Raw genomic sequence first — 274,866 nt, forward strand, 5'->3', positions numbered from 1 at the left:
TGTTCTTCATGTACAGCCAGAAAGAGCTTGTGATAAAACCTAACTCAGGCACTTCCCTGGGGGTTCAGTGGCTAAGACTCCATGCTTCCAATGCAAGGGGCCTGGGTTTGATCCCTGGTCAGGGAACTAGATCCCACAAGCTGCAATTGAGTTCACATGCTGCAATTAAGACCCAGCACAGCCAAATAAATAATTTTTAAAAAAGAAAGTCATTGCTAGTATTAAATTTTTTTAAAAACCTGTAAATTGACTCAAGTCCTTCCTCCAAATCCTCCCATGGTGCCCATTTCACTCGAAGTCAAAGCCAAGTCTTTACAATAGCCCTCAAGGCAGACACAGTGTGTTCCCTTTCCAACTCCTCTCTGCCTTGACCCCTCCCGCTCTCCCCTCTGCAACTCTTCTCTGGCTTCCCTGGGAGCCTCCTTCTTCCTCCAACAGGCCAGGTGCACTCCAGCCTCAGGACCTTTGCACCCTCTCTTCCTCCAGAGACCCACATGGCTCGCTGCCTCACCTCCTTCCTCTTCTGCTCAGAGGTCACCTCCTTGGCGAGGTCTTCCTTGTCACTCACTTTATTTAAAATTGTAGAGACTTCCCTGGTAGTCTCAGGGTTAGGACTCTACACTTTCACTGATGAGGGCCCCGGTTCATTCCCTGGTCAGAGAACTAAGATCCCACAAGCTGCTTGGCTCATTCAAAAGAAAAAACAAAACTTCAGCCTCCCTCCAATCCCCTGCACCCCAATCCCTCATCCCTCCTTGGTGTTATTTTTCTCTGTGGCACTTACCAACAGACTATATGTTACTTCTTTTGCTTTTTATCCTCTTCCTCCCTGGAACATGAGCTCCCGAGGTCAGGAATGGCTGGCTATTTTGTTCACTGCCCCATCTCCAGTGCCTAAGACAACGTCCAACATGTAGTAAACCCTCAAAAATTTCTTCGTTGGATGGACAGAGGATTTGCCTTTAGGTCTGATGCTCATAACCACAATACACTGTGTTCAATCCCCCACATTAACTATTCTATGTACCCCACAGTGCTCCCGGTGTGGCCAAGAGTCCAAGACCAAAACAGGTAAAATCACTTGGCAAGGGTCCGTGCAAAGAGATCACACCCCTCCACCTCTCCTGCCCCTGCTGGCATTCAGGCAAAAACCCCCTCCTCTCTAGGGTCTAAACAGACCCCAGGCCGGCCCCTTCCCCTCCATTGCCCTTTTCATTCCCATGTCACTCCCCTGTTTAAAATCCTCCAAAAACTCCAGGATTCCACCTTGTAACCTCCCCACCAGGGTTTTTCATACAGTGAGCAGACCGTGGAGTCAACCAGCCTTTTTCAGTAGTCTAGAGAGGACCAGAGTCAGGGCACATAGTATAGACATAGTATGGATGAAGGTACAGGAGAAGTATGATTTCAAGAAACTTTTGTCTCAGTGTGTTATGCATTGGAATCATGATGGCAATGTGTTTCTTACTGTGGCTCAAAATATTTTGCCAAACCCTGCACTACACAGACTGCCTCTCGTAAATCCCATGCACAGACTGGATGGATGATGTTAATATCGGCTTAGATTTCTCTCTTGGCTGGGACCCATGCCAAGTGATTTTACCTGCTTTCGTCTTCGACTCTGAGCCACACTGGGAGCACTGTTAAGACTCCAGTTGACCGACGGTGAGACTGAGGCTCATACTGGAGAACACTCAAGTCTGAGGTCCCCAGGCTGGGAAGAAGGAGAGCAGGGCTCAGTCCTAGCCAACCTCCCTCTTGAGCCTGCCCACTTGCCCTCTTGCCCTGCCCCTCCCAGTCTCTTCCCCACTGACCTGAAGAACAACTCATCTCCAGAGCCCGTCAAATTCTTCAACACTCCATCCAGCCATACTATTTGAACCCCCATTTTACAGGTTGGAAAACTGAGGCTAGAAAGCATTTCCAAGAATCCACTCTTTTCGAGTCAGGAGAGATAAATGGCTAAGGAAGCATCTTTGACTGCCTGGCTTCAAATTACCTGCTTCAAAACTTTGTAGCTGTGTGATGCCAGGCAAGCTCACTGAGCCTCGATTTCCTTTTCTGCAAAATAGGACTGATGATAATACCTACCCATGAAACCATGCTTAAGACTTAAATACGCTGGGATTTGTGCAAAGTTCTTAGATCAGTGGCCACACACCTTGACTGGGAATCTTCCCAACTGCCCTGTGTAAGTGGACTGATATCTTCCCCCCAACGTTGTCACAGAGAAGAGGAGGATCCTGCCTGAGTTAGCACAGCTAGGAAGTGGGAGAGTCAGAATGTGGATGCAAATTTGCCTGGGCTTTTAACCACTAAGTCAGAATAGTCCAAAAAAAAAAAAAAAGAATAGTCCTTCAGAATGTGAGCATCAGCAGCAAGAACATTTTCCAGATTAAGGAACAGGAGACTCAGAGAGGGTAAGGACATGCCCAAGCCACAGAGCAGGTAAATGGCAGAGCCAGGTTTCAAAGCCAGGCTTGTGTGTGTCCAGCCCAGGTTGACCTTTGTCCCATGAGCCCTTCCATAAAGCTCTGATGGGGCAGGACAAAGCTAGTTGAGATCTGCCCTCACCTGCAGCTCCGTCCAGGGGTCTTATAGCCCTCCTTCTACAGCCTAGGGTGAGTGCTTCCCTAAAGGGTCTAAGGTGAGGTCACTGGGGTGGCACGGATGACGGCAGAGGGTGCAACAACCCCCTCCACCGGCCTCTGATTGGGGCCCTGCAATCCCCCAGGATTTGGTGCTTGGAAAGCTGACGTTAGGTTGCTATGGCGATGGGTTTGGGGTGGTTGCCATAGCAGCAGAACTAGCCTGGGTTTAAAAATATCTAGGAGGAGGTTTGTGTTTGTGTGTGAGTGTGAGTGCGTGACCGACCGTGCTGTTGTGTGTGTCCAAACGGGAGGGCTTGTGGGGGGTGTGGTGTGGAGCTGCAACTGCAGGCATGACTTGAGGGTGGGGGCTGAGCAGAACACAGAGCTGTGTGTGTTACGAGTGTCGCTGAGTAGCCTGGGAGGTCCCGTGCATTTTGTGCTTTAGTCTACATGGGCTATGTATCTAAACGTGCGTGATTCCCCAATTAGTGTGGAAGACATAATTGAGTCTGTTTGTCAGTCTGTATATCACATGTCACTAGCATGTATGCCTTATGTAACATAGGCTGTGTACGTCTTGTGGTTTTGATCATATCCTTGTAACTTCTCAGTGTGTGTGTGGCCAAGTGTGGAGTTGTTTTGGCTCTGGGGTTGTTTTGGCTCTGAACAGGGGCACCTGGGACACACTCAGATATGTATCTTTTGTGCATGAGAGCCTGTGGTGTGGCTTTGGGTCCACATGAGTGAATGCACGTTATGTATGATGGGCATCTGTATGTCAGTGTGTGTGTGTGTCTATCTTCTGTGAGTCTTCATATATCAGAGTGTGCCTGTGTCAAACTGTTCAGTGTGCACCTGCGTGTCTGCAGGGGGGCCCTGTGTGACTCTGTGTTGGAGGGAACTTCACATCTGACTCCATGGATGCTGGGGTATATATACCTGTGTGATGTGAGTATATGTGGCCTGACGGGTCAAAGGTGTGGATCTCTGCCTGACCCCAGTATCTCCCTGCATCCCCCTGCCTCTTCCCTGTCTCCATGGCAACCAGCTCCTCAGCTCCCTCCAAGAAGATGGAAGGGGAGGATCCAGACTGCAGTGGACCACGACCCCCTCCCATCCCCCTTGGCTCTGGGGACAATGCAGGGGGAGGGGACAGATGGGCGGCCACCCCATCCACCCCAGGCCATCTGCTACCCTCCCCATCCCATCCTGGGGAACTGAGAGCGTGGCAAAGAAGGGACAGGAGTGGGACAGAGCAGAAGGAGGGGGGCCCCCCAGCTGCCACAGTTACCCCCATTCAAGCCCTCTCTGAGCCAAATCTTGCCTCTGGCTGACCTAGGAAGGAGAAAGAATCCTTGAAGACCAGAAATCCAGGGAGAAGAAAATTCATGTATCAGACAAAATCAAATATTAGCAATGATTCACTCTCAGGAAGGGGCCCCTACTTACAGTGACTTTGGGCTCTGAAATTAAGCTTGTCCTGTGCTTTAATCCCAGTTTTCCCTCTATCTACCTGTGTGTCCTTGGACAAGACACCCTCCACGTTCCTGGGCCTCCATCTTGTTATCTGAAAATCAGGTTTTCTTAATGCCATGTATAGTAATACTTACTCTTTCACTGGACCAAAACTGTTTCATTCCCTGTTGTATCCCAGTGTTTGGGACAGTGCCTGACATTTGGAAGGTTTGTTAAATGCTATCGATTGGACTGATTGTCAGTTGGGTGCTAGGATCAGCGCTCTGTGTTTTAAGTCAGGTGCCCATTGACTCAATTCCCTGAGCCCTTGAAGTAACTTTGTTGATTCTTCAAGTGAGAGATGAAAGATTTGAGGAACAATTTCACAGTTGTCAGGGGTGGGAGACATTTGAAGCAAGCTTTCTTATCGCCACCAAGTGATATCCGGTGACTGAGGCTCAGTTTCCTCATCAGTAAAATGGAGACAACAGGAATACCTCACAGAGTTGGTTGCTGTAAGGTCAAATGTTTGTGACGTGCTTACTGAGAACCAGACCTGGCACATGGTAAGTGCTCAATAAACGCTCATTACGGCGAGGGGTGGGGAACGTGTGGAGGAGCTCAGGGTCCTTATTGTAGCCTGGTCCCTCCTGTGCCTGCGGGGAGGGGCGTGGTCAACACAAGGGGCGTGGTGCAGGCTTCCAGGGCAGACCAATGGGGCGCCGAAGGGCGTGGCCCTGACCTGCATGGGCGTGACCTTGCGCGGGTGGGAGGGGCCAGGCCGCTGTGGGAGTCTCCGGGAAGAAGATGCTCGGGCCAGCAACCACCGCCAGCCCAGCCGCCGCTGCCGCCCGCGCTCGCCACCCCCCGGGTCCCCACTAGCGGCCGCCTCCGCCTCCTACCTCCGGCCCCGTTCCTCCGGCCCCCCGCCCCGGGCAGGGTCTGGGGGGCTCGGCCCTCTGCCCGGGGAGCAAAGAAAGGGGTCCCTGTCCCCTCCAGTGGCGTGGCCAGTCCCCGGCCTCTGTGATCTTGCGACAGACCCCACCCCTCAGTTCTCTCAGGGCCCTCTCCGAGACCCCCTTTTCCCTCCCGTCCCGCTCACATCCGCTCTCCGGGCTCTGTCAGCCCCCCAGAACCAGCTCCCTCCCTTCTCCCCTCTCCGGGGTTCCCCCTCCCCCATCCCGCCGCCGCCGCCCCCTCCCCCTCCCACATCCCCTCCCCTCCCCCTCCCCCGTCCCCCCGCCCCCCCCCACCATGAGGATGATGGCCGCCGGCGCGGTGCACGGCCTCTTCACGGCCTCCGCGGCCCCGCAGCCGCCGCCGCCCCCGCCGCCGCCGCCGCCGCAGCCCCAGCCTCCCCAGCAGCCGCCGCCGTCGCCGCCGCAGCCGCCGCAGCAGCAGCAGCCGCCGCCCCAGGCCCCCCCCATGGAGCCCGAGGCCCCGGATTCCCGCAAGAGGCCCCTCGAAACGCCCCCCGAGGTGGTCTGCACCAAGCGCAGCAACACGGGAGGTGAGAAAGGGCTGCGGTTCGGCGTGGGGGAGCGGGCAGGGGGCCTCGCCTTTCTCCACCGTCCTCCCCCGCAAATGGCAGGTGCAAGGGCTCAGGGGAGGGGAAGGGCGCCCCTCCCTAGACTGGGGAAAGGAGAGGGGAGTTGGGGAGGGAACCGGCCCCCTTCCCCCTCTCGCCGCGGGCCCCGGGCCCGGAGCTTTGTCTGCGATGAGAGGGGCTGAGGGGGAGGGGGTGGTAAGTGTCCTTGGGGGCGCGCGAAGGATGGGGGGCGTGGGTCCCTCCGAGCGGGTGTCTCTGTGTCCTTGAGGGGTGTGTGATGTGACCGTTTCGGGGCAGGGGTGTCCCCGACCTGGCGTGTCCTGGCGGGGGGAGGGGAAGGAGCTGAGGAGGCCTGTGGACCTGGAGCCTCCCCGGGGATGTCCTGAGCCAGGGTTGCGCCCGAGGGAGGCATGTGTGGGCCACGGGCGGGATTGTGCTGGGGACAAGCTGGGTGCGTGTGTTGGGTGACATGGGGGAAAAGGTGGGTGTGGAAAGCTCAGTGAGAGAATGTGTGGTCGGGACAGGTGCGTGTGTGTGTTCATGTGTATGTGTGTGAGCCCTGGGCCTGGATGTGTGACATTATGGATCATGGATATGACAGGAAGAAGGGTGTGTGTGTGTGTGTAAGAGATGAAAGGGGCTGGGCTTCATGTTTGAGACCCTCGGAGGGCTATGTGTGACAAGTATGTGCATGTCACCCCAGAGGGGACTGTGGAAGAGTGAGTGAGAGGGTCTGTGTGACATGCAAGGGGGTGTGTGTGGGCTACCGAATGGGCCAGCTCTGGGTATGAACCACGAGAGGCCGTGTGGATGAGAAGGCGGCAGTTCAGTGTGTGTGACACAGGCGTGTCCTGGGTGGGGTGGGACCAGGAGAAGCTGGTGAGGGTGTATGACAAGAAAAGAGTGTGGGTGTGACTCCAGAGAGGCTGTGGCTGGGTGTGACACATGGAGGTGTGCAACGGTGACATCAGAGGGGGTGTGTGCAACAAGGGAAGGTGGGTGTATGACGGGGGAGAGGCTGGGTGAAATTCACGAGGGTGTGTAACAAGGAGAGGGAAGGATGGGGGCCCATGTGACAGGGAGCAGGAACGTGTGCATGTGACACCCAAGGGGTGTGAAAAGGGAAGGTCTGTGTGTGACACCCGAGTGTGTGTATATGTGTAACAAGGGGTTGTGTGTGAAATGGTTGGCGTGGATGATTCTCTGTGCGTATGACAAGGGAGTGTGTGTGTGTGTGATGGCTGAATGTTTGACAACACAGAAGGGGTGTGTGTAGAAGACAAGAGGGACCCTCACTGTGTGTGTGAGAAGAGGTATGTGGACCAGAGAATAAAAGCCAAGCTGGGAACTCTAGGTGTATATCTGCCCACGGGGTAGGGCTTGTCAGGGTACTCAGAGAGCCCAGCCCATTAGCTCCCTGGAAGGAGGGAGACCCCAGAGCAGACATGCCCCTCCCAGCGGTCACCTTGGCCAAAATCTTAACGCTTCCTCTGGCCTCTTCCTCCGGATGGGAAAGGGGTGGCCTGGGGCAGAGCGCAGCTCTTCTAGTGGGTGCGGTGGGGACCTCCCACCTCCTCTCCTCAGATGACGGGGAGCTGAATCTCTTCCTCCCATCCCAGCCCCCTGCCACCCCTGTCCAGGTGAGATAGGAATCGGGGAACCCCTGGCTGCCTTTGAGGGTGTCCAGCAGAAATTGGAGGAAAGGGAAGTTGGGGGAGGGGTGGGAGGGAGTTTCCTGTCCTTCTTCCTGCTCCCCCACCCCCAGCACACGCATGAATGTGTCCCGGCCACTTCCTTGCCTCCTTCCTGCCTCACTGCCATTCCCAGTCCTGGAGAGGGTCGGGGACCCAGGCGGTCAGCCCTGAGCCCAGTCTGGTGGTCCAGCCCCACCCCTGCTGGGGGGAGGGAAGAGATCTCATCCCTGTCTTCTCTTAAAGGGGCTGAAATGTTCACAATCTGAGCAGTCAGAGCAAAACAGCACCATTTAACAGTGATGCTGCCAAGGACGGTGAAGTCCTAGCGTTTGGCACCTACTACGACTCAGGCTCGGAAACGTGGGGAAATCTCCCAATACAATCCTCAGGGGAGATGATTTGAGCTGCTTTTTCAGATGAGGAAAACTGAGGCTCAGTGAAATGAAGCCACTTGTCTGAAGTCACACTGCTCATAAGTGGGGGAACCGGGATCTCTCCAACCCTGGGTTGCCTGGTTCCCATGTGCTCAACCAGCCCGTGTGTCCTGCCTCCTCCAACAGGGGGGAAACTAGGGTGGACCCGTAGGGACCCTGTCCTCCCGACTCGTCCACCTCCGTCTGTTGGCCCAGGGGAAACTGAGGCCAGGAGACACGAAAGGACAGTCCTCCATTTACAGAAATGCTCAGGGGCAGGGCTGGGCAAGCGTCCAGGACTTTCCATCTCAAAATTGAGGGCTCCTTCCAATAATACTTTCATGTCTGTGGGATGCTGGGTCAACCTCACTCCTTTTCTGAGCTTCAGTGTCACCATCTGCCAAATGGGGAAATAAAGATAATCAGAATGATGATAGTAGCTAACAATTTTATTGCTTAATACCTTACATGCAGTATTTCATTTAATTCTCCCAACACTCTATGATGTGATAATAATAATAATAAATTGTAACAATGACATTTATGGTGCCACAGTACATCAGAAGTATTATGGAAAACACTTGGCACTCACCAATCGTTTAATAATCCTTGCAATCCTATTATGTTACCCATCTTATAGGTGACACATTGAGGCACAGAGAGGTTAATTAACTTGCCCAAGGTTAGTCAGCGAATAAGAGGCAGAGCCAGGATTTGAACTCAGGAGACTGGCTCCATCGCTTGAGTAGACACTATAGTGAACCCCATTTTCAGTCGAGGAAACTGAGGCTCAGGGGATAAGGCACTTGCGCAGTAAGTCATTCCAGCCCCAGCAGACTGAACTCCTGCCCACGGGGCTAGCTTAGGGGCTGGTAGAGCAGACGATGGTTGTTAAAAGCGGCTTCTGGCCACTGTGACTGGCAGGCAGACGTCGTTGGGAGGGAGACGAGGCACTAAGGACAGGCAGGCTTGAACAAAGAGGCTGAGTGGAGACTCCGGTTGGGAATTCATCAGAAAAACGTAGTCCCAGTTTGATGGCACAGTAACAAAGAGCGTCCCCCTTGAGTACAGACGATAACTCTTTTTTCTTTTTTTGGCCATACCATGAGGCATGTAGGATCTTAGTTCCCTAACCAGGGATCGAACTCAGGCCCCGGCAGTGAAAGCACAGAATCCTAACCACCGAACCGCCAGAGAAGTCCCACAGATTCTTAAGATGCCACTAGGCTGCCCCCTATACACCTGATTGTATTCCCATCTCTGTCACCCCCACATATACAGAAACATCAACTCCCCCATACACATGCACACAGACCTCACAGCCCAACCATAGCTGACACCAGCCAGGCCTTGCTCCTGAGGTCCTCGATCTTTAACACAGTTATCACCGAGGTTACTAGCTCTGGAGTGAGAGCCTCCGGGGTTCATTTTGTCACTGTCACGTGCCTGGTGTGTGACCCTTGGGCGCATTCTTTCACTGCTCCGAGCCTCAGTCTCCTCATCTGGAAAATGGGAACCGTAATATCCACCTCTGCCACTCCAGGCTGTTGTGTGGGTTCGGTGAGATTGTGTATGTGGGTTCAGTGCCGTTGTGTGAGTTCAGCGAGATGCCTGATACACAGTATCAGGTCTGGCAGATAGTAAGCTCTCAATAAACAATAGCCGTCGTTATTATTATTATTGCTATGGAGAATGTCACGTTCCTGATTCACGATCCACTGGTGATTTGCCCAGAGGAAATCACGCCCCGTCCATCTCTCTGTTGGAGAGAGCGTCACAGCTCAAAGACAGCATCACACCTCTTGGCATCTCATCCCTTCAGAAGCATGTCTCGGTTGTATTATATCTCTCGCAAGGACGGGCAGCACCATCATTCACAGAAAGACATCACCCACCAATGTCCCGCCCCTCCTCAGTGGTACCAGCCACACCCCCGGTCTCTTTTCCACCACCAGCATCCTCACACATTCCCAATGACAATATCAGCATCCCACCCCAGCCTCCTCAGACCTCCACAGAACACCCCTGCCCCCACACAAGAGCAGGTACCATGAGTACAACACCCCTACTTAGGTTCCGCCCAAACATACAGTCACCAAAAACCCCACCTCTGCCACATTCACTTCTGTCCTACCTTTGTCATGAACAGCCCCCTCTCCTGCATCCAAACCATCTTTCACCGTCAGTGCTGAGTAAAAAGTGCCACTCTTGGGAATTCCCTGGCGGTCTAGTGGTTAGGACTCTATTCTTTCACTGCCAAGGGCATGGGTTCAATCCCTGGTCAGGGAACTAAGATCCTACAAGCCATACAACACAGCCAAAAAAAAAAAAAAAAAAGAGGGCTACTCTACCCGTTCATAGCACCCCAAATCTCTTGGGTAAGTCAACATTATTTATGGAGGTAGAGTAGTATTGGTTCCTTGTTGGAAGCCTTTATAAGCTTTCCTGAGGAGCAGGGACATGGGAGTGGAGGAGACCAGAAACCCAGAATGACTATAAGAAGGAAAGACAGCCCGACCCCAAGGTGGAAATATTGAAATTGTAGCAGAGGGGAACCAGGAGAGCTGAAATTGGCATCTTTAGTTGCCATCCTCTATAGAGGGAGCAACTAGCTGGACCCCCAGGGAAAAGCTAAGGGAGTGGGGGAAGGGTGGGGCAGGTGGAAAGTGCTGGCGTTTTGCTTCAGTAGAAAGAACTTTTTCACAGGCAGAACCTTGGTTGTTCAAACAGGGTGGGATATGTGAGGTCCGGGGGCTTCCGGGTTTGGCTGACGTCACACGTCTGCTCTTTGCTTGGAGGCAGGCTGGCAGATAGAAGCCTGGCTCCTTCCTGGAGGAGGTGAGCTTCCCACAATGGGGAATGGAGAAGACTCTGCAGAGCACTGGAGCAAACGATGGGCTGCCATGGGGACTCCAGGATCTTAGAATTCTGAGCTTCTACAGGGGGGAGGTCTCGACTGATTACTCTCTGTAGGACCCTGACCTCTGAGGAGGGGCCTCCAAACTTCCACTAATCTGATATAGGGACCACCAGGCACCCACAAAGTGGTTTAAGCGGGGATTCCATGGCCAGACTTTTTCGGGGGAATCATTTTGGGTTTAGATGAATGTACTTTAGGAGGAAAAAAAATATAACCAGTCCTTCAAACTCTATTAGCAATGATTTTTTTCAACATCCTCTTTAAATAGATTCATTTACATTTTAAGAGGGAATGGACTGTCTGTCTTGTTTTCGGCTATGTCCCCAGGATCTAAAACAAGGCCTGGCACGTAGTGGGTGCTCAGGAAGGATTTGTTGGAGAGAGGGAGGGAGAAAGGAAGGAAGGGAGAGAAAAAGCAAGGAAATAATAGTACGGAGGGATGCAGCAATTCAGGAAGAGTTAGATGCTGGAGGGCAAGTGGAAGCAGAGCCTGGTTTCTTATCAATGAGAAACCATTTGGAGGTTCCTCCTCCAAAAAGCAGGGAGAAGCCTGGGGAGAGGTGATGAAGGAAGTGGCGTCCCCCCATCCTCCTATTTCCTAACAAAACCCCAAACCTTTGAGGCTCATTTCCCCATTGATAGAGCACTTAGTGTGCGCCAGACACTGTGATAGGAGCTTTGCCTGTGTTCATGAAATAGGTAATAGTAAAAATGATGATTGTGATGATGATGTCTTGATACCTGACGTTTCTAAAGTGGTCTACGTGCCTGAGACCATCCTAAGTACTTGAATGAATGACAGTTAACCCCAGAAGATGGTGCTATCCTGTCCCCATTTTAGAGATGAAAAAACAGAGGCCCAAAGAGGTGAGGTGACTCACCCAAGGCCACACCACCCATCCGTGACAGAAGTCCACTCAGTCGAGGGCTGTTTCTGTCATTTCATTCAGAGATTCTCAGACAAAACTTGAGGAAGTGTGAGCGAGGGACGTGAGGGTGTCCCCAGTTTTCTTCGGAACCGTCTTCAAGAGGGAAGCTGAGGAAGTGGCCCTGGCTGGAGAAAAGATCGGGAATGAAATCAAAGAAGGAAAGAGGATGGAGTTCTTGTGAGAAAACCCTCCCCATCCTTCTAAACCTGCCAAAGATGGAGAACCGGCCCCCGTCTCTGTGTCCGGTTGAGGGGAAGGGCAGGCAAGGGGCTACCTCTGTGAGCTCAGGGAAGGAAGTCATTTGTTGGGGGGGCTGCTTAGGAAGACAGATGGAGAGGAACCCTGGGGGGCTAATTACCTAATAGGCTTAATGATCTGATTAGGCATGTTTAAGAGGATTGCCTTGGACTAAAGGAAACCCCTTAATTCTGGACCTCCTCCCCTTGCCTGAAAAGCCACATCTAGCCCCTTGCCCCCATACCTCCATGTTCACATGGCAGGGAACCCAGAATTTTCTTTCTCTTTCTTTTTTTTTTGGTCATGCCGTGCAACAATGTAGGATCTTATTTCCCAGACCAAGGATCAAACCCGTGCCCCCTTCAGTGAAAAATACAGAGTCCTAACCAGTGGACCACCAGGGAATTGCTGGGGAACCCAGAACTTTCAATCTTAAGGGACCAAGTGGAGATGAGCAGGGCTCCCAGCCCCCAGGACCCTGCCCCATCCTTCTAACAGAGCAGTTTCTCTTTTATCTGCTCTGGATGTTGGAGTTTCATTGGAGACGTTGAAACTACATTTCCTTTGCTTAAAAGAAAAAACCACTGGGGGATGATGGTCCAAGACCTTAAGCTTTGGAAACCAAACGGCCTGGCGTGTCCCTTCTTCTTCCCAGGATTTGTGTGTGGTCAGCTGCTCAGTCGCATCTGACTCTTTGCGGCCCCATGGACTGTAGCGCACCAGGCTCCTCTACCCATGAAATTTTCCAGGCAAGAATACTGTAGTGGGGTGCCATTTCCTCTTTCAGGGGATCTTCCTGACCCAGAAATTGAACCTGTGTCTCCTGCATTGGCAGTGGATTATTTACCAGTCGTGCCAACAGGGAAGCCCTTCCCAGGGTTTATTATATGCCTGCTATGGGCTGGGCGCTACGTGAGTCCTTGAACATGAGGAAGAGCTTCAGTGACATGGCCCACACTGGACTTTGTGGTACATCCTTCTGAAGGCAGGAAACAGAGATCCATCTCCTCCCTAGGGTTTCAGGAAAAGTTCCAAGAAGATGGGACATTTGAGGGGAGACCTGAAGCACAAGAGGAATTCACTGGGGGAGGCGCATTCTTTGCGACCCTGCGGACTGTAGCCCATCAACCTCCTCTGTCCCTGGGATTCTTCAGACAAGAATACTGTAGCGGGTTGCCATTTCCTCCTCCAGGGAATCTTCCCAACCCAGGGATCGAATCCAGGTCTCCTGGGTCTCCTGCACTGGCAGGTGGATTCTTTACCACTGAGCCACCTGGGGGAGTGGAGTTCTAGACAAAGAGAATGTGCAAAGGCCCTGAGGTGGGAGGGAGGAGGGAAGTTTGAGGAACAGAAAGGAAGGTGGGTCTAATGTGCCGGGAGAAAGATAAGGATGTGAAGGTGGAAGAGAGGGCGGGGCCAAATCACAGAGAGATTCAGACTCAGACTCAGAAGGTTCCTGAATTTTTCCCCTGGGAGGACACGGGTGGTGGTGGGGGCAACAGTTTGATTAGAAGATCGCAGAGGTTAGGCAGTTACCTTGAGCCTGCGTTAATAAGGTGCTTTACACATAACCAAGAGAATTGGTTGATAACAAAGAATGACCAAAGCCTCATTAAGGACTCTTGGTGCTGCCTCCTGCCTCAAGGTCTTGGAGGCTGTCCTGGTGCATACTGGTCTTCAGCTGCCAGCAGGGAAGAGTTGTTAGGCATGGGTGGATCAAGAATGAATCAGAATTGTATTTGAATCTCAACCCAGCAACTGTCTTGGTGCCCTTGGGTTGGTACCTTAACTTCTCTGTGCCCCTCTGCGCCTCAGTTTCCCCTTACGTAAAAATGGAGGGGACTTCCCTGTTGGTCCAGAGGTTAAGAATTTGCCTTCTAATGGAGGGGGTGTGGGTTCAACCCCTGGTCAGGGAGCTAAACCACGGAGAAAACAAAACATAAAGTGGACACAATATTGTAACAAATTTGATAAAGACCTTAAAAAATGGCCCACATCAAAACATAAAAATAAAAAATAAGTAAAACATAGTAATAAAAAAAATAATGGAGAAGGAAATGGCAACACACTCCAGTATTCTTGCCTGGGAAATGCCATGGACAGAGGAGCCTGGTGGGCTTCAGTCCCTGGGGTCACAAAGAGTCCAACCTGGCTTAGTGACTAAGCAACAACATTATATATATATAAACTGTGTTGCAATGAGGAAGCTTCCTGGGTAGCACAGCTGGTAAAGAATCCACCTGCAATGCAGGAGACCCCAGTCCGATTCCTGGGTCGGGAAGATCCCCTGGAGAAGGGAAAGGCTACCCACTCCAATATTCTTGGGCTTCCCTGGTGGCTCAGATGGTAAAGAATCCGCCTGCACTGTGGGAGACCTGGGTTTGATCCCTGGGTTGGAAAGATCCCCTGGAGGAGGGCATGGCAACCCGCTCCAGTATTCTTGCCTGGAGAATCTGCATGGACCAAGGAGCCTGGCGGGCTCTGTTGGTTGCAAAGAGTCAGACACAACTCAGCAACTAAGCACATATTGCAATGGAAGAATAAAAAAATAATAAAAATGGAGCTCATTTTCCCTTCCTCACTGGGAGGTGGTGAGGAATGGGTGAGATCAAGCCGGCAAAGCACTCAACACAGCACCAGGTCAGTAGTGAGTATCAGAGCGTCTCCAGAGTCCAGCCTTCTGCTCCCCTCCCACGTCATTGCTTCCACTAGTCAGACCACTGTCACCTCCTGCCTGGACTATTGCAGTTGCTTCTTCACTGAGCTCTTCCACCCATGCTTGTCACAGTCTGCTCCCCTCACGGGCCTCAGAGGGATCTTTTTAAAACCTAAGACATCACACATGGGGCATCCCTGGTGGCTCAGCGGTAAAGAATCCATCTGCAATGCAGGAGACTTGCAGGAGACACGGGTTTGATCCCTGGGTTGGGAAGATTGCCTGGAGAAGAAAATGGCAACCCACTCCAGTAGTCTTGCCTGGAAAAGCCCATGGACAGACAAACCTCATGGGCTACAGCGCACGGAGTCATAAAAGAGTCGAACACAGCGGAGTGACTGAACTCTGCTCAGAGCCTTCCCGAAGCTCCCGTCTCACCTGGAAGAAAAACCACCTTGGTCCACAAGCTTGAACACCCCACCACCATCCCCACCTCTCTTAGCCCTCATTTCCTCCCACTGTCCTGTCTCACTCAGCCCCAGCCCCACTAGACATCTCACCCTCACAACCCAGGCACACCCTCACCCCAGGGCCTTTGCACTTGCCCTTCCTCCACATGGCTATGTGGTTCTGTTCTGTTCCCTCCTCCACAGCTGGGAGACAGTGTATTTTAATGGTTCAGAGCAGGGACTCTGGAGCCAGGTGGGATTCAAATCTCAGCTCTACCACTTCCCAGGTGGCACTACCCAGGTGGTACCTGATGGGTACCCAGATGTTGCTAGTGGTAATGAATCCACCTGCCGGTGCAGGAGATGCAAGAGATGTGGGTTCGATCCCTGGGTTGGGAAGATCCCCTGGAGAAGGAAATGGCAACCCACTCCAGTATTCTTGCCTAGAGAATCCCATGGACAGAGGAGCCTGGCAGGCTACAGTCCACGGGGTTGCAAAGAGTTGGACATGACTGAAGCAGCTGAGCACATACGTGACACCATCTACTAGCTATGTGAATGGGAGAAATTCCTTTACCTTTGTTTCCTCATCTGTGGAATGTTTTTTTTTTTTTTTAAGTACCTCCCTCTTAGCATCAGTGTGAAAACGATCTCATATTTGTAAATTACTTGAAACAGAGTCTAGCATGTATTAGGTACTATGGAAGTGTCTGTTCTACAAAGAATGCTGTATTCTTGGGAAGGGCTTTCCTGGTCACCAGATCTGACAGTCCAGCACCTACACTCCCCATCCTCTTTCCTGCCTCTTTTTGTTTTCTTGGTACTTACTACCATCCGACAACATGAAATGCACTGTCTTGTCTCCCCTGCTCTAGAAAAGTGTAACTGTATGCTTTTGGCTGAATCACTGAAACTCTTTTGACCTTATTTGCAAAATCAGGGACTTTTGTCTGTTTTCTTCATGGCTGTTTCTCTAGCATGGTGCCAAGCACATAGCAGGTGCTCAGGAATTCTTGGTGGAATGAATGAATGAGAGAATGAAAATCATTACGTGTATTATTTCCCTATTGCTACTCTCTTGAGTCCTTGCTCCTGTATGTTACTGTGATCCCAGCGGGTTTCCTAGCCCAGCCCATGCCAATGCCTCCCAAGAGGTACTATCCAAAGGTGAAGACCCCTCTCTCCTGACTCCCCTCCCTGCTGTGTGCCCCTGCAGAGGAAGGTGAATACTTCCTGAAGGTGCTGATCCCCAGCTACGCTGCGGGCTCTATCATCGGCAAGGGTGGGCAGACCATCGTGCAGCTGCAGAAGGAGACGGGAGCCACCATCAAGCTCTCCAAGTCCAAAGACTTCTATCCGGGTGAGCCCCAACCCCGGGGGCACGCTTGCTCTGCCCTCCCATCCCTCCCATCTGGGCCCTCCAAGAGGGGGGAAGGCTCCCCTAGGGGCAGTGAGAGTGGTAGGGGGCCTCCCCTCCTCCTCCTAAGGGGACTGAGCAGCCCTGGGCCCCAGGGGCCAGGCCCGAGCAGATGGGGGTGGGGGCAGGGCAAGACAATAGACTGCTGCATATTCATGAGCTCATTTGCATGATGTGGTGGCAGATGTACCCATTCCCACACACCTGCCCCGTTGGGTCTGCTGGAGGAGCTGGGGGGGTTGGCCAAGGAGGCAGGTGTTGGGGTGTCCCTCAAGGCTTGGGGGGCCAGCCATCCGTGTTACACAGACCCTCAGTCTTTCCCTTTGGATTTCTCTGTCACCCCATCTCACCCGATCTGAGTCACACTGGTTCTCCATCTGTGTCGTTCTTTCCATGTCTCATTCTGTTTCTATCATCTTTCTTTCTTGTCCATTGGCTGAGCCACACAGCACATGGGATCTTAGTTTCCCAGCCACGGATGGAAGCCGCGCCTCCTGCATTGGAAGCGCAGAGTTCTTAACCACTGGGCCGCCAGGGCAGTCCCTTTCTCATTCTGTTTCTGACTTTCTCTTCTCTTGTTCCCTGAGTCTCCACTCCCACTGGCTTCTCTCTGTCTCCCCCTGCCCTGTTTCTCCTCTGTCTCTCTGGTTCCATTTGGAGGTCCCCCATCTCTGTTCTCTTAGCCGCCCAGCTGGTCTGTCCGTCTCTGCTTTTCCCTTTCTGTCCCCTCATCTTCCCTTTCCTTTGTGTCTTCCCATCTCTCTCACCATGTTTTCCTTTTCCTCCACCTCTTAGTCTCACTTTTTTTCTCCACCTATCTCTTTCCAGTCACCCACTCAACCAGTACTTAGTAGCACCCCTCAATGGGTAGTCATTCTCTGCGGGGGGTTGCTCCTCATTTCTTTCCATCCCTGCTTACCCATCTCTCCCCTTACAGTCCTCTTTTTCTCCTGTCTCAGCTTCCTCGTGTCTTTTTTCCTGTCTCCACAATCAGCCCTTTTTTCTGCCTCTTCTCCAGCTCTATCTCCCTTCCTCCAATCATAAATTGTCCAGGCCCCTCCCCTCTCGCTAATCCCCCTCAATATCTCTCACCCGCTTCGAATCTCCCTCCCAAGACTGAAGCCTGAGCTTCAACATCTAGGAATCCAGGGAAGGTCCCCTGAATTGCATCTTTGGTCCAGCGCTGGTTCTAGTTCATCCTTAATCCCCTTGGATTTTTTAGGTCAAACACCAGAGCTGAAGCCCAGGGTCAGGACAATTTCATATTCTCTCTCCCTGTCTCTCTCTCTCTCTCTCTCTCCTCTCTCCACCCCGCCCTCTGCCTCCCATCTCACTAAGCAGCTTTGGCAAGAGGTTTAGAGAACAGTCCAGGGAACCTGGCACAACCCCCTTTTCTCTTCCACCCTGGCCCAGTTTTCCCCTCACCCCGCTAGCCCACAAGGTACAGATGGGACCTCTGCTTAGGACATCCACCCAAGGACACTTGGTTCCTTGCCCCTGGATCTCATTCTATGACATAACACACGTCATCCCCTCCCAACACAGTGACACACCCCACCGGCTAGGCAGCGGAGAACCCCAAAGGATGAGCCAGTCACTGACTCTCTCCTGGGCCAAACACTGTTCAAGCAAGCAATGTGAGCTAAGCGTCTCTCCCAAGCCCCTGGATGTGCAGCCACTCCTGCTCCCCACCCCGCAACCCCATTCGGAACTTCCAGATCATACAGCATGTGCTGGTTCCTGGCTCAGAGATGCAGGACACAGCTCTCTACATCCCAGTCCTATCCCTGGGACCTCCCAGGACCCAGAGGAACATAAGAGATGGAGATGCTACTGCTCTCGCATGTGTTTCTCTGCTTCTGGCTGATACCCTCCATTCATTCATATTCTCTGAGCATCTTCTCCAGGCCAGCCCCATACCAGACAGATGGGGACACAGCAGTGACTGAGACACCCCAGCTTAGCCCTCATGGATCTCACATCCCAGTAGGGAAGATAAACTGAATACCAGTCATGACTTAGGGTGGTCAGGGCTGGGACTGGGGAAGCCCAGAGAATGAAGAGAGCCCAGACAGAGCACCTGACCCAGACTGAGATGATTTATCAGGAAGGGCTTCCTGGAGGAGGAAGCCAGAATAATAAGAGTGGGCTAGGTAGAGAGCAGTAAAGTGTGATGAGAGGAGATGAAAGAGCATGTTCAAAGGCTGCGGGGTGGGGGTTAGTTGTTCATTGTGGCTGGTGAGAGGACAGGTGAGAAATGACCATGGAGAAAGTGTAAGGGTCTAGTTAGCTCACACACACACACGCACGCACGCACGCACACATATGTCTGCACTATGTATCTAGTCCATGAAACAAAAATCTGTGTGGCCCTTAACCCAAAGTGAGGGGCAGAACACACGAAGGGTGCCCCCTCCTTGGTACAGAAACCCCCAAGCTCCAGATTCAATCCTTCTGAGTCATACCTGGAGAGACTTAGACCCTGAAGGAAGCAGGTACCTGCCCCAAGCCATGCAGTCTTCTGTGTAGCTTACCCAGACCTTCTCCTGATTCTAAAACTCCTTCGGATTTTAAACAGCCGCCTGAAGCCCTGGACCCTAACCTCAGAAGAAAAACAGATATAGACACTTTTTAAAAAAATGTTTTGATTTATAACATCTTTGCGGCCAAGTTTAACATCTTATGTATTCTTTTTTATCATCAAAAATACAAAAGCAAAATTGCAATCATTGTATGCCTCCCCCCAACACATACACACACACACACACACACTCCACCCACACCAAGTTTAGCACAGGGTGGCTAAATGTTTAAAAGCCCAGACTCTGAAGCCAGACACATGGGTTCAAAACCCTGATTTTTTGCTACTGGCTGAATGAATTTGGACAAAACCCAGGTGCCTTAGTAATAAATCAAGAATAATAATATCGCCTGCCTCATATATTAAAATGAACAAATATATATATATATATATATATATATATATATATACACACATAAAAAGTGCTTAGAATGATGCCCGGAAATTGGTGTTATGTAAGCACCAGCTGTTATTATTAGATATTCTTTCAGGGTTTAACTGAGTCCCCCAAAGCCCCTGTGGATCCTGGTTAAGAACTACAAGCGGGTGTGAGATCACAGACTCCCTGAGCTGGAAGGAAGCCTCTCAGAGATGGAGAGCAGGGCCACTTCAGCCAGGCTCTCCCTGGGGCCACCCCACCCCCCAAGTTCCCACCCTGACCCACACCCTTTCCTATTTACACCCAGACGGAGGCAGCCTATGCGCTGACTCACGCTTGGCTCAGACCAAGCCATTGTTCTGGGGTGGAGGGGAGTAAGAGTGAGGAATAGCAGCCCAGAGGACATGGGGGATGTCAGCTACACCAGTGATCCAAGACGGGGACACCCAGACACATGGCGAGACTGGCATGCCAGGCTGAGCGACGGCAAGTGAGGGATCAGGGTGTAAGACTAGCATGCTGCACTGGTATACCCACAGGACACGGGACACTCACCCACAAGTGTCCTGGACACGCAGGCACATGGAGCCTGGTGCACTCAGGACCCTTTATAGACCCAGGGAGCTAACTGGTCCTGCAAACAGAGTCCTACCCAGGGAGACACACACACACACCATACCACACCTAGCATGCCTGTATCATCTGCACTCACAGCTTCACCCCAGCCAGTCCTGGTGGAGTCTTCTTTGTCTGACTGTAATTCAGACCCCAGACACACACACAAATACATCAATTCTCCAAATACCAATTCTTACATACTGACACCTGGGTCTGCCTGTCGGTTTCTTTCTCTTCCTCATATTCACCCTCATCATTCACAGGGTCTTGCCTGTTACCTGTACATGCGCCTTTGCATGTATATATGCAGTCTGCACACCATTTGTCCAGGTAGTCTTTTGAACACCCAGAGGTATCCGGATATCTCTTTCCCTTATGCAAACACACACACACAGACACACAGGCGCACTGTCATACAATCTCCAAGTGCTATGCATTCATCGTACAGCCTCAATGCCACTTCCTGGGATTCTTTGTTTCTTACTCCCAAACCTCCGTGCACACCCAGCTCAGTCTTACAAATAGTGTACATAACCTTGAACATCACAGTGACATCCAAAGTCTTTCTCCCCCACACAAACGTCTTTACTGAAATCACTATGTCATGCAGTCTGTTTGTATCCTGGTCTCTCCTGCTCTTTCTTTTACATACACACACAGATAGATATTTGAGCCAGTCCTTCCCAAGAAAATACATGCACGCACACACACACACACCACTCACCCAAACAGCCTCACAGATGTTGTTTGCACTGGTCAGTGTCACCCAGAGTCTCTCTCTCATACATATATATCCCAACGTCACCTAGAATTAGCACCTCTGCTCTCTGCTACCCACCCCGATACACACACACACACACACACACACACACACACACACACACACCAAGGATGCCCAGGTCAGAACTGCCACAAATATCTGGAGAATCGCCAGCAGAGGCACCCCGCCATCCTTTCTGCATCCCCATCTCCACTCTTCCATGAGTTGTCTTTGACCCACTCTGCTCTTCCCTCTCCCCACCCTTGCCCTCCCCCACCCCTCAGCCCTCCATCTGGTGGGTCCAGGCAGGCACTCAGGCCTCTCTGCTGTCTCCCCCATCCCCCAGCCCTTCCCCATCCTCTCCAAAAGCCCAGAGGCCGTCGCTGCAGGCTTTCAGGGGTTGCCAAGGCAACGGGGCCTCGTCCCTCATCCCCCTGGGGGTGGGCTGAGGACCCGGCCAGCCACACCGATAAGGGGGTTCCAGTTACTGTGGCAACCGTTGCAGGCCTGAGCTCTCGGCTTCTAGAAGGTGGAGGGGGGGGCAGTGAGTGAATGGTTGCCAAAGCAACCGAGAGCCAGCAAGGACTGGGAAGAGGCAGCTGAGCCCTGTCTCCCTTGCCCAGGGCTGTTGTGGGCATAGCAAAGCACTTAAGCATCATTCTTCCATCCCCTGGGTTTGTTTTAAGGGAGGGAGAGGAAGTGAAGATAATAAAACAGGAATTCCACTCACTCTCCTTCTGATGAGTGTGACCCCTCTCTTCCTTGCTCAACAGGAACCACAGAGAGAGTATGCCTGGTACAGGGCACAGCAGAGGCCTTGAATGCTGTGCACAGCTTTATTGCCGAGAAGGTCCGAGAAATCCCACAAGCGATGACCAAGCCTGAGGTGGTCAATATCCTTCAACCCCAAACCACAATGAATCCTGACAGAGCCAAGCAGGTTAGCAGGGATAGAGGCTGGGTTTTTGTAAAGCTGGTGGGATTTGAGAGAAAGCACTTCTTCCATGTCACCGGTTTGTGAGGAGGGTTCAATGGCATGGTGGTGGTGTTTTGGCTATGAAGTCCTGTCTGATTCTTTGCGACCCCATGGACTGTAGCCCATCAGCCTCCTCTGTCAAAGGGATTTCCCAGACAAGAATATCGGAGTGAGTGCCATTTCTTCTCCAGGGGATCTTCCCGATCCAGGGATTGAACCTGCATTTCCTGTGTTGGGAGGCATGTTCTTCACCACTGAGCCACCTGGGAAGACTACTTCAATGGCAGAATAAGCTATAAAACATTTATCAATCAAATACGTGGTATTGGTTCGTAAAGAGAGTCCGCCTAAGGACGCCAGACCGCTTATTAGAGTGATTTGATTCAGAGGGAGAATGAAGGTCTGGGAGAATCTGACCAGAGACCCCCTTATTTATCCCTTCCTCCTAGGATTTACCAGATCCCCTTCTCTCTTCCACCTCATCCCATTGTCTGTCAAAACCACCTGCTTCCCACTTCCTGTTCTCACCGGAAGTAACCACCCCATCCATAGGCAACACAGCACTGTTACCCACTCTGTTCATTAGTTACTGGATGGGAGTTTAGCCACCATTTTGGGAAAATCATGTTTCCTTAGGCAGAGAGGAGGCGGGTCTTTCTGCTACATAGCCCTCTTGAGGAGGGATGGAAGGAGGAACGCGGAGCTTTTCGATTGCCTGCATTATCAGGAAGCCGTGGCGGAGGGATGTGCAAGAGCGGATCAGTCGCTTCCTGGGCTTCTCGGGTTACGAAGACCCCTGTGCACACCAGGCAGGTGGGCTTCCTGCAAAGCCCCTGGCAACATGGCCCTGACCCGGCGAGCAGAAGCAGGGCACGAAGTTGGCTGCGGCAAACTCCCCGTTTGCTCTCCCTCTCTCCACTCCCGTATACGTGTGCACAAGATGCAAACGGGCGAGATCCCTGAGCAGGCAGACAGCCCACTTGTGAGGGTTCCTGAACGGACGTCAGCTTGGAAGCAAAGATAGGAGAGAGGGCCTCGGTAAAAGGAAACTGGGATTCTTGGGAAATCCTGTTGCCCTGAGATGAGACAGACCACGGGTCTGAGTTTCTACGATTTCGTGGGGAAACGGTGGGTAGCAAACCCTGGTAGAATACTGCGAAACGGAACGATCCCCCCAAAACCTGCGAGCTTGAGGCTCGGAGCGCGGCTGCTGTCCTTGGTGCTGAAGCAACTCCGCCCCTCGCGCCCAGCCGGCCCTCTCCTAAATCCCTTCCCACCAGCAGGCCACAGCTTCCCTACAGTTTGCAAGGAAGCGAAGGTACTGCCTCTCCCCTCCGCCTTGGTCGTGGCCGCTAGGGACTCAGGGTTCATCAAAAGTTTGTACATGTTGCAGGGAGAATGGGGTCAGCACCATTAGCACCTGAGCGTCTTACTCCACTCCCTAAGCCACAGGAACTCTGAAATAGTGGAGTCGAACGGTTATAGAACCAGGATTTTTTTTCCTCTGCCTTGTTACTCGGGGGCTTCAAAGAATGAAAGAGATAATGGCTGAAGGTTCAGACACGAGTCAGATGTTGAGTTGAATTCTATTCTGATACTTCCTACCTGCGGGACCTTGAGCAAGTGACTTGATTTCTCCATGTGAAATGAGATTTATAATGGTACCTATTTAAGGGTAGTGGCTAGTGTTTATTAATGTTTGAAAAGCAATTATCCAAAAATGTTTGCTATTGTTGTTACTATGGGATTTTTGAGTCAGGAGGCAAGTCTGTCCCCTTTTTGCCTTGGACTTGCCCTGTGTCTTCTTCCTTATGTATGCTCAGTTTCCGTTTCTTCACAGTGGGGAAGCTGGGTCAGATTGGGGATTATAAATGGAAATGTCTCCAGAATTCAGAAAGGGAACATAAAGGAGTGAGGTATCATAGAGGTATCATGCTATCCCTAAAGCGGGTAGTTGCTGCTCACCTCCACTTGATTCTTAACCCTTTGGGAATGAGGACGGAGCATTGTTGGGTTGACCTAAAAGTTTGTTTGGGTTTTCCCATAATATCTTCTACATTTTTCAAATGAAGTCAAACATATTTGAAATCATTTGATTTTTCAAGGTTGACTCAGTTTTTAAAACACTATGTGGCTGGGCTGGCTGTGGCCTGAGCACCACCAGTTTGCCCCCTCTGGGTTGGATGGGTGGTTCTCAGCCCTGGCTGGTATCTGAATCATCTGGGTTAAAACACAGATTCCTGAGTCCCAGCCTGGGACCACTGAGTCCAGATTTCTGGGGAGAAGTCCTGGGAATCTGAACATGAACTCTGGCCTGAGATCACATCCTGGCTTTACTAGTCACCATCTGTGTGACCTTAAGCAATGTACTTAACTTCTCTGTGCCTCCCTTTCCCAATCTATGTGTGTTAGTCACTCAGCTGTATCTGACTCTTTGCAACCCCATGAACCATAACCCACCAGGCTCCTCTGTTCATGGGATTTCCCAAGCAAGAATCCTGGAGTGGGTTGTCATACCTTCTCCAGAAGATCTTCCCGACCCAGGGTTTGAACCTGGGTTTCCTGCATTGTGGGCAGATTCTTTATGATCTGAGCCACCCAATCTATAACATGTGCTAATAATAGTACCTACTTTATACAGTTGTTAGTGGCTGCTGCTGTTTATTGTTACTGTTGTTTTTAAATCTCCAGACTTGCAAACGTCTGAGGCAGATGGTCTCTGAGGTCCTTCTGGCTCTAAGACACTTATAATTCTACGGCTCTGTGATTCCAAAATTCGAGGAATATATTATTCTAACATTCTACTGTTCTAACATCCAGGATTCTATAGAACTGCATCTACAGATCTAAGATGCTGTGGTCTTGCAATCTGGGCCTGTCGTGAAGGCAGCTACTGTTTTCTGAGGGCTTCCCCTGTGCCAACCACCATGGAGTCACCTTAGTCATTGAATATCCCCAAGACCTGAATAGAGCCGCTGTGGTAATGTCAATGTCAGCAGTGAGGAAACAGAGGCACAGAGAGATGAAGGCTTTTGCTTTCACCATTCCTCACTGAACACAATTTCTTGGATGGAAAGTTTTAATCCTTCTCCTGTTGCTCTGAAATGCTGTATCACATACTAAATCCCTCTTTACTCTTAGGCCTGGTTTTGTACATTCTAATGTTCTATCCCCTTGACTTGTCAGATTTCTCTTTTTCCAGTGATTTCTATAAAATAACAGCTGTATTGAGATATAATCCACATACTGTAAAGTTCACCATTTTGAAGTGTTTAATTCAGTGGTTTCAGTATATTCACAAAGTTGTGCGTTGATCACCACTGTCTTAATTCCAAAACATTTTCACCACCCCCAAAAAAGCCCCATACCCATTAATAGTCTTTTTCTATTCCCCAGTGCCTCTGCCCCAGCCCCTTTCACCAGTGATCTACTTTTAGTGCCTATGGATTTGCCTGTCCTGAATAGTTTATGTAAATTGAAGGATACATAATGATATATAATGTGGCATTCTGAGTCAGGCTTCTTTCCCTTAACATAAAGTCTTTAAGATTCATCCATACTGTGCATGCATGCATGCTAAGTCGCTTCAGTCGTGTCCTACTCTTTGTGACCCCATGGACTATAGCCCGCCAGGCTCTTCTGTTCATGGGGATTCTTCAGGCAAGAATACTAGAGTGGGTTGCCATTCCCTTCTCCAGGGAATCTTCCTGATCCAGGGATCAAACCCACAACTCCTACATCTCCTGCACTGACGGCAGGTTCTTTACCACTAGGGCCACCTGAGAAGCCCAAATCTACACTGCGGTGTGTATCAAAAACTTCATTCCTTTTTATGGCCAAATAATACTTCATTGTATGGATATACCACATTTTGTTTATTACTCATTGGTTGATAGAAATGTGGGATGTTTCTACTTTATAGCTATTATGAATTATGCTGCTAATTAACAAATGTGTGGGTAAATATGTAGGGTGGAATTTCTGGGTCATATGATAAAACCTACGTTTAACTTTTTGAAGAACTGCAAGACTGTTTTCCTAAGTGGCTGTACCACAGATGTGGGACTTAAATACAGGTCTGCACCTGGGGACAACAATCACTGCATGTGTACCACTATCATTCACCCACCCTTGGCTAAGTATGTGCCAGGCATTCGTCTAGGCACTGAGAACCCAGCAGTAAGCAATAAAGATAAAGATTTCTACTATTACGGACCTTAAATTTTCCCCTGGGAAATCAGAAAAGAAGCAAATAAATAAAATGTATAGGATGTCAGAGAGTGAAAAGTACTATGAAGACAAGATGGAGAAAAAGGAAAGGAAGTATGGGTACCTTTTTTCTCTTAACTTTTTATTTGGAAAATGTTTAAAGAACAGTACAATGAACTCCTGTACACTGCACTTAGACTCACCAATTATTAACATTTGCTTTATTTCTACACACAGACATACACATTGACTTTGGGGTTCTTTTTGTTGTTGATCAGCTTGATTTTTTTTTTTTTTTTTGACTGAACTGAGAGGCAAGCAGGATCTTAGTTCCCCAACCAGGGATCGAATCTGCGCCCCCTATATTGGAAGCATGCAGTCTTAAACACTAGACCACCAGGGAAGTCCCTGTTGTTGATCTATTTGAAAATAAGTTGTAGATTTTACTACTCTTCACCCTAAATACTTCAGTGTATAGCTCCCCAAAACAAGGATAGTCTCCTATATTATTATATTACTTTTATCACACTTATAAAAATTAACACTGAATTCATAATATTACTTAATAAAAAGTCCATATTCAGATTGTCCAAAATGTCTTTTACATGTATAGAGTATTTTTATTAAAGATTCAATGTTCATGTGCTGCATTTGGCTGTTATACCTTCTTAATCTCTTTTAATCTAGCATAATCTAGGATATATTTTTGAAGGCAGAGCCAACAAAATTGCTGATTGGATGTTGAGTGTAAAGGAAAGAGAAGACTCCAAAAGGTTGGGACCAAGTAGTTGTAGGATGCATTTTTCCTGTGCCGAAATGAAGACTGTGGCAGAAACACATTTGAGGAGGAAGATGAGTTTCATTTTGGACTTTTGAGGGGTCCACTCAACATCATATGAGAGATGTGAAATTAGCAGTTATAGAATCTGAAGATACCCATGATGGAGATGTAAAATAAATACACATGAGCTTTGATAATCTGGGTGGGCGGGTAAGGGGTTTCTGAGGGGGTGCATCTGTGCAATGAGTGAAGAGAGTAGGAAGCCCTTTTTTCCGGGGAAAAACGCTCCAGGTACGGGAACAGCTGGTGCAAAGGCCCTGTGTCTGGGTGCAGCTTGGCGAGTTGGAGGGACTGTGGGGAGTCTGGTGTGTCTGCAGTGAACTAAGCAAGAGGAAGAAAAGACTGAAATCAGAGAGATCAACAGGGAACAGAGCATGTAGAAGTTCTCAGCCCTGTTTGATTGTTTAAAGGACCCAACGTCCGCTTTCTCCTGCATATATTAGGTTGGCCAAAAAGTTCATTTGGGTTTTTCCAATGCATTTTATGGAAAACCTGGAACGAACTTATTAGCCAACCCAACATCTTCCCATGCCCACGTTACTCTCTGAAATTATATATACAATGAGCCTATTTATATAAAGAGAAAGCATATCTACATCTCTAAAATTTTTAACAATTGTATTGAGATATAATCCACAAAGATACGTTGGACCTATTTAAAGTGTGCAGTTCAACGGCTTTATTGTATTCAGAGCCGGGCATCCCTCACCGCAATCAATTTTAGAAGTTTCATTTCCTCAAAAGGAAATCTTGATCCCCTTAAACACTACCCCTCAATCCTCCCAGCTCTCCCCACCCCAGCCCTAAGCCACCACTAATCTCCTTTGTCTCTATAGATTTGCCTGTTCTGAACATTCATATAAGTGGAATTATACCATATGTGGTCTTCTGTGCCTGGTTTTGTTCACACAGCATAATGTTTTCTAGGCTCATCCATGTTGTAGCAAGCATCAGTCCTTCAACTGGTTTAAATTGACTAATCTTCCACTGTACGGATGTACATTTCCTATATCCCTAAATATTTTTTCATAAAGGAGAAATGAAAGGAAGGTGATTTGTTATAAAATAAGGTGAGTTTTAATATGGTGGCTCAGACAGTAAAGAATCCACCTGCCATGCAGGAGACCTGGGTTTGATCCCTGGGTGAAGGGAATGGCAACTCCACTATTCTTGCCTGGAGAATTCCATAGACAGAGAAGCCTGGTGGGCTACAGCCATGGGGTTGCACAGAATCAGATATGACTGAGTGGCTAACACTTAACAAGATGAATTTTAATATGTAAATGCTCAGGCAGGGCCACAGTAGAAAAAATAATGAAATAGCCGTTCACACCTAACATGGCCTGAGTGACACAGCAAGAAACATGGTGATCCAGAGCGTAGTAATAGAGACTTAAATGATACAGATGGTGTTATTACCAGTGTCATGGTTTTCTTTTTTTTAATTGAAGTGTAGTTGATTTACATTGTTATGTTAATTTCTGCTGTATGGCAGAATGATTCAGTTATTTGTATATATACATTCTTTTTCATATTCTTTCCCATTATGGTTTATCACAGAGTATTGCATATAGTTCCCTGTGCTATTCAGTAGGAACTTGTTGTTTATCCATTCTATATATAATAGTTTGCATGATGTCATAGTTTTCTAAAATGATGAACGACTCTTGGTAAAGTTTAGAACAAAACAAAATACAGCCTTATTTTGACTTACTGTAGTTACATTCCTGAAAATTTCAATAGATCTTAAAACTTAAAAAAGAAAAAAATACTTGGTACTTAACATGTAGCATGAAGTTCAGTTCTGGGTTGGGAGATTTATAAACAGACTTTTCACCAACATGAATGTCCAGGGGGACATTCAAAAGTCATATAGAACTTGTGACAGTTCTTCATTGCCAGGAACTGACTCTCACGTTTCTGTGTGCAAATCTTTGGCCCTGCCCACTGAGTGCCCGCATCTGCCCTCAGTTGTTTCTCGGCAACCAAAACCACTTCCACAGTTTCCCAGACACCACTGGGCTCAGGTTTAGGGGTTAAAAAGGAGAGGCAGAGATGAGAGCTTCCAAGGATTGAGCCCACAGGTCTGGGGGGATGTGACAAGCACTGGAAAGGAGGGACTTCTGTGTAGAAATGCTCTTGGAGATGTGAAAGGAGACGTTTGGTTTTGAAATATCCCCACTGGAGTTAAGATTGATCTGATTTGTAGCTGCAAAGGATGGGCTGCTCTACAGCTGAGAAGGGGGACCATCATATAACATGACCCGTTTACTCCGTCTTCTCTGATGTAAGCTCTGTTACCATCATTTCACAGATAAGATTGTATATTTCATGTATAAGATTGCTAGGGCTGCCATAACAAGGTTCCACGAACTGGGTGGCTTAAACAACAGAATTCATTCTCTCACGATTCTGGAGGCTAGAAATCTGAGCTCTAGGTGTTGGCAGTGTTGGTTTCTTCTGAGGCCTCTGTCTTTGACTTGTAAATGGCTTTTTTCCCTCTCTCTCTCTCTCTTTTTTTTTTTTTTTTTTTGCCATATTCATGGCTTGCGGGATCTCAGTTCCCCAACCAGGGATTGAACCCAGGCCATGACAACGAAAGCCCAGAGGGCCATGGCAGTGAAAGCCAGGAGTTCTAACCATTAGGCCGCCTCTGTCTTCACATGGTCCTCCCCATTTGTGTGTCTATGTCCTAGTCTCTTCTTATAAGGACACCAACCATATTGGATTAGGGTCCATCCTAATGAACACACTTAATCTTCAAGGCCTGTTTAAAGACCCTATCTCCAAATACATTCATATTCTGAGGTACTAGGGGTTAGGACCTCAAGAGGTGAATTAGGATGGGTGGGAGCAACAATTCAATCCATAACAACAGAAAGGGTAATCCAGGTGACCATGTCATGGGGTGGAAAGCACAATGGAGCAGTAATCCATGAAGCTGAATTTCAGTTCCTTCTGGGTAACCTTGGGGCAAGTCCCCTCACCTCTTAGGCCTTGGGTGGCTCATCTGTAAAGTGAAACTAATGATGCCTTTTCTGAGGCTGGGAGTCAGAGGAGTACTTAATGATATCGAAGGACATGGGCACCAATGCAAGCTTGGGGCGGGGTCCTGGCGGGCTCCCTCTGGGTCAGCCATTAAACTTTTAGGCGCTGGATGTAAGGAGGACCCAGGGGTCCCAAGGACAGGGTGGCTGAGAGGCTACCGAGGGGAGCTGGAGTACTAGCTCCTTTTTTCTTTTAACTAATAAATATGGAAATATTTCAGTATTTCTGCACTATTATTTTTATTTATTTATTTTCTTTTAGCTGTGCTGCAGAGTGTGCAGGATCTTAGCTCCTCCATCACTGATCGAACCTGTACCCCCTGCAGTGGAAGTGCAGAGACCTAACCACGGGACCACCAAGAAAGTCAATAGTTCTAACCAAGGACTTCCCTGGTGGTCTAGTGGTTAAGAATCCATGCTTCCACTGGAGGGGACACGAGTCCGATTCCTGATGGAGGAGCTAAGATCCTGTATGCTGCGTGGCCAAAAAAAAATTTAGATTAAAAAAATTTTTTTTTTCCTAACCGGTAGGACCATACTGGTGCATATCCAGGGGGCTTGCTGGGTCTGATTTTGGACACTTGAGAGCCAGGGGTGGGGAATGCCTTGAGATGGCGAGTCTTAGACGAATATTGCTGTTCAGTCTCTGATGACCCCGCCCCTAAAGACCCTCCCTCTGGCTCCCCACGCAGGCCAAGCTGATCGTCCCCAACAGCACGGCGGGCCTGATCATCGGCAAGGGGGGCGCGACCGTGAAGGCCGTGATGGAACAGTCGGGGGCTTGGGTGCAGCTGTCCCAGAAGCCGGAGGGCATCAACCTGCAGGAGCGCGTGGTGACGGTCAGCGGCGAACCCGAGCAGGTGCACAAGGCCGTGAGCGCCATCGTGCAGAAGGTACAGGAAGATCCCCAGAGCAGCAGCTGCCTGAATATCAGCTACGCCAACGTGGCTGGGCCAGTGGCCAACTCCAACCCCACCGGCTCGCCGTACGCCAGCCCCGCCGACGTGCTGCCCGCCGCCGCCGCTGCCTCGGCCGCCGCCGCCTCGGGCCTGCTGGGCCCGGCGGGGTTGGCGGGCGTGGGGGCCTTTCCGGCCGCCCTGCCTGCCTTCTCGGGCACCGACCTGCTGGCCATCAGCACGGCACTCAACACGCTGGCCAGTTACGGCTACAACACCAACTCCCTCGGCCTGGGCCTCAACTCGGCCGCAGCCTCCGGGGTCCTGGCCGCCGTGGCCGCCGGTGCCAACCCTGCTGCCGCCGCGGCCGCCAACCTCCTGGCGTCCTACGCCGGCGAAGCAGGGGCTGGGCCAGCCGGAGGGGCTGCTCCGCCTCCACCCCCGCCGCCGGGAGCCCTGGGGTCCTTCGCCTTGGCCGCGGCCGCCAACGGCTACCTCGGGGCCGGGGCGGGCGGCGGGGCCGGCGGAGGGGGCGGCCCGCTGGTGGCCGCTGCGGCCGCAGCGGGGGCGGCTGGGGGTTTCCTGACGGCGGAGAAGTTGGCTGCCGAGAGTGCCAAGGAGCTGGTGGAGATTGCGGTGCCTGAGAACCTGGTGGGAGCCATCTTGGGCAAGGGGGGCAAGACGTTGGTGGAGTACCAGGAGCTGACAGGCGCCCGCATCCAGATCTCCAAGAAGGGCGAGTTCCTGCCAGGCACGCGGAACCGGCGGGTCACCATCACGGGCAGCCCCGCGGCCACGCAAGCCGCTCAATACCTCATCAGCCAGCGGGTCACCTACGAGCAGGGAGTGAGGGCCTCAAACCCCCAGAAAGTGGGATGAGGCCTGTGGTGTGTGCTCCCACCTGGCTCCCTGTCCCTCCTCCTCCCCCTCCTCCTCCTCCTCCTCCCCCTCCCCCAACTCCTGACCTCAGCTCGGTATAGTCCTGCTCTTCTTGGGATGGGGCTGGGGTAGGCCTGACTGCACTCCCCCCCACCCCTTTTCTGGTAGTCATAGGCAGGATTGAGTGATGGCTGGGGACGGGGCCAAGAAGCTCCCTCCCCAGCCCTGAACTGACCCCTTCTTCCCTTCCTCCCTATGCTTGACTGGGCCTGACCCTCCTCTCCCAGGGCCCAGGTCTGTGTGATATCTGTATATATTGCATTTTGTTGATTTTAATAGAAAACAAAGCGTTATTTTCTCTTTTCTTTCCCTCCTTTTTTTCCCCCTCCTTTGATAAGGATTTCCCCTCCCCCCTTTATAAGCTTTTTGTTTCCATATGGGAGGAGGGGAGGAGCCTCTGGGTCACCTCGAATGACGGGCCTCTCCTGCTTTCAGCTCCGGATCTGAGGGACATGACGGAAGCAGAGGTAGCAGAGTGTGAGTTGAAATGGGGTATTTGGAGCAAGGACCCCGAGTTCCCAGATTTTCTCAGCTACTCTCCCCCCCTGCTGGAGCTGCCCCTCCTAGGTGGGCCTTTTCAACTCTTTTGTTGTCAGGTTGTATGGGGGAGGGGGTGCGGGGAGGGGTGCGGTGCTGCTGGGAATAAGGCCGGCTCTGGGACTGGGCCAGTCCGGTGGGCAAGACTGGCAAGAGGCTGGAACAACTTCCTGTGGCATCTCCTATGGCTTTTCCTAGAGTAATGGGTATGAAGGTCTTTGTTGCGATGTCACTGACTCAAGTACTTTCCTGGGGTGCTTCTGGCACTTTGTATGATGTCCCAGGAAGTAGTTCCCCAGAGGTCACTTCCTGTGATGATAGGAGAGACAGGTACTTCCTGTGATGTCTCAATGAGCCTTCCTTGAAGGTTACTTCCGAGATGTCGCAAGGGCATGCACTTCCTGTGGCGTCTCTAGGTTACTTCCTATGACGTCACTGGGATGAAGCATGCACTTCCTGTATCAGGCCATGGCCAATCACTGATCCTCCACTACCCACACCCCTCTGTGGTGGGTCTTGGCCTGGGGGTCTTCCTAGAAGAATAAGGCGTGGGACTTGGATCTAATTTGGAGGACTATAAGGAAAAAGACCCACTATTTTCGGGGTCACCTCCATCCAAACACACCAAGTCAGAACTCACCTGGCAGGGAGGGGTGGGAGATGGAGCTGGTGAAAACTGTTCAAGACCCTCTTTCCCACCCCCGCCTTTTGTGTGCATGCTTGTGTCTGCGTGGCTTTGTTTCATTAAGTCTGGTGAGCCAAATGTATGGTGGCTCTGTCCGGCCACGGTGGCCCAGGAGAATGCAGTGAGCCATGGTAGAGTCCCTTGAGCTGGAATGCTTTGTGTGGTCTAATGCGTTAGATTGATTTGTGGTTTCTGGCAAACTGGAGTACTTTGGTGGTCTCTGATGGATCGGCATGTTTTGGTGTTCTCACCATAGGCTCTGAGGATCTAGAATGTTCTGATGAAGTCTGCCAAGCCAGGCAGCCCTGAGAGTTGGTTTGAGAGTGGCTCCCTGGGCACTGCGGCTGTGGTCAGCTCTAAGGCCTTGTTGGCAGGCTGAGATCTCAGGGCCTGACAACCCTATGGACTTAGGAGAGCTGAGACCCACCTCTACCCCATCCATCTCCCCCTCCCTCATGGAGACCACCTCCACTTCCTCCAGCCCAAAGCAGGGACCCTAGTGCCCTGGTTCCATCATCAGCATCTCTGGGGGAGGGGCACCCCCTGCCCACCCTCTCCCCCAATTGTCCCCCTCATAGGTCTTCCAGACCCTTCTCTTCTCCATGGCTTTGGGGGAATCCGGCCTCCTCGTCTCTCTCCCAGAAAAGGAGAGGAGAAAAGCCAGAGACAATTCTTACCCCTAAAGCCTGGGAGACCCCTGCCCCTTGCTAGAGAGCCACCCCCAAATCAAAATGTGAAAATCCCTAGAAAGCAATAGCCTTCAAGGTACCTTGCACTGAATTTCCCACCACAGCCCTGATGGGAGGCTGTAGCTTGGGCACTAGGGTGACTTTTTCCATGCCCTCTTCATCTCCAGGGTAGGGGGCAGGTCCCATTTCCCCATCCTTCACCTCCCATCGCTGCTGCCGTCACCCTTAATCTCCAGACTAAACCCGGATGGAGATTTGAGTGCCAAAACAATTCTTGATGTAACCTTGTACATATCTTCTGCAGTTGGGGGCTCTTGGGGTAGGAGGTGGAGGTGGTCCTATGGGCCACTGCTCCCCTCCACCTCTCAAAAGACCTTAGAGTATTTCACAGCATCTCCATCCACATGTGGAGACTGCAGTATCAAGCTGGAATTTCCCCCCTACAACTCCCCAGGCCCCCATAAGCAGGGGGAAGGAGCCAGGAAGAGGTGAAGTAAGGTCTGGGAGTGGGGAGGTGGGATTTAAAAGCACTCACTTGCATATCATTTGCATCCTCAGCTGCCCTTCTAGCTTGTCAGATGCTTTCTGTAGACCTATTTCTGGGTCCCAATCAGTGGGATCCAGTACTCCTCTCACACAGACACATCTCTGGAGGCTGGGCCTCCTGAAAAGTGTTCCCTTGGGGTATCTGTGTGACAGCCCCCTCCCTATTCACATTTTTCGGGGACCCCCTACCCCACCAGCCAGGGCTATCTGAAAGGTAGTTTGCTAGCTCAGTCAGCTAGTTCACTCACTATGTTGGTGAGTGGAGAGCCACACACCTTTCCCCATTTTACCACTCCACTGTCTTCCCCATCCCTGGAAAGTCCCTTCTGCAATCTGACCTCAATCTTTTGTGCTGCAGTTTGTCCAGAGGGGACGCAGATGTGGGGTCAGCGATGGGGAATCATTGAAAAACCCATCACCTCTTCCCCCCCCCCACCACTTCCCTGTTAGCCAGTCAGATCTGAGAGACTCTGAGTGGCCTCCCTGCACCCTGCTCTTCAGCACCCAACAGGTGCTTAATAAGTGTTTGCTGCATTGAATTGTTTCTTTTCTTTCCTATTTGCCCTCCAGCCCCCAACACCCACCCCAACCCAGCACTTTCCTCCCTCTCTGGTTCCCTAAGACTTTTACTTTCTCTCCTCGTGGTTCCCATCGTTACCTGTCCTGTCTCTATCTTTGTCTATGTCTGTCTTTTTCCTCAACTCTCAACCCTCTCCTTTCCTCTGTTTCCCATTGATTAAAAAAAAAGTGCCAAACTTCCTTGGAACTGAGCCGCTCTGGGGGGAGGGAACCTCAGATAGAGGGGAGGAAATGGGACCCTCTCTCTTTGAGGAGGCCCCTAAGAGGTGTTGAAAAAAAGTCTGTGGACACTTAGCTTAACTGGGTCTCCCTTCCTCACCCCTCCCACCCCCAAGTTTTCTTAGAATCTTTGTAAGAAAAAACAAAAGAGAGAAAAAAAAAAAACCTCCCCTTCATTTAACTCCTAATCTTTTGGATCCCCCAATTTCCACCAGCTGGGGAGAACCCCACTCACCTCCTTCAGGCAGATCCGTAGAAATTGGGGAGGGGGAGGCAAACAACCCCTCCTCTGCTGGCCTGAGGGATGGTGCCAACTGGATTCGAGAGAAGGACCTCAAAGCACTTATGACAAGAAGGGGTTCAATGTGCCAAATTCACCTCCTTCATCCCCCGTCCCAGGGGGCTCTGAGCCAACCTGCCCCAGCTACCTTCTTCCACCCTGTCCCAGCCATCTCTGCATGGGCAAGGAGGCTTCACTGCAATAATTATTAAGGGATCAGAAGGCAAAGATCGTGCCATCTTTATCTGCCCTAATGCCTTGTAGGTGGGAATTATGGGTAGCCCAAATGGAGTTTGGTAAGAGTCGACTTAACAGACAGTGGGGGACCTATACTCGGAAGAATACGGTACCACTTTTCTCAGAGTGGTATTTCTTCTCCCCCTTCCTAACCCCAAATCACTCAACATCCCCTTGTTTTGTTTCTCCTGCCTGCTCCTCCATCCCTCACCCTCCTGATTTTGTTTCTGATTGATGGCCTGCTGTTTGGAAAATGAGAGGATTCCCCCGCGCTGAGTATTGCTCTTTCAGTACCAGGAATAGAGGCAGTGATGGACGGAGCGGTGGAAAAAGGTGTTAACTAAGAGTGGCGATGAGGTTGGCATTCGGGGCGTCCAGGCTGCTGATTTGGGTGCACACCGATCAGCACAGTCAGGCAGGCTTTCGCTGCTGGCCACGCACCTGCCCGCCCTGCCGTCAGGAACCCCAAAAGCTGGTTGTCTCGAAAGCCTGAACTGGATGTCACGGTGGGGAGAAGCGGAGCTCGAAGCTCGAGTTGGGGCGCTGCGGGGCCGAGGAGACTGGTCTGGGCTCTGGTGGAGTCGAGACAGCCAGCTCTTCTATCGCTATTCCGCTCCACCGCAGTCAGCCGCCTGGACGCCGTGGGGGGGGGGGGGGGGGGCGGTGTTCTCTCCGCGATGCCGCCGCAGGTGTGTGTGGTGTCAGTGCCCGCTGCCCCTTGCGTGGGGGATTGCTGGGTGGCAGGGAGGGAGTTGGGGACAGTCTCGGTGGGGGTGGTGAAGGCTGCTGGTTTTTAACCCCTTCTCAGCCAGTCCAGGACACTTTTCTCCCAGAGATAACTGCGGGGGGAACCTCCTTATCCCCCTCCCCTCCCCTTTCTCCTCCCCCCACCCAAAACCACCAACCTCTCATCTTCTAAGTGACTCCATCACCACCGGCCACCGGGACCTGCGGCTTCATTGCTCCAGCCCGCCCCACTCGACCGTCAGACTCGCTCATCGAACTCTTTTTGATTAACCCTTTGTGTTCATCCCACGGAAAACTGTGTGTCCGGCGGGGGGAGGGGGGAGGCGAGGGGCAATGGCTACCTTTCCTCCATCTCCTCCCACCGCCCTTGCCACCCCACCCGCACCCCATCCCATGCCCCACCCCCGTCCCTCACCCCTAGGGTCCTCCCCAGCCTGGGGATAGAGACCCTTTATAAATACTATGCTGTTTGGCTTCGTCCCTTTCAAAGGCAGGGTCGGGGCGCGGCTGCCTCCGAATGGAGAGCTTACTCTGGCCCCACCGCTTTCTGTGCCCCCCTCCACTCCCCACCCCTTCATTGTAAATAGTCACTTTTGTACTGGTTTGAGCCAGGGGACGTGGGGAGTCATTTTTTTTCTTTGTGTTGGCATCTCAGGCCATTGGAGGCATGGCCCACATCCCAGTTTGATTTGGGAGAATCCCAAGACGTGTCCCCTCACCTGCCCCCAGTGCTTAGGATTTCAATATATCAGTATTAACTCTTAAAGGGATGGGGTGTACAGATCCCCTGGCAGGGAGGTGGGAGAGGTGTGGAAAGGATGACTCAGTTTCCCCCATCTATGAAGTGGGCTCATCCTCCAAGTTCAGTAAGGAGCCTGCATGAAATACTGGTGGAGTCAGAGGAGTTAGAATCTCTTTCCCCTTTCTCTGGGACAGATAGGGGAGGAGAAGACTGGGGATGGGGATAGGACTATCCTTGGAGAGCTGACTGTTAAATCCTTGTTAGGACCTCAAGCTAGCTTCTCCCAGGCTTGTTCTCTGTCTTGGAAAGTGGGGGGAACTGGAGGACCTCTAAGGCCCCTGGGATAACCCCAATCCTTACATTCAAAGCTTGAAGCCCAGGGTTGGTCCCCTGCCTGCTGCCCAATTCCCACATTCCACTTCTTGGGCCCAGACCATCTGCCATGTGGCCACGCCTCCAGTGCCTCCATTCAACCCCCTCTAACTGATTCCTTCCATCCTCTGCGACCAGAGACGCCGCCCACCCCACTCCCCACCCCCCACCTTCAGAAGCTCCTGGCTGGAGCCCACTGCCCTCCCTCTCCCCTCCCCCCATTGCCATGCCTGGGCCATGCCCACCCCCCACCTCCCCACCCACCCCCCCAGTGTCCGTCGTGTGACCTAGTGCACCATGTATTAGCTTCCATGGCCCCCACCCCTGGCCCCCACCACACCCCCTTCCCCCACCCCTGCTCCCTCGGCGACTTCACCTTTTTTTGCCGCGATAAACGCCATCTCAGCATCTGTGTCTAATGTTGTCTTTTTTGCTTGACATCACACACTCCTTCTTAACCCATCCCCTTCCCTCTCCCTCCTCTCCCCACCTCCACCCTCATCCTGAATTCTTTCCCCCTTTCCCCCAGGGCTCTGGGCATCTAGGGGAGGCGGGTGGGGGGACCCCTGAGGATGGGCCCCAGAGAGGGGAGGGGAGGGATGGATTGTTCTTTCTGGACTGAGTGAGCCCCCAGAGCAAGTGTGTCTGAGAGGAGCCAGTGATCCAGGTTTAGCTCTCTGGATCTCAGTGTCCAATCAGGATTAACACCACCACCACCACCAACACACACACTCTCACACACACACACACACAAACACAGCATAGCAAAGGCACAACCCCAAGTAGAGTCAGGAGAGCCCAGGGTTAAGGTTTTGGAGTTAGGTGAGTTTATATCCCCGTGCTGCTATGTCACCTTGGGACTTTGAGGTGCTGAACCTCCATTTAACATTTCTTAAAAATATTATTGCTAGTAGTTTATGCTAGGATTCACTAAATAAAAAAAAAAAATTACTGGGCATCTACTGTGAGAAAGGCACTGTTCTAGGTGCTGAAGATAAAGCGATTAGCAGAAGAGACTCAAATAGCTCTGCCTTCCTGGAGCAGACATACTACTGGGATCTGGAATTCTTCCTTAGCCCAGAGCCTGGCACATGGGACTGAAAACAATTCAGGAGTTGCAAACCATAGGCCTGCACGCAGGTCTGGTGCACACATCACCTCCTTCAGCCTGAAGAGGATTTCTTGTGAATTTGGTGCCAGCATTTAAACCTTGGGAGACTTCTTCTGCAGATGAGCCCCTCTTGAGAAATCAGATGTGGCCTGAGTGTTGATTGTCACCTGGTCATGATGGGCAGTGAGGCAGTCACCCCCACATCTGGGGCAGGTAGTCTCAGCCCCCTTACTGTTCATTTGTGTCCCACGCCTGGCCCCTGGATGCATTTTTGTTTATAACCCATGTTGTAAATGTTTAATGCTAACATCCTTACATCTTGGAGGTGTCAGAGATGCTTCTTGGCAGGTGATGATGTGCTGGGCAAGAGGAAAGATGAAGTTTGAGGCGGAGAGACAAGGAGATGGGCTTAGGGGCTTCCCAGGTGGCTCAGTGATAAAGAGTTCACCTGCCAATGCAGGAGATGCTAGAGACCTGGGTTGGACCCGAGTCAGGAAGATCCCCTGAAGTAGTAAGTGGCAACCCACTCCAGAATTCTTGCCTGAAGAATCCCATGGACAGAGGAGCCTTGCAGGCTACAGTCCATGGGGCCAGAGAGTCGGACATGACTGAGCACACACACACGCCGTAATTGTGGTGTGACCAACCAGGGCACCTCACTTCCTCTCTCTGGGTCTCCAGCTCCACATCTGGAAAATACCTGATCAAGCCGTACTTACCTTTTAGGACTCCAAAAGTAAATCACTTCATAGTACCCGATACATGGTACTTAGCACATCATATTCACTGGAGCATCCTTTCCAGTTGAAAAATAACAATAAAAATGATTCTAGAGGAGGACAGAAACCAAGAGACAGGATGAGAGGAAAACTGAGAGTGAGGCTAGGACAAAGTAAGAAACATCCATGGGGATGAGGAGCAAGGCAGACATGAAGAGGCATCCTCAACTGCTTGGGGTGTGTTTTTCATTCATTCACTCACCCATTCATTCATTCATTCAACAGACATTTATGGAGCACCTACTATGTTCTCAGTCCTGGGGACATGGCAATGACCATGATAAGTCATAGCTCTTGTATGTACAGGCTGAGCATCATATCTCCAACTCTTAGCACATAGTATAGATGCTCAAAAGTCTCCTGTCCCTTGTGTCACAGGCACTTCTGGTCCTGGCCTGTGACCCTCCAGGATTATCTGATATTCAGAAATATCACCAAGCCAGGCCCATTTTCAGGAAAAATAAAGGAATTTTCCACCAGGAACCCAGAAACTTGGAAGGGTTTGGGGGCTGGGGGGTTGGGGAAGTGGAGTTTGGTCTCAGTTCTGCTGTGTGACTTGCAAAAACTCTCACGGCCTCTCTGGTCCAGGAGATGGAAAAGAAAGGTGATGAAATCAGGATGAAGGTGAGTAAGGGGGCATTCCTAACTTCCCCAAAGGCTCTAGATCTCCTCTGGTAGGGGAGGGGGAGAATTGAGGGGAGGAACCTCTATGAGAAGAGAGATGAAGAAAGAAGATGGGGGAGTTGCCTGGAGGAGAGAGATGGCCCTAGAGACAGGGCCTGGGGTGGGAGGATGGAGGGAGGAGGGAGCTTGGGTGGGGATGTGGGGGAGAGGCATCAGGGGTGGCTCTGAGAGGCCATTGCAAGGTCATTAAGAGTGAACAGAGAGGCAGAGGTAGACTGGTATAGACAGAAACCAAGCACAAACCGGAAATGGAAACGAGGCAGAAAGAGAAATGGAGACAGGGTTGCCAGACTTAGCAAATAAAAATCTTGTATGTCCAGTGAGATTTAAATTTCAAATTTTTTTAAAAAATTAATTTTCTTAAGTGTAAGTATATCCCATGCCATATTGGGGCCATCCATCTACTACAATATTAGTTCTTAAAATATTAGTTCAAGGGACTCCCCTCGTGGTCCAGCGCACTTCCACTACAGGAGGCATAGGTTTGATCCTTGGTCAGGGAATTAAGATTCCACATTGCAGTGTCACCAAGTTAATTAAATCAGAAGGGTTTTAAAAATTATATTAGGTTAAGTGTCACTGGGCATCCTGTATTTTATCTGGCAATCCTAGAGGGAGGAGAAGAGAGAGAGATCTGAGTAACCACAATAAAACCAGAGGTAGTCAGAGGAGCCGGGTCATCCAAGTCCACCGTCTGGAATCCTAAATCCAGCATGCCTGGCCCGCTGCCTCTCTATGCCCCTGGGTCTCTCCATCTCTCTGTCTCACTATCCTTAACTCTCCGTCTCTAAGGCCCCCTCTTTTTCACAAAGCCTCCCTCTCTTCAAGCCTCCCTCCGATCCCTCCACTCCTCTTAGTTCTTCAGCTTTCCACTACCCTCAGGAATCTGCCTCAGACATCAAAAGTGGTTACGTCTCCATTGTCACCCTTTCCCAAGTCATCAGGGGATTGGTCTTTCAGGGTAAGACCAGTGACAAGTTACAGACGTGAGGACTACATCTAGGGTCTCTACTCCTTCCTTGGGCAGGCTTGTTGAAGTTGGGGCTTTGGGAAAAGAGACCTTCTGTCAAAAGAATGCTCCATCATTCTTCTGGAAAACTTGGGAGGGGAGGAGAGCCTTGGGGATTCTGACAAGTCAGAGACCTCCCTCTCCAGCATCCTCTCCATCCTCCTGCCTCCTACTGCCATAGCTTCCCGAGTTTAGTGGCTAACGGGTCCTCTCTACCCACACTCCCACTCCAGCATTCAGGGAAGGTCTCTGTGTCACTTTCTGCTCCCCTGTCCTTGTCTCTGCTTATGCTCCTCTCTGCCTCAGTTTACCTTCAGTATTTCTCTGGATATCTGTCTCACTCAGCACATCTTCCTCCTTTCTATCACTCTTTCTTTTTTCCTTTTAATTCCATCCCATCATATCCCTGAAAGTTCTCTTTCCTAGTCTCTGCTAGAAGATGAGGTCTCTGCGTGCCTCTCTGATCACTTTTCCTGTTTCTGCCTGTGTCTGGCTCTCTTTCTACCTTGTCTCTGTACCTGTTATTATTGCTCAGTGACAGAAAAAAAAAAAAATCCAGCAGAAAGGGGCTTATTAGGTGGCTCAGATGGTGAAGAATCTGCCTGCAATTCAGGAGACCTGGGTTCGATCCCTGGGTTGGAAAGATCCCCTGGAGGAGGGCATCGCAACCCACTCCAGTATTCTTGCCTGGAGAATCCCCATGGACAGAGGAGCCTGGCGGGCTACAATCCACGGGGTCGCAAAGAGTCGGACACGACTGAGTGACTAAGCACCCACACACACACGGGACCTAGGCAGGATTTGGCAGAAGAAACAGCTCCCAGGCAGGAACTGCTGCTTCTCTCCGCAATCAGGAAGCCGGCCACTGCCCCCACAACCACACCAGCTCGCCGAGACATACTCTGGCAGGGCCCGGGCCTCGTGGCTGCCTTTCACCCCACTTACCTTGGTTGGAAATTCAAGTTTCCCGCGAAGGCATCTGATTGGTGAAACCTAAACCTCCGTCTGGCACGCCCAACCACATGGCATTCTGGGAAATGTAGTTTTTAGCTTGCCAGCCTTTGCAATCCCGAGAAAGCGCGGTATGTACGTTATGTATGTTGGTTGCTCTGTCGTGTCCGACTCTTTGCGACCCCATGGACGGTGTGGCCCACCAGGCTCCTACGTCCATGGAATTCTTGAGGCAAGAATACTGGAGTGAAGAAAAAAGAAGAATACTGGTATGGGTAACCACTGCCTTCTCCAGGGGAACTTCCCAAGGGCAGGATCGAACCCAGGTCTCCTACATTGCAGGCAGATTCTTTACAGCAGAATGGAATAGCTAAAACTAAGTGGAAAAGATGTTGAGGGGGTCCACTGACTCCCCATTATTGCACCCACTCTCTCTGACCATCTCTGTTCCTATGTGCATGTGTTTCTAACATTCATTCAGTCTTTCTGTCTCTTATCTGGCCTTTGCTTTTGTGTTTGGGTGTTTATTGCTTCTTTTTCACCGGCTGGTTTTATTTCAGCACGTTCTCTGTTCTCTTTCTTCATTGCTGGTTTCCCCACCTCCCCTTCACCTCTTTCCCCCATTCCAGCTCGTTTAAGGGAGTTTCTTTCTTGACCCTGACCCCATTTAAGTTGAAGTGGAGGCTCAGAACTATAGGGAGGGAAGATATGGGTGCCCTCCCCTCCCCTCCCCAGTTCAACAGACAAGCCAGAAAGAGGACTCGAGTTATGTAATTTCTCAGCTGGTCTCCCTGCAGGTGGGAAAATCCAGCCCCCATAGATGGGCAACATGAATTGAAAGCGTTTGATGAATTCCCAGCCTGAGCTGGTCAATTCCCAGCTGGGTTGGCTGCAGGAATATGAGAACCCAGTCCAGTGTTCAGTGGATCAGATGTAACTAACAACCTGCTTCCGGGAAACTGTGGCTACCTCCACCTTCTACCTTTTCACTGTTCTTTTCTTATCCAGTGATCTTAGAACTGCAGGGAAATGGAGCTACATCCTTCTCAGGAGGCACACGGTCATTCCAGAAACATTTAATAAGTACCTACTATGTGCCAGACATTGGGCAACAGAAGACACAACAAATTTCCCTATCCTGAGGATCTTACACTTTACTGGGGGAAATTGAAGGATTGTAAGACAAGGATTGTATAAGAATTATACAGTACACTAGATGATAATACATGTCATACAGAAAAATGAGTTAGAGCAGGGAAATAGAAAGTGCTGGAAGGAAGGGACCTTGTGAGTTTCAATAAGGTGAATAGAAAAGCTCTATGGAAAATGCGACATGTGAGCAAAGACCTGAAGGAGAAGTGGGAGCAGGTCTGTGGCTATCTGGGTAAAGAGCATTTCAGGCAGCGGGAACAGCAAGTACAAAGGCCCTGGGGTAGGATGTGCTTAGAGAATGTGCGGAATAGCAGGGAGGCAAGAGTGGCTTGGACAGAGTGAGCAAGGGAGGGTGGAAGGACACAAGGTCAGAGAGGAGACAAACGGGACCATGTTTTTTAAGGTCCTGTGGGTCAATGCAAGACTTTGACTCCTAGTAAGAAGGAAGCCATGGGAGGGTTCTGACCAGAGGGATGTGAGCTGACTTAGGTTTTAACAGGATCACTCAGATCATCGTGTGGGAAACATTCTGCAGGGAGTGGGGAGTAAGAGTAAAATAAACAGGAGAAGCCCAGTGAGAACGTGACTGCTATAGTCCAAGCAGCTGGACCAAATGCTGGCTCTGGAGATGGAGAGGAATAGTTGGATAGCACACTTATACATGCTCAGTCATGTCCGACACTTTGCAAAACCATGGACTGTAACCCACCAGTCTCCTCTGTCCATGGAATTTTCCAGGCGAGAATACTGGAGTGGGTTGCCATTTCCTACTGCAGGGGTTCTTCCCAACCCAGGAATGGAATCCGCGTCTCCCCTATTGCAGGAGGATTCTTATATCACTGAGCCACTGTGGAAGCCCAATTGGATATTGACAGAATTTGAAAGTAGCATTGACAGCATTTACTGGTAGACTGGATGTGGAAAGTGAAAGAAAAAGAAGTCAGGGAGGACTCCAAGTCACATAAAGTGCTTAGGATTGGAGTTCCAATTAGGGTTAGGAATATTAATCAGTATCAGGCTGAAGCCTAAGATTAAGGATCAGTAGCAATCAATATCGGTGGAGTTCAGTTGGGGTTGAAAACAGGGTTAAGACTCAGGTAAAGACGACAACTAGCCCTGGTGTATGGGTCATGACCATGGTTAAGGTTAGGATTTAACTGTGTACGATAAGGGTAAAGATGAGGTTTAGAGGTAAGACTCTGGTTATAGCGAGAATCACAGTTAAGGCTAAGATTATGCTAAGATTAGGACTGAACTGGGCTTAAAGAGAAACCCAGAGACAGACAGAAGTGATCAGAAATCAGAGAGAATCGGGGGAGAACTCAGAGAGACTAAGGGATAGAGACTTAAGAGAGACAAGGGAACAGAGATGCAGGGAGGACAGAGACAAGGGGAAACAGAGAGATGGGAGAGAGAGACCAAGAGGGAAGCATAGAGACCCCAGGAGAGGGCACAGAGACCTAGAGAGAAGGGGACAGAGGCTGAGTAGGGGTGAGAAGTGAACCAGAGACAGGAGACTGAGGTCCAGAGAGAGATGTGAACAAAGATGGAGGGAGGAGATGGAGAGTTGGAGGGAGAGGGAGATGGAGGAGCCCACTGACACCCAGAAAGGTGGAGGATAGAGACCCAGAGAGAAAAAACCAAAAACAGAGAAATCCAGGGAGGAGTGGTTAGAGGTGGAGCCCAGAAGCTCCCTCCTCACCCTCACTTTTCCTCTTTTTTTTTTTATTGAGGTCTGACTGCCCCCACCCCCACCCCCACACACACGCTGAGTGGTTCTGAGCAATGTCTATATGTAATTCACTTGTCGAGTTTAATAGATGAATTGTCATTTTCTCTCTTTTTTCTTTTTATGTTCTGTATCTTAGAGGCAAGGGGAGGGAGCCTATCCAATTCTGACCACACCTCGTTAAAAACAAACAAACAAAACAATCATAATCTTTTCCTCTCTTGCTATGGATCCCAGGGATTGGGTAGAACTCTGAGAATGAATATAGCAGACACCTGTCCTTTTGTGAGGGTTATCTCCACATCCCCAGGTGCCTGTAGCTCTTCTCTGCCCACCAGACGGTCGATTCCTGAGATGTTTTTGAAAGATCACTTACGGACAAGGGTGTGGAGGTGGACAGAGGTCTGGGTGTCGCGTGACCTTCACTACTTCTGCCTACACCACTCCAAGACCTCGAGATTCATGTGGTTCTAGGAAAGGGTGTACCGCGCCAACCCCCAACAGCAACGCCTTTCCAAGGGCAAATAAAGTCTCCAGGACCCACATCCATCCAAAATAATGACCACTCAAGGCCTAGGTCAATGAGGGGCCTGCAGAGGCGCTGTGGATGTAAAACACAGAGGGCAGGAGATGGTGCTAGACTGGAAGAGGAGCCGGTTAGGCGTTCCTTGGGCGGATTTGGGCGGACCCAGACCTGGAATTGACAGGGAGGCGTGGCTTAACGAGTTTATGTCTGGGATTGGAGGAGCGATGAGGGGCGTGGACAAATGGTTGTGGGCGTGACCAAGGAGGGCAGGACTTCAGGACAGGGGAGGTAGCTGACTTCTTTAGCCCTGGGATTGGGGATTGAGGAGGGGGCGTGGTTCCGGGCATTGCCGGGTTCGTGCTGGAATGGGAGAGGTTGCGGAGGGTTAATCTTGTAACTAGTCCTGGGAGTGGAAGATCCGGAAAGTATCGAGGTGGCGGTTCCAACCTCTCAGGAATACACAGGATGACAAACATAATAACATCCAGTGATAGTGAAGTCGCTCAGTCGTGTCCGACTCTTTGCTACCCCGTGGACAGTAGCCTGCACCAGCCTCCTCCGTCCATGGGATTTTTCTAGGCAAGAGTACTGGAGTGGGTTGCCATTTCCTTCGCCAGGGAATCTTCCCGACCCAAGGATCGAACTCAGGTCTCCTGCATTGTAGACAGACGCTTTACCGTCTGAGCTACAAGGGAAGTAGACATCCAACTGACACAATGAAGCACCCAGAACCCACTGAAGAATGACCCACTGAACTGAATAGGCCACCCACATTGAGGAACCCCCCACCATAAGCTGAGCCCTATGCCTGACACCTGAGAAGCACCATCTCCTTGAATGATTCCAAATCCCTGTGAAGTAGAAGCTATGATTATCTCCATTTTACAGAAAAGGAGGCACAGAGAGGCTAAGTTAACTTCTCCAAAGCCGCCCAGCTAGTGAGACATGAGGTTGGAGGTGAAGCCACACAATCTCCTTTCGGAGTCAACGCTTTGATATACTAAGACTCGAATACTCCCGCGAACTCCTGGATCACGGATATTAACTTGGAGGGATTCCTGACTCAATGGCTAAAACCACAGACTGCAGGTTTGTCTCTGACTACCTGCGTGAGGGTGGGAAAGGCAGTTTTCCTCTCTGGTTTTCATTTTCCCGTCTGGATAACGAGGGTCACCAAGCACCTTCCCAGGACCTTCCTCCTTGGGTTGTTGTGAACACCGAGTTTGTGCTCCTAAAGCACATAGACCAAAGCACGGCACACACTAAATGCTCTGTGGGTGTGAGTTAGTATAACTAGCCGTGCGCCTCCGGTGACCTGTGTGAGGATCGCTGCAAAGACCCAACCAGTCTGCACCTGAGCGTTGTGTGAACCCCCTGAAATCACACACAAAATTGCATGTGTTTCCATACAGTTTTTATAAGATTCCCCAATAGTGAGAGAAGCACAGAGGCAGAGACAAAGACATGACCTTTTCTAAGCAAGGGTGAAAGGGACCTCAGATGATATCACTCTCTGCTTACAACTCCCAGCCCCACCTCAGTGGTTTGCATTTAAAGTCCTCACTACCCACGTGGTCTGTAGAATCCCACTAAACAGACCAGCCCACCAGCCTGATCTGGAGGGGAGCCCATCAGTCTCACTTGCTCCCCTGAGCCCCCCATTGCCTCCCCCAGCCCTCTCTATGCTCGTCAAATATATGAAATGTTGTCTAGTCTCAAGAACCTTTTATATTTGCTTTTCCCCCTTCTTTCCTATTCAAAAGCACAGGGATGTTGGGACTTCCCTGGAGGTCCAGTGGTTAAGAATCTGCCTGCCAATACAGGGGAAATGGGTTCGACCCCTGGTCCAGGAAGATTCCACACACCACGGGGAAACTAAGCCCCTATGCCACAACTGCTGAGCCTGCACTCTGGAGCCCATGAGACACAACTGAGCCCACGGATCGCAAGTGGAAAGTAGCTCCCATTCGCAGCAACTAGAGAAAGTCCACTCGCAACAAGGAAGACCCAGCACGGGGAAAAAAAAAAAAATTAATATATATATATATATATATAAAATACATTTATAAAGTTCAGAGGGAGGTTGACACTCCTAACATTCTACCTAAAACTGCCTCACCCCACCCCCCTTTAACAAAAAGTCTGTTTACAATCTTCATAATACTTAAAGCTATTCATTCATTCATTCACTTCAATGTCTTTACTGAATGTATGTGCCAGATGTTGTTCTAGGCACAGATTCAGCAGTAAACAAGGCACACACCCTGCCTTCACCAGGGGTCACCTTCAACATATCGCTTATTTGCTGGTCTGTTGTCTTCCTCCTCCCACTTCACGCCCAGCTAAAAGGTTTGCTTGGTGAGAATGAGAATTTCTGTCTCCCATCTGATGGTAGGCCCTTTTAAAAAATGTTAAAATGTATCCTAAACAGGATCTTCACATAGTCTCCAAGGGTTATCCCACCAATTATTATACTTGGGTAATGACAAAGGGGAGAGGGAGTGTACACAGAGGTGAGATCTAGGACATCACCAATGACAGACACCCCGATGTCCCATGTCCTCCGCATGTGACAGCCCTCCTAGCACAGAAGGACAGAATAGCACTATGTACTATGATTGCTCCAAATGCCTACATATAATTATGAGGAAGTTATCAGACAAACCCAAATTAAAGGACATTCTACCAACCACTTAGCTGTCTTTAAAAAAAAAAAATCATGAAAGAAAAAAGGGGGAATTGTCAATTAAAAGAGACTGAAGAGATATAACTAAATGAATTCTAAATTGGATCCTGGGTATAAAGGAAAAAATCAAACACTGCTATAAGACATTATTGGAGAGTTGGGATGATTAGGACATTTTAAACATGTATATTTTTTAAAATAATTTTTGTTATTTATTTCTTTCATTTTTGGCCACACAGTGTGGCATTTGAGATCTTAGTTCCCTGACCAGGGGTGGAAACCACACCCCCTGCAGTGGAAGTGTGGAGTCTTAACCATTGGACCACCAGGGAAGTCCCAATTGACAGCTCTGTGTCCCTACCCCTATATTTTTTTTCTATAGCACACAGCGTTACCTGAGCTATATTTCACTTGTCTATCTTATTCATTTTCTATATAACATTCCAGCTCCCTAAAGGCAAGGATTTTTTTATTTCTTGTTCATTGCTTTATCTTTGGCACCTAGAACAGGGCCAGACATGAATTAGGTAGTGAGTAAATATTCGTTGAATGAATGAGCAAATATTCCTCCATCTCTCAGTGCCTGCACAATCTTTTCTGCCCTGCCTAGAACTCTTCTACAAATCTTCAGCAAGGGAATAAAATTTAAAATGATGGCTAAAGCTCACTGTGTACCTGTTCTAATAACTTCACCTGGATTGTTGGCTGTCCTCCTCAAAACAGCCTCAGAGTAGAGAGCCTTCAATGCTCTTCCTTTTTGTGAAATGCAGGAAACAGAAGTCCAGAGGGGTAACATCGCTTGCTAAAAGCCACACATCTTGAAGCAGCTGTGCCAAGATTTAACTCAAGCCCTCTGGCCACAGGGGCCACACACCCAACCACTTTATTTGCCATTCCTGCCTCTCATTTCCAGCTCTTTCTCCTGGAACCTCTGTCCCTGTCAGTCCCTGTGAGGGTGAATGTGTGTCTTTTTCTGCACACCTGCTTCCAGTCCAGGCTAACTGGATAACATTGATAAGAGATGTCACTTCCCTGGGCCTCAGTTTCCTGCTCTGTAAAATGGGAATACTATACCACCACTTGACAGGGTTGTGTTGAGGGTTTCCTGAGATTGCACAGGCCATCACCCAATAAGTAGAGACCATGAGGATGATGATCGTGGCCTCCCTGGTCTCCGGGCATCTCACTCAGGTCTTCATCTCCCCTATCTTGGTCTCTGCACAGGTGTGTCCTGTCGTTTTGAGAGTCTTTGCTGCCCCTCTGTGTCTCCCCCTTTCTTTCTCAGGGTTTCTCTTCTCCTGACTTACCCCTGCTCCTGCCCACCCCTCTCTGGAACCTCCCTCCACCCACTCCAGGAGCTGTTTCTGGCAGACACAAGCCCGAGATGGAAACTCACAAGGAAACAGGGAAGCTGTGGAGTCTGGTGGGAGGAGAGTGGTGAGGCTGAGCTGTGGGGGTGGAGGTTACGATCAAGTAAACACCAGGCTGATGAATTTCTCATCAGTATCATCTTTGACTTTCCCTCAGTACACAGCAGCAATCACCGGAAGCGACTTGTCTGAGGAGCATGTCCTTCAGTTACTTATCCCATAAAACAAGGGTAGGGGTTGGAGAGGGGATGGGGGTGGGGTGCGGGTGGAGTGGGGGTGGGGGAAGGGTAGTCACAGCCCCAGTAACAGAGTCCTAGAAGAAAACATTCTGGGCAAAGATAAATTATAAAGAAAAAATGCTGGGAATTCCCTGGCTGTCCAGTGGTTAGAACTGTGCTTCCACAGCAGTGGGCACGAGTTCGATCTCTGGTTGAGGAATGAAGATCCTGCTTGCCCACCTGGGGTAGCCAAAAAAATAAAATAAAATACAAGCAACAGAATCTGAAGACTTTCCAAACAATAGGTGAGGTTGTTAGGGGAGTCACAAAACTGCTGCCCCGAGGTTATAATCAATAAGAATCCTTATTGATTCTCAGACTTCCTGCAGATGCCACAGCTCCAGCGACCAGACTGACTGGGCCCCTCGGTCTGGCCCTGCTGGACACAGGGAACTCACGCCTCTCGAGCTGGAGGTCTCGGCTGTAACTTTATGGAGAATGCTTAGTGCAGAAACCCCCTACACCCGTCCTGGTTCCTTCCTCCAGGAGCCTCCTCGTTCTTCCACAAGGCAGAGCCGGGTCTCTTCTGCTTTGGGGTATGTCCATCAATGATTGACAAGTTCTCTCTGTAAAAATTATGTCATTCCAATCGCCCCATCCCTCCTAGTTTCCTACCTCATTCTGTCCCTAGGCCTGGCAAGTCCTTCTTGGTTGATTTGCTTTTCGAGCCCTGGGTTTGAGTTCCAGCCTACCACTCACCAGCCTCGGACAAGCCCCTGAGCCTGTCTGAGCCTCTCATTGCTCATCTGTAAAATGCGGCCATTGCTAGACCCTACTTCACAGGATTTGGGGAGGAAGCAAGGAAACACCCAGGTAGAGTCCTGAGCATGGTCCGGGGCCTAAGGAGATGCTCAGTAAGTAAGTGCCCTTGAGATTATTAGCTTAGGGCCGTCTCTGGGGTCTAGTGGTTAAGACTGCACTTCAAACGCAGGGGGTGCAGGTTCAATCCCTGGTGAGGGAACGAAGATTCCACAAGCCCTGTGTGGCATGCTCCCCCCCAAAAAGAGAGAGGTTATTACTTTAATTGTGTCTTAATTATCATGGATAACATTGAATAGGACTTCCCACATGGCTCAGTGATAAAGAATCCGCCTACCAATGCAAGAGATACAGGTTTGATCTCTCTCTAGAAGCTCTCCTGGAGAAGGAAATGGCAACCCACTCCAGTATTCTTGCTCGGGAAACCTGGAGGACAGAGGAGCCTGGCAGGCTACAGCCGTGGGGTCACAGAAGATTGGACAGAACTTAAGCGAGTCAACAGCAGTAACAACACTGAATATGCATGCCCCACAGACAAACTGTGCTATTTACAAACACGGTCACAGTCTGTGCCCTGGGGCAGGTATTAATGTCATCTTCTCCTGACAAATAAAGAAAGTGAGGCTTGGAAATGTTAAATAATAAGCCCACAGCCACTCATTGTTACCACACTAGGGCTAAGCTCTTATTTTTTTAAATCTATAACTATATTAACAATGGTTTCTATAACACAACCTTAGCACATTAAGAGCAAAAATGCAGCAAGCAAAACACAGCAAGCAAACATCAACCCAATAACCATCTTTAGAATAATTTTTCTTATGTTTTCTAATAGGACTCCTTCACCCCTCAAAAAGGCTCTATGTCTATTAGGGCTTTTATATAATCAGGTTCTTTATATTATTTTATGATTAGGGTATTACAAGCAATCATGCATATTAGTACCAAGGGCGTAAATGCATTTGCCAAACAAACTAAAATACCAGCAAAGGAGTTTAAATTAAAACACTCCTTTCACCCTGGATAATCTCATAAAATACCACCACCCGGGAAACTTATTGATTAAAGTTCTAAATTGATTCTTATTTGGAAAGAGATTGGGGAAGGCCTTCTGCCTGTGTCACAGAAATTAGGGAGTAGTCTATTGAAGCAAGCATCAGAAAGACAGATATCATCTTTAAGGTGAGCGCTGGGGGCAGCTTTTCGGAATCCCTGAAAACCTGATCCACCTTGCCTGTCAGGTTTTCTCCTCATGACCTCATGCTGGCCCAGAGGGGGCAAGGTTGGCATGGGGTCACCGAGAGAAGGCTGACCCACCTGAAGATCAGGAGGGCTTCCTGGAGGAGGAGATATTACAGCTAAGCGGTAAATGACATTGTAAGCACTCAAGACACAGGAATCACTTTTTTTTTTTCTTTTAAGGTATCACTCTTGTGAATGATGTATTAATAGTGGACATTCATCCTGCTACCATCCCCTGTTCTGCTCTTTGGCTGCCTAGCTCTGTGCTGGGTGATGCTGGGGACATATCAGTGACTGGTATAGCCCGGGCCCTAAATTCCTGGGCCTCACAGATGACCAGTGAGCACAGACATCAAACAAGTCATTATCCAAATCATTGGTTCAAAAGGAAATTACAGAAAACTGGCAGAAGACCTTTGGTCTGACATTCACAAATTCCTCCCTTTGTTACCTCCCAACCTTCAGCCCATCCATAGAGACAATATATTCAGTCCATAAGCATATATTAACTCTTTCCTTTTCCAAAAAATATTATTTTATTTATTTTTGATTGTACTGGGTCTTTGCTGCTTCTCGCAGTTCTTCTCTAGTTGCAGTGAATGGGGGCTACTCTTCGTTGCAGTGCACGGGCTTCTCATTGCTGTTGAGAAGCATTGCGGTCTTTGCCCTCGGGGCTTTTCTTGTTGCAGAACGCACACTTTAGGCGCACGGATTTCAGTAGCTGAAGACATGGACTCAGTAGTCGTGGCTCACAGACTTAGTTGCTCTGGGGCATGTGGAATCTTCCCAGACCAGGGATTGAACCCATGTCCCCTGCATTGGGAGGCAGATTCTTGTCCACTGGACCACCGGGGGAGTCATAAGCTCTTGCTAAAGGTAAAATATAGTGTCTGCCAAAAGGGAGTCCTCAACAGACTTTGTTCAGACTTGGCTCTCTGACTAGACTGAGATGATACGAGCTAATGGGAACAATCCCACTGCCTTTATTCAATTGACAACAACCAGAGGAACATCTTAAAACGTATTTCTCCTATGTCCTTCCCCCTGCTATACCCTTCCTTCAGGGGTATATCCACCGTGCCTTCAGGGAAGTCCCACAGGTTCTTAACCAGGTGAGATTTGACATCCACTGTATCTAACATTCTAAGATGTCCCTTTGGTGTTCTGAAATTAAACTCATAGATAATAGAGCCCACCAACACAAATTTTATTTTTCAAAATTAATATCTAAATTAATACCAAAATTAATATTTTCAAAAATAGTCCTAACTATTAATAAAAAGGGGAAAATTTATAATCAAATAATTGTCTGCTTTAGTCTAGAGATGCTCAGGCATGGCCACTGTAAAAAGCATCTCTTCAGGAAGATATTAGCATCTCTGTGTAGATTCACCACGAATGAGACAAGAATAATCTGTGTGTTGTTTGGACAGTCACCACAGCTAGCACTACCTGGGGTGATGTGGCTTCTAGAAAGAGTGAACAACTCTAGATCAATTTCTTGGCAAATCAAGAACAGGCAGGCCATGATGGACACAGCCATTGCATTCCAGGAAAGGTCAGTGTACTTTAAAATATTGCAGAAGCACTTAGTGTTTACATGTAAAACATAGCTGAGCTCTAGACTCAGTTCATCATAAATGGGTTTTCCTACATACATGGGTGTCCAGTGGAATGTAATTGTTCTTTACAATTGTTCTTTACAAGTTGGACTCAGTCGTGTCCAACTCTTTGCAACCCCATGGACTGAAGCCCATCAGGCTCCTTTGTCCATGGGATTCCCTAGGCAAGAATACTGAAATGGGTTGCCAATTCCTTCTCCAGGGGATCTTCTTGACCCAGGATTGAACCCTAATCTCCTGCATTGGCAGGCGGGTTCTTTCCCCCTGAGCCTGTGGGACAGTGGAAAGTTAAATGGGATCTGGGACAGATCTTGGTTGAACAGATGGTTGAGACATTCAGCATTCCTGGTCCCTGGGCCTTACATCTAATCACACCTCCAGTCACTGTGACAAACCCCCAAACACCCCCATCAATTCCAAAACATCTGAGGGAGATCACAATCTGATAGCAACCAGTCCATGCACACTGGGCTGGCCCCATCTGGGACCCTCACTCCATTCTAGCCACCCCTGCCCCCTTGCTGTCCCCAAATTTCATGCCTCCAGAGCTTGTGTTCCTTTTCCTGGAAGATCGTTCCATGTAGTCTTAGCTTCTGGGTCCCCTCTCCCAGCCCAGCCTATGTATTAATAGTTGGTCTATTGTTTTCTCATTTGCTGGCTTTCCCCCATTGGACTGCTTGTTCATGACACAGGCACAAAGTAGCTGTGGTCACTGCTGAGTTTCTAGAGCCCAGTATAAGGGGCCTCAATGATTTATGTGTTGAGTGATCAAGGGGACCAACTGGGAACCACAGGTGGAGGAAAAATTCCTAGAGGTGACATGGGCAGGAGACACGAAGGTCAGGAGGGATGTGGAACAATATACCAGCCCAAGGGGGAAAGGCATTCTAAGGGAGGCTGTGCCACACCAAGGCTCTCTGCTGCTTCTCCATGTCATTCTCTGGGGGCAGACCTGGGTGCAAATCCCTACTCTGCAATTTTCCTGCTGTGTGAACTTGAGTACTCTCCTTAACCTCTCTGAGCGTCATATCCTTCTCTATAAAATAGAAATGATGGTATCCACCTCCTTGAGTGGTTACAAGGCTCAAAGAGATCATTTTTGTAAAACATTGAACACTCTAGTGTGCACTTAGTAGATATTTGGTGAGTACGTGGCTCCTAGTTCCAGATGTGATGAAAAATTAAGTTTTAATCCCGAATAGGTAGGAGGAGCATCTAGCTTTGGAGTCACATGGCCTTGAGTTAAAGCCCCAGCTCTGCCATATACCTGTTATGTGACTCTGGGCCACTGAGTTTTCCTCTCTGAGCTTTAGTGACTTGTCAATGAAATGGGATCATAAGTGTGTTACCCACCTGGCATTGCTGTGAAAATGAGATCAGATTGTGAATGTGACTGTGCAGCACAGTGTCTGGCTCCTGGGAAGGGGTTATGTTGTTATGATTAGGAATGGCTCTGGGGTGTATGGAGGGAGCAGGCCCCCAGCCCTGGAATAAAGGAGGATGGGGGCGGGAGCATTTGCAGACATGAAGTTTTGTTGAAAGGATAGAAAAACTGAGGCCCAGGGAGACGGGTCTTTCCAGAGGTCACAGAGCACCTTGCAGGCCCAGCAAGGACCAGCGACAACAGGAAAGACCCCCTTCCAGATCTCCATGGGGGATTAAAGTCAGAAAGGATCAAAGGTAAGGAGTGGGCCCTTTAAATCATAAGCTCCACCTTTGCTTAGAAGGGTCTTTGGGGATATAAAAGGGGGTGCAGTTCCTCTCCGCCCCTGAAAACCATCAGCTGCTCCTGTTTGCGGGCCCCCAGCCCACTTCTCTCCAGCCACCCCGCACCAACACTCCCCCGGGTGCCATGCAGCTGCCACCCTTTGACATGTGGAAGGACTACTTCAACCTGAGCCAGGTGGTGCTGGCACTGATCCAGAGTCGGGGGCAAGGGTCGGAGACCCAGGGGACTGGAGAGCCAAGACCTGGGCCCCACATGGAGCAGGATCAGGGGCAGGAAGGACGGGGGACCAGCGGGGGCCTGGCCGCCCTGTGCAACTTTTGCAAACACAATGGAGAGTCTCGCCACGTGTACTCCTCACACCAGCTGAAGACCCCGGAGGGCGTGGTGGTGTGCCCCATCCTGCGGCATTATGTGTGCCCCCTGTGCGGGGCCACCGGGGACCTGGCCCACACGCTCAAGTACTGCCCGCTCAATGGGGGGCAGCAGTCTCTCTACCGCCGCAGTGGGCGCAACTCAGCCGGCCGCAAGGTCAAGCGCTGAAGACCGTCAGGTACCCACCCGCTGCAGCCCCAACCCTCCCTGGTTCAGCCCTCCCAAGCCCCTGGACTCTCCCCATCCCTGGACTCATCCGGCCCTTTGGAATGTCTGACTCTCAGTACTAGATCCCTGCTGGATCCTGGAACAACGGAGGCAGTGGGCAGCCAGGCCAGCTCTGCCGCCCCTTAGAACTCAGCTCTCCGGGCTCTGTCTGGGAGTGTCTGTGGATTCTCCGGTGCAGCGGGACACCCTACTCCTTGGACCACACAGCCCCGTGGCTCCTCCTGGGCCACAGTCCATGGATCTTCAGTTCTTCTGGGACATTTGCCCTGCCTCTTTGACTTCTCAGCCCTCAGGGTTCCATTCCTTGGGGAATTCTTGGACCATTGGTCTTGCAGGACTCCGCTGTGCTCTCCCAGGGACACCCCTGAGAATCTGGAGAGAATGAACAGGCTGGCGTGGACCTTCCAGCCCAAGAACTTCAACATGGGATTCTGACTTAAACCAGCCTTCTCTGCCTCCTTCGGGCCACCGGCAGACCCACCGTTTCATCGTGGAAGGCACCGGATGGGTCCCGCCCTCATCATCCTATCCATCAAGAGCTGGGGGAAGGAGGGGTCACGTCAGAGGGGTACCACGTCTTCGCAAGCTTATCTGGGGCTGAAGAGTCTTGGGGTGCGCTAGTACCCTTGAACTACCCCCCTGGTTGTTCTTTCCTTTGTTCATTCCGTTTTCCTGTGCTCCTACCCCCACGGTGATGGCGAATCACCGATGGGTCTTTTCCGTCGCGAGAGGGCGTCTCTCCGCCACCTCCCACCCGCCCCCACAAATGCCCACAGTTTGTAAAATGGTCCTTTCTGTCCTCCCGTGTTTTTTTCAACCTCCAACAGTTTAGTAAACGAAGCTCCCACAGGAAAGGGGTTTTAATGCCCGGAGGGGGATGGCAACAGCCTAGATTTTATTTTAGGGGCAAAGAAAAGCCCCAGTCAGATTTTTACGTTGTTTGGTTTTTAACTCAGGGCTGGGCCCGAGTGTTGAGCTCTAGTGAATAAATAAAACGCGTTTCTGGTTGTCTTTGAAATCGCTATGTCTGTTTCCTCCGAGGCTGGGGGTGGGGGGAGGTGGGGAGACCCGGGGGGAGGGTGGGGAGACCCGAGTTTGTCCTAAAACGTGGGAAGCAGGAGGCGGAGCAGGAAGGAGACCCGGGTCCCTCCCACGAACGTGCCTCCCCATAACAATGTCCTACACAGGTCACTTGTGGACTGTTCCCTAAATCCCAGCCTCCACCTCGACCCTAGAATCCCTTTCTTCGTCTTTTTTTTCTGGGCTCTGTCCAGGGTCCCCTCCCACCCCTGCTAGAACCCAGATCATCCAGGACCTATTTTGTGGCAGTTCTCAAACTCGGCTCCCAGAGCCCATTGGGGAGGTGACCAAAAGGACTGGTCCCTGCTCTGGGGGACATGCACATAACCACAAAACGTTGCATATGATACCAGCGTTTCTTTTCTTCCCATCATTCCACACATATTTATTGAGCTCCTACTTTGTGCCAGGCGCTGTTCTGGACATTGCTGGTTACAGCAATGAGCAAAGCAGACAAGGCTCCTGCCCTCATGGAGGTGACATTCTAGTGGAGAAAGGGGTGAGGTGACAATCAAAAGTTCGTTCGGATTTTAAAGGTCTTCCGAAAACCGGAACGAACTTTTTGGCCAACATAATATCAGGTGGGTGATAAGCGCAGTGAAGGATAAGAGGCAGGGCAAAGGGGTAAAGAGTGAAGGAGGGGCTGTTTTGTGCGGGAGGTGGTCAGGGGAGGTCTTTCTGTGGAAGTGACACTTCAGCAGAGTCCAGATAAGTTGAGGAAACCAGAAGGGCATTCCATGCATTGGTGACAGTGCAAAGGCCCTAAGGTCGAACTGAATCTTTGCAGAAGAAGCAGGAGCCCAGCGGAGTAAGATCAGAGAGGCATAAGGGGTAGGCAAAGAGTTCAGAATCTTGCAGACCTTGGTGAGACTCTGACCTTCATTGGGGGTTTGCACTCTGAAATTCACCTTGGGCTCCACTCTCACATACTCTAGTTACAGAGAAAAAACCAGAGACCTCTCCTCACAGGTCCTTTTCCAAAAATGCAGATCTGCCCACAACAGAGATCCCCAAATCCCTCAAACAGCCAGAAGGGATGCCCTAACCCCAGAGCTGTGGTGTGCCCGCGCGGGAAGGTTGGGCCGTGGAGGAAGTGGGGCACTCTGACAAAGGGTGGGCAAGAGTTATGGAAAGCAACAAGGGGGTGATAGTACTCAGGGCGATGATGACAGGTGGAGGGGGCACACTTTAGACCAGAGAAGTGAGAGGAGGAAGATATTCAGGTCAGTCTGGGATGGGGATAGATACAAAGTGCCTGGGGACATCCAAGATGAAAGCGTCCAGGAGACCTGATCTGGGGCTCCGAGGAGAGGATGGAGACAGACAATTAGTGACCACTTTGGTTTGGGATTTTTTTTTAATGAATTTTCATTTATTCAGCAGATAATTAAGTGGCAGGGGAGCTCTGACAAGAGCTGAGGACACAAGGAGCCGGAGGAATAACGTCCCCTGACCTTGATCTCCCCCAGCCCCTCACTGTTGAAGAGCTCCATACGCCTCTGCCAATGGCTCCCTACCAGCAGCCTCTGCACAAGCTCCAGACCAGATTTAGACCCAACTCGCTGCTCAGCCCACACACTCATGGAGCCCCAGCATCCTGGGTGGCTGCCCTGGATGTGCAGTGTATTCATTTCCAAGGGCTGCCATAACAAAGGACCATAAACTGGGGGGACTTGAAACACAGTTCTGGAGGCTAGGAATCTGAAATCAAGCTGTTGGCAATGGTGCATTCTCTTCCAAGGCTCTAGGGCAGGACGCTTGCTTCTTCCAGCTTCTGGTAGCCCCAGGCTGTCCTTGTTTCTGACAGCTTCACTCCCATCTCTGCCTCCGTCTTCAAAAGGCTGTCTTCTTTCCTCCGTGTCTTTCTCCTCTTCTTAGAAGGACAGTGATGTTGGCTTAAGGATCCACCCTACTCCAGTATGACCTCACCTTAAGTAATTACATCTGCAGGGACCCCTTTTCCAAATAAGGTCACATTCTGAAGAAAGGGTTAGGACTTCAATATTACTGGGGGGGTGGCAATTGGGGACACAGCTCAACCCACGGATCACGTTATACTCACCAGGTCCTAACTGACCTCATCTCCCCAACTGTGACCTGAGCTGGAGACCTGGGTGTCACCTAGACACCTCCCTTTCTGTCCCCAACCTGACAGTCACCACACTCTGCATATCCTGCCTCTCAAATGTCTCCCAATTCATTTCCCACCGTCCCTGCCCTGGTCCAGGCTCTCCCACCCTCTCCTTGCCCTCCCCCCCAGACTTCTCCCTTGACTCTGGCCAATAATCTCGGCCCCTCCCACCCACCTTCCACACAATGGCGGGGTTCTTTCCAACACACACATCACACCCTGCCCATCCTCACTCATTCAAGCTCCTTAACGTTGTTCATAAGGTCCTTGCATGGGCTGCCTCTGATTCCTGGATCCTTCATGGGGCACATGGTGGGACCTCATCTAAACCCAGCCCTGGTGAAAGTCAGCTTGCCACCCCACTCTGCGCCTGCACTCCCTCAGAAAAAAATATGAACGGAGAACACACAATCATGGGGACTCAACACTTTTACATCCAAGAACCTCAAGTAATTGGTTCTATTTGTCTACATTTCCCTGGCCATTCACTATTTCACGCTTTCTCCTCTCTCTCCGCTAACTTCAGCACCTCCTTTTCACCCCTGACCTTCCTTCCTACGCTACTGAGCCAACAGAAGGAACCAGGAGGGAACACGTTTCTGACACTGCTGACACTACATCAACACCTGCCTGCCTCCATGCCCATATAGCCCCTCCCCATTTATTGTGGCCGAACAGCCCACACCCCTTAGACCAACCCCTACTTGTGTCCTGAGCCCCACCCACCATGCCCACTCAAGGACATGAGGCTGTGATTCTCTCCTGTCTCCTCCAGAGCATCAATCTCCCCTTCTCTGGATCACCCCATAGGCACACAAACATACTGTGACATCTCCCATCTTAAATAAACCTCTTGAGATCCTGAGCCTCCTTCCAGATACCACTCCATTTCCTCTCTAGAAAGGATCATCTACACTGGCTCTCTCTATACCCTCCTTGAACTCACCCAATTAAGCTCCTGCCCCCACCACACCACCAAAATTGCCCTTTCCAGGATTACTGATGAATTCTGTGTCACCAGCCCCAGCAATCGGTTCTCAGACTTCATTGAACTTGGCTTCTAGGCAGCATTTGCCCTCGTTAACCCTTCCCTCCTCACTTGGACTTCCTAGGTGGCTCAGTGGTAAAAAATCTGCCTGCCTGCCAGTGCAGGAGACACAGGTTCGATCCCTGGGTCAGGAAGATACCATGGAGACGGAAATGGCAACCCACTCCAGTATTCTTGCTGGGAAATTCCATGGACACAAGAGAGTGGTGGGCTACAGTCCCATCAGGTTGCAAAGAATTGGACAAGACTTAGTGACTGAACCATAAAACCCTCAATCTTCTTCTCCCTCGGCGTCCAGGAGAGCAGACCACCCTGAATCTCCTTTCACTTCCTGATTGCTCTTCCTTAGTCTTCTTGGCTGATCCCAGCCCTCTATACCTGAGTGCCCAGCCTTAATGCCACGGACTTCTTTTCTATCTACACTCGTTCCCTCACCAGCCTCTCCCAGTCTTAAATGTCATTATTCACTGACAACTCCTAAATTCCTATCTCAAGACTGAACCTCTCCCCTGAAGTCCAGACTCAAATATTCAACTGCCAACCTGGTATCTGTACTTGGATACTTGAACTCTTAATCCTCTTGTAGCCCATTGCCAGTCTTTGCTTCTGGTAGCTCCATCCTTCCATTACTCAGGCCAAAGACACTGCAGTCATCCTCAACTCCTCTTTCTCTCACTTCCTCTACCCATTTCCACTTCAGCTCACCTCAGCAGCTACTGCCTTGGTTGGAACCACTACCTCTTCATGGGGCCTCAGCTTCCACTCTTGCTCCCTAAAGTCAGTTTCTACTATTAACCCAGAGTCAGATCATGTCCTTCCTCTGCTGATAGCTCTCACCTCTTGTAAAGTCCAAAATCCTCACTGACCCACAAGGCCCTGAAAACCTGTCTCCCCACCCTACCCTGCCTGCTGGCACCCTCCTCTCCAGTCCACTAGCCTCCTGCTATAGTCTTACCTCTGACTGCATTTGACCCCTCACCTCCTTCGTGTGTTTACTCAAATGCCACCTTCTCAGAGAGGCCTCCCCCAACCACCTTATTTTAAAATTACAGACACACTCAAGCATACCACACTGCCCAATCCCTTTGCCCACTTCTATTTATTTCATAGTACTTACCACTTTTTCACTTATATATCTTATTTTGCTAATTGTCTCACTCTCCCCAGGAAAAAGTGAACTTCATGAAGGTATAAAATTTTGTCTTTTGTATTCACTGCACCTAGAATTGTGCACGCGTTCAATAAATATTTGTTTGAATGATCAATGAAGCACTGTTTGTTGAATGACCTTGAGGACTCCAGCAGGATGTAAGCTACAAATTTCTCGGCGTAGACTTAACTCCATCATCCTTCCAGCTAGAACCCGTGTTCTAGCTTCATTTCTGCCTCCATGCATTTGCTTAACGTCAAGTCTGTGCCGGGATCACCCCTTACCCTCCAAGAAGCTCTCACTCTCATCTCCCTCCCCGCGTCAGTCGTGCTCAGGCAGGGCTTGAAGGTAGATGAGTTACTATGGTTACTGCACCCGCTAGGGGCAGACTATCTCCTGGGTGCCCAGCCCCTACGTGTAATAGATGGTTTGCAGATTCTTAGCAGCCCCGCGCACGGACCGGTATATGGGGCTGCAAACCTAGTTTTCTGACACTCCCCACCCCACCCACGCAGTTGTCATGGAAACGAAGCGCTACCAGCACCGTCTCCCTCCCCTTTCTCTAAGACACACACAGACAAAGCTAGAGGGATGAGTGGGCTGGAAGATTGTCCGAAACGCTGAGAAGCTATGCAGTCCCATCGCTCTCCACTGTCCCTCCCTGATCCTCCAAGAATTGCTACGCCTGCGCAGGAGACAGAGTCTGGGTACCAAGACTAGCGGGCAGTGAGGCACGCATGCGTACGAGGGTTTTGCGCGTGCGCTCTGGTGGTATCTGGGAGCTAGGGGAACGAGTGCCGCGCTAACCTTGCGCCTGCGCAACTGCAGCCCGCTGACGGAGGCCGGTGGAGGGCAATTCTGCGCTTGCGCTAGGGCGGGGGGAGTGAAACCGAAGCGGTAAGGGCGTTGGGGGACCGACCGGCGCTAGGTGCGCCTGCGCCTTGGCTCGCGGGGCGGCTGGGGGCGGGGCCCAGAAGGGGAGGGAGAGAGCCGGCAGGGGGAGGGAAGAGGCCGCAGGAGCCCGAGCCTTGACCGACGGGCAGGCGGGGGCTGCGGCGGCGCCGGTGAGTGATCCGCGGCCCGACTCGGTCCCCACCCTCTGTGACCCTCACTCTTCCTGGAGTCTCCCCTAGCCCTCGTTGCCCCGCAAGCCAATCCCGCACCCCCATAACCCTCAGGGCTCCCCTTGATTCGTGGCAATCCCCAGAGCCCCCACAATCCCCGCAGACCCTAATCCCCAAGAGTTTATATTCCCGGCTCCTCCACTGTCCTACGAGCCCCCAACTCACCATTATTTCTGGACTGCCCTTCTAAGGACCACTTCTCTTACTGGTCTTGCAGACGTCCGATTGCCCCCGAACCCCCAGAGCGCTCCACTGATCCAGTTCTCCCCCTTCTTGCTGCATCTCCTTTTGAGGATCTTCTTATCCCCATCACCCTCGTGTTTCATCGACCTCCGAGACACCCCCATTCTACTTGCATTTCCCACTCTCCTATGCGCCCAGTTCTCCTCTAACTGCCGCAGACACCCCCTCTTCTTCGCTCTTATTTCCCTCCACTCCTCCAGACCCTCCCCCCATTTTCATCAACTCCCTGGCCTGGCACTTTGCGCCGCGCCTGGCACAAGACAAGCGCTCAGTCGGTGTCATCTATTCTTAGGCACTCTGAGGGCCCCCAGCGGCCCGTCTCCTCCTTGTGCCCTCCGCCCCCACCCCTGTCCCCGAGGACCCGGGAGCCGGTGTCGGGGCGGCCGGGGTGGGGCGGGTGGCGCGGGGCCGCTGAACCCCCTGCCAGCGACCTGCGCCCTGTGCCCGCAGCGCCGGCGCCCCCCATGCGCCAGGCGGCCGGACGGCGGCGTCGGGGGGCGCCATGGCCTCGGCGGCGGCGGGCGAAGCGGAAGAGACCACCCGGCTGCGCAAGCCGCGCTTCTCTTTCGAAGAGAACCAGATCCTTATCCGCGAGGTGCGTGCCCACTACCCGCAGCTCTACGGCGCTCAGAGCCGTCGGGTGAGCGTGGCGGAGCGGCGGCGAGTGTGGGACGGCATCGCCGCCAAGATCAACGGCATCACCAGCTGGAAGCGCACGGGCCAGGAGGTGCAAAAACGCTGGAACGACTTCAAGCGCCGTACCAAAGAGAAGCTGGCCCGCGTGCCGCACTCCACGCAGGGCGCCGGGCCTGCCGCCGAGGACGCTTTCTCCGCTGAGGAGGAGACCATTTTTGCCATCCTGGGACCGGGTGTGGCGGGGTCAGGAGCTAGTGCAGGGGCCGAGCAGCCCCCCGCGACTGCTTCTTCACAGCCGCCAGCCCCGAGTGCCTGCGCCCAACGCTATGTGCTGTCTGAGGATCGCAGGGAGGATCGACGCGCGGGTGAGTTCCTTCAGCATCACTTTAGCAAAAGCAACCAAATTCTACTTTGTGTCTGGCGCTGTTTTGAGCCCTTTCTGTGGCGCTTCAGAACCTCACTACAACCCTGTGAAGGGCATGCTGCTATAATCCCCATTTTACACCTGTAGAGACTGAGGCTCAGAAAAGTGTAGTGACTGTCAGAGACAAGAATGGAACCCAGACCTAGGAGATCTGGCTCCAGAAATCCATAGCTGGGTTCATCAGCTCGCCCACGATTTTCACCGTAATTGTAGTGTACGGAGTGACTCCGGAGGCAGACAGTTTGGGCTCCAGTTACTACTTTGCCACTCAGCTGTGTCATTTGGGATAAGTAACTGCTCATCAGTTTCTGCATCTGTGAAATGGGAATAAAAGATTGTCCCCACCTTACAGGGCTGCTGGGCAAATTAAATGGACTTATATGTGTAAGTTGCTTAGCACATTGCCTCCTTGTTAGTTCCTGATACAATTACCTACACTGTTAAGTAGGAACTGTTTCACCATTTTATAAATCAAAGACTCAGGGAGGTTTGGTAATTTCTCAAGATCATGCCCAGAGTAGAGAAACCCAGGAGAGTGGAGTACAAAACTTCCCATGCAACCTTGACTCTGGATGATTATTTCTTCTACAGCTATTCCCCAGGCAACTGCCCCCGAGTGTTGGGGACAGAGGTGTGACTGAGACATCCTTCTGGGACTCACAGTTCAGTGGGGGAGACAGATCCATGCATAGACCGTGATGACTCAGAGCAGGCAGGGCTGGGTGGTGGGAGTTCTGAGGAGAGCACCTGATCCAGCCTGGGCAGTCAAGGGGGGCTTCCTGGAGTAGGAGGCATCAGAGTTGAGATACAGAGTGATGATGAAGAAGAGCTGGAAAAGTGTTCCATAAGAAGGAAGAGCATGTACAGTGGCTTGGAGACAAGAGAGCTTGGCCACTTTAGGAAATTGAGAGATGTTGCCTTCTGAGAGGAGAGGAAGGAAGAAAGAACATAGTTTTGAGATGAGGCCAGAGAGGTCAGCAAAGGTCAAACCATGCAGGTCCTTTAGGCTGAGATAAGGAGTTCAGTTTTATCTTACGTACTCTGCGGAGCCACCAAAGGGTTTAGAGAAAGAGGGGCCATGTGATCCAACAAGGCTTCTCAGGATCATGTATTATAATTTCGAGAGGTGCACTCACTCACCCAAAATCACACAGCAAGTAAGCAGTAAGAACTTGAATACAGGTTGTGTCCAACTCATAGTCCGTGAACTTAACTTATGCACTGGACTAGACGGCCTGATATATATGCCATGTGTGTGTATATGTATGTATGTATGTATGTGTGTGTGTGTGTGTATATATATATACACATGTTGTATATGTATATTGTTGTTTTGGTTTGTTGCTAAGTCAAGTCCAACTCTTTTGCAACCCCGTGGACTGTAGCCTGCCAGGCTCCTCTGTCAATGGGATTTCCCAGGCAGGAACACTGGAGTGGGGTGCCATTTCCTTCTCCATGGAATCTTCCTGACCCAGGGATCGAACCCAGGGCTCCTGCATTGCAGGCAGATTCTTTACTGCTGAGCCACCTGGGAAGCCCACAACAAAGACAATTAATATTGACTGAGAGTTAATGAGCGTGCCAGAACTGGATCACACATGGTTTGTAAATAAAGGTCAGGACTTTGGATTTTATCTTGAGGGCATCTGGGAGGCATGACAGTGTCTTAAGCAGGAGAAAGACACAATCACTTGGGACCCTCGTCCTCAGTATGAAGCAAATGTCAGTGTTTCTGTGAAATGGCCCCATTGAACCAGCACAGAGTTGGCAAACTTATTACTTGAAAAGCTGTGCAACCCCTCCATTCATTCATTCATTCAACAGGCATCATGGTAGGTGCTGCAAATACTATGGAGAAAAAGACAATTTTCTTTTTCATATGAAACTGACATTCTAACTATGGTAGACAAACCACAAATAAGTAACCCTCAAAGCAGATTATACGAAGAGGTGATAAAAGAGGTAAAACAAAGCATGTTAAGAGTGTAGTGAGTAATGGGAGGGGGCGGCCGCTGTAGACAGGGGAGTCGGGGAGGGCTTCTCTGGAGGTGAAATTTGAGCAGAGACATGAATAGAGACTGGGCCAAGTGGATATCTGGAGGAAGGGTACTCCAGTTGGCAGGAACAGCAGGTGCAAAGGCCCTGAGGCAGGTATGTGCTTAAAGTATCCTTGACTAGAATCTCACACAGAGATTACCCACTGTGTAAAACTCTTAAAAGAGGAATTGCTCTGACTGAAGGACCGGAGCAGGGCCTGGGGCAGCCTGAGGAATCTTTGCTTACACTGGAAGGACAGATAGGGACCATTTATCTTGTGACCTAACATTTGAATGAAAGAACAGTAACAATAACAACATGGGGACCTTAACTCTGTGCCAGGCACTGGCCTACGCCATGTACCCATGGCGAGTCACTTAACATCTGTAACCACCCTCGGGCAGATGTTCTGTTACAGGATTACTTGGTCCTGTGTTCATAGGCATCCATTTACAGATGGGGAAACTGAGGCCCAAAGGTTGCAAATAACTCTGATTTTTAACTCTCCTAGTGGTCCTTCCATAACCTCTGTGAGCATGAAGGCTGGGCCCCTTTCTGTTCTTTTTGTGCTTGTGCTAAGTCACTTCAGTCGTGTCTGACTGTGTGACCCCATGGATTGTAGCCCACCAGGCTCCTCTATCCATGGGCTTCTCCAGCCAAGAATAGTAGAGTGGGTTGCCATGCCCTCCTCCAGGGGATCTTTCTAGACTAGAAAACTCTAGGAAGCTCTTCCTTTACTAGACTAGAAAAGTCATGTATTATTTCCAAGTGGCTGCAATTCCCATGTGCTTTATGAAGAAGACATGCCATGGATCCCATAGCCCCTGGCGCAAGGAATGGTTAAAAGCATAGGCTCTGAAACTTTCTTAGGTTCAAAGCCCTCTTTTTCCATTCACAAGCTCTGTGACACCTCTCTGGGCCTCAAGTCAGCTCATCTGTAAAATGGGCTAATAATGATAACACTTACCCCAGTGACTGGCTGGGAGGACTCGGTGAAATAACATAAGAGGAGAACTTAGCCACTTCACTCAGGGCTGGCCAGGAAGATGTCCAACCACCTTTAGCTCTGGTTATTGGCACTCTGCCAGCCTCTCCCACCTGTCCAGGCTGCCTGGCCTAAGAGGATGGAGGGGGTGGTGATCCTGGTGGAGGGAATGGTGTGTATACTGGCCTTGAGGCAAAGAAGAGGAATAGAAAAGGGCAAAAGCTGAGACCTTATAGCCCTAAAGAAAGTCTTGGACTGTCCCCCTTGGGTGCTGGGAGCTGTGGGAGGGTTGCTACCAGGACCTAGGGCCTGCTGCCCAATCAGTACTGACTCCTAGGAAGCCCTGATTCTTTTCTCATTAAACACAAAATTTTGTGCTGGACATTGTTCTAGGCGCTGGGTAAACAGCCGTGAACAAAACAAAGCCCTGCCTGATGGAGCTGACATAAGGAGGAGGAGAGAGACCACACACACAGAGCGATCCCATGCCAGGTGGAGATAAGTGCTATAAAACCAATTAGGGAGGGTTAGGAAAGAGAAAAGGACAGAGCTGCTTCAGACAGAGGGTCGCTGATGTCTTCCCAAGGAGACTGAGTTTGAGCAGAAGCCTAAGGAGGTGAGGGAGGGAGCCTGGCAGGTGACTGGGGAAAGATCTTTTCCAGGCTGACTGAGAAGCAAGTGCAAAGGCCCTGGGGCAGGAGTCAGCCTACAGTGTATGAGAATCTGGGACTTACCTGGTGGTCCAGTAGTTGGGACTCCACACTTCCAATGCAGGGAGCACGGGTTTGACCCCTGGTTAGGAAACTAAGATCCCACATGCCACCCAGTGTGGCCAGAATTTAAACCAACAAAAAGTGTATGAGGACCTACACGGAGGTCAATGTGGCTGGAACGAAATGAACAAGAGAGAGTAGAGTAGGAGTGAGACGTGAGGTTAGGGAGGCAATGGAGGCAGAACGTGGGAACCTGAGAACTTTGCTTTTACTGTGAGATAATAGCCACAGGAGGGTTTTGAGCAGATAAAAGATCTCACTTGTACCTTTATTGAGGGAGAATTCTCAGACCATACAACCCACTGATTTAATAAGTGTACAATTCAGGGGCTTTTAGTATATTCATAGACTTGCACAACCATCCCTACAGTCAATTTTAGAGATTTTCATCACTCCAAAAAGGAACCCTATACCTCTTAACCATCAACCCCGCCATGTCCCTCCATCTCTGCCCAGCCCTGGGCAACCACTAATCCACTTTCTGTCTCTATAAGATTGTCCATTTTGGACATTCCATGTAAATGAATGATAATGAGGTCCTTTGTGAGTAGCTACTTTGCTGTAGCATAACTGTCGTGTATTTTAGTTGGACCCCTGAGGGCTGCTGGTGGAGAACAGACTCTTCAGGGTTGGAGGTGAGGCTGGGAGCCCAGTGAATAGTCCCAGGTGGGGAGATGATGGTGGTTGGACCAGAGTGAGGGTCATGGAGCTGGACAGATGTTGGACAAATGGTTATTTGTACATGAGTGGTGTCTTGGGAAAGAGAGTGACTTTTTGACTTTGTCCCAAGTAGCTAGAAGATGGAGCTGCCATCATCTGAGATGGGGGTGGCTGAGGGAGGAGCAGGTATAGGGGAGAACCAGGAGCACAGATCAGGCAAGTGAGCTGGAGGCATTATTGGATGATGATATTGGAGGGGAGAGGCGAGTACACAGCCAGAGGGAGAGGTTCGGGCAATCTGGGAGCCTGTGCATGCAGACTCTTCATGTCCACAAGTGGGAATGACATCCCAGGTGAGAAGAGGCGGAGGAAGCCCCACAGGCTTGCAGTTGACCTGGCACAGGCCAGAGTTGAGATTGCCATCCTGCCATCTGGTTGGAGAGACCCCCTATTTCTCCAGAAGTCCCCTTCTCCTGCTCCAGCCACCTCTCCTGTCTCCCAGGCCCTCCTGCCCCCTCCCTTCTTCTCCCCAGAATCCACGACTGTGGCCAGAGATGGTTCTGTCTGGATAGTTCAGAGCCTTCTAGAATGTTGGTTCTTACTCTGAATGAGAACAGAGCTACCTGGCTCAACAGGAGACCTCCAAGACCCAGTTTCCATTAAGGCTGGCACCGGCCACCAGCTTATTGTTAAATATATTGTTTCTCCCCCCTGGGTCCTGGGGCTTCTGCTCCAAGGCATGATCCGACCCAGGTTTTCAAAGGCTGACTTTGGGGCCAGGCTGGGTGGGAGGTGGAAAGGGGAAATCATGACAGAGTTAGAGGTCCCGCCTGTCTCACCTACATCTCTCTCTCCACAGACACACCAGCCCACGGCAAGGGGGGCTCCAGCAGCCCAGAGCCTTGGGCCAGAGCCTCCTGCAATCCCCAGGAAGGGGGCTGCCAGCCACCCAAGGAGCGTGAGTCCTCGTCCCCTCCAGCCCTGCAGACGGTCCAGCTGCCCCGCCTGGCCTTGTCTCCACCGCCCCCAGCCCCTCCATCACTGCCGCCACCACCCCCACCCCCCCAGCCACCGCAACAAGCCCAAGCAGCACCCTCGCCCCCCAGCCCCCCACCCCCTCCGCTGCCTCCGCCCCCGGCCCCAGACCCCTCCCTGGACTTCCTGCGGGCTCAGCAGGAGACTGCCAATGCCATCCGGGAGCTGGCGGGCACCCTGCGCCAGGGACTGGCCAAACTGAGCGAGGCCCTCAGTGCCCTGCTGCCCCTTCTGCCAGGAACCCCCGCTGACCCACTGCCCGCACCCCCGCCCCCACCCCCGCCCCCCAGGCCCATCTTGCCCCCCTCCCCCAAGGTGGAGGTCACCCCAGAGCCGGTGTCCGTGGTGGCGGCCGTGGTGGATGGGGCCGTGGTGGCAGCCCGGGGGGTGATCATTGCCCCGAGGAGCGAGGAGGGGGCCCTCCGGCCACCCCCTGCCCCTCTCCCACCCCATGACTCCCCCCCCCACAAAAGGAGGAAAAGTTTCCCTACACGGAAGAGGCGGGGGCGATGGAAATCTCCCTGAAATCTGCCATGGGATTTGAGCTTGTCTACGCACCTTTTGCCTGCACCTCCTCCCCAACCTTAGCCCTGTGGAGGAGGGCAATGCACCTTCCCTTCCCAGCTGCACCCCGGCTCCCTGCTGCAGGGGCACAAGCACCCCACCCCCTGTACTAGTTAGTGCCTGATTCTGGGGCGGGGAGGCCTCCTGGATGGGCCCCCCAGCCCTTTCTCCAGTACAGCGCTGTCTGCCTGGCTGCTTCCCCCAACCCCGACTTCTAAGCCATGGATTTTATGTTATTTATTATATAACATAATAATATGGTGGGTTGCGGAGGGAAACCTGCACTACCCCCCACCCCCGCCCCCGCCCCCAACAACTCCTGGCCTTGACTTGAAGAGAACTTACCCACCTCCCCAACCCAAACTTTGGAGGGGGTGGGGGCTGCAAGACAAATCAGGATGAAGAGGAGACTGCAGTTTGTACCCTAGGGAGGGAAGGGGTGGAGTTCTCACTGGGGAGATGGAGGTCGAGCCTTCTGCCTCCCACTGCAGGTCTCTGACCTCCGGAGCTTAACCCCTCTGTCCTCCCCAGTGAGCAGATATCAATAAACTTATTTTTTAATACAATTACTTGGGGCTCTGCCTGAGACAGGCCTGGAATTTTACCACCTATACCAGCCCCATCTGTCTGTGGTCAGGTGACACTCCCTTGAATTTGGGAGGCTGGTAGTTTTCTAGACTTTTTTTTTCTTTTCTTAAAGCCATCAAGTCCTGTGTTCAAATCTTACCCTACTTTTTCATCCTCAGACACCCCCTGCTAAATGTGACCTCTAGGAGGACACCTTGGATTCCTTTTTCTGGGCTCGGATGGGTCTGCTGCTTAGATTTTCCCTCAGCATCCTGTCGTCCCTAAATGAACACATGCCTTTATTTAAAGCCTGCTCCCCCTATAGTTTAATGAAGTCGGGAAGCTGGTTCTCTTTTCTACTCCCAAACTGGCTGGAGACTCTTGTAGCTAAGTAGGTAATAGCCATCACCCTGGACTCAGACCTGGTTCAACCCCTGGTGCTGCCCTTTATTGTCCTCATCTGTAATATGGGCATAAAGATTTAGCTACAACTACATCCTATTCATCCTTCAGGTCACAGCTCAAATATCACCCCCTCAAGGAAAGGCTTTCCTGACACCTCCTTTCTCCCCCAGCAGTTATAAAAGAAAGGGAGTTAAATAATCATTTGAGTACATTTAAGTTAAATGTCTGCCTCCAGGTGAGCCTTGTCAGGGCACGGCCTGAGCCATCTTAGTGGCTGCAGCATCCTCAGCATTGCCCATCACAGAAGAGAGGTTGAGTCTCTGAAGTAATGGGAGCTTAAAAACAGCTTTTATTTATGGTGCTCCTTTTCTATGCCAGGCTCCACGCTCAGCATTAATACGAATATGCATTTTAACGTGAAGGTACCCAATGAAAAGCAGGAGTCCCCATTTTCTCCTGAGAAGGTTTAGAGGCTTGCCCTAAATTGGTCAGGGGCCAATGCAGTTCACCGGTCTGGCTGGAATTCTTGACTCCCACTCTCTTTAATATTTACTAAAGAATAACTAAAGGCAATTTTACTTGATACATAGATGGCCTTTTTAATGGCTCTATATGTACATAGTTTTATTTTGTAAAAATGAACCTAGTACTTAAAACCTGTAATTAGGCACATAATACCGCTTAGGATAAGGCAGAAGTAAATAGCCTTTTTTCATAGAAGTTACTTAAAGAAAAATGTTAATAACAGTGGTTAAAAAATAACAGTGGTAAACAAAATTGTGCAGCTGAGACTGAAGTTTGGATAACAGAAACAGCCCTGCTATGGCTGCAACGGGATGAAGGAGAGGGGAAGCAGGCGCTCCCTGATTAGTTTGAAAACTAACGAATGCAACCCTGGCAAGTCATTAAAATACTTTGAGCACAACAGAGACCCAGGCTTCCCTGGTGGCTCAGTGGTAAAGAAATCTACCTGCCAATCAAGGAGATGCAGGTTTTATGCCTGCCTGGGTCAGGAATGTTCCCTGGAGAAGGGAATGGCAACCCACTCCAGTCTTCGTGTCTACTTCGAGTAGCCCGGCGGCCTACAGTCCATGGGGTAGCCAAAGAGTCAAACAAGGCTTAGCAACTGAACAACAGACCCAGGCCTAGAGAAAAGAGGCTGATGTGGGTTAGAATCTGGAAACCTGTCTCTCCTACACACGCCCCTTCTACAAACACGCCCTGCAGCGTTCCATCGCCGGGAAGCACGAGGGTCCCAAAAGCCTGCTTTTGCCTATCAGGTAGTAAGCACTCAAGGTTGGAAAAAAAACGAGATCTGGTTCTCGCTCTCCCAGACACTATGCCCCACCTCCAACTCTTGCTATCTCTGGCCTCATTTTCTCCTTCCAAATTAGTGAGCCGTAGAGGTCGAGAGCTCCTCTCAACCCGGCGCTCAGAAACCCCAGAAATTGAGGTGGGGGGCTGGGTTGTGGCCAGACAGCGGGAATCGTGAAGGCCTCGACCAACCTCCCAGGCGGCGGAAGTGCGTCGGTTCGTCTGCCCCGCGGAGCATTTCGGGAACTGTAGTGAAGTTCGGCTGGGTGCGCAGAAACTGACAGTGTAACCCTTTGGAGACCAGAGCGCGCCGGCGGAACTGTAACAGGTGCGTTCGACCACTCCCTTTGGCAGATAAAGCAACTGACGCGGAGACCTTCAGTCCTCTCCTTTCACCGGTTTTCGCTGGCCCCAGTCAATAGTCTGATATCCAAGATTCTGGGCAAGACGAAGTGCCAGGTGGACAGTCCTACCCAACACTTGGATCGCCAGCTTCCTGTCCTCCCCGTACCCTGAAACCTTCCAGTTAAGGCCCCTCCGCCCCCGCCCCACGAGCTGCTGCCTTCAGTAACCGGTAGCCGGCCCACCTTTTGAAGGGCGGGGAACTGAATCTCAGAGAAGGCAAGACTTGCCTAAAGTTGCACAGCAAGTCGGAGTAGAAACCAGATGCCTGATCCACCTCCTGCAATTTCTGAATCCGCGGTGGCTCTGACCATCCGTATCATATCCCCGCCCCCAACCTTTGTGCTCTAGCTGCTTGGAGCAGCCAAACTCCCTGCCCCGCCGGGAGGAGTAGTCACGGCTGCGCAGCGGAGAGGCGGCGAGCCCCCACCCTCCTGCAGCTTGCGGTCCCCTTTAAGAACAGGCCCCGGCGGGACTACGTTTCCCAGAAGGCTTTGCCGGCGCGTTATGTAACTTTCCCTGCGAAGCGGCCTCTGGGGCAGAAAGAGGCGGCGGCGGCGGTGGCGGCGGCGGGAGAGGCGGGAGCCCGAGGCGGCGGCGCCCGCGGCCCATCGCGGGGCCCGAGCTGTGCGCCGCGGCCCGGAGCCTGGACCCGGCGGGGGCGCCGACGTGCCTCTGCCAGTCTTTTCGAGGAGGCGGGAGTGAGGAAAAAGGCTTAGGGCCCAGGGGGCGGGGAAGGGGGGCCGGGCCTGGATCCGCTTGGAGGCCGAGCGAAAGGCCTGGCCGTGGCTCGCGGGGACGCGAATCAAACGGCGGCGGCGCGGATCGAACGGCGGCGGCGGCGGGTGGAAGGCTAGAGCCCGAACGGGCGCGTGCGGGTGCTATGGCGTCCGTGCAGGCGTCCCGCCGCCAGTGGTGCTACCTGTGCGACCTGCCCAAGATGCCGTGGGCCATGGTGTGGGACTTCAGTGAAGCCGTGTGCCGCGGATGCGTGAACTTCGAGGGCGCGGATCGCATCGAGCTGCTCATTGATGCCGCCCGCCAGCTCAAGCGCAGCCACGTGCTCCCCGAGGGCCGTTCGCCGGGGCCCCCGGCCCTCAAGCACCCGGCCACTAAGGATCTGGCTGCCGCTGCCGCACAGGGCCCTCAGTTGCCGCCTCCACAGGCCCAGCCCCAGCCGTCGGGGACAGGCGGCGCTGTCTCCGGCCAGGACCGCTATGACAGGGCCACATCGTCGGGCCGCCTCCCCCTGCCCTCGCCCGCCCTGGAGTACACCCTGGGGTCCCGCCTGGCCAATGGGCTGGGCCGCGAAGAGGCTGTGGCGGAGGGGGCGCGAAGGGCCCTGCTTGGCTCCATGCCCGGCTTGATGCCCCCCGGGCTGCTAGCAGCTGCGGTGTCTGGTCTGGGAAGCCGAGGCCTGACGCTGGCACCCGGCTTGAGTCCTGCCCGTCCAGCTTTCGGCTCCGATTTCGAGAAGGAGAAGCAACAGAGGAATGCGGACTGTCTGGCAGAACTGAACGAGGCCATGAGGGGCCGGGCAGAGGAATGGCACGGACGCCCCAAAGCCGTGCGGGAACAACTGCTGGCGCTGTCCGCCTGTGCCCCTTTCAATGTCCGTTTCAAGAAGGATCACGGGCTGGTGGGACGTGTGTTCGCCTTCGATGCTACTGCCCGCCCGCCAGGCTACGAGTTCGAGCTGAAGCTTTTCACTGAATACCCCTGTGGTTCTGGCAACGTGTACGCAGGAGTCCTGGCCGTCGCTCGCCAGATGTTTCATGATGCTCTGCGCGAGCCGGGCAAGGCGCTGGCCTCATCAGGCTTCAAGTACCTCGAATATGAACGTCGTCATGGCTCTGGGGAATGGCGCCAGCTGGGGGAGCTGCTAACGGATGGGGTCCGCAGCTTCCGAGAGCCAGCCCCCGCCGAGGCCCTGCCCCAGCAGTATCCAGAACCGGCCCCTGCGGCCCTCTGCGGCCCTCCCCCACGAGCCCCATCCCGGAATCTGGCTCCCACTCCACGCCGTCGCAAGGCCTCCCCTGAGCCCGAGGGCGAGGCAGCTGGGAAGATGACCACAGAGGAGCAGCAGCAGCGGCACTGGGTGGCACCCGGCGGCCCATTCTCCGCTGATACCCCTGGTGTGCCCTCCCCCATCGCCGCCCTGAAGAACGTGGCCGAGGCCCTGGGCCACTCCCCCAAGGACCCTGCCGGGAGTGGGGGCCCTGTGCGCGCCGGGGGTGCCAGCCCCGCCGCCTCCTCCACGGCCCCGCCTCCAGCCCAGCATCGTCTAGTGGCCCGCAATGGTGAGGCAGAAGTGAGCCCCACAGCAGGGGCGGAAGCTGTTAGCGGGGGTGGTAGTGGCACCGGGGCGACCCCTGGGGCCCCCCTGTGCTGCACCCTCTGCCGAGAGCGTCTGGAAGACACCCACTTCGTCCAGTGCCCCTCAGTGCCCGGACATAAGTTTTGTTTTCCCTGCTCCCGCGAGTTCATCAAGGCTCAGGGCCCTGCTGGAGAGGTGTACTGCCCCAGCGGAGACAAGTGCCCGCTAGTGGGCTCCTCTGTCCCCTGGGCCTTCATGCAGGGAGAGATCGCCACCATCCTTGCTGGAGACATCAAGGTTAAGAAAGAACGGGACCCCTAGGCCACCACTGCCACCAGTCTACTGCCCATCCGCCCCCGCCCCCTTCCACCCCTTGCCACCCACCGCTGCTGCGGATAAATTATTCCCTCCCCCACCCAGGCCTGTGCCTCCCCCACCTGTGTACATACCCACTTCCTTATCCCAGATGGGTCCCCTGGGGTAGATGCATTGAGGGTGGGGGGAGAAAGCTTCTGTCCGAGGGGGTGTTTGGGGTCCCCTGACCCCTCTGGTTTCCCTCTCCCCTCCTTGGCTTGGCTTTGCTGCTGCTTGTAGTTGAGGGAGAGGTGGCCCCCTCCTCCTTGAGAAGGGGCCTCCTGAAATCTCGCTCTTTATAAATGAAGCAAAAGCATTTTATTGCCCCCCCCCTCCCCCCCATCTTACCCCCTTTTCGTCCTTCAATAAACCGAAAGATGGGTTTTTCCTTCTTGGTCCCTTAGTTGCGTGCGATGCTGCGCCCCCTTTGGGACTAAACTGATCCTGCAAGGGAGAGGACGTCGCCTTGTAGCCTCCAGGTGGCGCCCTTCACTCAGGTGGGCTCACCGGCTGTTTTTACAAAGGCTGGCCGAGCCTTCTAGCCATCAGCCCGTTTTCCAGATGCCAGAACTAAGGCTCACCCGGGGGGCGGGGCGGGGGAAGGGGATGGCTCTTGCAGGGTAGCCACAATCAAGCTCGGGAATTAGGTTTCCCGTCTGGCCCATCCCCTACATCATCCCCAGAAGGTAGAGGACACAGTGCCCCCGAGGGGGAGTGGAAAGAGGCTTCCCAGAAGGGAAGAGCTGTGAGTTCTTGCTGGGTAGGGAGAAAATTAGGCCGGATTGCTAGGGCGGACTGCGCGAGGACATTTACCTCCTGAAGTGCACTAAACAGGGTCCCTGGGAAGACGGTGACTGCTGCTCGCCTCTGCTGGTGCCCTGAACTGTGCGCCCATCTCGAGATCAGCCTCAAGGGCGGCCGCCCTGAGACACCGTAACTGGCCGGGTGGAAGGCACTCCCCCCGCGGTCGCCTCTGATGTGTGCGGCCTTGTCCCGCACCTGTCCCGGCCGGCTGATTATTAACCAGGACTTCCTGCTCGCTGGCGTCAGGGGGCGGGGCCTGGGCGGGCAGTGGCAAAGCAGGGGTTAAGGGGAGGGGGCGGCCCCAAGAACCCAGCCCCCACCCCAGCGGCCTTCCCCCCGCCCCTCGCGCGACCCTGACGTGGAGATTCCGGGAAGCGGGGAAAGCGGGGTGCAAAGGCCAGCAGATGGCCGGAGAGATGGGGAGTGACTGTGTCCGCCCCCCCCCCACCCCCCCGAGCCCTGTCAGACGGCTCTGAGGCCCTAGGTTGCCCCAGGTGTCAGGAACCCAGCTGTTATATCACCCAACTCTGGAAGGCCTTAAAGTCCCGACCCATGTTGGTTACCCAGGTGTCCCACCCAGAAGTCCCAGCTCCCAAATATTAGGGACGCTGGGGCCTGGTCCTCCGTAGCTGGAGCACCCTCAGTTCTTGATCTGAGGGGTCCCCTCCCTCCCCCCAGCCACCAGGTCTCAGGTGTTCTGTCACCCCTGGCACCGCCAGCCTGGGCTCTGGGCAGGGCTGGGAAAACCACCCCTGATTAAATACACCAAGGCGATAAGCGTGGGGCAAGGGAGATGCTGGATAGAGCGCCAAGCCTGAGCACCCCTCCTGGGCAATCTTGTGGCCTCCCCTGACCCAGCTCTGCAGACCCAAGTATTGAGTAGCTCTCCCTGCCCCCATCCTCAGAGTGAAGAGGACTCCAGACGCCAGGGCACTATGCCCCACTGGGGGCTAAAGACCTGTGGAGGACACCTGGTCCTTTAAGAACAGCTGGTGGGTGGGTGGGGGGCAGGGGAGTCACCCCCAGCCTGGCCGGTGTGTATTCTAGATAGAGGTTGGGTTAACTATTAACAGAGCAGACAGCCTGAACTGTGTGGGTGTGGGGGGCTGGATCAGCCCCTCTTCATTCAGGGCCAGGGTGGGGCCAGAGCCAAGAGGCTCTGGAGTGATTTGGGGATCAGTGAGTTGATGAAGAGGCTTCATGAAAGGAGAGACAGGGACACAGAGAGAGACTCAGGGAAAGATGGAGGCCACAGAGGTGATGAAGGAGCTGTAAAGAGACTGGCTCATTGAGAGAGGACAGAGACCCAGAGAAAAAAGGAGAGACCGATGAGAGCCCCTCGGAGATGGGGGAGATGCAGAAAGAGACAAACATACAGAAAAGAGAAATATCCCGATGTGTTAAGAGAGGCTGAGATACACTGAGGAAATGCCAACAATAGAGAAAGGAGAGAGGAGCGACTGAGAGTCAAAAAGAGGATGAAAAAGAGGAGAGAGGGAAGGGGGAGGCTGTGAAATCAGGAAAAGGTACAGGTTTGAACAGAAGAGTTAAGACATAAGAAGGGCAGGGCTGGATCTGTTAGTCACTTGGTCCCCATGGTAAGACCTGGCTCAACCCTCACCTTCCAGGTCTCAACTCTGCTGACATGTCCTCCAGGAAACCCTCCTTGACCCTCAGTCTGTGTTAGGTGCTATTTCTGGGTTCTTGCTCCCCTATCCCAGCCCTGAGCATTCTAAATATTAATAGAACTGCACTGCGAGCCCCATAAGGGCAGAATCAAGGCTGTCTCAGTCCCACTGAGTCCCCAGTCTTGCCCGGCACTGGCTGTTTAAAGGATGGATAGATTAGTGGATTTCTTTCCTTCAAGAAATGTTTATCTGGCTCCCACTGTGTGACCAGCCCTGCTGTAGGTGCTGGGGATACGGCAGGGAACAGAATGCCATCCCAGTCTCATGCAGCTGACATTCAGGTGGGAGATACAGACCCATAAAATGTGGATCTCAGCTCCCGACCAGGGATCGAACTCATGCCCCCTGTGGTGGAGGTACAGAGTCCAACCACTGGACCTCCAGGGAAGCCCCAGAGATTGGTATTTTAAAAAGGGAGGCAGGGCTTTCTGAGATGACACTAAAAACTAAAGGAAGTGAGGGAGCAAGCCAGGAACACTCTGGGAGAATAGCATGTGCAAAGGCCCTGAGGTGGGTGCCTGTGTGGTTCACTCCAGAAGCAGTCAGGCAGTGCAGCTCTGGCAACAGGGAGAGACATACAACTGAGGTCAGCGGGATCGCAGGGGCACACTGAGGGTCCTGTGGTCCATAGGGAGGACTTTGGATTTTAACGGGAACAAGTAGAGGGTTTCAAGCCCTGAGAAAAGAGATGAAGCAAATGAGACAGAAAAAGCAAGGAATCAGCTGAGATGGACAGCATCCTGTTCAGCTCTGTGTCCAGGGCTCAACAGAGGGCCTAGTATATACGCCCAGTGACAGTGTCTGCAGGAGTGAATAAGAGGCAGATTGACAGAGAAAAGAGTCAGAATGACATTAGCTGGGTGGACAAACTCCCAGGGAGAAGCCAGGTTAAGGACCCAGGACGCCCAGGGACAGCAGACAGACAGACAGACACAGACAGACAGACGGCAACCCAGCTGAGAAGTCCCATTCCTTCCAGAGGCCTCCCCACCCGGAAACCTTCCCAGGAGCTGGAAAAATCCCCCAGTCCCCCCTGCCCGCCTTGCCCTGTGGCGTGCCCACTCACACCTCAGGCAGAGGAAGCTGGCAGGCCCCACAGGAACCTTTCTGTGCGGGGGGAGTGAGGGCGGGCGGGCGGCAGGGACGAGGAGAGAGGAGTGGCGGGCGGGCGGGCGGCGGGCAGCGGCTACACAAAGGCCCCAGTGTCTGCCCTCCTGCCCCTGGGTACAGATATAAATAATATGTACATATACCTTTATATATATATATATATATATATCTCTACCAGTGGGCTGAGGTGGGAGGCTGGGGCCACACACTCCCCCTCTTAAGGACCCTGGCAGAGCAGAGGTCTGCTCCTGTTGGGGCTGGGGCCTCAGAGACAGTGACCAAGCCTGAGTGGTTCCGGGTGAGAGGGACTTAACAAGGTTCGAGAGAAACTTACAAGGTTCGAGAGAAACAGGAAGAGACTGGCAGATTGTGGCCCCGAGTTAGAAACCAGGTGGCAGAGAGAGTCGGTGGGCTCAAACGGAGACAGATCAGGAAGGGAGAGAAATCAGATTTCCCTGAGAAAAGGCAGAAAAAGTCCGAGGCAGATGGGACAGGAATGAAGACAAGGGTCATTCCAGCGAATGAACCTCAGAGAAACACAGGTGAGAGGAAGTAGGGGCAGAAAGAAGCGGAGAGGCCAGCAGATAGCCAGGGAGCAACAAAGAGAAGCAGGCAAGCAGGCAGGGCCAAGGCTGGGGGCTTGGGAAGGCCGGGGGGCCGTGGGTGGGGGAAGGGTCAGGGCACATCTCCAGTTTAGGGGCACCGCCTATGGGGCTCTGGGCCAGCCCAGTCCAGGGCAGGCTAAGGGGCAGGGAGCGGAGGTGAGGGAGGTGGCCCTTGCGTTCCGGATCTTGGTGTTTACCTGGGGCAGGCATTGCAAACAGGCGCCCAGCCTGGCCCACGGCAGGGCGAGGGTGGGATGGGCTGGGCCGCAGCTCTGGGCACCAGTGGGCCCGACACGCCCACCTGTGGCCTGGGTGGTGAGTAAAACACACGGCGACACCTGGGTAGATGGTGACACATAGGGGGACAGACACAGTGACACACACGGACAGATATAGGCAGACCCAGGGTGTCTGAGACATAAACAGACCCAGAGAAGCCAGGACAGAGACACGCTGTGATAGACACGGTGGCAGACACAGTGTTGCGCTCAGAGACACGGCAACAAAACGCAGAGGCTGAGAACAGTCAGACACGCTGCAGGCAACGGCAGCACTGTGACATGCATGCACACACCGTGACACGAACCCCAGCAACGAGACACTGACACGGGGACACACAGGCGCACACACGCACGCTCACACGCTGACCACACAGATCACGCAGGAACACGGAAGCCCGCGGACACCATGACAACAACACGCTGACGCCAAGGTACACACTGACGTCGACTCCCGGACTGCTGGCTGCTGGGGTGCCCCCTTGGCCCCCGGTTTCGGGGTGTGAGCGGGGCTGACCGCAGGGCAGGGCTTGGGACCCCAGGGCCCCGATGTGCTGCTCTTACCCTTGTAGAACAGCGCCCTGATTAAGGGCCCCAGCTCTGGGCCTGGGTTCAAGTTCTAGCTCCCCACTCACCACCTGTGTGACCTTGGACAAGTCACTTCTTCATGCCTCAGTTTCCCCAGTGATAAAATGGGTGGTGGGAAGGACTGGCTCCATTAATTGTTAGGTGCTTCCACGATGCCAAGACATGTGGCACACCTTAGTAACTGTTGTTATCATTATGTTTCTTTTCTGCTTCGCCATCATCGTCTCATGTCTTCTGAGGCAGGTGGCTCTCTGCTCACAGCAGGGACCCTGCCGTGCCCTCTGTTTCCCCACCCACGGGCTCCTCCCTTGGACCACGTCACCCAAAGCCACAAGCCATGCCCGGGTCCATCTGTCCCAGCTCAGGCTTCTCTGTGTCCTGGTGGCTGTCCCTCCATCCCTGACCCCAGCGTCCTTATGTCTGTCCATGTGTCCCATGTGTGACTGTGGTACTTTTCCATGCTGGCCACCCGCCGGCTGTCCCTGGGGTGGGGGTCACACCTGCCCACGCTGGCCGAGCCAGTGGCCACCAGACACCCTGACGGATGGCCCCACCCTCCCCCCCCAGGACCCTACAACAACACCCGCCCCTCCGGCCACCTGAGGTCCCCACTGGGGCGGCCTGAGGCCTGAGCCTGGGGACAGGAAGCCCCAGGCCTGGCCGCCCTGAAAGCCTCTTTCAGCCTGGGCCTCCTCCGGCCGCCACCGACTCCTCCTGCGGAATAATATTTGGGCTGTTGGCCGGGGGGCGGGGGCCAGATCCGGAGGCCGCCTGGGAGAAGCCAGAAACCGCAGGGCTTCCTGCCTCGGGCCGGCCGACTCCGGGAGAGACCCCCAGGCCCGAGGGAGGGGGGCGGGCACCCGGGGAGACTGAGGGCCTTTCTCTCGGCACCAGTTGTTTTTTCCAGGAACCAGGAGGAATTCCCCAGCCTGCCCAGGACAGCGAGGCTGGTGGGACGGCTGACGGGGAGCCAGCGCGGCAGGGGGCGGGGGGTGACACGCAGCCGGCGGGGCGGGCACGGTGACAGAAATAGAGGGCCTGGCCTGCGAGGTGGCAGGTAGAGGCGGAAACTCAGGGAGCTGGGAGAGGGAGGCCAAAGGAGGAGGAGAGAGGCCAGAGAACCAAGGGAGTGGGGGGAGGCAGACCCCAAGAGAGGAAGACTTAGAGCCCCAAGGGAAGGAGGGAGCATTCAGAGAGAGAGGGAGGGACTCAGAGGAATGGAGAGGATGAGAGAGAGCAAGGCAGAACATTCGAGAGACAGATGCACAGAGGATGTGCGAGCTGCCCACAAACCATAGGACAGAGATTAAGACACAGAGACAAGTAGGGACACAGATGACCCTAGGGGACAGACAGATGGACACACAGGAAGTGGGAGAAACATTGCTCTCCCTTCTGTCCTCCCTGTCTCTCTGTCACTTTCTCATACACACACGCACACACACAAAGAGACAGCTTTTGGTCTTTGAATGGACTGACTAAATGAATGAGTGGCTACAGAGCCAACGGCCATGAAAGGCAAATACAAACTAAGGAAAAGACACCTGCTCCAGCCAGCCTGGTGGCATGACCTTGGCCCCAGCCTTTCCCATTCTGGTCCTCAGTTTCCACCCTGTGAAATGAGGGCCATGAAGAACACACCTGTGTTTCCCAGAGAGCCATGTTCTCGGGAACATCCGAGCCATAGATACCAGACTCAGAGCCTAGGCAGAGACCTGGACAAATAGAAGCCCCTAGACCCCAAACCCAGAGGCCCCCAGAAGCCCCCAGCGCCCAAAGGAAGAGTCAGCTCCTTTTCCCCACACCTGCACGTGAAAGAGACAAAGACCACTAGGGCCAGCCAATACACGCTCACACACAGCCACAACAGTGACAGGGACGTGGCAAAGACAGACATAAGTCATAGAGTCATACTTTTTAGAGGACATACAGGCATGCTGACTCACAGAAATACACATGAAACACACAATGATCCACAACACCGATGTAGGCACTGGTAGACTCTTTGAGGCAGCAGGCAAGTAGACAAAGGAACATACCGGAAGGCATATCCAACAGTGTGAGACCCAGGATCCCAGGGATAGGCGTGTAAGAGCATCACACACAAGAAAAACAAGGCAGACGCACAGAAGTCTGATATCCTGAGACACCTACAGTAAGCACATAGAGGATGGACATAGATTAAGGATGGACACAATTAAGGGATACAAGCCATAGATAACACCCACAGCAGACCATAGGGACCTCAATGGCTGTAGTGATACCCTATGACCCACAGAGGCACAGGCGCGCACACACACACACAATCTCCTTCAGTTAGCACCTCGTTTGTCCCTCCTCCTCTCCAGCTTAACCAAAAATTGAGCTGTCCCAAAGCTCTCTGAACCTCAGTGCTAGAGGCATGTGTCAAGAGAGTGGGGGTGGGGAGATGGCCTTGGTCACTTCAGAGCCACCTCCGCCTGCTGCCCCGGCCCCACGGCTGCGGGGGCTGCTATCTGTGAGCAAACTGTCCTTGGGGTCAGGGACAGCAAAGAGCCAAAGGTCAGGTCGATGCCTCCCCCAGCCCTTCCCCCAGAGAAGCAACTGGCTCTTGGGGGCAGGAAGGAGAGGGGACAGGACACAGCAATTCAGTTGTTTCAGCCTCGAAGGGCCCACTGGCTAAGGAAAAGACACATTCAGTAAGAGGCAGAAATGGTGCCTTTAATGGTCAAACACAGCCAGTATACCCCTTCCCCGGCAAGAACCAGACTTTAGTAGAAATCCCCCACACCCTAACCAGTCCTTTCTGGTTTTTCCTGGACCAGAGGGAGAATGGGCTCCAGAAAAAAAAAAAAAAAAAAAAAAACAAGGAGTATCCTCATCTCTACCCTTCATTCAGCTCACACCAGAGATAGGGATGACACGGCCGACACTGGGGCTGTGGTGGCCATCATGTTGCACAGCGGTACACGGGTGATGGCAGACCGTCAATATGGCGGCCATCACAGCACCCAATGGGCCAAAGAAGACGTAACCGAAATGGTGCCACCATCACATCCAGAGGCTCAGCCAAGAGGCTGGGCATCACAGCACCCAAGGGGCCAACCAAGAAGTCATCCCAGAGGGTGGCCATCCGAAGACCCAACAGGTCAACCTCATCACATCGATCAGTATGGCAGTCTTCACAGTACTCAATGGGCCCACCGTGATGTCAGTGGCAGCTATCATAGTACTCAGCAGATCAACACGATGCCCACAGTGATGGCGGTCACCACGGTGAGCAGTAGACCAACCAAGATGTTGACAGACGGGACGCGCAAGGTGTCCCCGGGGAAGGTCAGGCCCCAAGAGCCAGATGGTATGAGCTACCACCCACCACGCTCCCACCCCACCCCTGCTAGGATGCGTTAAGCAGAGAGCGGGAATAGAGGCCCTGGTAGTAGACCCCAGGCTCCCCACCCTCTGCCCCGTAACCCCCAAATCCCACGTCCAGCTTGGGGGGTGCTGGCGACTGTTCCGACATCAGATTGTTGATGGAGAAAGGGTGATTGAAGTTGTAGGGCGCATCCAGCTTTAGCTCCCCTGGGAGCTCCAGGCCGGTGAAGTAGGGCGTGGAGGGAGCAGCGGGCGAGCCACAGTCCAGAGCCCCCACTTCGTCCCCACCCTGGGCCTCCGGCTCAGGGGGCGGGGGCTGCGGCTGCGGCTGCGGCGTGGAGGCCACACTGGCGGCAGGGGCGGTGGCCGCAGCGGCCGACCCCGCACTGTTCCTGGAGGCCGAGCTCCCGCCGCCCCCTTTCTTCACCTTCTCCTCCAGCTTGAAGCGCTTCTGGCGACGTAGGTAGCAGCCGTTCTCAAACATGTTACCTGAGCTGGGGTGCAGGGCCCAGTAGGAACCCTTGCCCGGCTTGTCGGGGGAGCGCGCCACCTTGACGAAGCAGTCGTTGAAAGACAGCGAGTGGCGGATGGAGTTCTGCCAGCGCTGCTGGTTCTCACGATAGTAGGGGAAGAGGTCCATGATCCACTGGTAGATCTCGCTCAGGGTCAGCATCTTGCCCGGCGCCTGCTGGATGGCCATGGTGATGAGCGAGATGTAGGAGTAGGGCGGCTTGGCGTGGGCCAGGGGCCGCCGGTACCCTTTCGGCATCTCCTTCCCATGGACCAGCCCCGGGCCTGGGCCCCCATACCCTGAGCTGCTGCCTCCACCAGTGCTGGCACCCAGGCCTGGGAAGGTGGGCCCCAGGGGCGCTGTGGGGGCTGGAGGCGCCAGGGGTCCAGTGGGCAGTGGGGAGGCAGGGAGCCCCCCTGGGGGGTAGGGAGAGCTCAGAGGGTTCAGGGTCATGTAGGAGTTGAGGGGGGCCATAGTGGGTACTGGGGTCACCGGAGAATAGACCTACAGGGAGAGAAGGAGAGATGGTAACTGGTGAGTCTCTACGCTGTTTGTAAGCAAAGGGTCGCTGGACCCATTTTGTGTCCGTTTGTCTGTCCGTCTTGCCCTTCCGTCTTTACCTTTCTCTGTAAATGGCTGTCTCTTCAAGTCTCTCTTTCTGCCCCCCTCTTCACGCACCCTTCTCCCTGACCCCATCTCCGACATCCCATGTACTGGCGTGCACATGCTTTAAGTAGTTATCAAAGTGTGGTCCAGGACACCCTGGGGAGTGTCTGAGACTCTTTTTGGGGATCAGTGAGGTCAAACCATTTTCGTATAATGCTAAGATATGACTAATCTTTTTCACTTGGTTACTCTCACCAGCGTACAGTGGAGTTTTCCAGAGTCCACATGACATGGAATATTGCAACAGACCAAACGTAGAAGTAGCTAGGAAAATCCAGCTGGCTTCTACTGAACCAGACACTAAAGAGATGGGCAAAAATGTCACTGTGCCACCCCTCTCCTTAAATGTTCTGAAACAGTTATTTTAATAAAAATACACTGCTTATACTAACACATTTTTGCTACTTTTAAATGAATGAATGCCTATTTTTAAAATGTCTCAATTTTCACTTTGATTGTGGTAACAGCCAATATAACCCTGATCAATAAAAACTATTTGGGGTCCTCAATAATTTTAAGAGTGTGATGAGGTCCTGAGACCAAAAAGAAAAAAAAAAATTGAGAACTGCTGATTTATCTAATAATGGAATCTATGTGTGTACTTTCTATACATCTTTTAGGCTATAAAATTATAGCTTTTTAAGTCAAAGCACCTGAAAATCAGAAATCACATATTTCCACCTAATATATGTCATCTGTTTATTAAATGTCATCAAATCTAAGCTTCAGTAGTATTTTAAGTGTCAATGAGAATGGAAAAAAAATTGTCAATTATAATCTGCAGACACCACTGACTGTAAAACTCATTCCATTTTCAGAAAGGTTCAAATGGGGGGGAAACGTGCATCTTAGCTCAATGAAATAAGGTAGACATTGCTATGTCTTTGTAAGTAACTATCTTGTCTCTCAAATATTCAACTGACCACCTACTGTGTGCCAGGCACTTCCCAGGAAAGTTCTGCTCTGATCCTTGTGACCACACTATGGGGGAGGCGCTATCATGACACCCATTTTTCAGCTGAGCAACCTGAGGCCCCAGAGAGGTTGTCCAGGAGTCACACAGCAAGGAAGGAGAGCTGGGATTCTGAATCCAGGCAGTCTGGCTCCATATGGGTGTTCTGGATCAAGCTATAAAAGCAGTGACCAAGACACAGAAAAGCCTGCCCTCAGGGAGCTGTCAGTCTAGCAGGAAGTGAACAAGATAAATAAGGAAAGTACAAAGCTTGGTGGATGGGGACTTCTCATTCTGTGAGCATTTATCCCTTTCATCCTGTCTTCCATTCATTCTCTGGCAATAGTCCATCTGTCTGTCCTGCTTCCTCCCCCGGGGGGTGGGGGTGCTGGGGGTGCTGCTCTAGCTCTGATGGGAACCTCCACTGAGTCAGTGTGTCCCATCTCAACCCGTCACTTAAGTGTCTGCACAGACCAAGGTCCAGAGAGAAAAAGGACCTGCCAGGATCACTCAGGGAGCCAGAGACAGGTGGTAACCAACCCCAGGTCTGCATTCCAGTAGAGAAACTCTCCCCTGTCTTTTTTTTTTTGCGTGTCTGTCCAAGTAGCTCTTTCTTCTTTTGTCTCTTTGACGCTCCCAGTTGGCATTCTATGTGTCTGTTCATCTCCTTCCCTGTCTCGGTTCCTCTACACTCCTTCCCTCACTCCCTCCTTCCTCTGTCTCTCCCCCTGCCCCCACACTCTCTCCCTTTATCTCTGTCTCTCTCTCCTCCATCTCTCTCTCTCCTCCATCTCTTTCTCTCCCTCATCTCTCCCTCTGCCTCCCCCCACCCCCGCACAAAAAGACATTCCCAGCCCCCATCTCTCTCTTCCTCTGCCCCTGCCCATCTCTCTCACACCTTTCTCCAATCTTTGGAACTCTCTGATTACCCCACTCCTCTCCCACCCACCCCTCTTTCTTCTCTTTCAGTACATCTTTGTATCTCTCTGTCCCTTCCCTGGGCACCACCGTCTCTCTAGAAGTCTCACATTGAAATTGGAGCCACAGCTATTCCCCTCCTCCAAGCACTGGTCTCCCGTGTGGTTGGCTGACTCTGGTCCCTCCCCAAAAGCAAGGGAAGAGGGTCCTTTGGAGAGAGGGGAGAAGGTGTCAGAACTCAGGGGGATCCACAGAGAGTTCCTGAATCCCTCGATGACCCCCGACGCTTCTCCAGCTCAGTCAAACTCTCTTGTATCGCAGGGGAAGACAGACTGGGACCCCAGAGCCCTTCTTTTCTGGCTCCCCACCCACACGGAAGTCCTCCTTGAGGTCTGACCTCAAGTCTCCAGCTGCCCTAATCCACCGTCGGCTTTCACACGCCCCGGGGCTGGGATGAACCCCCAGTGTCCGGGTCTGAACCGGATCTCCCCTGCGAGGGCGGGGCTGAGACTGGGGGGGAAGCCCTGAGGGGACCTGCACCCCCATCCCAGGAGGCTGGAATTTCTCCCCTTTCATTTCCTTATTGTCTCTGGAGGAGGGTGTGACACGGAGCACAGGGAGGCAGTGTGAAGCCAGAAGCTAGTTTCTAATCCTGGTCACAGCCTAGGACCTCAAGTGGCCCCTATACTCCGAGAGGCTTTAGGTTCTCCATCTAGAAAGTGGCGGGGGGCGGGGGGGGGCGGGAAGCAGTTGGACCAGCTGATTGGTGAGAACCAGGGGCCTGAGGGGATGCCTGAGGGTTATAACTTTCCAATTCCCTCTAGACAAAGAGCCAGCCTGGTGGAGGGGGGTGCCATCACCCCAGCAGAAGGGGGCAAGAAGCAGTGTGGGGTTCTCCCCAGTGCTCAGTTGCTGAGTGAGTGCAGAAGTTTCTCCTCTCATTGTTCTGACCCAGGTGGAGGAGGTGGTTTTGTTGATGGGAAGGTTGAGGAGATCCTCATACAGTACGTCCATTTCCAGCCCCCTACAGGTCATCTCTTCCAAAATATGCCCCCAAATGCTGACTATCTCTAGACCGTCCCTCAATTTCAGAGACAATTTCCATGCACCTTGTCCCCTAAGCTTCAGGCTGTGCCCCAAATAATGACTCCTTCAGCCTAGAGCCCTGCAATTTACTTCTTAAGATACACCTCCAAAACACTGATTTATAGTTGGTACCCTTAAAGCACACCCCCAGGCTCTGAACTATGCAAGGCGTTCAACTGAGATTCTCCTACCACCTGGGAGCCTCCACCACCAACCTGGTCTCTGCCTTCCCCACCCTAGAACCGACATCTCCTCCATCTCTCAATGCTCCCAATCCCTTCCCTGCCCCACCCCACGTGCACCTCACACCTCCACAGCCCCAGGACTGGCCCCTCCTGGGCACCTTGCCAAGCCTTGCAGGCCTGGGTATCCAGGAGTCCCACCCTACAGCTTCAAACCCCAGACCCAGAACTCAGGCACGCTGGGGCCCCTGTAAACCCCAGATCTTAGTGTCTTTGGCGAACTCAACCTTTGCAGTCCCACATCCCACCTCAAGCCCACAGTCCCCATCCAAGTTAGAAACCCAAGTATCCAGACCCCCATAACCTTCTGGCTAGGACCCTGTCCCACCTCCACTTCATAATGTTGGCTAGAGAGCAAGCAGGCTAAGACGGAGTACTTGAAGCAAGAGGAATGCAAGTTAGACCTGGGGAAGGACTTTCCGTCAGCTAGGGCAAGCGAATTATTAGTCTCTGCCCCCTATTCCAGGGAAGTCTTGTCCTGTCAGAGATGGGACTGGTAAGGACATTAGCAACTTGTGGAGATGGTGGACGGTAGGGTGGGTCGGGAGTGCCGAAATCTGAAACCCTCCAGACTCCAGCAAGGAGAATCCCTGCTGAGGGTCTCTAATAACTCTTAGACCCCCGAAGTTCAGCTGGGAGGGGTGAGGGTCAAGAGTAGGGACCTGCTAGGTGGACACTGACCCCTTCTGCTGCCAGTGCTGTTGCCCCTACCCCCTGCTCTCAGGATCCCGACTCTGACTGCATCTGGCCCCTTATCTATCTGAGTCCCAGCTCTTAAATCACCTGTTATTTCACACTCCCCAAACCAAGCTTCATTTCTGACCACCTTCATCTCTTATCCTTAGCACCTACCCCTATTTCTGACTTTAAAATAGAACTCAACCCCAATCCTTATCCCAGAACCCCAATTCTTACATCTACCCCAGACCCTCACCTTTCACGCTAAATTCTAACCCTGAGCTCTCGGCTCAGACTTCTCTTAATGGTGACCTCCCTCTCCCATCTCTTAGTCACTATATTTCCCCCTAATTTTGAACCCCGTTGCCTAATCCCTCAGCTCTTTCCGTATCCCGGAACTCTGATTCCTATCTTTGGTTTATTCATTTTAATTCCTTTTACTTTGGGTCCCTGACACTCAGCCCTCACGTATGAGCTATGACTTGACCCTTGGCTGAATATTCCAAACTCCCATTTAAGCCCTCACTCCGACAAGCCTGCCTAAACCGCGCTCCCGTGCATTGTCCCCCGTCTCTGACTCCTTACACCTGGTCTCCGAGTGTCCAGTTCCCCCGCTCCCAGGTTCTATTTGGGGCCACCGTTTGAGTCCACACCCAGTTCCTTACCCCCATTTAACCCCGCACCCTGATTCCTGCCCGCCCCCCCTCCCCCGCCAATTCCCGCTCCGCCATCCCCGAGGACACACCTCGCCCGCCTCCGGGTAGTAGCTCCACTCGGCCAGGTCGTGGGCCTCCATCTTCACCGAGCCCAGCATCCCCCGGGCCTGCGCCCCCACCCGCCCCCGCTCCGGCCCGGGGAGAACCGAGAGTTTCGGATCTCTCGGCCGGCACTGCCCGAGTTCCGACCCGCGCCCGTCCGTCCGACCGCCCAGGGTCCCAGTCGTCCAGGGCGCCGCGGGAGGCGGCCACGCTTTATAGCCGGGACACCCCCGCCCTCGCCCGCCCTGGGCTCCCCTCCCGCCTCCCCGAGGGCGGTGCGCCCGGATTGGGGCGCCCCCTGCGGGATTGCGAGGAGACAGACCTCAGGCGCCGGGATCCGCAGCCCGGGGACGGGAGACCTGGGGACGGCCGAAGAGTGAGGGAGCTGTAAGTGGGAAACAATTGCTCATTCTAAAAGCCTCGAGGGCAGAACTCTAGGTCCCTTCTACTTAGGGTTTTCATCATCTCAACTGGAGCAGGCGAACAGCCAGCAAGGCTTGTTGGAGTGGAAAGGGGGCTCAGAGCCGAGTGGTCTCCAGAGGTTCCGCTGTTACTTACTATAAGGACCGGTAGTAGCCCCTCGAAACCACATTTCCCTTTGGACGGACTGGAAGACTGAAGCTTCTCATAACTGAAAGTGCTCTAGATTGTGTAAATGGCCAGGAAAAAAAGTGGAGGGGATCGGGGCCTCTGCTCAGATACCGCTGAGACTGCAGACAACCTGCAAGACCTAGGAGCTTCGCCTACCCGACTCTGTTCAATCTAACATCAGCCGTCCAGGGAACCAGAGTCTCCGTGAACTCCATTTCCCAGAAGCCTCCAGCCCCCTTTCCGTCCCGCCCCCTGTCACAGGACTACACTTCCCAGGAGGCATGGCGCCCGAAAGCCGGAAATGAAGGGCTACCCAGGCTTCGCAGAGGGGGAGGGCGGAAAGCCGCTCGCGCGGTACGGGCCGAGGCGCAGGTACAGAGTGGACTCCATTTCCCAGCGACCCGCCGAGTGCAGTGATTGCGTAGTGTCACGGCGGCGAGCGGAAGATGGCGGCGTCGTCTGTGAAGAGGCGCTGCTGAGGGGGCGCGAGGGGGACGGAGGCCGGAGCCGCGGTGAGCGGGGGGCGAGCAGCGTGGGGGCCAGGGACGAAGGGAGGAAGGACTCTGAAAGGGTAGGGGCGCTGTCGGGGGCAGTGAGGACACTGAGAGGAGAAGGGAGCAGAGACGCTCGGGACCCCAGTTGCTTCCCAGCTTTTGGACCCTTCCGTGGCTCCCCAGTACCCTCAGGGCAAAGTTCCAACGTGGCCGCCAAGGCGCGTCCGCACCCCCGGCCTCAGCTCTGCCAATTTGCTGGTCCCTCTTTTCGCATAGCTGCACTGGCCTTTCGATTTCCTCAAACTCGCCATACGCTTTCCCGCCTCAGGCTTTTTGCACATGCCGTCCCCTCTGTCTGCAACATCCTTTTACTCATTCCGCCTGGTTGACTCCCATTCATCTTTCAGATCTTGGCACCAACGTCACTTCCTCTGTGAAGCCCTCCTTTCCCGCCCTCCGTCCCGAAATCCGCCTGTTGGACGATCTCATAGGTCGCTGTTCCTTTCCTTCATGTCACTGGGGGGTCTCGCTTGTTATTGAACCTTTATTTGTGTGGCTCCTTAGTCCTATCTGCCCAGGAGCCCCACGGTGGGTAGGGACTGGGGGTGTGTCGGTCTCCGCTGTGTTTCCAGCACTGCGGAATCACGCTGAAAACTCCCAGTTAAGGTTCGTTGAATGAATGAAAGATTCTCAGGGGCCACTCTGTGTATGTGAGGGAAATCGTCGTGCTCCAGGTGGGAGGGGGGCGGCAGGACTCCATAAGGAGCACAGCGAGACGGAAGGGGAAACGATGATTATTGGTGATAGCAAAAGACTACAAGACACTCCCAGATATTCTTTAGTAGGGAGACTGGCAGGAAAAAAACGGATAGCCGTCAGAAAATAAAATATCATGGAACTGTAAAAAGGAATGAGGGAAGGGGGTAAAAAAGGAACCAGAGATAAAGAATGGACTGCAGCATATATTAAGGGAAAAAGCAGAATGGAAAACAGTGCTTATCGTATGCTTCCTTTTGACAAAAGTAAAGGAAATACTTGAAAGTTGCTCAGTCGTGTCCCATTCTCTGCGACCCCATGAACTATACAGTCCATGGAATTCTGCAGGCCAGAATACTGGAGTGGGTAGCCTTTCCCTTCTCCAGGGGCTCTTCCCAACCCAGGGATCGAACCCAGGTCTCCTGAGTTGCAGGTGGACTCTACCAGCTGAGCCACAAGAGAAGCCCAAAGGAATTATGGATATACATTAAAAAAAAAAAAAAAAAAGTGGAAGAGGAAGGACACCAGGTAAAAAGTTTGAGTGACTCAGTGTATTCTCATCATGAAAAGAAAAGTTCATCATGAAAGCGTTCATTGTGTTCTTCTGGGAAACAGCAGTATACTGAATTGTTGGGTGGCCATGACCTTTAATTTGCATGAACTGGGGGGCAGGGGAAGCAGTTCTTTTTAGAGAGGCAGTTCAGCATGTTACTGAGAAGGCTAGGTTCTGCAGCCAGGCTGCTGGGTCTGCATCTTACAAGTTGTGAGCCTTTGATCAAGTGATTTTACTTCCTTGGACTTCAAATTTCCTCATCTGTAACATGGGAACTGGGGCTTCCCTGGGGGCTCGGTGGCAAAGAATCTACCTGCAGTGCAGGAAACTCAGGTTTAATCCCTGGGTTGGGAAGACCCCCAGGATGAAGAAATGGCAACCCACTCTAGTACTCTTGCCTGGGAAATCCCCTGGACAGAGGAGCCTGATGGGCTACAGGGTATTGTGAGGTTTAAATAAGTTACTATGTGAGAATTGTGCCCAGGGCATATTAAATGTTCAATAAATATTAGCTGTTATTTTTCAAGCATTCCTAGAGCCAAAGGGCGTACTAAGGGATACTGAGGGATGCTAAGCCCAGTGATTGTTGAAGCCCTTTGACATTTACTCAGCAGATTTTTTTTTTAGTCTTTTGGTCATACTGCGTGGCATGTAGGATCTTAGTTTCCCATCAGGGATCAGACCTGTGTCCCCTGCATTGGAAGTTCAGAGTCTTAACCACTACCACCAGAGAAGTCACACTCAGCAGATTTTTATTAAATACTTACTAGATGACTTCCCTGATGGCTCAGATGGTAAAGCGTCTGCCTACAGTGCTGGAGACCCGGGTTCAATCCCTGGGTCGGGAAGATCCCCTGGAGAAGGAAACGGCAACCCACTCCAATATTCTTGCCTGGAGAATCCCATGGACCGAGGAGCCTGGTGGGCTACAGTCCATGGGGTCACAAAGAGTCGGACAGGACTGAGTGACTTCTCTTCTTCCCTGGCGGCTCAGTCGGTAAAGCGTCTGCCTGCAATGCTGGAGTGAAGTGAGTGAAGTCGTTCAGTTGTGTCCGACTCTTTGTGACCCCATGGACTCTAGCCTACCAGGCTCCCCCGTCCATGGGATTCTCCAGGCAAGAATACTGGAGTGGGTTGCCGTTTCCTTCTCCAGGGGATCTTCCGGACCCAGGGATCGAACCCAAGGATCGACCTCTTGAGCCACCAGGGGAGCCCAACGCTCCCTGGAGCATTGGAGACCCGGGTTCAATCCCTGGGTCGGGAAGATCTGAAGAAGGAAATGGCAACCCACTCCAGTATTCTTGCCTGGAAAATCCCATGGATGGAGGAACCTGGCAGGCTACAGTCCATGGGGTTGCGAAGAGTCAGACACGACTGAGCGACTTCACTTCTTCTTCACTCGGTGCCAAGCACTGTTCCATGCTGGGGACAGAGAAAGTGAACACACACACCTCTTCCCTCATGAAGCTTATAAATATGTAGTGTGTTTATAATGATAAATGCCATGGAGAAAAACAAAGTGACACAGATGGTGAGGGAGAGTAAGTGGAACTTTGAAATAAATGGTCAGGGAAGACCTCACTGCTGGGATACTTGAGTTGAGACCTGAAGGAGACAAGGAGGAACGGAGGTATGGCAGTATCTGAAGGGAGGGGTAATCCAGGTAGAGGGAAGAGAAGCACAAAGGCTCAGAGGGAGGGATGTGTTGGTGTGGTGACAGGAGGCCGGAGTGACTGGAGCAGAAGGAGCCGAGAGGAGGAGCAGAGACTGAAGAGCCAGATCGTGTGAGGCCTCCCTGGCCTTGGGGATGACTTGGCTTTGACTCTGAGCGAGATGTGGGGGTGACGGGCAGCAGGGAGACTAGGAAGGAGGCTGTTGGGTAGTCATTCTTTCAGCAGATACCTGTTAAGTGTAAACTGCTGTGTACAGTATATTATGATTCTTTCAAAAGATGCATCTTTTGCACCTCCTCAAATTATTAACAGTTTATGCAACAGTCTTCAGATCTCTTTCCCTGCATGTGAAAATCCGCTATACTTATCTCATGTTTACTATGTGCGATAACTCATCTCATCCTCAGAATAGTTGTGGGAGATCAACACTGTTACTATCCCTGATTTACAGGAGAGACAGCTGAGACCCAGCTGTTTCTTGCCTCAGGTCATTCTGTGTATATACATACACAAACTTGACAAAAATCAGTTGAATTGTATACATTCCTCTGAGGCAGCAGACTGTCACTGTCATCTTTTCATGATGATCCTTCTTTGAGACCCATCCTTTTTTTTTTTCCTATTTCCTGCCTGTTCTACTTTTTGGTTTTTCCTTCCACTCTTTTTTTCTTTTTTTAACAAATACATGTATTTTTCCCTTCTTTTGTGAAAAGGGGACATACTGTAAACATTGCCTTCACTGTGCTTGTTTTTAGTTTAATATGTGCTGGAGCCCACTGTTTATCAGCACACAGAGAGATTTGCCTCATTCCTTTTTACAGTTGCATAGTATTTTATTTTGTGGATATATTGCAGTTTTTCAGTCCATCTCCCTATTTGAGAAGACTCGGTTTGACAGTCGTCTTTTGCTACTAGGAATAGTGCTGTAATTGATATCCTTCTTATTTCTTGATTTTGCCAGTGTGACTTTGTGAGAGATATCCAGAGATATACCCCACTTATTTTAAAACAATGTCATAATATTCCAGAAAATGGCAGAAGTATAATTTATTTGATTAGGCCTTCTCTGATGTATTGAGTACTTACCTACTGTGTGGAGGACCCAGAGTTGTGTTTCAGAAAGCTTGCTCTGGTGTCCGGTCCAGAGTACAGCCCAGCTGGAGAGACGAGGGGCACTGAGGCCAGACAGAGGTGGCTGCTCTGTGTGCATCTGTTCAGTCCTCCAGCAGTTGTTTGTGGTCAGCCTGCTCTCTGTAAAGTACTGGGGGTGAGGCTTGGTTCTCCACGGGGTACAGCCTCTTAGCCGGGAGACACCAGTCTCCCCCCAGATTACAACCCCACGAATACATGCAGTCAGATCCAGACTCTGGAAGGGGGAGGGGCTTGAAAGGACCCAACAGGCTGGGAAGGAGGGTTGAGCCCTTCACAGAGAATGGGGTAAAGGCCCAGAACTTGCTCCATCCTCCTCTCCAGGGAGTACCGGGCAGCAGCCATGGCAGGCAGCAGTGGGGACAGTGTCACACGCCGGAGCGTGGCATCACAGTTCTTCACTCAAGAGGAGGGGCCAGGCATCGATGGCATGACCACATCAGAAAGAGTGAGTATGGAGAGAGAGGTTTGGAGTGGGGAGGCTCAGGCCCTCTCTGGGGCGATCCACCCCTAGCTGGAAGATCTCAGGAGTGCCGTAGGAGCTGGGCTGGCAAGGTGAGCACCCTGACTTGCCTTTCACCTTCCTTCCAGGTGGTGGATCTCCTGAACCAGGCAGCACTGATCACCAATGACTCAAAGATCACAGTGCTCAAACAGGTGAGGGGGAGAGGGTGATGCTGGGCTCAGCAGGACAAGAGGAGCCGGGATGGGAACCTCGGAAGAAGAGGGCACTGGTACTAACGCTCGTGTCCACGTTTAAGCACTCAGGATACGGCACGCAGTGCTGTTTGGCCACACTATCGTTTGATTCTCACAAAAGCTCTCTGAGGCAGGGTGATTTCTTCTCTGTTTTGCAGAGAAAGAAGTAGAGTCTCAGAGCTTAAATTAGCCCAAGGTCACTCTGCTAGGACCTGGCAGAATTAGGACCCGAATGTTGGATTCAGACTCCAAGTGCCTTGCTCTTGATCCTCGGGTTTCTTCTCTGCCAGAGCCCTGTCCAGTGGGGAAGACATCTAGGTGACCCAGCAGTGAGGACCCAGAGTGGGCAGGTCTGAGATGGAGGCGCCCGGCGGGGTGTGGAACCCAGAGGGGGCTTCTGACCCCGCCTAGTGGCAGGCAGTCAGGGAGGGCTTCCTGGAAGAGGGCTGTCTGAGCTGAGACCTGGAGGAGGAGAGAACCAGGCCGAGGGAGAGTGGGAGGGTGTCTTTGGCAGAGGGCAGAGTAGCTTGTACAGAAGCAAAAGGGGTGGGGAGTCAGGGGGTGCTGAATGTGGTTCAGAACAGGAGGCAGATGGAGTTCAGGGGACCCCAGTTCTACTTGTTCTGCACATGGCCTTGGGTAGCCAACACCACCTCAGCAGCGAGTGGGGTTCTGACGGGGCCTCCCTCATGGGTGGTTGTCAGGACTGTTCACCAATAGTGCCTTGGCTCATAGGCGCTGAGCTTCTATGAGAGTGTCTTTGGGAAGGGCTTATTCCAAACAGCCTGGCAGGTATTACACAAGGGCCTCAGGAAATGGGCTCTCACTGTGATAAAATGCCTGCTGAATTGTGGCAGTTGAATGGGGAGTAGAAACAGAAGGAGGGTAGAGAGATTCGAGTCTCGCGACACCTCTCTCTTTTCTTTAGCCCCCATCTGTATCATATGCTCACTGGCCCACCAGGACCTGTGCCCTGTAGCATCTTCTTATTGAAGCCTCACAGTAGCCCTGTGAGCTGTTGTTTCTGGTTCCCGTCTTACAGAAGGGCAGACCGAGGCTCGGGAAGCCACTTGCCTAGGCCATGCTGAGAGTTGAACTGAATTAGAACTGAACTTGTCCGCTGCTGCCCGCATGCTGTTTTCTCCTACACACGCCTGTCTGTACTGACTGGTCCCTGGTTTTACACGTGTGTCCTCCTCCTCTTTCCCGATCTACTTCCAGGTCCAGGAACTGATCATCAACAAAGATCCCACACTACTGGACAACTTCCTGGATGTGAGTGGCCAACAGGAGATAAAGGGTATGGGTGTGGGGATAAGGGAGTGGATCCTGGTGCAACTCTGACCCACCTTCTTCCTGACCCCGGCAGGAGATCATCGCTTTCCAGGCAGACAAGTCCATTGAAGTGCGCAAATTTGTCATCGGCTTCATCGAGGAGGCTTGGTACGGGGCATTGCAGGACACCCGTGGGAGCACCCCTACTGGAGTCGGCCTCTTGGGCTCCTGGCCTGGCCCTGCCCTGAGTCTTGCCCCCTGCTTCCCACACCCATCCTCCCTCCCTGCTTCCCCAGCAAATACTTAATAAGGTCCAAACCTTGGACTCATCCACTCTTCCTCTACTTCTTCCACACTTCACATCTACATCATCAGTAAGGACTGTCGACTCTGCCTTCAAACTGTAAACAACATCTGACCATTTTTCAGCCACTCCCCTTGCTGTACCAAATACTTTTTTATTCAGTCCTCATACATGGGATTATCTGTTTGGCCCATTTAACTGAAGAGAAAACTGAATCAGAGAGGTGAAGTGAGTTTCTTAAGGTCACACAGCCAGTATGTGGCAGTGCTGGGATTTTAACCCATGTCCATAACACCATTGCCCAGATTCTCAGTCTCCCATCTTTTACTGGGAGAGTTTTTTTTTTCCAATTGAGGTATACTTGATTTATAATAATATATTATTTCCAGATATACAACATAGTGATTCAAATATTTTATAGATTATATTCCACTCGACTATTATAAAATATTGACTGTATTCCCTGAGCTGTACAATATATCCTTGAGGTTTATCTGTTTTGTATGTAGTAGCTTATACCTCTTAAACCCCTTACCCCATCTTGCCCCTCCCCCATTCCCTCTCCTCACTGATAAGCATTAGTTTTGTCTTTTTTTAACATGTTAGCAAATATAGCACTTTTGATTTTTAAAATTTTAACTATTTTTCCAAACAAGCCAAAAGAGAAGAGTGATATTTTTTTGAGGTATAGTTGATTTATAATATACTAATTTCAGTTAAGTAACATAGTGACTCAGAATATTAATAGATTATTACTGGGACAATCTGTGGTATGTTTTCTGAGTTTGCCAAAACACTTTTTGTTCCAGATATGTATCACGTGACTGCTATGTGCCAGGCATTTGTGTCAGGCTGTAGAAATAGAACAGTGGATAAAAAAAGATATTGTTCCTGCCTTCATGTAGGTGATAGTTGAGTTTCATAGTTTTTGACTGATTAGCTTAATATTTGAGATTGTAACATGATGTGAAAATTCACATTCTGAGCTCTAGGTGTAGCCTTATTCATTCACTGAACAACTATTTATTGAAGGCCTCTTCATTCTTTGCTTCAATAAAAACTGAGACTCCGCTAGTATTCAGATGGGAAAGAATCCCCTACTTTCAGAGCCCTCCATCTTATGTAAACAAATTAGTAAACAAAACTCATGATTACGTAAGACAGTGCTTTAAAATATTAATGACTGATATCTATTGAATGCTTTCTATACTGTTCTAAGAGCTTTACATATATTGTTGTAGTTTTCACAGCAAGCCTTGAGGGAGGAACTATCCAAAATGAGACAAAGGTGCTTGTTCAGATTCACACCCGTGGTCTGGCACTGCTGCCTCTTAGGTGAACTGTGGGGCCCTAATAGTACGAAAGAGCAGGCGTCGCAGGACCAACCTAGACGGTGTTCAAGCGCCCCTATGTCCGAAGGTACCAGATGCTGGCAAACACAACAGGTGCCCACCTACATTCCAGTCTTCTGACACATTGGCCCTGATTTCCCTTTCCTTGTGAGCCGCAGGCTCCCGTCACCTGCGCAAAGGCCACCTTGACCTTGCCTTTCTTCTTCCATCCCCAGCAAGCGAGACATTGAGCTGCTGCTGAAACTGATCGCGAACCTCAACATGCTCTTGAGAGATGAAAATGTGAATGTGGTGAAGAAGGCCATCCTCACTATGACCCAGCTCTACAAGGTGGCCCTGCAGGTAGGAGCTCCCTGCCCACCTGGGGCTGTCCCAGCCTGACAGGTCTCATTCATCTGTTAGAATTCAAAACCAGCGTCAGATCACATCTTTCAAGGTCAAGATGTGCTGTCAGTCTTCAGGAACAGACAACGAGGGGCTCTAAATTCTAATAGCCCAGGAGTTGCCATTAACCCATCTTTCCCTGCATCCATCCATCCATTTATGCATTCCGCAAGTGTTCCCGGAGAACCAGCTCTTGTGACCAAATGGGCCAGCTGGGTCCACACTGTGGTGTGTTGTACATTAGCATTATTGAAAGGAAGAAATCCATTTACTCTCTGCCACCACCTTGTGAGGTCAGCATTGTTGTTCCTTTGGCTTCTTTAAGATCTGAGCCTTCAACACTCAGGCTTGTCAGTACCTCTGAACCTTATGAGGGCAGAACCAGGCCTCACTTGGTCACCAGTGGGTCCTGTCCCCCGCATCACCTAGCCCAGGGCCAGGGACGGAGTTGTAACTCAGTGGACGTTTCCCCAGTGAATGTATTTATCATCGTTTGTGGATCTCTGAGTTGTGGTGGAGTCGGTGATTGGTGTCCTGTCTGTCCACCCCTCCCTGACCCACACACAGTGGATGGTGAAGTCACGGGTGATCAGCGAGCTCCAGGAGGCCTGCTGGGATATGGTGTCGGCCATGGCTGGGGACATCATCCTGCTGCTGGACTCTGACAACGATGGCATCCGTACCCACGCCATCAAGTTCGTGGAGGGCCTCATTGTCACCCTTTCGCCTCGCATGGCTGACTCGGAGGTGCCCCGACGCCAGGAGCACGACATCAGCCTGGACCGCATCCCTCGTGACCACCCCTACATCCAGTACAGTGAGTGCCCTGTCAGCTGGTGCCGTTGGTCTGTCACTGCACCGGCTCCCTTCTCCTCCTTCCCCTTTTCCCCCTTTCTTAGTTTTTCATTTCTGGAATCAGTTTAATACAGTGCTTAAGAGCCCTGATGCCATGTTCAGATCTCAGCGTTACCTCTTACTCATGTGAGCTTGGGCAAATTACTTCTTTCTGAACTTTATCTTCCTTTTGTAAAATGAAAGTGGTAGTAGTACCCTTCCAGGCTTGTAGTGCTGTTCCATGAGAATGTGAGCACTCAGTAGTAAATACCAGCTAGTTATACAGTTTTTCTGATTGCAAATTATAAAAATAGTACATGCACGTTTTAGTGCCAAGCAATAAATATAGAGGAGTAGAAAAGGAAATTACCTCCTTCCCCAGTCCTGCTTTTCAGAGATGAATATTGCTAAGAGCATTGTTTCCTTTCGGACCTTTTCTATGCAAAGATACGCATTTATATGTGTATATTCATAGTTTCTGTGTTTGTTGGGTTTGTTGTTTACAGAAAACAGGGCCATGCTTAATACTTCCAGCTGAGAGGCATGAAAATGTAGTGACTTGTGTTTGAATCTCTGCTTTGCCATTGAGCAACTGACCTATGCTCTCTGAGCCTGTTTCTTCATTGGTAAATCCGGAGTCGTTACTATGGCATCTACTTTAGGGTGTTAGAATGAGCTTTTGGTGAGTTTATATGGCTGGCATAGTAAGCATTCCACAGATATTGGCTGTTCTTCTATATTGTTTGACCACCTTTTGAACTCAACAAAAATTAAGTTATATCTTTTCCAAACAGTATCATGTTCAGATGTTCAGAATGTTCCATTAGAATGGCTACATTACATTCTATATTTTATTCACTGTTTTGTATAATGTCACATCCAATAGGTTTTTGCAAAGAAATGTCGGGAAAGATATTTGCCACAGTTGTTAAGAGTTAACTTTTGGTGACTGGATCGAGGAACATGGTAGTTCAAAGAATTTTGAGTCCTTTATCTTGTGTTGTCACATGTATACATATTCAAAGTTTTACATCAATGTAGTTCAGATTCCTTATAGTTGGATATTTTAAGTTATTTCTACTTTGTCAGTATTGCAAGCCCACGCTTTGAGTGTCATCCCTAGACTTTTATTAATAGTATTATAGTCAGACTCATCATGCACTGAATCTCCTGAGTTTTTTCAGCCAGTCACAGCCATCTATGTACGAGGATCTTTCTCCTTTTGGTCCCAAAGACTGGTCTCTCTGGAGGCCAGGGAGAAAGCCACCTACTAACTGGTTCTCTTCTCTCCCTCATTAGATGTGCTGTGGGAAGAAGGCAAGGCAGCCTTGGAGCAGCTGCTCAAGTTCATGGTGCACCCCGCTATCTCCTCCATCAACCTGACCACAGCTCTGGGCTCCCTGGCCAATATTGCCCGCCAGAGGCCCATGTTCATGTCTGAGGTGATTCAGGCCTACGAAACCCTCCATGGTAGGTTGGTCCCCTCCCTCACTTCCCCTGTCCACAGACCAGTCTCCTCTTTTCTGAGAAAATGTGGGCTAAATAGCAGGCCCCTAAAGCATTCATCATCATCAGTCTAGTAGGTTACGGACATAAGGAAGGATTCTCTAGATTAGATACATATCTTTCAGTGATTGCACATGACAGAAATGTGCTTCAGAGCTGGTTTTAACATTGAGGTATGTGTGAGTGAAGTGACCTGGTGTCTAAGTACTTTAAAATACTCCAACTCTTCCCCGCTCTCCCCTAAAAAAGCAGGGAGGATAGATAGATGTGCCAAGATCAGTGAAATGCTGATGGCTCCATGGTGATTCATTACCCTGCTTTCTCTACTTCTGTGCATGTGTGAAACTGAAAAGTGTGGGGCTGAGGTGTGAGTGTGTGAAGATCATGAGTCCCTCCCCTTCTCCTGACTCTTACGTGTCTCTTTCCTAGGGTAGCAAAGATGGCCCCCAATTGTTCCAGGCTTCCATTCCATCTACTTGGCAACCCCATGGGAAAGAGAATGTCTCCTTCCCAGCCATTCCAGCAGAGGTCCAAGGGCTCATTGTTTCTGATTGGCCAAGAAGACATTATGAGCCTGTCTCCCAACCAATCACAATGGCCAGGGGATTGCAGTGTTCTTACTGCCCCTGAGACTCTTGCCCACTTGGACTGAGAAGGGAGCCAGGGTGGTTCCCTCAAAGGAAAATGGGAGTGTTCTTGGCTGAGGAAGTGGGGAAGGATTCTGGGCAGGCGCAATTGCAGGCATGCTCTTTTGCTGTGGAACAGGGGAGACTCACCTCTCAAGGTGATTGTTAGACGTTTGAAGGTCATTCTGGTGTCAGGGACCAACAGTGAACTGTTGTGGCAGCTCAGTTGAAACATTCTGCAGGTGATTATCACTTTCCCTAGGACAAGTGTGTTGGAATTTCCAGACCAAAGGTAGAGGGAGATGAGGCTTAATGTTTAATAAAAGGGAGGCTGAGTTTTCTGTTTTAAGGTTGACTAATACTGAGGGAGACCTCTCAAGGGAATATCGCCTTGTACAGGGGGAAGGCCATACAGTAGATCTGAGAGTGAAGGAGCTCTGCTAGGAGATGCCTGCCACCACTGCTCAAGCTGGGGCTTAGGAAGTCAGGTGGGCAGGGCCCCAGGAGCTCTGTCTACAGCATAAAGCTCTTGCTACTTTTCTCGCAGCCAACCTGCCCCCAACGCTGGCCAAATCTCAGGTGAGCAGCGTGCGTAAGAACCTCAAGTTGCACCTGTTGAATGTGCTGAAGCACCCAGCGTCTTTGGAGTTCCAGGCTCAGATCACCACCCTGCTGGTGGACCTGGGCACGCCTCAGGCGGAGATCGCTCGCAACATGCCCAGCGGCAAGGATGCCCGCAAGCGGCCCCGAGACGACTCGGATTCCGCGCTGAAGAAGATGAAACTGGGTGAGCTGAGGAGCCTGGTCAGGCCTGGGAGGAGGTGGTGGCAGGGACTGACCATGTCCAAAATGTCTAATTATTTACAGGAGACCGTAAGCTTAATTTACATAATAAATTATATTGTGTAAATATGATGACATATAATAAGTGGTGTCAAAGTAAAATTATTAAAGAATATAATATACTCAAAAGTAATTATGAATTACTTAAGTTATACAGAAAGGAGTAAAATGAAAATAGTCTCCCTTTCATCCCTCTCCCCAAAAGTAACAAAGCCACAAGTATTAACACTTAGGTTTTCTTTCAGAAATGCCTTTGACATGTAGAGTTCTCCTTCCTGTGAAGTAATTTTGGGGACGGGGGTTGGGGGGGCTACGCTGCAATACACAGATCCCATGATGCTCCCACCCCCCCAAAAAAAGAAAGGATGGAATTTTGTTTTTATTTTTTTCATTTTGAAAAATAACTTACTGGGTATGAAGAGTGAGGTGGGGATCTGTTTTTTTCCACCTATCAACCTAATTTTTTTTTTTTTTCTTTATTTTGGCCGCTTCTTGTGGCATGTGGAAATTTTAGCTCCCTCACCAGGGATTGAACCCACAGTCCCTGCAGTGGAAGCAGGAAGTCCTAACCACTGGTTCTCCAGAGAATTCTGTAAATTTCTGATAGCAGTTTTCCAAAAAAATCACACCAGAGCATGCCACCCCAGCAGTGTGTGAGTGCCAGATACCCCACTGGGTAAACCCTGGGTATAAATGGTATCCTTGGTTTAAATTTGCTTTCTTGCCTGTTTTGGAGTTAGGCTGTGCATTGTTTTACATTTATTAGCTGTTTGCATTTATGTGAAGTACCCATTCTATTGGGCTGTTCAGCCTTTTGTAATTGAATTGGAGGGGCCCTTGCTTAATGCAGGGTATTAGCTCTTTGTTACATGTGTTGCAGACTTGACGAGATTGTGTAACATGTCATATTTTTGCCTAAATCTACTTAAATCATCATTTTGTTGAACATTCCAGCTTTTCCACTTTTATAACTATAGCTTCAGGGAACATCTTTGCACACAAAGCTTTTTCTCTAAGGTTCATACTAAATTAGTTTTTTCCCTTGAGCTAGAACCTCTGTACTTGTATTCACCCAGCCTGTTCTTGATAGAAGTTGTATGCTATATCTCTGTACCGTCAGTGTTTCTGTGAATTCTCTGTACATTTACCTTAGCTATATCTGTAAGGTTTTTTTTTTTTTCATTTGTTTTTATTAGTTGGAGGCTAATTACTTTACAATATTGTAGTGGCTTTTGCCATACATTGACATGAATCAGCCATGGATTTACATGTGTTTCCCCATCCCAATCCCCCTCCCTATATCTGTAAGTTTTTAGGGTAGATCCTAAAAGTGGAACTGCTGTGTTGAAGAGGTATACACGTTTAAAATTTTGACCTGCTATCAAACTGCCCTTCCCAAAGGCCATACCAGTTTACACTTCCACAGTTCACACCCCCACTAACAACTGCCACTACTTTTTTTTTTGGTCCATCATATAGGCAAATTTGTTGTCTTATTAGGATGTTTTACATTTTCTTGATTCCCAGTGAGGCTGAGCACTATTTCCAAGATAGGTATTTTTAAACAATAAAGCTCTGTGAGCTCATTAGTTAACCTTCGTCTTCATGGAGCTTCGTGTGATCGGCCAGGCTAGTGTTTCCATTTCTCAGATGAGGAGAACTGAGGCCTAGAGAGAGGCGGGTAGCTCCCCAGGGTCACATGGCCGCACTGCTCCTGTCTGCTGAAGCTGCTGGGGGGCAGGGACCATCAGGGGTTCCTGGGAGAAGAGAAGGGCCCGGTGCTCCCTCCAGAGAGCCAGCATCTTGTCATCTCCTCCATCCCAGAGCCCAACCTGGGGGAAGACGATGAGGACAAGGACTTGGAGCCAGGCCCCTCGGGAACCTCGAAGGCCTCAGCCCAGATCTCAGGCCAGTCAGACACAGACATCACGGCCGAATTCCTCCAGCCTCTGCTGACACCTGACAACGTGGCCAATCTGGTAAGGACGCATAGGGCCTTTTCCCACAAGGCAGGGAGGAAGGGTCTCCAGTCTTTCCCTGCCTTCCTGCTCCACACTGCCTACCTTTTGCACATATCAGACCTGAAATACTTCTGTTTTCAGGGTTGGGAGGGTGTGGTCCACTGGGCCTTCCTCACCTTGGATGGACCTCTTCTTAGATGATCTTTATTCCTTCAAGAGGTCACTTGTCACACCGCCCACCCCCCCATCATAGTCCCCCTTTGGGTTTTTTAAGTCTCAATCTAGACCCACCCACTCTCTCTCCTTTCCTTTGCAGAGAGGGCCTATTAGGTCTGTTAACTGGAGCATCAGCCCCATGACTTGTTCCTTATGTGGTGTGGGATTGGCATTGGTGGGGTGGGATGACCAGTGTTATTTTTAGATTTTCAAAGATGTCCTGCTCCAAAGTAACAGAACCACTGGTTTGAGTTGATGAGGCAGTTGGAGTGGGGGAGGGGCGAGGAGGTGGGACGGTGTGGTCCTCACATCAGTTTTCTGGCTGTAGCAGCACCGAGACCTTTTTGTTGGACGCGCGTGGCGAGTATCTCTTCCCATGCTCGACAGCAGTCACCATCAACTTTCCCTTCTCTCTCCCTAGAGGCTCCAAGGAGGTTAGTTGCTGGGCAGTTGGGGCAGCCAGGAGTTTACTCCCCAGCTCACATCTCTTTGTTGAGCTCCAGGCCTGGGTGTCCGGCCACTTGCATCTTTCTCTCCTTGAGTGTTTTATAGGTACCTCAGACTTAACATGTCAGAACTAAACTTGTGAAATTTCTCCTCCCACTCCAATACAGGCCCATGGCCCCGCCTGTGTTCTTGTCACACATGCCTCTTGTCCCCACATCAGAAACTTGGAAGTTCAACTCTTTGCTTCCTCCTCACCCCCAGTCCTTCCCCTCTTCCCCATCCCATTGACTGACCCCTGCCCTGTCCAGGCCCTGCCCTCTTCCCACAGAGGACCGCTTCTTCCTGGCTCTGCCTGCTGTCCCTGCAGCAGCCAGAGGCATCTTTGTGAGTACAAGTCCTGAGTCTCCCCCGCTTAAATCCCTGCCAGGGCTCTCTGCTTCCTTCCAGATAAAACTTAATTCAACTTGCCTTAGGCCATCTGATTTGGCTTCCATCAACTTGTTGTCCCTTATCTATCCCTGTCACACTCCAGGAAATTGTCTTTTTCAAATTATTGGCATGTAGTTGTTCATAGGATTCTTTTACTCTTGTAATACCTACTGTCTCTGTAGTAATATGCCATTTTTTTGTCCCTAGTACTGTGTCCTTCTTCTTTATTTTGTATATTCTTGCCATAGATTTGCTTGTTTTAAGCCACTTCAAAGAACTGACTCTTAAGTTTTTTGATCATCTTTCGTAACCTTTTCTGTTTTATTTCTGCTGTCTTTTTTTCTTTTTTCTTTGTTTCTGTTGTCTTTCTTTCTTTCATGTTACTTTCTTTCAGTGTTTTTCCCCAAAGTTAAATGCTTGGCTTATTAGTGTTCAGTCTCTGATAGCTCAGTTGGTAAAGAATCCACCTGCAATGCAGGAGACTCCGGTTCAGTTCCTGGGTCGGGAAGATCCCCTGGAGAAGGGATAGGCTACCCACTCCAATATTCTGGCCTGGAGCAAAAGAGTCAGACGCAACTGAGTGACTTTCACTTTCATTTTTCTTCCAATGTAAGCATTTGAGGGTCCTATTTTCCATTTAAGTACCATTGTAGCTGCATCTTACATGTTTTATTTCATTATCTTTCTCTTGTAGTTAGCATGCATTCAAACTTCCAAGCCTGTAGGGGGCTGAAGTTATCTTTTGTTACTGATTCCTGACAGACGTGGTATGTTGTTCTAGTAGGGTACTCATTTTTTGTTTGTTTGTTTTAAATCAATTTCTAGCTCATATTATACTCTGTCACTGAACCTCCTTCCACTCTCCGGGCAGAGTACCAGCCTCTTAGGCTTCTCCCATGCTGTTCCCATACCTGGAATTTACCCACCCACCTGCCCGCACCACTGCAAGGCCTCACTCTGTCAGTCTGCTTCCAGCCCACCTCTCAGTTCTCAGCCTACATGCCCCTGCCCGGAGGAGCCAAAGCTGTCCTTGACCCTCCTGGTGTGACCCCTGGCACTGTTTCTGTTTGTCGTATGCCACCCACATTGCATCAGTACTCGTTTTCTCTCTCACTTGCACAAGAATCTGTGATCCATGAGAGGAAGCCCAGGTCTGTCCTCATCACCGCCATTTTGCTAGCATTGGCTTGGGTGTGGAACCAGCATTTGTTGGGTCAATAAGTAAGGAAGGTTCCTGGCATTGCGCAGGTCCTCATCAGCATGGTGTACCTGCCCGACACCATGCCTGCCTCCTTCCAAGCGATCTACACCCCAGTGGAGTCAGCAGGCACCGAAGCCCAGATCAAGCACCTGGCTCGGCTCATGGCCACGCAGATGACGGCTGCAGGACTGGGGCCAGGTGAGTGCCGCAGGGAGCTGACCAGGGTTGGGGTTGGCACTGGCCACTGGGCTCTCCTTACTGGAAGAGCACCTCTTTGTCGAAGTGCAAATGGAAAACCATATGAGAGCTTAGGTGTCAATAGTCACAGGTCCCATAGATGTAGTGAGTACCTAATATTTTCAGGCCCTGGGCTTTGAAGTCCTGCAGACTTGGGTTTGAGGTCTGAGAGGACCCAGACTACCTCAGCCACTTAATAACTGTGTCTTTGGTCAAGTTACTTAACCTCTCTGAGCCTCCGGTGGTTTCCCATTCTCACTGTGCTACTGAGGTTTAAATTAGGTACAGTGACGCTCACAGCTCAGAAGTGTACAACTTAGTGGATTTTCACAAAGTGAACATGCCAGTGTAAGCACTACCGAGGTGGAGAAGGACAGTCACCAGCACTCTGGAAAGTTCCTTCTTGCTCCTTTCCAGTAGACTCAATGCCTCCCCTGTCCCCGCTTCTGTCTCCATATGTGAGTTTTAGTTTTGAACTTCTATCAATGGGCTTATAGCCTCTGGCTTACTTTAAACTCGGCATAAGTTTTTGAAGCTCATCCATGTTGCTGTGTAAACCAAGCGTCTATTTTTTATTGCTCATTAGTCCTCCTTTATGTGAGTAGGGCCCCATTTGTTTATCCACACTCCTCTGCTGACTGACCTGTGGGCTTTTTATACAGTTTCTGGCTGTTAGGAATAAAGCTGCTGTGCCCTCACTTGTGTTAAGTTTATACGAAGGAGTGGAATTGTTAGGTTGTGATTTTGGGCATGTTCAGTGCTGTTTGAAACTGCTCATCAGCTTTCTAAAGTGGCGATACCTGGTATTACTCTGACCAAAAGATAATGACGTTTCTTGTTTGAACCTCAGTCGTTTTATTGCAAAGTGGGGATGAAAAATGTTCCAGCTCCAGAAAAGCATTTTGCAGATTTTTTTTTTTTTTTCCTAACTTTTTGCTTTTTTGGCCATGCCATAGAACTTGCAGGATCCTTGTTCCCCAACCAGGGATCCAACCCACACTTTACAGATTTAAAGGAATTTTGGGTGCGCAAGGCTTAAGAGTGGAGCCTGGCCCACAGGAGGTCCTTGGGTGGGAGCAGGTGGTTCCGACGCACCACAAGCCAGTCTGCTGCCTTCCCCTCAGGCGTGGAGCAGACCAAACAGAGCAAGGAGGAGCCCAAGGAGGAGAAGGCGGTGAAGCCGGAGAGCGTCCTGATCAAGCGGCGCCTGCCAGCCCAGGGTCAGGCCATCTCGGTGGTGGGCTCCCTGAGCTCCATGTCCTCCCTGGAGGAGGAGGCACCCCAGGCCAAGAGGAGGCCGGAGCCCATTATCCCCGTCACGCAGCCCCGGTGAGTCCCCTGACAGGTGCAGGAAACTGGGGCCTGGTTGTGGCGTGTGTGTGACAGACGAAGGCAGATAAACAGAGATCGGTCTGGGCCAGGTTCTCAGATTCCAGAGTCAATGCCGTAACCACTAGACCTTATCTACTGTTTTCTTGTATATAAAACTACTGTCTTATATCTAAAGTGGGGCTGATCGTATCTCTCTTTGAGGATGAGAGAGAATTAAATGAGTTCACAGTGCTGGTTAGATGATTAGATCAGATGGCTCTTGGGTGCACAGTGATCATGAGGTAAAAAGCACTTAGCTTGGTTTCTAGCACGTAGGAAGTGCTCCTGGTTGCTCCCATCATTGTCCCCATCATCACCTGCCTTACAGACCATAGAATCCAGCCTCCCCCTGCCCTGTCCCCAACCCAGGCTCGCCAGCAGCGCCCTGCCTGACTTGCTGCCCCCCAAGCTCTCCGTTCGCCTTGCTCCCTCCTCCCGTCACACCAGCCTCTTGGTCGGCCAAGCACATCCCCACTTGGAGGCCTTTGCACTCCCTGTTCCCTCTGCCTAGAGAGCTCACCCCCAGACACTTGCGGGTCTGATTCCCTCACTTCATTCAGATCTCATGTCGTCATCCGTTGCCTGCTCCTTATAGCGGCCTCCCCTCAGATACTGTGTACCAAACCAGAAGAGCATCCTCTGCCTTCCCATTGCCCTGCAGTGCCTCACGGTCACAGGGGAACTGGAGGGACAGCATGCAGTTGTCTCTGTCTGTATAGACTGGGGTGGGGCCTGGCTTCCAGAAAGGATGTTCGGAGTCACCATGTCCCTGTCCCTACTCTTGCACATAGGCTGGCGGGCGCTGGCGGGCGCAAGAAAATTTTCCGTCTAAGTGACGTGCTGAAGCCCCTGACGGACGCGCAGGTTGAGGCCATGAAGCTGGGCGCTGTGAAGCGGATCCTGCGGGCTGAGAAGGCCGTGGCCTGCAGCGGGGCCGCCCAGGTGTGTCCCCGTCCTCCCAGCCCCTCCTCCCAGTCCCTCTGTCCAAGAGCCTGCCGCACGGCCCAGCGGAGAGACGGGCCTCAGGGTTAACTCTCCCTGGCTTCAGACCCCAGCACTGCCGCTTCCTGGCCGCTTCTCCCAGCCTCACTCTCACCTCCCATAAAGCAGATATGATAGCATAGCAGCAGCTTCTCACAGGCAACGTGGAAAAAGATGTGTGTGGACACGCGTGCTCTGTCCCCCAGCACAGGGTGGCTACAAGGAAGAGCCCCCTGCATGCGGGCTGTCGGGGTGCTTGCTCTTGCTGTGGTTCACAGCATTCTTGTTCTTTCGCCACAGACACACTTACACACCCACACTTGCTTTAAATCCTGATTCTGCCACTTGCTGGGATTGTAACCTCAGTCAAGTGGCTTTTTCCCCAATTTTTGAAGTTTAGTTAAACAAATAGTATATGCTTTCTGTTCAAATTATTTCCAGGCCATAGGGGGACCATATGTCTTCTTTGGCCCCCATCTGGGAGCCATTCCCCTGACAGAAGTGACCAATAAACAAATTCAGGGAATTCTTCAGGATCATTTTCTGTGTACTCAAGATAATACTCCTAAAAATTTACCTATATATATTTTAGATGCACGTTAGATAGAGTGTAGCTATTTGTAATTTTATATATCTATGATTTAGATATTACTCCTAGAAATTTTGGCTATTGCTCCTAGTTTTATTCTGTGTTGATTATTTTTTTCTCCCTTTTCAGTTTTTTTCCTTTCATATAAATGAGACCTCTTGAAAATAAGGTTCTTCAGCTTTCCTTCCTCGCTTAACACTGGGTCTGTGCTGGCTCCCTGAGGCTGGGCGGGAGCAGACGGCAGGGCATGGTTGGGGGTGCCGGGCACTGCCTGCCCCCCCACACCGACACAGATCCTCACTCCTATGTCAGGTGCGCATAAAGATCCTGGCCAGCCTGGTGACGCAGTTTGACTCGGGCCTGAAGGCCGAGGTCCTGTCCTTCATCCTGGAGGACGTCCGGGCCCGCCTGGACCTGGCCTTCGCCTGGCTCTACCAGGAGTACAACGCCTACCTCGCAGCTGGCGTCAAGGGCGCCCTGGACAAATATGAGGACTGCCTCATCCGCCTGCTCTCCGGCCTACAGGAGAAGCCGGACCAGAAGGATGGGTGAGGGGGCAGCCCTGCACCCCGCTGTCCTCAGGGGTCCCCTGTCCCGTGTCTTGCCTTTTCTTTCTGGGCTCCAAGCAGCTCTTCATCAGCACCTGAGTCAGCCCTCCACGCGCCCGTCCCAAGCCGCCACCTCTCCCTGCCCTCAGACCAGGTCTCTGCACTGTCGCTGTGTCCCCCGGCTCTGCTGCTTGCTCTCTGACAGCTGTGTCACTCACCTCGGCCTCCGTTTTCTCCCATGATGTGTGGTGACAGTGCTGGCTTCAGAAGCCTGTTCTGGGTGTCAGCTTCTCGCCATCCCCGTCTCTTGCCTCAGGTGGTTCTGTAGCTTCCTCCTTGTTCTTGACCTCCAGCGTATCCATTCTCCAGCGCACAGGTGACATTTGATAATGTCAAGACTCTATGTCCCCACTAAAAACCTTCCACTGTCCTCAAGAGAAAATGCGACTTCCTTACTAGGCCTCTGTGAGATCTTGTATAATCTAGTCGCCACCAACCTCTCGAGCCTCTTTTTTGGCCTCTATGCTTTTCCCTGCCCCGACTTTAGCTGCACCAGCTTTCAGTCCTGTGTGCTCACACATGCCAGGCTTGGCACTTTTTTGTTCTCTACCTGGGGTCTTCTCTGCCTATTCCTTGCATGGCCAGCTCTTTCTTATCTACCAGCATGACTAAAGCATCTCAAAGCAGCCTTTGGTGGTCACCATGTCTGAAATACAACACCCTTTCCCACTCCCCCCTTCATTCCCTCCCACTGCTGTTTTAAACAAGCTAGGAATCCCCATTGGACAAAACTGAGTTTCACAGAGGCAGTCTCTGCCCGTGTCACCTCCCCCTGCCCCCCCAGGCAGCATCTGAACCCTACTCTGTTGCTTCCAGAGCTCTGTAACTCTGTCCGCAGGGGGTTGAGCGAGCGGTGAGCGGTCCTGCCACCTCTAAGCTGCAGTCAGCAGGAGGGGGAAGCCCGGGGCCTCTCCTCTGCAGCTGTACCCTGTCCCTCCCCCTCTGGCAGGATCTTCACCAAGGTTGTGCTGGAGGCGCCGCTGATCACCGAGAGCGCCCTGGAGGTGATCCGCAAGTACTGTGAGGACGAGGTGAGGATGGGCGTGGGCGGGGCCATGTTCGCTGCAGCCTGGGGTGGGCTGGGGGTTTCTGTGAGGGACCTGATCTGACTAGGCAAGAGAGACACCCCCGAGGCACACCGCGGTGCCCTGAGCTCCAGCTCCCCTCCTTCCTGCTGCAGAGTCGCACCTACCTGGGCATGTCCACTCTCCGAGACCTCATCTTCAAGCGCCCATCCCGCCAGTTCCAGTACCTGCATGTCCTGCTAGACCTCAGCTCCCACGAGAAGGACAAGGTGACCCCCTACCCCTGCTCTGTGCTGGGCTACACTCAGCCCTTCCTCTGTCCCGAGTCACCAGCCCCGTCTTTTCCACATGCCCCTGAAGGTTTCTGGGCCTGCTGCCCTTCTTGCGACAACTTGGTGGTGGCGGCTTTTCCATCAGCTTTCTTGATGGCATAAGGCTGCTTGGCATGTACACATAGACACACCCCCCTCCCCAGGAATGGCAGTCCATTTCGCTCTTACTCTGCCCATGTTGGTGCACCCCCTCTTAAGGCCTGGTGCTGTGCTGGGACCTGGGGGGGGGCACTGACCAGGAGGGGAGCCATGGTGACCACACAGCCTGTTCAGTGCCTGGAGTGGAGTCGGGTGTGCGGCCAGGGAAGGGAAGCGGTCTAAGGAAGACTTCTGGAGGAGGGGTCGTGTGAGCCAAGAGCTGCACTGAGGGGACGGGTGTGCCCTGCACGGAGGGTCAGCGTGTGATTGAGAGGCCCTCGGTCCATCCCTGCTCCCGCCTGCCACCAGCTCCTTCCTGACATCTCAGGGCCGTTCACTCAGCAAACCCTTCCTGCTGGCTCGGCCCTGTGGTGCCGCTAGGGATGAAGCAGTGCCCGAGACCGGGCCCTGTTCACGTGGCTCCCAGCAGGGGATGTCTGAGGGAAACAGGATCTGGCCAGTGACAGGCATGCCAGCAGTGGGAAGCTTTTGTGGCAAGTCTCAGAGCTGGGGAGGATGCGGTCACTTTAAAAAAGTGGCTTAGATAGTAAAGTGTCTGCCTGCAATGAGGGAGACCTGAGTTCGATCCCTGGGTCGGCACAGTCCCTTGGAGGAGGAAATGGAAACCCTCTCCAGTACTCTTGCCTGGAAGATCCCATGGATGGAGAAGCCTGGTAGGCTACAGCCCACAGGGTCGCAAAGAGTCGGACACAACTGAGCGACTTCACTTTTTTGAGGAACTGAGGAAAGCTCCTTCCAGTTGGAGTATAGCAAGCAAGACGAGAATGAACGATAAGAGATGGGACGGGGCAGGTAGACGGTGGGGTGGTACAGGGCCTTGAGTTGGGCCAGGAAGCCTCTCTCCCAAGCAGGTGACCAGCCTTGGGCACGGTAGCTCAGCCCCGCCGGCCCTTTCTCAGACCTCAGCTTGTTTTCACACCGATGCACCAAGTTCAGGGCAGCCGTCCTCCCCTCCGTCCCCACTCCTCAGGTGCGCTCCCAGGCCTTGCTGTTCATCAAGCGCATGTACGAGAAGGAGCAGCTGCGAGAGTACGTGGAGAAGTTTGCCCTCAACTACCTGCAGCTCTTGGTCCACCCCAACCCGCCGTCGGTGCTCTTCGGGGCCGACAAGGACACAGGTTTGGCTCAGGTTCTCCAGAGGTGTCGTGAACTGGGGGAGACAGCCAGACAGTAAGAACCGGAACGAGCAGGCCTTGGTGGCGAAAGCAGGAGCCTGCGGGAACCCTGAAGGGGCTCCAGGCCCAGCCTGAGGGGTCAGGCAGAGCGTCCTGAAAGCGGGGGCAGCTGGGCTGGAAGCCGAGGCCAGGAGAGCAAGCCAGTGATGGGACTCCAGGAAGGGCCAGGCAGGTTCTTTGCAGACCATTCCCTTAGCAGAGCCCTGGGTCCTCTGGCACTGCAGACTGGGAGACCCAGGCCCCCAGGGAAGGGTCCACTAACCTGGAAGGTTCCGGCCATGGCAGAAAGCAGGGGGCTTCTGGGAGCATAAGAGCTCCAGTGCAGCCTGGGTGCTGGGCCAGCTTCCCAGGAGATTTGCTGGCTCTGTGACCCTGAGGTGGTGCAGAAGAGGAGCTGGGGGCTTCCCTGGTGGTCTAGTAGTTAAGACTCCATGCTCCCAGTGCAGGAGGCACAGGTTCGATCCCTGGTTGGGGAACTAAGATCCTGCCACACAGCGAGGTTAAAAAGAAAAAAAGTGTTGGGCGCAAGGTTCTAGGCAACAGCAGCACGTGCACAGGCTCCAGAGTGGGGGCCCCAAGGGACTGTCGGAGGAGGCTGTGACCCCAGCACACAGCCCCAGAGGCAGGGCAGCCCTGAACAGGAGCTGGCAGGGAGAGCAAGGCGAGGCGTCCCCTGAGGGCCCCGGATGGTGGTGAGAGTGCTGAGTAGAAGAGGGGCAGGGTCAGACGTGCTCTTGGGAAGATCTGTCTGAGTCGGTGGTCAGAGGAGACCAGATAGGAATGTAGGGCAGAGACTTCTAGAAGGGGAGCAGGTCTGGTTGCACCCCATTTCCCAAGACTGGCTTCCTGCCCTGGGACAGTTTGTTTCCAGGCCCAGCTCCCACTCCCTTCCTGCCTGCAGCCCCCCAAGAAGAGCCAGGCGCTGGGCAGGGGTGGGGGGAGTGGGGCTGGCCTGATCTCCCCCCCCCCACTCCCCTACCCCCCCTTAGAGGTGGCCGCACCCTGGACCGAGGAGACGGTGAAGCAGTGCCTGTACCTCTACCTGGCTCTCCTACCTCAGAACCACAAGCTGATCCACGAGCTGGCGGCCGTGTACACGGAGGCCATCGCTGACATCAAGAGGACAGTGCTGAGGGTCATCGAACAGCCGGTGAGGCCCCTGGCCCGCCAAGCTCCGCCCACCAGTGGGCGGGGCTGACCCCAACTCCAGCCCTGCCCCAGAATGTTGTCCCCCTGCTGAGTGCTGAGACTCAGGGTCATCACCCCACCGCCTCCACCCACCCCTGAGGAGACAGCAGGGTAGCCCTGTAGTTAAGAGCTTCCAGTCGGACAGACCTCGGTTCACATTCCATCTGTCCCTTTCTCACTGCGTGACCTTGCACCCTTCAGTTAAAACCGAGCAGGTAATTCAGACCAGCAAGCTTGTTGGAGCGATTCTGTGACCTCATGTGCATGAATACCTGTCTCCCTGTTGTCATGTATGAGCCGTCCGTCCCTCCCCTGCCTTGCTGACAGGAATCTTTACTTGTGGCCCGAGTCCCTCCTGCTCCTCTCTGGAGCCACAGGGTCACCCACAAAAGAAGCAACTCAGTTACAGGCTGGCCTGTGAAATTCAGAATGTCTTTTCTTCCCTTCTGTCACCAGATTTGAAACTGCTCTATCTCTGTCCCTGACATTTTATTACTGAGAATTTCTACCAGAAACCAAAGGAGAAAACGAGGCAGGTTAATTCCCACGTACCTGCCTCCCAGAGTCCACGGGGTCCTTACCTGTAACGTGGGAGTAATAGTCTGGTTGTGAGGAGGAAGCAGACTCTTCTCCCCATTGTCATGGTGAGCCCACCGGACCGTGAGCTCCTTGAGGGCAGCGACTGTCGGCTCCGCTTGCGTTTGGGCAGAGGAAAGCATGGGCCCTTGACGCCTGGCCCTCCTCCGCTCCGTGTGTTTGGTGCCAGTGGGGGGTTAGGGGGAGGCAGCAGACACAGCAACAGGTCGAGCCCTGATCCGAGCCAGCAGCAAAGCTGGCACCCAGAGAGTCACAGGGGGATGTGGGCAGGGGTCACTTGTGCCTGCAGAACCCAGAAATGTCTTCACCAAGGAATTGAAGAACAGCTTGGGCATCAAAGGTCAGGCTGAGTTCCAGAGACCAGGCCTGGCCTGCCTGGTGGGAGGGCAGCATGACAAGATTGCAGGAAAGAGCTGCAGGAGCCTGTGTGTGTGTGAGGTCAGGTGGACGAGACCTGGATGCTTCTGCCAACCTTGCCCACCTTCCCCAGATACTCCCCACTTCTCTGAAGCCTGACGCCCATTCTTTTCTCCCTCTGCTTCATTGAGATACAACCAATGTACAACCTTAGCTTAGCTTAAGGTCTACAACAGTGATTTGATACATGTGTATATTGTGAAGTGATTATTACCATAAGTTTAATTAACATCCATCACCTCAAAGAATTATTGATTTTCTTCTAACAATGAGAATATTTAAGATCCGCGCTCTCTTGCCAGTTCCTCCTCCAGAGTCGCAGCGTCTTCCCAGCTGCCTGGTTTCTGACACCTCCCCAAGCTGGGCCTGGGCCTCCCCAAGCTCTGCCCCTGGGCCCCCGTCCCCCTCATGCCGCCCCGCGTCTCTGTCGTCTCTCTCCCTGTAGATCCGGGGAATGGGCATGAACTCGCCAGAGCTGCTCCTGCTGGTGGAGAACTGTCCCAAGGGGGCGGAGACGCTGGTCACACGTTGTCTGCACAGCCTCACGGACAAAGGTAGCTCCCAGGACCTCATCCTTCTTCCTTCTCCTCTGTCCAGGCCCTCCCCATTTCCCTTCCCAGGACCTGGGGATCAGAGCTGCTGGGTCCCCATACGGTTGGCCCTCTTGTGAATCTCTCCCCATCCTTGGGCCTCAATTTCTCTGTGCAGAAGAGTAGACTGCTAAAACGCATTTGAGAAACCAAGGGACCAGGGATTTCTGCTCTGAAATGGAGCAGCCCCTCCCCGCCCCTGGCACACACCCACCACCATTCGTTTCTCCCCCTTGGTGTCCACTCACTCCACCGCCCCCAGCCCCCGAGCCTCTTGCTTATTCCTCGCTTGCAGTGCCCCCGTCCCCAGAGCTGGTGAAGCGGGTCAGGGATCTCTACCACAAGCGACTGCCAGACGTCCGCTTCCTCATCCCAGTGCTCAATGGGCTGGAGAAGGTACGGAGCTGCATGCCTGGATGCCCCCACCCACGGGGACACGCCTGGCGGGGTGGGGAGGAGGGAGGCACCTGGGCGCCCTCAGATGCTGTGAGCACAGGCTGGGTCTTGTCTGGGTCAGTCTCTACTCAGCAAGCCCTGCCCCTCTCTGAGCCTCAGTTTCTTCCTCGTGTCGAGTGAGTATCCCAGCGATCCACCACTGCCTGTCCTCCTCCCCTCCCGCTCCACCCCGTACACACAATCGTCCTGAGGACAAAGTGGAGCCACAAGAGCAGGGCAGGGGACACCTCCCCTTGAGCGTGTGCTTCCCCTGCCCAGGTCTTGTTCCTCCTAGGCTGTGGGATCTCAGGTGAAACTCCATCTCCTCTTATAGGAGTCATCAACCCGGCCCAGGGGCTCACCTGGGGGGTGATGAGGCTGGGGCTGGGTCAGTCCCAGTGAGCTGGGAAAGCTAAACCTTGAGGGGCCAAAGAGAGGGAGAGGAGGAAAGCACTGGGGGGCTAGGTGAGGTCAGAGCTTGCCCCTCACCGCCCCAGGGCGAGCAGTGGGGAGGCTTCTCTGGAGCAGGCAGGGGGCGTATCTGACCTGCCCTCCCCTGCCTTGCCCTTGTAGAAGGAAGTGATCCAGGCCCTGCCAAAGCTCATCAAGCTCAACCCCATAGTGGTGAAAGAGGTCTTCAACCGCCTGCTGGGCACCCAGCACGGTAGGTGATGTGTTCGCCTCCCCACCAGAGGCCAGCTCAACCCTGGCCCTTGTATCCCTCCCCAGCGGCTCCCCCAGGAGACCCCACCTCAAGTGGCAGGAGGAAGGGGTCTGGGAGGTGAGATGTGGAATACTGGGGGAGGGATGCTACCACATTTTGGTGTGGGGGTATTCATCTTGCTCTCTGAGGCTGCCATTCAGACTTGGCGACATCTCAACATCTGTCCCAGAGCTTCTGGGCCACCCTCCCGTGATACTTGGGTGATGGTTTCATCCACATTGGGGACAAAACTGTGGGACTGAAGGCTGACTCTCTATAAGCATCTTCCCTTCCAGGACCTCAAACACGGGCTCCATCCTTGCCCTTCCTCAGCTCTTGCCTGAACCCCTTCGGCTGTGGGTAAGGGGCATTTTGTTCAAGTTTGGACACGTTCCAAAAGAAAGAAAACTTTCAACTTAGACAGACTACCAGATAGCGTAGGGTAGATTCCTCAGCCTTCACCCCAGGGGCTGGAGCTAGGGAGGGTGGAAGCTGTCCTGCATGTGACTTGGTGACTTAAAACACACACGCGAGTGTCTGGGACCCTCGACACCCCACGAGAAGAGGGCCGTCTCCCCAGCCTCGTCCCCGGTGGCATTCAGCCCGAGCACTGTTTGCAAGTCTGTTGCCTGGCCCCCTCTTGTCCTGTCCAGCAGACGCCCTTGCGCCTCTCTGCTGTGCTGGGGACCTGGGATGAGCTCATCCTCGCCCTGCCCTTGTGGGTTCACAGTCTGGGCCAGGACGGGGGAGAGCGGCCGAGCCACACGAGAGATGGTGGGGGCCCAGTGCGGGGGCGGGGGGCACAGTGAAGGCCTGACAGGCCTCTGGTTGGAATGGTTACCGCTGCTGCCTCCTTCAGGTGCCTCCCGATGTTTTCCGCTGCTCCAGCCCTCCGTACCCCTAATCCCAGAGGCCGCCTTGTCTTCCTCTGCCGCTCCCCCAGTCTAGGGGGGCGTGGACCTGTCTCTCAGGCCTCCATACTGTCTCCTCCTCCTCCCCCCACTCCCCCTGCTGCAGGTGAAGGGAACTCAGCCCTGTCCCCCCTGAACCCTGGAGAGCTGCTCATCGCCTTACACAACATCGACTCGGCAAAGTGTGACATGAAGTCCATCATCAAAGGTGAGGTGCATCCCCCCCACCCCGACCCCCCTCTTCAGTGGCCTGGCCATTGCGGACCCGGGGAAGAACCTTGGGCTGGAGTTGGCCCCCACTGGAATCAGCCAAGACGGAGACTGTGCCCCCCTAGCCCCGTCTCAGAACTCCGGACACCCAGCCTCACTCCTTTCAATCCCTCCTCCTCTCCTTCCTTCCTCCCCCACCCCATCTAAGGAAGTGATGCACCCCCTGTGCACCAGCACAGAGCGGTCCTCAGGAAGAGTGGGGGACCCTCCCTCCCCAGCCCATGGGCCTGAGGAGTGAAGAACACAGAGCCCTTGGCCAAGCTGGTCAGAGGCAGGGCAGGCAGCGCACAGATGGTGTTGTTGGACCGGGAGGGCTGAGCCAGGAGAGCATCCCTCCTGGCTGGGCAGTAGGTGACAACCTGGCCGGCTCACCACAGTTAGCAGTTTCCTAATGGCAGCTGTTACTGTTCGCCAGCACTTAGTCTGAGCCTCGCTTTCCTAAGCGCCTCACAGGCCCGCCCACCCAGCCACACCACTGTGTTCCTGGTAAGTCTGCTGACTTCCGTCTTGTAGTCGAAGTGGAGGTTCCAGAGAGGTTAAGTAACTTGCTCAGGGCCACCCAGAAACTAAGTGGTGTGGTGGACAAAACAGAATTGAAAGTTGGGGGGACCCGAGTTGGAAACCGGGTTCTGCCTGCAGATGGCCTCCTGGGTCCCAGGGCGGCGCTCCCTCTCTCCGCGCTCCCTTCCCTTCCTCGGCGCTCCCTTCCCTCCCTCCGCGCTCCCCTCCATGTCCTCCATGGCTTCTGTTTCCCAGAGGCAGGAGCCCTCACTGTCCCCTGCTCTTCTCAGAAGACAGCTGTCCTTTGCTTCTTCCTCTGTCCTTTAAAAGCAGGGAGGGGGGTTTTCTTTCCTTGCCACCTAGTTTCTTGTCCTGCCTTAAGTAGCTTCAGTGATGTATTTCATAGTCTTCCTCAGCAGATTCTCTCAGAAATCTTTAGGTCAAGAGAGGAGCTTCTGAAAATATTAAACACATGCTACAGCTGAGCGGGAACTCAGGCCTCTAGTGGAAGCGGTGAAGTGTGCCAAAGCTGAGGCTCCGGAGTGGTCATCTTACATGCCCTGGCCCCTTAGGTGGCTTCTGGAAGTTACAAGCCCATTCCCGAGGACAGCACCCACACATGACCTTGTGTACCGTTTGAGGGGACTCAGACTGTGCTAGCATGGCCTGGCTCTGAAACTGCAGAGTGGACCCTGGCTAGATCTGGTGGTTTGGGGGCAGGGGTGTGGTCAAGACAGGAGGTCAGGCTGTAACGGTGCAGGCCCGCTTGCCACTGACACCCGTTCATGGACGGAGGTTTAGTCCTTGATCTTACACATGGGAACCGGGCCCGGGGGGAAAGGGGCTTTACCACAGGTCACACGCGCAGCCAGCAACCAGGCCCTGGAGATGTCGGCAACGCCCCACGTGGTTTCTTCCTACAAACCCAGGCCCACACGGAGCCTCTGTGTTGCTGAGCTCTCGGCAGCCCTTCAGCTGGTCTCCCTCCTGGCTCTTCATCCCAGAGCACGCTTCTCTGCTCGGGCCCCGTGCTTTTCTCCACTGCACCAGTGACCCTGCTTGACTTAGCTCCAGGTCCCGTTTTGTGCCCCGTTGGACTCCCCAGTGGCTGACAGTATAAGCAGTCACCGCTGGCATTCACTTCCCCTTAAACCACCCTCTCTCTCTGGTGAGCTTTCCTACAGCTGGACCTGTCCCACAGGCTGGCCCAGCGATTAAGACTCACTGCGCACCTCTGCTCAGCCCTGTGCCGGGCCCTGCTGAGGATGGGGACAGTCCTGGCCCTGCCCTCCCAGGGCTTACAGGCCACCCCTCCAGTAACAGTCCAGAGTGAACAGGACTGGGGCAGGGGGCCCATAGGGACCCCTGACTCTCCCTTGGGTGGGATGTTAGGGAGGGCTTTGTGGAGGAGGGGACACCTGAGCTGAGGCCACGGGATGAACAGGGGTGAGGAAGCAGGAGAGATGATCCATGCTAGCATGGCCTGGTTCTGGAACTGCAGAGCGGACCCAGCTGGATCTGGTCGAGGACGGTGGTGGAGGATGCAGTCGGGCTGTAATGGTGTAGCCCCTGCCCACAGCTGGTCTCTCATAGACCCCAGTTCAAGTTCAGACTTGCTCTCTTGAGGGCCTGTGGCAGGTATAGGGTCAGGTTGAGCTTTTGAAAGACCTCACAGGCTGCTGTATGGAGGGTGGGTGGGAGGCCCAAGAGGGGGCTGGGGTGGAGCTACAGGGGAGGAGAGGGAAGAAGGCTGATTTTGAAGGCTTTCTGGCAGAGCAGGCAGAAGCCAATAGCTACGCAGACAGGAGGAGGAGGAGGAACAGCCTCTGTTTCTGGTGGGTCCTCTTGCTGTTCACCTTCTGCGCTCCCTTCAGCCTAGGTGCCCTTCCTACCCTGCCTCCAGCCTCCTCCCTGCCTGTCTACCTGCCATGCCTCCAGCATCCCTCTCTTCCTTACAGGAGCTCCCCTCCCCCATTCTTTATCGGCACCCACCTCTGCTCTCCATTAGCCTCTCAAGGATTGGGGGGCCTCTCTTCTAGCTCAATAAAGACTTCCTGGTTGACAGACTCACCTGGCAAGTGGTGTTTGGGGCAGAAGGGGTTCAGAAGCAGCTCCCAGAGTCTCCCCAGTAGCAGTGGATCTGAGCACCACTGATCTCACTGATTTGGGGTCCCGCAGGGCGCTCCTGAGGGGCCTGCCCTCGCAGGGTGCTTGTGCTGCAACAGCCCCCCTTGGGCCCTTCCTGGCACTCATCATACGCCCAGATTTCCTCCTCTCGCCCTTCCCTCGTGACTGTGTGGACTGTGACCTCCACATCCCCCCAGGCCTGGTAGCGCCCAAGCACCAGCATGAGCCTCGTGCACTGGGTTGAGAGCAGGCAGTCTCTTGACCAGCCTGCTGGTGGAGACCATGGCTCCTTTCCCATGAGGGATTGCTTATGGAAGTCACAGCTGCTTCCTTCCAGTAGGAGTGGAAGTGCCATGCCATCCCAGTCAAGCCACAGTGGGTCCCTGGGGATAGGCAACATATCTTTCTCCCCTCACCCTTTCTGGGCATTGTTCTCCAAGAGAGAGGACCAACGTCTTCCCATGGCCCAGTGGAGCTTCCAGGAGATGGACGTGTCCTCTCCCTTAGACCAAGCTCCCAGGCTTTCCAAGGGTCAAATCACAGTATCCGCTTCTGCTGGGTGGGTGGGGAATCTGTCTTGCCTGGAGCTTCAGGGAGTTGGGGCTGGGTCTCCCCTCACACGGGCAGATCACAGGGCTGAGGCTCTTTAAGGGGGTGGTGGGCTCCCACTTCCCAGGGGCTGCTGGGCAAAGGGGACAGGCCCCCTCTCCGCCTCCTCGCAGCCACCAACCTGTGCTTTGCGGAGCGGAACGTGTACACATCGGAGGTGCTGGCCGTGGTGATGCAGCAGCTGATGGAGCAGAGTCCACTGCCCATGTTGCTCATGAGGACCGTCATCCAGTCCTTGACTATGTACCCCCGCCTGGGGGGCTTCGTCATGAACATCCTGTCCCGGCTCATCATGAAGCAGGTAACCCGCCCCGGCCAACCTGGTCTTCCAGGCAGGGGGCTGCCGCAGGATGCGCTGCCAATAGACTTGAGGCAGAACCCCAGTCTTTTCCAGCCGGTTTGGCCCCGTCCCAAGGGAGCCCTCGTGCAGAGAACAAGCTTTACCATGACTGGCAGGCTGCTGGGACAATGCAGCCCTCTAGAGGTCACTGCGGCAGACAGCTGTAGGGTGGCAAGGTGACGGGTGAGGCTGTTGGGTGGTAGGAGCAGACTGAGAGGTGCATGTCCCAGGGGGTGTGGCTGCCCCTTCAGAGTCAAGGTGGCAGTCATTTAGTTGTGTGCAGCTCTGCAGCTGCACAGACTGCAGCCCACCAGCCCCCTCCATCCATGGGATTCCCCAGGCAAGAACACTGGAGCGGGTAGCCATTCCCTTCTCCAAGGGATCTTCCTGACGCAGGGATCTGCCACACTGCAGGCGGGTTCTTTACCATCTGAGTCACCAGGGCTGCCCCTTGCCCCCCATCATTTGGCACTTAGTCGGACAAGAGGCATCTTGAGCTGAAAGATGGCCTCATTTTTCAAGAGAAGCTAGAAATGTTTTATGAAACAAATTTTAAAAAGCCTCTATCCACAAGCCTTCAGACTGGATTCAGACCACAGATTGCCACTTTGCAACATCTGAGTTAGAGGTTAAGTGCAGATGCAGGCAGGTCTGGGGGTCAGATGTCGCTTCTGCCCTTGGTACCTGTGTGACCCGGGACGAGTCCCGCACTTCCCCTGGCTTCCTAGGTTTAGCAGGGCTAACGTCACCCTCTAGAGGCGGCGGTGAGAATGCATCGAGGCGTGGCCTTCCCTGAGGTCTTTGTCCCAACTTCTGGGGCAGCTGGCTGCCTGCAGGCCCCCTCACAACTGCTCCCTCCCTTCCTGGTCCAGGTGTGGAAGTATCCCAAGGTGTGGGAGGGCTTCATCAAGTGCTGTCAGCGCACCAAGCCCCAGAGCTTCCAGGTCATCCTGCAGCTCCCACCCCAGCAGCTGGGGGCCGTCTTTGACAAGTGCCCAGAGCTCCGGGAGCCCCTGCTGGCCCACGTTCGCTCCTTCACCCCCCACCAGGTACCCCTGGGTGTGGGGTGGGTGGCCCCATGGGTCCAGCCCTGGGGGACCGGGGTGGGGCCGAGGGCAGCCCGGCAGTGTCACGAAGGTCCTGGGGTCTGGAGAGTCAAGGACACCAAGGGTCTGAGTGGGACTTGGGGAGGGGGTGTCTCCGGGTCAGAGCTCTCCATAGCGCCCCCATCTGCTTTTCCCCCAGCAAGCACACATCCCCAACTCCATCATGGCCATCCTGGAGGCCAGCGGCAAGCAGGAGCCAGAGACTAAGGAAGCACCTACCGGGCCCCTGGAAGAGGTGAGGGTCTCCCGCGCCCCTCCTCCTACCCACACCAGCCATTTCTGCGGGGAGGGGCTGGGGCTGGGGGTGGGGAGACGGCAGCCCCTTACTCCCAGTGCTCTCTCTGCTGTCTGCCTCAGGGTAGTTTCCATCTTTTCCCCACCATCCCCTTGAGAGCAGCCTGGGTCTTGGGTCCCAGCTGTCCTGAGGTTTTGTGTGTTGCTCCGCACCCCCAGGATGACTTAGAGCCTCTGGCCCTGGCACCACCTCCGGCCCCCCGACCCCCTCAAGATCTCATTGGCCTGCGGCTGGCCCAGGAGAAGGCCTTAAAGCGGCAACTGGAGGAGGAACAGAAGCTGAAGCCTGGGGGACTGGGAGCCCCCTCCTCGTCCTCGTCCTCGTCCTCGTCCTCGGCGCGGCCAGGCCCCGTCCAGCCGGAGGAAGCCATTGACTTCCGGGAGGAGGGGCCTGAGTGCGAGACCCCGGCCATCTTCATCAGCATGGACGACGACTCGGGGCTGACTGAGGCCGCACTGCTGGACTCTAGTCTTGAGGGACCCCTACCTAAGGTAGGGATGACTGCCCCAGAGCAACAGGATGAGAAAAGTCAGGGCCCGCCCGGGGTTAAGTGTGTGTGCCCAGTGTCCAAGGCAGGGAGGGGGTGGGAAGGGTAGGGCCTGAAGAAGTAGTGGAGGTGCAACCACGCTGTCTTTGACCTGCCCCCCTTCTGTCACCAGGAAACTGCAGCAGGTGGATTGCTTTCAAAGGAGGAGCGGAGCCCCCAGCCCCTCACAGCGGCTGGAGAGGACACAGTGCAGACTCCCAGCCCTGCCGCTGAGGAAGCAGGCGAACCGGAGACCAAGGGGAACAGCTGACGGAGCTTGTTGGGGGACAGGGGAGTGGGACTGGGAGCTCAGGGAGGCCGGGAGGGGCTTGGCCGGTGGTGCTTTGCCTTTAAAAATTAAACGAAAAAAAGATCGCCGGTCTGGGGTATGGGTGTCGTCTCTGGTACCTGCTTCCGTGTCAGCTGTGGGATTGTGCAGAAGCTGGTGGGCGCAGGAGGCCCCCCAACCCGCCCGAAGGCTGCAAGCCCCTCTGGCACGGGGCTGCGCCTGCGCGGAAAGCAGCTTCTTGGCCGTGCATCCCCACGCGCCCTGTCCTGGTAACGGCCCACCCCCTCCGTCCCTAGCAACCGGCGCCGTTAGCCCAGCGGCTGCTGAGTGCACACAACTCGGGCGACTGGTCTGGCCTGCCTATCTGCAAGCCTTCTTCCTGGAAGTCTGCGATCCCTTTGAACTATGGGGGACCCTCCACCTGACCCCGAGCCCCCTTCTCAGCCGACCTCCAGCCGTAGGAGCTCTCAGGTCTCCGAGCGGCGGCGCACCAGGCCCTCAGTCGCGCCCCTGGTCCACGAGGAGCTGCAACAGATACCGCTTGACCCCCAGATCCTGCGCGGCAGTCGGGAGGCGCTGTCGAACCAGAGCAATCTCCATGGCTGGCCACAGAGCACCAGCCTGACCCCAAACGAGAACCTGGTTTTCCAAGCTGAGGACTCTTACGTGAACCCTGGCTTTCCCGCAGCGGTGCAGCGCCAAGCTTACCTGAGCGAGGGCAGGCTCCAGGCCAGCCAAAACGCCAGCCTAATGCTGCAGCAGCTACAGCAGGGTGAAGGCAACCTATTTCAGGAACTGGAGTCTGCCTACCAGGAGCCCCCGGCAGACCTGGGCCAGTTCACCATGTACCAGAGAGAAGACCTGCCGTTTAGCCAGGGCACAGAGCATGGGCCCTACATGACGGATGACCCCACTCTCCAATTCTCGCCCTCTGAGCTGGGCTTCATGTCCTTCAATATGGAGTTGCCTGAGCCAGAACCTCGCGAGCTGGCCGTGCAGAATGCCAAGGCCTACCTGCTGCAGACCAGCATCAATAGCGACCTCAGCCTGTGAGAGAGGGCCCCGGGAGTGGGGAGAGGGAGGGACCAGGCAGGGAGACACCTCAGCCAAGGCCCCACCTCCTCATCTAGACGAGATTGCTCTTCACTGAGAACCAGTGACCACTCTGGGGGCATCGAACTCAGACTGGGAGTCAGGGAATAAATAACCACATTAGTTAGCATTTACTTACCAGACTGTGCCAGCACTTCACAGGTTAACAGCTGGTTCTCGTGGCTGAGCTTAGCACATCTGTTCCAATTTTGAAAGAAAAGTGAAAGTCACTCAGTCCAGTCAGAGACTTTGCGACCCCCATGGATTGTAGCCTGCCAGGCTCCTCTGTCTATGGAATTCTCTAGGCAAGAATATTGGAGTAGCAAGCCGTTCCCTTCTCCAGGGGATCTTCCCAGTCCAGGGATTGAACCCAAGTCTCCCGCATTTCAGGCGGGTTCTTTACCATCTGAGCCACAGGGAGGGAAACTCAGACACAGAGAAATTAGGTCCCATGTCCAAAATAACACAGCTTAGGTATGGTAGATCCAGGATTTCAGCACAAGTGATTGGGCTCCTGAGGCCCTGTTATCCACTAACACTTCCTGCCTGAGAAAGGGACTTACCAAGGCCATGTATATGCAGTCATAGCCCCCCGTCACATCCTCATGAAGCTGACACTCCAGTGGGAGAATGGACAATAAATGTAAGATGATAACCGCTAAGGTGAGCAATAGGGCAGAGTAAGCGGGATGGGAGGGGATGTTAAATAGCACGAGGTCAGGGAAGGAAGTTACATTTGATCAGGAACCTGAAAGAGGTGAGAGAGAGCACCATGTGGGTAAATTGTCCAGACATAGGACACAGTGAGCTTAAAGGCTTGGGAGCTTGCTAAGTTTGAGGAACAGCAAGGAGGCTGGTATAACTGGAACCAAGGGAGGAAGCAGGAGAATGAGAAAAGAGTTGGGAGAAGTAGCAGGTCTTGCTCAAGCACAAAGCTGACTCCCATTCCGCCCATGCTCAGAGCCCGCCATGTCTCACCAGTGCCTTCAGAAGAAGGTTCATGTTTCTCATAACAGCCTTCAAGGTCCTATGTAATTCAACCCCTTCTCCCTCTCCAAATGTCACCTCTAGTCAGCTCCTACCTCAGATCCTAGAATCTAGTCAAAATTACCTCAAAATAAATAAATAGCCCACAGCTCTTCCCCAATAGCACCCAGCCCTTGGAAGTTTCAAGGTCCCTTAATGGGTCTTTTCTCTTTCTTTTTTGTTTTCTTTGGTCATGCCACATGGCTTGCAGAATATCAGTTCCCTGACTGGGGATTGAGCCTGGGCCATAGCAACGAAAGCCTGAATTCTAACCAGTAGGCTACCAGTGAGCACCCTCAAGTCCCCTGTTGAAAAGCGCTCTCTCCTTCTTACCCTTCCCACGTCAGTGATGGCTCTCAACCACACCCAGCACTGCTGCCAAATGGCTTAGACATGATTTGAAATTAGTCCAAGTGAAAGTAAAGGTGGAGTCGCTCAGTCATGTCTGACTCTTTGTGACTCTACGGACTGTAGCCCCCCAGGCTCCTCTGTCCATGGGATTTTCCAGGCAAGAATACTGGAGTGGGTTGCCATTTCCTTCTCCAGGGGATCTTCCCAACCCAGGGATTGAACTCGGGTCTCCCACATTGCAGACAGACTCTTTACCGTCTGAGCCACCAGGTGGCTCAGAAATTAGGCCAACTTGGTTTTCAATCCTGACTGTGCTACCATGACCTCACATTTTCTAAGCTTCAGTTTCTTCATCCGGGGAGTGAGGATCATAATTTTTTCTCAAGTGTATGTGGTGAGAATTCAACATTGCTCTCAAGTGCCCAGCGTAGTACCTGACCCAGGTGAATGGAAGTCATGCTGATATTGTTAACACTCCAGTCTCCTTTCCTACCTCAACCCCTCATCCTCACTCTGCTCCAGCCACAATGACCTCTATTTCTCCAACATGCCAGACACACCCTCAGCTCAAGGTCTTTACACTCCATTCTCAATCATGTCATCTGCAAACCATGGTAGTTTTGCTTCTTCCTTTCTAAAATTTTACATTTTCTTTTTCTTTTTTTTGACAGTGGAATACAGTTTATTATGCCAATGGGTTCAAGGGGAATCAGTTCCCAACAAGGACCCTGATGTTTCTGAGAGGCCCAGTTTTATACCCCCTACTACATGACTGACTACGTGTTAGCAACCTCTTTGTTGTATATGATTGAGTTGTAACAACAAGTAGGTGCTAGGAGAACAAACAATTAAGGTTAAAGGTGGGGACAATAATTATACATTAAGGGGGGATGTTTCCATGGTTAATCTAAGAGGGGCAGCCTGACCTCAACTATAATCTCTGTCATCTGTGGGGAGGGAAGTCTCCAGGAGACCTGGTTTTCACTAGCAATGGTTTCCTCACTCTTGGTCAGGGCTCAGGCCCAGTTCACATCCAGTCTTTAAGATGGATGACAGGCTTCAAGATAGAGTCTCTCTTGCTTTCCTCACACTGGCCCCAACAGTTCTTAACAATGCTTATAATACTCTTGAAAGTGTCATGAAACATTAAACATCTAACCATCATCTTAAGCTATCTTTTTTCCTGGCAAATCTGTGACAGAGATAACATCAGCTCTTTTAGTAAACCAAGATGGAATGAAAGTTGCATGTCTGCATTATTTTTAACATTGATAACTCTAAAGAATGCCTGTTTTAATCAGGCCAACCGACTTGTTTGTTTTCTCCCAAATTATCCTAGATCACATGAACTTGAATAACATTTGGCTTAGTTTCTATATTCCTCAGACTATATTAATTTATGCAAATACTTTACTCTCCTTTAGTCAATTAAACAGAGCTCTTTATATGGGCTTTCCAGGTGGATCAGTGGTAAAGAATCCACCTGCCAATTGTTATGCCCAATGTCTGAATCCCCGAGTGGGAAGAGAGAAGGCTTCCAAGACAATGCAACTCGCAAAAAAAAGGGAAGTTTATTGCTGACTCGAGTCAGGGCTCCCGCTGCGCGTTCAACGCAGTGGTACGGGGTCAGAGAGCACTGAGCTCAAGCTGTTACGCAATTTATAAGGTGTGCATAAGCAGTTGGTAGCTGGCTTAAGCGGATTGGTTACATGTTTGCAAAGTAATCTTATTGGCCCAAACCTTCGCGGGCTTTTTTCGAACTTGGGTGTTCGCGGGCTTTTCAGCTTTCCCCTGATAGGTTCCCTTTTTCTTGCTAGGCGCATGTTGATTGGCTGGCTCCAGGTTACCTGATGGGGGCGGGGAATCCCACCATTTCACGGGAAACGGAAACCCAGGTCCGGGCCGCCTGCCAGCCCCAGCAGCCCCACATTCCCCCCTGTCTTTGTTTCTATGGAAGGCCCAATCATGGGTCTTTTATATCATCTGTGGGGACAGTTGAATATTGAGATCTGAGTAACATTAGGTAGACGGACAGGCAGTGTGTTTTTCCTAACAACTTCCCCTTGAGAGACTTCATACTCAAGATGCTTTTTGGGAATTGGGGCAGAGGTCTCTTTCTTCTGTAACTTCTTCCTGCTGTGCCTGGGTGTAGGCCTGCCTAGCAGAGCAGAAGTCTCTCTATACCTGACCTAAGTTGGGGTGTTTTATATCTGAAACCAGCTTTTACTCTTGTAATAACAGCAACTTAGTTTGAAACTGTTGGTGCCTCTCAGGGATAAGATAGGGGCCAAACAGGAGACCTAACAGGATGGTCATCACTGGTCCCCAGAAACAGGAGGCAACATTTGAGGTGATTGGCTGGTGGTCAAGCAACAGAGCTGTGTTCTAGGAATCTTGTGTTTAGTCTGAAGTTACCATCTTCCACCTGGGTGGGGGCTCTAGTTCTGTAGAAGAACTCAAAAGACATTGTTATGCATATTTCTTTGAGTAGGAACCAAGACCCGTCTCAAGGCTGTACCACCATTTGATTGTTCCCCCTCTGTTTTTGTATTTCTTCCCTTCTCTGATTAGCAATTGTTTGAATCCACCCCTTGGAACTCAGGAATACTTCCAATTCAGTGTCTCTTCTCCAAGATGAGGCAGTCCTATGCCCCATTTTGACAGAAAGTTATCACAGTCATAGTCACCCTGTTCTCTAAATTAAAACTGAGCAGGACTCTGTGGGGTGGCGACTCTGGAGTACAGATCTGCTGTACTGTAAAATACAGGCTTATTCAGCCTCTTTGACCTTCCCTGAGTCCCAAGTCCTAGATCTGAGCCTTGTATGATTAAAATCTCAATCCCCTGGTCTGCCATTTTGTTGTAACATACGCAGTTATTAGTAGCTGGAGGAGGGATAACTGGAATTTTAGTAGACAAAATAAATCTCTTTCCTTTTAGAAGAATAGGCCTGAAACCCAGTCTGGAACTGGCACTTCGGGGAGACTTTTAGCCAGGTGGCCAGTTACCTAGTTTTATAAAAAGTAAGGTATAAGTTACTATCTTTTAGCAGACATTGTTTTTTTTTTGGTTTCGTCTATAGCTGGAAGGCTAAACTAGTTTACAATACAGTAGTTCTAATTGAATTACACATTGAAATGATTTAGCCAGGATTACTGATCCCATCCTAGTACCATTTCCTCACTCTGTCAACATTTCTGGTCTTCCAAGCAGTGCACCATAGATGCATGTTCTCAGTATAAATCAAGAATGGGTTAATCTTTAACTAGAATTAACTATTCAATGCTGTTTGCTTTGCAGACATCCGAAACAGCCTTCCAGAGTCATTCTAATTGACTGTTTGCATATGTACCCCCTAATCCTCTGTAAGACTTCCTTACTTCCTGATAGGGCCAGTTTCATATGATCAAAGTCTAGCAGTTTCCAGTGCAAGCCACCATTCTACGACATTTAGGATCTACTACACCGAAAACTCAGTGCTAATGTCTTTTCATGAAAACTGATTTCAGAGTCGACTACAGTCCATTTGACAAAGTATATGCAAGCAGATGGCCCATATATGCATGTTTTCAGTTAAGAGAGAATGGTCTCTCAAGACACATTGAAGGCTTGCACCAGGCACGAACCATTCTGATCTTACCCGACTTCAGGGTGGTCAGCATTTGCCATGATTAATTCGCAGCATCTTTCATAGATCCCAAACTTGCATGCTTTAGGACATGCATCACTCAATGTCCATTCTCAGGTTTGGCAAAAATTTTGTTGACAGGCCATTCAATGTGCTGTTACTGGACTGGGCCATAAAACAGTATCCAAAATTCTCTGGACCACCTGTCTTACTAGCCTCTTGGTCCAGGAAAACATTCCCTCTTGTTGCTTTTTCTCATACTAGAGTTACACTGCCATCATCATCAATCTTATAGGGAACTATATATTATTTTATCAGAGGCCTCAGTCACACATTTGGCACTGTAAGAAATAGCAATTTTGTAAACAGGTGAAATACAAAGAACATAGCCAGCAGTACTAGTAAAGTCACAAGTAAGACTTAAGAGCTTCCATTAGATGTAGCCCAGTATATCCCAGGTCGTCTGACTTAGTCTACTCTGTACGAATCTTTATCTTTCAGGGAAATTATACATTGGCACCACCATCTATAAGGCACGTAGCCCAGTTTTCTAGTGTTACTAGACTGATTATCCTTAGCATGATATAATTGTTTTCAACACAGAGGAGACTTTAAACCTAAATTACCATAGCCTGGTGTTATCTATATAAATATATCTCATAATTGTGGGAAATTTCTTTTTCTTTTGCTAAAACTTTTCTTGTTGCTCCAATTGAGCTTGAGGAATAGAAAAAGGCTCAAATTTATAGCCAGAGTCAGAGTAGGCATTATTAATTGGCCCAGTGAGGGGATCCCATCTGATAGTATCACAGTGACCTGAATATGACTATATATATATATTTTAAGTAAATTTCCTCAGGGCCAACCAGTTAGAGTCTTGTAGTAGAGAAATTTACCAAGGTAACCCAGAACTAGATACAGGTAATTGGCCACAAACCCAACAATTGGATTGATTTTTAAAACTAACATAGAATCAGGCCTATGAAAGAAAAGCATTTGATTTATATGCAAAGGTCTAAGAAGTCAAGAAAACATTATAAATGATCATACGAATCAGGTCTAGCATCTTGGACAAGCTGTCTGCCTCTGATGTCGCTGTCTTCTCATCCTGGTGTAGTGTAGTTTCTCCTGATTGAGCATCATTTTAAGGTGAGATCAGGTCAGCTGTCTTCTCTGTAGACCAATCTAGTAGGGGCCTTTGGAAGTGGGAATTAATCTAAGAGTTAATTTCCCTTCAGTTTCATTGTGCATGAGCTAATTAAGAGTACCTGATACAAAGTCCTTCCATCCAGTTTGGAGACCGTCTCTTAAATTATGTCTTTTTCCAGTCCTGGTTGCAGGTCATGAGGCATCTGATCTTCATCCAAAGATAGATTACTGAGATAAGCGAATGGCGTCCACTGTTCACCAGACTCGGGATCAGGAGAGGAACTCCCCTTCCTGCAGAGCCGGCAGCCTTCCAGCGCACTCGCTGGCCTCGGTCTTGCGATGACTGGAACGTCCAATCCGTTCCCCATTTATGGAAAGCTTTCTCCTGTGCCAGATACCTTCCTGCTTCCCAGCAGGGCCTCGGATTTACACTGGATTTTCCTGTTCTGCCTGAGCACCGGTGCTATATCTATCCTTCCCCTCTGTCCTGAAAGTGTTCTCTTTCCCCGGTCAAGGGATCCCGGACGAGCCCCCAAATGTTATGCCCAATGTCTGAATCCCCGAGCGGGAAGAGAGAAGGCTTCCAAGACAATGCAACTCGCAAAAAAAGGGAAGTTTATTGCTGACTCGAGTCAGGGCTCCCGCCGCGCGTCTACATTTTCTATTTCATGTCATATTTCATTGGCTAGGCTCTCCAGTGCATTTTATAGAAGTGGTAAAAGAAGGCTTCTTTCCAATCTCATAGGGGAATTATTCAGTCTTTCACCATTACATTTGGTGTGTGCTGCAGCTTACACATGTCTCCTCTTTATGAGATTATAAAATGTTACATTCTATTCCTAGTATCCTAGGTTTTTAAATATCATGAGTGGATAGTGAATGTTAGTTTCTCTGCACCTATTGAGGTGATCTCACATAATCTCTTTTAACATGTTAATGTGGTGAATTAATTTTTTTTCCTTATTTTTCTAATATCAGTCCAGTCTAGCATTCTTGTTAGCCCAATTTAATCATGGTGTGTCACCTTTTAGGGGCCTCCATGGCTCAATAGTAAAGAATCTGCCTGCCAATATAGGAGATGCAGGTTGCATCCCTGTGTTGGGAAGATCCGCTTGGAGAAGGAAATGGCAATCCCCAGTATTCTTTTTTTTTTTTTTTTTTTTTTTAATTGAAAGATAATTGCTTTACAGACTTTTGTTGTTTTCTGTCAAACCTCAACATGAATCAGCCATAGGTGTACATATATCCCCTCCCTTTTGAACCTCCCTCCTGTATCCTGTCTCCCGCCCCATCCCACCCCTCTAGTTTGATACAGAGCACCTGTTTGAGTTTTCTGAGCCATACAGCAAATTCCTGTTGGCTATCTATTTTACAAGTGGTAATGTAAGTTTCCATGTTACTTTTTCCATACATCTCATCAGCTTCTCCTCTCCTCCCCTCCCCCATGTCCATAAGCCTATTCTCCTATTCTCTGTGTCTGTTTCTTCATTGCTGTCCTATAAATAAATTCTTCAGTACCATTTTTCTAGATTCTGTATATATGCATTAGAATATGATATTTATCATTCTCTTTCTGACTCACTTCACTCTATATAATAGATTCTAGGTTCATCCACCTCATCAGAACTGACTCAAATGCATTCCTTCTTAATGGCTGAGTAATATTCCATTATGTATATGTAACACAATTTCTTTATCCATTCATCTGTTGATAGAAATCTAGGTTGTTTCCATGTTCTAGCTATTGTAAATAGTGCAACAATGAACAATGGGATACATGTGTCTTTTTCAATTTTAGTTTCCTAAGGGTATATGCCTAGGAGTGGGATTGCTGGGTCATATGGGGTTTTATTTCTAGTTTTTTAAGGAATCTCCATACCGTCTTAGTGGCTGTATCAATTTACATTCACATCAATAGTGCAAGAGTGTTCCCTTTTTTTCCACATCTGCTCCAGCATTTATTGTTTGTAGACTTTTTGATGATGGCCATTCTGACCAGTATGATGTGATATCTCATTGTAGTTTTGATTTGCATTTCTCTAATAATGAGCAATGTTAAGCATATTTTCATGTGTTTGTTAGCCATCTGTATGTCTTCTTTGGAGAAATGTCTGTTTAAGTCTTATCCCCTCTCTTTGATTGGGTTGTTTGTTTTTCTGGCATTGAATTGTATGAACTGCTTGTATATTTTGGAAATTAATCCTTTGTTAGTTGTTTCTTTTGCTATTATTCTCTCCCATTCTGAGTGTTGCCTTTTCACCTTGCTTATAGTTTCCTTTGCTGTGCAAAAATTTTTAAGTTTAATCAGGTCCCATTTGTTTACTTTTGTTTTTATTTCCATTACTCTAGGAGGTGGGTCCTAGAGGGTCTTGCTTTGATTTATGTCATCGAGTGTTCTGCCTATGTTTTCCTCTAAGAGTTTTATAGTTTCTGGTCTTAAATTTAGGTCTTTAATCCATTTTGAGTTTATCTTTGTGTATGGTGTTAAGAAGTGTTCTCATTTCATTCTTCTACATGTAGCTGTCCAGTTTTCCCAGCACCATTTATTGAAGAGGCTGTCTTTGCCCCATTATATAGTCTTGCCTCCTTTGTCAAAAATAAGGTACCTGTTATGGGTTTATTTCTGGGCTTTCTGTCTTGCTTGATTGGTCTATGTTTCTGTCTTTGTGCCAGTACCATACTGTCTTGATGACTGTAGCTTTGTAGTATAATCTGAAGTCAGGAAGGTTGATTCCTCCAGCTCCGTTCTTCTTTCTCAGGACTGCTTTGGCTATTCAGGGTCTTTTGTGTTTCCATATGAATTGTGAAATTTTTTGTCCTAGTTCTATGAAATATGCCTTTGGTAATTTGATAGGTATTGCATTGACTCTATAGATTGCATTTGGTAGTACAGTCATTTTCCCAATATTGATTCTTCCTACCCAGGAACGTGGAATATTTATCCCTCTGTTTTATGTCATCTTTGATTTCTTTCATTCAGTTCAGTTTAGTTCAGTTGCTCAGTCATGTCCGACTCTTTGCGACCCCATGGGCTGCAGCATACCAGGCCTCCCTGTCCATCACCAACTCCCAGAGTTTACTCAAACTCATGTCCATTGCATCAGTGATGCCATCCAACCACCTCATCCTCTGTTGTCCCCTTCTCCTCCCACCTTCAATCCTTCCCAGCATCAGGGTCTTTTCCAGTGAGTCAGTTCTTTGCATCAGGTGGCCAAAGTATTGGAGTTTCAGCTTCAACATCAGTCCTTCCAATGAATATTCAGGACTGATTTCCTTTAGGATGAACTGGTTAGATCTCCTTGAAATCCAAGGGATTCTCAAGAGTCTTCTCCAACACCACAGCTCAAAAGCATCAATTCTTCAGTGCTCAGCTTTCTTTATAGTCCAACTCTCACATCCATACATGACTACTGGAAAAACCATAGCCTTGACTAGACCGACTTTTGTTGGCAAAAAAATGTCTCTGCTTTTTAATATGCTGTCTAGGTTGGCCATAACTTTTCTTCCAAGGAGGAAGTGTCTTCTAATTTCATGGCTGCAGTCACCATCTGCAGTGAGTTTGGAGCCCAGAAAAATAAAGTCTGTCACTGTTTCCACTGTTTCTCCATCTATTTGCCATGAAGTGATGGGACCAGATGCCATGATCTTAGTTTTCTGAATGTTGAGCTTTAAGCCAATTTTTTCACCCTCCTCTTTCACTTTCTTTTTTAAAATTTTTTTTATTTTTCTCTTTCACTTTCATCAAGAGGCTTTTTAGTTCTTCTTTGCTTTTTGCCATAAAGGTGGTGTCATCTGCATATCTGAGGTTATTGATATTTCTCCCGGCAATCTTGATTCCAGCTTGTGTTTCATCCAGCCCAGCATTACTAATGATGTACTCTTCATGTAAGTTAAATAAGCAGGGTGACAATATACAGCCTTGATGTACTCCTTTCCCTATTTGGAACCAGTCTGTTGTTCCATGTCCAGTTCTAACTGTTGCTTCCTGACCTGCATACAGATTTCTCAAGGGGCAGGTCAGGTGGTCTGGTATTCCCATCTCTTGAAGAATTTTCCACAGTTTGTGATGATCCACACAATCAAAGGCTTTGGCATAATCAATAAAGTAAAAATAGATGTTTTTCTGGAACTCTCTTGTTTCTTCAATGATCCAACAGATGTTGGCAATTTTATCTCTGGTTCCTCTGCCTTTTCTAAAACCAGCTTGAACATCTGAAAGTTCACGGTTCACATATTGTTGAAGCCTGGCTTGGAGAATTTTGAGCATTACTTTACTAGCGTGTGAGAAGAGTGCAATTGTGCGGTAGTTTGAGCAGTCTTTGGCATTGCCTTTCTTTATTGAAGTGAAGTGAAGTCGCTCAGTCGTATCCGACTCTTTGGGACCCCATGGACTGTAGCCCACCAGGCTCCTCTGTCCATGGGATTTTCCAGGCAAGAATACTGGAGTGGGTTGCCATTTCCTTCTCCAGGGGATCTTCCCAAACCAGGGATCAAACCCAGGTCTCCCGCATTGCAGGCAGACGCTTTAACCTCTGAGCCACCAGGGAAGCCCAAAGTGTCTTATAATTTTCTGTGTACAGTTCTTTTGTCTCCTTAGGCAAATTTATTCCTAGATATGTAATTCTTTTTGTTGCAATGGTGAATGTGATTGATTCCTTAATTTCTCTTTCTGATTTTTCATTGTTAGTATATAGGAATGCAAGTGATTTCTGTGTATTGATTTAGTATCCTGCAACTTTGCTAAATTCACTGATTAGCGCTAGTAATTTTCTTTTCTTTTCTTTTAATTTCTTTAGGCTAGGCCAGGTCTTAGTATGTGGGATCTAGTTCCCTGACCAGGAATCGAACCAGGGGCCCCTTGCATTGAGAGCATGGAGTCTTACCCACTGAACTACCAGGGAAGTCCCTGATTAGCTCTAGTAATTTTCTGATACTATCTTTAGGGTTTTCTATGTACAGTATCATGTCATCTGCAAACAGGGAGAGCTTTACTTCTTTTCCAATGTGGATTATTTTTATTTACTTTTCTTCTCTGATTGCTGTAGCTAGGACTTCTGGAACTATTTGAATAATCCCACAGTATTCTTGCCTGGAAAAGTCCATGGACAGAGGCGCCTGCTGCCCTACAGTCTTTTTTTTTTTTTTTTTAGTTCTACCACTTTATTGCTACCAACCCATCTCCCTTCACCCTCGTGCACACATGCTCAGTCATGTAACCCCATGGACTGCAGCCTGCCAGGCTCCTCTGTCCATGGACTTTTCCAGGCAAGAATACTGGAGTGGGTTGCCATTTCCTTCTCCAGCCCTACAGTCTTTCCGTAGCGTTGCAAAGATTTGGGCAGGACTGAGCAACTAAACAGCAACAACAACATCCTTTTAAGAATGCTAGGTACCACTTGCTAATAATTTGCTTAGGATTTCAGCATATATAGTTCTAAATGAGATTAGCATGGACTTTCCCTTTCTCCTACTTTCCCTGAGTTCTGGTATCAAGATTATGTTAGACTCATGAAATGTCTCAGGACCTATGCGTATGCTATTCCGTCCAACTGAAACACTCCTCCTTCTAATATTTGCACAGTACACCCCCTCACTGAATAAGATCATTCAGATCTCAGCTTAAAAGTCACCTCGGTGAGGCTCTCCCTGGCCTCCCTATTTAAAACTCCTCCTATCTCAAACCATCTCCTATCCCTGGGATTTCCAATCCCCATTTCCTCCTTTGTTTATCTCCCTATAACTACACACTTTCTTATAGTTTGTATATTTTGCCCATTTGGTTACTATCTGTCTCTATCACCAGACTGTCAGGTCCATCAGGGCAGGGACCTTTTCTCTTATCTACGGTGTCCCCAGCACCAGGGACAGGGCCAGATACACAACAGCAAGCTCAGCAAACTGAGTGATCAATGTCCCCCACCTCCTACTCCCCTCTCCCTGAAGCAGGTATGAGCACCTGGTGAACCTGCTGACCAAGATCCTGAACCAGAGGCCGGAGGACCCCTTGTTCCTCCTGGAGTCGCTGAATCGCACCACTCAGTGGGAATGGTTCCACCCCAAGTTGGACACGCTTCGGGACGACCCGGAGATGCAGCCCACCTACGAGATGGCCGAGAGGCAGAGGGCGCTGTTCAGCCGGAGCGGCGGCGGCGAGGGCGAGCAGGAGATGGAGGAGGAGGTGGTGAGTGAGCCAGTGGGAAGGGGCGAGCGGCAGAAAGAGCGGTAGTGGTGGGACCGGTCACAGAGGGCCTTGAACGCCAGGCTAAGGGGTTTGGGCTTTCTCCTGAGGCCACTGGGGCATCACCAGAGGGTTTGAAGCAGAGGAAACGTTGTAGAAACCTGACTCCAGCACCACATGGAGGCAGAGGCTGGTTTCTTCTGCTATCCTTTCCTCCTTTCTGCAAAATAACTGCTTCGTGTATATTTTCTATGAAACCCGCTACCTTCTGGAGTTTTTCAACACTGAATGTGCGTTCTATCCCCTGGACTCACTTTCCTCTTTTGCAAATTGAGACCTGCTAACAAGTCTTCCACCCACGACTCATGAACATTCTACTATCCTTAGAATATTTAATTCCATGATTTTCTTTCCAGCATTGTGTTCAGTCGCTCAGTCATGTCTGACTCTTTGTGACCCTATGAACTGTAGCCCGCCGGGCCCCTCTGTCCGTGGTATTTTCCCAGCAAGAGTACTGGAGTGGGTTGCCATTTCCTTCTCTAGGGGATCTTCCCAACCCTTGGATTGAACCTGCATCTCCTGCGTTGGATGGTATCTCCTGCATTGGATACAGCATTGGATGATGGCTTAAATTTGGCTGAAATGTTCTTTCACTTGTTTAAGAAACATTTTGGGGGAACTTCCCTTGTGGTCCAGTGGTTAAGACCCCACTCTTCCAATGCAGGGGGCACCAGTTCCTTCCCTGGTCAGAGAACTAAGATCCCACAAGCCCTGTGGTACAGCCAAAAAGAAAGAAAGATAAAGAAACATTTGTTGACAACTCTCTGTTTACGATAATTCTGACATCTCCTAGGTTTAGGAGTGTAGGCTCATTTCATCCCTGAAGCAACCTTAAGGCAAGTGCCATTTATTATTCCTATTCATGGAGGAAGGACTTAGAGGGCTCAAAACTAGAAAAGACAGGACGAAGAAGGCAGAGCTGTGTCCTCCAAAGCCTGGGCTATCATCTCGGTCATCTCTGCAGATGCTGTTGGTCTGTGCTCACGTCTCATGCTTCTGAAATTCTAGGATTCTGGCCACAATGGAGTGAGATGCTGAGAGACCTGGGAACGACACTCTGGCCAAGGAATAAGCCCTTGGGTGAGCAGAGCGCAGGTGGGAATCTGCTTAGACAGATTAGACAGATAAGAATTCAGACTTATGGAGAAGGAAATGGCAACCCACTCCAGTATTCTTGCCTGGAAAAGTCCATGGACAGAGGAGCCTGGCTGGCTGAAGTCCATGAGATTACATGACTGAGCATGTGTGCACGAGGGTGGAGGGAGATGGGTTGGTAGCAATAAAGTGGTAGAACTAAAAAAAAAAAAAAAAGAATGCAGACCTTAGAAGTCTTAGACACGAACAGTTTTACCTGAAAATACGGTTTTAAATTTTAGATCAGCAGTCTCCTCCAGGTCGCACCCACATCTACCGCCAGTCCCTGATGGCCCCGCCTTCTTAGAACGCTGTGCCTTTGGAGGCTCCACCCCGGCCCCGCCCCCTGAAATATAATTCTGAGGGAGGCTCCGCCCTCTTCAAAGCCAAGTCACTAGAGGCCCCACCCCTTAGAACTTGGAGGCGGGGTTTTTTTGGTCGCTGTTTTTTTGATGTTTGCTTTTGGAGCTGGAGTTTTTAATATGAGGTTTGTAAAAGGGCAAAATTATTGCGGGTATCTGTGGCCTGTGCATGGTTCTAGGAAGAAAATCGAAGTTGTTATTCAGCATTTTGTATTTATTTTTCTGTGTGAGGGGCTCTCATTCCTCTCATTTTCTATTTCTTTCAAATGGAAAGAATTTCTGTTTCTTTTATGATTCCCCAACAGCATTTATGGGAAAACTGTCCTTTCCGCTGCTTTGAAAATGCCACCCCTGCCATTCATTTACACCTGTATGGACTCCAGTCTGTTTCTGGAGTCCCTGCTTTGTGCCTTGCTCTGTAGATGGTTTTCTGTTCTGGGACTCTCCTGCCTGTTGTGTACAATCGCTGCATAGCAGATTTGGCTGCACAGTTGGCATAAGGCTCCCCGTCACTGCACCTCTGTTTTGGAAAGTTCCTCACTAGTCTTACGTTTATAGTTTTAAAGAAACTTTAGTATCATTCTTGTACTTGTTTGTCAACAGAGATCACTTTAAGACAGGAAATAGATGTCACAGAAATGAAGACAAGTGGCTTAGGCAAGATAGTTTTTCTCACACCTAACAGTCAGGTGCAAGCAGTATAGAGTTGGCAAGGTGGCTCCTCAGCAAAGGGATACTGAGGGCTATCTTCTCCCCTCTCTCTCCCTCATCCCTCGCCCTTACTCCATCCAAACCAAGAAAGCAGTTGTCAGGCTAAAGCCTGGGTATAAACCCTATCTCTGACCCTTATCTCAGTAAGGGTCACTTTGGGCTGCAGGGACTTGGCCCAAGCAGTCCAGCAAAACACTTCATTACTTCACTGTGCTGAGAGTGGGTACAGTTGGGGCAGCATTTCTGTGAGATATTGGAGAGTCCCAGCGCTTCCCTCCCTTCTGTTCTGCTATCATCATGTTGACGCTTGGTACCTTGTTTATCACTTTATGTTCGAACAATGACTACTACAGCCTCAGACATCATATTTCCACACCAGTGCCCCGAAAGGGGAGTGGGGAGCTCTTCTCAGTATGTTCCCCCCCCCACCTTTTTTTTTTGGTTGAGCTATGCGGCTTGTGGGATATTCGTTCCCTGGCCAGGGACTGAACCCAGGCCATAACAGTGAAAGGGCTGAGTCCTAACCACTGGACCACCAAGAAGTTCCCTCCCACCCACTGACTCCCTTTTTCTTTAAATCCAGGGAGCAAGGGAATTCCCCAGCAGTCTAGTGGTTAGGACTTGGCCCTTTCACTGCTGAGGGTGCTGGTTCAGTCTCTGGTTGGGAAACTAATATCCCACAAGCTGGGCAGCATGGTCCAGTCAATCAGTCAATCTGGAGCCCCTCAGAAAATCTCTGCTTGCATCTTATTGGCCAGACTGGGTCACATGACCATCCCTGGCTGCAAAGGAGGCTGGGAAAGTGACTGTGGAGCTTCTCCACTTCTCCAGCCTGGAGAAAGCAAGCAATGGAGAAGGGGGCTGAGGATGGTGCTGATTCAGTGGACTGAACCCAGCGAACCCAAGGGCAGGAATGTAGCTGGACCCCAGGCCAAGCTGGCATTCAGAGATTCCCCTGTGCTCCTAATTTTTTAAATTCCATCCAATTGCCAGTAGGAAATCTTTTCCCCCAGATCATAGATACCATCTTCCTGGAAACTGGGAGAAAGAAAGAGGAAGCTTCCACAGTTAATAGAGGAGTTAAAGAGTAGAGGCTAAGAATATGGCCTCTGGAGCCAGACCAACCTGGGTTCAAACCCAGCCAACCCAGAGAAGTAATTTCTAAGCAGGCGGACAACAGCTGTACTTTCTCTCCACCCAGTTACAAATTACAGAGGGAGAGAAGGAGAGCCTGAGCTGCCATTTGGTCCTCACTTGCTCTAGTCAACAGTGACCAGAGGGCAGGGTGACATAATTTGATCATGGTTGGTGAGGCCACTCCATTGCCAAGTGGATAGAAGACATTCCCAGAAAGAGGGTGATGGCCACAGGCTCACGGGCCAGGCACACACTCCAAAGAGAGTTTCTTTTGCTCATTCACTTAGCTTCCCTGCCGGCAGCACAGTCAGTCTGGGGATTCACTTTTGACTGTCCCACTGAGTTGCTGGTGTAAATGTCAATTAGGCAAAGAAGCTTTTGCCCTATCTTTCAGATTGCGGGAAACTGCCAGAATCACTTTCAAAATCATGGTGTTCCTCCTATAGAGTATTAGGGTGTGCCATGTCGAGCTGAGATAACAAACAGTGCAACAAGCCCAGCGGCTTAACATCACACAGTTTATTTCTCGCTCACACTACCTACCCATCCAGGTTGGACTAGGAGGTTCGGCTCATCAGCTACTTGAGATGAATGGTGATGGAGATGCCACCGTGACTCAGGCCCCCACAGTTGCAGAGCAGGAAAATCAAGGCATAGCAAACCCCACACAGGTTCTTACAGCTCCTGCCTGGATGTGACCCGTGTCCCTTTCACTCCCATTTCAAGTGGTCAGAGCAAGTGACATGACCAATCCTGAATGCGCAGGGGTGGGGGTGGGAATACATAATCCCCCCGTGGAGAGGGACTTCTAATATTTGTGAATAAGGAACCAGTCTAGCATTAATAGAAAGAAGATGCAGTACTTGTTCCTTTTATTAATAACACCGGGTTCACAAATGGAGCTTTGAAGAAAATGTGAATGCATTATACACCTTTAAGAAAAAAACACAGTATGTTTGTCCCCAAATCTTTTACATCAACTATACAATTTAAGGGCTTCCCAGGTGGCTCAGTGATAAAGAATCTGCCTGCCAATGCAGGAAATGCAGGTTGGATCCCTGGCTTGGAAAGATCACCTGGAGGAGGAAATGTCAACCCCACTCCAGTATTCTTGCCTGGAGAATCCCATGGACAGAGGAGCCTGGTGGACTATAGTCCATGGGGGTTGCAAAAGAGTCAGACACAACCGAGCAACTGAGTACTCACACAGGTACTATTTAAGCATCATTGTCCCTTGGCACACACAACCATACATCAGTGGCCAGAAATGGTTGCGTGAGCAACTGGGTTACCGAATAGTTTAAGTCTCTGGACTCTAGGAGAATCAGCATGGGGAGCAAGGCTTCAACCTGGTTCCCTCTGCCTTCCGCTCCCTACCCCACCCCCCTGCAGGCTGAGACCGCGGTGCCTAACATCATGGAGAAGGCCTTCTACTTCGAGCAGGCCGGTGTGGGCCTGAGCTCCGATGAGAGTTTCCGCATCTTCATGGCCCTGAAGCAGCTGGTGGAGCAGCAGCCCATCCACACCTGCCGCTTCTGGGGCAAGATCCTGGGGCTCAGTCGCAGCTACCTGGTGGCCGAGGTGGAATTCCGGGAGGGCGAAGAGGAGGCGGAGGAGGAAGAGCTGGAGGAGATGACAGAGGGCGGAGAGGCGATGGAGGCGCACGACGAGGAGGAGGGTGACGAGGACGAAGACAAGGTCATGGACGTCATCCCCAAGCCCACGTGGAAGCCGCCGCCCGTCATCCCCAAGGAAGAGAGCCGAATCGGCACCAACAGGTACCTGTATTTCGTTTGCAATGAGCCGGGCCGGCCGTGGATGCGGCTGCCCCACGTCACGCCGATCCAGATCGTGCAGGCCCGCAAGATCAGGAAGTTCTTCACGGGTTACCTGGACGCGCCGGTCATCAGCTACCCGCCCTTCCCGGGCAACGAGGCCAACTACCTGCGGGCCCAGATCGCTCGCATCTCGGCCGCCACACACATCAGTCCCCTTGGCTTCTACCAGTTTGGCGAGGAGGAGGGCGACGAAGAGGAGGAGGGCGGAGCCGGGCGCGACTCCTATGAGGAGAACCCCGATTTTGAGGGCATCCCAGTCCTCGAGCTAGTGGATTCCATGGCCAACTGGGTGCACCACACGCAGCACATCCTGCCGCAGGTGAGGGTGGGACTCCAGCGCCCAGGCCCGGGGTCGGCAGTGGGGGGTGTAGAACCAGGTGTGACTCTGGAACTAGCTTTACCAAGCACCTGCTGGCAGCGAGGCATCTGTGGTCGGTAGTAGTCCTCCATGCATTCATTCATTCATTCATTCAACAGATATCGGTTGACAGTCCCCAGTCAGAAACCTTTGGGACCAGACGCCTCTTGGAATCCCGAATTTTTCAGATTTGAAAATGGTGACATTGGAATTCCCTGGTGGTCCAGTAGTTAGGAGGGGCTTTCCCCGGTCACTCAGTGGTAAAGAATCTGCCTGCAATGCAGGAGAGCTGGGTTGGGAAGTTCCTCTGGAGGAGGAGATGGCAACCCATTCCAGTATTCTTGCTGACTCCAGGCTTCTAGGGGTGGGGGTTTGATCTTTTGTCAGGGAACTAAGATCTGACAAGACGAGTGGCATGGCAAAAAAAAGCAAAAGTACTTATAAAAATGAGAGTACTTTAAAAATACACAAAAACAAAAAGATGACACAGTGCACATACCATATATTACATAACACGTCAAGGAGGTGCTGGGGCTGCAGCCCATCTTTAAAGGTGTCACTATTTCTGCAGCAACATTGAACAGCCAGGTCAGGTCAGTCAATCAGTCAGTCAGTCAATCAGTCAGGTCAGGATTGCAGCCAAATGACTCATGAAAAAACTTGGTTTTCAAAGCTTTTCAGATTTTGAAAGTGTGGATAAGAGGTGGTGGACCTGCATTTACTGAATGCCTAGATTGTTTGAATTTTACATACATTTACTTATCCATTCAAGGAAGCACCTGTTGTGTGCTAGAAACTTTTTTATTCATTCATTTATTTGATAAACATTGATTATGGACTCCAAATAACCGCTTTTGAGATTGCTATAATGGCCATTCCCATTCAGTTGCTGAAACTGAGGTCTGCTATATGCTCTGCATTTAGATTCACTCATTCATTCAACAAACGTTTACTGAGTCTTCAGTACTTCCTTCAACCCAACAATAATCCAATGAGAGAGGCACCCATGACACCCCCATTTCACAGATGAGCAAACAGAGCATCATATGGGCTGTTGAATGTCAACTCCACAAGGGCAGAGATGTGGGGTCTCTTTTTCTCGAGGACGTAACTCCAGCACCTGGAGCGCTGCGTGTATATAGTAGGTGCTCCTTAAATATGCAATAAGTGAATGGATGGAAGGCTGCCTAAACGGAGCCCACAGAGGCTGAGAGAGGCGGGGTTCCCTCTCGGCCCATTCTCCCCCACCCTCCTGTCTGTGCAGCTCACCCTGACCTTTACCCACACCTGGGTCCCTGGGGATAGGACCTGTCCCCAGCGTCCTGCCTGGCCCTTCACCACCTCCCAGGGAACAGAGCCCGGCCTGCTCCCTGGGGCTACCAACTGACCTCCTCCTCCCCACCGGCAGGGCCGCTGCACTTGGGTGAACCCTTTGCAGAAGACAGAAGAGGAGGAGGAGTTGGGGGAGGAGGAAGAGAAGGCAGATGAAGGCATAGAGGAAGTGGAGCAGGAGGTCGGGCCCCCGCTGCTGACCCCGCTCTCAGAAGACGCAGGTAAGAGCCCCACACACAGGCCAGTGGAGGCTGGGAGAAAGGGAGGGAAAGCGGCTCACTGAGCCTCTGTCACACTCTCATCTCTAAAATGGGCAACCCAAGGGGTTATAGGAGCATGTCCATCTTGTGGGCCGTGTCTGGCACATGGCAACAGCCCAGATGATGATGCATGGTAGGCTTGGGAAAAGGGAGTGAGAGCTAGGGCGGCCTCCCCAGAGGAGGCAGGACCTGAGCTGGATGTCGGAGGACTTGCGGTTGGGACCTCAGGTACCTGAAGGGAGGAAGGAGGAGAGGCTGAGAGTGGGTGAGCAGACAGAGTGAGGATGTGAACGCAGATTTCCATGAGTCTGGAGCCTGTACCCCGTCCTCTGAGCCCTGGTTCAAACTGATGGCCAATCTAGAAGGGGAATCACAGTGGCTCCCGGGTCAGGGGCCCTCGGGGCTCACTGCCGCCCTGCCCAGGAGGTGAGATAAGTGTCTCCATGGCCTGGGTGTGATCACTGAGGCTCAGAGAGGTGGAGTGGCTTCCTCAGGTGGTCAGAGCCAGGGTTCAAACACGGAAGCCAGGGCTGTCAGTTCCCGCCGTTCCCTTCATGCCCGTCGTCGTCCTCCCTCTTTGCTCCCTGCCGTCCTTCTCTCGCCTTCCCTTCTGGGGGGCTGTGCATTGCAGGGGCGGGCTGCAGCCCCGTCTCTGACCTCCCTGGTGCTCTCTACTCCCCTACAGAAATCATGCACATGGCACCGTGGACCGCCCGCCTGTCCTGCACCGTCAGCCCGCAGTATTCCGTGGCGGTCGTGCGCTCCAATCTCTGGCCAGGGGCCTATGCCTACGCCAGTGGCAAGTAGGTCTTCTAGTTTTCCCCAGCAGAGGGCGCTCCTACAACTTCATGAGAGAGTGGCGTGGTGGGGCAACCCACCAGGGTGGGCACAGATCGGATCGGCTCCCTTCAGGAAGCCCCTATGGGCTGATGTCTTCACTCCGAATCCAGGAGTCCCACTAGGGTTAAAATCCCAGACCAAGAAATCCCAGACCAAGAGGGTGTGAGCCTCTGGGATGAAAGAATGGAGGCTCAGAAAGGGGAAGGAATTGACTCACGGTCACACAGCACCTGCAGGATTCAGACCTGGATATCTGACCCCCCTGTCCCAGGGTTCCGTGCTCTATGAGACGTGGAGCCAGACAGGACTCAGACGTCCCCTTTGGGATGGCCCTTAGAGGGACAGAGTCTCATCTCTGGAGAAGCTAACTCCTTCCCTAAGTCTCCTGGACAGTTCTTCCAATCTGAAGGGTCTTCTCTCGATGGGCAGAAATCTTCCCCATCAGGATCCCTTCACCGGTCGTTTCCAAAAGGTCTGCAAGCCAAAGTCATTTCCATATCCTCCCACCTCAGCTACACACTCCAGACAGTCTCGCCGCCTCTCACCAGGTACATCGCAGCTTTTCCGCTCACGGGGCATGCACTTACCAGCGCTGTCCACCAGATGGCACGACGATTTTTCATAGCTTTTCCTTTTCCATCTCAATGATGAACCTGCACGGGGTTCGCTACTGGGATTCACAAGGAAAGGTGGGATTTCATGTAATCTTCATAATTTATCCACATTCTTGGCAATTTCTTTTTCGCTTCCAGAAGCGTGGAAGGGAAATGCTTGCTTTTACCAATGCCCTTCTGGCCACACTCTGATTTGCCAACATTCCTCTGAAAGCAAAAGATCCAAACTTGGAGCTCCTCTCACCCACCCATCCTCCACTCCAACCACCCCATCATTTACCCTCCCATCCACCACCCATTCAGGCATCCATCTATCCCCACTTTGTTGTTTATAAAAGACTCTGGAATGTCACTGTTTGCCAGCTGTATGCTGGGCCCCAAGCACTTTGTTGAAAAAGCAGATCTGAATCTGGGAGCAGGCAGAGGAGGCATAGGTGCCAACTGCACATGGAACCTCACCCCCGTCCCCACCCCAGTCAAATATCCAGTTCCAAACTGAGAGAAGCACCACTGGGGAGAGTGGAGGGACAGATGATAGCTCACAACTGTCATGTCTAGGGATCAAGGAAGGATTCCTGGGAGAAGCAGCCTTGATCTGAAATCTTTGAGGGAAAGAGAAGTAACCAGGGGACATTCCCCTTCTTCTTTTATTATTTTTTTAACAATTTAAATCAGATTTATTTATTTATTTTGGCCGAGAGACTTGCAGGATCTTAGTTCCCTGACCAGGGACTGAACCCCGGTCCTGGCAGTGAAAACACTGTGTCCTAACCACTTGACCTCCAGGGAGCTCCCTAGGAGGATACTCTAGACCAGAGCTTCCTAAACTGCGAGTGGATAGGACTTGCCTGGGGCTCTGGCTAAAGCGCAGTTTCTGGTCCCCTAGGTCTGGGTTGGAGCCCAGGACTCTGCCTTCCTAGCAAGTGCAGCCTCCTGGGTGAGGCGCTGGTTCCTGGACCCCAGGGACCAGGGCTGGCAGAGGTCAGGGGTTTCCAAGGAAGCAGTGATTTTGAAGCCTCCGACAAAGAGATCTGGAGGAAAAGGATTCTCGAGGGAACAGCAAGGCTGTGAAAATAAGGTCAAATCCACACTGCTCACCAGGGCAAACTGTCTGGCTCTCTCCCTGTCTCTCAGGCTCTTCCCTTTTCTCCCACTTATTCCTCTTTGCCTCACCCATTAAAAGTCTGGGGAGAGGTGAGTTGGTGGGGCTGGGACCCAACCAATTACATCCTTGTGTATTATTAGTCTCCTCCCTCTAGAATGTAGGCAATACGGCAGCAATTCTAATTCTTTTTTTAATATTGATTTGTTTTTAATTGACGGATAATTGCTTTACAATATTGCTTTGGTTTCTGCCAGCAATTCTAATTCTTGTCTAATTTGTTCACTGCTAGGCTCCCACGGCTAGATCAGTGCTGGCCAATATATATAAAATATGAGCCACATATTTATGTAGAAAATTTAAATTTTCTAGTAGCCACATTCAAGAAGTAAAAAGACAGGCAAAATTCATTTAATAATGTATTCAACTCCAAATATCCTAAATATTCTTATTACAACATGAAATCAATAATGTAAAAATTGTTAATGAGCAACTTTGTATTTTTTCATACTAAGTCTTCAAAAGCTGGAGTGAAGTTTACACTTGCAGATCTCAATTCGGGTGCTGAACTTTTTTTTCCACACCTCGCGGCCAGTTTAGTTCCCCAACCAGAGATCAAACCCACACTCCACTGCATTGGAAATGCAGAGTCTTAACCACTGGACTTCCAGGGAAGTCCCTTAGGTACTAAATTTTCATCAGAAATACTTGACCTGTATTCAGATTTCACAACATTTACAATTGAAAAAGTAGATTCATGTGCCCAGGTTGTCCCAGACATACTTGGATGTCTTCCAATAAATGAAGTATTGGTTTTATAGTTTAGATTAATTAAAATTAAATAAAATCCACACCATCCAACAACAGTAAAACACACATTCTTTTCAAGTGCATATGGAACATTCCCCAGGATAGACCAAATGATAAATTTAGAAAGATTAATAATATAAAATATCTTCTCTTACCACACTGGAATAAAATTAGAAATCAGTTAAAGAAGGAAATTTGAGGGAGTTTCCTGGTGGCACAGTGATTAAGAATCTGAGCTTCCAGTGGAGGGGGTGCAGGTTCAATCCCTACGGGAAGCTAAGATCCCACAGGCCTTGAAGACAAAAAAACCAAAACATAAAATAGCAAAATTGTAATAAATTAAATCAAGACTTGAAAAAAATTAATCCACAACAGCAACAAAAAATCTCTTAAAAAAAGGAAATTTGGGAAGTTCATAAGTATGTAGGAACTAAACAGCATAGTCCTGAACAATCAACAGGTCAAAGAAACCACAAGTGAAATCTGAAAATTAAATAAAATTCGAAATTCAGTTCCTTTGTCTCACCAGCCCCATTTCAAGCGCTCACCAGCTATGTGTGCTGTTAGACATTGCAGCTCTGGACACAATCTGGCAGTTAGGAAGATGCCCAGTAAATAGTGAAAGAACAAATGAACAGGGAAACCTGGTGGGCCCATTTCACTCTACCGCCCACAACTCTGCAGGCATGCTGTGCCTACACTGGGTCCACCTTTAACAAAAGTCCAGGCTGGGGTCTTTGAGGGAGGACTTGCCAGCATCTCTCTGCTCCTCCAGGAAATTTGAGAACATCTACATTGGCTGGGGCCACAAGTACAGTCCTGAGAACTTCAACCCATCCCTGCCAGCCCCCATTCAGCACGAGTACCCCAGCGGCCCCGACACAATAGAGATGAGCGACCCCACAGTGGAGGAGGAGCAGGCCCTGAAGGCTGCTCAGGAGCAGGCCCTGGCGGCTGCGGAAGAAGAGGAAGAAGACGAAGAGGAAGATGAGGATGAGGACCAGGATGACTGAGGCCCCCTAGCCCCCTTCCTCAAGCAGGTAGCTAGCAGGTTTTCCCTTATACAGAGTTATGGCTTGATTTTTTTTCACTGTAGGTTTGCTTTCTGCCCCTGGAGAACAGGGGTAGAAGAGGAAGGCAGCTGCTCTAAATAAAATTTCCCCTAGGCATTTGGGTGAGTCACTCAATCATTTGTTCACCATGTCTGTTGACAGGACCTCAGAGTCAGGACTGTAGCACTTTTCTGTGAACCCAGACATTGCCTGGCATAGTCTCTCCCATGTGTTCATTTATTCATTCATCTGGCCATCAAACAACTCTTGAAGTGCCACCCCTGGTTAGCCCAGCCCTGTGCTGGGGACACAGCAATGACCAAGTGACCCCAGATTTACTCTCCCAGGGCTGGATACTCTATGGGAGAGACAGATGCCTTCCTCAGGGAATGACAACCCAGATGGGGGAGCCCAGAGGACTAACAGAGCTTCTGAGTTCTGGCTCATAAATGGTCAAGAACAGAGTGGTAAGGCTCCAAGCAGAGGGAACAGGGTGTGCTAAGATCCAAGAGCAAGAGAGAGTGTGATGTGCTGGGGTAGATGCTCAAACCTCATTTTTGAGACATGGTGTGAGGAGTCAGTGGTGACAGATAAGGCTGGAAAGAGAAGTTGGCAGGAACAGATTACCAGGGTTGAACTCTGTCCTGAGAGCCCTAGGGAGGCCATGGATGGAATTTGAACAGGGGTGGGCCAGCCCTGATCGTATTTGGGCTTCAGAAAGACCTCTCTAGATCCCAAGTGGAGAGTAGATAGAGGGGTGAGACATGGCTCTGGGAGAGCAGAAACAGGGCTGATACAGGGAGAGTCCAAGCAGGAGAGGAGTTTTGACCGAGCCTGCAAAGAGGAATGGACTGGAATAGAGGAATTCAGGTGACAGAATGCAAAAGACTTGGGGATTATAATCAGGGAGTGAAGGGAAATGGCAGAAGTCTAGGGAAACACCGAAATCTGCAGCCTGGTGACTGGAAGGAATGGTAGTGCTGCCCATAAAATGACACAGGAGAGGAATGGGATTTGAAGTAAGATTGTCAGTTTCATTCAAGATCTGTGATGGGAACAGGAAGGGAGGGACACTGACTATTAGGGAGCTGTTGGGATCAGGAAGAGATTTTGGATTACTAGTGGATTACTGGGATACCGAGGGTATTGCAGGGATCAATCAAATTTTGGTGGGCATTGAAGGAGTGAGCTTGTTGAAGACAGTGGATTTGTGGAGATATATAGGAGTTTGGTGGAAAATGTGGAGCTGTTCAGTTCAGTTCAGTCGCTCAGTCATGTCCGACTCTCTGCGACTCCATGGACTGCAGCAGGCCAGGCCTCCCTGTCCATCACCAACTCCCGGGGCTTACTCAAACTCATGTCCACTGAGTCTGTGATGCCATCCAGCCATCTCATCCTCTGTCGTCCCCTTCTCCTCCTACCTTCAATCTTTCCCAGCATCAGGGTCTTTTTGCTGTTAGTATTAATCAGTATTGGGTCAGATGAAGTCACTGGAGTTTTATGGAGACGTTGGAGATCAATGAGATGTGCAGGATCATCAAGGGTGGGGAGGAAAGGTTGGAGATGCTGTGGTCAGTCGGGGACTTTAAGATATAAGTGGAAAACACTGGAGGGTGTATGTTGGGAGTCTTCAGGAGACATTGGGGTAACCTGAAGTCATTTCTGTGACGTCATGGGAAGGACAGGTTGTGGACAAGGCCTCCACTTGAGGGTACTCCCGTTGCTACGCAAACGGTTCCCATGGCGCTGTTGCTAAGGGCTAGGGCTCTTTTAATGGCCACGCCCCTTTCTCTGAGGGCCCCACCCCCACAGCCAACCACTAAACGGTAGCAGGCACGAAGGCCGCGCCCACCTTGTAGCTCCGCCTTCAGACCCAGAACCGTTACCAGAGCGACGGCTGGAGCTCGTCCCGCCTCCTTACCCTGTTGCCAATCGAAAAGGCGTTGCCTGGGCGACGACCCCACCTCTTCCGGTGCGGACCCCGACTTCCGGCAGGGGGCCCGGCAGCGGGCGGCGGTCGGGCAGCGGCGGGGTCCGGGGCTGGGGTGGGGGGGCGCCCAAGATGGCGGCGGGCGGCGCGGAGGGCGGCTCGGGGCCCGGCGCCGCCATGGGGGATTGTGCGGAAATCAAGTCGCAGTTCCGCACCCGCGAGGGCTTCTACAAGCTGCTCCCCGGCGATGGCGCCGCCCGCAGATCGGGTCCGGCTTCCGCCCAGACCCCGGCGCCGCCCCAGCCGCCGCAGCCCCCGCCCGGCCCTGCCTCTGCCTCGGGCCCCGGCGCCGCGGGCCCCGCTCCGTCCCCTCCGCCTGCAGGCCCCGGGCCCGGGCCCGCGCTGCCTGCGGTGCGCCTAAGCCTCGTGCGCCTCGGGGAGCCCGACGGCGCCGGGGCCGGGGAGCCGCCCGCCACGCCCGCGGGGCTGGGCGCCGGGGGAGACCGCGTCTGCTTCAACTTGGGCCGCGAGCTCTATTTCTACCCGGGCTGCTGTCGCCGTGGGAGCCAACGGGTGAGCGGCCTGCATCTTGGGGCCCTGGGTGCAGGCTGAGAGGATGGGGACCCCTGAGGTGATTTACAAGTGACAGAAAGGTACCTGAATGACAGGGGGCCCGGAGAGAAGCATCCTTGATGTTCTTTTCCCTAGGGGGAAAGGGTTTTTTGGCAGGGTTTTAAAAGGTGATGGGAGGCCCAGTGAGTGCTGGCCATCCTGGAGATGGTGGGAGGCCTTGAGATCACGTGAGATCCCCAGGTTATGCGTGGGGCTTCTGGGATGGTGACTATTCTGGAGGTGATGGAGAATCCGAGATGGTTGTGGGGTTCTCCAAGATTCTGGCTGGCAGGCATTTTGCAGGTGTTGGGAATTGCAGGCTCAGAAGTGATACCCAGGGATATTGCATTCTGGGGGTTTCCGGGGGGACTTAGGGAGCCCAGAGGTGAGGAGGATTCTAGAAGTGGTGGGGGCTTAGAGGTAATAGGGATCACGAAGGTGAATGGGACTCTAGAGAAAATGGGGTTCTGGAGATAATGAGGGTGCTGGAGGAAGTGAGAATCTCAGAGCCGATGGGAGATACGGAGGTGATATCCTCAGGTATGACAGGTTTCTCTAAAGTGATGTCGGTCCCAGAGGACGTGAGACCCTTGGAGTCAGTGATGGCCCCCGGAAGTGTTGGGGATCCTGAGAGCTCAGAGGTGATGAAGGCACCTAAAGTTTGGGAAGACTGTAAGAGAGATTGAGATTGAGATTTAATGGGTTCCTGAACTGTGTGATGGGATTTCTGAGATTTAGGAACTCCAGAGTGAAGAGACTCCTGGGACATTGGGCTTTAGTGTTCTGGGGATTGGATGATCCTGAGATTTGGTGGTCTTGGAATATTGTGGTGCTAAGACCTAGGGGAGTTGCTGAAATTATGGGGGAGGACTATAGAAGCTTAGGGACTATGGGGACCCTGCACTGATACTGTAGGCAAGAGTCCCTGAAGTTGGGCAGGGAGGGGGTCCAACTTGGGGAAGGAGACACTTGGTGGTCTCATGTGGTGGCAGCGGGGGAACCTTCCTGCCTGGTGTTCTCCTTTGTTTTGTGTTTTGGGACGTCCTTCCTGTCTGTGGTTGCCCCTTCAATCCTCATTTACCCATCCACCTACCCACTTCCCTCAGGGCTTTAGCCCTGCTTCCTCTTTGTGGTTTTTCCCCCAACCTCAACACCCTCTTCCTTCCTCTCAGTGGTAGAAGCCATTAACTTGTTTTCTCCCACCACTCAAGTCCATTGACCTCAACAAGCCAATTGACAAGCGGATCTATAAGGGCACTCAGCCCACCTGCCATGACTTCAACCAGTTCACTGCTGCCACGGAAACCATCTCCCTGCTGGTGGGATTCTCAGCCGGTCAAGTCCAGTACCTGGATCTCATTAAGAAGGACACCAGCAAACTATTCAATGAGGAGGTGATTATGGGTCCCTATGGCTCAGAACTCCTCCCCCGCCCCACCCACCCTCACGCTGTTTGCCATGAGACTACAGCTGCCTGGGGAGCAGTGTCGGCCTGAGTAGGGGCAGGATGAGGGAGAGATGGGGGGTGGACTGACAGATTCATCGAAGGGGGTGACAGCAGTTATTCTGATGACAGCTAACGATGACAGATGCACCTCTGGTGCCCAGGTCCTGTGCTGTGTTAGCTCTATGCTGAACACATTACTCTTGGCATTTTCATCAACCAATGGGTTAGGATTGTGAGACCCATTTTGCAGGTTAGATGACTGAGGGTGGTCATTGGTTGGGATTTGTTTGAAGCCAGTACCCTTGCTCTTCAAATTCTGGACTACATCATCTACTCACTGTGGCTTTGGGAAGGTGCCTGTTCCTTAGCCTCAGTTTTCCTCCACTGAAAAGTGGGATTCCTGTCCCTACCTCACAGGACTGTTGTAAATCATATGTGGAGGTTGCTCAGTCCTGGGTGGACCTGGCATAAGGGGAAATGCCAGCGGAAGAGCTTATCTGTGTCCAGAACTACTCTCGTCCTCTGTTTCTATATCTCCTGTGTTCAGAGAAGGTGTCCCAAATGTACAGAATGCATGAATGGCAGAGGAGAGTGAGTTGAACAGGGAATGGATTGAAAATGGACTAGTTCATCCATTCACAAAATATTAACTGAGCATTCTCGTTCATTGCCAGACTTTGCTCTAAGCACTAGGAGTATTATATCTCAGCGAACAAAACAGAGGGCCCTCTCTTTGTGGAGCTTTCATCTCTCTGAGAGAGACAGATAGTTATCAAATACCTAAGTGTGCTGTCTGTCAGCAAGTCGTGGACGAAAAAATCCAGCAGGGAAGGCGAATGGGAGTGCTTGGCGAGGTTAGGAAAGGTCTCGCTAGAAGGTGGCAGGGAAATAAAGGACCTGAAGGAGGCAGGAGAAGTTACTAGGGAGAAGGACGTTCTGCCTAGAGGGAACAGCTAGCACAGATGCCGAAAGCAGGAGAGCAGAAAGGCTGGGTGGCCAGAGCAGCGCTGAGGGGGAGGGTAATGGAGAAGTTCTCAGAAACAACTCGGAAGGGCCAGGAGATGTAGGGTCTGGAAGGTCATGGACGCTTGCCACAGGGGTTCACCTGAGCCATAGAACGCAGAAATGATGTGATTGATTTCTAAATTCTCCAGAGAATGGAGAATGAGAATCCGCATAGATACCTGGGAAAGAAGTTAATTTGTTACAGACAGTGGATGCCGAAGGACTTCAAGGCTGGGTTTTCTCCGGAGCCCTGCCTGATAAAGGCTGCTGTGTGTGTTCAGGGTGGGAGAGAGTGCTAGTTTGCTGGCTTAGGTTTTAATCGCATCTCTCTGGCAATGGTGTAGAGAAGAGACTTGGGCGGTGGTGGCCTGGAGGCCGGTTAGGCCATCACAAGCCTGATGATGGCTGAGACCAGGGTGGTTGGATTCGGTGGGGGGAGGTGAGAACAGGTCAGTTTCTGGGTGAATTTTAAAGCTCCAGTCCACAGGATTTCTTGCAGGTGTGGAAGAGAGTGCCGAGGACAGAAGGGAGCAGAGATGCTCAGCCGACAGGATGGGGTTTTCATTCATGAGTCCAGGAACTACTTTCCAGGACTCCTACCTGCACAGCTCTGTGCTGTGGGGCCAGAACAATGAACCAAATAAACAAAAGTCCCTTCCTCAGGGGAGCTAATAGTCTGTGAATCGATTTCTTGCCTTAAGCACCACATGGTAAAGATGGTAGAAGGGGTTCGACAGAAGACAGTGCTCTGGAAGGCAGGATTGCCCTCCCGCCGAAGAAAGGACATTGAGACTCCACGGAGCGCCCCTCACACAGCCCTTCTCCCCCTGCTTTCCCGTGATCTGGTGTCTGTCCTTTTGCCCCAGTCCCTCCTCTCCTTGGAGACCCAGGCCGGGGATGATGACCTTCTGCGGGGAACCAGGCTGGGGAGGAGGTGGGCCAGGGGAGGGTGGCCTTCTCCCAACCGCTCTCTCTCCCCTGGTAGCGGCTCATCGACAAGACCAAGGTGACGTATCTGAAGTGGCTGCCCGAGTCAGAGAGCCTGTTCCTGGCGTCCCATGCCAGCGGCCACCTGTACCTGTACAACGTGGGTCACCCCTGCGCCTCCGCGCCGCCGCAGTACAGCCTCCTGAAACAGGGCGAGGGCTTCGCCGTCTACGCCGCCAAGAGCAAGGCGCCTCGCAACCCGCTGGCCAAGTGGGCCGTGGGCGAGGGGCCCCTCAACGAGTTCGCCTTCTCACCCGACGGCCGGCACCTGGCCTGCGTCAGCCAGGATGGCTGCCTGCGCGTCTTCCACTTCGACTCCATGCTCCTGCGGGGGCTCATGAAGAGCTACTTTGGGGGCCTGCTCTGCGTGTGCTGGAGCCCCGACGGGCGCTACGTCGTGACGGGGGGCGAAGACGACCTGGTCACCGTGTGGTCCTTCGCGGAGGGCCGCGTGGTGGCCCGGGGCCACGGCCACAAGTCCTGGGTCAACGCTGTGGCCTTCGACCCCTACACCACGAGGGCAGAGGAGGCGGCGGACGAGGGCGCCGACGGGGAGCGGAGCGGCGAGGAGGAGGAGGAGCCGGAGGCCGGGAGCACTGGCTCGGGCGGGGGCGCCCCGCTCTCCCCACTCCCCAAGGCCGGCTCCATCACCTACCGCTTTGGCTCGGCCGGCCAGGACACGCAGTTCTGCCTGTGGGACCTCACCGAAGACGTGCTCTACCCACACCCTCCCCTGGCCCGCACGCGCACCCTCCCAGGCACGCCTGGCACCACGCCGCCTGCTGCCAGCGGCTCGCGGGGCGGGGAGCCGGGCCCCGGGCCCCTGCCCCGCTCGCTGTCCCGCTCCAACAGCCTCCCGCACCCCGCGGGCAGCGGCAAGGCGGGCGCCCCCGGCACAGCGGCAGAGCCCGGCACGCCCTTCAGCATCGGCCGCTTCGCCACGCTCACGCTGCAGGAGCGTCGGGACCGAGGGGCCGAGAAAGAGCACAAGCGCTACCACAGTCTGGGCAACATCAGCCGGGGTGGCAGTGGGGGTGGGGGCGGCGGGGACAAGCCCAGTGGTCCCACCCCCCGAAGCCGGCTGGACCCCGCCAAGGTTCTGGGCACCGCGCTTTGCCCACGCATCCACGAGGTGCCGCTACTGGAGCCGCTGGTGTGCAAGAAGATAGCCCAGGAGCGGCTTACAGTCCTCCTCTTCCTGGAGGACTGCATCATCACCGCCTGCCAGGAGGGCCTCATCTGCACCTGGGCCCGGCCGGGCAAGGCGGTGAGTCTACCCTCGCCAGCCCACCAGGACCCTGGCAGAGGTGGGCCTTGGCAGAGGACTTTGTTAGTGCACAGCCTCCAGCCCCTTGGGGGTACGGGGAAGCCATGAAAATTTTGTCCCAGGAAAAGGCTCCCGGGTCTTAGAGTGGCTTCTAGAACGATTGCCAGGCAACATCAGCAGAGAGCAGGTCAGGTAGGAGAAGCCTCTGGGAGTGGTGGAGACCGGGGCCAACTGTCTGAAGGGCAGCCGATGGGCCCCGCATGGCCAGGTCTTACTTGAATGGTGAGATGTTTCTAAGGCTGCAGGTCCAGCTCTGTGGGCAAGACTAAGCCTGTGGGCCCCGCTTCCAGCCTGGGTCTCAGACTCCTGGGATGCAAGCCCACAGCTGGAGGCGTGGGCTGTGGGATCCAGGCTCTGGGTTCCAGCTTGCACTGTAGCTCCCTGTGTGACCTCGAGCGAGTCACTGCCTCTTCCTAACCCTTCTCATCTCTGAGGACAGGGCAGCATGAAGATGGGTGGTGGGTGGATGTGCCCACCTCCTGGGTTGGCCCTGGGGCTCAGAGAGGCCCCAGCAAGTGAAGTGGGGGCCTGGTGCTGTATGACGTGGGAGCTGGGGTCTCAGGAGTCTCCTTGGGCTTTGGGTTCGGGGGCCAGGAGGCCAGATGGGAGGGCTGTGCCTTGGTTCCCTGGAAGAGTTTTAGAGTCATAGATTCCTGGATCCCTAGAACTTAAAGCACAGTTTCTGAGGCAGGGGCATTGGGATTTGGGGAAGCTGGTGAGCCTGAAAGAGACCCCTCTATCTCCCTAGTTCACAGACGAGGAGACCGAGGCCCAGACAGGGGAAGGAAGTTGGCCCAGGTCACCCAGCAAGTCAGTGGTAGAGGTAGGACTGTCCCTAAGTCCTTCCCCGCCAGAATATCAGGTCCCCCCCCCCAGTCAGAAGGGGACCCCAGTTCCCCCCCTCTCCTCCCTCTCCCCTCCCCCTCCCCCATCATCTCTGCTCAGGCTCACACAAGGACTTTAATTATTGTATAAAAGTGCCGCTTGCTGGGACAGGGAAGCTAGCCGAGATTTAAGTTCCTGAGCCCAGAGCAGCGGCCTCTCTGGGGGCGTCTGGGGTGGGTTCAAGGGCAAGGCCAGGGTGGCAGCAGCCTGGTGGACTCCGGGCTGGCTCCCTCCCCATGGGACTGGTGAGAGCCCCAGGTGGTCTCTAACCCCTGCCTATCTCCCCTCTCCTCTTCCCCAGGGCATCTCCTCCCAGCCAGGCAACTCCCCAAGCGGCACAGTGGTGTGAAGCCGTGGATGTTGGGGTCCCCCCACACCACGCCCCCAGCCTCCTAGTGTAACCCTTCCCGCTGACCTCACGGATCAACGTATTAACAAGACTAACCATGACAGATGGACTGCTCCGGTCCTTCGCCCTGCACCGATATGGGGGTAGATGGTCCCTCAGACTGGCCCAGACACTGGGGGGATGTAGTGGCCTGTGTGGCCTCCGTCTTGTCCCCACCCACTGCCAAGTACAATGACCCCTTCCTCCGAGACATCAGTGTTAGCCTCCCTGTCCCCAGCATGTGACTGGTCACTCCTGGGGGAGAAACCGCCCCCCACAAGAGCCCCAGCTCTGCAGCGTGCCCCTCCGACCTGTGCGAGGGTCAGGGGGTGGCCCACCCCTCCCCTGGCCCCAGCCCTGCCCCTGCTATTCCTTGTGCTTTGGAAGAGTGTTAAATTATGGAAGCCCCTTGGGGCCCTCCCTGTCCCCCAGGACCTCTTATTTATACTAAAGTTCCCTGTTTTCACTGCGTCTCTGTTCCCTTCCACGGAGGTGTGGAGGAAGTGTGTGTGTGTGTTTTCAGCACAGTCCTAGAATCAGTCCACTTTATGCAGAGGAAGAGCTAGGTCAAGCCTCCCCCAAACCCCCTTTCGATGGCAGAAAAAACTGATGACCGGAGGAGGGCGGTGCTGGGGGCACAGAGCTGGTGAGTCAGTTGCCGGCCAGCTGGGGGCAGGGCCCATCAGATGGGAAGGATCCCTCACACCGCCCCCCCCAAACTCTCAGAGGGAAGGGAGCCGCCAGGACCCCTTCAAGGTCTTCAGTGGGCGTTTTTAATGTTTCCTTTTCAAAGTGTCCAAATCAGAAGTGACAGGGGTCCCCAGGGAGCCCCTGTGGTCCCCGAGTGACCTGCCGCCAGCACAAGCCTTGGCCTCATGCTGGCTCGGCCAAGGGCCCCAGCGTCCAGGGCCGACCAGAGACCATGGTTTCCTCCGGGAGGCCTGTCCACCCTGGAAAGAACAACGAAAATCCCTCCTGGCGGCTCTCTGGAGCCACAGGGAATGGTGTCTTCCCGCTCCGCCCTCCACCCCCCGAAATGTTTCTGTTTCTAATCCTAGCCTGGGCAGGAATGTGGCTGTGCAGCCAGGGTCCAGGGAGCTATTTTGGGGGCTCCTTTGGCTCCCCCTGGCTTTGGCCAGTGGGTCACCCCTGGTCCTGGCTGCTGAGGCCTCCATTCCCGATTCTCTCACCACCCCTTCCCCACCTCCTGCCAAAAAAAAAAAAAGTCAGTGTAAAACAGAGGGCCTGAGGGCTAAATTTAAACCGTCCCAAAGTCTGAATCCTTGGCTGAGTCACCCGCAAAGCTGCCCTGGCCTCCCGCCGCCCCCCTTCCCAGGCCTCACCCCCTTTTCTCCCCTCCCAGCTCCAGAGCTTGGGAGGGGTGTTACCAGATCACTCTGAACCTCAATTGGTCCCCTCCAGGGAATGGGAGGGCTCATCTGTGGCATGGGTCACACCTGTGCTGGGCCTTTTTGGTGGGGGGGGGTGGAGAGTTTGAGGGTTGAGATTCTCCCCCGCCTACCACCTCACGTTGAAGCTTTCTGAGGGGCCCAGGGAGGCGGGAGTAGGGGGGGCCCTGGCTCGTGAGGGGTTAAGGCCGGGAGGCTGGAGGGGGCCGGCCCGAGGGGTGGGGAGAAAGGGAGGAGGCCCTCGCAGCCAGTGGAGAGAAGTGGCCAGAGAGGCGCAGGGGACAGCCAGGGACAGGCAGACATGCGGCCGGGGCCTCCACAGGGCCCTTCCGGCCCCATGACGGGAGGACCCTGAGCCCCGGGCCCGGGGAGGGGGCCATGGTGCTGCCTGCCCGACATGTCAGCCGAGGTGCGGCTGAGGCGGCTCCAGCAGCTGGTGCTGGACCCCGGCTTCCTGGGGCTGGAGCCCCTGCTCGACCTTCTCCTGGGCGTCCACCAGGAGCTGGGCGCCTCCGACCTGGCCCAGGACAAGTATGTGGCCGACTTCTTGGAGTGGGGTGAGTGCCCACCTGCCTGCAGGAGCTTCTCCCACCCCCACCCCCACCCCTACCCCCGCTCATGTTTGGGGTTGGGGGTAGGGCAGAGGGAGGAGGTGAGTCTGGGCTGGTTGCTGGGGGCAGGATGGACATGGGGTGAGCCTCCCATTCAGGAGCCCAGAATTTGGGGCGATGTGCGCCTCCCCCTGTGCCCCACTGGGCAAGGCAGAGCGGGGTCAGCAGAGGCCAGGGTGACCATGACTCAGAACCAAGACTTGGGAGCCATGGTCAGCTGGGCCGGGCGCTGCCTCTTGTGGTCCCCCTGCACACCCTCCCCGAGTCTAGGCCTAGGGACTTGCTGGGGAGCCCTGTCTCCTAGGGAACTACCCCCCCCCCCCCCCCCCCGCACCACCAAAATGGGCTCTGTGGCCCTCCACCCTGCCAGAGTGCAGGGGGGAGCGGGAGGGACAGAACAGGGCAGCTGCCAGGGGCGCGGCCGATGGACAGGTGTTCGGCGCCAGCCTCTCCAGCTGTCCCAACAGGTGCCCAGGCCCTAGGAGGGCGCAGTGACTCAGGCCCCAGGGAGAACCAGCTTTCCAGACAGGCATCGCCCAGCACCCCCTGGTTGGGGAAGGAACAACCAGGGTTCTGCGAGGGCCCACTTCTCTGCAGGTTCCATGCTGCACACTCCCCCCCCCCCCCCCCCCCCCCCCCCGCGCCAAAGTCCCTTCTGGCTGAGTTCCCCCGGAGACAGGTCCGCAGGGTGGATGGTTCAGCTTCAGCCTCCTGCTTTGTCTGCCCTCGGCCCTTCCTGGCCTAGACTCTGGTGCACTCAGGTTTCTGTCTCTCTAACATCTGCCATTCTGGCCCTCAGTAGCCTGCTCCTGGTCACCTGTGTGTCCCTGCCCCCATCCCTGTGTCCTCTCTGCCTTCTGCTCCCTCTCGTGTCCATCTCTTTCTGACCCAGGCCTTGCTTCTCTCCTCCCCATTTTGCAGATGGGAAGGTGGAGGCCAAGTGCTTGACCACTTGACCTCTGGGAGAACCTTCTCCCCACATCCCCCCAGCCCTTAGTAACTCTCTCAGCCCGCTTCTTGCTGCAGGATAAACTGAGACCTGAGGCGGGGACAGGAATCAGCACTCTCGTAAGGAGCGCTCCTTTTGTGGCCCGGGCAGCATCCTGCGGCCCCTCCCCTGCCAGGCCGCCGGGGCGGGGGAGGGGGCCTGGGTTCCCGCTGCCTTAAAAGGGCTCAATGTCTTGGCTGTCTCCTCCCTCCCCCATCCTGGGCCCTGGCTGCTGCTTCCCGGCCAGCCCACTCTCCCTGAACCCCAAACCCTCTCCATAACCCACAGTATCTTCCTTTATCCTTAGCTGTACCCATCGCCCTCTCCCTCCTGCCTCGGAGGCTCCCAGCTTCTTCCAAGCCTCCCTCTCCCCCTGCCCCTGAGTCTCTTGCCTCCACCCTCTGCCCTCTCCCTCCCAGACTGCCCTCTGCCACATTGCTGGCTCTAGGACCTTGGGCAGAGGACTTCACCGATCTTGAGCTTTGCTTCCCCATCTGTAGATAAGGAGAGATAGTAAAACCTCCTTCTGGAGTTGAGAACACAGGATGCACTTGACCGAGTCTGCAGCACTGGTGCCCAGGCTGCAGGTCCACGGCTTCGTCTCCCTCTCCTGTTCCTTCTCCTGGCCCCAAGCCTGAACTCGGGATTTCCCAAAGTGTGGGCCACAAGCCACCTGCATCTGAGCCTAAGGTGCTGGATTAAATTGCAGGCTCTGGGCCATAACGCGACAGACTGAAGGAGAGAGTGCCCTGGGGTTGGGCCAGGTCACCAGGAGTAGGGACCGTTGCCCCAGGAGCTCTATGAACTGGGTCTGTTTCTTCTCTCTCTGTTCATCACAGCGTCCTTTCAGCAGACTTGTTACCTCAACCCGTTCATCCTGCACCCTGGAGAGCCCTCTGGCCTAATGTTCTGTCCCAGAAAGGGGTTCGCAGACATCACACCTCTCTCCATAGGAGGGTAGTTTAGGGCCCCCCAAACCTCACAAAACGTTTATGTGAAGACGGAGGCAGACAGCCCTAAGGAGAGAGGCAGGGACAGGGGACCGAGGGTGGGACTGCCTCGTCTCCAACGTCAGTCCCTGTGATTCTGGTTCCCTCCACGCCTCCAGTGGAGCCCATCGCCGCGAGGCTTAAGGAGGTCCGACTGCAGAGGGAGGACTTCGAGATTTTGAAGGTGATCGGACGCGGGGCGTTCAGCGAGGTGAGCCTGGAGCAGCCGGGGCTGGGACCTGCCTTTTCCTACAGTGGGCGGGGGACAAAGGAGTTCCGAGACAGGCCTGAGAAAGTGATGAATGACTGAGTTTACAGCCTAAGGCGGGGCTTGAGGCTAATGGGCGTGGCTTGTGGGCGTGGCCAAGTCTGGGCCGGGTTACCGGCGGAGTCCTATCCCGGCGAGCCCGGGTGTCTCCAGTTCACCTCTGCCCGGTTACCCTGTTTGGGCCTTCAGGTGGCGGTGGTGAAGATGAAGCAGACGGGCCAGGTGTACGCTATGAAGATCATGAATAAGTGGGACATGCTGAAGAGAGGCGAGGTGAGGGCCGGGCTGGGTGGGCAGGGTACTGAGAATCCCCTCTTGAGTCGGCCCCCTCCCCTGCCCGCTTCAGCTCCGGGTGTCCCGCAGGTGTCGTGCTTCCGCGAAGAGAGGGATGTGTTGGTGAATGGGGACCAGCGTTGGATCACGCAGCTGCACTTCGCCTTCCAGGACGAGAACTACCTGGTGAGCCCCTGACCGGGCAACTGTGGGCTCCATACTCTGGACATCGGGGAAGGTCTTTGGGTTTTTCTCCCTGACACTCTTGGTGGGGAGTGAATTTCTATCTAGTGACAACCTGGGGGAACGAGGATTGGGGGTGGGTGTGTCTATTTTGGCCTGGGAGATGTCTTGTGGCTGCGACTGCGGGGTCTCTGCCTAGGGATGGGGCGTCTCTGGGAGTCTTTGTCCCGGGATGTCAAGAGATCGGTGCCCAGGCGGGGTACCGACTCCCCATAACACGCCCCCTCCCAGTACCTTGTCATGGAGTACTACGTGGGCGGGGACCTGCTGACGCTGCTGAGCAAGTTTGGGGAGCGGATCCCGGCCGAGATGGCGCGCTTCTACCTGGCCGAGATTGTCATGGCCATAGACTCGGTGCACCGGCTGGGCTACGTGCACAGGTGGGCGCTGCCGGGACCGAGGGGCGCGGGAATTGGAGAGCCGTGATCCTTAAGAGGGTGGGGCCTGGTGAGACGACGGGAGGGAGGCTCACTTATCCCCCTTCCCTTTCCTTTTTCCCTCCGCGCAGGGACATCAAACCGGACAACATCCTGCTGGACCGCTGCGGCCACATCCGCCTGGCTGACTTCGGCTCCTGCCTCAAGTTGCGGGCAGATGGAACGGTGAGCCGTGCGCCTGTCCTGGGGTAGCTCCGGTGACCAATAACGGGTGGGGTCGGGGTGGAGGGAGGAACTGGAGGTTCAGGGTGTGGGGGCGGGCCTGAGGCGTGCAGGCCGAGCCAGCGTGAGGGCAGGACCAGATCTGGAGGGGAGAGAGGAGACCCAGGCCTAAGCCTGCCTGTGTGGGCTCAGTGTTAGAACAGGCAGAAGGGGGAACTAAGCTGCAGGGTCGAGGTCAGGAGGAGGCGGAGTCAGAGGTAGGAGGGGCGGGGCCAAGCTCAGCTGTGGTCCTGTTGGCTCAGGTGCGGTCGCTGGTGGCTGTGGGCACCCCGGACTACTTGTCTCCCGAGATCCTGCAGGCGGTGGGCGGCGGGCCGGGGACTGGCAGCTACGGGCCCGAGTGTGACTGGTGGGCGCTGGGCGTGTTCGCCTATGAAATGTTCTACGGGCAGACGCCCTTCTACGCCGACTCCACGGCCGAGACCTACGGCAAGATCGTGCACTACAGGGTGAGCGCCTCCCGGGGAGCCCGTGACCTCTCCGCGAAGGCGCCCGGGTAACAGCCCCTCTTTTCCGCCCCTTCTGAGCAGGAGCACCTCTGTCTCCCGCTGGCCGACACAGGAGTCCCAGAGGAGGCTCGCGACCTCATCCAGCAGCTGCTGTGTCCCCCGGAGGTGCGCCTGGGCCGGAACGGAGCAGGGGATTTCCGGAAGCATCCTTTCTTCTTTGGCCTTGAATGGGACAGCCTCCGAGACAGCGTTCCCCCTTTCACGCCAGATTTCGAGGGTGCCACGGACACGTGCAACTTCGATATGGTGGAGGACGGGCTCACTGCCATGGTGAGCGGGGGCGGGGTAGGTACCTGCGACCCCAGCTCTGCAGAAGGTACCCCTCACCTCCACCACAACACTGAGGTTAGGAGAGTACCCTCCTCCTGGGGTCCTGAAATCACTGCTTCCCCAGAGCCCCTGCTCCTTGGGGGCCGAGTACTGGGAAGCCAGCAGTGACCTAGACTCACAGTCTAGTGGAAGACACAGACTTGTCCCTGACAGTGACGCCCCAGAGAGATCAGAGCTGAGACGGGCGGGGAGGTGTAGGGGGTTCGCCTCCTGATGCAGCATGAAAGGTCCTGGAGGGCTTCCTCCAGGAGGAAGGGGAGCCCCTTCCCCTTCTTGGAGGAGGGGGCTATGTGACCTGAGACCTGGAAGGATGAGAGGTAAGAAAGCACCATAAAGGAACCTCCCTCCCTCCCTTCCTCAGGGCTTCTCTCCCTCAGCTGTTGGTACAAGCTCCCCCAGGCTTGCTCTGTCTGACTGCCTTTGTGCTGGGCACTGCTGGGGACACTCCTGGACCAAATCAGCCCTGGTCCCTGCCCTCTACTCACAGTCTAGAGAAGATATACCTTTACTGTGGCAAGTGCCCTGAAGGAAGCAGCAGAATGTAATAAAATGATGTAGAGTCCACTTTAGATAGACCCAGGCTAGGGTGTGGGGGTGGTGGGCACTTAAGCCAACACTGGGAATGGGTGAGGGGCCAGCCTAACAGCTGCTGCTTACCTCACATCTGTGTTTCTCTTGCCTAGGAGACGCTGTCGGACATGCAGGAAGGCATGCCGCTGGGCGTCCACCTACCTTTCGTGGGCTACTCCTACTCCTGCATGGCCCTCAGGTAAGCGCGGCTCCTGTGCAGCCTGAGAGGAGTGGATGGGGGAGGGGGGAAGGCCCTCCCCCCGAAGAGGCCCCGGGGGGCTGCTCCAGGTTATCACATCCTGCCCTGATGGCACCCAGGAGACTTGTAGGGTCAATCTTGGAACCTTACTGTCTTGGGAAGTAAGGACTTTTAGGAGCCCAGAGTTGCAAGACCTTAAATTCTCAGACCACGAGAACTTTGAAATTTAGATTCAGTTGTTAAACCTCAGAGTCACAGGCTTGGCTTTGCAGAATCTTCTCACTTTCCACTTTTCAATGTCTAGTGTACAGTCATGGGACCTCACAGTCTTAGAAAATAAGGAGTTTAGAATTGTTAAGTCAGTCTTAAAAGAACACAGACTCACCGAATCACATAACCACAAAGCCTTTTTTAAACATTGATTCTGCGAATAATACATTTGCCTATCGCAAGTATATCAGAAAATACAAAGCCCGCCAGCAGCAGCGGTCCCTGGCTCACACACACACACCTCCTTAACAACTGTGGGAACATGCTGTATTCTAACCCGTTCTGTTATTGGACAATGTACTGCAAATGCCATTTCTTATCACAAACAAATTACCACACAATCCTGACCTGCTGGGGAGTGCTCTCCCCACTGGACCGGCAGGACTTAAGTCAACCAGCCTCTCTGTCCTGACCCAAGCTGGATGAACAGCCACGAATTGGTCTTCGCACAAGGTCTTTATCCTTGCCCAGGGTCATTGGGTCCTTGAGGCACAGTTCCATAAGAGGGACTGCTGGGTTGGAGGGAACATCACTTTTATTGCAATTTCATATTCCTTGGGAGGATCTGTCTTCCTCCCAGCGCCTGGGTCTGAGGAGGTGGGCTGCTGTCTACTGTCAGTCTTGGGATCCCACACCCAGTCTGAAGACCACCTCTTTGGAGGTTGCCAGAGCTGGGCAGTGTGCCCCTCACTTCTTAAGGAGAGGGGCCTGAGAAGGGCACATGGAGCGGAAGGGCAGATCCTAGAACATGGGTGTCTTGACCCCAGGTTCCCAAAGAAGGGAAACTCAGCTTCCAGGGGCCTGAGGCCATGCCAGGGGCTGGTCTTTTCCTAACAACAGGAGGACCTGTACCCCCCCACCCCCAGCCTGGCAATTTGCCCCCTTTACTCTGCTTCTCCCCCTCCTCAAACCACGGAGACTTCAGGTCTGGCTGCCCCAGGGCACAGGCTAGGGTGTCCTGGCTCTAAACCCAGGGGATCAGCAGCCTCTGGGGTGAGGCCTTGGCTCACCCTCCCACCCCTCAGCGTTCTCTTCTCCTCAGGGACGATGAGATCCCGGGCTCCACACCCATGGAACTGGAGGCCGAGCCATTGCCTGAGCCCAGCCTGGAGCCCTCAGTGCCCCCACCAGGGGAAACGGTGAGTCCCTGGAGGAGAGTCAGTGAGGGATGAGAAGGGGAGCCTTCAGGGATACAGTTCCCTGGGGACTTCCTCAACAGAAAGAGATGGAAGACAAAGTAGAGGCAAGGCTACTTGGGTCAGACATGACCCTCACAAAGAAATTAGAACAGGTCACTGAGTTCTAATTTCTAATGCATGGAGGGGGACTCTCAAGGGAGGAGAAGCCCTGGAGAAGGAGAAGGACCACCCATGGGAGGAAAAGCAAAGAGAACCTTAAGAGTAAGGGCTCTGAGGTGGGAACCAGCTGATTGCTCTTAAATGTAAAAGGAGGGTACTAAGGCGTTACTGTTCCAGGAGAAAGGATGGTGACGAATGAGTAGTGAGGCGGCTGAGGCCAGCGGAGGCACACCAGACAGGGCCTTTCAGTGTGGTGTACCTCCTCCTGAGGGCTCTGAGGGGCTGGAGAAAATCTGTGCAGAGGAGGGACCTGGTCAAGTTGGGCAGTGTTGTAGGAACAGCCCTTTGGTTTTGGTGTGGATGGTGGATGGGAGGAGACCAGATTAAAGGCTGGAGATTAGTAGGACTGGGCTGCCATTAGCCCTCCAAAGGAGGGAGTCTGGATCACTGTGGAGCCATGGAGATTCCAGAAAGATCTAGGGGGTGCAGGAATAGATGTCAAGGGAGGATCCCAGTCCTGCAATCTATGCTCAAGTCTTGAATGCTCCCCAGGCCTCTGGTCGCCCTAAGCCCTGTTTCCATGCCCAGGTTGAAGCGGCAGTTCCGGAGACCATTCCGGAGGCAGTGGCAGAGCCGGAGGTGACGCTGCGGGAGCTCCAGGAGGCCCTGGAGGAGGAGGTGCTGACCCGGCAGAGCCTGAGCCAGGAGCTAGCGGCCATCCATAAGGCCAACCAGAACTTCGCCAGGTCGGGGTCGGGGCCCAGGGGAAGACACCAACTTTAGCAGCCTCTCTCGCCAGAGCCTCAAGGGCTTACGGTCCACACCTCTCCACAGTCAACTCCGTGAGGCCCAGGCTCGGAACCGCGACCTGGAGGCACACGTCCGGCAACTGCAGGAGCGGATGGAGTTGCTTCAGGCCGGGGGAGCCGCAGGCGAGTCCCTCACCCACCCCCTTCCCTGAGGCCCGGGGGAGGTGGGCCTGCGGCAGGTGTACACACCTGGGGGAGGGCGAGGGGCCAGGCTGGGGCACGCCGCGCCACCGCCCTCCTCGTCCCTCCACGCGCCCTACGCCTCTCTCTTCTCCTTCCAGCTGTCACGGGGGTCCCCAGTCCCCGGGCTACGGATCCACCTTCCCATGTAAGACCCCTCTTTTTCCCCTGCGTCAAGCCTGCTGCCCCTCTTTGCTGCCCCTGTCTCTGTCACCACGTACCCCCGTCCAGATTTAGGGCTCCCCTCTCTGTGGTTGCAGTCAGATAGCCTCCATTCACCCCACATCGACCAGATCTCCCTCGGTTTAGGCCTCTCACCGTATCCCCATTTGGGATATCCAATTCGGGGTCTCCCTAGATAACCCCTCCGACCTCGACTCCCCTCGCTGTCTCTCGCCCCACGCCGAGGGCGGCCGGGCCGAGCTGGGCTCAGATCGGGTCACCTGTCCCTTCTCTCTCCAGCTAGATGGCCCCCCGGCCGTGGCTCTGGGCCAATGCCCGCTGGTGGGGCCAGGCCCCATGCACCGCCGCCACCTGCTGCTCCCTGCCAGGGTACGTCCGGCTGCTCACGCCCGCCCGCCGCGCGCCCCCCCCCCCCCCCCCCCCCCCCCCCCCCCCGCCCAGCTCCACGTACCCCAAGTCGCCTCTGCTTAGCAGCGCCTCTGCGGGGCTGGGCCAGCGGTGGGGAGGGGAGGATTCTCGGGCAGTCAATCAACACAGGTCTCTAGAAGCAGCCAGTAATGAGTTCGGACAAGACTTAGGTTTGCGAGCCGGCCAACCAGAGCTACCCGCGCTGTGAGGGGGGCGGGGCGGCTGCCGGGGGTTGTGGACCTCCTAGGCGTAGGCGGGGCAAGTCTTGGGAGCCAATCAGAGGCTCGTGTCGCTGGGTGCTGACCCTCGCCCTCTCCCTGCAGGTCCCTAGGCCTGACCTATCGGAGGCGCGTTCCTTGCTCCTGTTCGCCGCTGCTCTGGCTGTTGCCGCCGCCCTGGGCTGCATTGGGTTTGCTGCTGCTGCTGCTGCTGCTGCTGCTGCTGCTGCTGCTGCTGCTGCTGCTGCTGCTGCTGCTGCTGCTGCTGCTGCTGGGGGATCGCGGACCTCTTCCGCCTGCCTAGCTGAGGCCCCCGACGTGGATGGGCAAGCTGCGACCTAGAAAAGGCAGCAGGGCCAGGGCTCATCTGTTTCTCACCCTCCAGGCACCCCCCCCCCCATTGGCTCGCAAACCACAAATCCTCCTTGTGCATGAGGCCCCGCCCCCTCAGGAAGGCTCTCTTTCCGCCGCGAAAGTCTAGCGCAAGCTCCGCCTGCTTTCTTGGGAATCTTTGTTTTTGACAGCCCCGCTTTTTCGGGGATTCTCGCGCCCTCCTTCTCACGTGCGCTGCTCTCGGAGTCCAGCCGGCTCCGTCCGCCTCGGCAGTTTGGGTATTTATTGACCTTTCCTCTGACCCGCTGACAGGCTCCAGGACCCCAGCACCCTAATCCACTTTTTGGATGCACTGAGACCCCGACATTCCTCGATATTTATTGTCTTTCCCCACCTAGGACCCCCACCCCCGATCCTCGCGAATAAAAGGTCCTCCCGTCTGCCCAAAATTCTGAAATTCCTTGGGGTCCGCAGCTTGCGTCGAGGGCAAGAGGCTGCTCAGCAGGCCAATCGGAAGGCGAGCGGAGGCGGCCAATGGCCTGGCAGGAAGCTAGCGGGAGGCGAAGCGGACGAATCGGGTGGGGGTAGGGCTGGGGGCGTGGCCTAGGCACCCGGCCAATAGGAGAAGACGAGCAGGCCCCTCGGAGGCACCGCCCACTGTCCAGCTGTGGCCCAGCTGTGCCATTCGACCGCGTGGAAGAGGCGGGCTGGACTGGCAGCTAGTGCAGCCATCCTCCTACCATTGCGCCTGCGCGGGCCACGCGCATCCGTTCCAGAAACTTAGGCTCGAGAAAAGTTGCTGCAAACTTTCCAGCCCGTTTCCCCCGCCCCTTCTGCCAACCAGACCCGCCCCCCTGCGGAGCCGGGAATTCCGAGGGGCGGAGCGTGGGCCGAGATGGGGAGTGAGGGGGGCTTTCGGAGGACCCTGGAGACGGAGGCGTGCAGAAGCTTAGTCTCGGGGCAGAGGTGGCTTCGCGCCCTTAACCCTCCCGGACGGCCCGTTACCTTCTCCGTTGTCCCGATGGGGAAACTGAGGCCCTGAGCCAGAGGCACACGCGGGGGGACGCAAAAAGCGCGGCCTGAGGCGGAGGGAAAACAAAGGGAGAATCACGGACAGACGGGGAGGGGACCGGCACACACACAGACACTGGGACAGAGACCCTAGTAGAGAGCTGGGCCTCGCATCGGTGTTGAGGAGGGGAGACGCGGGTCGGCGGGGGAAGATCGGGAAGCACGAAGTAGGGGGTGGGGTGGGGTGGGGAGGGGAGACGGGCGGGGGAGGGGGCTGGGGAAAGCCCGAGGGAGGAGGAGAAGGAGGGAGGAACTTCCCAAAGTTGCAAAACATGGCTACCTTGCCTGCGGAGCCGAGCGCGGGGCCGGCGGCCGGGGGGGAGGCAGTGGTAGCGGCGGCGGCGGCGACCGAAGAGGAGGAGGAGGAAGCGCGCCAGCTCCTGCAGACTTTGCAGGCGGCCGAGGGTGAGGCGGCGGCGGCGGCCGGGGCCGGGGCGGGCGAAACGGCGGTGAAAGTGGAGGGCCCCGGATCCCCAGGCGTTCCCGGGTCGCCCCCCGAGGCCGCTGCCGAGCCGCCCACGGGGCTCCGCTTCTCGCCGGAGCAGGTGGCGTGCGTGTGTGAGGCGCTGCTACAGGCGGGCCACGCCGGCCGCTTGAGCCGCTTCCTGGGCGCACTGCCCCCGGCCGAGCGCCTACGTGGCAGCGATCCTGTGCTGCGCGCTCGGGCCCTGGTGGCTTTCCAGCGAGGCGAGTACGCCGAGCTCTACCGGCTGCTAGAGAGCCGCCCCTTCCCCGCCGCCCACCACGCCTTCCTTCAGGACCTCTACTTGCGCGCGCGCTACCACGAGGCCGAGCGGGCCCGCGGCCGCGCGCTGGGCGCGGTGGACAAGTACCGTCTGCGCAAGAAATTCCCGCTGCCCAAGACCATCTGGGACGGCGAGGAGACCGTCTATTGCTTCAAGGAGCGCTCCCGCGCCGCGCTGAAGGCCTGCTATCGCGGCAACCGCTACCCCACGCCGGACGAGAAGCGCCGCCTGGCCACGCTCACCGGCCTCTCGCTCACGCAAGTCAGCAACTGGTTCAAGAACCGACGACAGCGCGACCGGACCGGGGGCGGCGGCGGCGGCGCGCCCTGCAAGAGGTGAGGGGCCCGGGGCGGCGCCAGTCCGGCTTTCCCGGGGACGTACCCCCCTCTCCCAGGCCCGTTGTCCTCGGACACCCCCCGCTCACACCCTCAGGCGCCCGCCGAGCGCGAGGAATCCTCGTGGATTAACTAGGCACTCGCCCGGCCCTCCACCCTGACACCGCTGCTCCTCTCGCAGAGGCTGGGGAGACCGCCTCCCTCTACTCCACAAGCTCCGTCCCAGATCCCATCCGCGCCCGCGGCTAGACTTGGGGGCGGCATTGAGAAAAAGGGGCTGCGAGAAAGGAGAGGCCTTTGTCCTCGCTCCCGGGCGTAGGGGCTTCTTTAGGCCCCTTAGCGGCCAGTCCCTCCCTGACCGCGGCTGTCTCTTCGTTTCTCCCGCCCCCCCAGGGCCCAAACAGCGTGGTCCGTCGTCTGTCTTTGTTGTGAAACGTGAACCTTCCCCAGCTCTGGTTTCCTTGTAACCCAAGCCCTTCCCCTCCCACCCTGCGCTCCGGCCTCTCGCTCCTTCTCCGACGCCCGGGGGGGAGGGGAAGGGGGGGGGGGGTTGGGCACCGGGAACTGAGCTGGCGACTCCCTCCTGTCTCCAGAGCCCCTCGGCTGTTTTCAGGCAGACTCTGGAGACTTCGGGCAGCCCGGTTGCTCAGCCTCCCGGACCCTAAAGCTGAGGAGTTGGGAGAGGAGGGCCCCTCTAACCCTCAGCGTTCAGCTTGAACCTTTGGGCATTGGTGTCAGAACCGGGCTTGCAGAGACTCCTCCCTGGGGTCTCAGAGAGGAGGTTTCATTAACTCCCTGAAATTGCCCACAAAATTTGGGGCTGGGGAACATGGGAAGGCAATGGGCGGCTTGTGCTTCCTCTGAGCACTTTGCCTCCAGCTCTTGGCAGGAATGGGGCTGACCTGTGGGGAAACACAACATGAGTCCACCACTCAAAATCCTCTCTCTGGCCAGCGAGTCTGATGGAAACCCCACTACGGAGGACGAGTCCAGCCGCAGTCCTGAGGACCTGGAGAGAGGGGCGGCTCCGGTGGCTGCTGAGGGCCCAGCGCCAGGCTCCATATTCCTGGCCGGGGCCGCCCCTCCCGCACCGTGCCCTGCCTCCTCCTCCATCCTGGTGAACGGGAGCTTCCTGGCGGCCGGCAGCTCTCCAGCAGTGCTCCTCAATGGGAGTCCCGTCATCATCAACAGCCTTGCACTGGGCGAGGCCTCCGGCCTGGGCCCCCTGCTGCTCACCGGGGGTGCCCCTGCTCCGCAGCCCAGCCCCCAAGGGGCCAACGAGGGCAAGACCTCCCTGGTCCTGGACCCTCAGACTGGGGAGGTTCGTCTGGAGGAGGCTCAGCCTGAAGCCCTGGAGACCAAGGGGGCTCAGGTGACTGCTTCAGGGCTGCCTGGAGAGGAGGTCCCCGCGCCTCTGCCCCAAGTGGTGCCTGGCCCCCCTCCGGCAGCCACCTTTCCGCTGCCCCCAGGACCAGTGACTTCCATGGCTGCTCCCCAAGTGGTGCCACTTTCCCCGCCCCCTGGCTACCCTGCCGGCCTGGGCCCCACCTCCCCACTGCTGAACCTGCCCCAGGTGGTGCCCACCTCACAGGTGGTGACGCTGCCTCAGGCTGTGGGGCCGCTGCAGCTGTTGGCAGCTGGGCCAGGCAGCCCAGTGAAGGTGGCCGGTGCCTCAGGCCCTGCCAACGTGCACCTAATAAACTCCGGCGTGGGCGTGACTGCGCTGCAGCTGCCTTCGGCCACTACCCCAGGTAACCCCTTCTGGTGGCTGGGTGGGGGGTGCACTTATTTTGGGGAGGGGGTTGCTGCTGGTGGGCTTCCTGGGGCCGCAGTGGGGGGAGGGGAGCTGTTCCCTGGCGGGTCCCAGACCCTCCTGAGGCTCAGGCCAGGAAGACTTGGCCTTACTCTGACCCTGAAGGGGCTCCTTTTGCCTCTGGTTAATCCCCCTGCCTGCCCTCCAGCAGCTTCATCCTCACCTGGGCGCCTGGCCTCCCTCCTCTCCCTACAGGAAACTTCCTGCTGGCCAACCCCGTGTCTGGCAGCCCCATTGTGACAGGTGTGGCCGTCCAGCAGGGCAAGATCATCCTCACCGCCACTTTCCCCACCAGCATGCTGGTCTCCCAGGTCCTGCCACCCGCCCCCAGCCTGGCCCTGCCCCTGAAGCCGGACACAGCCATCTCAGTGCCTGAAGGAGCCCTCCCAGTGGCCACCAGCCCCGCTCTTCCGGAGGCCCACGCCTTAGGCGCACTTCCTGCGCAGCAGCCATCCCAGCCGCCCCCCGCCGCCGCCACCGCCCCCAGCCTACCCTTCTCCCCGGACTCCTCTGGCCTCCTGCCGGGCTTCCCGGCGCCCCCACCCGAGGGGCTGCTGCTGTCGCCTGCGGCCGTGCCCATCTGGCCGGCCGGGCTGGAACTGAGCGCTGGCACTGAGGGGCTGCTGGAGGAAGAGAAGGGGCTGGGGACACAGGCCCCCCATACCGTGCTGAGGCTGCCAGACCCTGACCCCGAGGGGCTGCTCCTGGGGGCCACCGCAGGGGGCGAGGTGGACGAGGGGCTGGAAGCCGAGACCAAGGTCCTGACGCAGCTACAGTCAGTGCCTGTGGAAGAGCCCTTGGAACTGTGACCCGCCGGCCCCCAGGCCTCCCCTGACAATGGTGCTCGAAATCCAGGCCGGGAGGAGGGACCCTCTCATAAACACAGAGGCTGCCGTCTACCCACACACACTACACCCTCCCCGGCTGCTCAACCTCTCCGTGCCCTGGAGGGTCCACTCCTCGGACAGGATGCTGCCTCTGTTACAGCCCTCTCCTTGGTCTATATGGGGAGAATTGGGGGTCCTGACTCGGGGGCTCTGCCCCCCCCCCCCCGACCTGGTACTAGCTGTGAGCTGAAAGCCCTGCCGAGCGGCTGAATTTCCCCCTTCCCCCCACCCCCAGCCCTCTCCCTATCACTCCCTGAAACACTTTTTTTTCCTGAAACACTATTAATAGCTCCACTGACGGCCAGCGTTCTCAGAACTGCTTAGAATCCAAGGGTGGAGGACGGGCAGTCCTGTGCCCAGAGACTCCTGGACCCTCCCAGCTGGGCCCTTCCTGCCCACAGGTGTGGGGGGTGTGGGCCAGGGTCCTTGGTTAGCACCTCCTGGACTAGAACCCCAGGTACCTTGTTCAGCCCCAGACCAAAGATCCCCGACTGCCGGGGCAACCCTGACCCCTGTGTCTAGTTTGTATCCTAAATCTTTATTTTTCTAGATGTGTTATGCCTTCATTTCCATTAAAATAAACAGACAACTAGAACCTCCGGGGGTGTGGGTTACCTTCCAACAACTTGCCCAAGGAAAAGCTAAAGGACAGACAGCGCACCTTGAGTTTCTGGCTTTGTGATCCATGCTCCCTGAGAGGGGACAGGCCTGCCTGGAGGTCACACTGGAGGAGCTGTTTGGGAAGGTGTCTGCAGAGAACAGAGCTGAGGAAGAGGGCCCAGGGCAGCTGGCCTTGTCTCTTGCTAGTAACAGTTTTATTTCATTGAAAATAATAAATAATCTATAAATAGGGTAGGAGGAGGAAAGTGAGGTGAGATTGAACAGGGTGGAAAGCATTAGATTCTGGGCTGGGCAGTGGACAGGCAGAGGAAAACTTCACCTCCCTGCATTTCATTCGGGTGGGAGGAGGGCTCCTTTCACCTTCTCTCTGGCTTCTCTGATTCGCCCGCCCAGGGTAGAAGGGGGCTGTGAGAGGCTTGCCAGCCTCAGGGCAGAAGTTCAGACTGCCCCATACAAGGCAAACACAAAGCATCGGGATCAATAAATAACGCTGCCTGCCAACCTGGGGGGACCTGCACTAGCGGGGGTGAGGCCCAGGAAACCATCACAGGTTCCTGGTTTCAACAGCAGCAGGGCCCAAGGGAGGGTGCGGCACCCTCACTCTTGCTGAGGAGACTCCGGAGAGACTGGGTCTGGGGAGCCTCGGGCCTTCTCGGCCAACAGCTGGTAGAAGGGTTTGGGGGTCTCCCAGTCCTCGTCCTCGCTGCTGGAGCTGTCCTGCTTCACGATCCGGTTGTGCTGGCGGCTGAACCTGCGCGCCTTGGTGCTGGGGGAGAGGTGGCAGGATGGGTGGGTTTCTCTCGTCTCACCTCCGTCCCACCCCCGGTGCTCTGGGCTCAGTAGTGACCAGGGTCTGGGCTGGGGACGGCCAGGGCTTTATTGGCTCCACCAGGAAAGTGCTGGCTCCTTGGAGACCTGTTAAGATCTGTGCATGCGCTTGTTTTTCCAGAGAGGGGCAACTGAGGACTGGGCAGGTGGCAGCAATTTGAAGTTGGTGGAGAAAAGGGGTTTCAGGAGGGAGGGGGCATTGAGATGGGTAGAAGAGGAGGAGGCCAAGCTACAGGGAGTTAAGACAGTTTCCTGCTCTGAGAAACTCTGAAGCAGAAAGTGCAAAGGAAGTCTAGGGCCAAGGGGGTCCAAATTAAGAATTCAGCTATTTGCCCTTCTAAGTTCCAGGCAGGGGTAGAGCACCCTTCTGCTTCTGTCCCCCAACTCTTCCATAAAATTTGGTGACACCCAGATCTCCCGCCCGAGGAAACTCCCACCCTGTTTCCAACATCACGAAGCTCAAGGCTCTGATGATTTTTCAGAGGAGCAGGGAGGGCCCTTGTGTCCACCACCCACACCTTCTGGGCAGGAGCTTCTCACCAGTATGGTTTTCGCTCCTGCAGGGTCATCACCCGCCAGAGTTGAGCCAGCTCCTTGGTGGCAGCCGTGGATGCGGTCCCAGGGCAGGCTCTGTGGCAGGAGTGGGGAGGAGGTGAGGAGGTGCCTGCAGCCCTGCCTGGCTTGGGCAAAGGCCAACCACATGAGGGGCCCTGGCCCTCCCAGAGCCTCGACTTTCCCATCTGAGAACTCAGATCTTCCCGTGTTGCCCAGAAAGGCTTCCCTTTCATGCCCCCTGGAACAGAGGTGACAGAGGAGGGATCTCGACTAAAGGGTGGCTGGAGAGGGGCCACCCAGTGTCCCGGGATCTGCATCTGCCGCTCTGATAGGAGCACCAGCTCTTCTCCCCTGAGGCTTGAGGGGTCTCCCCCACCTGCGCCCCCAGCTGCAGGCTGGCAATGATTGTTCAGGGTTGGGCGCTTGACAGATCCCATCAAGTTCAGCCCCAAGAACTTCTGCTTGAAATCTTAGAAATGAGGCACTGTCTTCCCACAGGGTTGCTGGGGTGGGTGGGAGACAGGACAGCCTGACGCTCCTAGGTAGGGGTGAGCCTGCTCCCAACCTGGCCCAGCAGGGATGGAGCTCGAAGCCGAGAGGAATACAGAGTCCAGAAAAGGGTGAAGATCCAAGAGCATCACGGGAGTCCCAGGACCAGCCACGGCTGAAGGTGGAGCCTCTTTTTCAGGTTATAGTAATTAATTAGTTATATTAATCAGTTATATCAATTATATAAGTTAATATTTGCCAATTAATTTCCTTTTTTTCATAAGTCTGAGGCGAGTTTCACTGCCTATGATGCACGGGGCCAGGGGAGGCGGGGGCGAGTGTGGCGGGCGAGCGTGTCAGCAGCAGCAGGTGGCCTAGCCCTGAGAGTGGGTGGACAGTGAAGCAGGGCCCCTGTCAGGGCAGAAGAGGACGCCCACCCACCGGATGTACTGCTTCCGGTTCATCCTGCAGAACATGATGAAGCCGTTGACACACTTCTTCTTCATCTGGGGGGTGCCAGGGGCTTTCTTGCTCCCCTTGGACTTGGAGGGACGCCGGCTGGCCCGGCCCTTCCTGGCCTTCCTCCCGGCTGTGGGCAGGAGTGAGATCCGCCGGGTAGGGGTCCACGTGTAGTCCCCATCGTCGCTGGAGGACTGCAGGTCCTCGAGGTCACCCTGAGTGTCCTGCAGGGGGCATAGAGAGGTGAAGGGGGTGTAGGTGAGGGTAGGCAGGAGACCTGGACTGACCCAGCCGATGGCTGTCCGTCTCCCTCACCTCCTGCTGCCTCCACACTGAGTTTGTGTCCATGTCCTCCGAGCCGGGGCTGGATGGCACCTTGCTGTTTTCACTCAGCGAGAGGTAGCAGTGGTCCAGTGAGACCGAGGACTGGCACAGGTCATGGGAGTTGGAGGGGTCTTTGGGGACCTCAGGGGGCGTGTCCTGGGACATGAAGGAGAAAGACAGGAGGAGATGGACAGAGGGGGGCAGTGGTGTCCCTTCATGGCCCCCACTCGCGGCTCTCCTGGGATGTCACACGAGCATCGGAAACAGCTCAGGTTCAAAACAGCCTCGTCCAGACACCACCTCAGAAGTTCAAGCAAAGGTTCCCCAGTTCCCACAGTGGATCAGGGAAGAGGTGGACTGGGGGCTTCTGTCTCCTATTCTGGGGCTCTCCCTCACAATTCCCCTGTGAGGGAGCTGGCACACCGTAGGCAAGTTTTAACTCCCCTGAGCGTGTTTCATCCACGATGGTATCACCACACATCCCCTGCCAGGCCAGGCCAGCGTTTATAAAAGCTCGGCTAACGGTGTCTCTGTTTCTGCGGTGAAATCAGCTACTTGTTGAGGCAGCGGCCACCTTCCCACACATGGAGGGAGAACCATTTGGGGACCAAAGCCGGGCTGCTCCTCTTGTCAGTCGGAGGTTGAACTGCTGGAGCAGACGGTGCTCCGGAGGTCAGCTCTGGGGCCTGGGAGGGAGGCTCTTTCACACCGAGGATCCCAGAGGTCACCTGCTGTTTTCAGTTTCCTCACGGGTTAAATGGTGTCACAAGAGAGCCTACCCCATAGAGCAGTCATAAGATTATGTGGGGTCTTTTCTGGGCACCTGGCAGCTTTTAGATTTATTCTTTACAGGGGGTTCATTCCAAGGGCCCAACACAGAGCAGGGCGCCTGGTGGCCAGCAGGTAGGTTAGGGCACAGATGGGTGGGTGAGTCTCTGGAAGGACCAGGAGAAGCATGATGGACAGACAGCTGAGTTGAGGGGTTGGGGGTGACTGAAAGGTCAAGAGGACGGATGAGTGAATCAAACTGGTGGGAAGAAGGATGGACGGGTGTGTGGACAGGTGTGCGGGCAGACACCTACCTTCTGTGGATCCTCGAAGATGCAGGCAGAAGGTGAATATGCAGGATCTAACAGTATTTCCTCAAAGAGAGCTGTCAGGGACAGAGAGGGAGACCAGAAGGGTGGCTGGGACAGAAGCGCCTCTCTCAAGGCACCAGGCCGCTGTCCTGCCGTCCTCATAGCTGAAGGGCCCTTCTCTGGCTGTGAGCTTTGGGCTCTTCTGCCCAAGTCCAAGTCCAGTTCACAGTCCAGCTCCTGTGGGGGACCTCCAGCCTGGGCAGAGTGAGTAGGTCCCTACCATAGGGTCCCGGAGCCTCCCCTGCACCAGGCTGGCCTGGAGCGACTCCTCACCAGGCTGTGGGCTCCAGGGATGGGATGGGATTTGTGCTGGGAGGATTCACTCCCGGGTATCCAGTGCTGCCCAGCAAAGGGCTACACACTTGGGCTTTTTCTTTCTCAGTGAACCAAACCTCAGGTCCAGCCCTGGGTGCTCACCTTGGGTCAGGTACTCATTGCCGTCCTCCAGGATCTGTTCGGGCAGCAGTTTCCCTGGGGAGCTGAAGAGGGAGGGGCTGAGCCCTAGGATCTCCTTCAGGGGGTCTGTCTCGATCTCGTTGGTAATCTGGGGAAGCCCCAAGGCCAGTGGGCTCTCTGAAAAGGAAATGTCAGGCTTGAGGGTGTGTCAGGCATTGTCATCTCCCAGAACAGAGCAGCTGGCTTTGAGGAGATGGTGCCCCACACTGGGGAAAGATGACTCTGTCACTTCCTCATTGTGAGTGCTTAGAAGAGGAAATTAACAGGCGCAGTGCCTGGATTCATGTTGGTGGTGGTGGTGGTTTAGTTCCTAAGTCATGCAGACTCTTTGTGACCCCATGGACTGTAGCCTGTCAGGCTCCTCTGTCCATGAGATTTTCCAGTCAGGAATACTGGAACAGGTTGCCTATTTCCTTCTCAAGGGGAATCTTCCCAACCCAGGGATCAAACCCGCCTCTCCTGCTTGGCAGGCATGTTCTTTCCCACTGAGTCACCAGGGAAGCCCGGAATTATGTTAGAGATGGCATATATAAATATAAATATATATACATATATATATGTATATGATGTGCCAGATCCAACAGACTGATATGAGCTAGCTGGAGCTCTGTATTAAGATTCTGAAGTAGTTTCTGGGATCAAGAGAAAGAGTTAGGATTGATTAGCAACGTCTGCCATGGCAACCGATGGCTGGGGACAGCGAGTGCACTGTGTCCGTGCTTAGCGGACATCCATCCCTCTCCCACTTCCCCCTTCCCTGGACATCCTCAGAACGAAGGTACCAAGAAGGCCCCACACCCACCTACAAGGGGGAGAGACAGAGTTTCAGTCACCTTGGGGGCTGCCCTCTGCAGTCCACGCAGGAAGCCAAGGGTCGGCATTTGGAGACTCCTTGCCCACCTCCTTGCCAGAATCATAGAACACCAGCTTCTCCCTGCAAAAGGTGGAATTCAAGAGGCAGACCTGGGGCCCTGGCTGGAAATACTGTGGCACACAGAGCGAGCCCTTGCCCTCTGGGTGTCTCAGTGTTGCCCACTGTGGAGTAAGACAGGGATGGCTCTGTGCCCGCTGCTGGGGGAGTGCCAGGGGCAGAAACCTTAGTCAGCTGAGGTGCCCGCCCTTAGGGAGCTTCAGGGCTTGTGACGAGAGGCCAGCTGTCATCAGAGCTGATGACGGGGGGCAGAGCTGGGAGAGGGGTTTGAGGAGGAAGGGAGAAGATGGGCAGGGTAGGACAGAGAACCATGCTGAGCTAGAAGGATAGGTAGAAGGATGGGTAGTTCCTTCCAGGTGGACGAGGGGAACAGGCTTCCTGGAAGAGGGAACCAAGGATGAGAAGCCCAGGGGGACACGGGTGGGCCTCCTTCCAAAGTGGTGAATATTTAGTGGTAAGGATAAGATTCACAGGGGAGGGGCTAGCAAGGTGAGCTGGGGCAAGAGAGGATCTCAAATACAAATTAAGATATCTGTGCGCTACCCAATAAGATGGAGCAGCCTAAAGCCAAAACCCAACATGATCAAAGACTCTGCGTTAAAAAAGCCACGCGGGTGACTGGTGTTGACAGGCTAGAAGGGTAGGACAGGAGGCCAGGGAGGGGCTGCGGCCCTTGTCAGCACAAGAAGCAGGGCTTTCCTTTGGGCTCCCAATGCCTGGTGCAAAGCTAGGCCCTCAGATGTGGTTACCCCAGATACCAGCAGAGGGTGGAAATTGACCCCATTTCTCCCCAGGCCTTAGCCATTCCCCTGGAACATGTCAGCTCCCCAACTCATATCCCCTGAGCTTCCCTTACCTGGGACCAGGCGGGGTCTTGTTGAGAAAATGGATCATCTTGACCCCTTGCTGGGCTTCAAAAGCAGGATAAGACCCCAAATCCTGAGTATCATCTTTTACACAGCAGCCTACGGGGGCAAGTTGGGATGGTCACTCCTGTGACTGGGCCAGATGCCAGGGCTCACAGGGACACAGATGGAGAGGTGCCGGGGTCTCCCACAGCCTCTGCCTACCCCCGCTCCAGCCAAAACCTCAGGCTGGGGGCGGGGACTCTGAGTGAGGTTTGAAAGTGAAGGTGTTAGTTTTTCAGTTGTGTCTGACTCTTTGTGACCCCATGGACTGTAGCCCGCAAGGCTCCTCTGTCTGTGGAATTCTCCAGGCAGGAATACTGGAGTGGGTTGCCATTCCCTCCTCCAGAGGATCTTCCCAATCCAGGGATCAAACTTGGGTCTCCTGCATTGCAGGTAGACCATCTGAGCCACAGGGTACCCTGAATCACCCCCAGATTTCTGGAATCCTACATCTCTATTAGAAGCTCTAAGGAAGATAAAATATTTAAGTTCAATAATGATGATGAAGATGATGGTAGCAAACAAGTATATAGTACTTACCATGGCAGCATAGTTTTAATCATTTTACATACTACTCAGCACCCCTTTGCAAAGGATATGGTTATTATACTACCCAGTTACAGTTCAGTAAACAGAGGCACTGAGCTCTAAAGAAACTTGCCCAAGGTCACAAGATTAGCAGATGATCTGGGACACCCACCACTCATGGGTGACCCCAGGAAGTGAGCATATGGGATCACCGGGCGGTCACTAGCACCATGCCTGTGGCCTGGCCCAGAGGATAGGCTCTGAGAGGAAGGGCTGAATCAATGGGCAGAGGAAGAGGATGACCCGAGGCTTCGCCTTCCAGTCGTGCCCATGTCTGCTGGGGGTGTCACACCTTTGCAAGCTGGCTCGCAGGAGCATTTGTCTGGCTGCTTCAAGGGAAAGGAAGCTCAGTAGGAGGCCCGACTCTTGCCCCCAGTTCTGTGAACTGCAGCCCTCACATGAGGGCTGCACTGATCCTGTCCCCCGCCTTACACCCACAGCCAAGCCTGAAGGGAAAAGGAAACTGGGAAAGAGGCCAAGAGACGGCACCTCTCTTGTCCACGGTCCAATCCCTGGCTTCTAGGACTGTTTCCAGGACGCCAGGGGGTGCCTGATCAGTGGTGTATAAACAACTGGCTAAGTTAGTGGAGAGGAAAGAGACCAACTTGAGATGTCACAATGGACGCTGTTCTCAGCCACATCCAGCAGTGTCAGCTGGCATCTTCCTCCCTTTCTGTCACCTTGAGATGAGGATGTCTCAGCCTTGGGGAGATTGCAGGAGTCCCAGCATCTTGGAGGGGTGATGGTCTCCACCATGTTTCCTCCTTTCTGGTCTGGAGATGGGGTCTCCAGCTTCTCAGGCTTCTCCAGGGCCAGACAACGACGAGGGTTCTGGGCCCGGGTCTGGCATTCTTGGAGAGGAGAGAGATGGCATCAGACAGGGCTGGTGGGGGCAGGGGAGCTGTCTCCAGAAGGTGGTTGGGGTTGGGGTGGAGACATTCTGCTCTGACCCCAACGACCTGCTTCAAAGCTTTGCCTGGCTGGGTCACTCAGTCCTTCTCAGGTAAGCCCAGATCCTCAAATAAAGACCATCTAGTCCGATACCCCCTTCCTCTGCCTACATGTTAGAATCACTTTGAGAATTCTGAAAAATACTGATGCCCAGGTTCCACCCAGATCACTGAAGCCCAGTGTTCTGCGTGGGAGGCACAGGCAGGGGCATTTTTTAAAGCATCCCAGTGATTCAGATGTGCAGCCAGGGCTGGAAATCATTGATTAGGTCCGACTCCTCCCACCCTTTTTTTAAAGCTAGGTCATGTGGCATGCAGGATCTTAGTTCCTCAACCAGGGATTGAACCAGTGCCCCCTGAATTGAAAGTGTGGAATCTTAACCTCTAGAACACCAGGGAAGTCCCCCAACTCCCTTTTTAAAGACATGGAAAATGGGGCTCAAAAAGGGGAAGAGACAGGTAGTGAGTTAGTAGCAAGGCTGAGGTGGGACTTGGGACCCTCACCTCCCACACAGGGTCCTTCCATCACCCATGCACCCTGCTGCCCTGGCCTAGGGATGGATGATAGGACAGAGGGATGATAAATGCTGACAGCAGATTCCATTTGCTGGGCACTGGCTACATGCCCCGCCATTTAAGCACTCCTTGAGTGGTGTGCACATGGGCTCCTCATCCTGAAGACCACCTTGTGGCGGGCACTCCAATATCCAGACCAGGAAACAGAGGCTCAGAGGATGAGTGACCCCACCCCCACCCCACCGCCGCCACCCCAGGCCTCAGAGCTAGGAAGAGGAGGGCACGAGGAGTTGAACCGAGTCACGTCTGAATCTAGAGCCTGGTGCAGGCTCAGGATTGCTGACTGGGCCTCCCTGGAGTGGTGACGGCCCTGGAGATGGAGCCCCATTCCTGTGGGACTCCTGCTTCCTGTTCTACTGCAGGCTTGTACCTGACACTCGGGTTGGCTTTTTCTTCCGAGGTTTTCGGCATGCTCCCCAAAGACGGGACTTCTGAGAGTGTGGGGAGCTGGACGGGGTGGAGAGTCTCTGCTTTGCAGAGCCTGCAGCAGGGTTCCAACCCAGCCCTGCAGAAGATGGAGAAGGAGGCAGGTCAGATGGCCTCACCCTTGTCCAGCCTGAGTCCTGCCTCTGGACAATGCTTCCCACTGGACAGGGGGAGGGAGGCTGCTGCAGTCCCCAGATGGACTTTGTAAAAGTGGAAACTGAGGTCCTGGGAGGAGATGGGATTTGTCTGAGGTTTCACAGCCAGGTAGCAGAAGTACAGGTGAAAACTCAAGTGTCTGCAGGTCCATTCCGGGCCTCAGCCCAGACAGAAGACTGACTCAACGCTTCCCAAATGCTTACCCGTCTTCCCCTCCCAAACCAATTCCTCTCCCTACCTCCTCAAGATGGTGGGGGCTCCAGCATCCACCCCAGGTGGCCCGCAGCCTCTGCTCCAGGGCTCTCAGTTCTTCCTTGTGAACATCTCCCAAACTGACCCTCTTCAGCCCACACTCTCAGCCGTGCTGCTACCTTTGCTTGTGGTCTCCTGCCCAGGTCCCTCCCAGAAGTGTCTCCGCTGGTCTCCCCGACTCCAGTTTCTTACTTAATGACCAGTCCCCCACACTAGATGTCAGGGACCTCTTCCTAAACAGCCACTCTGATGGTGGTTTTCCTCTGGCTTACAGTTCTTCAGTCATTTTCATCCTCTCTATCTCCCTCCCGAGCCAGGCTCTCGAGGCCCTTCAGAATCTCATCTCTGCCTCATTTCCTCCCTTCTTGCCGGGGTATTTCTCATACCAGTAACAACAACACCCAGCATACACAATGTAGAACGACTGGCATGTTCCAGGTACTGTGTGACAACACTCCTTGCGTGTATTAACTCATTTAATTCTCACAACAAACAGAAAGGAAGTACTCTTACTGGTCCATTTTGCAGATGAGGGAACTGAGGCTCAGAGCAGTTTAGGTCATGAGACACATGTGTCTGAGTCTGGACCTGGCTCCGGAGTCTGTGCACGTCATCTGGGTGCTACACGGCCCCTCCAGTCACACCCGAAGGCTTGCCTGTTCCCAGACCTTCCATTTGTGTCTTCTTGTGCCTGTGGGCTCCTGCTCACATTGTTTCTTGTTTGCCTGGCATGGTGCCCCCCTGTCCTTGAAGGCCCGCTCCAAGGGCCCTCCCCCCACAGGCTTTCCAAGACGCCCTCCTCTGGGGTCACAGCACCTTGGACACATGCCAGGCTGTGAGATCCGGGGAGGATGGGAACCATCTAGGTCACTTCAGCATCCTCGACAGCCTGGACGTAGCAGGCACGGGGAACGTCGGCTGTGCTTACTTACCCCCGAGGCCGCCTTGCCCATGGGTGGTGTGGAGTTGGAGCGAGGCCTTGGCCACACTGATGCAGCTCTGTAGGTAGTGAATGTACTGCAGGACGTGCAAGAGAATCTCCTTCTGCTCCCAAAAGAAAGACGGGGTTGAGTGGGTGCTCGAGACCACGTGAGGCTGCTGGGGACCAGGGACAGTCAGGCTCTAGGACCCCTGGGGCCCCACCCCAGCAATCCACCTGCCATGGGCAGAGACGTTCCTATTGTGCTCTTCAGTCCTCACCGTGGCCCAGGGAGCCAACGGTTACAGCTATGAAGACAAGCCCAGGGCGCTGAAGGGATCGCTGGGTTATAGAGAGGGCGTGGCCGAACTGAGGTGTGAAGCTAGGCCTGCCTGCCTCCCGGTGAGGTTTGGGGGGCACAGGCTGCTGTGCCCCTTCTCCTCCCTGGCTTCTCTTTCTTTGAGCCTCGGTACAGCGTTCCCTGCCTTCCAGAAGCTTTCCTGACCTTCTGACCCCACATCTAGACTGTTCAGATGTCCCTCCTCAGCACTCCTGTGACACCCTGGGCCTGTTTCCACCAAGGCACTTGCCACACTGTTTTGTAATTATCCGTTGATGTGTCATTCTCTCCCATTGACCTTGAACCCATTGAGAGTAAGAGAATGTAGCTGATGGATTTCTGGATCCTGAGCACACAGAACGGAGAGGTGATGGAGCCAGTCATCACTGAAGGAATGACTCTTCCCCCATAGCAGCAGTGGGCATTCCCCATGCAGCCACTAAGTCGAGGCTGAGTTGACATGGGAGATACTAAGCTAAAAAAGATACCAGCCACTAAGCCACAAGAAGGGTGAACTACACAAACTTTTTGCCTTCACAGAACTTACAATACAGGGAGGGCCTCAGACCTTAATAAACTCATAATTCATATAAAATTATTGACTGTGTAATAAGCATTAGGAATAAAAGAGCATGATACAATTAGACTTGGGTGTCCAAAAAGGCCTGTCTGAAGTGGCAGCATTGAAATTGAATAGTGGGGACTTCCCTGGCGGTCCAGTTGTTAAATCTCTGTGCTTCCAGTGCAGGGGGCTTGAGTTCAATCCCTGGTTGGGGAACTAAGACCCTATAAGCCGTGTGGTGTGGCCAAAAAATTAAAAATATTGAAAAAAAAAAAATAAACCAAAGGGTGTAAGGAGTTAGCCTGGTAATGAGGTGAGGAAAGAATACCTATAACTATTTTTTTTTGGATTGAAATAGACCCCTAGAATAACAACAAAACTGTCAACAGGAATGTTCCAAACCCCAAATCAGGAAACATGGTCTTGGGAGTGGGGGATAAATTGAGAGACTGGGATTGACATATACACACTACTATATATAAAATAGATAACTAACAAGGGAGCTTAGCACAAGGAACTCTGCTTAATACTCTGTAATGACCTATATAGGAAAAGAATGTAAAAAAGAGTGGATACATGTATATGTATATGTATGACTGATTCACTTTGCTGTAAGCAGAAACCAACACAACATTGTAAATCAACTATACTCCAATAAAAATTAATTTAAAAAGAGGAAGCATGGTCTCAAGAGGAACATGCATGAAACTTTTCCATAAAACATAATATAGATAGTCACCAAACATATTTAATGTGATCCATAAAATAATAGTCGTTCAGTAGTGTCTGACTCTTTTCAAGTCCATGGATTGTAGCCCACCAGGCTCCTTTGCCCATGGAATTCTCCATGGGCAAGAATATTGGAGTGGGTAGCCATTTCCTTCTCTAGGGCATCTTCCTGACCGAGGGATTGAACACAGGTCTCCAGCACTGCAGGTGGATTCTCTACCGTCTGAGCCACCAGGGAACCTGATACGCAGAGGGAGTTATAATTTACTTAAGGATTAATGGCTACTGATGCTTGGCTTCCCAGGTGGCTCAGTGGTAAAGAATCCACCTGCCAATGCAGGTTCAATCCCTGGATCAGGAAAATTCTCTGGAGAAGGAAATGGCAACCTACTCCAGTATTCTTGCCTGAGGGAAATCCCAGGGACAGAGGAGCTTGGCAGGCTATAGTCCATGGGATCGAAAAGAGTCAGACACTACTTAGCAACCGAGCACACACATCACACAATGTGACACAGCCCAAAAACTATTAGCTTAGGTCCTGGCTCCAACCTGCCACTTACTGGCTGTGCACTGGGAGCAGGTCATTTTACCTCCTTAAGCCTCAGTTTTCTCATCTGTGCAATGGGCACAAGGATATTCATTCAGGCTCAGAAGAGTATCATTAGGACGAAATAAACTTGAATGTGTGAAACTGCCCAGCATAGAGCCTGATACATTCTTTGACTAACAAATGCTTAGTTGATGACTGAGACTGAGGACTGACTGGGATGAAGGTCGTATGTAGAGTAGGAGCCCCAGGACTTAATTTAAGGGAGGATAAAAATGGGAAAGGAGTGGGATCCTTAAGACAGCTGAGAGAATTCCCTGGTGGTCCAGTGGTTAGGACTTTGTGTTTTCACTGCTGAGGGCCCAGGTTCAGTCCCTGGATAGGGAACTAAGATCTGGAAAACTGCACAGTGCAGCCACGAAAAGAGGGGGGACAGTGGGCTGAGACCTGGGGAGGATTCTACCAAGGGGATGTGGTCCTCTGGTCGTGATGGAATGCTGCTGCCTGTGCCCTGACTTGACTGTCATTCCTCCAGCGCAGGGACTGTGTCTCAGCCATCTCCATCCTCCCTGCCAAGAACTTATTATAGAGCCCATGCACACCAAATTCTCCAGCGGGCAAGAGGGCAAAATTTCTCAGCTATTTTTGAGCACTGTGGTGGTCTGTATAATGCCTCCCCCAAAGGTGTCCACGGCCTGGTCCCCGGAACCTGTGGGTGTGCTGCCTTATATGACAAAGGGGCCTTTGCAGATGTGATTAAGGATCTTGAGATAGGGAGATGATTCTTGATTTTGGCTTATCTGAGTGTGCCCAATGCAATCAAAAGCATCCTTATAAGCGGGAGGCAGGAGGGCCAAAGGCAGAGAGGGCAAACTGCTGACCAAAGCAGAGATAGAAGAGAGACCAGAAGCTGTTATGCTGCTGGCTTTGAAAAGGACATGAACCAAGGACCATAAGTGGCCTCTAGAAACTGGCAAGGCTTCCCCAGTGGCTCAGGGGTAAAGAACTTGCCTGCAATGCAAGAGAGTCAGGAGACTTGGGTTCGATCCCTGGGTAGGAAAGATCCCCTGGAGGAGGGCATGGCAACCCACTCCAATATTCTTGCCTGGAGAATCCCATGGACAGAGGAACCTGGCGGGTTACAGTCCATGAGGTTGTAAAGAGTCAGACACGACTGAAGTGACTGAGCTTGCACATGTGCAGAAATTGGCAAAAGGGGAGGAAACAGATGCTCTCCTGGAACCTCTGAGAAGAATCGAACTCGGAAATCATCCTAATGAAGTCACAAAAGAAGGCTTTCAGAAAGGGAACCAACATTTATTCAGGCCCTGTAATGGCTGTCGTGTTGTTTTGGTCTCACAATATCTCTGAGTAGGAGTAGTTATTTTTCCTTGATTTATAGCTGAGAAATCTGAGGCTTGAAAGGCTGATAATCTGAGTAAGCTGCCCAGAGTTCTGCAGGTGTGGAGCTGGAGGCCTCAGATCCAGACTGTCTGATTCCCAGGGAGATGACCTTGACCTGGTGCCTTGCCTATTTTTTTCCTCTCTCCTGCCTCCTTTTTTTTTTTTTTTTTTGTCGCCATGCCACTTGGCATGTGGGATCTTCCCTAACCAGGGATCAAACCCATGCCCCCTGCATTGGGAACTTATAGTCTCAACCACTGGACCACCAGGGAGGTCCCTCCCCCTGCATCCTTTGCAGGAAAGAATTCCTCAGACTTCTGGTCATGAGATCACAGACTCCCGGAAATTCCCACTCAGAGCAGGACCCTTGCCATCTCAGTGCTGTCACTGGGTTTGTGTGTCTGTCTAGGTTTCCCAGGACAAGGGAGGTCAGCCCGATTGCTGATATGTTCAAATCTGCCTCCCAAATCCACCTCCTCTCCTTCAGCCCCTTTACCTTGGTGAGCTTCTTGGTACCAGTCTTCAGGGTCACGGGCAGCAGCAATGCCAGCTCTTGCAGTTTGCTGGTGTGGTTTTTCCTCTGCTTCCTGTTTTGGGACAAGAACCGGTTTTGGTTAGGACATCCAAAATGGAATTTGGTATCTGACACCAGCCCCCAATCCACCTGTCTCAGTATTCCCCATCTCACAGAAGCTTAGTTCCCCGACCAGGGACTGAACTCATGCCTCTTGCAGTGGAAGCATACAGTTTTAGCCAGTGGACCCCCAGGGAACTCCCAGTCACCAAATTTTGCCCATTTCTCCTCCAATCCCTTCTTCTCCATCCCCTCACCCCTACCCTAGTCCGTGTTGACATCCTCATAGTTCTCCCAGCCTCCCATCTGGCCTCCTCCAATCCATACTCTCTATGAGAGTCAGGGGGGTCATTCTTTCTTCTTCTTTTTAATATTTATTTTGCAGCACCGGGTCTTAGTGGCAGCACGTGGGATATTCAATCTCTCATTGAGGCACTTGGGATCTAGTTCCCTGACCAAGGATGGAACCTGGGCCCCTGGCATTGGGAGCACAGAATTTTAGCTACTGGACCACGAGGGAAGTCCCTGGAGTGATCTTTCTGAAACACAAAAATGTCTATGGTTTTCCCATCTGTGCAAAAGGAATGAGGATATTCTTTCAGGTGGAGGGTTATCCGTAGGACTGAATACCTTAGTTACCTAAGTACTTCAAAGTACTTGATTAAGAATCAAGTTTAAACCCTTGACATGGCTTATAATGCCAGCCCTGCCCCCCACAGCTTGGCCCACCTGACCATTCTGGTCTCATCCCTTACTTCCTTTCGTTCTCTCCCATCAACAGCCCCCAACTCCACAGGACAGGTGAGGTACCTCTGTTAAGGGCCCCCTGACCCTGAGCTCATGCATTTCTCTGATCCCTGCACTAGACTGAGAGCTGACTCGGGGGCACCTAGAACAGGGTCTGGCACATTGCGGGAACTCAGTGCCTATTTGCTAAATGAACAGATAAATAAGGGCGTGAAAGAAGTTAACTCCTGAGCAGATGCAGAAGTTTCAAGATCTAATCCCTGAATCCATAATTCATAATATATCCACGTACATACACCTGTACCTCTTTCTCCTGACATAAAGAGACACAAAGATGATGGTGTCTCTCTCCCAAATTATACACTTCTGGAACTACTTCTGCTGCTTGTTTGGGAAAGCCCGAACACCTCGTCTCCACCAATCCTTATCTCATTTTCCTTCAGGGCCTGGTTCAATTGCCACCAACCCCAGGAAGCCTCCCCTGTCTTTCTCCCTGACTGAAAGCAGGATCAAGCCAAACATATTCCATTGATTACACACGTATCTCTGATTCCTACTCAGACCCATAAACTGATATCCCCTCTTTTATTTTTGGTCATGCTGTGTGGCATGCAGGATCTTAGTTCCCTGACCAGGGATGAAACCCATGCCCCTGCATTGGGAGTGAAGTGTCTTAACCACTGGACTGCCAGAGAAGTCCCTCGATACATCCTCTTTGCCAGGTCCTGTGCTGGACACTGTGGAAAGGGAGAGAAATTGATTCGCTGTCCTCGAGGACATGAGGGACCAGTGTGGGAGACACTGTTTATCTCCCCAGCCAAACTCTGAAGTTGAAAGAATCATTCTCACTCATTCATTCAGCAATTGCTTATTGAGCCCTTAACTGTGTGCCAGGAAGTGTGGTTGGTGACAGGGATAAAAGTCTAGAAAACAACAACTCTTTCTAGAGCCCACAGTACAGTCAGGGATCCATTCATCAAATTGTTCTACAAACATAAAATGGCAACTAGGAGCAGAACCAGCTATATAATTTGCTGAGGATAAGAAGAGTTTCCTTGTGGTCCAGTAGCTAAGACTCCAAGCTTGCAATGCAGGGGGCCCCGTTTCCATCCCTTGTCAGGGAACCGAGATCCCACATGCCCCAATTAAAAAGATCCTGGGTGTTGCAACTAAGACCCAGCACAGCCAAATTATATATAAATATATAAATAATACATATAAATGTATATATTTATGTATATATATAATACATATAAATATATTTTTTTTATTTGGAGGGAGAAAAAGGGTAACTAGGAATTGCAAAATATTGGTCTCTCCTGGGCAGTAGTCCTGAATAGGTGTGACCTAGGGCTGTGCTCACAGGGGCCTCTGGGAATCGGGCACTCCCTCCCAAGGGGGCTTCTTTCCTTGCTGGATGGTTCTGGTTTCAGACAAGTCTTCCTCACAGTCTCTATGATTTTCACTCACTAATCCCAGCTCTGCCCTCTGATTCTGTGGGGAACAGGTAAGCTCCAGCCACACAGGTCTTTTTCTATTTCTCTCAACTGCCAACTTTATTTCTGCCTGCAGGGCCTTTCCCATCCCCACCACCTGGAATGTTCCTTTGCCCTGATTTTTCACATGGCTGATTTCTTACCATTCAGCCTTTAGCTTAAATGTAACAATCCCAGAGAGGCCTTTCCTGACTACCTGATCTAAACAGGCACATTCTTTGTCACATCCCCACATCATTTAAAAATCGGCATCCAAAATCTTTCTTTCTTTTTTCCTTTCTTCTTTCTCCCTTATAAACATAAACACAAAAGCAGGCATTTTTGTCCCTTCTATTTATTGCTATATCCTGGACTGACTGATCCATTAGGCACAGGTAAGCACAGTGCTTGAGGCTGGTGATAATTTTAGGGGCTCATGAAGTGTTTTCTTTTGAAGTCAGAAAAGAAAAAAATTAATATAATTCAACTTGGATTACATTCATCTTTATACCAATGCTGTCATAAAGGACAATTTTTAATGTGTTTTTAATGAAGGAATAAGCCCAAGAAAGCAAAATTGCCTACGGCCCACAAAAGCCATATGTGGCCTTGGCTATATTCCTAGCTCCTGGAATAATACCTGGCTCTTAGTAGGTGCTCAACAAAAAATTGTCGAATTAAAGAATGCTATCCTGTTTTATGATTGCCTTTCAGTCTTTGAAGTGGCAAATGACTCTAATTCTTGAGTTTCCTTCTCCCTGAGCTAATCAGCCTAAACACTCACTGTTCCTTTATTTTATACGAGCTGGAAGGAGCTTTAATCAACAGCCAGTCCAGGGGACTTCCCTGCTGGTAAAGACTTTCCCTTCCAGTGCAGGAGATGCGGGTTCAATCCCTGGTCAGGGAGCTAAGATCCCACATGTCTTGTGGCCAAAAAACCAAACATAAAACAGAAACAATATTGTAACAAATTCAATAAAGACTTTAAGAGTGATCCACATTTAAAAAAATCTTAAAAAATAAAAGCCAGTTCAAATTTCTCATATCAGCTATGTGAAAACCAAGGCCCAGACCCTAATTTGCTTAACATGTGCAAGAATTTAAGAGCCACTCCAAAATGAGGGAAAGCAAGGGGCAGTCCCAAGAAGTAGTATAACAGCTGGTTATAAACTTCAGCTTTTGAAGCAAACAGATCTGATTGAAATCCCAGCTCTGCCACTTGCTGTGTGATTTTGAACAAGTGCTTTCATCTCTCCAAACCTGTTTATAATTCATTTATAAAATGGAGCTGGCTGGAAAGTGTGATCTGTCCAGGCGTTTAGCACCAAGGGCGTGCTCATGAAAGGTTTGTTCAAGATAGAAGGTAGACAGTCATTTGTTGGAACGATTTAGGCATAAGGGATGTTGGAGAATGGGGTGGAGGCATTGTATTGGATGACGATGGTTGATAAAACTGTCATTTTTGGTTGACCAACATCCAATCCTCCTGTTCTCTGGTAATAATTTCCTTTGGGGAATGATCCCTCCCCCACTCTCAGTCCATGTGGTTCACAGAGTCTGAACCCAACCTCCCCTTCCACTCTTGGCTCTGATGTTGTCTGGGTTGGCTCACCATTTGTGAGGGCAAGAGACCTTTCAGTCACTCCAGGTCCACATCCTGCCAACCTGACAAGTCTGGCATAGATTCTCTTTCCAGGATCCATTGATTCTGATTAGCTAAGTCTGGGTTACTACCCAAATCCTGAACCAATTACTTGACTTTTCCCTTCCACTAGGGAGCACTGAAACAAGGTCTAATCAAGAAGTCAAGGGATGGGTTGAGGATTTGGGTAGTAACCCAGGCTTGACCAATCAGAGTCAATGGATCCTGGGGAGAAAACCTCTGCCAGGCTTGTCAGGTTGGCAGAACGTGGACCTGGAGGGGCTTAGGAGCCATCTTGCCCTCACAAATGGAGAGCCAACCCAGACAACAGCAGAGCCAAGACAGGCAGATTTCTGGCCATATCATTTAACCCCTCACTTGGAACCAGCCTAGCCTGATGCCCCAGAATTTTTTGTTTAAAGGATCCAATAAATCCCCATTTATGCCTTAGCCAGTTTTAGCTAAGTTTCTGTTAATTGCAATTGAGTCTTTATTAATACAATGACTCCACATCTAAAAAGGGAGGAAAGAGAATGCACTGTTGGTGACCTCTGGAATTCCAGGAGGAATAGGCAAGCAGGAGAGAAATTCTTCATTGTCTTCATGTACTCCTTCTGAGCACAGTTCCTAAGCAGAGAACCTAAACAAAGCGGATGCTGATTTTTGGAGTTAATAAATGAAGAGATAGGTAGATGTAAACTCATTAGGGAAAAAAGTAACGGATAAGATGAACTTTGGCTCTCTTCTTTATCCAGATGTTGGAGGAAGGGAGAAATCTGATCCAACCCTCATCTGCTGGGAAAACCTCTCTATAAGATTCCTGACACTTGGTAGGGGCTTGATGGCAAAATAAATAAGTGAATAAAAGAAAGGAAGGAAGGGCATTAAAAAAAATCAGAATGTCAAAACCTGCAAGGATTAGAGATGATCTTTGCTAGCTACCTCAGAGTTCTCTCATCTTGAAATGGCAATAATATTTGCACCTACTTCCTCCTAGAGTTGTTGTCAGGATTAACAGGTATACAAACAAAAAGCTTAGCAAAAAGTCTGGCAAACTAGTAAATGCTCAGTAAACACTATTGTTATTATCATTCTACCAGAGTGGCCGGAGCTGCAAGGGAGGTGGGCCAGGGGGAGCCCTTACCTGTCACTGGGACTCAGGGAGTTGGTTCTGGGCTGTTCAGGAGAACACACGTGTATGCTGGAATCCCACATCTGCAAAGAGGGGAAAAGAAAGAATTATTAGTGACCTCTGGGATTCCAAGAGGAATGCACAGCATGATAGGCCACCTCATTTCCCACCATGGTGCTCCTTTGAGCACTCAAGAGATCCCCCCAAAAGTTCTGAGTCCCCATAAACACAGGCCAATAGAACAAATGAAAATGTCCAAAGTCTAAACTGAAGTCCATGAATCTCAAGTTGTAAATTTGGGCTTGTAAATCATGATCCAGACCTAAAATTAAAAGCAGATTTCCAAACTTTGACTTCAGAGCTTTAGTCTTAATAATGAGATGTCAGACCCTGCAGTGGAGAGCAGACCTGAAAACTGTGACTTAAGATATTTAAACTATGATATTAAGACAGCAACCGTATGACTTTAAATGCCCAAAATGAGGACCTAGAGCCTAAAAAGGAGACTTTCCCAAATCTAAAAGCCTTAAACTCTAATACTGAGGTATTCTAGACCCCTAAACTGTCAACTTCTGATCTCCAAATATGAGCCCAATTCTAGTATTAAGAACACAGACCAGAAATCTTAATATTGAGAACCCAAACCCTAAATAAAGTAAGAAACCTGAGCTCCCCAAAGCAAACCTCAACCCCCAAAATTTACCTCAGATCTGAAAAGGAAGACCTCTAGACCCTCAAACTGTCTCTTCAGACCCTCAAACTGTGCCCCTAAGACTAAACTGAGATCTCACATGTGAGTTCTATCTAAAACCCAAACTCTAAAACTGCAGCCCCATATTCAATCTGGGGGACTCCAGGACTTAACAGTTCTCAAAGTTCCAAACTGGGACTCCAGACCCTAAATCTCACACCTCATATTCTATATTAAGATTCTAGACCCTAAATCTATACTGAGACTTCAATTTTCCAAAATTAGACCTCAGGCCCCTAAATTATACTCTAGGCTTCTAGATTCCCACATTAGTATCTCTGATTCCAACAGGAAAGTTTCCAGTCACAAAACCCAAGATTTTCATTTTTCCCAAAAATTGTTCTATCCAGACACAAATCCCAAGACTACAGGTTCTAATCGGTGACCCCCAAGTCGCCAATACTATTCAGAGACTTCATATGTCAAACTTGAGCCTGGATCCCCAAACCTAGGCCCTGCCTCAAATCCAAACTCTGGCTCTGCTGCCCAGGTCCCGCCTCACATACAGCCTGGGCACCCAAGGCACACCCACTCCCCGGCCCTCCGAAACTCTCAGAGGGTTGCCACGGCCAGGAAGTGCCATTCCTGAGTGAAGCCCAGGCTCCAGTCTGACCGGCAAGCCCCTGAACTATTCCCTATGGCCTCCGGGATCCGCCTCGAGAGACCCCCCTTCTGGTTTTGCGCCAGCCCCAAACTTGTAAGCTCGATGGGACAGTGTCTCGCGCTGGTCCCCGGAGGCTGGTCGCGTGCTGGAGCCTCAACGCCGGCCTCGGCCACCACGTTCCGAGCCCAGGCGTGAGGTGGGCGGAATCCCCTTTGGCGTGAGGTTCCTGCTTGAGGCCTGAGGAGAAAAGCAAAAGTGAGCGCTTGAGGCCAGGCTGCGCCCCCACCAGTTCCTGCCAAGGTGCGCTGGGCGCGAGACTGGAGAGGAAACGGCAGGGTACAAGTAGCCGTGCGCACGCGCGCCTGGGGAAGGTCCCAGTCTTCCAGCACAGCGCGAGCCTGGCTTCGCGCCTCCTGTCAGTCTTTGCTCGTGCGCGCCAAAATGCCGACCAATCAGGGCTCGTCCAGTCCCCGCCTTTTCGACAGGCCACGCCCCTCACGGCCACGCCCCTCGTCCACCTCAGAGGTCCGAGGCCAAAGGAGCCGAGCGAGGAGGCGGGGTCTCCCCAACTGCCAACTATCAGGAAGCAAGGGAGATCTGACTAATCTTCCTCTCGCCCTCTGGTGTCCGGTTTCCAACTTTTCCCTTTAGCACAGGGTTAATGTGGACCTACTGTGTGCCAAGCCCCATGCTAGAAGTTGAGGATTTAGCCACAGTCTTCCTAGTGCAGTCGGGAAGGTTCACAAACTGTGAGAATCTAGTGAGGTAGAGGCTGCGTTAAAGGGTGATAAATTGAGAAAAGATTCAAAGAAGAGGGCCACTGGAATCAGGCCTTAATAGCAGTTCCTCTCATGGAGTTATGTTTCTTAATATAGCAAACTCTGCATTTTAGAAAGTTCAGTCTCACAACCTATGAGAAGGATGGACAGGAAAATACTGCTTAAGGGGAGGCGATCTAGCAACCTAAAGGAGCATAGAGGCCCTGGTGTCCAGCACATTTCAGTTTAAATCACTTTATGGCTGTGTTGCCATGGAGAAAATTCTCAATCTATTTTTGCCTTAGCTTTTATAAATTTGGGATAATGCATGGGTTCTCTGCAGAGTGTCTGGCACATATTTGTGCTTAGTTGCTCAGTTGTCTCCGACTCTTTGCAATCCCAAGGACTGTAGCCTGCCAGGCTCCTCGGTCCATGGGGATTCTCCAGGCAAGAATACTGGAATGGGTTGCCATGCTCTTCTCCAGGGGATCTTCCCAACCCAGGGATGACCCAGGTCTCCTGCATTGCAGGCAGATTCCTTACTGTCTGAGCCGCCAGGGAAGCCCAAGAATACTGGAGTGGGTAGACTATCCCTTCTCCGGGGGATCTTCCTGACCCAGGAATCGAATCGGGATCTCCTGCGTTGCAGGCAAATTCAATAGGCATATAATTAGCATGCAATAAATATCTACTCAACACTTATTTACATTGTTCTGGGTGCTTGAACAAGATACACAAAGATGCCTGTCTTCGTGAATCCTCTATTATAACTATAATTTGTACAAATTTCTAGTTTATCGATCTTTCCTCCCTCTTATTTGTAAATTAGTGGTAAGAAAACGAGGGGTAAAAATAGATGGGAAAGTGTTTTAAAAAACACAAGGCACTGTTAATTATCATGTTAATCAGTTTAAGGAAATCGGTAAATTTGCTCTTTCCACCCCTCACAAACGCCCTTTTACAATTTTCTCAGTTTCTTTCCTAAGGGCCCCGGGCCAAAATGGAGGAGGCTGGACTGCATCTCTCAGCGCGCCTGGCGGGGGCGCTCTACGCGCCTGCGCGGTCAGGCTCCCTCTCTGCCTCCTGGGAGTTGGAGTCATTCTTTTCCTCAGCCCGCCCAGTTTGCTACCTTCCCCACCTCCGCGCCTAACCGTGCTGCCTTCTGGGAGATGTAGTCCGGGGGCCGCCCGGACTCCAATTCCCAGCGGGCTTCGGGGCGGGAACCCGGAAGGGGAGGCTGGAGAGGAGCGAGTGGGGGAAACCCGCGTAGCCGAGGGAGCTGCAGCGCGGGGTGATGGTGAGAACCTCGAGCCGGGGCCGGGGGCGCTTGAGAACCCGTGCGGGAATTCGGGACCCGGTAGCGAGAGGGAAGAGGCAGGGACTGAAGAAGGGGCTGGAAGAGAGGAGATCGCTTGGGGGAGGGGGTTGGGAAACGGGAGCCGGAGGGAATTGTAGAATGGGGGCTGGGGATGGGTCTTGAAGGTGGGGAGAGACTCGAGCTTTGGGATTGATTGTAAGGAAGCTCAGACTGGGGCAAGGAGTCCCGAGTTGGAGAAGGGAGTTGGCGTCCAGGCAGAGGCCCAGAAGGGGGCAATTTCAAGGGGTTTAGCCGGGAGGATGTGGAAAGGCATGGGAGTCAGTGCTAGATGAATGAGAGGGTCTGGAGGCTCCGAGGGAGAGACCAGTTCTGAAAGCGGTGGGTTGGAGCCTCTGGATCGGATTGGGGGCCGGAGGGCAAGCTGAGATGGTGGAAGAGAGAAATAAATGGTAGAGTGGTGTGTAGGTTAGGATCCAGGACTGTGGGTAGGGTGGGGAGCAAGAGATTAGGGACCTGCCTGTAGCGATAGTTTGCTTAGTCCAGCCAGAAACTCCCGATAAACTGGACAGCCACACAACTGTAGGGTTATATGGCCAGAAAAGGCCATAGAGACGACTTCTGCACTCTTTATTTCTCCAGTAGGATTTGGAAAAGTTGGTGGTTTATGTGTATGGGCAGCATTCAGATCTTTTCTTCACTCCTTTATGATCTGGGCAAGTGTCCTCTCTCTGAAACTCAGTGCCCTTATCTATTGTGGGAACAACATGCCACTAAGAGAGGAGTCTTCATAAGATCGTCCTTCTGGCTCGGAGTAAGTCCTTAGTCTCAGAGCAGTTGGTGGGAAGTTCCCCACCCCAGGAATGTGACTTGGTCACAGGTGCTAATGGATTCCCTCCTTTTCAGTGCAGCCCCAGGGGCGTTTTCTCAAAACCTGGCACTGATCTGGGCACACCCCAGGTCAGAAGCATGCGGGGACAGGGAGAGGGTTTCCCCACAGCCATTCCAATTCCAGCTAACACTTATTGTTTAGGAAGTGCCTGGTCTTGTACTTAGCTATTTGTATGTGCTAACTCCTTTAATTCTGACAACACCCCTAAGTTGTAGGTGCTGTTATATTAGCTCTGTTCTACAGAAAGGAACCAGAGGCACAGAGAGGTTCAGCAACTTTCCCAAGGTCATCCAGCATTAAATGGTAGACTCAGGATTCCAACCTAGGTCTTCTGACTTAGAATCTGTGCTCCTGTACTGAAGTACAGTGTCATGAGTAGGGCAGAGTGAGAACTGAAGCCATCTTCAGGTTTTTTTTTTTTTTTTTAAGACTTGTTTATTTATTAACTTCTGACTGTGCTGGGTCTTCGTTGCTGCCCATGGGCTTTCTCTAGTTTCGGTGAGCAGAGGCTGCTTTCTAGTTACGGTGCCTGGGCTTCTCATCACAGTGGCTTCTCTTGTTGCAGAGCTGGGCTATAAGGTGCACCACCTTCAATAGTTGTGGCGCACAGGCTTAGTTGCTCCACCCACATGTGGGATCTTCGTGGAGCAGGGATCGAACCCGTGCCCTTGCATCAGAAGACCGGAGTCTTAACAACTGGACCACAAGGGAAGTCTGAAGCAGTCTTCAGTTCAAATTTTAATTCTGCCACTTACCTTCTCTGTGACCTTGGGCAAGTCTTTTGGCCTCTCCTCAATTATAAAATGGGGTCAGTAACCCTAGGAATGTTAGAGAGTTTAGGGAGGTCAGCATATAAAGTGCTTGGATCAGTGCTTGATGCATGTGCGTTGTCATTTTTTTGAATGGGAAACGCAGACCTGAGAGAGGGCAGTAGAGAAAGACCCGTGAGGGAGATGCCAGCCAGCCTGCCTTTCCTTTCTCTCCTAGGTTGCTCCTGTGTCCTGACTCTTCTAGTTCCCCACCCTCTGTCCCTAGGCGCCTAAGCCCAGGCCTGACTCCCTGAGGGGGTGCTCAGAAACTCAATCTGTCCCCATTCCCATTCCTAGCCCCAGCCAAATATAAATAATTCACTCACCAATGCCCAGCCTGGCCCAATTCCAGGTATTTCAGTGAATAGGAGATATTTCTAACAACTGTTTTTTCTTTCTCCCAACTTTTTGGTCACTGGGACCTCGCAACTTTGTATGTAAGTCATTTTAAAACAGTTTGATTCATTTGTTGTAGGCTTCCGGAGTTTATCCCCTAAATTGTCTGGCTTTGATAGGAAAGCTTATGGTTAAAAGCATCACCGTCTGGTAGGCCCACATTCCCATCCCCACCTCTGCTGCTGTGTGTCTTTAGCCAAGTTGCTTGCCTACTCTAGGCCTGTGTTTTCTCATATGTAAAATGGGCCACATTCCAACCATGACACTCTTGTCAGCAGTTTATGAGATCTCGTGTATAATATGCCTAGCGCATATTAAGTTCTTCGTAAGTGTGACATATTTTGATTAATTTTATTCTTTCCAGAACAATTTATTGAGCATGTGCTCCAGAACCATAACACCAAGATTTGACTCCTGGCTCCATTACCCACCAGCTCTGTGACTTTGGGCAAGGCACTTAACCCCCCAGGACCTCAGTTTCCTGTTCTGGAAAATGGAGGTTCATTCCTTGAATCATCCACCATGTCGATAGAGCACCTACTATTTGGCAGCACCTGTCCCAGGTACAGGCTGCCACCCTGCCCTTGGGGCGCTTGCAGCTGTCACAACACTGGGGCAGTTTTGCATCTCTGGTGGCATCTGTGCTCCTTTTTCTGGTGTGGGTTACTCTACTCCTGATTCATTTTCAGCCCCTCATGCCAGTTTTGTCTGTTTGTCATTCAGTTCAGTTCAGTTCAGTCGCTGCTCATTGGTGTCCGACTCTTTATAACCCCATGGACTGTAGCACACCAGGCTTCCCTGTCCATCACCAACTCCCGGAGCTTGCTCAAACCCATGTGCATCATGATGGTGCATGCTGGTGATGCCGTCCAACCATCTCATCCTCTGTCGTCCCCTTCTCCTCCTGCCTTCAATCTTTCCCAGCTTTCTTGGATTTTTAACGTTTTTGTTTCCAGGTCGCAATGAATGATCTGGAACCCCATTGATTTAGGGAAAAGTTGCCAGCCTTTCCTCCTTGTACCCATTTGTCACATCTGGGCGCCCCCTGGTGATGCAGTGCTTCCCCTTGCCTCCTTCCTTTATTTGTTTGCCTTTGAAAATGTGTCTGCTTTCTGAGTTACTTTGCCTTTTCCTCAAATCTTAAATGTGTTTCCAACCTGGGTTTATCTGAAGCTTTTTTGTTGTTCAGTCGCTTAGTCGTGTTTGACTCTTTGTGACTGCATGAACTGCTTACTCATGCAGAATGATATGTATATATATATTTTTTTCTTTATTATTGATAGTGGTATATTGCTAGCAACTCTGGTAAAGCTCCATTATTCCTAAAAGCACAAGTTTTCTTTTCTTTTTTAAAATATTTATTTATTTATTTGGTGGTGTCAGGCCTCAGTGGTGGCACATGGGCTCCAGAGCACACGGGCTTAGTATCTGAGGCACTCAGGCTTAGCTGCCCTGTGACTTGTAGGATCTTAGTTCCCCGACCAAAGATCGAACCTGAGTCCCCCTGCATAAGAAGGGGGATTTTTAACCACGGGACTACCAGGGAAGTCCCCAGGTTTTCTGAAAGATTTGGCTTGTCACTTGCTCCTGACCCCTCAGTTAAGATTATAACCCCACCTTACACTCTTGAGCCCTTTCACTTACTGTATTTGTTTTCCTGTAGCACTGTGAAATTTACCCTGTCTCCAATCCATGAAGACAAGGATTTCTGTCTCCTGTGTCTTGCATGTCCCCCGATGCCCAGAACAGTGTCTGATACATAGTAACTGCTCTGTAAATGCTGTTTAATTACTAGGGGAAACCCAGTACCAGACAGTAACAAAGTAATGGCCATGTTTTGATTATTGTGAGGGGATAAGACTGGTTTAACTTCAGAATGTAAAATAAACAGGGAAGAAGCTTTGACTCCATCAAGTAGTTGTCAGACTCTTGAGTGGTTCCCCCCCCCCCCTTTTTTTTTTGCCATGTTGATGGGATCTTAGTTCCCCAACCAGGGATCAAACCCCTGCCTTCTGCAGTGGAAGCTCAGAGTCTTAACCACTGGACCGCCAGGGAATTCCCTGTCTTACCTTTTCTTGCTTTCCTTTTATTTTTTTAAAACCTTGTTTTTATGTGAACTGTTTTTAAAGACTTTACTGATTTTATTACAATACTGTTTTTGCTTTATATTTTGATTTTTTAGCCCCCAGGTATATGGAATCTTAGCTCCTCAATCAGGGGTATAATCCTCACCCCCTGCATTGTAAGAAGTCTTTAACTACTGGCTGCCGGGGCAGTCCATGTCTCACCTTTTCTTAATAATCCTGGTCCCTTCATATTGAACCTCTCCTTGGTGCCTCGCTGGCACTGAGCACTGTACTGAGTTGATCTCAATGAATCAGCAGCCAGCCCATGGGTGGGTACTGTTACTGTCTGTATTTTACGGTGGGGGAAACTGAGGCACAGAGGGATAAGGACCTTGCCTGTAGTCACAGCCTAAAAGTGAGAAAGCTGGGGTACTCTGAGGCCCTGCCTGGATTCTGTCGGCAGCCTGGATCTCAAGATGCTGAGGATTTGTATGATTCTGACCAGCTGTTAGAAAGGAAAACTTGAGGAGGAGAGAGACCAGCAGACCCTGAGTCCAAAAAAACCAATAAAAGGGCATGGATGGATCAGGATTGTGGACACAGTTGTAGGGGGTGACAGGGTGGAGAGAGAGGAGGATTAAAGGAATAAGACCAGGAGTGGTGCCGTGAGGGTCCTGCCACTGATGCCTGTTGTAGTAATGGGCAAGTGTACTCCCTGGGCACCGCTCTGTGCCCAGTCCTGTCCTGGCATGACCCTGACCTCTCCAGCTTGCGAGATTGTAGTTCCCTGACCAGAGATTGAACCCAAGTCCTTGGCAGTGAAAGCACAGAGTTGTAACCACTGGACTGCCAGGGAATTCCTGTTTCCAGCTTAAGTCCAAGGCTTAGCTTATTAATTAGCAGCCTTTTTCCTTTCTCTGTGCATTTATGGAAGCCGATTCTCCCTTAACCTGCTACACAGCTGTCCTCCGAGCGCCCTTTATCTTCATCTGGGGAGTCCTTCCTTTTATCTTTCTTCTGAACTAGATCTTATCTCCTTGATCTGATAGCTTCCTTTTTCTTGGTTTACTCCTTTACTTCTGTGAAGCAAATCTTTTAGCAGCTTCCCGAGAAAGGGTTCCTGTGCCTGTTCTGTTTGTTGATTTTGTTTGCCAACTTGCACCTCTCATGGAAGGATTTTAAATAGGGGACTTCTGTGGTCTGATTGGTGTTTAGGAAGATCTGTCTGGCTACCATGAAAAGGATGGAGCCAGAAGAACTAAACCAGGCCAGGGAGCCAAGTGTGGAGGCTGGAGCAGCTGTGTCTTTGGGGAGAGATTCCAGCCTTCCGGAAACCCAGAGGATGGAGGGGAGGGAGAGAGGCCCTGACCCAGGTCGTTGTCACTCAGCCGGGACAGATGACAGGTGCGGCCAGAGGAGGCCTCAGGAGGAAGAGACCTGTGTGGCTTAGGAGGGCACCAACATGGCTCTTGGAGGAGGTGGCCTCCTGCCTTGGTCCTGGGAGCGGGATTTCCACTGCTGGACTTGGCCGGACCAGCTCATTTTTCACAAGAGGTCCCCAGTAGCATCTGTGCAGAAGGCGGACAGTAAGGCAATGTTAGGGGTTTGTTCTGACCAATAAGTGCTGCTCACCTGCAATGTGCCTGGGCGGAGATTCTCCTGTACGATCCTCCGGAGATCTTGTTGATGTGCACTTTCTGATTTAGCAGGTGTAGGGGAGAGCCCAAGAGTACATTTCTAATACGCTTCCAGCTGCAGCTGCTGCTCTGAGGACCACACTCATAATAGCCAACCATTTGGTTCTATTCTAAAAGCTGGGGATGCAGAGGTGGGGAAGAAAAAAACTAGACAAAAAGTACCAGTCTGGGGGAGTTTTCATTTTAGTGAGAGGAGCTGACAATAAAATTTATATAAAGTTTATAGTATAGTAGATAGTAATGCGTACTAAGGAGAAAAATAAATCAGGGAGAGTGTGTATAAATCAGGGAGAGACTGTGGTGGGGACTGCAGTTTTCAATCAAGATGTTCTCAGGAACAACAAGATCCTACTGTATAGGACAGGGAACTGTATTCAATGTCCTACCATAAACCATTATGGAAAAGAATATATATCTCTGTATAACTGGATCACCTTGCTGTATAGTAGAAACTAACATGACATTGTAAATCAACTATGCGTGCTAAGTCACTTCAGTCGTGTCCGACTCTTGGTGACCCTATGGACTGTACCCTGCCAGGCTCCTCTGTCCATGAGATTCTCCAGGCAAGACTACTGGAGTGGGATGCCATGCCCTCCTCCAGGGGAATCTTCCCGACCCAGGGATTGAACTGGAATCTCCTGAATCTTCTGCGTCTCCTGCATTGGCAGGCGGGTCCTTTACCACTAGCACCACCCGGGAAGCCCCAGTCGACACTACTTCAATAAAATAAATTTAAAAAGAAAGGTCTCATGAAGGTGATCTGAGGAGCGGGGTGAGCCCTCTGGATATCTGGGGAAGAGTATTCCAGGCAGAGGGAACAGAGAGTGCAAAGGCTTTGCAGACAGAACAAGATGATCCAGGAAAATTGCTCCGTATACTCCATGAAGGAGCTGCTTGTGCTCTGGAGTCAGCCAGACTCTGATTCAAAGCTTGGCCTCAAAGCTGTGTCCAACAGCAATTACTTAGCCATTCTATGCCCTCACTTTCTAACATCTGAAATGAGATTAAAAAGTAGTAAAATGACGTGAGAATTAAATGAGTTAATATTTATAAAGCACTCAGAACAAAGCCTGGCTCACTGTGAGAGCTCCAGTGTTAACTGCTGTTGTGATCATCATTTCCTCTGTAATATATTCATCTTGGCCATGACTGTTTCTTTGGATGCCTGCCCCCTTTCCCATGAGCTCTTTCTGGTGATGTCAGTGTCATCTCTGTATCTCCAGCACCCAACCCAGGGCCAGCACACGGGAGGACCTCAGAAGTCAGATGAGGGACATAAAGCTAGATTCTCATTGGGGGCATTCCAGCAAGAGTGGTGATTGTGTGGTTCAGGTCCTTACTGATTTTTTTCTTTTCAACTACTGTCTTATGGAGAGATACATTTTCCCACTACAGTGGTGGACTTGCCAAGCCGTCATTCTGTTGCTTTTTGCCTTGTCTGTTTTGAGGCCGTAGTGTTAGGAGCATGTATGTTGAGAACTTTTGTATATAATGGGTCAGTTTGTTTTGTCACATTCTTTGTCCCTAATCATCCCTTTTTGCTTTTGTCAGTTGTTAACTGTTTTTCTTAATCAGCACTGTCACTTCTCTACTTGACTTAAAAAAAATTTTTTTTTAATTTATTTTTGGCTCTGCTGGGTCTTTGTTGCTGCACGGGCTTTTCTCTAATCTCAGCATGCGGGAGCTACTCTCTAGTTGTGGTGCACGCGCTTCTCATTGCAGTGGCTTCTCTTGTTGCAGAGCGCAGCCCTGTAAGGCACATGGGCTTCAGCAGTTGCAGCACATGGGCTCAGTAGTGATGGCTTCCGGGCTCTAGAGCACAGGCTCTGTAGTTGTGGCACACGTGAGCTTAGTTGTTCCACAGCATGTGGGGTCTTCCCAGATCAGTGATCGAACCCATGTCTTCTGAATTGGCAGGCAGATTCTTTACCACTGAGCCATCGGGGAAGCCTCTCTATTTGATTCTTGGTTCTTATTTGCCTGGTCAGTCTTTTTCCATCTTTTGATTTTCAGTCTTTTTGGCTCCAGATGTTTTTCAATAAGTGGATCTTCACGGAGCATTGCCTTAGGGTATGGCCCTGTACGGAGCTCGGTGTTTGGGAAGTTAGAGAATTCTGCCCTAGTAACCTCTGACACAGGTAGAATATTTGGGTGTGAAACAGAGTTTACACTGCCAGGCCTCCAGGAGTTTGAGACATGGAGCCTTAGGGCAGGAAACTTTGATCCATTCTGTCCCGTGCTGGGCAGTGTTGCTTGGGGTCACCATGATGACCATGATAACTCTGACCTTTCCTCCCACGGGTTCACTATTCAGTGGAGCAGACAGATCCATCCCTCGATAGTGACAGTGGACAGGGCTATGTTTGGGGAACCCAGAGGACCATTCTGGGCAGGTGGAAGGTTTCCAGGAAGGGAGCTCAGGGAAGGCCTCCCGGTTAAAGATACAGGCCCATGAAAGTTACATTTGAGCTAAGACCCAAATGATAGAAGGGATAGAACCATGTGGAGACCTGCGGGGGAAGGCATGCCAATCAGAGGGAACATAGAAGGAAAGGGCTTAGTGACTCTGAGGAATATCCAGCAAGGAGCCCAGTGTGGGACCCCAGAGGTGGAGCCTGACCCAGCCTTACGGGGTTAGCTTCCTGGAGGAGAGGATGGCTGAGCTGAAACCCCAGAGAATATATAATTAAACAATAGAGCACAGCAATCTAAAATCAGATTCCCTGGGTTCCCATCCCTGCTCTAAGTCCCACCAGTTATGTGTGACCTTGAGCTAGTTAGGCAACCTGACCTATCTCAGTTTCTTCATCTATACAGTGGAGATAACCACTCCTGAGGATCAGAGAAGGCCTCAGAATTCTAACTATTCTGTAGGCCAGAGTAGGTGCTTACCTGGGTCCACTGGGGGTGTGGGAAAGTGGGGAAGGATGAGGCTGGAGTTGTAGAGTATCTGGGCTTTTCCCCAAGGGCACTGGGGAGTCATGGTAGGTTCTGAGCAGGGTAGGGACAAGGTCAGGTTTCTATTTTGAGAATACCCTTCTGGCTCTGATGTGCAGGATGGCTGGTAGCAGACAGGGTGGTGGGAATGGACAGATGCCTGCAGTGGAGTGTCTCTTGAGCAGGCCTGGCACTGAAAGGATCTAGGCCAGTGCTGTTCAATAGAAACAAAGTGAACCTTACATGTAATTTAAAATCTTCTAGTAGCCACATTTAAAATGTCAAAAGAAAGAGATGAAGTCAATTTTAAACATCTTAACTCATTTATATCTTAGTCTCATTTTAACAGGTAGTCAATGTTAAAAAAATTATTAATGTATTTCATATTATTTTCTTGTACTATTTGCGGCGCCTGGTTGGAAGGGCTGGCCTGAGAGGTCCTTTTGGCCACACGGCCTGAGCCTTGAATGCCAGGCCCAGAGGCTCAGACTTAGTGCCGACGGAGCCACCATCGCAGGGTTCTGCCCATTTGTTTTTCAGGGTGAGGTGATCCTGCTGCTGCTCCGTTTCCCCCGCGGGAAGTCTCTCCCTCCAGGTTTCCCTACCAGAGCTAGGCACTTTCAGATCTTTCTGCCCTCTTCCTTTCCTCCGGACTTGGAGTCTCAATCCCTGAACTGCATGGCCCTTTAAATCTCAGCTGTCAATCAGGGCTCCTGTTTAGAGGAAACGTCGTAATAAACCTTTCCTTGATTGTCACGGCCTGGGTCCTGGCCTTGGTCTTCCGTTTAGCAGGAAGTTAGGAATTGTTCTACACTCTCTTGCACTTGACTGTTTCCACACCCCGTTCGTCACCTCTCGCCTACTCCACCCTCTTTCGAAGTTGGGCCCCTTCGCCAAGGCCTGCCTTATATGGGCATGGCTCCGAATGGCCGCCGCTCATTGGCTGGGGGCATCACGCGCACGTCTGTCAACAAAGGGGCGGAGGGAAACCAGGTTGGTGCCGGGCTGGCGCGACAGCTGGAGGGAAGGAGCGAGGGGGCGGGCCCTCTTCTCCTGCGCACGCTTGGGTGCCTCCTCCTCCCCGCAGGGGGCGGGGCGCTCGGGGGGGCGTGTCTAGGTTGCGAGAGTAGCCTTAGTGGTTGGCGAATTCCAGGGAAACTATAATGGGAGGGAGTGGGGGCGTTTTTCGTGAATATGAGGATACTTTGGGGTTCCCTTGAGTTTAGGTGGCGCCTTGGGATTTGAGTTTGGGTTCTGATGCAGTGTGGAAGGTTCGAATGTATTGTAGGGAATCGCCCATGTGGTTTGGGGTGTTTGGTGGATATAGGATTTGCGGAAGCCACGGAGAGACTTAGAAGCAGAGAGTCCCCTGTCTGGACCCAGAATGCATGCGCTTTCGGCTCTCCCGACTTGCTCCCTGTCTGGCTCCGGACAGGGATTTAACCTTTCTGCCCCTCATCTGGACTCAGGGACGAATAACACTCCCTGCTTCCTAGGGAGGAGGGAGGATTAGCAGGAATTGTTAAAACAGTACCCAGTAAGCTGCCAGCGAGCGTGCCATAAGCTCATGTCTGCGTATTAACATTTTGTGAGGTTTCTTTGGGAGTATTTTGGAGGTTCTTTTGACTTTGAGAAATAAATGGTTTGGTATTAGTTTTATGTGTGTTTTAGTTAGTTGTTTTGCGGTCGGTGGGCCTTCTGTGGGATTAGGTAATGCATGTGGAGGTTTAGAGAGAGTTTGAAGTATAAAATTTCAGGAAACTGATCTTTTGGGTCATCTGTGAGGTTGGGAAATTGCTGTGTGTGTTGGAGTTCTTGGTAGGCATAGGATATGTGTGGGTCTACATTGAGATTGAGGCTTTCTGAGCTGGAGGGGATATTTTTAGGTTTGGAAGTTTAAAGTAAGATTTTGAGAGGGTCTGGATATTTTGGGTCAGGATATATTTGCATCTATAGAGAATGAGTGGCTTTTGCTGTGGTAGTTTCTATTCCTGGACATTTTATTTATTTATAATTTTGTTTATTTACTTTTGGCTGTGCTGGGTCATCGTCACTGTGCAGGCCCTTCTCCAGTTGCAGCAAGCAGGGGCCACTCTTGCTGCAGTGCGCAGGCTTCTCATTGTGGTGGCCTCTCTTGTTGCACAGCACAGATAGATTCTAGATTCTTTACCATCGAGCACCAAGGAAACCCTGTTCCTGGATATTTTAGATGTATTGGTTGTTGGTAAACTTAGCCATCTATAGGTTTTAGGGGCTGTGTGGTTTTGTTTTTTTTTTATAAGCAAGAAACATTTCAGCAGGGGCTGTGTTAGGAGTAGTAGGTGGGATCGGGAATTATGGGGGGCAAGGATTCTTAGGATTAAGACTCTGGTGTCTGTGAGTGCTTGGAGGTGCTTGGAGGCTGTGTTGATCTTAAAGTTATAGGGCCATGAAATAAATGGTGATTTAGTGGTGTCTGTGGTGTTGCCTGGATTTAGAGGAACCATATATACTGCAGAGGTCAGCAAACTTTTTCCATAAAGGGCCAGATAATGAGTGTTCTAGGCTTTGCAAGCCATATGTTCTCTGTCACCTCTACTAAACTCTGCCGTGGTAGCATAAAAGTATTCGTGAACAAAGAAACATGTTTCAATAAAATTTTATTTGCAGAGACAGACAATGGGCTGGATTTGGCCCATGGCTCAAAATAGTACAACCAGGAGTCAGCAAACTACTTTCACTGGTCTGTAAGCATCTGGAAGTTTCGACATTTGAAGGGTGTCTTGATTTCAAGATATCTGGAGGGAGGTGGCCCAGGGAAAGACTGAGGATTTGAGACTGTTAGTTCTGCAGTAGAACATAGTTGGGTCAGGCTCATTAGCAAGACTGCCTCCAGTTTAGGTCATGCACACAAAGTCATTGCAAAATAAAACGGTCACTATTACAAGCTCTAAATTGAGAAATCTGGAAACCCAAGTTTGAGGGCCTGGTTTTGCAATATATAAACCTTCCCCACTGTGAGCCTCAAACTCAGCAAGTTAGGAGCAACTTGAAGAAACTAGACTAGAAAGACCTCATGCCAGGGGTCTTTGTTTCTGCTTAAAGGAATTACCTGCACAGGCTTGGTGCAAGTGTATGCATTTTCCTGGGTGAGGATCCGCAGCTGTAATAGATCCCTAAAGAGAACAGGATCTGAGTGGTCTAGCCTGGTCTGTCTCCTCAGGTCCGGAGAGGTTGAGGTCAGAGAGGAACTGATGGGGTGAGCTGTTCCCCAGCTCCCCCACCCTCTCTTCCGTGTCTCCAGGTGACCTGTGGAGCCCCCCACCGCCATCCAGGCCCTGCGATGTGGTGAACCCCCGCCTGTCTGCCACCATTCCCAGAATGGACCGAGGTGGCCTCCTGCCCTTCCAGCTTTGGTGCCCCCGGCCCTTTGGCACCTACTCCCAGAACCAGCCACGCCCACCTTCTGCAGCCCTCAAGCCCTCAGCCTGCCCCGAGCCCAGCGCTGGGGCGGAGCCAGAACATGGCCCTGCCCACTCTGAGAACACGCCCCCGGTCTTGGCCTCCGAGGCTCCTGCCTCCCAGCCTGCCCCACTCCTTTCCACAGCCGCTGCTGGCGACGAGGGTCGAGTCCTGCTGGACACATGGTATGTGATCAAGCCGGGGAATACAAAGGAGAAGGTGGCCTTCTTTGTGGCCCACCAGTGTGGTGGGGGCAGTCGGGCCAGCTCCATGAAGGTCAAGGGGCACTGGGGCAGTGACAGCTCCAAGGCCAAGAGGAGGAGGCGCTGTCTTGAGTCTACGAAGGCTCCGCCCGACCCAGGGGGACAGGACGGGCCCCCTGCCGCGGAGGGGGCCCCAACCTCTGCCGGCGAGGATGTGGACCTGCTCTCTGTGGCCGAGATGGTGGCCCTGGTGGAACAGCGGGCCGCCCTGGCCCTGCAGAGCTACCCGCGCCCCAGCACCCCAGCGCCTGTGGTCTTCGTGTCGGCTGAGCAAGGTGGGCCTGGCAAGGGGCTGGGATCCGAACGAAGGTCTGGCGGCGGGGACTGCAGCCGTGTAGCCGAGGCGGTGGCCCACTTTGAGGCACAGCGGGACAACCCTCCGGCCAAAGGCCTCCGCAAGGAGGAGCGGCCTGGACCAGGTCCCGGGGAGGTGCGCATCGCCTTCCGGATCTCCAATGGCCGAGAGTCCCGAGCACCGGATGGCAGCTTACCCAACGGGAGCGGGAGCCGGCCGGGTTGCGCCTACCCTGGCAGCCCGGGTCCCGGAGCCCGGGCCAAGGACAAGATCACCTGCGACCTGTACCAGCTTATCAGCCCGTCTCGGGACGCCCTCCCCAGCAACGTGGAGTTCCTGCTGGCTAGGGCAGACGAAGCCAGTGAGGGTGAGACCCCCGCCCCTGCCAGGCCCGAGGACACTCCCCCGGCGCCCCCGCCACCCCCTGCCCGGGACTGCGGAGCGTCAGGCTTCCACGTGGATGTGGTAGTTACTGGGGTGGTGGACGAGTGCATCTTCTTTGGCAAGGACAGCACCAAAAACGTGAAAGAGGAGACAGTGTGCCTGACTGTCAGCCCCGAGGAACCACCCCCGCCCGGCCAGCTCTTTTTCCTCCAGTCCCGGGGGCCTGACGGGCCCCCCGAGCCTCCGCCAGCCGACTCACCGGCCACGGCGCCAGGCCCGGACGATGCCGAGGGGACGCCCGACACCTCCCTGTGCCGCCTGTACCGGCATGTGTCCCACGACTTCCTGGAGATCCGTTTCAAGATCCAGCGGTTGTTGGAGCCGCGGCAGTACATGCTGGTACTCCCAGAGCACGTGCTGGTCAAGATCTTCAGCTTCCTGCCCACGCGGGCCCTGGCGGCTCTCAAGTGCACCTGCCATCACTTTAAGGGCATCATTGAAGCATTTGGCGTGCGGGCCACAGACTCGCGCTGGAGCCGCGACCCACTCTACCGCGATGACCCTTGTAAGCAGTGCCGCAAGAGATACGAGAAGGGCGATGTGTCGCTCTGCCGCTGGCACCCCAAGCCCTACCACCACGACCTGCCTTACGGACGTTCCTACTGGATGTGCTGCCGCCGAGCCGATCGCGAGACGCCCGGTTGCCGCCTGGGTCTGCATGATAACAACTGGGTGCTGCCCTGCAATGGGCCAGGCACTGGTGGAGGCCGGGCTGGCCGCGAGGAGGGGAGGTGAAGCCGGGGGAGGGGGTGGGGAAGAGCCCACCACGCCCACCCCCACCCCCTCCCCCTGGGAGCCGAGGGTCAGGACTGGGTCACCAGCCCATACCCCCAGCCCAGGCAGCATAGATCCCCCTCAAGAACTAAGATGGGGTTCATGGGGGTGACCAAGAAAGCTCTCTGATTGACCCCACCTGGTTTTCTACTCTTCAGACCCTCAAGTTGGGTGGTTTTTTTTTAATCAGCATCTCAATTTCCTCTCCAGCCCCGATGCCCTCCCTGCCACTCTCCATACCCCAGGGACCCACTAGCAGGGAGCAGACGGCAGCTAATTTTGGTACTACTTAAGGGTTCCCCCATTCTGGCCCCCTTGCATTCCCTCCCCTAGTTCTTTCTTTCTGGAGTTGTTCTTTTCCCCCAAGAGGCTGCAGCACCTAGCGTTGGTACCCTTCCTAACCTACTACACCAGGGCTCACCTCCTCTTTAGGAATTGGGGGCCATCAGATCACATTTTGGCACTTTTCATGGCCACCTGCCATTTCTAGACATTTTCCCCATTAAAACAATAAAAATCAGTTTTCTCCGTAGTCTCAAGCTATCAGTCTATCTAGGTCCCCAAGAGGAAAACAAAAGTTGAAGTATAAAAATTCTCTTCCAATATTTAAGCTATTGCCATGACCCCAATCCCACCCCCACCCCCACAAAAAAAGCTGTGAAACCCTTTGCCTCACTCTGGACAGCGTGGGGGGTGGGGGCTGGTGGGCAGGGACTAAGGGTTTCAACTTCTGTTTTTTTCCTTCCACTCTGGGTACTCGTTCAGGTGTTAGAGGTCTATCCATCCCCCAGCCACATATTTTTTTTAAAGACTCCTTTAGTGAACCAAGACCTTGACTTTCAGGCAATTTGATCTGGAGTACTTTTTTTGTTCTGTTTGGGTTTTTGTTGTTGTTGTTGTTTTTTAATTTGGTTTTGTTTTTTCATCCTTGTGGTTCTGGAAAGCTTCTAACGTGTGGCATCTGACCAATTTTGAATTGGTCCTTTCTATAAAATCAATATTTATAAGGCTGGGCCCAGACTGGTTTGTGTGTTGTTAAGGGAAGCTGTTTGGAAGAGAAGGAAGTCATGGGCCAGTTCGTGGTGAGATGGAAAAAACTGAAAGAATCCTTAGCCAATTCCCTTAAACTGAGATGATTTTTGACTCTTCATCTGTGTCCATTTGAATTCAAAAATCTCAAAATAGTATTAATAGAAACTCAAACAGGGTAGCTTTTATTTCTTTAGAAACCCAGAGCTGGGCAGGTATGGTGGCCCTGAAGTCATTGGCAGCCCAGACTCCTCCTCGCGCCCACTATCCCGTTATTCTTTGCCTTTGGCTCAGGTTGATGGTCCAACATGGCTGCTACGACTCCAGCCATTACCATTTTGTGGGGAAGGGAGTCTCCTTCCTCTCAGAAATACTACACCATGCTTCTGTGCACAGCTCACTGATCAGAACTTTAGCCACATGGAAGGACTGCAGGGGAGACTGGGAAATGCAGACGCTTAGCCAGATGCATTATGCCCAACCAGAAACTCATAAAGATCCCTGTAATAAAAGTTTTAAGATATTCAGCTAATTATTAACTAACAGAAGAGGGGAAAATGGATATTGAGCATTGGCTAACAGTCTCTGACATTCTTACCAAGGAATCAAAATTTCCAGAGATGAGGATATGTCAGAATAGTTATTTAATACTTAGATTTGAGAATCAAAGAGACCTGCATTTATAACTTGGCTTGGTTTTGTGGAATTTTGAATTCCTGTAAAGAGAAGGCTGAGAAGCAGGACTCTCCTGCTGAAAACAGGAAGTAAAATCTGAAAAGCCTCAAATAGTCAATAAAACACAATTATGGATATAATAAGCCAAAAATTTAAGGAAAATGTCCATAGGGGTCCTAAAACGACTTTTGCTCTGAGGGCATTTGCCGATGTAAACAACCCTGGGTTTCCAATTTGTAGCCTTATTGGGACAGGCGAGCAGAAGTCAAAGCCTGCCCAAGGTGAAGAATGTAATAGGAGCTGGGATCCCACCAAACTACAAGCTCAGGTAAGGCTGACACAGAACACTGCAGAGAAGGTGTTTTAAATGCTGAAGAAAACACAAAATTAAAGGAAGGGCGGGGGGGGGGGGGGGGGGAATTGAGCCCTGAGAATCTGTGGCCACAGGCTGGCCCTTGGCTTGGGTTTGCAGCCTATTTTTCATCACCTGTTGTGATCCAGGGTACTGAGATGTCTAGCAGAAACAAACAAAAAAAACACTCTGGTGGGAGGAGCTGACACCTACAATCCCCACCAACAGTTTTTTAGACAGTGAGCAGTAAGAGTCAAATAACCAAACACACATGGAAATAAAGAAGCAGAAACAAGAAGCAGCATTGGCCACAGAGCAAAAACAGACCCACAAAGGCTGCAGGTGGTGGAACCGTCAGTCACAGATTAGAAGAAAAAAGAGAGCTTGGAAATAAATGCAGGGAACCCAGACCTGAATAATGGCCTAGCCAGAATAAAAGGAAAAAACCCACAAAGATATACAGTAACCAAAAGTAAAAAGTCAATGACTAGGCTAAACAAATTAGACACAATGAAAGAGTTATTCAGCTAGAGCAAGGTCTGAAAAAGTGGCATAGGGACCAAAAAGAAAAAAATGTAAACGGTTATGGAGGATAGAGGAAGTCTAGCACATTTAACTGGCATCCTAGAATCAGAAGAGAAAATGAAATGGTACAATGATAGTATGTAAAGACACAATGATTGCAAATTCCAGACTGATAAAAAGATGGGTACACACAGTGAATCATAAGCAGCATAAATAAATAGAAACAAATACCTAGACAAATGCAATGAACGTGTCCAGCTGTGATCTTCAGCAATTGATTTCTCTGAAACTCAGTTTCTTAATCTGAAAAAGGAGAATGTTAGACAGCTCCTCAGAAGGCTGATACACTGGAGTGCTCACTGGTTGTGCCCATCACAGACCCCTCTTGGGCCCTTCATAGTGTGAAGCTGGGGGAGGCTGCCTTTCAGGGCGAGAGGAAGCTGGGGAAAGCATTCCCTTGTCAAGCATCAGCAGCCTCATCTGTAAAAATGGGCTCATGATCCTGACCCCAGATTCAAGTGGAAAGCCCTGCTCAGTGTGTGGGTGTAGTGCACCCAGCAAGATGACTTACAGGGAGGCCTGGAGACCAAGGATGGAACTGAACACACTGCTTACTCTTAACACTGAGGTGATGGTTTCACCTGCCTCTGAGATGGCTGTGATGATAAGGAGACATGTTGCAGTTTTAAGTGCTTGGCATCATGAAATGAACAAACAGAAACTCTCTGATTTGAGACCCTCTTGCTACCCTAGTTGCTGATATCTGTCAATTTCCTTTTTTGACTTCTGCTGATATCTGTCAATTCCACTTCTAAGGGGCTGTTAGTCCCTGCCCTTCTGAATCTCACTGTAACTTGCAGCCAAATAAAAGCCTCAGGAGGAGCTGCTTTTTTGGTTAACCAGCTGTTGGACCACACAGGTGATTTTTAGAAAGAGGTAGGACACGGGCTTAGGAGCACAGCTGTGGGTGAGACTCTGAACTCTGTAAACAACAGTTTGTAATTCTCAGCCCCAGCCACCTCATTTGCAAAATGAGAACCGAAATTTTCCCTCAGCCCACAGGTCCTCTTGAGTCAGCCTTGAGTTGTCTTGGAAAGCCAATGTTCACCTTCACTCTTTTAAGGTTTTTTTGATGTGGACCATTCTTAAAGTCTTTATTGAATTTCTCACAATACTGTTTCTGTTTTGGTTTGTTGGTCATGAGGCATGTGGGATCTTCAACTAGGGACTGAAACTGTGCCCCCTGCATTGGAAGCTGAAGTCCCAACCACTGGATCACCAGGGAGGTCACCACCTTTACTCTCTAACCCTCTACCCTGGCCTGGCCTCCCTGCAGCCTACCAAGTCTCCATCAAAGTCACAAAATCAGCAGGCACAGGGCTGAGCATCAGACTCCCTGCCTAAGTGCTCACCTAGGTTTTCTTTGGAGCCGGTTTGCTAAGCAGCTAGAATGCACCAAACTTATATCCTTAAGGACAGCATGCCCGAAAGTGCTCATCGTGAAGATTCCCCAGGTGCTTTTACAGTCCCAGCCTCTGAATCTGCTTTTTTTTTTTTTGGCTGTTGGCTTCGCTGCACAGTTTATGGGATCTTAGTTCCCTGACCAGGGGTCAAACCCAGGCCCCAGCAGTGACAGCGCCAAGGCCTAACCGCTGGACTGCCACGGAATTCCCCGCATTTTTCAAAAAGCACCCCAGTTGCATCTGAAAATTAGATAGGGCTAGAAAATAATTCCTTGGGCCAGAGTTTGCAGTTACACATGACATCTCTCATTCCTGTACTCACAGCCAAAAGGGAAAGGATGGTTTGGTGTAACTATTTTATAGTGAGTTTTAGATCTGACCCATTTCTACCATAAGCACTTTCAAACGATCAAAACCCAATGCTTCCCAATGTATCTGCTGAGGTACCCAGATTCTGTGAGGTGCTTCCCAATAAAGGGGTTCTGTGGTGAAATACTTGGGGGAAACAGTGCATTCTTACTCTGGATGAAAACTGCACACCATGAAATGAAGAAATTCATTTAATACTGTCTCACCCTGCTTTGGTCCCCTTTTTCATGCAACACCTGTGTATACTAGTTGTGCAGAATATGTTTTGCAGAAACACTGGTTTATCGCCCACTGGAGGTGGCAGAATCTGGAGTTCCCAAGGATTGGCTTCTACCTCCTCTGTCCCTGCTTACAAGCAGATCCTTGGTGGGCCCCACATGCCACGTCCCTGTGGGAGTTAGGTTTGGACTGGTGCAGTAGCAAGGCTGCCATTCTGGAGAATGGACTGCCACGAAAACAAGCCACAGAGAATTCATCTGGTCAAGGGTACTGCTGGTCCGGATGCCAGTCCGTGGTCTGCTGATTAAAGCTGAGAACGGCACTCAGTACCTGGAGATGTACAGCCCGAGTGTTTCCTCAGGGCAGGGGCCGGGCTCATTCCTTTGACTCTCACCCCACGGCGATCGCTCTTGCTTCCACATCTTTGAAGAGTGGCAGCTTGAGATCAAGAAAGAGCATCTTCCAGTCCGAGCACAAACAGAGCCAAAGGGGTTAAAAAGGACAAGCCAGCACACCCCAGGAGGGCCGTGGCATGTCTCCTGCTGGGCGTTTCTCAGGGAGTCTAGAGCCCCAGGTATTCAGCCAGGAACACGGCCAGGATGCGACTCAGGTTGTGTACCGTGGGTGGGTGCAGGTTGGCCTCGGAGTCATTAGACGTGTGCCAGACAGAGGGGAAAGGCGTGGCGATGAGGTGGAGCACGGGAACTCCTGCAGGGCAAAGAGGAGGCACAGGCCCATGTCTGGTCCCCGGCTGACCCAGGAGCCCAGGCCCATGCCTGGGCAAGTCTGCCTTCTCTGCCCCCACCCCCCCAGTTGTGCCACTTGAAGAACTCTGAACAATTCTGAGGGTATGTGTTCATTAAAAAAAAAACACATCCAATATATTCATAACAAAAATCAGAAAAACTCAAAACTTCATAGCTTATGAAAAGACTAGAAGATCTGAACACTTGCCATTGCCGGGCACTGGTCCAAGTGCTTTACAAAATTCAATCCCCTCAGCAACTCTTGAGATGGGGGGCTGTTAATCATCCCCATTTTACAGATGAGGGAATTGAGACACAAAGAGGTTAAGCAATTTGCCACCAGTCCCCAAATCTAGGAAGGGGCCAGGTCCTACCTGTGGCCCCCCTGGCCCCCAATTCCCACAGCAGGTACCTCGGCGGAGGAAGGGGATGTGGTCGTCTTCCACAGAGACAGGGGGCTCCCCGGTCTGGAAGTACATCACTTCCCAAGGATGAGACTGCAGTAGGTTCAGTCGGTGCAGGCGTTTCTCTGGATGTGGTGGGGATTGGAAAGCAGAAGGTCAGCCCCTCAAGGGTCAAAGATTCCCCTGCTCACAGATCAGAGGAGGGTGGGAGGCCTGGGGGTAAAGCACTGATCATGCCAATAAGGATGAATGTTAGTTCATCATTCTGGGGTAACGTTAGTTACCCCAGACTACAGGCTATGTTCCCAGTCTCATTTAATCCCTTCAAGTCTAAGGAGGCAGACACCCCCATTATTAGCATCATGCCCATTTGATAGATGGGAAACTGAGGCTCAGAGAGAGGAGGTCACTTGCCCAAGCTCACACAGCTGGTAAGAAGGAAAGCCAGAATATGAACCCAGGGCTCTCTGACCCTAGAATCCCTGTCTGTAATCACTTCATTTGACTGCTGTGGGATCTTTTGTGTTTCTGCCCCAGAGCTTTAGGGAGAGGCTAGGGAGGTGGAGGGGAGGCTGGATGGCCCCTCAGAGGCCAGGTGCCTGGTCCTCTCTCCAGCATCTCAGGCGGGTGTCTGCCTATACCTTCACCCTTACCAATGCTCCTGAGCCGATGGAACCAGCGGGCCGTGCGAGGGAAGTGACTGTAGAAGGTTGGGTTGGGGGCTCCCAGGAGATCAAGAAGCATAAAGAGCTCCTAGGGAGAGAAGCCAGGACTGAGCAGCCCGGCAGGATGCTGCCAACCTCATGCCCCCCTCCTCCCACCTCGCCAGCACCCAGCAGGGCCCTAGTCTTACAATAGCCTGGATCCTGGTGGAGCCCAGGCCGTGGGGTGTAGACTCCATGAGCTGGGCCAGGTGCCGGGAGCCATAAAGCGAGTCCTTGGGTCCCCACTCCTTCAGTGCCTCTTCGCCGTCCAGGAAGAGCAGCTGCAAGGTCACTGGGGCTGCCTGTGGGGGCCAGTGGTCAGGGCCAGCTCAGTGCCAGCCCACCACCTCAACTCACCCACATTTCCTGCCTGTTTGCACAGCTGACTAGGGCAAACAGTCTCCTCACTTGTAGAACCTGCTAGCCAAGAGTACAGTCTGCCTGCATTTAAATCCTGGCTGGGTTGCTCAGCAGCCAAGCAGTAGTGGGTCAGTTACTAAGTTCTCAAAGCATCGACTTCCTTATGTAGAAATGGGGTGAATACCACTTCTCATAGGGTAGGATTTGAACCCAGTCCTAAAACAGCGCAGGTTTCCCTGGTGGCTCAGTGCTAAAGAATCCACCTGCTAATGCAGGAGACGTGGGAAATGTTCGATCCCTGGGCTGGGAAGATCCCCTGGAGAAGGAAATGACAACTCACTCCAGTATTCTTGCCTGAAAAACCCCATGGACAAGGAAGCCTGGCTGGCTACAGTCCATGGGGTTGGGAGGAGTAGGACACAACTTAGCTGCTGAACAACAACAATAAAACAGGCTAGGGCAGTGCCTGATGCATAGTAACTAAATAAGGATTAGCTCTGATTGTAAGAGCTATTCCTCAAGTTCATTTGGCAAAAGAGACAGACCCACAAATAAATAATTGTATAAACAATGAAATGAAGTTGGGCAAATGCTTCTAAGAATAACAGGGTCCTGAAAGGTCCTCCAAGGGGGTGGGGGATAACCTGGCCTGGGGGACATGTTCGGTCTGCTGGGCAGGGATGTTTGCGCTGAGGCTGAGGAGGACCTGGCCTGGCAAAATGGAGCAGAGGGAAGAGTGTTCCCTGGTGAGGAAGCAGCATGGACCAGGACTGGGGACAGAGAAGGGGCCAGAGAGGTTTGAGAAAAGGCCCTAGGGCCCAGCAAGGGCCAGGGAGCTTGGACTCTGTTACAAGAGCACTGGGGTTTCAGCCATGGAAGGGATCTGAGCAGGATAGAGGCATGAGGTGTTTCCATTCATTCCATACATTCTTATTGACATCCTACTTTACACCAGGCAGTATTCTGGGCAGTATTCAGGAAATACAACAGGAAATAAACGCAGCCAAGGGCCCACCTATCTGAAGCTCATTCAAGCTTGGGAGACAGACAAAAAAATCAACCTAAAGTCCCATGAGGCATGGGATAGTGACAAGGAGCTATTTTATGGTGGCTGGGAAGGTCTCTTTGAGGAGGTGACATCAGAGTGGACCCCTGAATGAAGGGTGGGAGCCAGTCAGGAAGGTATCTGAGAAAAGCACATTGTAGGCAGAGCAAATAGCAAGTGCAAATGCCCTGAGATTGAGAGTGAGGTCCACAGAGGAGGTGGAGGCTAGCATGGAGTGAGTGATGTATGAGGGGTGGGAGAGGAGACCAGAGAGATGAGAGGTCACACCTCATGGGCTAAGAGAAGGACTCTGGCTTATTCATGGAATGACGTGGGAGCCATGGGAGGATTTTAGGTAGAGAAGGGACAGAATCTGACATTCAGGAAATGGAAAGACCCTCTGGACTCTGGTGTGGAGTGGAGGAAGATAAGACCCGGTAATGGAGAGTGGTGGCATGGACCAAGGAAGAGACATCCCTCGTTCACCCACCCCCACCCTACCCCTGCTCTCCTTACCCTCTCCTTGGCTTTGCCCAGCTCTTGGTCGAGGGCCTGGGCCAGCTCCAGTAGCAGGGAGCAAGGCACTGCCGAATCCGTGGCCCCCACAAAGGGGGCTGAGCCAGATGGGAAGAGCTTGGAGTCGTAATGGCAGGCAAGGGTAAGGTGGCGGGCAGCCCCTGGGTCCAGCGTGGCCACCACATTGCCGAAGTCCAATGGCCCCAGGGGTGTGGAGGCAGTGAAGGGGTCTAGTTCTATATGCCAACCTGCTGAAAGTGTCCGCAACGTAGCCTCCAGGAACTAGTGGCAATAGAGAAGAGGGAGGGTGGGTGGGGACTGGGGAGAAGGTCAGAAGAAGGGCCATGTGACCTGAACCATGCTGAGCAGTCAGGTTGGCCCACCAATACCACTTTGGTTGAATCGTTCCCTTGAGACACTTCTGAGTACCTACTAAGTGCAAAGCATGGAGTGCCCCTATCTCTTGAAGCCCAAACTAATCACAGCTCACCCTTCCATAGCAATCTGTGCCCAGTCCTTGTTCTAGGAACCCCTATGGAGTGGGGACTGACAATGGTTCCATTTTGCAGATGAGGAAACTGAGGCACAGAGAAGATGAAATTAGTTCAAGGTCATACCAAGTGGCTGAGGTGGATTTGAAGTCAGGCAGTGTTCAAATGACTCTCAATGCCTTCTGGGGAGCAATGTAGAGCTCTGGAGCCAACCCATTTGGGTGGAAACCCTAAGCATACCATTTATTAGCTGTGGGATTTGGGTAAAATGCCTAACTATCCTGGGTGTCAGTTTCCTCATCTACACAATGAAGATCAGATTGGTATCCACCTCATTAGGCTCATAGGGCTGTTGCTGATGTGTATAAGATGGGGGGGGGGGGGGGCAGTGTATAGAGGGCAGTGGTCTGGTGGTTAGCAGAATAGAGCTCCTATTAGCTTCAGGCAGACCCCCAGCTCTGCCACTTGGGCAGGATATCTATTTCCTATTCATTGATGGGCTGTGGGGTCAGGGGTTAGAGGTGGGGTCCTTTTACCTTTCTGACTTGGAGATTGCCCGGGCTGCCCGGAGTCCGCACAACCAGCAGAGGGCGCAGGAAAGTGTTCCAGAGACGCTGAGGGTCCAGTTGCCCCACTACCCTCCGCACCCGAGCTTCGGGGAGGCTTCCGATCAAAGGGCCCTGAGGAAGCAGGTAGGGAAGAGAAGAGCAGAGCATGAAAACGACCCTCATTCCAACCATTTCCTGGAGGCTGCCGTCCTCTTCCTAGTCGCAGCCTCCAGCGTCAGAGGTTTCTAGGAGAAATCCTAGACTCGGTTAAAGTCCTTCCAAACCCATCCTGCCCAGCCCGCGGCAATCCTGATGGAGGAAATCTAGGCCCAGCGAGAGGAAGGGATTCTTCCAAATAGTTGACTTTAAGATTAGAACCCAGAACTCCCAGTCTTACTACTCCAGACTCTCTCACCGGGTAACCGCTATTACAAAACAAGCCCGAAGCCTCATTGCGTTAAAAGGGGTATGCGCTCTAAGAACGGAGACGGAGGCACCTGCAGCTAGGGCCATATGGTGAAGACAAAGCCACGTCAACCCAACCTAGGGTCTCCCCCATGAGACCCTGGGGAAGGGGACGCAAGGAGTAAGGGCTTCCGCAGCGCCCGTGTCCCCGCCCGTCCTCACCCGCAGCTCCCGGCCCAGCGGCAGCTCTTCAGTCTGGCTATGCCAGCTGCTCCAAATGGTATAGAACACCGAGGCTACCGTCAGAGCCAGCAGCAGTAGGGGCAATAGCTGTGCACGCGGTAGCAGGCGGCGCTTGGGCGGTGAGGGCCGCTCCAAAAGGCCGCGTTCTCCGACCCGGAGCCGGGGCCGCCCGCGGCCCCCGGAACGCATGGCAGCTTCGCCCTGAAACCGGTCGGAGACGGCGGATAGAGTTAAGGCCCAGCCAAGTCCCGCCCCATGAAATAAGCCGGACCAATGAGCAACAAGAGCGGCTGCACCATCCGCCCTCCCGTGAGCAGTAAAGCCAATGGGACTTTCGTCCTGAGGACGCGGCTCCTTGCCTCCCAGGGAGCTTTGGGGGTTGGTACCCCAGGGTTGCACAACCCAAAAGGGAGAGCGTAAGAAGTAGGCGCCACCTCAGCGCAAGAGGGGAAGCCAATGAGAAGCGTTTGATCACCGAAAACATTAGCCTTACTGGGCGCAAATCCACGCCGCTACCGGATGGACCCTCACCTGGGTCCAGAAAAATCAATATACACGTAAATCAACAGTCCCTGAAGGAAAAGGGGAGGTGCCCATCCCTGAAGCGAAGAGCGGATTGGCTTTGCGAAGGCCGCGCCCCCAAAGGCAGAGCGGGCGGGTATTTGGAAATGGCTAGTATTTCCCTTCTTCAACCTATGCGGTTCTACAACAAAATGGTTTGAATCAGTCCCGCCTTCTTTTCCTCTCCTAGGTCGTGAATATCTGCCCAGTACTGTCTAGAACGGTGGCCTGGAGCTACTTACTAAATAAGAGTTCTACTCAACAGACTCCGCCGAGGGCGGAGATCGCTGTAGCAACAGGCCACGCCCCACTCGCTGGTTGGGTTTGCGCAGGCGCCCACGGAAGTGGGCCGCAGGAAGAGGAAGTCCCGCCTCTGGCTCTCTGTTCGGAAGGCACACCGCGTAGGAGAAGGTAGTGAGTTGAGAACGCGGTCACCATCATCATCATGTGAGGCCGGCCTGGGTTTGGATGGCGGGAGTGGGATTGAGGGTGTAAATTTGGCCGCTTACCGGTTGAAGGGGGTAGGCAGAAATGGGGGCGGAAGCAAACATTTGGGGGTAAAGTGGCGTATCTTTCTACTGATGAGTTGCGAAGGGACGTGGGGCCTTTGACGCACCCTGACTTCGGGAGAGGGGACAGCTTTATCAGATAACAGGCTGGACTTTCCCAAATAAGCAATCTTACTGAAGTGAATTTTAAGAGGAAGCGTTTTTACTAAAAACCTGGGAGATGGGGAGTACGGACTCGTAGGAAAAGCGGTCTTAAGGTAAGAGGCTTAGCTGGAGAAGATTGGCTTTTCGATCACATCCGCCATTTGTACGGATAACGAGTTATGGGGATGATTTTACTTATATATTCATTCAACAGTTATTTATTGAGTGCTTGTGTGTCAGGCTGCTTTAGACACATAGTTTATATCAGTGAATTACTCCGCTCTTCCCAAGGAAAAAAATTCTCTTCTGCATCTCACGAGATGGGAAGAGGCAGGCAGGAAACGTGCTAGTAATAGATACGTAAATTCTAGAATGTGTTAGGGGATAGGGTTATGAATAAAGAAATAACAGAGCAGGGTAAAACTGTGGAATGTCACTTTTGAGAGACAGAACACATAAAGGAGGCAACACTTGAGCAAAAACCTGAAGAAAGTGAGAAAGCAAACCACAAAGATACGTGGGGAGGTACCTAGGCAGAGGGGAAAGTGAATAGAGGGGCCCAAGAAGGTTTGCCTAATATCTTCAAGAACCGCTGAAGAGGCCATTGTGCCTGGAACAGAGGGAGGGTAAAAGCTGGGTTTTACTTTTTACATTGAGAGAGGAGTCATGAGAGGGTACTGAAGAGTGAGATGATTCTGACACCACCCCTGAGACTGCTTTCTGGAGGGCAAACTGTTGGGGAGCATGGGTGGAGGCAAGGAGACCTCTAGGAAAGAGATGATGGAGGTTTAAGCCAAGGTAAGAAATTCAGAATCTGATAGGTTTTAGCGGCAGATGACAGGATTTGCTGACAGATTGAATGTAGGATGTGAGAGAAGAAAGAGTCAATTTGACAGTAGGGCTTTTGCTCAAAGAACCAGAGGGATGGAGTCGCCATTGACAGAGATGAGGAAGGCTGTGGATAGTATAAGTTGGGGTTATGGGGGGTCGAGTTCAGTCTAGGACGTGCGGGGATTGGAAATATCCATTAGGCATCCACGTGGTGATACCAAGAGAGAGGACTGTGTAGGAGGAGAGGGGTATGTGTCAGGGAGACACTGAGGGAGAGGCCGTGAGCACCCAGGCCACGGGCCTTCTCACTGTGGGTTCCATACTTCTCAGGAGTCTCCTCAACAAGCCCAAGAGTGAGATGACCCCAGAGGAGCTGCAGAAGCGGGAGGAGGAGGAGTTTAACACGGGGCCACTCTCCGTGCTCACGCAGTCAGTCAAAAACAACACTCAAGTGCTCATCAACTGCCGTAACAACAAGAAGCTCCTGGGCCGCGTGAAGGCCTTCGACAGGTGAGCACCAGGGTCTGGGGAGGTATGCTGTCCGGGCCTCAGTTTCCTTACCTGTGAAATATGCATCATCATAATATCCTTCAGAACAGTCATGAGGCTTCAGTAATACTATGTATGAAAAGCACTTGGCTCAGTACCTAACACATGATAAATGCTCAGTAAACATATGCAGCCTTTAGTTAGCATTTGGGAAGTGCTTTCCTCACAGTAGATTACTATATAGCAAGATACAGAGCTTTCCCAATTTTTTTCTTTTCTTTCTTTCACTAAATCATAGTTCCCTATATCCTCCTATCCCTTAAGGAGTAATGGGGAGTAATAGGGAATTTTAAAAGAGAAAAAATAAAAAAGAAAAAAAAGGTAAAAGTGTATCTAGGAATTTTTCTGGAGCTGTTGCGGTCAGTGTGGGTTTGGTTCAGTTTCAGATAGCTCCTCATTCCAGCTTACACTTCTCGATATCTATAGGCCTCTTCCGGTGTAGTTGGTGTTACCTACAGGGGTTTTAATCTGTTGCACCGGTCCCTTCTGAAGCGGTTCCCTTTGTTTATTTGGCTTCTGTTTGCCGGTCTCTTCAGTGTCTAATTTCTGCCCTGACACAGGCGGGCGGAGGTGGTCTCTTGTCAGGTTCGCTAGTTGCTGCTGGGAGGGCGAGGCGCTGTAGACAGATATCGCTGTGTGTGGGGAGCACTCACAGTGTTCCGGCCACACTGGGTTTGCCCCCGCTCACGGGTGTGTGTGCTTTCCCCGTCTATACTGCTCAGGCTCCCCACTGCCCTATATGGAGCGTGCCCTGCATTGTGTGCGGTTCCAGTTTTCAGGTACTCCACAAAAGCGTGGACTCGGTTGTGCCTGCATTTTGTGCCTTCCCCACCCAAGCAGCTCAGGCAGCCAGGAGCTTAACGGGCACACTCTCCCCGGATGCGGTGTGCCTTCTCTCCGTGGTCCCATCCTCAGTTTCCACGCGTGCCAGTCAGGTGCGTGCGCCTTGTGTTTAGCCGCGACCTTCCCGGAGGATGTCGACCATCCAGGAAGTCTTTGGTTAGAAACTGGAGGCCTGTTTGCTGTCTCTGGGGCCGAGTTTGCCCCTTTCCCCTCCCCCCTACCTCCTGCCTCCGGCGAGGATGGGCAGGTCCGCGGCCGGTCCGCAGCCGGCTAGCTCCTCTGGACTTGCGCAGTCCCTTTGTTCTGCGAACGGCCGGCAGTGTGTTCAGGCCGGTTAATTTTCTCTCTCTCTTTAGCTATCCCACAGTTTAAGTTGCTATCTCACAAAAGCTCCCTTCGATTGCCCTCAGGGCACTCAGGCCCAGTCCTTACCCTAAGCAATGCCACCCGCTCCTCTCTGTTTCTCCGTTCCGCCCCCACTTGCTGGTGGCGGATGTGGGCGTCTGGGGTACTTTTCTGCTGGGAGTTGCTTTTAGGCACGTAATCTGTGGGTTTTATTTATTTTTCCTCCCAGTTAGGTTGCCCTCGGAGATTCAAAAGCTTCCCCCAGAACCGCCAGTGCGAGGGTTTCCTGGTGTTTGGAAACTTCCTCTATTAAGACTCCCTTCCCAGGACGGGTCTCTGTCCCTAGCTCTTCTGTCTCTCTTTTTATCTTTTATCTTTTGTCCTACCTCCTTTCGAAGACAATGGGCTGCTTTTCTGGGCGCCTGATGTCCTCAGCTAGCGATCAGAAATTGTTTTGTGAAGTTTTCTCAGCGTTCAATTGTTCTTTCGATGAATTTGTAGGGGAGAAAGTGGTCTCCCCGTCCTATTCCTCCGCTATCTTGGCTCCTCCCTATCCTCCTATCCCTTTGGGTGCATGCATGAGGGCTCGGTCGCTTTAGTTGTGTCTAAATCTGTGCAACCCTATGGACTGTGGCCCACCAGGCTTCTCTGTCCGTGGGATTCTCCAGACAAGAATACTGGAATGGGTTTTCTTCCTAGCACTTACTACCACCTGACAATATATTTCAGGTGTCTTTGTTTACCTGCTTCGTGGTGTTCTCCCTTCACTAGCCTTCAGACCCCATGAAGACAAGGCTCTTGTCTTTTTTTTTTTTTTCATTGCTCTAATCATCACAAACGTTTGTTGACTGAGCCATTCCACACTGTCATCACACATGCCCATAACAAGGATACTGTGTTGCTTCACTTAATTTTCACAACAGCCCTAGGAGACAGTCACCATGAATGTCTCCATTTTAGAGAAGAGGAAACTGAGGTACAGAGGGTGAAGCCCTTTGCCCAAGCCTTGGAGCCCTGGCTCTTCACCTTTCCGGAGGCAGTGCCGCCCAGAGGAAGGGTCAGGATGCACCCCTCACTCACTTCTGCTGCCTGCCTGTCACCCACCAGGCACTGCAACATGGTGCTGGAGAACGTGAAAGAAATGTGGACGGAGGTCCCCAAGAGCGGCAAAGGCAAGAAGAAGTCCAAGCCAGTCAACAAGGACCGCTACATCTCCAAGATGTTCCTGCGTGGGGACTCTGTCATTGTGGTCCTGAGGAACCCGCTCATCGCTGGCAAGTAGGGGCCTCCTCCCTGCTGTCAGAACTTGCCCCCTGGTTTTGCAAAGACCTGCCCTCTGTAGTTGAAATAATAAAACCGTGTGTTTTTTCTAGTGGCCTCCGCCTGTTCCCAGGGCCTAGAGAGCGGAACAGACCCCAGAGAGGGGTGGCAGGGTGTGGGGCCAAGCATGGGCTCAGGCCTCTCTCAACAGGTGAAGAGGCCCAGTCTCTGCCTCTACCTTCTCATCACTTTCTCCTCCTCCTCCTCCCCACCTCTCAGTAAGTCACTCACTCAAAATTTCTTTCATTCTTTTTTTTCCCCCCATTTGTTCACATAGTTTGTGCCCAGCCTTGTGTTGCCATGCTGGGGACACAGCAGGGCCCAGAAAAGCCCCCAACCTGCCCTCACTGAGCAGAGGTTAAAGCAATTAGTACTCAATACTGACGGCATCTGTAGCTGACACCTGCTGAGCTGTGAGAGCGCCAGGCCCTCGGCTCTGTGCTGTTCCTACGTCTCTACAGCTCTGAGCAGGCACTGTGATCCATCACCTCCAATTCCAGGGGCAGGGGCTGAGGCACAGAGTGGTGATAGTGCCTCCCCAGGGGAATCCAGCCCGAAAGTGGTGGTGTCGTGATTCACAGCCCTGCTGCTCTGAGCCAGTGGCTTACCCCCTGAACTCTGCTGCCCTCAGATCATAGCTTCATGACCCCTGAGAGAGAGTCTCTAACAAATGTAGAGAGGTGGGGGTGGGAAAGGAGGTTTGGCTTATTGTGGGTGGATTAAGGGAAATCCCTGTCTTTCTCTAAAGCATATCCGTTATGCTCCTCCCACCAGCATCTCTCTCTGTGTTCTCCAGATAGGGCCAAGTGCCAGGCTGGTGCAGTTCCCAGGCCTGAGGTCAGGATCCAAGGAGATATCTGACACTGAGCTATGGAAGACACAGCCTGAGTTATCCCAAGAGCCCATCAGCAACAGAGCTGAGGACCCTGCAGTAGAAGGCCTGACACATGCAGGGCGATGGCTGTGAGGTTATTTATATAACCTCAGGGCACACGCTCACTGAGTGGTTCACGTCTAATTGGAACACCCATCTGAGGGGTAGATAGCAGAGCCATCCCACTTTATTGATGAGACAGCTGAGGCCCAGAGAGGGTCAGCGACTTGCCCAGGATCAGTCAGGAAACGATAGAGCCGAATTCAAACCCAGCGAGCCAGGCCCTGTGACTGGGAGGCGGGTGGGATGGAACCATGATATCCTAATCTGTAAAGCGGGGGGAGAATGGTGCTGCTGCAGAAACCTTCCCCCTGGATTTGGTGATTGTTCGGAGCCTGGAATAGCACAAGCCCTGGGGTCACAGTCCTGGGTTTGAGTCCCGGTCCCACGTCCCTCCTGTCTTCCCCAGGAAGTAGCAGGTCCTTCCGCTGCTTTGCCAGGCTGACAGCAAAGATTCTAGCCTAGGCCTAGAACTGATGACCCTGCCTGTCATCATCTCTTTATCCAACCACCTGCCCAAATAGTTTCTAATCCCCTCTTCCAATTCAAGTGAATGAAAGTGAAAACAGGTTGCAGGAAAAGTACTAGGCAAACTGGCCAAGTGTGTTCCATGCACAAGTGAGATACTCTTAGGAACTTCAGGCCATCCTAGGATGTCAGTGTGATCATTTCTATTTCCCCGAAGTGAACCTGAGGCACAGAGAGGTTAGGAATTTTCCCCAAGTCACACAGCTAAATAGTAGCCAATCTAAGATTTGACCCAGGCTGGTTCCTGCAGCATTAGTATTCCTCCACCATCTTTCTAGAGAAGCGGCTTTCAGAATATGTTTGGTCTGTGGACTTCCCTGATGGATCCAGTGGTTAAGAGTCTGCCTGCCAATGCAGGGGACACTTGCGTTGTGTCCAAACCTAACATGGGTTCGATCCCTGCTTTGGAAAGATTCTGAAACTACTGAAGCCCACAGCTGCTGAGAAGCCTGTGTGCCTAGAGCCCAAGCTTTGCAACAAGCAAAACCACTGCAGTGAGGAGACCACATACTGCAACTAGAGAGGAGCCCCCAGTTGCCGCAACTAAAGAAAGCCTGCATGCAGCAACGAAGACCCAGCACAGTCACAAATTACTAATTAATATTTTTTAAAAAAGAACATGATCATCACACACACAATTTTAATCGTACACACTGCAAATAGTTTAAATAGCAGGAGATCACATGAACATTCCCAGTTGGGGCTTCTCTTAGGCATGGAGAATGGTGGCAGCGTGGTGTCCGTGATCTCTTGGCGACTCTTGAATCTCTTGGAAGTTAGGCAGCACTGCTCTCCAGAGGGTGCAAGGCCACCACCAGCGCCTGGCCACACAGCCTGCCCTCCCTGCTGTCATCTCCCTCATGGCCTGGCCAAGAAGATTTCCCCACCCAGGAGACAACTGTTTTCTCATACTTTATTTACAAGGACCCAGCCCTCAGGCCTCCACCTTTCCAGAACCCACAAGAGGGGCCCAGGAGGGCCGCCTGCTTCAAAGCACATTGAATTCAGCGACTGTGAGCCATATCTGTCCAGAGGGCAGGGAACCCCAAGGAAGCGAATCAACAACACCCAGGGGCTAACTGAATCTAAGTGTGTGTCTGGTGGGGAGCGATTTAGGAGTGAGAGTCGTGTGTGTGTATATATATACATGGCCCAGCCATATTGAGGCTGCTGGCTTCCCCCCTAAATCTCATAGTTCCCAGGAGCCACCGAAAAGGGTGGGTATGTCTTCAGGTGGCAGTGGGCCTGGCCTCTCGGAGATTTCAGCTCTGATGCCTGCCCTGAAACTGCATTGTTTTTACCTACACACAGAATCCTCTCTGGACCCCAGTACCCACTCACATTTCTATCTAAGGAGTAAGCTCCAGCCCCTTACTCCCAGCTTAACAAGTCCAGAGAGCACTCCTGGTACTCCCCACCTCAAACCCCATCTCCCTCCCTCTTTCCTCTCTCCATCCCAAACTGAGAAGTCATCCCTGGTGTCTCTCCTTCTTCAGCAAATCCTCTCAGTTTTACCTTTAAAGTAGCTCTAGAATCCAACCATTTCACATCTTACGTGGCTGCCACCCTGGTCCTGCTAACATCACCTCCCACCATTATCAGACTTCTGACGTGGCTCCCAGCTGCCCCATAGCCCCTAATAATCCATCCCCACAGGGCAGATAACACCTTAGCCCATTCCTTTAGGAGACGCCCCAAAGAATATTTCATGAACTTGGAGTAAAATGCCCACTCTTCTGTCCCCACCTACTTCTCTCTCCCCCTCTGTGGGTTCTGACTCATCCCTCTCCAGCCTGGCAGGTCACCTCTCTCTTCCTCAGACACAGCCAAGCTCCTCCTTGCCCCAGGGCCTTCACAGGTGTTCTTCCTTCTGCCTTAAACCTTGCCTGCCAATTCTTTGCAAAGCTGTCTCCTTCACCTCTTTTGGGCATGACTTCAAAGTCGCTTCATCAGAGATGCCCTGAACCATACTAGGTCCCCTTCTAACCTTTCTTCCTAAGCCATCGCACAGTGTATATAGTATAATTTGGTTTGTCCTCACCGCCTATTTCCCCCACTCAGTTGTGATCTCTAGGAGAACAGGGGCTTTTCTGTTTCCTTCCCCGCCCCCAGCCCCAAACCCCCGCCATTTCTCCAGCACCCTCCAAGCCAAGCCTGGTACACAGCAGGTGCTCAATAAATACATGCTAACTGAATAGACCCAAGAATCCCGCTGCCTAGCAGTAACTTTCTAAGACGTGGTTGGCCTCACCCCCAGGACCTGGGAGGGTCCTCGAGCACAGAGCGCGGCCAGCGGCGACCTGGCCGGGGCCGGAGCCGGAGGGCAGGGTCCGGAAGGCGGGCTCGCGGCGCTGGCGCGGCTCCTCGCCGAGGCTGTGGCGCAGGCGGCAGCGGTACCAGCCCCGGCGGATCTCCGACTGCACCTGAAACCGGACGGTGCTCAGAGGCGGCGGCGCGCGCGCCATCCCTGCGCGGCCGGCAGAGGGCGCGGGCGACGGGCCGCGGCTCTCCCTACCTCCTTGTTGATGAAGCAGTAGAGGACGCTGACCAGGAAGCCCTGCCATGAGGGGAGCAGGAGTTAAACTGGGTGCAGGGGCAGGGTTATAAACACCCCTCAATGAGCTCTGACTCTTTGCAGGCGCAAACCACCTCGCCTGTCGCCACATCGGTCCTAGATTATTGCAGTCACCCTCTCCCTGGCTCCCGACTTCCCCCGGCCCCTTGCCCTCGCCAATTTGCAGAGCCATCAGGGCTGGAGATTAAGAACATGTAACCCGAGGCTGAAAGCTTGGATGTGATCACGGCTCCCCACTTTCTTCCCCACTTAGGCAAGCTGCTTAACCCCTCTGTGCCTCAGTTTCTTCATCTGGAAAAGGGAACAATAATACAGTGGTGGTGCTGAGATTTAAGGTATTATTAATATGCAAGAAGGTCCAGTACATGAAACATAGTTAAACCTTTTTCTAAATCTTATCATAACTTACTACAAGACATATTGGATTTATTTATTTGGCCGTGCTGCAGGGCTTGCGAGATCTTAGTTCCCAGATCAGGGATCGAACCTGGGCCCTCGACAGTGAAACTGCTGAGTCCTAACCACTGTACTGCCAAGAAATTCCCTAATAATAACCTTTAATAGGCACATCAAAAAATTAATTTTGAAATTATTCTTAAAAATTAGTTTTATATTTATAACAATTTAGAAATGTAAATCCATATAAAATGTATTTATAATTAATAAAGTAATTGATACATTAATGTAAGACAAGGGCTTCCCTAGTGGCTCAGATGGTAAAGAATCTGCCTGCAATGCAGGAGACCCAGGTTAAATCCCTGGGTCGGGAAGATCCCCTGGAGAAGGGAATGGCAACCCACTTCAGTATTCTTGCCTGGAGAATTCCAAGGACAGAGGAGCCTGGCAAAGTTGAACATGACTGACTAAGCATGCAGTAAGTTATTACTTATCTTATTATCACTTTCCACTATCCCATTAAAATCCAACTCTGATCACGTTCCTTTGTTCCCATGGCTCCCAACTTACTCAGAGGAAAAGCCAAAGGTCCTCACTAGGCCCATGAGTCTACCCAGGTACTTCACCTCTGTCTTATCCTCTTACCCCCTTCTTAAGGCATGCTGGCCATGAGAGTGCCATCATGATCGGTACTCTCTCCCACCTCAGAGATCTTGCACTTGGCATTTCTCTTCCTGGAACATTTCCCCCAAATATCTTCCTGGCTCATTCCCTCATCTTCTTTGGGTGTCTGCTCTAGTGTCTTTTCAGCAAGGCCTTCCCTGACCCCTGTCCACAATCCTATTCTTTGTCATCTCTATTTTCTTGCCTTCCCATCCCTCCCTCCTTTAGGCACATCTCACCATCTGACATTCTGTGTATTTTACTTATATAGCATATTTAGCATCTGTCTCTCCCACTAAAGCATAGGGACCATTGGGTTGGCCATATCCCCATAGTAAGCCTGGAACAGTGCTTGGTATATAGTAAGTGTTCAATAAATTTTTGCTGAATTGATAAATGAGCAGTCTTATAAAGTGAAACTAGTATTGTCCCCACTTTAGAGATGGGAAAACTGAGGCCCAACAAGGTAAAGCAGGATAGAGACTAGGGTAGGACAAGCACGGGCAGGGTTGACCTTAAATATCAGTGGACATCTCCTTCCATTTGGCATATTGGCACTTCATATGCTTCACCTTTTCCCTGGCCCTGAGGTGAAGCTCACCGAGCTGGGAAGTGAGGACCCAGATTTGGCCCCAGCCCTGGCTGATCTCAAAACCCTCGATCTTAACTAGGAGGCAGTACTGCTGGGGCTGCCGGGTCTCCTGCCTTCTCCCTGCTTCCCCAGTCAGGACGGAAGGGTAGAATGAATGAACAAAATGCCATCTTCGCAGCCTATTCTGCGGCTGCACCAGAGGATGACTCTAATCCTCCTGCCTCTCTGAGTAGGAGGACCCGAACTCAAAGGGTGTAGCTCCTGCACCCCGCTTAGGCACCTGGAAAGAACTGAGGAAGATCTCAAAGCCGAGCTTGGCCAAGCGCAGGGCACCCCGGGCCTGTTCTTCAGTCACGGGAGCAAACACCACCTCGTGGACGCCCAGCAGGGGCACCAGCGTCAGCGTGGAGCGAGCCAGCCTGCGAGTAGAGGGTGGCAGTGATGCCGGGGTCCGGAGTCCCCCATCTTGCCCCCAGTCACCCTCCCCTCCGTCCCCACCTCAGTCGGTAGTCCGGGCAGCGCATCTGTCGCGTCCTCAGCTTTGACACGAGGATGCCAAGGATGCGGATAAAGATGAGAAAATTAATCTGCCGGGGTTGGGGGGTAGGGGAGAGAGAGACTGAGCCAGTTCCCCGCCACCTTGGCTTCCCAGGATGGGAAATTCTCGAGACCAGCCTGGAGGAGATGGGACCGGCCGTACCAAGATTGTTAGGAGAATAGGGGTTCGTATGATCCACCAAATGGCTTTGATATCGTTCCGCTCCCAGCACCTGGAGGAGAGGGCGTAGAGCTGAGATAGACTAGAAAACCCCAGACTCACAGAATTAAGCACTTAACCTCCCCACCTCCCTTAAGGCCACATCCACATTTCCCTAAAGCCCCTGCTACTATTTAGGCCCAGCCCTCATCCCACCCCTTGCAGTAGTCCTGGAACCCATCTTCCTAAGCGACTGGTTCCTTTATATACCCTCCCAGGCTCTTAGAGGCAATTAGAACCTCCCCACGATTCCGTCTCATCCCGCCCACGTCCCTCCAAGCCCCGCCCACCACCCCAGACCCGCCCCAGACCCCGCGACTCACTGCGTGTTCTCGAACAGGTACCTGACGATCACCCAAGGAATGACGAAAAGCGTGGGGGCCCCTGTTCAGACCCCAACCCCCGCCCCCCACCCCGCCGCAGCTGTCAGAGCGCGCACAGGCCCTGCCAGGCCCAAGACCCGCGGAATTCCCCCGGCCGGGAAGGGGAGGCGGAGAATCCTAGAGAAGGGAGGAGACCCCCTCAGGCAAACCAGCTGGGTAGTTTACGGGAGGGGAAGCGCGCTGGGCAGGGCAGGGGACAGGGTCGGGGCTCACCCCAGCCGAGGAGCATGTAGCAGCGGAAGTGGCCCTCCTCGGAGCCTCCCACAAGCACGAGGAGACTGTGCAGGTAGATGCCTTCCACCAGCAGCCACGTGTAGTTGGCACCCACGCAGTACTGGGTCACGATCTGGGCCGTGCGACAGGCAGCTAGGGCCTAGGCGGTGGCCAGACAGGGGGAGGGGGCAGTCAGGGTCTCCTCCAAGCCCATCTTTTGTCATCAAATATTCTCTTCCCATTCTGTATCACCAAAGGATGATATAGCTATCCTCTTTTCGCTCACTCTGTTCTCCTTCCCTACAAGAACTCTCCCACTCTAACCTCTCTAACGATTGGTATCTTCCCTGGAAGCTCAGCTGGTAAGGAATCCTCCTGCAATGCAGGAGGCCCTGGCTCAATTCCTGAGTCGGGAAGATCCGCTGGAGAAGGGATCGGTTACCCACTCCAGTATTCCGGCCTGGAGAATTTCATGAGTTCCCCCAGATTCCCCTGAATATGAACTCTTCCACCCCATCTCTTAAGAATTCAACTACTCCACCTCTCAAAAGGTTTCTCTCATCACCCACCAGCACATGGACTCTCCCACCCCCTTCATTTTCTTTTTTTTTTCCCCTTCGCTTTCAATAATTGGTATGGCCCAATTTGCTGCCAGACAGGTTCTCTCCCCACTCGCCCCTAGTCTCTAGTCTCTCTCCCACCTTGTCTCCCCGGAACAAATTGGTATCTACCAAATCCCCCCATCGGTTAGTTTCTCCCATCCTGCCACCTTCGGTCTCGCCTCTAGCAGGGGACTCTCTTATTGGTGCAAAACTCCAACGGGTGAGATACTGAGAGAAAGGGAATGGAAACGTTCCAGTAGAGGAGAAAACGGGATGAGAGAGTTCAATGATGGGGGAGGCTGTGTAGGGAGGGTCCCTCTCTAGTTGTGTCAGAAGGGTCTAGAGAAATTAACAGTGGATAACATTATTGTTCTTTTTGTTGTTTCCTTGCTAAGTCGTGTCTGAGTCTTTTGTGACCCCATGGACTGTAGCCCACCAGGCTCTTCTGTCTGGGATTTCCCAGGAAAGAGCAGTGCAGTGGGTTGCCATCTCCTTCTCCAGGGGATATTCCCGACCCAGGGACCGAACCCATGTCTCCTGCATTGGTAGACAGGTTTTCACCATTGAACCACCAGGGAAGCCCGGTTGATAGGGTGAAAATTGCTCAGTCATGTCTGACTCTTTGCGGCCCCGTAGACTATACAGTCCATGGGATTCTCCAGGCCAGAATACTGGAGTAGGTGGCCTTTCCTTTCTCCAGGGGATCTTCCCAATCCAGGGATCGAACCCAGGTCTCCTGCACTGCAGGCAGATTCTTTACGTTCTGAGCCACCAGGGAAGCCCACTGATAGGCTGCTGCTGCTGCTGCTAAGTCACATCAGTCGTGTCCAACTCTGTGTGACCCCATGGACGGCAGCCCACCAGGCTCCCGTCCCTGGGATTCCCCAGGCAAGAATACCGGAGTGGGCTGCCATTTCCTTCTCCAGTGCGTGAAAGTGAAGTCGCTCAGTCGTGTCCGACTCTTTGCGACCCCATGGACTGCAGCCTACCAGGCTCCTCCTTCCATGGGATTTTCCAGGCAAGAGTACTGGAGTGGGGTGCCATTGCCTTCTCCGACTGATAGGCTAGGAGGTAGTAAATGGAATGGGAACTCTCTGGCCCTACCAGAGGAGGCAGAATCTCAATTTGAGAAAGAGAAGGATGCGCTCACCTGGTTCCACAAGGTAAGGACCTGATCCCCAGGGTAGGGGCCAGGGGGAGGAAGCAAACGGTCTCGGGTAAGGATGGCAGCTGCCCGCAGCATGAAAGACGTGAACAGGTTGATGTGAATGTAGTTTCGAGTGCAGCGCAGCCGCCTGGGGAATTTGGGAGGCAGTCTGAGGGCCTCTCCTTGGCCACACAGAGTCCCTTAAACTATGTCCCAGCCCTCCCCACAGAACCACCACTGGATACTTGTTGCCAGTGGAGCCTGACTACCCCCATCTTTCTGGGAAAACTGAAGCCCAGTCTCTGCTGCTTCTGTGCAGGGTTGTGGGGGTTCCCACCTGAAGGTGCTCAAGATGAGCAAGGCGAACAGCAGTGTGGCAAGGGACAGGGAGTAGCCCACGGTGTACACAACCTGCAGCCGTTCCAAGGTCAGCCTTTGGTCCTGGGGGTGGAGGTGGGGGAAGAGGACACAGAAATAGAGCTCAGCTCCTGCAAGCCACAACTGCTGAGCCCGGACCGAAAAGCCTGCACGCCACAACTAAGACGAGACCCCACTCACCGCAACTAGAGAAAGCCTGCACAAAGCAGTGAAGACCTGGTGCAGCCAAAAATTAATGAATACATTTTAAAAAGAAATAGAGCTCAACTCCTGCCCTCAGGCCATAAAGGAGCTGCTCTTTGTTCCTCCTCGGACCCCAATTTTCTTTTGGGGAATCTATCAACCTTTGTTTGAGTGGGGCATTCCACCCCTCAAGTCCAGGACTGGGCAAGCGACCAGCGAATCAAAGCATTCTATCTAACACTACACTGCACACACACACACACACACACACACACACACGCACACACACACACGCACGCGCACACACACACACACACACAGAGTGATTACTCAGGGGCAGGTATGCTACTGCAAATCAGGCCAGTGACGGTCAGTCCTGGGACATTAAGTTGGAGCTATTGAGAAAAAAGCTCAGTCTGCCGATAGCATTGCTTGGTAGGTAAGAATGTGAGCCTGGTACCAATGGGGGCCACCTTTTCCACCCCACACACAAAAAAAGAGGACATCATCATAGAGAAAAACAGAAGTACAATATGGTGAGAGAGATTCCCAATTACATCATTTTAGCACTTAGATCCAGCTGTACCTGAAGCTGTAGCCTTATAATTTTCAATCACAAAAGCCAATATCTTTCTCTTTCTCCTTCAAGCAAGGAGTTGAATTTCTATCACTTGGAACCCAGGATCCTGAATGGTACAAGGGGTTTCAGGCTCTGTCTGAGGCTGCTGCTTTTCCGCTGCTGCCTAGAAATCATACCCTGAAATTTCTCCTTTTCTTACCTGAAAAACCCCATTTTTCTCTGGGTTTTCACACTGAGAATGGTCTCTCCAAGGTCCCCATTGGCCATCACTGCCACATTGGCGGAGGACAAAGCCTTTAGCCACTGAGGGGAAACAGGGAGGGAATCAGAGGCAAACAGAGAGAGATGGAGACAGAAAGATGAACTGAGACAAAGGCAGAGAGAGATATCCAGTGATGATGATGATAAACCATAATATAGCATTTTACATGTGCTAATTTAATATTCATAACAAACCTATGAACTTGGTACTGTCATAAACATCAATTCACAAATGAGGAACTGAGGCATAAAGAAATTTTATTGGAAAAGACTGATGCTGGGAAAGATTGAAGGCAGGAGGAGAAGGGAACAACAGAGGTTGAGATGATTGGATGGCATCACTGATTCAATGGACATGAGCGTGAGCAAACTCTGGGAGACTGTGAAGGACAGGGGAGCCTGGCGTGCGGCAGTCCACAGGGTGACAAAGGGTCGGACACAATTGAGTAGTTGAACCCCAGGTCACACTGCTAGTTAGGCAAGGAAGACCAAGATGTGCAGAGACAGACTCATGAAAAGGAGAGAAAATAACCTGGTGGTCGTCAGAGAAAGACAGAGGAGGGATGTTATGTGGAGGGACATACAGACAGAGACATCCAGCCCAAGAGGACCAGGGAGCTGCGGGGGAGTGGCGTCTGGGACGAGGGTTAGGACGTAGGTCTTTGTGTCAGAGGTGGGCCTGGGGTCCGCCCGGAAGCTCACCGTGGCCGTGCCAGGGCAGATACCAAGGGCAGGACGCACGGGCAGTGGCGTTGGGTGCAGTGTAGTCCCAGCAGACGTACATATCGAAGGACCCGTTACAGGCGAGGCCTGGGGTGGGCGTGGGGGCCGGAGTTCGGACAGACCTGCTGTAACTCGAGCCCAAGGCATCTCGGCCGTGCATTCACAAGCCCCGCCCGAGCCGCGCCCACCCGGAGTGGTCGCGTCCCTGCTCCTTCGTAGCTCCTTCCCACTAGGCCCCGAGGCCCCGCCCATCTTTCGAGCCTTATTCTGTGCTCCTCCCACCAAGCAAGGTCCCGCCGCAGATGCTTCCCAGTCTGCAAGGCCCTTCCTAGACTCCACCCCAAACCCCGCCCCCTTCGTCGTCCACTTTAGGTCCCACCCACTGAGTGTAAGCCCGGCCCAAGACCCCTCCGCTTTCAAGCTTCATCTCTGGCGTCCCCCTCGTGGCCCACTTTTACCCCAGACCCTCAGACTTCTCTTTCGGGCCTCGGCGGCGTGTCAGCCCCAAGCCGGCCTCAAGCCCATCCCTCTCAGCCCCAGCCCTTCCCTTGCCCCCAGTCCTCCACCCCGGTCACACCTGCTGGGGGCTCCGAGGCCTCCAGTGTCTCCTGGCACTCCCTGCGGTACCGCTCCCAGCGCTGGTACAGCTCTCCCGCCGTCTGCCCCTCAGAGCCTGCCTACAAAAAGAGAGAAGGGAGGACCACCCCTCCCACCGCGGCCCGCGCCCCGACCCCAGCTCCCAGGCCGCAAGATCCCCGAGGGCCAGAGACACCCTAGAGGGTCTTGGAGCGGCTGTCCTGTTTTGGTCAGGCGTCTTGGGTGGCTTAGAAACCTCTTTTAAGTCTTGAGGGGTGCCTAGAAACCACCAGGGGAGTTGCTGTGGGGAACTAAAAACCTTCAGGAAAATTAGGAGATGGAGGTGGCTGGAAATTATAAGGAGATTTGCGGGGAGTTGGGGAAGAAGAAGGACTAGAAACAACCATCAAAACTTGAATCTGGGCAGGTGGGGAGCCTTGAAACAATCTTCCCAGTGGGATACGACTTAAAACCGGCCCCAACATCCCTCCAAGCCTTGAGCCCCTGGGCTCCTCTGGTTCTCACCTCCGCGCTCCGGAGCAGCGGCTCCCACAGCGAGAGCAGAAGCAGCGGCCACCAGGGTGGACAGGTGGGCATCATGTGGGCAGCAGGGCATGGAGAACGAAGGGTCCGGTCACGCAAGGGCAGCCGGGTCTGGGGGTCCGAGGCAGAATCAGGAGCCTCTGCCTCCTCTCCCAGCCCTAGCGCCCTCCGCTCAGGGAGTCACATACCCCGGAGACAGCGACCCCCACAACTACGAGTGATGATTTGGGGCCAGGTGGGGGGGGGTGAGTCTTGAGGAATGGGCGGAGACCAATCTCCAACACCTGATTCCCCGGCCCGCCCCCGGCTGTTGCTGGGGCAGCGGTGATGGAAGGGGGGTGTTTGCAGAGGGTGCGGTTGCCTTAGAGTTGCGCTGGACGGGAAGCTCCAGAGTCACCCGCAGTCTAGACCTAGAGACTCGGGGGAACCTGGGGACCACCTTGGAGAGGAGGACATGTAGCTCAAAGTGACGCTTGGACTTCCCACTCTCCCAGTTCAAAGGGTTTTCAAATCACAGATAGGAACCCGACCTTATCAAACTTTCCCAGCTGCGGATAAAACCCAGAGTTAATGGGTCAATAGCTCTCCTTAGGGAATAGAAAGGTGAGGGGCCCAGATGCTTGGAAATCAGTCTACCCCCCCCCAACACCCCACATCCGGCATCATGCAGGGAAAGGAGGAAACAGGAGGATGTTGGTTGAAACCCCAGAAACACACGAGTCAGAAATGCTTGAGACAAACATAGAAACTGAGAGACACAGAGACAGACAGAATGAGACACGACAAGAGACCAGACATCAAAAGGGAGAGGAAGACAGAGACGAAAATGTGGACTAGGAGACAGAGGAGGTAGAGACATGGAGAGACACAGAGAATGGGGCAAATAGACGGAGATATAGAACTAGCGGCTATTTGAGACGTGGAGACAGAGATACTGACAGATAGATAGAAGGACATAGACCACGGGCACAGAGAAGCTGAGACAAAGGCACAGAGCAAGAGGGGTCTGGAGATGTGAGGGGACACAGGGGCGGGGACATGGCTAAGGTGGGGGAGCCCTCACCTGTTCCCAGCTCGCCTCTCAATCACTTGCTTCTGACGCTGTCGCCTCCACGGCCTCGCCTGGTCTCCGCAGGAGGTGACAGCCTGGGGTAGGGGTAGGGGGCGGGGCCAGGGCGGGCCAAGGAACAGGAGCGGGGAGCTGGGGCAGAGACCTGGCGCAGGGGGCCAGTCATCTGTGAGTATCACAGCCATTCAGGGTCATGTGGGGGAGGGCAGTCACAGAGTCAGCATCCTGAGGACCCCCCTCCCAGGGCGCACAGCCCCTTAAGTTGTCCCACCTGTCCCATCCAGCCACCACGCGCGGCGCCACACACACAGTGTCACACATGACCCCATACTCTGAGCCGCAGAGAGGCACGGCACAGCATCTCACATACTGTGCCTCACTGAACGTGTTCTTCATATTCATTCATAGTCCCACAATCCAGCGTCACACCCCGTGAGCCAAAGGTTCTCCCCCACAGGTTGACAGTCATCCACAGTGGCACACAGCCACACACTCTGGGCATGGACTCCTCCACTCACTCAGCAACACAATCACAGCTTCCTACAGTTCCCATGATACTGTGTCCATCATGCATATGTTCACGCCATCGTTAAATCACATCACAAATACTGTCTGTCTCCCCCCACTGGCCTGAGTGCCCCATGAGGACAGGGCCAGGGCATCTGTCACCACTGGGTCCCCAGAGTCACTCAGCACAAGTTGGGGCATAGAGCAGAGGCTGTTGACATAAAGGCAAACAGTTATATGTGATTGTCTTACAATCCTTTCATGACAGTCTGAAAGTCATATATACAATGTTACACAACTCCACTCGTTAACGTGCTCACACAACGTCTCACACACTTCACATAATTACCGACAGAGTCCACAGTCACAATCCAGCAACACATGTTCCCCAAGTGTCACTAAGACACACACTCCCTTGAGCTCCGGATATTACACTGTCATCCTCAGTCACACCCAGTGCTAAGACATACAACTCTCCATCACAGCCTCACTTGCGCTCACAAGTCATATACAGCCACCCGCAATCACGTAGTTGTGCACAGGATTGCACACCATCCTCCTACCACCATGCATGAACCCACAGCCTCACTTGGTCTCCCGGTCACAGTCACCACTGATCACACACCTCCTCACAGTCTCCACTTCCAGTCTCTTCCTTTGCCCTAAAATATGGAAAATATTTGGCTTAGAAACTGAATCTCGGCTCTCAGCACTCACTTCCCCCTTGAATGCAAACCAATTCCTGCACATTAATCATACTAGTAACACTCATGAGCACACATTCCCCAGGGAGCTGGAAGATAAATGGGACAGAGGTAAGTCTGCCCATTTTGCAGAGGAGAAACTGAGGCCAAGAGGCCCCAGGAGGGGCAGAGAGTAAGGAGTGGTGTGAGATCCAGCACTAGAGGCTGGAAGGAAACCAGTCTCGGGGAGGGAGAGTGACTTGGGGGCTCCTGGCTTCCTGACCTCCAGCTGGCCTCCCTGCTCTCTGCCCTACATTCCTGGCGCCCTCTGGGTCCTGGGAAAGGCTCGGTTCATGGAGTGGAGAGGAGAGGAGTCTGAGAATGCCCAGCACCTCGGAGAAGAGGCTGGAATTGGGAGGGAGCCTCTCCTTGGTCCCAAGAGGGTCTGGGGTCACTTGCTGGGGATGGGAAGGTGGGGGGAGGCTGGAAAGTGGGAGGAAAGAGACTGGGGGTGGGAGGGGGAAGCAGGGGAGAGGAACTGAGGTGGTGAGAAAGACAGGAAAAGAAATCAAGGACCAAGAAAGAGCAGAGACAAACAGAGACAGGAAGAGGCAGAGATGAGGGAGACCAGGAGAAAGAGACAGAGAGAAAGAAACGAGAGACAGAGAAGTAGAGAGAAATATACAAAAAGAGAGGGACAGAAAGAGAGAAAAAATCAGGGAAGAGAAAGTAGACCAAGGAAGGGAGAAAGAAGAGATACAAACTGAGAGATGGAGACTTTGAGAGATGGAGATGGAGTGGGTGGGGGGAGGGAGAGCCTGAGAGATGGGCCCTGAGGAGAGACAAGCAGGACAGGAGCCTGGGGATGGCAGGCTGGCCCCTCCCTCATCAGTCCCTCTGGGCAGAATAGAGCATTGGGTCCGGCGTGGGCGTGGAGGACGGAAGGAGGGATGTCTGGGTCCCCGACTGGCCCCCTGCTCATCTCAGCCCTCCTGGGGGCTTTTACAGTCTCCCAGGGCCTGGGGAGGAGGCAACAGGGCCACAGGGGTAGCCACGCGGGCCCTCTCCAGTCCCCACGCTCAGGGCTTTGGAAACTGCAGGCAGAGAAGTGGCCATGCCCTCTCCCCTTGCCCTTCTTCTCTCTCCATGCCCCTCTTCAGTCCCCTTGATCCAAGAATCTCTTCTTTCTCCTTTCCTCCAAGCCTGAGTGCAGTTTTTCCATCTTCCTCCCTTGTTGGCTGGGCTGTCTTTTCTCTTCTCTTCCCTCCGGATTTCTTTCTGCCCCCTCATTTCTCTTGCTCGCTCCATCCTCCAACTCAGTCTCTTCTTGCCTGTCTTGAAGCTTTCTCCTTTCTCATTCCTCTTTTCCCATTGCCTCTCAGAGTGTCTGTCTGTCTGTTTCCCTTTCTCCATGTTCCCTGGTCCCGGGTCTCCAGGCTGTTGTTCCCTCCACCCTAGCCATGACCAGGCAGTGTCCCCCCCACCTCAGGATGCCATGGTGGGGCAGAATCTGGGGGGGCCTGTGCCTCCCCCCATGGGGCTGCCTGGCTAAGAAGAGCCTGCGGGGAGCAGGCGGGGGCCTGGAGTGCCGGCAGATGGTGCAGGAGAAATGAGGCAGAGAGAGATGGGGAGAGGGGGGGCCCCATAGGGACTGAGGCCAGAAATGGGAGGCTGAGATGGCCCCCTGAGATTCAGGACTGCAGAGAGACAAGGCCTCAAAGACAGAAACCCAGAGAGAGACACACACATGCACAAACAGAAAGAGATTCAGAATGTCAGAGACAGAGACTGACACAGAGAATGTCAGAGAAAGACACAGCTGAAAATATAGAGATCCTTAGAGAGAAGGAGGGACGGAGATTCAGAGAGAGACCTGTGAGATTCACAGGACCCTGTGAGACACAAGCAGACAGCGCTCCAGAGATGGGGGTACATGGAGAGAGAAAGACTGACAGAGGACCCAGAGGAAGGTAGGAACCCAGAGACCGAGATCCAGAGACGAGGGCCTCGAGAGACCAACACAAAAAACACGGGACCCAAGAGAGAGACAAAGACCCAAAGAGAGACAGAGACGTAGAGATAGAATAAATACCTAGAGAGACACAGAGATGTGGAGACATACAGAGATGGAGACCCAAAGAGAGAAAGCAAAAGGACAGAGAGAGAGACTCAGAGAGATGAGAGCATCGGTATCCAGAGAGATAATCAGAGACAGAGACAGAGCTGATCCAGAGAGAGTGCGGAGGCTGGGGAGAGACTTGGAACGCAGATAAGTGGGGATGGGATAAACTCCCCAAGACTCAATCAGGTAGAGGGGAGGCAGAGATGACGCCTGGCTCCGCTCACCCTCTTCCAGGAGGGAGGGTGCTCCCCCTGACCCTGTCTCTCCTCCCCCACCCCCACCCCCGCCTTGCCCCCCGCCCCGCAGCACGTCCCCAGTCTCCATAGCAACCTTCCCAGATCCTGAGGGCAAATATTGTCCTGGACAGAATCAGCCGGACTGTGTTGACATAATCTCTTGCTGGTCGGGTAGGGGCTCCAGGGAACCAAGAGGCCAAGATCGGTGTGTGTGTTGTGGGTTGGAGCAGGAAAGCAGAGGGGCTCTCAGCTGGGGCCCGGAAGACAACTTCAGCCTCTGCACACCTCGGTATCAAGGTGCAGTTTTCCCCACCCTGGGGGAGAAGCCGCTGGGAGATTCAAACCTGAAGTCCCGGCTGCCCCCTTGTGGTGGTGCGTGAGCCGTCAAGCCCATTTTCTGACATCACGGAAAGCAGGCTGACCGAGGCACTTTCCTCCCGGTTATTTATTTTTTAATTTTATTCTGGCCGCGCGGGGCTTCTAGGATCTTATTTTTCCGACCAGGGATTGAACCTGGGCTCTCGGCAGTGAAAGTGCGGAGGGAATTTCCCGTCCTGGTTTTTAGAATCTGGCTCCTCCTCCCTCTCCCCCCAGCCCCTACTCTGATCCAGTTTCCTCCTGGCCCCCTCGTTCTGCTGCCCCAGTCATGTCCTTCTTCCTTCCATCCATCACCCCCGCCTCGACCTCCCCAGGGTAGCCAGGCTGTAAGAGTGGCCCTGCTAAAGCACAAACCTGCCGTGGTCCCTCCCCTGCTCAGAACCTGCCATGGCTCCCCAGTGCCCTCAAGAGAAGAAAGCTCCAGTTCCTCTCCACAGCCTTCCAGGCCTTTGCTGAGCTCTCCAGCCTTCTCTCCATCACCTCCCAACTCTTCAGACTCTTTTCCACCCCCTCTAACCTCGGCTCCAGCAGTTTTCTCTGCCTCAAATACCTCCACCCAATTTCAGTCAAGTCTTCCAAGCTCACCTCAAAATTAGCTTATTCATTCAACAAATAATGATTTCCTCTCCTGGATCGTGAGCTCTGAGAAGGCAGGGCTGTGGCTGTCTCAGTCACTGCTGGGTCCCGAGCATCTCCCAACACTGGTTCGGCACAGAGCAGGATTCGGTTTACTTTATTGGGTACTTGTTTTTTCTTTTTCTTTTTTTGGCCATGCTGTAAAGCATGTGGGATCTTTGTTCCCTGACCCGGGGTCAAACCTGAAGCTCAGAGTCTTAACCACTTTACCAGCAAAAAGAGGTGCCTTCATTGGGTACTTTTTATATATCAGGCCCTGGGCTTGACAATGCTGGGGACCCAGATGGCCAAGATAGCTCTTGCCCTGCCCTCAAGGAGTTCCCAGCCCAGGCATAGACCTAAACAGACTAACAGAAGGAAAGGTAGAAAGAGAAACAGGAAGAAAGAAAGAGTCAGAAAGACAGGAAAAAAAAAAGACAGAGAAAAAAAACACAGTTCAAAATCAGAAGTAGTAGTACTGCTACTACTGTTGTTGTTGAGTTGCTCAGTCATGTCACACTCTTTGCGACCCCATGGACTGCAGCATGCCAGGCTTCCCTGTCCTTCACTGTAACCCAGAGTTGCTCAAACTCATGTTCATTCAGTCAGTAATGCCAACCAACCATCTCATCCTGTCTCCCCCTTCTCCTGCCCTCAATCTTTCCCAGCATCAGAGTCTTTTCCAATGAATCAGATCTTCCCATCAGGTAGCCAAAGTATTGGAATTTCAGCTTCAGCATCAGTCCTTCCAATGAATATTCAGGGTTGATTTCCTTTAATATTGACTGGTTTGATCTCTTTGCTGTCCAAGGGACTCTCAAGAGTCTTCTCCAGCACCACAGAACTACTACTACTAATTAATAAATAATAATAATAGGTACCATATTTATTAATAAGTACCATATTGGGCATTTTACATGCATGTATCTCATTTGATCCTCATAACAGGCCTTCAGCAGAGGCTTTCCCCCCCCCCCCAAACTGCAAGGCATATGTGATCTCAGTTCCCTGACCAGAGATCAAACTCATGTGCCCTGCAGTGAAAGTTCAGAGTCTTAACCATTGGACCACCAGGGAAATCCCAAGGCATATTCATCTCTGTTTTCCAGATGAAGAAACTGAGGCTCAGAGAGGGGAAGTAACTTGCTCAAGGTGACGTGGCTCATAAGTGATGCCTCAGGGACCCAATTTCCAGATGAGACATAGGGACAAAGACAGAGATGAGAGAAAAGCAGCAGGAAACCCAAAAGAGAGAGAAGGAAACCTAGAGGCAGAGAGAAGGGACAAAGCATGATCTGTGAGCCCTGCCTTTGCCACACACCACCCCCCCTACTCCCCGCCCCGGCCCTGGCAAAGCTGACCCCCTTCCCTCTCCTATTATCTGGGCCTTTAACATCTTCCTTCGAGGCGCTTGTAGTAAAACTAGCTCCATTAGCTGCACTCAGAAGCCAGGGTGCTGAACAGCACTGGACAAGTTTGAGGTCACTGAACCTTCTCTTCTCCCTGCACCCCTTCCCCGGGAAGTGGGTGGGGGGCTGAAAAGCCAAGTTATTGGGCCAAGGTCACTGTGTGAGCATACAGCAAGGACTGACTCATCTTGGTGTGGCATCCTCACTGCCTCACCCCACCCCCCACAGCCCAGGGGCCTAAACGCCTCTGCCTGTGGTTCCTTCATTCACACCCTGGCTCCCCTCCTCTTCCCCAACTCAAGGAGCCTGCAGGATCGGAAGTCCCTTGGGCTCCCACCATCCTCCAGGCACACTCTGGTAACAGCCCTTAGCACATTGCACATTTCAGCTCGCTCCATATCGTTCTGTATGTAGGAGTCTGATTTCCCCTTTCCTAGAATCTGAGCTCAGGGAGGTGGAGGTTGGGAGAAATGGGAGTTGGGAAGGCAAGAAATCTGAGTTCCTGCTTTGTTTCTTCAGTAAGATAATTAGCTGTGATCATAGAATGATAATGGCCCACGTCTATTTTGGTCATCACTTGGAACTTATTATTGATATTTTAAAATTTATTTATTTGGCTGTGTCGGGTCTTAATTGCAACATGTGAGACCCAGTCCCCTGACCAGGGATCGAACCCAGGCCCTTTGCATTTGGAGCCTGGAGTCTTAGGGAACTAAGTCGCTATTGACCGTACATAGTAGTTGTTCACTGGGACATGAATGGGGTTGCTGCCCTTTATGTGTGCTTACTGTGTGCTGGGCACTGTCCTCATGTGTGATTTACAAATGTGGCCTCACTGGGGCTCATGGAGGATACAGTGACAAACCGCCAACATCTGCCCACAGCCTTCAAGGTCCTACACGATTTGGTGCTCCCATTATCTCCTGATGCCATCTACCTCCGGCTCTCCTATTCACAAGGAAGCCCTCCACAGTTCCATCATCAACAGCCTTCTTGTTGCCAAACTCATGCCTTCCTTGGGACCTTTGTACTTCATGTTCCCACTGCCTGGAAAGTCACTCCCCTTCCCCCTGTGTGATTGTTTCCTGCTTATCATTCACATCTCAGCTCAAATGTCACTTTCTCAGAAAAACTTTCCCTGGCCACATTCTCTCTAAATTAGCCTCAGCCTCCCGTCCTTGATAATATCACTCTGTCTTATTTCTCTAATGCCAGGAGCTGAAATGATCTTACCAAGCTCTGTGCCTGTTTCTTCATCTATCAAATGGTGATGAAAACAGGACTTGTGGTGAAGATAACTGAGTGCTTGGCACATAGGAAGTGCTCAGTAAATGTTAGTTATTATTAATGCTCCTTATTTGTTTTGTGTATTATGGTTTACCTCCTCCACAAACTGCAGGGTCCATGAGGGCAAATTCTGGGGCTGACTTGCTTATCACTGAAACTCTGGCACTTAGAATAGAGCTTGGCATGAAATAGGCACTCTGTAAACATTTTTTAATGACTAAAAGAAGTAGGCTCGATATATGACCCCCACGCCACCCACTCCCCGGTTCCAGATGTGGAAACTGAGGCTCAGGGTCACAATCAGACAGTGGTGGAGTCAGGATTCAAACCCAGGTCAATTTGGTTCCAAAGCCCTGAGCTTCAAGGCCTGCCTGTGTCCTGAAGCAAATCTCTTCTGCTTTAGGGCTGCTTTCCAGGTGGGGCGGTTGGTAAAGAATCAGACGGCCAAAGCAGAAGGCACAAGAGACCCGGGTTCGATCCCTGGATCAGGAAGATCTCTTGGAGAAGGAAATGGCAACCCACTCCAGTATTCTTGACTGGAAAATTCCATGGACAGAGGAAACTGGTGGGGACTACAGTCCATGGGGTCGCAGAGAATCTGACACGACTGAGCACGCACTGGCTGGCTGGCATACATATGTCTGTATATATCTGGCCCCCAAGTATAAAGCATGGTCTGGGTCATTGCTAGGGGCTGACTCTCAATGGGGATCTGGAGAAAGTGGTCCAGCATTCTTTAAATCCATTGTCAGGTTTTCTTCCCTTTTTCTCCCCACAACTTCGGAGCCAGCTCCGACTGACACCGCCAGCCGTCCAAGTATCGCAGCTGGGCCTTTGTCAAAACCCGGACTGGATAATAACGTGGGAGATGAAGCCGTTGGAGGGAGGAGCTAAGGGCCTGGACTGGCCAATAGGAAAGTGGAAAGAAAGGTGAGGGCGGGACTAACAGACTTAGAGTAGGGGGCTCTAAACTTAAAGGGCGGAGCCAATCCTATCTGTTGGCCGGGTCAAGGGCTCTGTCCCTGAGACGCTCAGAGGGCGGTGCCAAAAGCTCTGGGGTCGGGAATAGAACTTTAGCTCCCCCAACGGGGTTCTGGGGGTGGAGCTAAGAGCCCTGAGGGCTGGTGTAGATAGAATAAACAAGAGCTCTAAGAGATGAGCTAGAATAAGAGTTCCAGGGCGGAGCTTGTGGGTATCTGGGTGGATTTGAGGCTCCAGGGTCAGGCTTTGGTCTTACAAGGGGTCTTCTCGAAAATCCAGGAAAAGATTAGGAAGGTCTGGGGGATGTGGGAGGGTCTTCTTCCACCCTACCTTTCTCTAAGAGCCGGGGGCTATGCTTCGGGCTAAAAAGCAAAGAAGGCCCTGCCCCTTCCAACCCTTTTGCATTCCTATTGGTGGAGGGGGCCTGCGCGACAGGCTCTCATTGGTCCTGAACAGGCGAGGAGGGGGTCTAGAGAGAATACGCGCCTGTTGTGGGCGGTACCAGACAGTACCGAGAGGGATCTCGGCTCAACCAATCCCGGCCCGAGGATTGTGTTGGGGGGCCTGGCAGGGGGTGTCCCGACCCCCTCCCCCTTTCTGGGCATCCTGGGGGATGACCCCGGTGCCAGGCCCGGCGTCGGCCTCCTGATGCCGGGCGGGACGAGCTGGGGATGCTGGAACGAAGGGCGTTGCTATGGCAACGGGAGGCAGGGCCTGGGGGGGGAGACCGGGCCCGAGCTGGGACCGGGGGGGCCGGCGGTGGATGTGGCGGGGCGATGGCGGAGCGCGGCCCAGCCTTCTGCGGCCTCTACGACACGTCCTCGCTGCTTCAATATTGCAACGGTGAGACCCCTCTTCAGTTCCGACCCTGGCCCCGCCCAGGGCTGGACCTATCTTCTTCTACCCCAGCCTCCTCCTTCCAAGTCCCTATCCTCGCTCCTAGCTGAAGATTCTCCTTTCTCCCCTAGCAGGACCCTGACCCCATAGCAAGGTGCCTGATCCCCAAAGCCCTGATCCCAGTCCCCCACCTTCTTCGACCCTCCTCTTTTTCTCCAGGTGGCTGAACCGAGAGAAGGGAGCAGAGCCTTTAGGAGCTTAGGGTTGCAGGAGGGAAGGCCTGGAGGTCTGGAACTCTGCTCTCTCCAGCCCCTCTCAGTCCTCCGGGACCCTCTCCCTTCTCCTCAGCAGAGGGACCGATTGAGGGAGAGTGGAAATGGGTGTTGGCTTGGGGGCTGGGTGTGGGACTAGGCAGGATGACCAGAGGACTTTGCCTCCACTCTACCCCCCCAAGTCCTCAGGCCCCACCCCTCCCGCCCATTAGGACTCATCCCTTCTCCCTAGACAAATCGACATGAAAAAGAAGGGCCACTGTGGGTGTCAGACTCGAATGAGGGGAGCTGGAGGCAGAGGGGAGAAGTGGGAAGTAGGGGCTGGTTTCTGGGCAAAAGAGCTGAAGGTGGGGGAATGAACCGGCAGGAGGGAGCAGAGGACTTGAGTCATGGTGGGTGAGGGCTGGGTGGGTCAAGGCCTCAGAATAAGCTGGCTCTCTGGATGGGGGTTACAGGGGCAAGGTAACAGTTCCTCCACTTCACTCTGGGTGCCTGAGAAGGGACTCCCATTTGGAGGCTCACCTCTGGGCATACACCCCAGGGTCAGGGACCAGAATGTTCATTTTTGTCCTCCTCAGCTCCTCTGAGAGTCAAGCTGACAGGGTGCCTAAGTCCGGGTCAAATACCTGTTCCAGGACTCAAAGGTTGTGTTTCCATGTATGAGTAACTTCATTTCTTTGGGTTTCAGTCCCCATCTATCTCCTCGCCTCCTAAAATGGGTATAATACTACAGCTACTAGAGTTGCTGGGACATTGGGTACCATGTGCTCAGTCGCTTCAGTCACGTCCAACTCTTTGCGACCCCGTGGACGGTAGTCCTCCCGGCTCCTCCGTCCATGGGATTTTCCTGGCAAGAATACTGGAGTGGGTTGCCATGCCCTCTTCCAGTGTGGGTACCATAATAACATTTAATTATATTCTGGGTTTACTGAGCACATACCAGAGCCTGGTGAGATGCTAAGTGTCTTGCATGTGTCAGCTCTCTATGACAAATTTCATTTTGGGGGGTAGTATAGTATTACTGATGGTAAGTAAGAGGGGTCTTGGCACAAGGAGGTGATCAGGCCATCCTGCACCTCCCCTGTTGGCTGTTCGGCCTTCGGTGATCTCTGCACTCTCCCCCATCCTCCCTCTTTAGTTTCCTCTTTTGCAAAACGCAATGCCAACAGGACCCTGAGATTCCTTCTCTTATGAGTTCTGAGCCCTGACAGCTCTCTCCCCCAGACCTAACCCCCACCTTCCAATGCAGGTCCAGGCACCCGACCAGAGTGGCGCTGGGTGGGGGGCAGGGCAGGCGAGGCCAGGCAAGCGATTGGGCCGCAGGGGGTGGAGGAGGGAGGGAGGGACCGCTGGCTGCACTGCGGAGCCCAGCGGACGGGCGGGGCGTCCTATGGACGGGGGATAGCAGGTGCTACTTCCAAGCCCCGTTCCTGTTAAGGCTACCACCTTTACTTCCACCGGACTGGGAGCCAGGGCTTCCTTGGTTCTTGCCAGCAATGAGTCTGGGTATGAGTGGTCTGGGAGGAAAGGGGGAGGGGGGACCACTTTGGTACTCTGCCCCTCCCACTTCGGGAAAATGAGGGCCGCGGGAGATGGAGGAGGAGTTACTTGGCTGCATCTAGAGAGGAGAGGGAGAGCCGAGTCAGGGGCGTGGGGCAGAAGCTACATTTAAAAAGAGGATCAGAGGAGAGAAGCTTGGGTCGGGGAAGTTAGTTTGGGTGTCAGATCCCCTTGCGCGAATCTCGGGTCTTCGAGGAGCTGCCTGCAACTCCCAAATTTGCCGCCAGGGGCCGCAGAAACTCTGTCCTTGCAGCAAGTTCTGGGGTCGAACAGCTCGGTGAGGAGAGAAAGCGGAGAGGGACCAGGCACAGACCTTTTTGGCTTGGAAAGTCTTAGAAACAGAGAGGGAATGTTAGTACCCGCGATAAAAAGTCTCGATATTCGTCAGAGGATATTGGGGATCAATTCTAGAATGTTGGTGTCATTCGGGAAAAGTTGATGTCATCCTTAAGATGTTGATATCACTCATAGGTATTTAGCATCTTAGTCATAGAATCTTAAAACCAGAGTCGAGAGGTTCTTGATTTGTAGACTCTTTCTTAGAAGGTTAGCGAGGAAGGGACTTCCCTAAGGTCACGCCTCCAGGGCGCTGCGGCAGAGAGGAGTGTGCGGGCAAGGGTTGAGAGCCGTGGGGATTTCCTTCCCCTCTTCTTGGCCCACATCCAGGCGGTCCAGCCCCAGGTCGCGGGAGATGAAGGGGGCGTGGCTGGCCCCGGACTTAGCCCCGGGCAGGTGGGAGGGACACTTCCCCCTGGGCGTTGGAGCTCCTGGGTGGCCCTCGCAGCCAGCGATCTCTTGCGTTCCAGATGACAATTTGTCGGGTACGAGCGGGATGGAGGTGGACGACCGCGTGTCCGCGCTGGAGCAGCGGCTGCAGCTGCAGGAAGATGAGCTGGCGGTCTTAAAGGCGGCGCTGGCTGACGCGCTGCGTCGCCTGCGGGCATGCGAAGAGCAAGGCGCAGCGCTGCGTGCGCGGGGCACCCCCAAGGGCCGGGCTCCTCCTCGCCTAGGCACCACTGCCTCCGGTATCTTCACTAGACTAGAGGGGTGAAGTGGTAGGGGCTGGGGCCTGGACTTCAAACTCATCCTCTTCTGTCCTCTAACTCCATCCCTCTAGTGTGTCAGCTCCTGAAAGGTCTTCCCACCAGGACGCCCATCAATGGCTCAGGACCCCCGCGGCGCGTGGGCGGCTATGCCACGTCGCCATCCTCCCCCAAAAAGGAGGCGACCTCTGGGCGCAGGTAAGCGTGGAAGTCGGGATCCCCCGCCTCTTCCAAGACCTCGGAGGCTGTTTATATGAAAAGGGATGGACTCAGGTGTCTGAACATCAGCAGGGGAAAGTCCTGAAAAGTTCTCGCCCGCCTCCGGCACTCGCCTGCTAACTGTCTGCTCTCTATTAGCAGTGCCCGGCGCTACTTGTCACCAGAGCGCCTCGCCTCCGTGCGCCGCGAGGACCCCCGCAGCCGCACCACATCCTCCAGCAGCAACTGCAGCGCCAAAAAGGAAGGGTGAGTGTCCAAAGAGGGGTTGTACCGCAAAGGGTGGGACCAAGACCTCAGTGAGGCTTGGAAAACAATGAGGAGACTAGGGTGATGCCCCAGGCCACGAGGTAATAACCTAAAGCATGGTCATCTAGTTCAGAAAGCGGAAACGGTGCAGGAGGATCGGAGGGACCAATCTTGAGACTGCGTGGTAGTAGTGAAAGGCACGAGAAGGCGGAGCCAACACTGAGGGGCGTGGTCAAAACTTTAGAGACTGGACTAGAGCATAGGAGGCGTGGACGGTCAAGTCTCTCGGAAGAGTCCGAGTAGAAGTTAGGGAGGAGCCAGGATTGTGGGCGTGGTTATTAAGGTAAAGGGAGACTCCCGCATGGAGTCTCCGGGAGGCAGTCAGGTCAGGGCTCTAAAAGCAGTTTCTGCAGGAAATAGGGTAATCAGAAGAACGGGCGTGAAAGGAATTTGAGGGCGTGGCCAGAGGGTAAACTGGGCAGAATCAGAATCTGGGATGAGGGTAATGGGCTGAGATCACGCGCAATAGTGTCCGGTGCAAGAAACTGGGAGGAGGGAAGCCTGGGCGCTGCCAAGGTGGAAATGGGCGCGGTTTGAATTTGAAGGCTGAGTGTGGTCATAGGAGGAGAAGGGGACGACAGAAGAATGAGATGGCTAGATGGCATCACCGACTCTATGGACATAAGTTTGAGCAAGCTCCGGGAATTGTGATGGACAGGGAAGCCTGGCGTGCTGCAGCCCACGGGGTCGCAGAGTCGGACACGACTGTGCGACTGAATTGAACTGTGGTCATAGGTGGACGTGGACAGACCTCGTAGGTCTGCAGGGATTCAGAGTGAAGGTTATCTTGGTCTGCTTGCTTGACCAGACCTGAAGACGATAGGAGTTTCCATGAGGAGCTGTGGATTCAGGGGTAGGGTCAAAAGGAGAGGTGGGACTATGATCAGAATGTTGGGCGAGGTCAAGTTCCCAGAGGCCGGGCCAGATTGAATGTCTGGGCGGTGTAAAAACCTGAGTGTGGAGTCCCGATGCGGTGGGCAAGGTCAAGGCTGGGGGGTGGGGCGGACTAAGGCTGGACCGGAGTCAAAAACCCACACATTTCACCCCACTGAAATAATAGCAAACACGTACACAGAGCTATGTGCCAGGTACTACACAAGGCACTTTACATGAATTAACCAACTGAAGCTTCACAATCGCCCAGGAGGTTTGTTATCCCCAAGTGAAAAGTGAAGAAACCGAGGCAGAGGTTTGGCAACTAGTTCACAACGCTGGGAATTGGCGGAGCTTGGGTTTGAACTCAGGCACACATGTCCTCTAGTCCGTGTTCTCAAAAAACACTCTCCCTCCCCCGACAAAAGAGTCTGGTGTCAGGACCCCACAGCCCCGGAACGTGAACCTCCGGCTGCGGGGTCTGCGGCGGAGGGCGGGGCAGGGCGCGGCGGCGCGGGCGCCTCCCAGGGCCGGAAGCGGCGGAGCTGGTCCCGGCTCCACCCCCGGCTCCGAAGCGCCGCCAGCCGCCGCCATGAGTAGCTTTGGACCTGGGTGAGACCCTCTCGCACACACCCCCTCCTCCTTGCACTAGCAGGACCCAGGTCTCCCCTTTCTCCGGGGACCCAGACCCGCGGGCATCACCTCTTTCCGTCAGCAAAAAGGAGTGTAGAGACACGCCCCTTCCCTTAAACCCTCACCTCTTCCCTTTCTGCTAGAAGTTTGGGGCGCTGTGGGACTGGGGGTGGACAGCGTTGGGAGAACCGTGCTGACTTAGGAGGGAGGGGTACCTTGTGACTCCCCGCTTCCAGGATCGCGTCCCTGCCCCTTCATGCTGTGTGATCTTTGGCGATCACTGCCTCTCTGGGCCTGTGTCTTAGGCTCTGCAAGATCAACCGAGCAAAGCACACGGCCTGCAGAGAGGCAGCGCTCCGCTCCTTACTCGCCCCCCCGCCCCCATTACTCACCAAAGACCTCGGGAGAGCCGTGGGGTGGGGGAAGTGGTTTCTTCCAGTTTCTGACTTGCCTGCTAATTAGGGCTTTCTTTTCTTTCTCCCCCCCTCCCCCCTTCTTTATCCTTTCCTGACAGCAAAACCAAAGAAGTTATCTTCAGCATGGGTAAGTAGGGAGAATGGGAGGGCCTCGCTGGGGTGAGAGGCCAGAGCTGGAGGTCAGGAAACCTCTTTGACCTCATCTCCACCCCCCACCCCTTCCCTCTTTTACTTAAAAAACATTTAAAAAGTGAATTCAGAAGGGGAGAGGATGCGGGGTTGTGGACTGGTGTCAGCACCTGACCTCTGGGGGTATGCATCCTAGCAGAGGAGGGCTCGGTGAAAATGTTCCTGAGGGGCCGCCCTGTGCCCATGTTGATCCCGGATGAGCTGGTCCCCACCTACAGCCTGGACACACGCTCTGAGCTGCCTGCGCGACGATTCAAGTTGGACTGGGTGTATCCTTTTACTTTAATCTCTTTCTCCCGCTCCTCCCACCCCCACCCCGCACCCCCACAATCCGGAAGGGACAGAAGCCCTTCCGTGGGACTGCAGCTAGAGGGAGGGTCTTTGTACTGAAGGTGGGACTTCCCAGGCATCTATGACGTGAGGGATCAGGAAGAGCCTGGAGTCTCTCACGTGACTTTTATGATTCATTAGAGCAGCAAACATTTGCTGAGTGCCCTCCATCTATCAGATTCTCTTCTACACACAGGCTAGGTTCCCTGAGCTCACTTTCTAAAGTGGGGGAGACTGAGGCCAGTGAGGCAACAGATAAGATAATTTCAGCTAAGTAATAAATGCTGGTCATACAGTAAGCTCAAGTGAGAGGAGTAACTGGGTTTCTCTGAGGAGGGGGCATTTGAGCTGAGAATTGAACATTTAGGGGCCGGGGCTTCCCTGGTGGCTCAGATGGTAAAGAATCTGCCTGCAATGCAGGAGGCCTGAGTTCGATCCCTGGGTCTGGAAGATCCCCGGGAGTGGTTACCCACTTAAGTATTCTTGCCTGGAGAATTCCATGGACAGAGGAGCCTGGTGGGCTGTAGTCCATGGGGTCGCAAAGAGTCAGACACAACTGAGTGACTAACAGCTTCACTTCACTTTCATAGGAAGAACAGAAGGCACGGCAGGTCAAAGGGCTCTGTGGTCAGAGTGAGTTTGGTGAATGTGAGAAATGAAAGAAGTTGGTGCTGGTTAAGAACCCTGTCTTTGGAGCCTGGCAGAAATAGGTTGAAATGCCAGCCCAGCCTCTGGCTGGATTTGTGACCCTGGACCAATCACCTTGCCATTCTGTGCCTCCTCTGAAAAGTGGGTGTCATGATCTCAGATTCATAAGACTGTGAAACAATATGCTCATAATATGTGCCCTATAAACAGAGATTGATTAAAATAATAACTAATCACTATTGAGTACGTACTGACCATGCCACATGGCATGTGGGATCTTCACTCCCTGACCAGGGATTGAACCCATGTCCCCTGCATTGGAAGTGTGGAGTCTTAACCATTTGACTGCCAGGGAAGTCCCTATTGAGCGCTTTTTGTATGCCAGCCACTGTTCAGAATTCTTTCAATATAAATACATCGAATAATATGATCCTTCTCTTTTGTAGGGTTCAGAATATGTTTTTACAGCCAGTGTTCTTCAAGAGCCCTCTGAGGCCTGCAGGTTGGGAATGATTCCCCTTACTTTCCAAGTGAGAAAACTGAGGCCACGAGAGGGGTCCCAGCCCTGTCCTAGGGAATCAGAGCAGAACTGAGGCCAGAACTCTGACTCTGAGCCTTAAGCTTTTTCTGAAACACAGACTGGGGTTTGGGATTCGCATCCTGGGGACCCACTTCCTGTCCTCCTCTTTTGGCCTTGGTTTTTTCTCTGGAGGAGGCAGGAATAGTTGGAGCCCGGAACCTCTTTAAGGCAGCTGGAAATATTCGCAGGAATTGAAGAATACCATGCTGTCATGCCAGGCTTGGCTTGATAAGCGAGCATCAGGAGAAAAGCAGCTGAGACAGCAAAAGTCCATATGGGCCTCATTCCCCAGCCCTAAAATGGCTGCAGGGTGAAGCAGTTTCTATGGGGTCGGGATAGGCATATTGACATCCATTCAAATGTTTCGCGAACATTCTGGGACTAAGGGCTGGGGCCCAACAGTCCTCAAATTAGTATCAACCTGCCCTCCTGGGCTCATAGTCCAGTGTGGGGACAGAACCCATGACGATGACAACTTAGAGTGGGCAAGGCTGGGATGGGGGAACCCAGAGAGGGCAGCCGGCCCAGCCTGGGCATCAGGGAAGGCTTCTTGGAGGAAGAGTTACAGAAGAGAACAAAACAGCTCAGTTTTGGCTGCCGTGCAATTGACAGTCTCATCAAGGACTGGGTGCGGTTACCACATTAATCAGATAAGTAGGATGAGTCCAGCAGACGAAGTGAGACTGGGGCCTGCTCTGAGGATGTGATAGCTGAGAAAGGTGGCAGGTAGCGTGTAGTAGGCAAAGGGAACGGTTAGTGCCAAGACCTGGGTGATGGTCATGATCTTGGTGTTTTGGGGAAATCCAGCATCAGAGGGCAGGAGAAGGCAATGGCACCCCACTCCAGTACTCTTGCCTGGAAAATCCCATGGACAGAGGAGCCTGGTAGGCTGCAGTCCATGGGGTCGCTAAGAGTTGGACATGACTGAGTGATTTCACTTTCACTTTTTACTTTCAGGCATTGGAGAAGGAAATGGCAACCCACTCCAGTGTTCTTGCCTGGAGAATCTCAGGGACGGGGGAGCCTGGTAGGCTGCCGTCTATGGGGTCGCACAGAGTTGGACACGACTGAAGCAACTTAGCAGCAGCAGCATCAGAGGGCAGAAGCTAAGACCAGGGAAGGGCAAATGAGGCCAGCAAGTGGAGCTTGGGCTTTCTCTTAGGGGAACTGGGGAGCTACAGAAAGTTCTGAACAGACGAGGGGTCACATTCCTTCAACAAATATTGAACTACTATGTCCGCTGTGTACCAGGACCTCATCTAGGCACAAGGGGTACATCAGTAAACAGGGACAGAGGTCCCTGGCCTCCTGGAGCAGGCACTCTAGTTGGGGAGACACAGAACACGTTTAACAGATGGACTTACCTGGTGGTCCACTGGTTAAGACACTACTTCCCATGCAAGGGGTGCAAGTTAGATCCCTGGTTGGGGAATTGCCATGGGGTGTGGCAAAAACAAAAACGGAACATGTGGGATGCTGGTGAATGTACTGCAGGAAAATTAAGAGGGGGGTGGGTGGGGGCATTGAGGGTGTATGGGTTTTCTTTATTTTTTAAGGTTTTTTTTCTTTTGACATGGACTTTTTTTTTAAGTCTTTATTGAATATGTTACAGTACTGCTTTTGTTTTCTATTTTGCTTTTTTGGACCCAGGCATGTGAGATCTTAGCTCCCTGACCAGGGATCAAACCTGAACCCCCTGCATTGGAAGGGGAAGTCTTAACCACTGGCTTGTCAAGAAGTCTCGAGTTTGCAGGGTTTTTTTGGTCATGCTGCGAGACTTGTAGGATCTTAGTTCCCCAAACAAGGATTGAACCTGGGCCCCGGAAGTAAAAGTGCTGACTCCTAACCACTCACCCATCAGGGAATTCCGGTTTGCAGTTTTAAATATCTCAGAACTATTTAGGAGAGGCTGAGAAGGCCTCTCTAAGGAGCTGACAGTTGAGTAGAAAGCCTGAGCAGGGGACACGTGTAAACTGACTTAGTGATAATAGGTTTTAACAGGATCCCTCTGGGGAAGAAGGGTAGACAGATTAGTTTCCTGTGGCTGCTCTTAACAAATGCCCACAAACTTGGTGGCTTAAAACAACAGAAAAATCTCACAGTTCTGGGGCCAGACATCCCCAATCAAGGTGCTAGCAGGGCCACGGTCCCTCTGGAAGTTCTGGGGGAATTTTTCCCTGGCTCCAAGCTTTTGGTGGCTGCTGACAAGCCTTTTGGTTCTTCCATCACTCCAGCCTCACGCTGCCTTGTCCCACCCAGTGTCGGGGTCTTTTTGTTCCCTGGCTCTTAAAAGGACATTTGTCACTGGACTGAGATGGCCCAGCCAGATAATCCAGGATGATCTCATCTCGAGATCCTTAATTACATCTGCAAAGAATCCTTCTCCAAGTAAGGTCACATTCTCAGTTTCCAGGTGGTAATATTTTGGTGGACACTTTTTTTTTCTTCATTATTTGGCTGGGTGGCATGTGGGACATTAGTTCCCTCACCAGGGATTGAACCCCGCATCCCCTGCATTGGAAGCTCAGAGTCCACTGGACTTCCAAGGAAGTCCCACAGTAGACATATTTTGGCGGGGGTGGGGGGGGGTATTCAACCTCCTACAGGGCTAAGAGTGGAAATAGGAAAACCTAGCTCCTATGACCTTCATCTGGGAGTCTGCTAACAGCTGCAATGCAAAATACGCTCCTTAACCAGCCCTTGGGCATCTCTAGCTACGGTTACCGCGGCCGAGACTGCCGAGCCAACCTCTACCTGCTGCCCACGGGGGAGATAGTGTACTTCGTGGCCTCTGTGGCCGTTCTGTACAGTGTGGAGGAGCAGAGGCAGCGGCACTACCTGGGACACAATGATGACATCAAGTGGTGAGGCCAGGGGGGAGGATGCACAGGGCATTATAGGGGAGGTGGGTGGGGCCAGGTCTTCACTTGGCCAGAATTCAGGGGGGAAAACATCGTGGATTAATTATCATTACTTCAGATGTCTGTGAATTCACTCCGATACCTGGATTTTTCAGTTCTTTTGAAAACTTCAAGCAGGCACACCAGACAGCCCCGCAGTGTGTTGGAATCCCGTGGTGGCAGCCACCCTGTCGATGGGTGTGTTCTCCTGGTCATTTTGGTTCAGGCTTGAGCCCTGTGGGCCCCTGAGTTAGAGACCAGAGGCCTGAGTCTTGCTTCTGAGCCAGGGTACCCAGAGTGTCCCCTTATTGTTACTGAAGAACTAAATTATTGTTCATTGACTAACTCAGGGGTCCCCAACCTCTGGGATCTAATGATGGATCTAATGATGGAGCTCCATCTAATGATGGAGCCTGATGATCTGAGATGGAGCTGATGTAAAAATAATAGAAATAAAACGCACAATACATGTAGTGCGCTTGAATTATCCCCAAACCATCTCCCTCTCCCCCATCTGAAGAATAGTTTTCTTCCACAAAACCGGTCCCTGGGGCCAAAAATGCCGGGGACTGCTGGATTAAAAATAACTCATTCAGCCAACCTATAGAATGAATAATCAGGCATCATGACTGGGGCTGCAGCTGGAGGGGTCGTGGGCTGCTGTCAGCCCTGCCCCCCCCTCACCCACTGAGTCCCCTCCACCGGCTCTTCTCTCCTCAGCCTGGCTGTCCACCCTGATATGGTCACCATCGCTACCGGACAGGTGGCGGGCACCACTAAGGAGGGAAAGGTAACAGTGGAGGGAGCAGGACCCGGAGGCTGGGATGGAGTTGTGGGTGCCGAGTCGGGGGGAGGGTTAGGGAGCCAGGCCCCCCAGGTAACTGTCCTCTCTCCTTCCTGCAGCCGCTGCCGCCCCACGTGCGCATCTGGGACTCCGTCTCCCTCTCCACCTTACACGTGCTGGGCCTGGGGGTGTTTGACAGAGCTGTGTGCTGTGTGGGCTTTTCCAAATCTGTAAGTCCTGCGCACGCCCGGCCCTGGACCCTCGCCTGCCCCGGGTTCCCCTCTGGGTTGGAGGCCACGCCTTCATCGTGGCGTCGCGGGTGCTGGCCACGCCCCCGGCCCCAGTCCCGGGGCCCCTGCCCGTCAGGCTGTGCGCCCACAGTTGCCCACAGTTGCAGCCTCACCCGCCTGCTCTGGTGGCTCAGCCATAAAGAATTCACTGGCCTGTGTGGGTAGACGTGGGTTTGATCCCTGAGTCGGGAAGGTCCCCTGGAGGAGGAAATGGTCAACCTGCCCCACTCTTCTTGCCTGCAAAAGCCCATGGGCAGAGGGGCCTGCAGGCTGCAGTCTATGGGGTCGCAAGAGTCAGACGCGGTTTAGCAACTAAACAACAGTAAAACAACATGTCTGCCCCCAGACAGACTCCGCAACGATCCTTTGTAGATCAGGTAATGCTTTTTGCATTATTTTTCACACCACCTTTCATTCTGGAAGGATCCTTATCTGTAGGCATTTTAAGCCCTGTGTCTAGCGCAGCCCTGCTCCTAGTACCATCCAGATCATGGGTGTTGGCAGATATGGGGGAGGTAAGTACAGAAATCAAGAGTAAGGCTTTAGGAATTTGTAAAGCAATTTGACATTCCCACAATATCCAGGTGTGTGATTGGTGGTTTTTTCCTAAAATCATATTTTACATTTTTATTGCATTTCACCAAAGTAGTGGCTGCAGCGAATCAGGAAATAAAAAGCAACTGGTCCTCCCACTGACCATTTAAAAGCCTCACAGGTTTTCTGAGACCTTTGGAGAAATAAAGCTATTTTGTTGCCGGCGGCTGGGGGAAAGAAAAACTCTGCAAAGTCAAAACTAACCTGTGCTTAACTAAAGATATAAAACAGCAACTTTGTCCCAACTTTATTAGTTGTTTAACTTCATAGTCTTACATTACAGAATAAAGAGGCAGGTTAGATGCTCTTAGTAAGAATTCCTGAGGGTGTGCTGGTTGCAGAGAAATTGTAGCTGAGGGGAAATTAGATGAATTTCTTAGGGACTAGTCATTTCAAAAGGAAAACTATAAACAGCCTTTAAAATGTGTGTGGCCCTGGATGGGGAGTGTATTTTAATGTGTTCCATATGCCTTGGGCCAGGGCCTTTGAAAATCTTAAAACAGGCCTGAGTGGCTAATGCCCCAGTGGGCAAGGTATTAGTGTTGGGGGTGGGGAGAGGGGGGTAGGTCCAGAGCTGTCTGCCCCTCCCCCCATCCTCTCTCCTCTTCCTAGAATGGGGGCAACCTGCTATGTGCGGTAGATGAATCCAACGATCACGTGCTCTCTGTGTGGGACTGGGCCAAGGAGACCAAGGTGGTGGATGTCAAGGTGAAGTAACCCCCTTGTAACCCCCCCTTTTTTTCAATCCTCATTCCTTGGGGTCCCTCTGTGGTGGCCAGATCTCAGTGTTCATGAGTCCAGAGTCAGATTCACCTCGAAGTCCTGGCTTTTTCATCTGCTAGCAGTGTGACTTCAGGCAACTGGCTTGCTATCTCAGTGCCTCAGTTGTCTCATCTGTAAAATGAGAGTTATGGTAGCATCTCCCCTGTAGGGAAAATTTGGCTTTGATGTTGGGATATGGGGTGGGCAGACCAGGCCAAACAGGAGGATCAGTACAAGGTGGCTGCTGTTTCAATTGCCCAGCGATGTCTAAGATAGACCTTGACTCGCATCTCTGGATGGTGGCCTGTTTTACAGATGAGGAATCCGAGGCATGGTAGAGGGGAGAGCTACTTGCCCAAGGTCATGTGCTCATTCTGGGCTGGGGGCAAGAGACCTAGGATGGAAGGCCCATGGTTTGGGGAAAGAGAAGTAGTTGAGAGGCTGGGCTCCCAGTGACTTGATTCCAGACAGAGTCTGGCTGTGTGTCCTTAGGCAAGTGACTTCCCCTCTCTGAGCTTCACTTTGTCATCTGTAAAGGACGGCACTAATGAGCTTTACCTCTCAGGGTGCTGTGGGGTTAAATGAGTTGATGGATGTAAAGGGCTTGGCATGGAGCTTGGTGCAAAGTGAGGGCTTTCCACGTGTCTGCCACGAGATTGGTGAAGAAGGCAATAAAGCTTCACTGGCCCTGCTGCCTGTTCCTTAGCTTGCCTGTATAGGAGAGATACAGGCGAGTCAGGTGTGCAGTACACAACCCACACAGCTGTGTTTAGGGCAGTCCTTCCTGGGATGGGTGTGGTGGTCCTGGTGGCGTTGAGGTCCTCATTCTGAGTCTCCTCCACCCCTTGAAGTGCTCCAACGAGGCCGTGCTGGTGGCCACCTTCCACCCCACAGACCCCACCGTGCTCATCACCTGTGGGAAATCCCACATTTACTTCTGGAACCTGGAGGGGGGCAGCCTGAGCAAGCGGCAGGGCCTCTTTGAGGTGAGTGCCAGGGGTCCCGGGACTGGCTGACCCTGAGAGCGGCTGGCAGGGACCCTGCAGACAGCTGGAGACGCCACAGAGCCTGGAATTTGTAGGGATGCTGAGATACTGCCTGCTGGGGCCTCAGTTCCCTTATTCAGACCAGGGGATGTTCCTCCCCAACTCTTTCAAGTTGTGAGGATTCAGTGGGATGAAGAGCTCCTAGCAGATCGTGGGTGCTGGGTAAATGGGTTGCTGTGGTTGTCAATACTCTGGATAAATAGAGAGGTCGGAGCCTGGTGACTGGGAGAGAGAGAAAAACAGCAGGAAGCAGAGGCCCGCCTTTGGTGAGAGTTGGGTCTTCCACCCCAACAGAGGAGGCCCTGAGAATACCAGGCTCAGATGGAGGTGAAACGGAGATATTGAGAAGAGGGTGGGGCAGGGCAGGGGGAGGGATCTAGAGGCAGACGGGTGGGGGGAGGGAAGGAGAGGAGAGGGGTGGGGCAGAGAGGGGGAGACAGCAGGGGAAACTGAGGAGAGACTGGGACAGAAGTCAAGATGAGAGAGAGGAGGGAGGAAGGGGGTCTGGGGTGGGGAAGGGAGTCGGTGGGGTCAGAAACTAGGCGATGTGACACCATGGGTGTACACTGGAGACAAGGATGCTCCTCACAGGGCTGCACCTAGAAGCAAGGAAGACATCCCCTGGGCCATGGTCCTGGCTGGTGGGTGAGCTCGGGGAGGCCACCCAGCTTCAGTGACCCTCTGACACATCCCCTTCTCCCCCACCTTAGAAATACGAGAAACCGAAGTACGTGCTGTGTGTGACCTTTTTGGAGGGTGGCGATGTGGTCACCGGGGACTCTGGAGGGAACCTCTATGTCTGGGGCAAAGGTCAGTGTCACCCCACCATTTGGTCCCCAACCCAGTCCTCCCTGACTCCCTTTGAATGTATGATGTGCGTGCATGCGTGCTAAGTCACTTCAGTTGTGTCTAACTCTGTGCAACCCTATGGGCTGTAGCCCGCCAGGCTCCTCTGTCCATGGGATTCTCCAGGCAAGAATACTGGAGTGGGTTGCTATGCCCTCCTCCAGGGGATCTTCCCGACCCAGGGCTCCAACCCACTTATCCTACGTCTCCTGCACTGGCAGGCAGGTTCTTTACCACTAGTACCACCTGGGAAGCCCTGGGTATGATACAACAGGTTAAATCCTTACTTGACCAATTCTAATGCCTCCATCAACGTTCAGCTCTATCCCCACCTGCATGAAATCTTCACGTATTCCCTTCCCTTGTCCTCTGCAAACCCCATGGTAGTGATCAAGTTTGAAAATGAATGGGTTAACCCAGGTTTGATGGATGGAAGGATGGTTTGTTCCAGGCAAAGGAATGAATGAATAAGGCAGTGAATGAATGTAGGAGTTGTCCTACTCAGTGAATAGAAGAATGAGTAAATGAATACGCTATCTTTCCAGATGGCTTTTAGATGGATGGTAGGGTGGTTGGGTAGATGGGAGGGTAGGTAGAAGAAAAGGTGAGTGAATGGCTGGATGTGGGACTGAGAGTTTGAGGTGTTTTCTGGGGTCAGCGTGGGGGCAGCTTCCGCATGCTGACCCCTGCCCCTGGCCACCCCGCAGGTGGGAACCGAATCACACAGGCAGTGCTGGGTGCCCACGACGGCGGCGTGTTTGGGCTCTGCGCCCTGCGGGACGGGACGCTGGTGTCCGGCGGGGGCCGCGATCGGCGGGTGGTCCTCTGGGGTTCCGACTACAGCAAACTGCAGGAGGTGGAGGTGAGGAGGGGGAGAGGCTCATACAAAGGTGAGGAGATCTCCCACCACCCCACCAGGGCTCCTAACACTAGACCCTGCTCTCCCAGCCTGTCTCCCCCATCCCCACCCTGCCCTCACCTCTGTTGTTGCTGTTCAGTCACTAAGTTGCATCTGACTCTTTGCGACCCCATGGACTGCAGCACGCCAGGCCTCCGTGTCCCATCACTATCTCCTAGCGTTTGCCCAAGTTCATGTCCGTTGAATCGTTGGTGCTATCCAGCCATCTCACCCCCCACCTCTCATGTCCTAAACTCATCTGCCCACCCCCCCACACACACACCCAGGTCCCCGAGGACTTCGGCCCCGTGCGCACCGTGGCGGAGGGCCGGGGAGACACGCTGTACGTGGGGACCACCCGCAACTCCATCCTGCAGGGCTCTGTCCACACCGGCTTCTCGCTGCTGGTCCAGGTGAGCATCTCTTCTGCGCCTGCCCTGCTCTGTCCCGACCTGCCTGTCTCCTCTCCTCTGTACCATTCACTGCTCTCTTACCACTCCCGTTTCTCCTCACCTCCCTGCCCCATTCCTTATCCTCTGGCCTGGTTAACACCTCTTACCTTCCTTCTACCTGCTTTTGACCTGTAACCCCACCCCTGACCTAGGACTCCTGCCGCAGAACACCCCCTGGTCCAGCAGTGGGTTAACTGGTAGCACAGCAGGGTGTTCCCAGGACCCCGCTGGAGCTATACTGCCCCCTGTTGATCAGGGCGGTGTCCTGTTTCTGTAAGTGCCCTGGCAGGTTGTCCCACAGGCCTCGGGCCACACGCCTTGCAGGTCTCAAGCTCCAGGGCTCTAGGAAGACCCTGTGAGGTCTGCCCAGATGCCCACGCCTCCCTCCTGGTGGACCACAAGTCTATCCCACATCCAGGCTTTTTAAGCCCACCTACCAAGTGGTGGTCTAGAAGGATGGCTTAGAATATGAATTCTGGGGAGTGACTGCCTGGGAGTGAAAGACAGCCCTGTCGCTCACTCGCTGTGTGATATGAAGCAAATGAGTAACCTCTCTGTGCCTTTATGCAACGAGAGAGTAACACAACTGACCTCACAGGGTTTTATAAGGATTCCATGAGTTAATTCATATACAGCATTTAGAATGGTGCCTGGCATAGAGTAAGTGCTCATCGAATCTTGGCTGCTCCTTGCTGGGACTTCCCTAGTGGTCCAGTGGTTAAGACTCTTACCTTCCATTGTAGAGAGCATGGACAGGTTCGATCCCTGGTCTGGGAACTAAGATCCCACATGCTGCATGGCATGGCCAAAAAGGGAAAAAAAAAAAATTGTTTCTTGTTCAGTGGTTTTCCCCTTCCGTCACTCCCAACATGCATTTTCCCTCTTACAAGGTGACTGAGATCCATGCAACTGGGTTTAGATTCCCCCTTTTGGCTCTTAGGAGCTTTCCAGGTGGCTCAGTAGTAAAGAATCTGCCTGCATCTCAGAAGACATGAGTTCAGTTCCTGGTTTGGGAAGACAGATCCTCTGGAGAAGGAAATGGCAACCCACTCCAGTATTCTTGCCTGGGAAATCCCATGGACAGAGGAGCCTGGCAGGCTAGAGTCCACGGAGTCACAAAGAGCTGGACATGACTAAGTGACTGAACACACACACATACTATGATTCTTATTTCCATTGAAGAAGATGAGGAAAAACAAGGACTAGAGGGATTTCCTAGGTGTCCCAAGGCCAGAATGGACTTTAAAGACCCCTGATAATAGCATCAACATTCTACAGTATTAGTTATACATATTTTTAAAATTTTTTCATTATTTTGGCCACACTGTGTGGCTTGTGGGATCTTAGTTCCCCAACCGGGGATTGAACCTGTGCCCTCCAGCAGTGAAAGCAGAGCCCTAACCACTAGACCACTAGGGAATTCCCAAGTTATATATTAATGCATTACTAGAATTCTGTTATTTAGCATTAATAATTATGCTACTATCAATAATTATAGTTCTGTTGATTATCATAGTTAATTATTTTAATAATATATTAATACAGTATGTTATTATTACTAATAATAGTCAGCCAGTTTCATTTGGTGAGCACTTTGTACCAACCTCATACACCTTCCATGTATTTGCACTTTCAATCCACAATTTGAGTAAGCAGAATGCCATGAGACACATACAGTGATTGGACCCATTTTACAGGAGATGAAACCGAGGGTTCAAGGAGAAGTTACCTGCCCAGGTGACTGCCATAGTTAATAAGTGAGATATGGTCAGACTCACCAGGCTGAGTACCCGCCATGGTTTCCCACAGCCTTCTGGGCACTGTCGGACACCTAAGATTAAGCTCCTACTCACCACGTCTCTTGCTTCTCATTGTACAAACTGGAAAGCAGAGGTCTGAGGGGAGGGGGCACATTTGCCTGGAGCCCCCCCACTGGGGCAGGGGTCTGCCCAATCATTGCCTCCTTCAGATACCCTGGGCAAAGCGTCGTCCCTGGGTCACCTGTGGGGAGAGTGTGTTGCTGAGGCTAGTCCAGCACTTCTTTCTGGCATCAGAGGTGGGGGATGCGGAGGAAAGATCTGGATTGGTGGTCTACATGCTGTAATCTCTCCTTCCTGCCAGGGCCACATGGAAGAGCTGTGGGGCCTGGCCACGCACCCCAGCCGGGCACAGTTTGTGACATGCGGGCAGGATAAGCTGGTGCACCTGTGGAGTGTGGAGTCCCACCAGCCCCTGTGGAGTAGGACCATCGAGGTAAGGGGCTGGGAGACTTGATACACCCTTCTAACAGGACCACCTGTCTCAATGTGTCAGGGTTCAGTACATCAAACAGAAACCACACCCAGTGTCTTTTAGCAGAATGAGATTTAATGCAGGGAATAGGGTGCTTACAAACCTGCTTGGGAGGGCTGGGGGAGTGGGTTCTCGACTGGAAGGAAGCCTAGAACAACACCCCAGACCTGACCTGCCTGAGGAGCTGCTGCCTTTTTCATAGGAAGGTGGGGAGTCAGGAACCACTGGGTTCAAGAAAATTCTGTCCTCATAACTGTGATCCAGGAATCAGGATGCTGTGGTCACTCAAGTGTTGGCTCTAGAGCTATACTGTCTAGTACATATGGCTCTTCAAACTTAACTTTAACTGTAAGAATAAAAGGTTCAGTTTCTTCTTTGCACTAACTACATTCCAAACATGTGACTGCATGCGTGTGTACATGCTCAGTTGCTCAGTTGTGTCCAACTCCCCTGTCCATGGAATTCTTCAGCTAAGAATACTGGAATGGGTTGCCATTTCCTGCTCCAGGGGATCTTCCCAACCTAGGGATCGAACCTGCATCTCCTGTGACTCCTGCATTGCAGGCAGATTCTTTACCTGCTGAGCCAGAACATGTGGCTCGTTGCTACCAAATTGGCAAGTGCAGATACAGAACATCTCCATCATTGTAGAAAGTTCTGTTGCACTGTCTTGCTAAATCTAGAGTGACTCAATGCTGGCTGTATTTGCAGTGACCAAAACCAGATCCTCTGAGCCCTTGCCTTTCAAGGCTAGTGGCTGCTCACCTGCACAGCAAATGTTTTCACAACCTAACTGGTCAGCGGAAGTGGCAGAGTGGGGCCTCTACTTTTCGTCTTCCAGAGCCCACAGTAGTGTAACTGATTGTTGGACACAAATCACAGCTGACCCTAGCCGCATGGGCTTCTGGGCAATGTAGTTTTTAAGCTCCCTTGCCTGTGCAGTATGGGAGAGTAGAAAGTCATTTGTCATAGTCTTCACACCACCTTTTGAGGTTTTACTCTAGGAATCCAGGGTTACCCGTGATCCTGGAACATTTGATGGCCTTTCAATTTCTAGGAGTCAGGGATGGTGTGTCCTAGAGATTACTGGGGCCATATGTAATAATCCTCACCTTGGCTGCTAACTGAACACTTACTATATGCCAGGTTCCATGTTCAGCACAGCAGTTTTCTAGCCAGGGCATCAGAACCACCTGAGATGTCAGAAACACAGAATCGAAATCATGAGCTCTAAGCACAGGAAGTCTGATTCAAAAAGTCTGAATTTGGTCCCAGATTCTGCAGTTTGTAACAAGCTCCCTTAGGTTATCCTGTTTCAGGCAGTCTCCCTACCATGCTTGAAACTATGTTAGCACTTTACCCACATCATCTTTTTTTTTTTCCTAACTTAAAATTTTTAACTTTGTACTGGGGTATAGCCAATTAACAATGTTGTGGTAGATTCAGGTGAACAGCAAAGGGACTCAGCCGTGCGTATCCATGTATCCAATCTCCCCCAAACCTAGCTCCCATCCAGGCTGGCAGATAACATCATCTTTTTAACTGCTTCCGCCCCCAACCTCCACAAGGCAGTAGGAATGATGGATCCTCACTTGGAAACAGGCCCAGAAAGGTAAAATCACTTGCCCATCAACAAGTGTAATTACGATCCTGCTGCCGCCGCTGCTGCTAAATCACTTCAGTCGTGTCCGACTCGGTGCGACCCCATAGATGGCAGCCCACCAGGCTCCCCCTTCCCTGGGATTCTCCAGGCAAGAACACTGGAGTGGGTAGCCATTTCCTTCTCCAGTGCATGAAAGTGAAAAGTGAAAGTGAAGTCCCTCAGTCATGTCCGACTCTTAGCGACCCCATGGACTGCAGCCTACCAGGCTCCTCCATCCGTGGGATTTTACAGGCAAGAGTACTGGAGTGGGTCGCCAGTGCCTTCTCTGAATTACAATCCTAGCTGACTTTTATTGAGTGCTTCCTGTGGGCCATCTTACTTACCAGCTTACCATTCTCGGGGCTTTACACCTTGCTTATAATAGTCCTGGGAAGTGTGTGTGTTGATGTTCTCCATCTGAGACAACCAAGGCCAGGATGGAGAAGCTTATTTGATGTCACATCACTAGGAAGTGTCAGAGCCACTGTTTGAAGCCAGGTCTGATTCCATGGTGCTCTGTTGCCCCACACCCCAATTAAATATTTTTTTTTGCTGGAGATTAGATAAAGATGTGGAGAAACAGGCACTCTGACACACCTGGTGCTAAGCTGATATAATTTTATGGCAAGCAGATTGACATGATGTATCAAAAGTCTTAGAAATATGGACAGTCTTGATCCCAACAGCCTCACTTCTAGAAATATCCCTAGGGAGATCATCGTGGGTGAATAAAGCTGTGGGAATTTAAAACAGGAGTGAAAAAGGATCTAGAGTCCACAGTGACAGGAGGAATGTTTTCTGTTCAAGCCAACATGTTAAAGGGAAGGAGAGTGTTTTCTGAGTGTCTGTGGCAGGGGGATGCCGGAGGGGAGCAGAGGGAAGTGAGAACCCTTAGGCAGGCTCTGAGGCTGGGAAGGTGGGCCAGATGGATGGGGACCCCAGCTTCCAGCTCTGTTTCTTCTCTCCCTCTTCTCTCCCTCCTCAGGATCCTGCCCGCTCTGCCGGCTTTCACCCCAGTGGCTCTGTCCTGGCCGTCGGCACAGTGACTGGCAGGTAACACTGACGGGCATTTGAGGTGGGCTTCTGTGCTCCCCCCAGGAACTATCCCTTGATTCCCCCCTCCTTCCCTACTGCCCCAAAGCCTACAGAGAACAATAATTAGGTCCCAAATGGTTGCCAGGACTTGATCTCCCATCATTCCTCGTTGGGAGTCTGCTTTCTCCCATATCTTTCTGGGGTCCCTCCCTCAAGGCCCCACAGATTGCCACCCCTCTCTACCAGATCAGCTCACCCCTCCTCCCCCCACCACGCCTTCTCCTTAAAGATGGCTGCTGCTGGACACGGAGACCCATGACCTGGTGGCCATCCATACCGATGGGAATGAACAGATCTCAGTGGTCAGCTTCTCTCCGGGTAAGGAAGGCGACGGGGGACGCTGGAGAGGCAGGGCCTGGGAACAGAAAAGCTGGTTTACAGGCAGGAGGAAGGGTTGGAGCCCGTGTGGCCCCGGACTAGGGGTGGGGCCAGGACTGTGGTAGGGATGGAGCTCGGGAGTACTGAGTTATCTGGGATAGTGGGGGGGCTGAATCTGAGAGAGGAGGGGGTAGAACCTGGGTGCTTCCTCATAGCCCCCTCCCCCTCCCCCAGACGGGGCGTACCTGGCCGTGGGCTCCCACGACAACTTGGTGTACGTGTACACGGTGGACCAAGGCGGCCGCAAGGTCAGCCGCCTGGGCAAGTGCTCGGTGAGTGGGCCGTGGCCCCCAGCCCGCGCCGCCACGCCGTCCAGGGGGTGCAGAATTAACCAGTTTTCTGCCTCAAGGGAGCACAGCTTCAACACTCAACTGACTGCCCTGATTACGTCTAGGAGTCTTAGCTGGGCGCACAATACCTTTACCCTCTCCTGTGTTTTAAGCCCGCCCTTCGTGTAGCCCCGCCCCTCACAGTCTAAGCCCGCCCCTTCGTGTAGCCCCGCCCCTCACATTCCTAACACACCCTCTGTGTTATAGCCCAGCCTCTTGCATTCAAAGCCCGCCCCCTCTGTGTCTAGCTCGGCCCACTTGTTCTAAACTCCCCTTGTGTTCGAAGCCCTCTTTGTCTGGCCCTGCCCATCACGGTCTGCCCCTGCCCGTGGTAGTCTGGCCCCACACTCCAAAGGCTTGTGTATCCTTCCTCTAGACCCCTTGTGTTTTCACCCGACCTCTGTATTTTGCCTTCCCCCCATCCTGGTCGGATCCTGCCCTCTCCAGCTCTAACCCCGCCCCTCCCCTCCCCTGCAGGGCCATTCCAGTTTTATCACCCACCTGGATTGGGCCCAGGACAGCAGCTGCTTTGTCACCAACTCTGGGGACTACGAGATTCTGTACTGTGAGTTCTCTGAAACCCAAAGTCACGCCTCCCTCAGCCTCTCTACTGCGCATGTGCGATTTGCTTAGCCTTCCCTGGGTTCTGGCAGATAAGGCAGGGCATTCAAATCCCTCTCCTCTGGCTGGTGTATTCAGGGGCTGATCTGTTGGGCTGGTCTCCTGACTTCTGGTTTCCTCCCTGGTGGACCCAACTTTTAACCAATTCCTCCCCTCTCTGGTTGGATGGGTTGGGTACAGGTTTCTAAGCAGATACCCTTGCTCTGGCCTTGGGGTGTTATCACCACCAAGGATTTAGCCCCCTCAGCCAGTCTGAAGAGGTAGAATAAGCCACGGGACCTTAACCTCCTGTCTCGGACCTCAGTGTCCACTGTCTGTGAAATGGGTGTGTTGTCAGTAGTTCTTTGTGCTCTGAACATCTCACCTCTGTTTTCTACCCCAGGGGATTCATCTACCTGTAAGCAGATCACTACTGCTGAAACTGTGAGGAACGTGGAATGGGCCACGGCTACTTGTGTCTTAGGGTTTGGGGTGTTTGGTAAGTTGTGGAATGGACAGAGTCTTACTGAGGACAGGAGTTCTGAGAAATATCCCTGACTGGTGGTTTTTTCAGCCTCTTATTACGAGGCTGGGGAACTCATTCCTTTACCCATGTGAGCAGCAGTGTTTGTGTCAGAGGAGAGAGGAGGGTGAGATGACTGCTCAGGTCCCTTTGAACTGTAATGAAATGAGAACAAATGGGGTTGGTGCCTGGCCCAGAGAGATTTGCACGGCCTGTGTCCCAGTCATGAGTTCATTCAGGCATTAATGTACTCAACACATACTCCCTGAGCACCTCTCTGCACAGCTGGGCAGTGCCGAGGCCCAGTGGTGACCACGACAGCCCTGGCCCTGCCATCATGGGTCTCACAATCCAATGGACAAGATAGACCTGTCCCCAGACAACCCAGAATAGATCAGGCTGAGGCAAGGAACTCCAGAGAGGACATCTGGCTCCAGGCTAGCAGGGAGTCAGGGAGGACTTCCTGGAGGAAGGGACATCCAAACTGGGCCCTGCAGGATGAGGAGTTACATTCCAGTATGGTGAAGAAGGAAAGCAGTCTTTAGGCAAAGGGAATAATAGCCATGTATAAAAGCCCAGAGGTGACAGAGCTTGCTATTTGGAGAAATGCAAGAAGGCAGGATGGCTAAGTCATTGCCGAGTTCAAGGGAAGCACTGGTGAGGACAAGGCTGGACCAGTGTGAGGGGCCTGGCAGAGCATGGGGGTCATGGTGAGAAGCCTGGACTGTGGAAGGGTTTTTGTTTTGTTTTGGCCACGTTGTGTGGCTTATGGGATCTTTGTTCCCCAACCAGGGCTTGAACTCAGGCCCTTGGCAGTGACAGCATGGAGTCCTAAACACTGGATCACCAGGGAATTCCCCATGAGAAGGTTTTGAATGATGGAAGATAGGGTCAGATACATATTTCTGAAAGGTTATTTCAACTCTCCTCCCTGGCTAGAGACAGGCTAGATGAGAGGAAGGCAGGGAGGCTGCAGCTGGGGTCTGCTGACCTTGGGGGTTCCTGGCCCCAACTGATATCTTATCATCACTGCCCACCCCCAATCTTGTCCGCAGGGATCTGGTCCGAGGGAGCAGATGGTACTGACATCAATGCCGTGGCCCGCTCCCATGATGGGAAGTTGCTGGCTTCAGCTGATGACTTTGGCAAAGTCCACCTGTTCAGCTACCCCTGCTGTCAGCCTCGAGTGAGTCTCTGTGGGAGCTGGCAGGGTGGAGGTACCAAGCAACCCTTTCAGGATCCCAGTTTTCCCATCTATACAAAGAGGACAATGACTTTATCCCAAGGGCCTTTCTTAACCTGAAACTTGATAAATTTCTGAGTCTGTAGTGCTAAAGCTCTGAGCATCTGCATTATGAAATCTTTGGTTCTTTTATCCTATTAAGTCAAGATGTATTTACTGAGTACCTACTATCCACCTGGGCACAGGGAATACAGCAGTGAATGAGACAGGTGACCTCCTTTTTGCTTCCTTCTTTCCCTCTCACAGGCCCTCAGCCACAAATACGGCGGACACAGTAGCCATGTGACAAATGTGGCCTTCTTGTGGGACGACAGTGTGGCCCTGACCACGGGGGGCAAGGACACCAGCGTGCTGCAGTGGCGGGTGGTCTAAACTGCAGAGGGTGGGGTTCCCAGGAACATGGGGCCCAGGTAGAGTCAGGTGGTGAGGCTGCAATTATATTTTCGGGAGATGTCTATTGCCGAGTAGAGTAATATATACCCAGAGTATGTCTATAGCAAAGGGGGTTATGGGGGTGGGCGGGTGGACTGACAGACAGAAGTCTCTATTTATCGGGGTGGGAAGAGGGGTCACATTGATTTGGGGGAGCCATTAGAGTGTTTGGTTCAGAGTGTTTTTTTAAGTTTATTATTTTATATCATCCAGAAATAAAAACATGTGCACTGAGGTGGAGTGTCAGGGTCTATGTATGGGAGTATCCATAGATTGAGTGTGTCTATAAGTATATGTGTGTGTGTGTATTACAGTGTTTGTGATGAGAGACCATTATTAGGTCTTAATTGGTCTTTAAGCTTGATAGAAACCAAGCTAGCTCTAACTCAGGCCAAAGGAGTACTCAGTTGGCCAACATACCTAAACAATGAAAGGCAGTTGTCCCCTCTGAATTTCAGGGCCCATGAACCAAGGGTTTGAGGGCAATCAAGGTATTCCATACCTTCTCTGATCTTCTGCAAGTCAGCTTTTTTCTCTGGGAACAGCATTCTCCATGTAACAGAAGGGTGGCACCCAGCAGTTTGAACCCCAAGCCCCAAAATCCCAAAGAAGAGCTATGATTGGCCCATCTGCAAATCAATCAACTTGGACTGTTGGTTGGTCTACTGTGATTGGTTAGTTCCACTTATGTGCTGACCAGTCCTGGACCAATGATTGTGGCCAGGAAGATGGAATCATTAAAAACATGGAAGCCTCACTTGAACCATAGGGTTGAAATAGGGCAAGGAAAGTTTTCAGAGAAGAGGACTGATGACACTACAGAGATCTAGTGGATGAGGTATGAGCGTTCTGCATTACAAGAGACAGAAACCTAATTTCATCCAGCAGAAACAAGAAGCAATTGCCAGGTCGTGGAACTGAATAGTCCAGGAGGGGTCTAGCTGGATTGTGGTGATTGGGTTTCTCCCTTTGGGGATTTCTCAATTTTTTATCTGTAATCTTGAGCAAATTTTGAACTTTAAGCTTTTATTGATGTGTTGATACGTTACATTCAGAAAAGTACACTCATCATAAATGTACAAAAACAAATGGATCCAATCCATGCAGCCATCTCCCAGATGATAACATAGAACATCCCCAGCCCCCAGAAAGCCCCCTTGAGTCCCTTCCTAGTCATTGCTCCCCTCTCCCCTCAATAATCGCTACCCTACTTCTCACACCATAGAACAGTTTTACCCATTTTTGAACTTTAAATCAGAGGTCAGCAAACTTTCCAGAAAGGGCCAGTTAGTAAATATTTTAGACTTCAGAAGCCACTCAGTCTCTGTCCCAAGTAACTCTGACCTTGTCCGTGTGAAAGCGACCACAGACAACGCGTGCATGAATGAGCTTGGCAGTGTTCAAATAAAGCTATTTATGGATACCGAAACTTGAGTTTCACAACGTTTTTGCTGTGTCATGAGATACTATTGTTTTAGTCTCATTGTATTTAGAAGTGTGAAAACCATCTTAGCTCACGGGCCATACAAAGATGGGCAGTAGATAGGATTTGGTCCACAGTCGTACTGATAGTTTGCCCACTTTTGCTTTAAATCACAGAGTATGAACTCTTTTTGGATCTGACTTCTCCCCTGGAGCCGGGTTCTTAACCTCTCAAGGCCTCAGTCTCCTGGTGTATAAAATAGAAGTTAATAATAGCACCTTCCCCCTAGGGGTGCTGTGAAAATGACTTAAATACCCATGGAAAGTTTAGGACAGGGCCTGACACATAAAAAGCCTTCTAGAAATGTTAGCTGATTATTTTTACACTTGAGAACACAGACACCGTGGCTGCAGGCATTCTGCCAGGCCACATGACAACAAATCCAGAGGAAGTCTTTCTCTCATAGTGTTCCTGTCTCCAGAGGAATCAGATTGGCTCAGCTTGGATCCTGTGCCCAGTCTCTATGGCCCAGGGCAGCAGTCCCTAACCTTTTTGGCACTAGGAGACTGATTTTGTGGAAGACAACTTTTCCATGGGCCAGGGTAGGGGGATGGTTTGGGGATGATTCAAGTGCATTACATTTACTGTGCATTTTATTATTACATCAGCTCACCTCAGATCATCAGGCATTAGATCCTGGAGGTTGGGGACCGCTGGCCTCGGGGCTAGGGTCATGTGATTGGCCAGGCCTGGGTCACTGGCTCATCTCTTTGCTTAGGAAGGGGTTAATATATGATATCTGGGACTGAGAGCCCCACCTACACCTCACATGGTGGGGGAGTTCTCTCGGAAGGGAGGAAGGGAGATGAGGTTACCAGCCATCTCAGCCTATTTATGTCAAGGTGAGTGACACGCTGGAGGGCAGGGTCAGCAGTGTTTCTGAGAGTTTGAAGACCCCTGTTCCCAGTATCTATTGTTTCAGAACAAAGCTTTTCAAAATTTAATGGTTTAGCAGGACTTCCCTTGTGGTCTAGTAGCTAGGACTTTGTGTTTCCAATGGTGGGGGCCTGGGTTCGATACCTGGTCAGGGAATTAGATACTACATGCTGCAACTAGATCCAGTGTAGCCAAGTAATTAAAAATAAAACTTTCTTTAAAAAAAAAGTTGAAAGAGTTAAAAAAACTTAATTGCTTAAAACAACAACCATTTTGCTATGACTCATAGTTTGGTGTTAGCCGTTCTCACATGATGAAAGTTTGGGTTCCATCTTCTGCTGTTGTGAATAATGCTGTGATAAAAATTCATACGTATGCATGGATGCTAAGTTGCTTCGGTTACATTTGACTTTTTGCGACCCTATGAACTGTAGCCCACACAGCTCCTCTGTCCATGGGATTCTCCAGGCAAGAATATTGGAGTTGTTATGCCCTCCTCCAGGGGATCTTCTTGACTTAGGGATTGAACCCGTGTCTCTTATATCTCCTGTGTTGGTATGCGGACTCTTTACTGCTAGTGCCACCTGGGGAGCCCAAACATTCATATACAAGATGTTATTTGGACATATGTTTTCATTTCTCTGGGGTATATACCTAGGAGTAGAATTACTGGGCCATATGGTAATTCTGTTAACTTTTTGAGAAACCTCTGTGTGTATGTGGTTTTACGTAAACAATTCTGAAATAACTATAGACTCAGAGGAAGTTGCCAACAGAGAATAGAGAGGTCCTCTATACCCTTCATCCAGTTTACCCCGGTGGTAACATCCTATGCAACTATACTACACTAGCAAACTTGGAAACTGGCCCTGGTGAGTCTACAGACCTTATTCAGATTTAACCTGTTTTACATGTCCTCTTGTGTCTATGTGTGTGTATGAAGTTTTATCACATATATAGATTTTTTTCAGGAGGATTCCGGAAAAGGTTATAAATTCCCTTTTGTTTCTACA

General features: G+C 52.3%; 16 protein-coding genes and 5 long non-coding RNA genes across 39 annotated transcripts; 13 read left to right on the plus strand and 8 right to left on the minus strand.

Annotated features, from left to right (window-relative positions):
* The first annotated feature begins 4,811 nt into the window (after window positions 1-4,811).
* NOVA2 (NOVA alternative splicing regulator 2) lies at window positions 4,812-31,849 on the plus strand. The gene is made up of 4 exons (XM_020898083.2): window positions 4,812-5,556; window positions 16,110-16,253; window positions 21,422-21,588; window positions 30,414-31,849. Exons 1-4 carry the CDS (start codon window positions 5,301-5,303, stop codon window positions 31,494-31,496), a joined length of 1,650 nt encoding a protein of 549 aa, XP_020753742.2. The 5' UTR covers window positions 4,812-5,300; the 3' UTR covers window positions 31,497-31,849.
* LOC139029827 (uncharacterized) lies at window positions 6,624-8,134 on the plus strand. The gene is made up of 2 exons (XR_011482058.1): window positions 6,624-7,235; window positions 7,533-8,134. It is a non-coding gene; the product is annotated as an uncharacterized lncRNA (long non-coding RNA).
* On the minus strand, window positions 7,947-24,392 carry LOC110139913 (uncharacterized). The gene is made up of 2 exons (XR_002314619.2): window positions 24,257-24,392; window positions 7,947-8,099 (listed from the first exon to the last, which is right to left on the minus strand). It is a non-coding gene; the product is annotated as an uncharacterized lncRNA (long non-coding RNA).
* A 22,984-nt stretch (window positions 31,850-54,833) lies between the features above and the next one.
* On the plus strand, window positions 54,834-56,402 carry NANOS2 (nanos C2HC-type zinc finger 2). The gene has a single exon (XM_070451904.1). It carries the CDS (start codon window positions 54,940-54,942, stop codon window positions 55,354-55,356), a length of 417 nt encoding a protein of 138 aa, XP_070308005.1. The 5' UTR covers window positions 54,834-54,939; the 3' UTR covers window positions 55,357-56,402.
* A 5,385-nt stretch (window positions 56,403-61,787) lies between these two features.
* MYPOP (Myb related transcription factor, partner of profilin) lies at window positions 61,788-69,872 on the plus strand. The gene is made up of 3 exons (XM_020898085.2): window positions 61,788-61,889; window positions 62,643-63,193; window positions 68,567-69,872. Exons 2-3 carry the CDS (start codon window positions 62,695-62,697, stop codon window positions 69,265-69,267), a joined length of 1,200 nt encoding a protein of 399 aa, XP_020753744.2. The 5' UTR covers window positions 61,788-61,889; window positions 62,643-62,694; the 3' UTR covers window positions 69,268-69,872.
* Window positions 69,873-71,024: 1,152 nt separating this feature from the next.
* IRF2BP1 (interferon regulatory factor 2 binding protein 1) lies at window positions 71,025-75,061 on the plus strand. Its single transcript, XM_070450678.1, has one exon. The coding sequence runs from the start codon at window positions 72,878-72,880 to the stop codon at window positions 74,630-74,632; it is 1,755 nt and encodes a 584-aa protein (XP_070306779.1). The 5' UTR covers window positions 71,025-72,877; the 3' UTR covers window positions 74,633-75,061.
* A 7,356-nt stretch (window positions 75,062-82,417) lies between these two features.
* On the minus strand, window positions 82,418-89,077 carry FOXA3 (forkhead box A3). The gene is made up of 2 exons (XM_020898090.2): window positions 88,891-89,077; window positions 82,418-84,107 (listed from the first exon to the last, which is right to left on the minus strand). Exons 1-2 carry the CDS (start codon window positions 88,957-88,959, stop codon window positions 83,115-83,117), a joined length of 1,062 nt encoding a protein of 353 aa, XP_020753749.2. The 5' UTR covers window positions 88,960-89,077; the 3' UTR covers window positions 82,418-83,114.
* Window positions 89,078-89,917: 840 nt separating this feature from the next.
* Window positions 89,918-123,666, plus strand: SYMPK (symplekin scaffold protein). 3 transcript variants are annotated; one of them, XM_070450679.1, is made up of 28 exons: window positions 89,921-90,006; window positions 90,396-90,479; window positions 94,444-94,567; window positions 94,711-94,776; window positions 96,040-96,093; window positions 96,188-96,261; window positions 97,965-98,091; window positions 98,701-98,950; window positions 100,267-100,437; window positions 101,647-101,886; window positions 103,767-103,921; window positions 106,244-106,394; window positions 107,558-107,762; window positions 108,596-108,746; window positions 109,687-109,922; window positions 110,932-111,013; window positions 111,163-111,276; window positions 112,469-112,616; window positions 113,663-113,823; window positions 115,321-115,429; window positions 115,761-115,861; window positions 116,474-116,564; window positions 117,621-117,722; window positions 121,135-121,322; window positions 122,234-122,410; window positions 122,607-122,702; window positions 122,921-123,253; window positions 123,422-123,666. In XM_070450679.1, the coding sequence occupies exons 3-28, from the start codon at window positions 94,463-94,465 to the stop codon at window positions 123,557-123,559; spliced, it is 3,825 nt and encodes a 1,274-aa protein (XP_070306780.1). In that variant the 5' UTR covers window positions 89,921-90,006; window positions 90,396-90,479; window positions 94,444-94,462; the 3' UTR covers window positions 123,560-123,666. The 3 variants fall into 3 exon arrangements, with proteins under 3 accessions (XP_020753747.1, XP_070306780.1, XP_020753748.1); XM_020898088.2 differs by lacking the exon at window positions 90,396-90,479 and having other exon boundaries at window positions 89,918-90,006; XM_020898089.2 differs by lacking the exons at window positions 89,921-90,006; window positions 90,396-90,479; window positions 94,444-94,567; ... (4 more) ...; window positions 98,701-98,950; window positions 100,267-100,437 and adding an exon at window positions 101,056-101,257.
* Window positions 123,667-123,855: 189 nt separating this feature from the next.
* Window positions 123,856-148,730, plus strand: RSPH6A (radial spoke head 6 homolog A). Its single transcript, XM_020898092.2, has 6 exons — window positions 123,856-124,626; window positions 136,770-137,004; window positions 141,798-142,562; window positions 144,010-144,154; window positions 144,879-144,996; window positions 148,335-148,730. Exons 1-6 carry the CDS (start codon window positions 123,983-123,985, stop codon window positions 148,570-148,572), a joined length of 2,145 nt encoding a protein of 714 aa, XP_020753751.1. The 5' UTR covers window positions 123,856-123,982; the 3' UTR covers window positions 148,573-148,730.
* LOC110139920 (uncharacterized) lies at window positions 137,889-138,495 on the minus strand. The gene is made up of 2 exons (XR_002314620.2): window positions 138,413-138,495; window positions 137,889-138,164 (listed from the first exon to the last, which is right to left on the minus strand). It is a non-coding gene; the product is annotated as an uncharacterized lncRNA (long non-coding RNA).
* A 1,757-nt stretch (window positions 148,731-150,487) lies between the features above and the next one.
* On the plus strand, window positions 150,488-157,658 carry DMWD (DM1 locus, WD repeat containing). 2 transcript variants are annotated; one of them, XM_020898094.2, is made up of 5 exons: window positions 150,488-151,114; window positions 152,365-152,547; window positions 154,591-155,859; window positions 156,668-156,742; window positions 157,106-157,658. In XM_020898094.2, the coding sequence occupies exons 1-5, from the start codon at window positions 150,674-150,676 to the stop codon at window positions 157,151-157,153; spliced, it is 2,016 nt and encodes a 671-aa protein (XP_020753753.2). In that variant the 5' UTR covers window positions 150,488-150,673; the 3' UTR covers window positions 157,154-157,658. The 2 variants fall into 2 exon arrangements, with proteins under 2 accessions (XP_020753753.2, XP_070306781.1); XM_070450680.1 differs by lacking the exon at window positions 156,668-156,742.
* Window positions 157,659-158,788: 1,130 nt separating this feature from the next.
* DMPK (DM1 protein kinase) lies at window positions 158,789-167,794 on the plus strand. Its single transcript, XM_020898105.2, has 13 exons — window positions 158,789-159,158; window positions 161,309-161,400; window positions 161,647-161,730; window positions 161,821-161,916; window positions 162,205-162,353; window positions 162,482-162,575; window positions 162,875-163,081; window positions 163,163-163,426; window positions 164,155-164,240; window positions 165,553-165,649; window positions 166,397-166,554; window positions 166,643-166,740; window positions 167,712-167,794. Exons 1-13 carry the CDS (start codon window positions 158,999-159,001, stop codon window positions 167,717-167,719), a joined length of 1,593 nt encoding a protein of 530 aa, XP_020753764.1. The 5' UTR covers window positions 158,789-158,998; the 3' UTR covers window positions 167,720-167,794.
* LOC110139924 (uncharacterized) lies at window positions 164,630-167,714 on the minus strand. Its single transcript, XR_011482060.1, has 2 exons — window positions 167,432-167,714; window positions 164,630-166,697 (listed from the first exon to the last, which is right to left on the minus strand). It is a non-coding gene; the product is annotated as an uncharacterized lncRNA (long non-coding RNA).
* A 507-nt stretch (window positions 167,795-168,301) lies between the features above and the next one.
* Window positions 168,302-169,369, minus strand: LOC139029828 (uncharacterized). Its single transcript, XR_011482061.1, has 2 exons — window positions 169,291-169,369; window positions 168,302-169,018 (listed from the first exon to the last, which is right to left on the minus strand). It is a non-coding gene; the product is annotated as an uncharacterized lncRNA (long non-coding RNA).
* On the plus strand, window positions 169,233-173,386 carry SIX5 (SIX homeobox 5). Its single transcript, XM_020898095.2, has 3 exons — window positions 169,233-170,091; window positions 171,046-171,842; window positions 172,100-173,386. The coding sequence occupies exons 1-3, from the start codon at window positions 169,283-169,285 to the stop codon at window positions 172,711-172,713; spliced, it is 2,220 nt and encodes a 739-aa protein (XP_020753754.2). The 5' UTR covers window positions 169,233-169,282; the 3' UTR covers window positions 172,714-173,386.
* A 48-nt stretch (window positions 173,387-173,434) lies between these two features.
* MEIOSIN (meiosis initiator) lies at window positions 173,435-194,282 on the minus strand. Of its 2 annotated transcripts, XM_070450681.1 has the most exons (13): window positions 192,533-194,282; window positions 187,447-187,537; window positions 183,382-183,493; window positions 181,986-182,120; window positions 180,770-180,940; window positions 179,450-179,558; window positions 178,496-178,596; window positions 177,624-177,779; window positions 177,150-177,220; window positions 176,059-176,223; window positions 175,726-175,967; window positions 174,781-174,870; window positions 173,435-174,178 (listed from the first exon to the last, which is right to left on the minus strand). In XM_070450681.1, the coding sequence occupies exons 1-13, from the start codon at window positions 192,601-192,603 to the stop codon at window positions 174,010-174,012; spliced, it is 1,683 nt and encodes a 560-aa protein (XP_070306782.1). In that variant the 5' UTR covers window positions 192,604-194,282; the 3' UTR covers window positions 173,435-174,009. The 2 variants fall into 2 exon arrangements, with proteins under 2 accessions (XP_070306782.1, XP_020753683.2); XM_020898024.2 differs by lacking the exon at window positions 176,059-176,223 and having other exon boundaries at window positions 173,449-174,178.
* A 1,570-nt stretch (window positions 194,283-195,852) lies between these two features.
* FBXO46 (F-box protein 46) lies at window positions 195,853-210,975 on the plus strand. 6 transcript variants are annotated; one of them, XM_020898110.2, is made up of 3 exons: window positions 195,872-195,930; window positions 196,591-196,762; window positions 208,032-210,975. In XM_020898110.2, the coding sequence occupies exon 3, from the start codon at window positions 208,109-208,111 to the stop codon at window positions 209,924-209,926; it is 1,818 nt and encodes a 605-aa protein (XP_020753769.1). In that variant the 5' UTR covers window positions 195,872-195,930; window positions 196,591-196,762; window positions 208,032-208,108; the 3' UTR covers window positions 209,927-210,975. The 6 variants fall into 6 exon arrangements, with proteins under 6 accessions (XP_020753766.1, XP_020753767.1, XP_020753769.1 ...); XM_020898111.2 differs by having other exon boundaries at window positions 195,892-195,930; window positions 196,594-196,762; XM_020898107.2 differs by lacking the exon at window positions 196,591-196,762 and having other exon boundaries at window positions 195,853-195,930; window positions 207,951-210,975.
* Window positions 210,976-213,670: 2,695 nt separating this feature from the next.
* QPCTL (glutaminyl-peptide cyclotransferase like) lies at window positions 213,671-220,330 on the minus strand. Of its 2 annotated transcripts, XM_020898114.2 has the most exons (7): window positions 220,039-220,330; window positions 219,400-219,543; window positions 218,373-218,654; window positions 216,601-216,753; window positions 216,401-216,500; window positions 215,756-215,872; window positions 213,671-215,305 (listed from the first exon to the last, which is right to left on the minus strand). In XM_020898114.2, the coding sequence occupies exons 1-7, from the start codon at window positions 220,246-220,248 to the stop codon at window positions 215,160-215,162; spliced, it is 1,152 nt and encodes a 383-aa protein (XP_020753773.2). In that variant the 5' UTR covers window positions 220,249-220,330; the 3' UTR covers window positions 213,671-215,159. The 2 variants fall into 2 exon arrangements, with proteins under 2 accessions (XP_020753773.2, XP_070306783.1); XM_070450682.1 differs by lacking the exon at window positions 218,373-218,654 and having other exon boundaries at window positions 220,039-220,320.
* A 530-nt stretch (window positions 220,331-220,860) lies between these two features.
* Window positions 220,861-225,216, plus strand: SNRPD2 (small nuclear ribonucleoprotein D2 polypeptide). Of its 3 annotated transcripts, none has more exons than XM_020898116.2 (3): window positions 220,861-221,031; window positions 222,435-222,614; window positions 224,949-225,216. In XM_020898116.2, the coding sequence occupies exons 2-3, from the start codon at window positions 222,463-222,465 to the stop codon at window positions 225,121-225,123; spliced, it is 327 nt and encodes a 108-aa protein (XP_020753775.2). In that variant the 5' UTR covers window positions 220,861-221,031; window positions 222,435-222,462; the 3' UTR covers window positions 225,124-225,216. The 3 variants fall into 3 exon arrangements, with proteins under 3 accessions (XP_020753775.2, XP_020753776.1, XP_020753777.1); XM_020898117.2 differs by having other exon boundaries at window positions 220,959-221,067; XM_020898118.2 differs by lacking the exon at window positions 220,861-221,031 and adding an exon at window positions 221,221-221,386.
* A 3,526-nt stretch (window positions 225,217-228,742) lies between these two features.
* GIPR (gastric inhibitory polypeptide receptor) lies at window positions 228,743-237,252 on the minus strand. Its single transcript, XM_020898025.2, has 13 exons — window positions 237,178-237,252; window positions 236,654-236,753; window positions 236,056-236,163; window positions 235,292-235,395; window positions 234,289-234,392; window positions 233,955-234,099; window positions 232,203-232,362; window positions 231,930-231,990; window positions 231,550-231,619; window positions 231,348-231,436; window positions 231,130-231,268; window positions 229,139-229,180; window positions 228,743-229,046 (listed from the first exon to the last, which is right to left on the minus strand). The coding sequence occupies exons 1-13, from the start codon at window positions 237,250-237,252 to the stop codon at window positions 228,840-228,842; spliced, it is 1,404 nt and encodes a 467-aa protein (XP_020753684.2). The 3' UTR covers window positions 228,743-228,839.
* Window positions 237,253-246,968: 9,716 nt separating this feature from the next.
* EML2 (EMAP like 2) lies at window positions 246,969-271,729 on the plus strand. 7 transcript variants are annotated; one of them, XM_070450684.1, is made up of 22 exons: window positions 246,973-247,325; window positions 249,958-250,176; window positions 250,269-250,392; window positions 250,552-250,659; window positions 252,740-252,768; window positions 252,967-253,099; window positions 257,103-257,252; window positions 258,009-258,078; window positions 258,192-258,302; window positions 259,569-259,664; window positions 260,570-260,704; window positions 261,475-261,574; window positions 262,318-262,472; window positions 262,796-262,921; window positions 265,082-265,213; window positions 267,880-267,947; window positions 268,219-268,307; window positions 268,542-268,639; window positions 269,174-269,261; window positions 269,700-269,795; window positions 270,875-271,005; window positions 271,309-271,729. In XM_070450684.1, the coding sequence occupies exons 1-22, from the start codon at window positions 247,154-247,156 to the stop codon at window positions 271,432-271,434; spliced, it is 2,556 nt and encodes an 851-aa protein (XP_070306785.1). In that variant the 5' UTR covers window positions 246,973-247,153; the 3' UTR covers window positions 271,435-271,729. The 7 variants fall into 7 exon arrangements, 6 of the variants coding, with proteins under 6 accessions (XP_070306785.1, XP_020753781.2, XP_070306786.1 ...); XM_020898122.2 differs by having other exon boundaries at window positions 252,970-253,099; XM_070450685.1 differs by having other exon boundaries at window positions 250,555-250,659; window positions 252,970-253,099.
* The last annotated feature ends 3,137 nt before the right edge of the window (window positions 271,730-274,866 follow it).

Source organism: Odocoileus virginianus, chromosome 20 (assembly GCF_023699985.2).
Source record: "Odocoileus virginianus isolate 20LAN1187 ecotype Illinois chromosome 20, Ovbor_1.2, whole genome shotgun sequence".
NCBI lineage: Eukaryota > Metazoa > Chordata > Mammalia > Artiodactyla > Cervidae > Odocoileus > Odocoileus virginianus.

What these genes read in the sequence shown, in the direction of transcription:
- FBXO46 (XM_020898107.2), top strand. Translation starts at nt 208,109, where the DNA reads ATGGACCGAGGTGGCCTCCTGCCCTTCCAGCTTTGGTGCCCCCGGCCC.
- NANOS2 (XM_070451904.1), top strand. Translation starts at nt 54,940, where the DNA reads ATGCAGCTGCCACCCTTTGACATGTGGAAGGACTACTTCAACCTGAGC.
- SIX5 (XM_020898095.2), top strand. Translation starts at nt 169,283, where the DNA reads ATGGCTACCTTGCCTGCGGAGCCGAGCGCGGGGCCGGCGGCCGGGGGG. An exon ending in GGCGGCGCGCCCTGCAAGAG is followed by an intron (nt 170,092 to 171,045) that starts GTGAGGGGCCCG and finishes CTCTCTGGCCAG; the next exon opens with CGAGTCTGATGGAAACCCCA. An exon ending in GCCTTCGGCCACTACCCCAG is followed by an intron (nt 171,843 to 172,099) that starts GTAACCCCTTCT and finishes CTCTCCCTACAG; the next exon opens with GAAACTTCCTGCTGGCCAAC.
- SYMPK (XM_020898088.2), top strand. Translation starts at nt 94,463, where the DNA reads ATGGCAGGCAGCAGTGGGGACAGTGTCACACGCCGGAGCGTGGCATCA. An exon ending in CTGACAACGTGGCCAATCTG is followed by an intron (nt 103,922 to 106,243) that starts GTAAGGACGCAT and finishes GGCATTGCGCAG; the next exon opens with GTCCTCATCAGCATGGTGTA. An exon ending in GCACAGCCTCACGGACAAAG is followed by an intron (nt 115,430 to 115,760) that starts GTAGCTCCCAGG and finishes CCTCGCTTGCAG; the next exon opens with TGCCCCCGTCCCCAGAGCTG.
- EML2 (XM_070450684.1), top strand. Translation starts at nt 247,154, where the DNA reads ATGCTGGAACGAAGGGCGTTGCTATGGCAACGGGAGGCAGGGCCTGGG. An exon ending in AGTGGTCAGCTTCTCTCCGG is followed by an intron (nt 268,308 to 268,541) that starts GTAAGGAAGGCG and finishes CCCCTCCCCCAG; the next exon opens with ACGGGGCGTACCTGGCCGTG. An exon ending in GGACTACGAGATTCTGTACT is followed by an intron (nt 269,262 to 269,699) that starts GTGAGTTCTCTG and finishes TTTCTACCCCAG; the next exon opens with GGGATTCATCTACCTGTAAG.
- NOVA2 (XM_020898083.2), top strand. Translation starts at nt 5,301, where the DNA reads ATGAGGATGATGGCCGCCGGCGCGGTGCACGGCCTCTTCACGGCCTCC. An exon ending in CAAGCGCAGCAACACGGGAG is followed by an intron (nt 5,557 to 16,109) that starts GTGAGAAAGGGC and finishes GTGCCCCTGCAG; the next exon opens with AGGAAGGTGAATACTTCCTG. An exon ending in ATCCTGACAGAGCCAAGCAG is followed by an intron (nt 21,589 to 30,413) that starts GTTAGCAGGGAT and finishes CTCCCCACGCAG; the next exon opens with GCCAAGCTGATCGTCCCCAA.
- DMPK (XM_020898105.2), top strand. Translation starts at nt 158,999, where the DNA reads ATGTCAGCCGAGGTGCGGCTGAGGCGGCTCCAGCAGCTGGTGCTGGAC. An exon ending in GACGCGGGGCGTTCAGCGAG is followed by an intron (nt 161,401 to 161,646) that starts GTGAGCCTGGAG and finishes TTGGGCCTTCAG; the next exon opens with GTGGCGGTGGTGAAGATGAA. An exon ending in CCATGGTGAGCGGGGGCGGG is followed by an intron (nt 163,427 to 164,154) that starts GTAGGTACCTGC and finishes TCTCTTGCCTAG; the next exon opens with GAGACGCTGTCGGACATGCA.
- RSPH6A (XM_020898092.2), top strand. Translation starts at nt 123,983, where the DNA reads ATGGGGGACCCTCCACCTGACCCCGAGCCCCCTTCTCAGCCGACCTCC. An exon ending in CGCAGCACATCCTGCCGCAG is followed by an intron (nt 142,563 to 144,009) that starts GTGAGGGTGGGA and finishes CCCCACCGGCAG; the next exon opens with GGCCGCTGCACTTGGGTGAA. An exon ending in TATGCCTACGCCAGTGGCAA is followed by an intron (nt 144,997 to 148,334) that starts GTAGGTCTTCTA and finishes CTGCTCCTCCAG; the next exon opens with GAAATTTGAGAACATCTACA.
- FOXA3 (XM_020898090.2), bottom strand. Translation starts at nt 88,959, where the DNA reads ATGCTGGGCTCGGTGAAGATGGAGGCCCACGACCTGGCCGAGTGGAGC. An exon ending in ACTACCCGGAGGCGGGCGAG is followed by an intron (nt 84,108 to 88,890) that starts GTGTGTCCTCGG and finishes CTCTCCCTGTAG; the next exon opens with GTCTATTCTCCGGTGACCCC.
- IRF2BP1 (XM_070450678.1), top strand. Translation starts at nt 72,878, where the DNA reads ATGGCGTCCGTGCAGGCGTCCCGCCGCCAGTGGTGCTACCTGTGCGAC.
- MEIOSIN (XM_070450681.1), bottom strand. Translation starts at nt 192,603, where the DNA reads ATGTGGGATTCCAGCATACACGTGTGTTCTCCTGAACAGCCCAGAACC. An exon ending in TGGGCAAGGCGGCCTCGGGG is followed by an intron (nt 182,121 to 183,381) that starts GTAAGTAAGCAC and finishes CATCTTCTGCAG; the next exon opens with GGCTGGGTTGGAACCCTGCT. An exon ending in TCTTCGAGGATCCACAGAAG is followed by an intron (nt 176,224 to 177,149) that starts GTAGGTGTCTGC and finishes TTCATGTCCCAG; the next exon opens with GACACGCCCCCTGAGGTCCC.
- SNRPD2 (XM_020898117.2), top strand. An exon ending in CGCGTGAAGGCCTTCGACAG is followed by an intron (nt 222,615 to 224,948) that starts GTGAGCACCAGG and finishes GTCACCCACCAG; the next exon opens with GCACTGCAACATGGTGCTGG.
- MYPOP (XM_020898085.2), top strand. Translation starts at nt 62,695, where the DNA reads ATGGCCTCGGCGGCGGCGGGCGAAGCGGAAGAGACCACCCGGCTGCGC. An exon ending in CAGGGAGGATCGACGCGCGG is followed by an intron (nt 63,194 to 68,566) that starts GTGAGTTCCTTC and finishes CTCTCTCCACAG; the next exon opens with ACACACCAGCCCACGGCAAG.
- DMWD (XM_020898094.2), top strand. Translation starts at nt 150,674, where the DNA reads ATGGCGGCGGGCGGCGCGGAGGGCGGCTCGGGGCCCGGCGCCGCCATG. An exon ending in GTCGCCGTGGGAGCCAACGG is followed by an intron (nt 151,115 to 152,364) that starts GTGAGCGGCCTG and finishes CCACCACTCAAG; the next exon opens with TCCATTGACCTCAACAAGCC. An exon ending in GCAAACTATTCAATGAGGAG is followed by an intron (nt 152,548 to 154,590) that starts GTGATTATGGGT and finishes CTCCCCTGGTAG; the next exon opens with CGGCTCATCGACAAGACCAA.
- GIPR (XM_020898025.2), bottom strand. Translation starts at nt 237,252, where the DNA reads ATGATGCCCACCTGTCCACCCTGGTGGCCGCTGCTTCTGCTCTCGCTG. An exon ending in CGCTGCTCCGGAGCGCGGAG is followed by an intron (nt 236,754 to 237,177) that starts GTGAGAACCAGA and finishes CTCTTTTTGTAG; the next exon opens with GCAGGCTCTGAGGGGCAGAC. An exon ending in TACCTGTTCGAGAACACGCA is followed by an intron (nt 231,620 to 231,929) that starts GTGAGTCGCGGG and finishes CCTCTCCTCCAG; the next exon opens with GTGCTGGGAGCGGAACGATA.
- QPCTL (XM_020898114.2), bottom strand. Translation starts at nt 220,248, where the DNA reads ATGCGTTCCGGGGGCCGCGGGCGGCCCCGGCTCCGGGTCGGAGAACGC. An exon ending in GCAATCTCCAAGTCAGAAAG is followed by an intron (nt 218,655 to 219,399) that starts GTAAAAGGACCC and finishes TATTGCCACTAG; the next exon opens with TTCCTGGAGGCTACGTTGCG. An exon ending in CCATCGGCTCAGGAGCATTG is followed by an intron (nt 215,873 to 216,400) that starts GTAAGGGTGAAG and finishes CACCACATCCAG; the next exon opens with AGAAACGCCTGCACCGACTG.